We start from the raw sequence: 285,579 nt of genomic DNA, 5'->3' as shown, positions 1-285,579 counted from the left end.
TTAAAATTAACTAGTATTACATGTCTTCATTTTCTTCAATTATCTCTTCAACTTTTCTTTCCTTGACCTGTTTATAGAATAATTCTACTAGTTTTTCGCTAGTGGTTGCATCTATAATATTCTTGTCCTCTCTAACTCTTATAAATCTAGGAGCTCTTAGAGAAAGTCCTTTGTTTTGATCCACTTTGCCAATAGCAGCTTTATAAACTGGTGATATTGTAATATCCGCGCCTTATAAATTTAACAGTAAAGATTGCAAATAAATAATTAATTAATTGAAGAATATATATTTAAAACATGTTCTTACCTTTAATTTCCCAAACTTCACTTGGTTCGAACCAAGCTAAAATTTATCAAGGAAATTTTTTTTTTTTCAGTAAATAGTTTCGAATTTCCAAAATAAACGGTAATGTTTTTACATACCATCTGGTCTAAGGCTATCATCAACATCAAAATACCATTTTTTATATTGTGATATATTGCCACTTTCCAGAGAATATCTTGATTTTAATTCCTTATAGAATTCATCACTAAATCCTGACATACATTTACAAACACTTTCAAATGTCTCTGTATTAGGATTATAAATCGCTAATAAAATTGGACTCCACCATCCGGCTTTTCTGCCATTTCCGTACCATGCAGCAATTGGCTTTTAAAAGACAAGTTAGATTTCACATTGTTTCAACTAACAATGTCAAAAATGTGTTTATTTACCACAACATCCAAGCTGTCTCCAATACCATCAATATAATCCTTTTTTACTTTTAACCAGCTTTTGATTCTTTTATCTAATTTATTAAATAATTGAAAAAAGAAATTAATAGTTTGACCCTCTATATATACAACCGATTTAAATAATACTAAACATATGTAAAATATCATACAGACCAGGTTCATAGCTAGCCAATAAATTCATTCGTGTTTTGTTTTCTAAATTTTTTGGTGAATCGTCTAAAACTTTAATCATTATACCTTCACATCCAAATTCTATCGATTCTTTGAAAAATAAATGAATTTCTTCTGGATCCGATGATTCAATATGATTAACGTATGTAAATCTATTTTTGATTTCGGTAAATTTAGTCCTCAAAAGTTCACGTCTCTCTCTTAATGACCTTTTCAAAAGCGACTTTAAAAAATGAATTAGGTTAAATAAGAATATTAAATAAAACAACTTATCCCTTAAAAATACTAACCTCGCCATTTAAATACATCAAATCAAAAGCAAAAATACAAATAGGTATGGTGATTGATGATAACTTAACATTTTTCCTTGATCGATTAGTTAGCGTTTGAAAATTTTGTATTATTCCCTCGGAATCAATAGCTACAATTTCACAATCCATAATAAAGGAATTGACATTATTCAAACAAATTTGAGGAATTAACTCGACCACATCAGGGAATCTCTCAGTCATATTCTGTTAAAAAAAATTTTTTTTTAAAAGCTATTTAAACTCTGTAATAAACAGGATTAAAAAAATTACCTCTAAATTACGACTAAATATAGTAACTTTTTCGTTAGCATCCATGTGAATTTGTGCACGTTGCCCATCATACTTATACTCACAATTGAATAATCTTCCTTCAAAATTTTCAAAAACTTGTCCTAAATCTCGTATAATTTCACCTAACATCGGTCTCAAAGGCACACCTTTAAAATAAAAATAAGTCAGTTTAAAAAATTTTATATCTTAAATTTTTTTATATTTTTTATATAAAATTTCTCGTGAAGATAATTACCGACTCTTAAATGACAGAAATCCAGTAACTTTTCTATTGGATGTTCCAATAGACATTCAACAATGCCATTATAATTAGGAAATTGTGCGTAACATTCTTTCACTAATTTTTCAGCTGCTTTTAATTTAGCATTCAAGGAATCTCTTGATTCTTTATTAACTTCAACAAACAGACGATTTTTATCATCTAAAGGCTCACTTACTATCATATTTGTTGGCCTTGTAAGACAAAATGCATGTGCGAGGGCGATTAAACAAGTAGTTTTCACAGCCCCGATCCTAAGATTTTGTACTAATGTTCTTGTAAGATACCTAATTTCTTCCCCCTTACAAGAAATTAGTAATTTTTTTACTAAATCAGTCTTTTGATCTACTACGCCAGATCCTTTTAATTTTGAAATGGAATAGAGAGTGTTATACACTTTACCAATAGTCAATGGTTTAGGTTCCATTAAAGTTCGAACAGAAACTTTTGCCGTATAAGCTACATCCCCCCAATCTCCATATTTATCGTAGTACTGTTTCAATGCCTTTGAAGATGCTCCAGACACAGATGTTATAGCTTTTGATAAAACTTGTGAACCAATCCCAAGTTCTATTCCTTCATATGAGGGTGCTATGGCATTCGAAGAAAGCCAAACAGTAGGTAGAACACTTTCAGGATCATGATAAATAATAGTACGTAACGCATTTGTCAAGATTTCTATAATCTTAAGTCGGCTTGTCGTTTTCTCAATAGCAACAAAAGTATCAACTAGGAAACGATAAGGAGCTTTTGATCCATTCCAATTAATTTTAGAAGGATCAAAATCCAAAACATTCATATCAACTGACATCTCGGACGAACTTGAGGATGCTATAGTATTACTATTTTTAAGTTGCCCAGTGAACTCTGACCCACTTTTTGTTGAATTCCGCGAAGTATCTAAAATTATCGATGCATCGGTTGTAGAACTTGACTCTTTAACATTAGAAATATCTACAATTGACTTTAGAGACAAATTGTCCTCCGATACAGCATTCGTCAAACCGTTGGCGTGATGTTGTTTGATATAAATAGGATTATTAACTGTTTTTTGAGAGTCATTTGTAGCTTTATTCTGTTTACTGAAGTAAAACTCTAAATTTCGTTGCTTTTTGTCCTCCTTAACCTTTTTCTTGGCTGATTCAGTCTTTCTAGTAGTAGTTCTTTTCATTCTTGTTTAATTGTAAATGAAAGGATCAATTTTGATCACAGAAGTATCACAGATCTCCGATCAAAGATCGGCTTAATCAGATCAACTAAATCGGAAAAAAAAATTTTTTTTTTTTCACAGACATGTATTCGCTCAGAACAACTAGTGCCAGGTTGCAACCTTGCGTGCGTTCTGTGATTGCTCAGACATCAAAAAAGTGTTTGAACAGTTCATTACGTCGTTGTAAGTTGAAATATATAAATTTCAATTTTAGTTTTATAACGAGAAAAAACATAATCGAATTTTTATTTTATTCAAACTATGACGGTTCTTTAAGCTTTATTCTGCTCTGGTTACGTCTTTAATAATACTCAATTGGTTAGTAGCAGGCTCTTAATATCTAACCTCTTTGAACATAGAATAGGTAGTGTTGTAGCTGCGGATCATTGGTATAAACCAAATAATAAAAGTGATATGACAATCGAATACTTTCAATTTAAATTGATTGCCATTTCTTAGCATCATTAAACGTGCTTTAGACCAATTACCAATTGATCCGCGCTTTCAGCGATATTTGTTGTAAAAAAATTTTTTTTCATTGTAATGATCCAGCTTGAATTACGAATACAAATTCTTTCCTAGGCCGTCTATAAACTCATAAAAAATTCGTCACAAAAAAATGGTGCGTCGTGGATACGATTTAACCTACAAAGTTGTGGTAATATCAATATATATTTATTCTTATGCATAATTGTTCTATTTAAATATAATTCCTATAAAATCTATATTATGTATTTAAAATAATTTAGTTAACAGATTTTACGCAACCGAATCGTCTAAATTTCAACGTGGAAAGCCGCACGTAAATATTGGTACGATTGGACATGTAGATCACGGGAAAACCACTTTGACAGCTGCAATCACCAAATGTTTAGCAAGGAAAGGTCAAGCAAAATTCAAAGATTACGGTGAAATTGATAAAGCTCCCGAAGAGAAAGCGAGGGGTATCACCATCGCTACGGCACACGTAGAATACGAAACTGATGATAGACATTATGCACATGTCGATTGTCCTGGCCACGCCGATTATATTAAAAATATGATTACTGGAGCAGCTCAGGTAAGTTAAAACGAGCTTATTATATGATGCAAAAAATTTCTCATTTGTTTCTTATTTAAATTTATACTCCATATAAAGATGGATGGAGCTATTATTGTTGTATCGGCTACAGATGGTCAAATGCCTCAGACTCGTGAACATTTACTTCTTGCTCGACAAGTTGGTGTATCAAATCTCGTAGTTTTTATTAACAAAGTCGATGCGGTAGATGATCCAGAAATGTTAGAATTAGTCGAAATGGAAATGCGAGAGTTGCTAACACAATATGGATTTGACGGAGAAAATGCGCAAATTATTCAAGGGTCTGCTCTTGCAGCTCTTGAGGGAAGAGACCCAGAAATTGGAGAAAAAGCTATAGAAAAGTTAATGGAGGCGGTAGATAAGCACATTCCTACCCCTACTAGAGATTTGGATAGACCTTTCTTAATGTCTATCGAAGGTAAAGCAGATTGTAATTAACTAATTTAATAAATTGATTAAATTTTCTTATCTCGTTTTTAGACGTGTTTTCAATTTCTGGACGTGGTACAGTAGCAACGGGTCGAGTGGAAAGAGGAACCATCACTAAAGGAGCAGAAATAGAAATTGTTGGTATGGGACCTCCCACAAAGACTACACTTACGGGTATTGAGATGTTTCATAAAGAACTTGATAAAGGAATGGCGGGAGATAATATGGGAGCATTATTACGTGGTATTAAACGAGAACAACTTCGAAGGGGACAAGTAATTGCAGCACCCGGTACAGTGAAATCACATAAGAAATTTTTAGCACAATTGTATATTTTAACAAAAGAGGAAGGAGGAAGGCATACACCTTTTATACAAAATTATAGACCACAAATGTATTTTCGTACGTCCGATGTTACAGTAAATTTAACATATCCCAAAGGGACGGAAAATCCCGAAGAAAAAATGGTCATGCCGGGCGATAACGTTGAATTGGAATGTGATCTTGTACATGATATTGCTGTTGAGCCCGGGATGAGATTTACGGTTCGTGAAGGTGGAAAAACTGTTGGAACTGGCGTTGTCACCAAGATTATTGAATAATTATTTCAATAGTTATTTTTCCGAAAACTAAATAAATTCGGGTTAAAAATCATATTTAATCTATCGACATTATTTCTTTGAGTTGCTTAAAAAATATTCTTATACAGTACTTAAAAAAATGACACTTATTAGCAAATTTTTGCACATTTCAATATTTCAATGATGACATTGAAAAGTTTTGCAAATAATTTAAACAATTTCAGTAGCTTATGTAACAACGATTTGTGATTTCCAGTTGTCTCATCTTCTCATCTTTGACTGTTAAGAATTTCAATGATTTTCGACCTTTGGCAGCTATGATCCATAGAATTTCTAACATAATCCAAATTATTTAAATTCACAGACAATGCAAGTGAATGATGCATTCATTGACGTCAGTATTGTGTGCCGGCTCTTTCTGCACCGTCGCATGATTCAAAATTAATTATTACCAAAGATCATATTAAATATCAAAAAAGAAATCGCAATATGATGATTAGTATACTTGAAGGTAATTTTAATTTATTTTTTCATGTATCTCGAGATTCTGCTAATTCTTGCTATGGAAATTCGTAATAAATTCAAAAATTTTTATATCAAAAAATGAGTATTTGAGTGAGAGAAATAAATTATTTAAAATATAGTAAAATAATTAGAATTAGGTAAATTACACTAACTGAAACCGTAATCATGGCCTGTGTTACCTGTGTTACGTTACTGCTCCTATCATATTTATGATCTATACGCAAAGATCGATGCCTGACAAAAAGATCCTACCTTTAAAAATATTTTCGAAATGATTTTGTTAGATTATCATAATGTTGTAATAGAAGAGACGCTGAACCAGCCGATTGTGAAGTGAGTCAGTCATAAAGGTCATAATTTATTAAAAGTTTTAAACTAAAATTGCTTTATATTTTAGTCTAGAACCTACAGTTTTGGATATGACTGTAGTCGATTTTGATGGAGTAGCTTACCATCTTTCAACTCCAGAATCTAAATCTGTAATTAAATTTTCGTTAATTATGCAATGTTACAAAGAGCTTGTTCAATGGGGTGCTCAGGATATGTTACAGAGAGAATATGGCCCATACTGTGTCCCTAAAGAAGATGGATATGATGTTACTTTAGAATTTGACTTGCAAAAACTACCTGAAGATAAAAGTTAGTAATTCAATGATTCATACTTCTTTATGTTAAATATTAAATTATATATTAATTCAAACAGGTCAAAGAGAAGAACTAGTAAAGAAATTAGCTTTAATTAAACGTAATCTAATGGCTCAACCATTTGAACGTGCATTTGAGCAACAAGCTCAATTTGAAGATGAAAAACAACCCAACCCAACACCTGATCTCATGCAAATTCATTATAGAGATCAGGAAGCTATTTATATTCAAGCCCAATTGGATAGAGTCACTGTAATCTTTACTACATTATTTAAGGAAGAGACTGATAGAATATTTGGCAGGGTGTTCTTACAGGTATGAAAATCTGGTTGGATTGCAAAAATAATATACACTTTAACAAAAACTATATACTATTTAGGAATTTGTTGATGCTCGTCGTCGTCCTGCCATTCAAAATGCTCCACAAGTGTTATACTCAAGCAAAGAGCCTCCATTAGAAATCAGACATTTACCAGAATTACAAAATACAAGTGAAAATGAGGATATTGGATATGTCACGTTTGGTATTACTTTGTTTATTTATTAATTACAAAAATAAATTAAATAATCTAAATTCACTTTCTTAACTAGTTTTGTTTCCTCGCCACTTTGCCAAGGGAGATGTAAGAGAGAAGACGATCTCTCAAATTCAATTATTCCGAGATTATCTTCACTATCATATTAAATGTTCAAAGGCCTATATGCACTCTAGAATGCGTGCTCGTGTGCAAGAATTTTTGAAAGTACTTAACAGAGCCAAACCGGAAGTACCAAATGTTGAGAAAAAAACAATAACGTTAGTACTTTATATTAAATGGTAATTGCATTCCTTTGTAATCAACGTATTAATTCTTTTTTTTTCCGAATTTCTAGAGGAAAAACCGTTATCCGATCTTAAATTTTTTTTTTAAAAAAAAATATCTTACAATAAAAATAATTAATTTAAATGTAAATATGTGTTCATTAAATATCTAATATTAAGCTTGATAATAGTAAAAAATAGTAAAAATATTATTTGCTTTAATTCAGCTTTCTGACTGGTATTTAGTTAACTATAAAAATATCAAATGAATAATAAATAATTAATTAAAATCATGTGATAAGATGTCAACCAATAAAAATCAAATGACTGAAATGATCAAATGATTAGGCAAATGTTGTCATATTTAGGTTAAGTCTGATATAAAAATTAGTTTGTTTGTCTTTTCCCATCCGAAGTTTCTTTTTCGCTATTAAAATGAATTTTGTAAATCGCCATTTTGACGCGATACAAAAAGAACGTGGTTATATCATTTCCGTAAGTTTAAATTTGTTCATTTATTTTTATTCAGAGGTTATTCGTATTTATTTATTTTTGGATACCTTTTAGCATCAAATTGTTGATTTGACTATAAACTTCTCCGACGAATCATTAGAGGTATGTATATTTTACTTTTGATATTCTCTTATCCTCTTAGCTTAATGCTCATAATTTTTCTCCTCTATTAGGGATTCACCGAACTTTTACTGTATCCACTTACTGAAGATATCTGTATAATAAAATTACATTGCAGGCAATGTGGTAACTATTACATGGATAATATGTGATATTATACATTTTAACTATTTCAAATTTTCATATTATGCCAATAATTTAAAAAAGATAGTTAAAAAGAAAGAAAGAAAAAAGAGAATTAGCGAATATCTAGAAGTAAACAAATAGTGTTGTAACGTTATCATATTTAAATTAATAAAATATTTTATTTTTAACAACAATTATTACCATTGATTTATTTATTATTTGTATATTGAATAACATCTTCGTTTTATATTTAAAAAGCAATTAAACGTATAACGGTAAATGACTTTGACGCGCCTTTTGATATTCCTTTTATACATTATGAAACTGAGAAAAAGTCGAATATCGGACATGAAGGCGAACTTATGATTCCTGTACCTAAAGAAATAGTTGAGATTATGCAAACAGATGAAGTAATTGATTTTTTTTTATTGGGCATATCTATTTAATATCAATATAATTGAAACTATTCTTTGTTTATAGCAAGGATTAATAAAACCATTCAAGGTTCGAGTGGAATACAAGTTAAAACAACCTCAATCTGGTGTACATTTTGTACATCCTGATCCAAATCGTGAAGTAAATAAATCTATAGTAAGTTTACTTTTTATACTTATATAAGATCAGAATTCAATTTTTGCTTCTAGTTTACTAATATCAATTATGCGTAGCTTGATCCATATGTCTTTACTGTTAACCACCCGGTAGGCGGTGTAACAAGATATTGGCTTCCATGCCTAAATCGATTCAATGATAAATGCACATGGGAATTGATTTTTACTATTAAAGATGTTGAAGGTTATGATGAATTGAGTGTTGTTGCCAGTGGGAAATTAGTTAAAGTGGTAAATAATTATTCTAATTTGATAATTATATCGAATTTTTTTTTATTATTTAAGAGAAATAACATTTTGATAATAGGATCGCTCTCTTGATAACCCATACCAAAGGACATTTTATTATGAACAAGATGTTGCCGTTCCGGCGCAGTTTATTGGATTTGCTTGTGGACCTTTCACCAAAAGCAGAAATTTACTGTATCAAGGTGATGTTATATCACCTCAAGATAGGCCGGAGATTAAAGTTTTTATTACTGAACGGTTATCAGAATATCTTGAGCCAACAATGTTACCCAGCGAAAGTCCTAATATGAGCAAATACTGGGTATCTGATGTAAGTGATAGATTTTGCATATTCTATTTAATTGTAATTTTCATTAATATTATTATATTGTTACTTCAGATAATAAATTGGTTTATAGAAAAATTTCCTTTTTCTGTACCTAATAATAATTCGCATCATTCAAGTTCATCTTATCCAGCCATAAAAGATCTTTATTTTCCTTTTAAAGCACTAAACATAGCTTTTGTTGAAGGCTCATATCATGATATTTCGGTTACTGCCGGTCTCATTATTTGCAAGTATGTAATTATTGATATATTGTCTTTTTCCAATATCTTTATTAACATAATTTAATACATATACAGATCAAAATTGCTGCATAATTATCGTATAATTGAACAAAGATTTGAAACCATGCAGTTTATAGCGCATGCTATAGCTCAGCAATGGTTTGGTATTTTTCTTTCGCCTCACAAATGGTAAGCTACAATAAATTTTGAGAGATGTTATTTTTTTCAAATTAGTATATAACATTTCCTATTCATATTATAGGTGTGATTTATGGTTAGTCTTTGGTCTTTCGTATTATTGGGTTGAAATGTATTGCGAAACAATATTTTCTGAGGATAAAATAAGATTAGATCGTAAAAAGGTATTAGTAGAAATTCTTTGATAGTATCGTATAAATAATTAATGTTTTTGTTATTTTGTTTATGTGTATAATTATAGAGAATTGAATCAGTTGTTCAAAGAGATGTCAATCAATACGCAATATGTTCAGATAAATGGAATTTTCCTCTGACAGTAGGAAACTTTGACTTTATACGATCCAAAGCGTCCCTCGTTATTTGGATGTTAGATAAACGTTTATTATTACTTGGTTATTCCCGTAAAATGGCAGGCTTGATTTATCTTATCTTATCCGATGCAAAATCTTCGTTAGAGAAGAATAAACTTCAAGGTTTTCTCAATACACGAGATTTTTTGCTATTATGTAAATTTGTTATACGTCAGGAACTTCATAATGAAATTAATTCTTTTTCACGTCAATGGATCTATGGTTCTGGTTGTCCTATATTTAAAATTGCTTGTAAATTCTCTCGGAAAAACTTACTCGTTGAATTTGATATTGAGCAAAGGAATACAAATTCAGTTTTGTCAAACAATTCAACAAAATTCATTTTGAACCCAGCTTATTTCACGGTACGACTCGAAATTTTTTTTTTTTGTAAAATTAACTCGATTTTAACCTATTTTTATTTATCTTTTTACTATAGGGAAAATTGGAAGTATCAGTAAAGGAACCTGATGGCTATGAATATATTAATACATTAGATATCCATAAGGCGCAACAAATCGAGACAATCAATTATCACACAAAATATAAGCGTTCCAAGGTTATTATTAAACCTCGCATGGTGAGAAAAGAAGGCATTAATGACAATGAGGAAGTGGCTTATATGCGTGATATAATTGCCGAATATATGGAAGAGGACCTTCCCGAGTTTTTTGGTTTAGATCCAGAAAATAATGTTGAAAACGAATGGATGATTTACGAATGGGCCGACGATCCAGCGGCTCGTAATGCCAGGTAATTATTAGATAATACTACGTATGTTACCTTATTGTATATTCATTAATATTTATATATGTGCTTGATAACAGCGAACAATGGGAATATATTCGAATTGATCCAGAATTTAGTTGGCTTGCAAAATTTGAGTTCTCACTAGCTCCATACATGTGGGCAAATTTATTAGAAGAGTCAATTGACGTAATTGATCATTACAAGGTTTGTTCTGTTGTATCTAATTTCTTATTCAATTCATTTAAGTAATTTTTTTTTTAATAAAAAATTTTTTAAGGCTATTCAAGCTTTATCAAAGTATAATAGTAAAGCTGCCTCGACAACTCTTATGCGAACTGTCAATGATTTTAGATATTTTTACGATATACGTATAGAGGCATCAAAAGCATTGTCAAATGTAAGTTTCTGTATTTCAAGTTAATGGTAATTTTATCTAATATTTTTTTTTTAGTTTGGATTGGACGATGTAGAAGGAATTGGCACTCGCCAATTACTGAAACTCTATGAAAGCATTTACTGCGAAAAAAATGATGATGGTGAATACATTCCATTACCAAACAATTTTGATAGCTGGGAAAAATATTATTTACAAAAGGTAGAACCCCAGTTTAAAGTGTTTTGAAGTGATAATTTATGGTAAATCTATATTATCTTTTTAGGCAATGATAGTTTCCATTTCCCGTTTACGAGACTCGAATAATTTGGCTCCACTTGAGGTCAAGAAATTTTTGTACAAAAGACTGAAATGGAATGATAATTCAAAGAACTATGTATGTTAAGGTTGAATTTCACTATTTCATCTTTCGATTTAAAATTCTTAACTTACATTACTTTCTCTGACAAAGTATTCAGATGACTATTTGATTAATGTACTTATTCGAAGTTTAGCAAATTCTTTTGCAAATATTAATAATAATGATAAGAATAGTAAAAATAATAAGGACACATCTACATCTGGAGAAGTCTTTTATCTTTCACTTGAAGATCAAGAATATAAAAGTGAAACCATAAATATAATTGAGGAAATTCTGCGTAGAGATAGATCTCTAGGATCTTATAATGACATTATCCTTGAGGGCATTTTATGGGTATTTATAAGCAGTTTATTATTTTTATTGTTTACATAAATGTGATTCCTATTTCATCTTTTTTATTTATAGGCCAAATCGTTTTTAATGATGAATCAAGTAATCGATAAAAACAAGCATGATTTTGTTTATTATGCCAAGTAAGCATGAACATTTTTATAAATCGTTTAATTGATAATTTATTAATAATTTATGTGTATAAATACATAAAGAGTAGGGAATTATTATGGTGTCAGAAAAGTTTCTATAAAAGCTTTGTGGATCCTTGGCTATTGCAAAGATGATTTTGAAGTTGGAAGTTTATTATACAATCTCAGCATATCAGACCCTGACCTTGCCATTAGGAATTATATAAACACTTTATACGGTGCGGATCAGGGTCTGATTAGACTCGAATTTCCAAAGAAGGATATGTCAGGCTCTACAAGATTGAAGCTCAAATTTTCAAAGTCATCAAATCCTATGAAAAGTTTCTCTATACCTTTAGAGTATGAAGAGGAAATCAAAATTGAAGATTCGGAGGATTCATTATCCAATGATAATACGATTGAAGAAGGTCATCGTCATTCGAAAACAAAAACTCATAAACACAAAAAGTCACATTCTTCGAAGACCAAAAAAGAGAGTAAGGAGTCCAACATTGAACCCGAGGCTATTAAACAGCTAATCGCTACGATTGAGGAGAGCTTAATAGAAACGGAAGCAGCAGTCCCTTCAAAGAAACGGAAAAAGAAAAGCGAAAAGTCAATTGATACTCCTGTACATATTTCCTCAAGAAAACGAAGATCAGTTCCAGAGGTTGAGGAAATAATTGAGATCGAAAAAAAGCCGAAGAAGTCAAAAAGACCTAAGAAATAAGGTGTAAGTAATATGTTAGATCATAAAACAAAACCATCAACCTGAAATTTAGCTTAATACACCTGAGGAATCGAACACTGAACTAAGAATTGATTCCGTGTCATTTTATTAGTTGTATGTTAGTTATTTTTCTGTGTATATATGATAGTTGATAATATAATACAATAAATAATTTTTTTCCTTTATATTATTTAGAATAATTAAAGAATTTGTAGACCGTTTATAGTATGTAATTGAAAACAATGCGATAAAATAAATTATTTAATGTCACATATATTATTAACGATTAAATAATTAAGAATTTGTAGGTCGTTTTATATAAGGTTTAGTAGGATCTTCGGCTAAAACTTTCGGTGGTTTAAATTCGCCACCCAACTTTTTCTTCTTTTTAGCAGAACTATTTGAATTTTTTTTAGTCTGGAAATCTCTCCAATTATTAACCCTTTGTTCTCTAGTTTCTTCCCATAGTTTGTCTTCTTCAGCCTTTCTTTTTCTTTCTTTTTCAATTTGTTCAGCTTTTTGAGCAGCTAACCCTTGAGCCTCTAATTCACGTTTTAATGATTTACGTCTACGTAATTCTTGTTCTATTAAAATTTCTTTAGTTTTCTGTTTAATTTGTAAGGGGTCTGGCTTTATCTTTTGTTCATTAGTCAAAGTTATTTTTGCTTCTTCAATAATTGCTAATAATAATTGACGTGATTTTTCATTTGATAATTCTGTCTCCGCCTAGAAAAAAAAATCAAAATAAATATATATAAATGATATTAAATGATAATGACGCGATGATTCTTTTTTTTTTAAAAAAAAAATACCATACCTTTTTCAATAAAGAAAAGGCTTCTTGTGCTCTAGGATGTTTTGTTTTATCAGGGTGAATAAGCAAAGATTTTTTTCTATAAGAGTTTTTAATATCTTTATCTGTGCAATCAGGAGGAAGATCTAAAATGTCAAAAGGATTTAACCTAAACGCGGAGAGAATACGTTCAACTTCTTGATCTTTTTGTAATTGTGTTGCTTCTGTTGCAAGGTATTTATCAATGTCGAGATCATCGGACATTTTTATATTTCTGAAAAAGAAGTAAAGTAAAAAATATAAATTGATCAGTAAGTTTTTTTTAAAAAAAATAAAAAGATGTTAAAGATATAATTTTTAAAATTATGCACAATATGTACAATGAGGTACCGTATTTAGTGGTAGACTGGTACTATGTCCTGATTGAATGATAACTATGAAGGACAAAACAATGGCATAATTAAAAAAGTGTTTGTTTGTGTAAATTAGGAGTGAACGTTAAATTTTTGCCACGTTTTCATCTCCAATTTTTTATGAAATAAATATAAAGCTCATTCTTTCCTTCCTTTTTTTTTGATAAAAAAAAAGAAAAAATATTATTACAAAAATAAATAAAAATTGATAAAATGAAAATACGTGGTATTTTTCTCGCGGCTAGTATTTTAACTTTATCAATTATCACTTCAGCTGAAGTATATTTAAAAGAAACGTTTTCTGATGCAGATTGGGAAAAGGTACCCTTTTTTTCGTGGGCAAATTAATTTTTTTTTAAAAAAAAAAAATTTTTAAAAAAACGATTTATTTTAGCGCTGGATACAATCACAACATCGAGATGATCTTGGAAAATTTACGGTATCTTCAGGAAATTTTTATGCGGATGAAATAGAATCTCGTGGATTAAAAACATCTCAAGATGCCAAATTTTATGCAATTTCGACTAAATTAAATAAAGAATTTAATAATACTAATAATGATCTTAGTAAATATATATATATTTATATACGCATTTTTTGATTATTTTTAAATTATGATCAAAATTCGAATAATATTTATTTTCCTTATTAAAATTTAGTCGTTCAATTTTCGGTTAAACATGAGCAAAATATTGATTGTGGCGGTGGTTATGTTAAGGTATGATTTTGATTCACTATTTTATTTCGGGGATATTATAAACGAAATTGTGATTAATTGTAATTTTAATCTTTTAATTCCGATTAGCTTTTACCACCCGACTTTGATGCTCTTAGTTTCAGAGGAGACTCTCCATATAATATCATGTTTGGAGTAAGTAGCCTGCAAAAAAAAGGAAAAAAAAACTTGGAAGAATTTAATAGGATGGATAAGTCTACATTACATCATGTGATGATATCAAACTTCAAACATGTGATTTATTAACGCAAAAACAAATTTTTTTATAGCCTGATATTTGCGGATCAGTCAGAGTAGTGCACCTCATTATAAACTATAAAAATAATAATAAAAAACTTACGAAACAAATCACTGCGCCTTCTGATCAATTAACACATTTATATACCTTAATAATAAAATCTGATCAAGTGAGTATTTGATTTATATTGGTTTTTAATGCTTCATATACATATTTTTGTAACATAATAATTTTTAATTATTTAGACTTACACAGTATTGATTGATAATAAAGAAGAAGCATCTGGAAAAATGGAAGTAGATTTTAATTTACTTCCTCCAAAGGAAATTCATGGTTAGTAGTCCGCTTTTTTTGTAAGAATTTGAACCTTTTGGTTTCTGATAAGCATCAAGAAACAAATATTTTCTTTCTTATTTTTTTTTTGAACATAATTATAGATGCAGAGGCAGAAAAACCCGCTGATTGGGACGAAGAACCACTAATTCCAGACCCTGATGATGAAAAACCAGATGATTGGGTAGATGTACCAAGAACAATTCCTGATCCTAAAGCCGAAAAACCAGATGACTGGGATGGTAAGTAAAAAATTCGATTGTTTCTTTTTTTTCCTTAATTTTTTAATAAATTTATCTTTACTACAGATGAATCGGATGGAGATTGGGAACCACCACATATATCAAATCCAGAATTTAAAGGAGAATGGGAACCAAAAATGATAGAAAATCCAAAATATAACGGAACATGGTATACACCAGTTATACCAAATCCTGATTATAAAGAAGATAAAACACTTCACGTATTTAATACTTTATATGTTGGTTTTGATTTATGGCAAGTTAAAAGTGGTACAATATTTGACAATATTTTAATTACTGACGAAATTGAAGTGGCTAAAAAATTTTCAAATGAAACTTTTGTGAAATATCGTGATGCTGAATTAGAAGCCAAAAGAAAATTAGATGATTTAGAAACTGGAAAGACAAAATCAGAAAGCGAGAAAACAGATAAGGAAGATAATCTTGAGGAAGATAGTGAAAATGATGAAAATGATGACATTGTCGACTTAGATGTTGAAATTGGTCCAGGTGGTCAAGTTAAAGTAACAAAGCCTGATGATTTGCCACCAGCACAAGATAATAAATCAATTCAAGAATCTACTACAACATCGGAATCGTCGCCTTCACCTTCTTCAACGAAGGATGAAAACGATGAACTTGATAAGTCTTTCAATGAATTTGAAGAAGAAATAGGAATACATCGAAAAGATGAATTATAACCATATCGGTTTTCTTAATTTATTTTTAATGAATTTTTGATAAAAATTGTCATTGCAAATCTTTAATTGTAGCCTTATTAATAAATTTAACTTGGTTTAAAAAAAAGAATTAGTTATAAAAAAGAATTTTATTCGTGCAATTAATTACAGTAGCTATGTACTTTAGCAAAGCTCTTTCCCTTGCAGACTATTTTTCCCTTGCAGACTAATCATTATTCTCCTCTATAAGAATTAAGATTAATTGTTTCTTGATATATAATTTAAACAAAATTAAATTTTTAGATGATGTAATTTTTTTTTTTTTGAATAATTGTTATTGAAACGCGACATCAAACCTCTCTGCCACTACTTTACCGCCACCACTTGCAAATCCGGTTCCTAAAAAAAAAATTTAAAGTTGGTAAATTTTCACAAAATTTAAATACAACAAAATGTATGTTACCTTCTCCTGACATATCAACAATATCTTTGTCCCTGCATTTAATATCGCATACGAAACATTGTTTAGTTTTTCTAACAAACTTATCAACACATATTTTACAAATAACATGTCCACATGGTTTAATTACTGAAAGATTGACAGAAAGGTTAGAAAAATATTAATTATGAGTATTACTAGAATTTGAATACTTACAGCAAATTTTTAGAGAATTTGTTAAAGTTTTACGACACGAAGGACAAATTAAATTTGTTTTTTTAGAAGTAGGGTCTTTATCTTCTGTAAACTTTGTGGGTATTAAAGTTTTCATGCTACAAAAAAGTAATGAGTTTAGTAATTATAGCAGCAAATGAAAAATATTACTATAAGTATAACATACCTAATTGGATGTTCCGGATCAGAAGCAGTACACATTGTTTGTTGTCTTGTCTGTTTTACTTTATCTGGATCTGCAGATGGAGTGAGTGAAGGCTATTTGAAAATCATAAATAAATACTAGTTAGAAAAATGATGTTCCTGATGAAATTTTGGGGATGAAATTCATCCTGAGAGATAAATTTGACATCATTTTCTGATTTTTCTATAAAAACTAAATGTCATAGGCAATATAGGCACCTTTCATATACTATATACATACCAGCCAAAAATTAGGTAATTTAGGTTTCGACGCGAGAATCTATAGAAAAAATAATAGTTTAACAATATATATAAATAATTTTCTTAAAACAAAAAAAAAAAAATAAAAAATAAAATTATATTTACCCTTTCTTCTTCCAATTTTTTTAATGCTTCTTCTTGGTCCCGTTTTGCTATGGCTGTAAGTTCTTCATCATCAAGTTGAAATTTTCTTTTTTTGTCTAAAGATTAACAATTCAATTAATGATCCATTCTAGAAAATATTAATTACACTTATTTAATTAATAACATACTATTAGATGACGATGATCCAGTCCATTCTATAGCTTTAACACCTTTTACACTTTCAGGAGACTTTTCAAAATCTTTCTTGCTACTGTTTTCATTTGTTGATGAAGATCCATTGGTAGACCCATTCTTCGCTTTTATCCCCCCCTTTTCGCTACTATTTGTCGCTGTAATCGGTGTAATTTTAACTTGTTGTCTTTCAAACTCTTGTATCACGGCTTCTTTAGCTAATTCAGCCTTTCTTTTAGCTTCCTCTTCTTCATCTTTCGCTTTGGCTTCTAATAATTTTTGTTGACGTAATATTTCTTTTTTTTGTGCTAAAATATTTTCTAAAATACACTCTTTACAGTATAAATGACCCTGTGTACAACAAACCGGCTCTCGAGCTCTTTGAAGACATAAATAACAAGCATCACATTCTCTCATAGAGTCTCGTCCTAATCGTTGCTACAAAGTCAAAATTTGATTGTTAAAGGACGAAAAAAAAACTGGGAGAGATATTTAAAAATTACCTTTTTTGTCCCATAATCTAAGGCTTTACCTTCTGCATAGGTAAAAAACGAAAGTGCAGTGTTATTTTTACTGTGTCGGGGCATTTCTTTTATTTTTTTTTGAAGAATTGACCTTCAAGTATATCTTTAAAAACAAAGTTGAGTGTCTTTGGTCCAGCACTATTTGTAAAATAAATATACGGCAGGTTTCTTGTAGTACAGAGTGGCATGCATCCGCATCCGCATTATACAATTGTAGATCAATAATTCACTTTGGTCAGCTTTAGTACAATAATACAATAATATTTTTCAAATGTTTAGATTTATTACTGATAACACTTTTAAATCTTTCGCATTTCTAAAGTTACGAAATAATTTTACAGTTACCTCATTTAGATCTTTATTTATAGGGTATAATATCCCGCATAATACACAAAATAATTTCTCAAATTCAATATTAAGAACAAGACAAAATAATGGTTATTCAAAAAATAAATATTTGTTATCAAGATATAATCATGATATACCAAAGGTTCATAGACATTGTTGGAAATGTAGTTCGGAAATAGACTACCTTTCAATTCATTGCAATAGAAAAGATTGTGGTGTTATACAAAGTGTATTTCCTAATGATGTTACTTATTTTGAAATATTAGGTGCTGGAAATAAAATTAATGGACAGTAAGTTTAATTTTACTTTTATAAGAATTATTATTATCCTTTGGAGAATATTGACTTTTATTATCTCTTAAATTGATCTTAGATTACAACCAACATACAATATTGATTCTGGTCAATTAAGAAGAAACTTTTTATTACTTCAACAACGTGTACATCCTGATAGTTATAGTACAAAAGAAGATCGAGTAAGTAAATTTCTCTTCCTAAAAAATTAAACAAATAGAAATTTTCTTATTAAATTATAAATTATTTTAGCAAGAGTATAATTACGCATCACAACAATCTTCTTTAATTAATAAAGCTTATCAAGTATTACGAGATCCTCTCTCTAGAGCCAAGTATATGGTATTGTAAATTATTTTAAATCTTTATAGAAAAATTAAACTAAATATGTTTAAATGAAATTCTTTTCTTTTAAATAGCTTCAGTTGAATAATATATCAATTAGTGAATCTGAATCATTACAAGATCAAGAATTATTAATGGAAATTTTAGATGTAAGAGAACAATTAGAAGAAGCCACAAATGAAAATAATGTAAAAGCTATTAAAAATGAAAGTGAAGGTAATTAAACATCTTTAAGAATTTAAATCAATCAGCTTACAGAATTAACAGGATTAACTTCTTGTGAATATTACAGATAAAATTAATAATATTATAGCAGAATTATCACAAGCTTTTAATTCAAATGATTTTTATATGGCAAAAGAATTGACAGTAAAATTACAATATTGGTATAATATAAGAAATGCTACTATAGATTGGCAACCAGGAAAACGTGTTGAGATATTTCATTAATAATAATAATTCTTATATTATTAACATATATATATATACTGTATATAAGAAAATTTTTATTTTCATACCGGGGGATACCAGTATCCTCCCCCAAATTTAAACTCTGAGTTTTAAAATATTCAAATTCTGATTTAAAAATTTTCCTTTATGTCTAGTTGGATTTGATATTTTAGAAACATCAATCTCATGTTCAATTTGTTTGTTATTTTCATTCTATACAGACAATTGTTGTTTAATAAAGTCTTGCAAAAGCTTTTCAAAAACCTTGTTTGAGCCATTTGTAATTGCTAAATTCAAAGCTTTCTTACAAAGTTCAAGACCATATCCATAAAATTCTCTTTTTAGCAGAATTATTATAAACTTCTTCCTCACAAAATTTTTTCTAACATTTCAAATATTTTACCTGAAATTGGTATAACTTTGTCTTCTATTAATTTAATAGGGAATTCTTGTCTTTTATCAATCAACATAAGACCTTCTTTAGAATACCAATAAGAATTTATCAATCTTATATCAAAAAGCACATTTTTTGAATAAATCATTACAGAAAAAAAGTACCTGCAAATGAAACTGAAATGTATTAAATAAAGACATATAAAGTAATGTGTATTATCATTAAGTAATATTACAAATTGAACATACTTTATTGTACTCTAAATACATTTAACTACCCAAATTTCTTCTACTTTACTTTTAGCATAATCTTATAATACCATACTGAGTAAAATTTTTAGCTCTTTATAATCATTTTCTATAAATCTGATATTATAATAAGGATTTATCAAATCTGTATTATTCATATCTTGTATTAATATTTTATATAGCAAACTTCCAATATTTGTTTTTGTTGCAAAGCCAATGAATTTAAAGTAATATACTTCTTTCATATATCATCAACCTTCATAAAAATTATATTAGAAATATGAAAAAGGCCTACTGTAGGATTCATATTACGAAATTCTTGTAATCTTGCATATTTTGTTTCATTTTTTAGTTACAATTCAATTCTACTACAAAGTTTAAATAATGTATTACTTGAATTTGCTTTCAATTTTATAATCTGATTTATACTTTTCACATGTTGTGTTAAATAAATGTTTGCAGAAAATTTTGCTTAGTAAATTCATATACTTAGCATTTTTTTGTTAAATATATACTTATTTATTAAATCTTCTTAATGACAATTAAAATCAAATATTACATGAAAGTTTTGTAATATATAAAAATCAATAAATTTAATCCATTTTTCATAAAGGTTTTTTTTAATTTTTTTGACCAAATTTTAATAAATATGAAATATATAGTATCTTGTTATAGTTTGGAAATATTGAGTACTTATAGCTACTTATATAGCAAAATCAGCATTAGTAAAATGAATATATAACTAGTTGAAGGTTATTTATAGCCAACATTATTTGTTTGTTTTTTTTTTTTTAAACTTTATTATAGATGCGATCATATCCTATTATAATCACGCTTACTTAATACTTACATATATAAACTTACAAAATATAAGATAAACAAATACATATAAGAATTAAGCATTATGAAATAAGACTACTTTTCATAAAAAACAAGTCGACCTGTCACCTAAACGATCACATCATTGTTAAAAACCATGATGCGACCTCAAATTCAAAGGTGACTGTCATGATCTACCTAAAAATTTGCCCAATGACCGCCACGATGGAATGCCAAATCATTCCATTTATTCCAATTACTTTCTAACATATTACAGCCAACATTTTTAACACCCACTTCAGTGCATTTACTATGCGACTTAGCTTTTTTATCTTTAACGCTAATACCGTACCGCTTTTCTTCCTTTATTTGTAACTCGTTCCTTGGTTCCCAAATAAGCACTTTGAATTCTAATAAAACTCTCCCAGTTATTTGTTTCAGTACCTTATACAACAATTTTTCTTCAGTTATTTTATAGCACCTTAATAATTCTATTAACTGACAACTAACTTGATTCTTCATTAAAAATGTAAAATCATATAAGCGTCCAATATCCCACATACCAAGCTCATTAATTTTAACTTTTAATTCTTGTATATCTATATAATCTCTTGAATACTCCTGTATAATTTTAACTAAAAAAATTTTTAATCGTCTACACTATACATGTAGCTGAAACCTACATGAAGCTGGACAAGGTTTCAGCCTTTCAGTAATTTAATTATAATAAATTATTAAAAACTATCTAGAAATCCATCCGAAACTTCAAAGACTTTATATTATAGTTTCGGCTGGATGTAGAGATTAATTTTTATCATTTTTTAATAACTTAATTTTGATTTAAAGATGTGGCCAAAAATCATGTGAAAAAGTTTCAGCTACAAGTATAGTCTACACGTCATAAATAACGTGCATGTATGATTCTTTCTTTATTAAAAAAGCTGTATGTACATACTATCGAATATAGAATGATGAATACGTTTTATAATTAATTCTTTAAAACTACTAAAAGAAGTCTATATATTTTTCTTTCAAATAAAATTTGCCATATGTAAATATAATCAAATATGGAATGGTGTGAAACTAAAAATAAATTCAATAGACAATCTGTCTATATATTTTTCTTTCTAACCTAATAGCCTTATGTAAATATTATCAGATAAGGAATGATTTAAAATCTAAAAATAATTATTCATTTTTTCTCTATTGATAATTTGTTTCTACGTAATTAACTATCCAACAAAAGAAAATAGAAAAACAAAACAAGAATAACTAATTACTTATTAATACTTTCTTAATATCACGCACCCTTTATCTTACGAACTTTAATATCGCACTGATTCTTTACGTAACTGTAAGAGACATTATGATCACATCTTTTTTCTTAACTCCATCATGAAATATCTTTAAAGTATCAGTCTTCGACACTATTTAACCCCCTATGAAATTCATGCTTTGTAATCGGTACAAATTTATTTAGTATTTCTTGCCAGGAAGCATATTTTCCTGTTCTCTAATTTCTAGCTCTTGTAAATTTGTGGTAATATTATCTACCATAAAATTCTTACCAGCACTCGTTACTTGTTCAGCCACCTCAATATCTTCTCGTTCGAAAGTAGCTTCTTTTTTCTTTCTTAATATAAGAAAATATTCACTGTTGAAGGAATGATTAATAAAAATATCATCTTTCAACATGTTGTATCCTGATTTACTTGTAACTTGGTCAAACAAAAACTTCAATTCCTTGTTTGATATATAATATTTCTTAAGAATATCACATCTTCGTTTCAATCGATGTTTAGAAACTACTGGCTTTAACTCAAATCTATTATTAGTGTAATTCCATTTATTCTTATGATTTTTGAGGCTATTTGTAAACCTCTTTTTATACTTCTCTTGTTCTTTCATCGTTTTGAACTGTTTGTTAATAGCCAAATTCGAATATGTAACTAAATAGTTACCTGTGCCACTATCCATTGAAACCTTTTTTGTATAAGTAACGCCTATGTGTTTACTTACTATTTGTTTACTTTGACAATAAATTTTAAACGTATTTTGCATGGGAGGTGTAGGTATTACTATCACCTTTGAATGACAATTTTGGCATACTTTTCTATTGTTTGACATTACATAAGCACAGACATTACTACAAAATGAACATAGAATATAGAATCCCAAATACCATGTTCGTTTACCATAACTAAATTTAATATAAGTTGTAGTCTGTCTATTCTTTTCTTGTTTCTTTAATCTATTTTCTATCGCTATAAGTTTATTCAATAGTAATTGACGTATTCTATAAAAATACTTATTTCTAGCATTTAAATCAATAGGCAACCCGCAAAATACATTCGTCAAGTATTTTGAAATCCTGTATTTAGTATTCATCATAGGCTGATCTGAATTAATCAAATAAGGCTTATCATATTTCTTTGTTATATGTCTATTGTTGGTAATAATCGTCAATATATCTTTCTCTTTCTGTAATAAATCCACATGCAAAAGGATATAGGACTTTCCTTTTCTGGTGGAATATAACGTATCAGCCCCTGTGTACCATTTCACTTTTTCTGGATGGAAAAAAGTATAGCCGATAAAAATTTCTTTATTCAGCATCTTTAATCTGATTGGTGCACTGTATTTACGCCTTCTTTTGAAAAAATTTTGCAAGAAAACAAAACTTTTATGTCTTTAAAGGACTATTAAGCCCTTGTGAACTTGTTCGAACTAAAAAGAATGATAATGAAAAGTGTGTTGTTTCAACCAAGGAACACTTTTGTCTTAATACTGAAGTGCTATTTTTCTAGTAATTTAACAAGAAAAAAGCGTAATATTTCTTGTGTGAAAAATGGATGTGAACGGTACAGGAAATAGTTCTTTATGCAAAGCCTATAGCCAACATTATTTGTTTTAAGATCTATTCATATATAGAGACAGTTTTATCAAAAACAATAACTATTATTACAATATGGCTTTGTTAATCTGAATTAACTACAATAAAAATACTTAAAGACATTGAATATTTATTAGTATTACATGTATTATTATTTAAAATAACATCATGATATTGTAATTATAAACATTTTTGTTCAAATGACATTTAAAAGATCCTAAAAAGTCTATTGTCAATACCTTTAAAATCAATATTAAAATATCAATTAGAATTATTCTGTTGTAATTTTATAAGATATTCATATAAAATTATAGTATCATTTTTAATCTAAGCATCAGTTTTCAATTTATGTATTATATTATAAAGATCTTAATAATAAATTTCTTGATCTGAAAATTTTTTCTTAAAATTCATTTTAAAATTGTAACATCTAATTAACAATTTTAAACTAAAAAACAAATCTTTTCTTTTATATCAACAGGTATTTTATATAAAGATGAAACAAATTGATAAAGTAATTTTTGATTATTTAACATATAATTATATTTTTCAACAAATTTATTAATAAAAACCAAATTTGTCATAAAATGTCTTTCATGACAAATTACTTTTAATCTCATAGTAACAGGTCAGTCTTTTTCTTTAAAAAGAACAGTATGTTAATAATATTTAAATTTATTCAGAATACCCTATTTTATTTTACTTTTATGAATATATTGTATTACTTTAACATTATCATTATTACAATAAATATGATTGCGCCTTTATAAAGAAAAAAAAATAAAAAAATAAAAACCAAATTTGAACATTTTTTATATAAAGCATTTAACAAAAAATATATTCTATATAAGTTAATTTTTACTTTTAATTTTCTGTAAAATTAAGCTTTTTTTTAGATTCATATTTACCTTTATAATGATATTTGTAAGTTTTTTGAGCATATATATTATTTTCTTTTTTAACATAAATAATTTTTATTTCAAATCCCATTTTAATTACATATTATTTTAAACATTACTCAAAAACAAATAAAGTAAAAGTTTGCCTACTATACAATTTTTTTAAAGAATTATCTTCAATTTTATCTTCATTTTCAACATCAGTAATGTTTTAGGAGTATAAAATCTTTATTTTCTGTAAATAGTAAGGATTTACATGAATCCTTTTCACCACCATTCTTTTCATTGAGATCTGTATTTGATTTATTTCTTTTCTCCATTATTTAATTCCAATTGGTTTAATTAAATTATTATTTTTAATTAAATTATTTTATTATTGTTCACTATATATGTATATTACAATTTCATCATATTTGACTAAATGTAATTTTTTTTTAATGATAAATCATTTAAGGAGTCTATCTTATTATTAGATCACAACTTCATTATATCGTGAATATTTCTTTTCTCCATTATTTAGTATTTTAGTTTCCAATTGGTTTAATAAGAATATGTTAATTTTACTATATTTAACTAATGATAAATTATTCAAGGAGTTTATCTTATTATTAGTCAAAGCATATTTACTATAAAATATCATATGCTCATGCATAATCGCGTCTCTTTAAACTTTATCATGATGTAATACACAAGCTTATCATATATGAATAATAATAGCTCTACTGTTTTTTTTTTCATTTGCAAACAAACTTCTTTTTTTCAATTCTTTGGTAATTAATATAATGAAATAAGTCTTCTTTATTATAATTCACAAAAAATACAAATTATTTATTTCTTAAAAAAATTATAATATTATGGATTTCTTTTGAAATTCACATATAAAAGAATGGACCTATAGTAACATATTAGAATATTATAATAATATTGTCAAAGATGATGATGAAAAAGCTTAAAAGATTATATGGAAAGACTTAAAAAACTTCAAAAATAATTCTCTTGATCACTCCAAAATAAAAAAAGTGAATAATATATTAAATAATTGGCAGGTGGGTAAACTATTTTTTAATTGTAAAAATATTAAACAGTGTGCAAATTTTCTTGATTATATTTTGGTTAATCCTTTTATTTTTTTTAGGCATAAAAAAGAAACCTTAAAAGAAATAAACAGATAATACAGTTAATTTCTAATGATGAAAGTATGGCTAGTACAAGTTTTGATCAAGTTAATTTTCTTTTAGAACTAAGGTTACTTGCCGAAATCAAGTAGTTTAGTAGGCCAAGACCGAAACTTTTTTAAAACCGAAAGTTTAGGCAATTAAAAGTAAATTTGCCGAAATTATACAATGCCGAAACTTTTACCGAAAGGCCGAAATTTGGCCAAAATTATTGGCCAACATTAATACTATAATTCTGGCCGGAATAATGATCGACATGTAAATTTCCTTTTATGGAAATTTGTGTAACATTTGTGCGATACATTTCTCCGATTTTACTGGGAAACAAAATTTCCTTTTTGGAAATTTGTGTAACGTCACGTGATACAATATCATAATTTCGGCCGAATTTTAATTTTGGCCAAAATTAAGACCGAGTTTTGGCCTAATTTCGGCATTTTCAGCATTTGATTTTATTGGCCGAAACCTTTCGGAATTTCCTTTTTAGTTTCAGCAGGCAACCTTATTTAGAACATGGACAAAAATGGAAGGTTTTTTTACTTAAACAATTGTTAGTTCAAAATTCAATACATATACGAAATCAAATAAATTCTTCACCAGATTGTAATGCAAATGGTACTAATACTATTAACTATAGTAAATATACAGTCAACTACTTAACTTCCTTTATAGTTACTCCCGTTATAAACACATTTTACTATATTATCAGAAAGTTACGGAAAAAATGTTCATCAAATGTACATCGGTCACTTAATGTACATCATAAAGAAACGCTGAATATTAGACCCTGCAATGTACTACTGATGTCACAATATTTGATGTTCATCGCCAAATCAAAGATATTCATTACCTGTATATTATAATGTATTGATATACATGTTAAAATATATATTAATAAACACATTTATTAATGATATTAAAATACATTATTATACTATCATTATACTATACAAATGTATTACAGTCAACTCTCTTTATAGTCACACATTTGGGACAGTTCATATTTGGTGATTATAAAGAGATGTGACTATATAAAAAATTTCTTATATTAGTATATCATAATTCTGGCCAAAAATTAATATAATTTTGGCCAAAATTATACTTAAAATTTATTGTATACAGTCAGACCTAAGGTTGCCTCTTCAAAATCCTACGATTAGTTTCGTCAAAATTTTACTATAGATTTATTATAGTTTCAGCAGAGTTTCAGCAGTTTCAGCATTTATAATAAGTTTCAGCAGTTTCGCCATTCTCCAAAGTTTCGCCAGTTTTTTAATATAATTTTAATATAGTTTTAGCAGAATTTCGCTTTTCGGCGAAACGCCATCTTGCCTAAACCCCTGTGCTTTCTCGTGCGTTAACCGTCAGACCTCTATGTACCGATATCCTATGTACCGATAATTGCCTGTACCGATAAATTTTCTATGTCCCGTTTCACAATTAATAAAAAATTCTCGTTGTACCGATATTATATATGGTTTCACGATGTAACATGTACCGATACTTTTCTTTGCCCCTTTATAATTAATACATAGTAAGATGTACAGATACTTTAGGTTATACTAGTATTAATTCAGGTCAACACTATGAATTTGGCCAGAGTTAACATAAAGGTTCCATCCAAATCACATGACATTTTAATATATTAGCTATCCAGAGTTTACATAATGCTGGCAAGAATTGGATTTTGGTCCGCATTATGATTCGCTGATGACGGTTATGTAACAATAATTTGATATACCGATATATTTTCCCCAAAACAACAGTATCAGTACATAGAGGTCCGACTGTAGTAACTTCTTCAGTATTAATCGTAGAGAGATGATCTTACCACCATTCGATTCGTCTTAATGAGATGGTTCTAATAGTATAAAATACATCAAAATCCAATCATTAGATTAATTTCTGAAATTAAAAAAATACTATTAATAGTTTTTGTGTAATAACTCTACCAATATTGATCCTAGAGAGATGATCTTACTACCATTTTCGATTCGTTTTGATGCAACGAATTTAATGGTATAAAATACATCGAAATCCAATCACTAGATCAATTTCCAAAATTAAAAAATATTATTAAATAGTTTTTAAGTAGTAACTCCACCAATATTGATCAGTGATCACAGAAAGATAAGCTTACTACCATTCGATTCGTCTTGATGAGGCAATTCCAATGAGCTATTAATCGTCTTTTTACAATACTAGGTACTGAGATATTTAGCAAAATGTTAAATGGCGCAGTAAATGTAAATCAAGAAATATAATAATGTCGATGCTTAACATTTTGTTTAATAACTCGTCAGCCAGTGATCGGAAAAGGATAAAACTACACCATTCGATTCGTCTCAGTGAGACGATTCTAACAAGCTATGATACATCTTTGTACGATTATTAGATGTCAAGTTATTTAATATATTCTTTATATAACTGTGATTATAAACGGTTCTTTTTAATATAAGATTTTTGAGGATAGGTGTGATAGTGACTATAGATAGATTGTGACTATATAGGATAGATTTTAATAATAAAGTGTTTTGAATATTCAACTGGTGTGACTATATAGTAGAATGTGACTATAACGGGAGTGACTATAGAGGGAGTTGACTGTACTTCTCTTTCTCTTTCCTTTTTAGCTAAACAAGCGCACTCTATGGTTAAAGACATGGCTGCTCTTTTTGGTTCCAAGAAATTATTAGCGCAACATGTAGCCTATCTTTATAATACTGTTCTTCTTCCAAGATTGGAATTCTGTCAACAAACTACTCTTTTTTCAGAAAGTACTATCCAATCGATAGTTAAACCTATGTTCTCGGTTTTTAGGAAAAAAGCTGGCCTTATTGCTACTATCCCATTGGCTTTGCTTTTCTTAAAACTCCTTTTCACAATCCAAAATGCTTTTTACCGATTTCTCTCCTCTCATATGGCCTCTTGGCAAAAAATATTTACTCATCCTGATTTTAAAAAATTTGCCAATTTTGCTATTTCATACCTTCAAGGCTATTTGGGTGCAGAAAGTTATCCTACCACCATCAACCTAGAACTATGATCACAAATTGTTTCTCTCTGAACGCACACCTTGTTTAATTCTCTTTTGTTCTCTTCATGAATTAATATCACATGGTCTCTTCCCTTCCGACCTCTGAGACGTGATTTACAACCTGCTATGCCACTCTGAACTATCCTACCACAATCTATTTTTCAAACAAGTTGGAAACTTTGGAAAAATTTGAATATTTTTGTTCTCGTCCAGTTAGCTTCTCCTTGTGGACGTCATCTCATAAGTTGGTCTGATCTTTGTTACCTTGGTATTGTTGGCCGCAAAGAACGGATTCCTACTTAGTTTAATTTTATTAAAAACAATTTTCTTTCTTCTTCTTTTTCTTCTTTGTTTTTGTCTTTATATTTTATTAACTTTTCTTTTATGTTAGCTTCACTTTGTTTGTTAAATGATACTGTTAAAGATTATCATTTTTATTCTTAATGGGCTATTAACTTTAATATTGCTACTCAAACTTTATCTGTTGGCCATGTATGTGTCACTTACAAAAAACAAGACTTTGCCATTATGTCACATTGGCTTCCTATATCTACTTTGGCTGATGAACGCTCTTACAACCCTTGTCCTGGTTGTTCTTACAATGTATTTGCTTTATCCAAAAAATCCGCCATTAAACAGCACTATAATAGCGAAAAATGCTTCTTTAATGTCAAATTATCTGAGACTACCAGATATCCTTCAAAGAATGCCAAAATATTTGCGGCCTATCTTCCTATAACTTTGTCTACTTCTTGGAGTTATGCTACTTCTTTGGCTTTTGCTCACTTGAAAAAATTACCGATTGCTTCCTCTACCATATCTCCTTCACCTTTCATTATGGATGATGATGATTTTGTATCAACTTTACCTTTCTTTGTGCAGACTGTGTATACAGATGGCTCTTTTTATCATGCTAAGGATTCTTCCCCACCTTCTATGTCCTCTGCTTGGTTAGAACTTGATGATGATGGATTTATATTAGACTTTTTATCTCTGAGTATTCCTTCATATTTTCCTTCAGCTTTACATTCTGAAATTTTTGCCGTTATATTAGGATTATATGCACTTTCTCCTAGTTCTTCAATCACAGTTCACACTGATTGTAGTCAACTAATTTCATTATGGACGTGCTTTGTTGATGCTTTTTTTTCACCAAAACTGCTTCAACAACCCAACCATCTTCTCTGCCTTTCTATTTGACATCTCCTTAAAGATCGTGATTTAAAGGTCGATTTGGCTAAAGTCCTTGCTCATGATGATAATGCGTATAATAACCAAGTGGACTTCCTAGCAAAAAGCGCGCATTCATCTTTACAACCTACTTTTCTGCCATTGGCTGCTTATTGTATTCTGTGTTTTCTGACTTTTAATTCTCTGCCTATTGACATAAATATTCATCTTTTCTTTCGCTCTATTGCAGACGCACGTCAGCTCGTGCCCTTTTGTCTTTTTGCTCTATGATACGGTTTACTGCACTTCCCTTATATTCTCCCAGATCTTAATCCGTGTTTAACACAATGAACTGAAGTCATCAAATTTAGGGATGCTTATATAGCTTCATTTTTGTCTTTGAAATCTTTAGATGCTTCTTTTCAAGTTGAATTTTCTGCATTGGATTGTTGGAATTTTGAAACTCCTTCCCCATCTTGTTTTTGGCTTACTAGAGAATTACTGCCTGTTCATTTAACTTCATTCTTGAAGGAATATTTTCCTCTTTCTGTTATATACAAAACTATTTTTCCTCTTCTTAATGATTTTTAAGTCGAATTATATAGTGAAATTTGGCTATGTCAAAATGTTCTTTTTCACGCTTGGGAGGAATTGCAGGGTATCTCTGCTTCTTCAAAATCGCGTGGCCCTTCTACTATCACTTCTTCTACTATTTCTCCTCATTATTACAACTCTTCTTTGGCGACAGTTTTTCGGGATTCCTGGATTTTTTGGATATTCTCTTCTATAATTCGGAGTGAATCTTGGATCTCGCATTTGGATTTTCTGCGCCGCTTAACAGTTCAATCTTTTAGGGTAGAGGTATGCTCTGAATCTGATCAATCCAGATATCCAGTCATCCATCCGAAATTTGACTGGATTCAGATTGATCTGGATGATTCATCGGATTGACCAGATGGATCATCGGATATCCGGTCAATACTTGCTCACCAATTTGACCGGATGGTTGACCGGATATCTGAATAATCCGGTGAATCCAAATTCAGTTTTTTCTACTTAATACTTTTTATTAATATTAATTAACAATTAGAATTTTATAATAATAAACATAGTATTTATTTTTACGTTATTACAAATGATTTTTAACAAATTAGTTGACACAATATTTATAAAAAGTTTAAGATTTAGAGGTCCAAGAAGGTGTCTCCCTAAAAAAAAGAAGCAAAAGGAACGTTAATTACGTTCTTAAAAACAAAAAAACAAAAATACCTTTCTCTCAACTTACCTTTATAACCCATGCCGAAATCCAGGTCCAAGAGGCGTCCTCCTAAAGAAAGAAGCAAAAGGAACATTAGTTATGTTCCTAAAGACAAAAAAAAAAGATAAAAAACCCTTCCCCAACTTACTTTAATAGCCCAAGCCGAAATCCAGGTCCAGGAAGGGCGTCACCTAAAGAAAAGAAGCAAAAGGAACGTTAATTACGTTCCCAAAGACAAAAAAAACTCAAAAATAACCTCCCCAACTTACCTTTATGAAATCCAAATTCGGGAAGGCGTCTCCTAAAGAAAAGAAGCAAAAGGAACGTTAATGACGTTCCTAAAGACAAAAAAAAAAGATAAAACACCCTCCCAACTTACTTTAATAGCCCAAGCCGAAATCCAGGTCCAGGAAGGGCATCACCTAAAGAAAAGAAGCAAAAGGAACGTTAATTACGTTCCTAAAGACAAAAAAAACTCAAAAATAACCTCCCCAACTTACCTTTATGAAATCCAAATCCGGGAGGGCGTCTCCTAAAGAAAAGAAGCAAAATGAACGTTAATGACGTTCCTAAAGACAAAAAAAAAGATAAAACACCCTCACCAACTTACTTTAATAGCCCAAGCTGAAATCCAGGTTAGGAATGGCGTCACCTAAAGAAAAGAAGCAAAAGGAACGTTAGTTACGTTCCCAAAGACAAAAAAAACCCAAAAATAACCTCCCCAACTTACTTTAATAGCCCAAGCCGAAATCCAGGTTAGGAAGGGCGTCACCTAAAGAAAAGAAGCAAAAGGAACATTAATGACGTTCCTAAAAAAAAAATAAGCAAAACACCCTCCCTCAACTTACTTTAATAGCCCAAGCCGAAATCCAGATCCAGGAAGGGCGTCACCTAAAGAAAAGAAGCAAAAGGAACATTAATTACGTTCCCAAAGACAAAAAAAAACCCAAAAATAACCTCCCCAACTTACTTTAATAGCCCAAGCCGAAATCCAGGTTAGGAATGGCGTCACCTAAAGAAAAGAAGCAAAAGGAACGTTAATGACGTTCCTAAAGACAAAAAAAAAACAAAAATTAACTTCCCCAACTTACTTTAATAGCCCAAGCCGAAATCCAGATCCAGGAAGGGCGTCACCTAAAGAAAAGAAGCAAAAGGAACATTAATTACGTTCCCAAAGACAAAAAAAAACCCAAAAATAACCTCCCCAACTTACTTTAATAGCCCAAGCTGAAATCCAGGTTAGGAATGGCGTCACCTAAAGAAAAGAAGCAAAAGGAACGTTAATGACGTTCCTAAAGACAAAAAAAAAACAAAAATTAACTTCCCCAACTTACTTTAATAGCCCAAGCCGAAATCAAGGTCCAGGAAGGGCGTCACCTAAAGAAAAGAAGCAAAAGGAACGTTAATTACGTTCTTAAAGACAAAAAAAAACTCAAAAATAACCTCCCCAACTTACTTTAATAGCCCAAGCCGAAATCCAGGTTAGGAATGGCGTCACCTAAAGGAAAGAAGCAAAAGGAACATTAATGACGTTCCTAAAGACAAAAAAAAAAATAAAACACCCTCCCCAACTTACTTTAATAGCCCAAGCCGAAATCCAGGTCCAAGAAGGGCGTCACCTAAAGAAAAGAAGCAAAAGGAACGTTAATGACGTTCCTAAAAAAAAAATAAGCAAAACACCCTCCCTCAACTTACTTTAATAGCCCAAGCCGAAATTCAGATCCAGGAAGGGCGTCACCTAAAGAAAAAAAGCAAAAGGAACATTAATTACGTTCCCAAAGACAAAAAAAAACCCAAAAATAACTTCCCCAACTTACTTTAATAGCCCAAGCCGAAATCAAGGTCCAGGAAGGGTGTCACCTAAAGAAAAGAAGCAAAAGGAACGTTAATTACGTTCCCAAAGACAAAAAAACTCAAAAATAACCTCCCCAACTTACTTTAATAGCCCAAGCCGAAATCCAGGTTAGGAAGGGCGTCACCTAAAGGAAAGAAGCAAAAGGAACGTTAATGACGTTCCTAAAGACAAAAAAAAAGATAAAACACCCTCCCCAACTTACTTTAATAGCCCAAGCCAAAATCCAGGTCCTGGAAGGGCGTTACCTAAAGAAAAGAAGCAAAAGGAACGTTAATGACGTTCTTAAAAAAAAAATAAGCAAAACACCCTCCCTCAACTTACTTTAATAGCCCAAGCCGAAATCCAGATATAGGAAAGGCGTCACCTAAAGAAAAGAAGCAAAAGGAACGTTAATTACGTTCCCAAAGACAAAAAAAAACTCAAAAATAACCTCCCCAACTTACTTTAATAGCCCAAGCCGAAATCCAGGTTAGGAAGGATGTCACCTAAAGAAAAGAAGCAAAAGGAACGTTAATGACATTCCTAAAGACAAAAAAAAAACAAAAATTAATTTCCCCAACTTGCTTTAATAGCCCAAACCGAAATCCAGGTCTAGGAAGGGCGTCACCTAAAGAAAAAAAGCAAAAGGAACGTTAATGACATTCCCAAAGACAAAAAAAACCCCGAAAATACCCTCCCCCAACTTACCTTTATGAAATCCAAATCCAGGAGGGCGTCTCCTAAAGAAAAAAAGCAAAAGGAACGTTAATGACGTTTCCAAAGACAAATAAAAAATCAAAATTACCCTCCCCCAACTTACTTTTATAGCCCAAGCCGAAATTGAGTTCCAGGCAGGCGTCCCCTAAAGAAATGAAGTAAAGGAACGTTTAGTGACGTTCCCAAGACAAAAGAAAAAGAAATTTACACTTACTTTTCAAAATTCAAGCCGTCCAAGTCGTTCTGAAATCCAAGTCCAAGTCCATCCTAAAGAAAAAAAGGTGTTTTTTTTTTAAAAAAAACATTTATGTTAAAAAAAACATTTATGTTAAAAAAAAAAAAAAAGTTATGAATTTGACCAGATTATCTGATCAATCCGGTCAATCCGGTCATTCGTGTAACATCCGATCAATCCGATGTTATCCAACGTATCCATCCGGATTATCCGCAATCCGTTCATTCTTAATCCGGATGATCCGTTTTTTGATCAGATCGGATGATGGATTGAACAGATTTCACTGGAGCACACCTCTATTTTAGGGTCTTTTTCTGGTAATGGACTGGATTTTTAGATGTTGGATAGTTGACTCACACTGGCCTTCAGGTAAAGTTGGGTATACGATTCTGTAATAATTTGGTTTTTCTTTTCTTTAATTATATTTTAGTTTAGATTTCTTTACTTGTATGAGTCGTGAAGCTACTCTTTTATTCTTTATTTTGTTTATTTTCTTATTTTAATAGTGTTTGAATTTTGTTTTCGATTTAAAATTCAAATAAAAGATAAAGTCATAAGACTGTTTGTATAGTAAAAGGATAAAACTAGGGTTGGTCACCCTATCTCAGTGGTTAGTTACCAAGACCCTCATTAAGCCTGAGTATGGTGAGGTTACAGGTTTGATTCTCATGACCACAAAAATAAAAAGAATTTTACTGCAGACGCTACAACTAGTACAGGAATTAGTGTAGTTGGACTGCATCATAGTGAATTAGTGTGTACAGTTAGGCTGCACATTTCAACTAACGGTCACTGATGTCCTTCTAACATTCCCTACTGAGTTATTCGTTAGCGTGTAACTAATCCTGTTCTTGAGGTCACTACTATACCTGTGAGGGGAACTTCCTGTCTGGGTGGTCACTTCATGATACCGCTTGGGGTCAGTAATGGCTAGATGGTCGTCCTAGTTGGTAAAGCTGAGAGTGCAATATCTTAGTGGTAGTTTGACCTTCTGTTAGGTTTTAGACCAACTAAGGTGTTCGATGCATAGAACAGGTAGCATGATTATAGGGTTCAATTTTCCACTTCTTGGATCCTAGTTGGTGATCCCTGGTGGTTGATATCCACCATAAGGGGTGATCCTGAACAGATGCCTGCTACTTCCTATCTGAGTGGTCACTACAAAGTATACCACTTGGGGTAAACAACTGTACTATCGATACTAAGTAATCGCAGGCTGTAGTGGCCTTTAAATGAAACTTAGTACCTAAAATGGTGATATGGAAGGGTACTAGATGGTTAATATTACCTGTCGAAAGTTCTCCATGAAAGTAGGTGCTCTCTAAAGGTCGTAAAATAAATTGAGTACCAGTATCATGCAATGGGTATAGGATGAGTAAGCGGCGTATTTCTAGCTTCAGATCAGCCTTAAAAGTGGCCCGATGGGGGATGTCTTTAATAGTGGTGCTGTTACCTGAGGAATTAAGTACTTGGTATAATGGTTGCCCATGGAGATGATAGGATAGGACCCCGAAAAATACATAAAAAGGTCACATTTGAGTTTGCTTAAAAAGAATCTAAATTTTCATGAAAATCTTGCCTTTTTTAGATAGTGCTGGCCTAAATTTTATTGTCCGTTTTGATACTGACCAGCATTATCATAATTCCGACCCTGAAAAGTTGCTTATTTTAGGCCAAAATCTTGCTGATTATTTATGACCTCCATATGTATTTTTTGGGGTCCATGATAGAATACTATCATCGGATGCGCAAAAAGAGGTAGAAAGAGGCTTGGCCGTAAACACTAGTAAAAGTAAAAGGATAAAACTATTACCATTCGATTCGTCCCAGTGAGACAATTCTAACAAGTTATGGTACATCTTTGTACGATTATTAGATGCCAAGTTATTTAATATATTCTTTATATAACTGTGATTATAAATGGTTCTTTTTAATATAAGATTTTTGAGGATAGGTGTGATAGTGACTATAGATAGATTGTGACTATATAGGATAAATTTTAATAATAAAGTGTTTTGAACATTCAACTGGTGTAACTATATAGTAGAATGTGACTATAACGGGAGTGACTATAGAGGGAGTTGACTGTATAATATCTATGGCTATTTTAAATCTATATAATATGTTAAATAGATTTCCAAAATAAACCTACAAAGAAAAAAATGAAAATGTTAATAAAACTTTTCGTTAAAAATAAAAAAAAAGTAAAATTCGAAAGGATATATATACCTTCAAAATAGGAGTCCAGTCATGTGCAATTTTGAGAAATTAACATAATAGGATTCCGCCTACTTTTGTCCAAGTAGTGTATATGCAAATCTTACATCACACAGTCCCTATTCTTCGGCAAGAATTTTACCGATATATTCTGCGCATTCCAGGTGATCGATTCACATGACGAAATTCTTGTCTGATACTATTGGGATTTTATTATGATAGTCAGAAAATTTAAGTCATGATTGAATTTTTTTTTACAAAAATATTACTCATATAATTTAACTATGGGCTGTGTAGGAAGAGCTGAAAGATTAGACAAAGCATATATAAAGTATCTTTATTTTTTCCGATTTCTGATATACACCATAAATCAAAATTGTATGCAGACTAAAGATACTTTATTAATAGTTACGCATTACAGCAACAAATAACTACTGTATAAATTATTTTACATAAGAAATTACAATTAATTCAACCACATTTGTAACCACAATATTTTCGTTGTAAATGATAGAGATCGCAATATAAAAAAATATAATCTCACATCATAAAGATTTCGTCCATATCTTCTTCTGTTACAAGTGAAATGTCATCGTCTGGTAGGTGTAACCACTCTCTTAAATTTCCAGAAAACTTGTCAGTTGGAATAAAGGAACGAATTTTCTTTTGTAATTTTTCTTGTTCCACGAACTCACTTCGAATAACTGAAAAAAATTAAAATCTTCATGTAACATGTGATTGCGTCAAACGCGAATAGAATCACACAGGAAGCCAATTCGACAGCCAGATACTTTCTTTTTTCTACTAAAAAGACAGCAAACAACGTAAGTCGGTGTAATAACTGAAAATATAATAGATAAATGACGCAGTAAATCCTGTGGCGCAGTAAGTCACATGATATGGTTACACAAGAAGAAATAGTTGGGAATACAAAGTCACGTGACTAAGGTTGCTTGCCGAAACCTGTTTGGCCTAATGCCGAAAGGTGAAACCTCTTATATAGTGCCGAAACGCCGAAACGCCGAAACTGCGAAACCTGTCAAAATTGCGAAACTGCCAAAACATGCCGAAACCTCTATAATAGGTTTCTCCGTAGTTTCGGCATAGTTGATCATAAGATTTGCATATAGTTACGCCAAGTTACACCAATTAATAATATAATTTAGATGATCAAATAATCTACAGATAAAAGATTAAACTTGATATTTTACCGTGTTCTTGGTTCTTTTAAGCTTTATCTAGTGTTAGAATTTTCATTTCTAACTTCCGTATTAATATTATGATATTACACGTTTTTACAGTTTTTTTTAAGGGGCTTATATTCATTAAAGGAAAATGCGTAACATGCATTTAATAAACCCAATTCCGTCATCTCCTTTAACACCTGAACTAAAGTTTCTTTTACTTTCTTCCGTTTTCTTAATAATAATATTAATAATAAACTGTTTCAAATGACTGATCACATAGAAGATTCACCCATTAAAATGAAAAATAGAGGAGGTCGGCCACCTAATAGCATTTGGGAAGATATTAATAAAGGAGAAGCTGTTGGTTCTGGCAAATTTGCCGCCTCCTGCAAGTACTGTAAGAATACATGGTCACGCGGTGAAGTTTCAAAGCTCGAAGAGCATCTTTCAAACCATTGTCCAGATGCGCCAGCAGCAGTTGTTAGAAGGTATATGACTAAAGTAATGGAACGGCAAGATAAGTCCAAGTCATCCAAAAAAGAAAATACTCTGAAGGTCAAAGTAACATGGATGATTACCATGATTCAACAGAGCTTAACGAACAAAGATGTACACGAATTAATCGTGCATTAGTTAAATTTTTTATTGCGTGCAGAATTGCGTTTAGAGTAGTGGAACATCCCTTTTTCATCAATTTTATAAAAGAGCTTAATGCCGGGTACAATACACCAACAAGGGAAGTATTAGTAAATCAACTACTTGAACGTGAATTAGCTCAAGTGAACTTCAAAGTTAATTCTGAGCTTGAAAAGGAAACGAATTTAACGTTAGGTTTGTTAAATTAAATAGGCTATCATACGTCATTTTTATTTAATCTTACTTACTATATAATATTAATTTATAATTTAGCCTTTGATGGTTGGACGTCTGGTACACATCGTTCAATTTGGAACTTCATTGTAATGACTCCGTCGCGTAAAGAATATCTTTATCAACTTTCTGATTTGTCTGAAAATTCGCACACTGCAGAATATCTAGTTACGGTAATTGAAAAGGTTATAGAAGGTATTGGAGAAGATCGAATATGTGCTGTAGTTTCCGATAATGCGGCCAATGTTCGTAATGCACGAAAAATTATACATGAGAATCATCCAAAGATTGAGAATGTGCGATGCGTTGCACATTCTATCAATTTAATTGCATGCGACATTGTCAAGGAGAAGTTTGGGGAACGTTTATTAAAACGCGTTAATATTTTGACAACCTTTTTTAGAAGTTCTCATCAGGCTAATGCAAAACTTGCTCAAATAATTAAAGAAAAAGGAATTAGTGGAGGAGGATTAAAATTATATTGCAAGACACGCTGGACTACTGCTAGTGAATCCGTAAATTCAGTAATAAATTTGGAATCAGCACTAGAAGAAATGGCCAGCGATCACGATAAAGTGCTAACAAATGATAAAATAAAACCGATTATTCAATCGAGAAATTTTTTTTCAAATTTACGAGTTCTTGGATTTGTTCTGGATCCTCTAAGAAAAGCGGTACTTTCATTAGAATCGAGAAGAGCTACACTTGCAGATTGTTTCCTGAGCTTGGCAAGACTTGCAGCTACATTAAAAAAGTTACCCAAATCATTAAATCCTGCATTCCGAAGTCATTGTATCAAAGTAATAAATGAAAGATTTGATGAATTCGATGATGATAAGTATATTACTTGTTTTTTTATGGATTCCAGATTTAGAAACGCGCCACTTAAAAAATGCGCCCTCATGAGAATTATCAAATGTGCAGCTTCAATCGGGAAAAATTTAGGTTTCGACCGTTACGAAGCTGAAACTTTATGTGATCAAATACAGAAATATATTAATGAGCAAGAGCCATTTGACCTAGATATCGGTTTTGCTAAAGATAATCCCGTGAATTGGTGGAAATATATTAATACCGAACCAGAACCAGATGTCCTGCCAAGAATTGCAAGTTATCTATTTGCAATATGTCCTAACTCAGCAACTTGCGAACGTGGATTTTCGACTTTAGGATGGCTATTTCATAAACGTCGCTTAAATCTTAATGTGGATAAACTAGAATCCATGTGCAAATTAATTTTGTATTGGAAATCCAATTCAAAAACTGAACTTGGATTTTATGGAATTGATCAAAAAAAGAATACTCGTCTTAGTGATGATGAGATCAATATACGTATTGCAGAAGCTTTTGCAGAAGATGACGATGAGGAATATAATGAGGAGCAAGCTTCTACTCAGAGATTAACTACAAGCGGCGAAACAATACCCGAAGACAATTGCCGTGTAGTAATCGAAAGTCTATGGATTGATCAATTTGTTAATTTATCGCGTGATTCAATTACTAGTGAAATCGGCGATATTCCAAGAGATATATTGGATGATTCAGATGAAAATAATGCGGAAGATGATGAAGTTGATGATAGTGGTAATAACAAGAGACCCGGAGAAGGTGACTATGATTATGATATAGATGATGTATTAGGTATGGATGACGGTGATAATAATGACGATAATTATGATGATAATGAGGAATAATAATAATGAGAAATAATTACAATAGTTAATCCAATGAGAATTAATTCTAATATCATGTGATTTAAATAATGATACTATTTAGGAAATAAATGATGTAATTATGCAGGGCAAAATATTCGCGATCAAAGTCCAGTTAACATATAATTATGCAGGCAATGCAGGCAATTGTAATTTTATATTATATTTTAAAACATTGCAATTTAATTAAGGAATAAGGATAAGCATATTATATTTTAAAAATAGTGCAATTTAATTAAGGAATAAGGATAAGCATATTATATTTTAAAAATAGTGCAATTTAATTAAGGAATAAGGATAAGCATATTATATTAGAATCAATAAGTTTTAAGGACTTCGTTAATTAAATTTATTACATTAGATCAATAAATTTTAAGAACTGCGTTACAAAAAAAAATTTAGAACTGCGTTAATTAAATTTATTACATTAGAATCAAAACTGTGTTTATTTTGTTACAAATACTTTAATTATGTAGAATGTTATTATGTTCATCAGTTCATGTTTTAAACATTATAACGAATTTTAAAATTATTATAAATATTATGAAATTTGAATTTTTTTTTCGCAATTCAAAACCAAATTGTATTTTAATTTTCAAATTGTATTTAATTTTCAAATTTCAAGTTACGAAAAAATCATAAAAATAAAAAATGGCAGCATTAGTACCTTTTGTCCCACCGCTACCACCAGTATTCCAATGGACGATTAACGCAGCTAGGCAATTAATCGCGGAGCGGAGAAGCTTACATCGGCAATTCGAAAGAATTGCAAACTGTCATCATGTAAATGCATGGACAATAATAGCAAATAGGGTGTTCGTTGCAACGGGATTTGCAGCGACACCCAGGCAATGCCAAACAAAATGGAATGCCCTCAAACGAGTTTATGAAAACCTCAGTAGGATAATAAATAATAATGATGACGACATTCCTATTATAAGCCCAAATAGTTTCGATAGAGCGTGTTTTGCTGATATGAACGATGAATTCTGGTTACAAACCGGTAATTATTATTAATTATTATTTTAAATTAATTTTATTTAGGCAATTCATTCAATTCATTAATATTTTTATTGGATTTTAGATCTGTTTAGACGAGAGTATCGACGGCAGCATGCTGCGCATGATCGACGTCGATATGAATATAGATTGCGAAGGGAAAGAAGAAGGTCGCGATCTAGGTCTCGATCAAGAAGTAGATAGAAGTAGAGATAGAAGACGAGATAGAAGTAGAGATAGAAGACGAGATAGAAGTAGAGATAGAAGACGGGACAGAAGTAGAGATAGAAGAAGAGGCAGAAGCAGGTCCCCACATAGAAGATAAAGATATTATCAAATTTTAATTTTTATTATATTTTTAATCGTGTATTTTATTAGTTTAATATTAAATATTATAAAATAAATATTTACATACAAAAAATCATATTGTCTTTAATCTTTATTCTTATAAATTGTTTAAATGCCGAAACTCTAATTAAATCATATAGAAAGTATTGCCGAAACGCCGAAACAGTTTCGGCAAGTTACAGCAGTTTCGCGATTTTGATAGGTTTCGCAGTTTCGGCATTTCTTGATGATTTCGCGAAACTAGTTTCGGCAGTTTCGCGTACGCCATTCTGCCGAAACCCTCTAGTTTCGGCAAGCAACCTTACACGTGACAAGTCACATGGCGCAGTAAGTGATGGATAAATAATTAGCCAATAAAATTATATTTATAGTTTAGTTTAGTGTAACGAGATAGTCATATGATAATAGATCTTCAAATTTTATTAGAAATATTAGAAATATTAGAAATATTTTTCTTAAAAATGTATAAATACAAGTGGATTTCGATAGGAAATTCCGCAGTTCAATTTTTGGAAAATAAAAATTTTATTTCGTCTTTAATAATAAACAAACACATTCTTTTAGCCTTTTTCTTATGAGTAAAAAGTGCCACATTAATTATTTCATTTTAATTAATGGTTTATTGAAAATATAGAGAAACTATCGTAATTTAAAATTTTGGTAAGAAATAATGTTTCGTAATTTTTGTAACTAATTTTTATTTTAAAATCAAGCATAAATATTATACGAACTCAACACGTCGGTGGCAACATACGATATTTTATTTTAATATCCTATGGGCGGCGTGTCACATTTTGGTGCATGCTCTGAAAAAAGTAAAAGATTGTTGTCTTCATACAAGATCTAAATGTGAAATAGAAGAAAATAATATGAGAAAATGAAAGAAAAATTGTGAAATTAATAAGAAATAATAGATGATATGAAAAATCATCAAAGAAATATAAGAAAGAAAGGATGATATGTGAAATCATCAAAGAAATGATAAGATAAGGAAGACTTATCTTAAATATGAGAAAAATGTTACTATATATGAAAAAGGATATAGTAAAAGAAAATGTATGAGAAAAATTAAAATATTATTGAATGATATACGAGAAATAAGAGAAAGTAATATTATGAAAAAGGAATATTACGGAATATATGAGAAATGAAATGTACGATATATTGAAAAAGTATATATCGAAAGGATGAATGAAATATTCAAGATAATAATGAAAAGATTTAAAAATTAAGTGAAAATAAAATTTATAATGAGAATGAATTTTGTGAATAATAAGAAGTTAATAAATGATTGAAAAATTCAAAAGTATTATAAGAAAAGAAAAGTTATTAGTGACAAACCCGTAAACTACTATACTTCTATAAAGAAGGTAAAGGCAAGCCCGGTATAGGTTACTAAATGAAGGAGAAAATTAAAAGATATTGTAAATACGAGAAATATTGAAATGTTATTATTTGATATATGAGAAATAATTTTATTACAATAAAAGAATGATATAAAAAATTGTAAAAGATAATAATGAATTATATGAAATAAGTGATGTAATATAAAAATAAAAAGAAATTGCGTAAGCATGTTGCGTAAACAATATAAAATGAAATAAAATATTTAATCAGAAAGAGAGAACATGAGTTCAGTTACAGAAATGAATAAATAAAATGAGAATTATACTGCGACAAGTCATGTGTTAAGAAGCACAGTAAAAATCATGTGATTAAAACGCAATAGAAAAATAAAATGTTGTACAAATCACGAGAGTAATGTAAATCACGTGATGAAGCGCAGTAAATAAAAAGAAATAAGAGAAAGTATAAGTCACGTGATAAGGCGCAGTAAAAGAAATATATAGCTGCCCCTTGGGCAGGGGCGACTGATTAATAAAAATATAAATGAATAAGAGAATAGTAAAGAAATAGTTGTGTCATCAGGGGCGTTTGTCAACAGAAATTTTAGTACATTGATCGCTTAAAAATCCGTGGCTATCCAATTATAATAAGAAAATATTAGTGAATTATAAAATGAAATGCGAGAAATAAAATAATATGAAATAGATTTGAAATAAATATTTTGGAAGTTAATATAAGAAAAAGATTAAAAGTTATTAAAAAGTTAAATTTCGTGTATAGAACTGGGAGAACCCCAGTATAAATAAGAGCATACTGGGAGGACCCAGTATAAATAAGCCTTTGTTGGTGATCATATTAGTCTGACACTGGGCGGCCCCAGTTATAAATAATCCCTAGCTTTGATCACAGTTTATTTGCGCAAGATATAAAATTTTATAAGTAAAATCGTGATTATAGACTATATTATAGAATGTATAGAGAAATTATAGAATCAAAGCTGGAACTTTGAAAATATTAGAATTTAAATTATATGATATTTTAAAGAGTAAAGAATTTAGTGAAGTTAAAGAATATTAGAATATAAGTAATAGAATATTATATAATAAAAGATGTAATAAAAGAAATGTAATAAGAAGTCATGTATATGAGAATGTAAAGAAATAAAGATTGAAGTAATAAATGAATAATTATGTGAATAAAATATAAATAAATTGAAAATACGAAATAAAATCATTTTACAAGTGAATAAATAAATAAATTAAATTAAAATGTCTGATATATACGATGAATTAGAAGAGATTAAGAATAGACATGAAATAGAGAAACACAATGAATCAAGGGAAGAATATCAAGTAGACCCTTCATGTTTAAAATGTTATAGTACTGATGAAATAGAAATAGGGGATTGGTTTAAAAGATTTTGGAAAATTTTTCAAAAAGTAATACTAGAAGCAATGAGTTATAATAGAAACACATATACAAAATTAATGGAATATATAATATTGACAAGAAAAGATGGAGAAGAAAGTTATCCATCTAGTAAAAAGAAAAGAAATAAAGAATTTGAGAAAATGAGAAAAGAAGGAGAAAAACTGTTAGATATAGTAGTAAGGTCAATTAGGTATAGAAATAAATCAGATTATAGAAAAATAGGAATTATATCAGTAATAAAAGTAATATGTGAACATTATATACTCAGTGAAGATAACGAGTTTATATTAGATGATCGAATAGAAGAGAATTTATTAGGAAATAAGGAATTGTTAACATATAGATATATTATAGAAGATGACGAATTAGATATAAGATTTGCAAAATTTGAAGAATGGTTAGAAGAAATAGAATCAGTAACTATTAAGAATAAAGGATATGGTACTATGAGAAATTTTAAAGAAATATTACACTTAGAAGAAAATATTGTAGAAGAAGAAAATAGAAAAAAAATCAAGAAGTTTCAAAAAAGTATAACATATCAATGGTGGGATGGAAATAAATACCCAAAACCATGGATGAACGATGAGTTAACAGATAAGATAATAGAGAAAATTGTAGAAACAAAAGGTTTTGTTGAAGAACAAAGTGACGTAGGAGAACTAGAAAGTTCAGATGATTTAGGAGAATCAAGTTCAAATGAAGAAAATGAACATATAGAAAGAATATACAGAAATTATTGGTTAGAAAATGGTTATGAAATTGATATTGAAGAAGTAAGACGAATAATAAATTTTGGAGTGGAACGTGAAATAATGAAAACTAAGGATTTTATGGAGAGCTATATGAAAATTAAGGAATTAGATGATGAAGAAATAATTGGAGAACTTAGAAGATGGTATACTATGAATGTCACAGAATGTCCGTTATGTAACAAAATGATACTAAAGAAAGAAGCAGTAAAATACAATAAAGAATTTACAGGAGAAATATGTAAAAGTTGTTCTGAGAGAGAGGAGAATGATATTAGTAAAACAGAACTAAGAGTAAAAAGAATACAGAAAATATGTGAAGGAGCAGAAGTTGAAGTAACGGAAGGAGAAATATTACGAATAATAAATATGGGTTATACAGATGGAGAAATTTTAAATTGGAAGTTTATAAAGTTATTCCAAGAAAATAAGAATGAATTAGAAGGAGTCATAAAAGAAATATTAGATAAATATTTAGAAGAACAAATAGAGACAGAGGGAAACAATGAAGAAGAAGAGGATGCAAATGATTCAGAAAAAATTGGAGAAATATTAGATCCAGAAGAATATGAGATTTGGGAAGAAAATACTGAAGATTTTAATGAGAATGAATTTGAGAGCGAAAATGAAAATGTTATAAATACGGAAGGTTTTGGTTTAAGTCAAAATTCAGATTCGAATAATTCATTAAATATTGAAAATTCTGATAGTGAAAGTGAAATATCTGATTATAATTTACAAGATTTATTTCAAGAGAATATATTGTTAGATATGGCAAATCAAGATCAAATAAAAAGAATAGTAGAAAATGCTATAGGACTCGCACCTAATACATTAGATAATGTATTAGGAGCAGGACAAATTTTAATAGATAGAATTCAAACTGCAGGAATGGGAGGAATAGTAGGTATGCCAACTTTTAGTGGAAAAGAAGATGAAGATGTTAACGATTGGATTAGACAATTTGAAGTAGCATTTACAGTAAGTGGAAGAACAGAAGGAAATGTTGGAGGAGATGTATGTAATCAAAATAAAGCAAATGTAGCAATAACATGTTTAAGAGGAACCGCACTACAATGGTATAATGAGGAAAAAGAAAGAGTAGCAGCTAATTTAGTAAACTGGTGTGATCATAATGATGATAGAAATTTGAAAAATAAATTAATTAATAGATTCACTAGAGAAGATATTAAAAGAAGAAAAATGATAGAATTGACAAGGATTAAACAAAAAAAAAAATGAAAGTGTTGAAGAATATAATAGAAGGTTTAGATCAATATTGAGAATTGCAACTAGAGGTCAAGCATTACATGATATGTATCAAGTAAATTATTATATCCAAGGATTAGAACCTACATTGGGATACCAAGTTAGAAGAAGTAATCCAACGAATTTAAATGACGCAATTAATACAGCAAGAGGAGAAGAAGAAGCTAAAAATGAATTGATAATGAAAACAACGGGTGTAAATATAGAACAAATAAAACAAGAAAAGAATATAGAAGAAATTTTAAAAGAAGAAACGAATAAAAAAGAAGAAAATGAAATATATAAAAAAATGCAAAAGCCAGTCAATGAAAAAGATATTGATGAATTAAGTAAAGCGTTAGAACAATTTAGAGCAGAAAAAATAGCTATGGGAGAAATGATAAATGAAATAAAAAATCAACAAAAAAGAAATATAAATAGAAATACAAATACAAGAAATACAAGAATTATGAGATGCTATGAATGCAATGAAGAAGGTCATATAAGACCAAAATGTCCACAATTAGGACGAAGGAATAATTATAGAACGCAAAATAATTTTAATAGGAATAATAATGAAAGAAGAAATAATAGTAATAATAGAAATATAAATTTAATAGACCACGAAAGATATTATGACAATAATAGAAATTATGATAATGGTAATTATTATAATAATTATGAAACATATAAGTATGAAAAAGAAATATTTCCAACTTTAAGAAGTGGTAGAAAATATGGAAGAGATCTAGATAATGATGATGATGAAATGGAAATTGAAAATGTTCCAATACCACCAAAGAGAGAATATGATATGAAAATGGATATTGATGGTGAAAGAAAAAGAGGATTTTCTAATAAAGAAGATAGAGATAAAGCATATCGATCAAGAAGAATACATAACCAATGTGAAAGATGTGGATTAAGAGGTCATTTTATAAAAGAATGTCCAAATCCGAAAATGAAAAGAGGAAATAAAAATATTAGAGTACGAGTTAATGTACCACCAGAAAAATATGTAATGGATATGTATAATGAAAAAGCAAATATAACATATGGACAAATTTATGATGAAAATCCAAAATTTAGAAGAATAGCTAGAAATTATGATGAAGATAATAATGCATGACTACACTCGGACCAACAAATAAAAAGTGCAGATAATAAAAGTGAAACTAGAGTAATGAGAAGTGAAGTTATAATAAAAGGAAAATTAATATCAATAATAATAGATTCAGGAGCATCAGTCAGTTTAATATCAGATAAATTGAGAAAAGAATTAAATATTCCAATAATAGAAAAGAGTGATATTAGATTTATAATGGCTAACGGAATAAGAGTAGCATCAAAAGGAAAAATAGAAATAACAATAGAAATGAATGAAAATACAGAAATGAAAATAATTATGGACGTAATAGAATCAGTAGAAAAAGAATTAATATTAGAAAATGATGTGTTAAAAGAAAAGAAAGGAATAATAGACTATAATGAAAAGACATTAATATTAAGAGAAGATGGAAAAGATATTGAAATACCAATAGAATATGAAAATAATGACGAAAATATTAATAATGATAATGATAGTGATGATAGTGAAGATGAAGATAGTGAAAATGAATATGAAGGAACAAGTGAACGAGAAATATATTTAATAAATAATGAAGAAAAAGGACATATTATAGAGGAAAACTATTAGGTCTTGGCCATAATGATGGAGAGACATTAAAGATGCACGAAGATTGGACAGACGAAATAAAATATAAAGATTTAGAGAAATTACAAGAGAAAGAATTAAAAAATTTAGTTAAAGAATATGAAGATATTTGTATATATGGAGACAAGAAAATAAGTAAAACAAATATAGTAAAATGCAATATAAGGTTAAAAGATGAAACGCCAATAAATCAAAAAGCATATAGAGAAAATACAGAAAATAGAGAAATAATAAAAAAAGAAATAGATAAAATGTTAAAAGAAGAAATAATACAAGAATCATGTAGTCCATGGTCATCACCAGTAGTAATAGTAAATAAGAAAACAGGAGATAAAAGATTTTGTATAGATTTTAGAAAAATAAATCAAATGACGATAACAGACGCATATCCTTTACCAAGAATAGATGACTTATTAGAAAAATTTAGAGTAGCAAAATGGTTTACAACAATTGATTTAGCAAGTGGATATTGGCAAATAGAAATGAAAGAAGAAGATAAAGAAAAGACAGCATTTATTTGTAGTTAAGGATTATATGAATTTAATGTTATGCCGTTTGGATTAAAAAATGCACCGGCAATATTTCAAAGAACAATGAATAAAATATTTAAAGAATACTTAGATAAATTTATGAATGTATATATAGATGATATTATAATATATTCGAAAAATTGGAATGAACATTTACAACATATAAAAATAGTATTAGAAGAATTAAGAAAAGCGAATATGATGTTAAAGTTAAAGAAATGTGAATGGGCGAAAAAGAATGTAGAATATTTGGGACATATAGTAGGAACGGATGGATTAAAACCAGATGATAAGAAAATAGAAAAGATTAAAAATTTAAAACCACCAAAGAATATCAAACAAATAAGAGAAATAAATGGATTATGTTCATATTATAGAAAATTTGTGAAAGGATATTCAAAAATAGTAAAACCAATAATGGAATTAATGAGAAAAAATGTTCCTTTTGTATGGACAGAAAAACAACAAAAAGCATTAGAAGAATTAAAAGAAAAATTAATAAATTATCTGATATTACAACATCCAAATTTTGAAAAAGAATTTATATTAATAACAGATGCATCAGGAGAAGGATTAGGAGCTATATTAGAACAATTAGATGAAAATAATAGAGAAATAGTTATTAGTTATGCGAGTAGAAGTTTAGTAAATGCAGAAAAAAGATATCCGATAACAGAATTAGAATGTTTAGCAGTATTTTGGGGAATAAAATATTTTCATAAATATTTATTTGGAAGAAAATTTAAAGTAATAACAGACCATGTAGCATTAAAAGGATTTATAAGTACATCAAAAGTTCCTAAAGGAAGAAGAGGAAGATGGATGATGGAATTACAACAATATGATTTTGAAATAATACATAGACCAGGAAAAGAAAATAAAAATGCTGATGCAATGTCAAGGTTAATATGAGAAAGATAGAAGTTAAAAATTATAAATAATAATGAATAATGAGACAAATAAAAAATTAAAAATGGTTGAAAGAATAGGATTGGAAATATATATATTTATAATTCATACAAATATAAATTATCATTACATATTATTTGAAGATAAAGAAATAAAATTTATTTTACCATTTGAAAACGAAATAGAAAATTTATTAACAAATGGATGAAAAAGAATATGATAAAATTTTAAAGAATATAGAAAAAGAAAAAAAATACGTACAAGAAAATGGAGTTTTATATAAAATTAAAGATGAAAATAAATTTAGAGTAATAAGAAGATTTGAATTAGAAGGAATAATGTATATGATGCATGATCATGAATTATCAGCACATTTTGGGATTCAAGCTACATATGAAAAAGTAAAAGAAAAATATTGGTGGAAGAATATGAAACGAGATGTAGAAAAATATGTAAAAAGTTGTGATAATTGTCAAAGAAGAAATAATCCACAAGGGTTACATGAATTACATCCAATAGAAGTAAAAGAACCTTTTCATATGATTGGAATAGATGTAATAGGACCATTACCAATAACAGAAAAAGGAAATAAATATATAGTAGTAGCAATAGATTTCTTTACAAAATGGCCAGAAGCAAAAGCAATAAAAGAAGCAAATGCAAAAGAAATATCAAAATTTATTTATGAAGAAATAATTTGTCGACATGGATGTCCAAAGAAAATACTTACAGATAATGGATCAGAATTTAATAATTAATTAACTAAAAATCTTACAGAAAAATTTAATGTTCAACATAAATTCTCGACTCCTTATCACCCTAAAACAAATGGATTAGTAGAACGATTTAATAAAACATTAATAGAATCATTGGCAAAATTAGTAAAAGAAAAATTAACGATATATAGAAATAGAGAATATGAAGATAAAAATTGGGATCAAAGAATAGCACCAATATTGTTTGCATATAGAAGTAAAATACAGAAATCAAGTAAAATGACACCATTTTATTTGACTTATGGAAGAAGAGTAATATTACCAAATGATGAAGAAGTTAAAGGAATTACAGTGATTAAAAGAATAGAACATATAATAGAAGAATTACCAATAAAAAGACATGAAGCAAAGAAGAATATTGAAAAAGCACAAGAACAACAGAAGAAATATCATGACAAAATTGGAAAACGAAAACAAAACTTTCAAATAGGGGATAAAGTATTATACTTTAACACGGCGAAATACAAAACACATACAGGAAAATTAGAAGAAAAATGGAAGGGACCATATTATATACATGAAGTAATAATAAATGGATCGTACAAAATTAAAGAATTAAATGGAAGAATTTTAAGAAGACCAGTAAATGGAGAATTGTTAAAAGAATATTTTGATAGGGAAATATTTGAACCATATATAGTAATATAATATGTTTGAGACCTGAATTCGATTCTTAAATTAATTTATGGGACATAAATTTTTCAAGAGGAGGATAAATGTAATAACTGAAAATATAATAGATAAATGACGCAGTAAATCCTGTGGCGCAGTAAGTCACATGATATGGTTACATAAGAAGAAATAGTTGGAAACACAAAGTCACGTGACAAGTCACATGGCACAGTAAGTGATGGATAAATATTTAGCCGATGGATAAATAATTAGCCAATAAAATTATATTTATAGTTTAGTTTAGTGTAACGAGATAGTCATATGATAATAGATCTTCAAATTTTATTAGAAATATTAGAAATATTAGAAATATTTTTCTTAAAAATGTATAAATACAAGTGGATTTCAATAGGAAATTCCGCAATTCAATTTTTGGAAAATAAAAATTTTATTTCGTCTTTAATAATAAACAAACACATTCTTTTAGCCTTTTTCTTATGAGTAAAAAGTGCCACATTAATTATTTCATTTTAATTAATGGTTTATTGAAAATATAGAGAAACTATCGTAATTTAAAATTTCGGTAAGAAATAATGTTTCGTAATTTTTGTAACTAATTTTTATTTTAAAACCAAGCATAAATATTATACGAACTCAACACGTCGGTGGCAACATACGATATTTTATTTTAATATCCTATGGGCGGCGTGTCACATCGGTCTCCTATGACCTGGATACTATAGGTTTTAACGTTTTTTGCGTCCTCAATATTGCAATCAAGGCTATTGCCAAGGAGCCGACACAAACTGCAGATAGCCATAATTAGTAGTTTTTTAACATCACCAACCGTGTGTTTTTTTGTTAATCTATAAGGAGGCCCAGACACTTCGACATTCAAAAGCTCCCTTGCATCTGATAATCGGAGGATGAGTAAATCTGTTTTTCGTTCCCCAAAATTACTTGTAAACATGATGTTCGCTTCCTTTATAGATCTTACGTCTTTTTCTAATCACATGTATTTGACGTCAGGAAAAGCATTGCGAAATGCTCGCAGAATTGGGAACAGACATTCGACGATGTAGGATCGTTCAAGCATGTCTCGGGCTAAGACTTTCAGCATCAAATATCTAAACCTAAAGACAAAGTCCAGTAACGCACATCGTATAAAGAACATAAATCTATTCTCTTCTGATGTTTGATTATCTCTAATATTTGTTTCCAAAATTATTTTAGATTCGATTTCAGAATAATTTGCTTGAAATATGTTTTCGAGTTTTTGATTATCGAATCACTCATAGCCAGTTTGTTTCTTGACTGAAGCATATTTCTAACTCTCTCATACATTGGTTCTTCGATCGTTTCTTTGACAAGATGTATCGTTGTATTAAAAGCACAAATTATGTGTGCAGAAAATTCATCATATGTTGCTTTCGTGATAATGGGTTTATTAGGTGTTGCTATTAAAGTGCTTGTAGCTGAATGAACTGTTGGACAAGGTGTACTTTCGTGTGAAGTTGCGAAATCTTCTGAAGTATTTAATTGCTGGGGTGTACTTGGAGTAATTTCGCACAAAGTAGTATCTTCAGAGGTATTTGAGATCATGGTTGGTTGAGCCGGACGTGATGTATTTTTATCCTCTGAAGTTTCTACGATAATGTCACCTTTGTCCATATCATCACAGTTCGCTTTTTCCCGTAATCGCTTTGATCTTCTTGATTCCTGTTTCTTGATAAGTTCAATAGAATTAGAATAAGAATATTTATAATCGTGTAAAACTGTGAAAAAACATCAAATTACTTACTCTCTCTGATTTCTCTGTGTAGTCTGGATCAGACGAATGATTTTCATCTGAACTTTCAGTATAACGATAACGTATTGATTTTCTTTTTCTAGTCGACTTCTTTCATGCAAGAAAAGTGATAAGTCGGTTTCAATGTATTATTCTTTAAGTCTAACAGGACTCACCCTTTTTGTCGTCTTCACATCATGATTAATAGTGGTGAGATCTTCAGTGATGTTCCTATGGAATTCCACTACTGTGGTGGTATGTTCTTGCAAATTTTTCGACTGTACAGAAAATAAGGATTAATAAATTTCAAAAACGTAAACTATTAATAAAAAAGGTACCTTAATCTTAGCTAGTTGTACGGTTTTATCTGCTCCAGTCGAATAGCTTCCTCGTTTTTGATTTTCTTCAAGTCTGGTATAGATTTAAAATAATCACTTCGACTTCCGGATAACTTCCAAGCCTAATATAAAAAGAAACAAATTCTGTAATAAACATTCTTTATATTTTTTTTTATTTCATAAATGAGGAAAGCCTGTAATGAACTAATAGTTCAACACTCCATCCGACTAATAGTCCTGAAGTGTGTTACAGAAGTTTAAAAGCTTAAATGATATAAGAAGTTGTAGCGAACTAATAGTTCAACACTCCAGCCGACTAATAGTCCTGAGGTGTGCTACAGCAACTTAAATCATTCGTTCATTACAAAACTAATACTCACTTCAAAATCTTTGTACATTTGATTTACTTTTGGCTTTGTTCCTTCTGAATAAGATTGATTAAGCGTATTCTCCATAGACTTTTTCATATTTCACACGAAATGTTAATGGCCACTCGGCAAAGTGGTTAAGAGACCAACTTTCAGAAGAGGTGGTATCAAAATATCCATCCATTATTTGAAAGCGAGTTCCCATTAGCTTATCAAAACGTGATGATTTTTATGACATAAAAAAAATCACGTGCGAAGGACAAATTGTCACACATGATGTCAATTAGATAAGATAATCTCCTAATACTGCGCCTATGCGAACAAAAAACCAGCTTCTATGATACGATCGCGAATTTGAGTTTCTTGCTTGAAGTGTTGCAGGTAAGACAATATTCCAACTTATCTTGAGAATAGAACTTCGCTAATTCAGGATTATAAGGGAACTGATTTCCATTTTCACAGTACCATGAGCCATGTAATCCATAATTTCTGTGTTTTCCATTGCAAATAGAACATGGTGAACTCCACGGCTGAGGTGATGCAAAATTATAATTATTTCTCAAAAACTATTTCCAAATTTCAAGTATGGGAAGTGCTCTAAGACGGATTTGATAATTAATTCTGGATTGGGTCTAGCTTCGAAAGTGATGGGCCATTTTTCTTGACATTGCTCACCGGAGGAGGGAAAAGATAAATCGGATACTTTGTTTTCTGGTGAATTATGACTTCCGATTTATGTACTTCTGATAGTTGCCATGGCTCAAGTCCTATTTCTCTTTTATATTTTTTGTATAAGTTGGAATGGATCTTATCTGTCAAAATACTTGGTAACCCAGTTAATTTGGCATGCCAATTCAGATAATTGGCGGTTAGTATTTTAACAGACTCAGTCATTTTCCTTTTTATATGACTGCAAACAATTTTAAAAATCCCTTTTTTCTCATATAGACCTATTCATTTGAAAAAAAAAAAGATTAAAATTTCCAGACTATTGTGAAGCAATGAAACGATGCAACTATCTCAATTTCACGCTGTTCACATTTAATAAAGTAAGATCCTGCTTTATACCTGCCTTCTATTTCTTCATCATTATGACCTAATTTGCATAATGGGCAGATATAGTTCCCACATGATGTCTCATCAGTAATTCCATAATAATCGAAATTTTCACTACTACATTCTCTATATAGATTAAAATATTGATCCAATATCTTGTTGTGAAAATAGGACCAGTCATAAGTTGAGTTCTTCTTAGACATTGGTCGAGATGCAGGTGAAATATTTACTCCAGATTTTGAAGATGTTTGTTCCTCTGATTAAGGATGGTGCCGCAAATATGTAATTGCGGAATAATTGCGATTTACGGTATTGCGGAACATTGCGGATTTTTAAATCTAAAAATCCGCAAATCCGCAAATCCGCAATTATCCGCAATCCCGCAAATATTCCGCAAAAAAAACTTTCTTTTTTTTAATAAAATATAATTACTACTAAAAAAAAAAATATTTCTATTTATTATTAATAATAAAAGAAATTATTTTACATAAAAAAAAATTAAAAAAAATGCTGGAACCTATAGTTCTGGCGTTTTAATTAAAAAAAATTTAAAAGAAACCGCCGGAACCTATAGTTCCGGCGTTTTTACATAAAAAAAATTAAAAGAAACCGCCGGAACTTATAGTTCCAGCGTTTTAATTAAAAAAAATTTAAAGAAAACGCCGGAACCTATAGTTCTGGCGTTTTTATTAAAAAAAATTTAAAGAAAACGCTGGAACTCATAGTTCCGGCGTTTTTACATAATAAAATTAAAGAAAACGCCGGAACCTTAGTTCCGGCGTTTTTATTAAAAAAAAAATTAAAGAAAACGCCGGAACCTTAGTTCCGGCGTTTTTATTAAAAAATTAAATAAAACGCCGGAACCTAGCTCCGGCGTTTTTATTAAAAAAACTAAAAGAAAACGCCGAACCTTAGCTTCCGGCATTTTTACATAAAAATTAAAAGAAAACGCCGGAACCTATAGTTCCGGCATTTTTACATAAAAAAAATTAAAAGAAAACGCCAGAACCCATAGTTCTGGCATTTTTATATAAATAAATTAAAAGAAAACGCCGAACCTTGGCCTCGGCGTTTTTACATAAAAATCAAAGAAAACGCCGGAACCTATAGTTCCGGCGTTTTTATATAAAATAATTAAAGAAACGCCGGAACCTTAGTTCCGGCGTTTTTATTAAAAAAAATTTAAAGAAAACGCCGAACCTTGGGCTCCAGCATTTTTACATAAAAAAATCAAAAGAAAACGCCGGAACCTATAGTTCCAACGTTTTTACATAAAAAAAAATCAAAAGAAAATGCCGGAACCTATAGTTCCGGCGTTTTTACATAAAAAAAATTCAAAAGAAAACGCCGGAACTATAGGTTCCGGCGTTTTATATAGTTCCGGCGTTTTTACATAAAAAAAATCAAAAGAAAACGCCGGAACCCATAGTTCCGGCGTTTTATATAAATAAATTAAAAGAAAACGCCGGAACCTATAGTTCCGGCATTTTTATATAAAATAATTAAAAGAAAACGCCGGAACCCATAGTTCCGGCGTTTTTATTAAAAAAAATTAAAAAATATGCCAGAAGCAATAGTTCCAGCATTTTTGTATAAAAAACCTATTAGTTCTGGTGTTTTTTGTATGTAAGAAAACACCAAAACTGAATTGCAGAATTACGGGCTACTAACCGCAATTCAACTTCAAAATCCGCAATATTGCGGAATTTGAAAATCATTTGCGGACCCATCCTTACCTCTGATGTATTAGTATGTGACAACTCAGAATTTTCCTTATCACTTCCTGAACTGAGATCAGGATGTGACAATTCAGAATTTTTCTCATCACTTAACAAAGTGTCTTTCGAAAGATTAGCTATGATTCTATCTTAATGCTGTAGTCAACTGGCATATTATCTATGATATACTAAATGTCTTCATATGTCATTTTTGAAATACTGCTAACAGAGAATGAATGTATCCGATAAATTTTATCTATGCCTATTGCATCAAAAAGCTTCCAGAGTTTCTTGGCTTGCTTGATTTTTTTCCATAAAAGTGCAACAGAAGTATCTGCAGGAAGCTGAGCTTTAACTTCCATATTTAAAATTCTACTGACAGCATTAGATTTTGGATCAACTTGTTTTTCAGATGCTATTTCACTTCATCTCTGGATAAAAGCTTTTCCAAATTGACAGTAACATATAATGGCCTCTTGGATCGCACGATCAGCAAAGTTCTTGGCATCAAAAAGTTTCTTATACAAAAGAAAAAATGTTGTCTCCATTTTTGCTGCTGAGGAATCATAGCTTCGTACTGATTGCTTTAGGTAAACATCCAAAGAATTTGAGCCCAGCTCACCCATAGTGTTAGAACATTTGGTGCTTGAATCCTCAGATGCTTTCTGAATGAATTTCTCCCTTTATTCTTTCTTGCGAAGTGTCTTTTTGTTACAGATACCTGTTTACCTTTTTCAGGAAAGATAGATTCCACTTTTGCAAGTTTTTCATCCCGCTTTCTCTGTCTTATCCCATCACTGACAATTTTCTTATTCCGAACGTCAGAAAAGAGATCGTAAATCTCTTCCTTGATGGTTTGATGTTTGCGTTATCATCAGGTGATCTATTTATAGGCTGGTCTATTACAGGATCAGGTATATTGTGAGAAGCATATGGTTGTATGTGGTACAGCTGATATATCTTCTTCTTCAACAAAGCATAAGTTCTGCATATTAGTAATGTGCTGTGGTTGCTGAGGCCTCGTGAGGTTGGAGAAATTGAAATCATGTTTTAATTTTGCCAATTTAGCTTTAAGCTTAGCATTCTCAGCTGAAATATCTACACTATTTTTCTTCAATTCTTCAATTCTGATCTTATGTTCAGCATTTTTAGCATTACGCCTGGCATTCTCTTCAATAATCTGCCTCAACTTTGCGTTCTCAACCTCTACGCTGTCACAATGATTCAACCTCAGATGTTATGATTGATAATATTCTATAGAAGATATGAAATATTCAATAGTTCGTTAGTATATATATTGCATACTATATATTGGATTCCAGAAATGTTCTGGGAATGTTCCTGTCACTAGCTCATAATTATGAAAAAGTGTAACAGGATCACGTGACTGGTGCAATAAGGCACAGTATAAAATTGGCCAGAACATAAATTCGGTCAAATCTTTGAACATAATAACCTGGTAGTATTTGGAATCGAATATATTTGAATATACTCGAGTATTCATTTAAATTTATAAAGTGTATTCGAATAATATTCGAATAAGTTAAATTTCCTTTTATAGTAATGATTTACATAATTTTTTAGCCTGAATTATGATTTTAACTCAATTAAATTTAAGGATTTAATGTCCAATTAGAATTTTAACTATACTATATCTGGCTAAATGAATACTCAAATAACCACTATACTTATTCGAATACTCGAATATACTCAAGTTATTCAAATAACTGTTACATGATTCCAAACATTATAACCTGGCATCCAAACTGGCCTGAAACTGGCAAATTAATAGAAATACTCAGATTCCCTGCCAGTTTCATGACAGCTCCAGGATACTACTAAGTCGCTACCATAGTGCCAGCTTAGATCCTTCAAATCATATGCCCTAAAGATCAGCCTGAATTATGCCATAGTGTCAGCCAAATTTAGACACAGATTTACATTAAATTACTGCGCCATTTGACATCATATTTTTTTTACCACATTTTGATATCTAGAAAAGCAATCAAATAGATGCAAATTCTTAATATAGAACTAGCATTCAAACTGGCTGGCCTAACACTGGCAATCAAGAAGGATAGTACAGCACTACGTGCCTGACCAGCAATCAAAAGGCTTAAAAATGGAAAACAAACCACCACCTAGTACTTAGTAACCAATCAATTGTGAAGCCCTACCAGCATAAATTATACCAGAAAGCATTTATTAACACATAGCATAAAATAAAAATAGGCGCATTCAGATTATTTCGTCATAGTCATAATTAGATTATTTAATCACATGGACCACAAACGATAAATAGGAAACAGGAAAAAAAAATCGATTTCAAAGGTAAGAAATATAATAAGAAAAATAGGTAGGTATAAAAAATCATCACAATTAGGTTATTTAATTAGATTATTTAATCATAATTAGATTATTAACTTTAGATTATTTAGTTATATTTAGATTATTTAATCATATCTAGATTATTTTATTACTAAATAACCTAATTTAAGCCGTTTATACTAAATAATATAATTATATTATTTAGTCATAAATGACTCCACTGATTTTTATTTTTATTTATACAGACTTTTTTTGTGGTTTAATTTATTTACACTTATACTTTAATTTTTTAAAATATAGAACTTAATTTATTAAACTTGTAAATTACTTTGTTAAAGATACTTTATTTCCATTAAGATACTAAAAAGAATACTTTATTTTCATCAAAATATTAAAAAAAATACTTTATGTTGTTAAAAATACCTTTATTTTTGTTAAAAAAAAATAATAAAAAATGCTTTATTTTCGTTAAAAAACTACTTTAAAATACTTTTTTTATTAAAAAAACACTTTACAAATATTTATTTTCATTAAAAAAATACTTTAAAATACTTTTTTTTGTTAAAATTACTGTTTTATTATATATTTGTAAAAAAATAAAAAAATTCAATAAAAAGATATTTTTTTTCTTTTATTAAAAATGTGTATTATAAATGTTACATAATGATAAAAATAGTAATGTCTGTGCTACTGATGTGGCTTTCTGATGAGTTTGTAAGGGTTACCATTTAAATAGCTTTTGATTTTATTTTATCGTTTAGATAATTTTTGCTTTTAATTTTATAATTTATTATATATAACTAGCTAGCTTGCTATAAATTGAATTAGACTCATAAGGTATATTTGCTAGCAAGTAAGATGCAAATTATTTATAATAAGTTTGATTCTTGTAATTTTTTCTTTAAATAAAAAGTACAATATAATAATAAAAAAAATAAATAAAATAATAAATAATGTAATATATTGTATAAAAATAAATTAATACAGTATAATTATATACACTACCCTCCCAAAAGTATCCGGTCAAGCTCAACTTGATTTTCTTAAGATTGAATATATAAAGTATTATTTTTTTAAAAAAAAAATAATTCCCCTAGTTTTAACGATTAAAATGAATGTATTTTTATTGTGTTACGATACTTGTACCAGATTTGGCAATAAAAAAATAATAATGCCTCAATTTTTGCCAACGCTGAACTTTGCTTTTTTTTTGTTACTACGCCATTCGGCTACTTTTAAAATGGGAAAAACTAGTGAATTGAGTGAGCGTGGGCAAATTATTGGCCTTTGAAAAGGACATGAAGCTATCAGGATTAAAATTTTTGTATCGAACAATCGTGTCTATAATGGTACTTTTTGGAAATTTTAGGACACGACTGGATTAACAGCTAAAAGAAGAGTGGGAAAGAATTCCATCCGAAACTTACATTAATTTAATTGAGAGCATACTATGCTGAATTGAAGCATGCATTAAAAACAATGGATGGCCAACTAAATATTAATTATTATTAATAAAATATGATTTTTATTGGTTGACCGGATACTTTTGGGAGGGTAGTGTATTAATTACTGTATATATTACTAAAATTCAATATAATTTGTGAATTTAGAGAGATTTTGAATTGGCAATTTTAATTAGAGTGATATATAGAGGGCGATCAATGTTATACGGACATTTAAAGATATTTGGGTATCTACTTTGCTGAAACTTGGAGTTTACAATCGATATTGATTAGATATTGCAATGATATCATTACGATATCATTACGATATTTTAATAAAAAATAGATTCGACGTCGTTAAGTTAGTCGTAACTATATTTATTCGACATAGATTAGTTCGATATCTCTGCGATATCGCAGCGATCATTATGCGATGTAAATATTATCACGTAATCACATCGTAGTGATGTCGTATTAACATTGAATTAATATTACAAAAATATTTAACATTTATTTGATATCGTAACCATGTCGTATTAACATTGAATTAATATTACAAAATATTTGACATTTTATTTGATATCGTAACCACATCGTAGTGATATCATATTAACATCGAATTAATATTGCAAAAATATTTTACATCTATTTGATATCGTAACCACATCGTAGTGATGTCGTATTAACATTGAATTAATATTACAAAATATTTGACATTTTATTTGATATTGTAATCACATCGTATTGATATCATATTAACATCGAATTAATATTCAAAAATATTTTATCTATTTGATATTGTAACCACATCGTAGTGATGTCGTATTAATATTGAATTAATATTACAAAATATTTGACATTTTATTTGATATCGTAACCACATCGTAGTGATATCATATTAACATCGAATTAATATTGCAAAATATTTGACATTTTATTTGATATCGTAACCACATCGTAGCCATATCGTAGTGATATCATATTAACATCGAATTAATATTGCAAAAATATTAAAAATATTTTACATCTATTTGATATCGTAGCCACATCGTAGTGATGTTGTATTAACATTGAATTAATATTACAATTTTATTTGATATCGTAACTACATCATAATAATATCATATTAATATCAAATTAATATTACAAAAAATGTTTTACATTTATTTAATATCGTAACTACATCGTAATGATATTATATTAACACCGAATTAACATCACAAAAATATTTTTATTGTAATATATGTTTATTATTTATTATACATTAATAATAATAATTTTTTATTAGTGGATTATTATGGGTGAGTGGAGTACGTTTCTTTTCTTCCTTTTTTTTTATTCTTTTCTTCTCTTTTTTATTCTTTTCTTCTCTTTTTTATTCTTTTCTTCTCTTTTTTATTCTTTTCTTCTCTTTTTTATTCTTTTCTTCTCTTTTTTATTCTTTTCTTCTCTTTTTTATTCTTTTCTTCTCTTTTTTATTCTTTTCTTCTCTTTTTTATTCTTTTCTTCTCGTATGTGAGTTGATGGATACGTCATTTTCAATTTTAAAATATATATATATATATATAAAAAAAATAAAAAAAACAATCATGATTAATAAAATGTACTCTTTGTAAAATATATTTAAAATTTAATACATAACTAAGGATGGGTCCGCAAATGATTTTCAAATTCCGCAATATTGCGGAATTTAGTGTTGAATTGCGGTTAGTAATCCGTAATTCCGCAATTCTGATTGGCTGCCCGGAACTGTGTTTTTTTGCAATCTTATATAATATATAAAAACGCCGGAACTATTAGTTTCAGTGGTTTTATTTTTATTTTTTATATAAGATATGCCGGAACTATTAGTTCCAGCGTTTTTTTTTAATTTTTATATAAAATATGCTGGAACTATTAGTTCCGGCGTTTTTTTTGATTTTTTTTATATAAAATATGCCGGAACTATTAGTTCCGGCGTTTTTTTTGATTTTTTTTATATAAAATATGCCGGAACTATTAGTTCCGGCATTTTTTTTAAATTTTTTTTTTATAAAATGTGCCGGAACTATTAGTTCTGACATTTTTTTTTAAATTTTTTTAATAAAATGTGCCGGAACTATTAGTTCTGGCATTTTTTTTTAATTTTTTTAATTTTTTTATATAAAATATGCCGGAACTATTAGTTCCGGCATTTTTTTTAATTTTTTTTAATTTTTTTATATAAAATATGCCGGAACTATTAGTTCCGGCATTTTTTTAATTTTTTATATATAATATGCCGGAACTATTAGTTCTGGCATTTTCTTTTTATTTTTTTTATATAAAATATGCCGGAACTAATAGTTCCGGCGTTTTCTTTTTATTTTTCCTATATAAATATGCCAGAACTAATTGTTCCAGCGTTTTCTTTTTGTTTTTTCTATATAAATATGCCGGAACTAATAGTTCCAGCGTTTTCTTTTTGTTTTTATAAATTTAATAACCATATCGGCCGGTTAATTTAACGGTGTTGATAAACCGTAATATAATCCGGCCGATCCAATTTTTTTTAAAAAAAATAAATCATTTTTTTTAATATTATATTAACGAAAAAATGATTTTTTTTTAAATATTTTTATTAATAACGAACTTATTTTTTAGACTAGTAAGTTTAAAAAAATAGTTAGTTATAAAAAAAAATATTTTTTTCCGCAATTTTTAATTTTTCCGCAATTCCGCAATTTTCCGCAATTCCGCAATTAATTACGGAATTGCGGATTATTTGCGGAATTGCGGAAAAATTGCGGAATTGCGGATAATTACTGATTGCGGAATTGCGGATATGTAGACTTCAAAATCCGCAATATTCCGCAATGTCGCAAATCACAATTATTCCGCAATTGCCTATTTGCGGCACCATCTTTATACATAACCTTGGGATAATAGTTAGAGCAGGTAATTCTGGGATTTTGTAAAGAATAATAAAAATGATAATATTTTTAAGTTAGTTCTTTCTTTAAATTTTTTTGAAAGTGTTTTGTTTCTTAAAATCATAATATTGTAAAAAAATGCTGGTTGCTACGACTGACGGACAATGACAAATTGTCAGGCTACCCCCGGACAAAGTAATTGGAAGGCGGAAAATGCCATAAATATCCAGCCCTATTTTACAACATTTTCTTCCAGGCTAAAGCAAATATTACAAAAGAAATTGCAAATATAAAATATACAGCCATCAAATATATTTAACAAGCAATAGATACATGGCCGTTGAAAAATATATTCACATTTATACCACAGTCTAACAAAAAAATACTCAAACCACAACATATTGTAAAAAAAATATGAAAAATACGCGTATATCCTATTTTCATACCTTCGCTTAACAGCTCCACTATTTATTTAAAAAACGGCTTTTTTCTCTTTTGTATGTGGGTAGGTGGGTACATTTTTCCTTTCTTTTATTCTTTTCTTTCGTATGTGAGTGGCGGGTACATTTTCTTTTCTTTATTTTTGCTTTTATTCTTGCTTTTCGTATGTGGGTATCTTACTATGTTGAATATATAAACTAAAGTGTCCCAAAGTATTGTTAATATTGTAAAAAAATAATTAAAGTATACTTTAAAAAGAAAAAAGAAGAGACAAACTAAAATACCGTAAAGTATTAATATAAAAGACAAGAGAAAAGCGTATTTTTGAAAATAAACAAAAAAAATCTCATTAATAAACGCGAATTTTAGCTATTTTTAGATATCACATGCATGATATCACATGCATGTAATTAAAGTGATTTTAATTGGTTAATTTTAATTTATTATTACATCATGCATATGATTTTATTGGTTAAAATTTTATACGATACAAATTAAAATAATTATTTTATTATATTTATATAATTAATATAATTATATGGCTGTAAAATAAAAATTATTTTTTATCCAAATTCTATTTGTAGTATCATGATTTGGTAGTTGGCACCTTTCTGAATTACAATTATGAATAAAATGTACTTTTTGAACATTATCTATTACAGTAATTGGAAAAATACGTCTCCATTTATCTCTGTTGCTTGGAGACGGTAAAGTGGACATTTTAATACTGAATGTTCAACCATAGTATCTTCAAACCAATCTACAACAATAAATGCATAATATTTGTTATTGTTACCCTTATGTTGAAAGATACCTTTGATTATTGCATAAAATTCTTCATGATCTTCTTCATAAATTGTGATAAAATCATCGAGATGTAGGTGAACTTTTGAAAGGATACCATTTTCTTCTTCAATCATATATGATGCAAATTTGTACCAACTAATTGAAGAGTTTATAAGTGCCGCCTCAAACTTCATATCCACATAAGATAAAAACAATTCAGTTTTAAAATTATGTAAAGTTAAAAGAAGTTTATCACGTTCTGCTTTGGCATTCTTTTTTTTAATGAAATATTGGAAATAAAGTTTACTGGAGATATAACTAAATTAAAAGATTAGTAAATATAAATATCAAACATGTACTATTATATGCAATAAAATACTTACTTTTTGTATCATCATCATCGTCTTGAACTTGTTCAGTTGCTTCAGTTGAATATTTATCTTCTGTAACATACCAATTTAAAAATAATTGTCCAAAATTTGAATTTGTAAATCCAGTACAAGATCTATTAAATCTTGGATCAATACCACCATCTGCTAAATGTCGAATTGCAAATAAAGTATTGTAACGCTTTAATAAATCTAAATCTATGTTTTTGCAATTAGTTTTTGGTACCATCCCCTTAAAAATACGATGGACCATTTCTTTTATACCAACTTGGGTATTAATAAGTGTTCCAAAGGTTTTAGCATGCATCAAAAGATGCATATTAACGTGTATATTTGGTAAATTAACAAAATTTACAAAAACCTATAAAAAGTAAAATATTGTTAATTATTTGAAATTATTCCACATTTCAATATCAAATTTGTAACTATACCTTTGGAAGGATTGAAAACTCTTCTTCAAGACATTGTTGCAATTCCTCATAGCTATCTGATGTAAATTTCTTGTTAAAAACCGCTTTCATAGTTTTTGCAACATGTATCCAACAAGATATAATAATTTTTGGAACTGAACTAACTCGAAATGCATCAATTCTTTGTTGAATCATGGCTGTTTCATTACGTTTGATACTTGATTCTTTTAAAAAACTGGTTTAACAAAAATGGCATAATCATAGCTAATCTAAGTAAATCCGACATCATAAAACTATTGTAGTGAGTAATCGGATTTGGTAAGCGAGACCATCTTTTTGGGATTTCAAAATTTTTCCAAATTTCGATAAAATTATCTTCTCCTTCTCGTGAAAATAATTCACAAGTTAATTTTAGTAGCCGCCCAATCTTTCCTGCAGTCGCATGATAAACATCCTGCGGCGTCTGTAAATGTCTTTCCCTTTTTAATTTATCTAAAATACTAGGTAATGATCGTAAACCATATTCCGTACAAAGTTGATCTCTTCTTGACATTATAGTCTCATGAGAAATTTTTAAGATTTCTTCGTCTGTAATATGATGATAACGTAATGTTGTTACGATATCCTGATTGTGAGCACTCAATGATTCTTTAGTAGTTTTACAAGTACGACAACCCTTATTTGCATTATGTCTAAATTTATTTTTTAAAAAATTTTAATAGTTGTTATAAAATTATATTATTATATTATTAACTAAGTTGAAAAAATACCTTAGTACTCCTGTCATATCGTTACCTTGAGGTAAATCTGCCGTAACAACGCCTAAACCAGCAATTATCCATGCATCTTGTCCTTGGACAGTCATCACCTTTCCTTTCTCTAATTCCTTCATTTCTGAAATGAATGGTATTATAAATTCGTCAAATTTTCCTCCAAATGGGATAAACCAATAACAAAATGGTTCTTTATTAGCTTTCTTTGATGTGCTGGCATATTTCCAAACTGTACATAAATACCACCTAGAGAATGGTATACATTTCTAAATGTACCAAAATCATCATAATAAAGATCTAAAAACAGCTTATAGATTGGCATAGATGATGATGGTGGATTTCTAATAGAAATGTAATCAGGATGGATGTAGGTATGAAAGCTTTACATTACGAACGTGCCAACGGTCATTACATTTATAAATTATTTCACTAATCTGCAATGAACCATCAGGAATATTTTGATGTTGAAACATCATCAATATAGTTACTTTTTCTAAAATTTGAGAAGTCATTATAATTAAAAATGGTTCGTCTTGTAACCATACTTCACCGGTAATAGAACGACGTTGTCTTGGTAACCCTTTTAAATTTCCGGGTAAATCACTATATTCCAAAATTTTTTGAATTCGTAACTGATAATATCCATCATGATTTTTTAAAATTGATCTTAATCTTCCAAGTTTTTTTTGACCATTATCATCACGATAGTAAACAAAATCACCAGATCGGTACAATACTATTTATTAAAAATAAATAACTTTAATAAATATTATCAATGATAATAAATTATAATTGTATCAAAGTGTATTAATTTATAACCTTCTGATATTAATATTTCGTGTTGTCCAAAAAGTGGGGATTCCCCACATAAATTTCCATGCCAAAATTCTGATTTTTCTTCAGAATTAATGCCAGGTCCAAAATACATATGCTTCATTAGCATCGGATTATTAAGAACACGCCATATAATTTCACTAATTGAGAGTTGATACGAAAGTTTTGATCCTCGTGAGGTTGATGGAGTTTTTTTGGTGAAATTTTAATAGACTTTGTTATTATTGGTAGGAGAGGAAGACGTTTTCTCCATGATTGGAATCTTCGGATATTTTTTACCACATGGGTAGGTTCAAATTGAGAATTGTGAATGATATCGACAAGATCTTCATATGCTTTCGTAGAAACATTATGTTTCTGAAGCCAGCAAAATAATGCCGTAGTTATATAATTATCAAAGTACGGTGCAAATTGACTATTGCAGAACGGTATCTTGTCTTCATCTAACGCTTTAACGATTTGATGTATTTCTTCCTCTTCGTTATTACGTTCCTCTTCATCGTAATTACGTTCCTCTTCATCGTTATTACGTTCCTCTTCCACTTGATTATTATTATCATCATTATTACCTTCATCCTCCTCCTCTTCGTCATTGTTTTCATTATTATCTTCCTCCTCTTCCTCCTCTTCATAATTGTATTCGTTATCACTTTCTTCTTCCTCTTCAGTATCAGATGAATTGACATTATCTTGCGAAAATATCATCTCATCATTGTAGTCTTAAGGATTAATTGATCCATATGCATTATTGTCATCATTAATGTCTTGAAAACTTAAATCATCTTTATGATCATACTGAAAGTCCATGTCATCGTTATCATTATCAGGTGAACGTACAGGCGAACGAATTGCCACTCTCTCGTCAGAATCTGTTGTCTCATTAGGTTTGCTGTAAGAAAACCGATTTCGAATTCGAATTGGCTCTATTGGCTTGTTGTGACTATATCGTCTTCTCATCTTTATAACAATTTAAAATAATTCAAATTTAATTAGAATTTTATAAATTCAATTAGAACTAAATTTATTAAATACTATTAGTGTGTCGGCAAAAAAAAAAAATGCAATTAAGTAATCAATTCGGTTAAATTACTGCCGATTTGGCTACACAAAATTTAGGGTCAATTAAACCAGCTGTATATGGTTAATGACAATTGGTATATTATCGAAAATAGTCATTTATTGAATGAAAATAAAATAAAATATATAATAATATAAAACATAATAATAAAATAAAATAAAACATATAATAATATAAACATAATAATAATTAAATAAAATAAAACATATAATAAAATAAAACATATAATAATAAAATAAAATAAAACATAATATTAAAATAAAATAAACATAATAATAAAATAAAATAAAATAAAATATATTAAAATAATAAAATAAAAAATAAAAAATCAATGACGTCGGTGAGAGCGCCTGCGCTCTCGGTGGTAGTAGGGGGATCGGGAGCGAGAGCGCCTGCACTCTCTATACTCGTATGTCCTACGATCCATCCTATTTCTCCGGGCGGCCCGGACTAATGCTTAAAACAAAGCAAGTATTAATATAAATGCAATGAATTAATGAAAAAATCAGTTAAATAATAAATACTTACGCTCCACTCTCCAAAACTCGTCAGAGAGTTCCTGGTGGAATCTCTCGTCATGCAAAGTCGGGGTACGAGTGGGATATCATTCAGGATTTCTGTTTATTAATCTCTCTAAATTCTCGTACCCCGACTTTAGCGCATTCCATTTCTCTCTACATTGTTTTCTAGTTGGCCTGAATATGTGGTTGTTTCGTATATCACGAGCAATTCCATGCTATAATTGGTTTTGGTCATGTAACCTCGTTGTGGTGAATAAGGGCTGATAGGCCCGACGATGCTGAATTAAGGTCAAAGCAGCGTCATCGGGCCATTGAATGTATACTGGAAGATTTGCGTTTAAGTTTAATGCTGCCATTATTAAATATTATTAGTTTGATGGGGAAAATGTCAAGAAAAGGCTCTATATTTATAATAAATTTATTATGATTTCTTTGAGTTTATTTTTACGATCTTGTCTAAATTTTTTAGTTCTAATGCAATCATTCTTAATTAATTTATTTAACATTGAATACACACATAATTTTTTTTTGATTTCTTTGAGTTTATTTTTACGATCTTGTCTAAATTTTTTAGTTCTAATGCAATCATCCTTAATTAATTTATTTAACAATGAATACACACATAATTTTTTTTTGATTTCTTTGAGTTTATTTTTATGATCTTGTCTAGTTCTAATGCAATCATCTTTAATTAATTTATTTAACATTGAATACACACATATTTTTTTTTTAATTTATTTAACATTGAATACACTCAATTTTTTGATTTATCAATTTATTTTAAAAATATAATTATAGTAATACTGCATTAATTAATATATATAAATAAAAATAAATAAACAAATTCTATTAATAAAAAATGAGTTAAAATGTTATCTTTATACTTTATAATTATAAAATATAATATTTTAAATCACGCATGTCCTTCCTTGATTATATTTCATATTACACTGCGATGATATATTACAATTATACTGAATTTTAAGCTAACCTTAATTTACACCGTAACGAACTTAATTCGATCTTAATTTACTCCGTTTTAGGAATATTATCGAACAATTAAACAAATGATTAGTTGCACATGACTTGTATTATTTGAATAGTTGATACTTTATATACCGATATTTGATTACACCAATATGTATTAAAACTCTTTCCTATCAGTAATTTCACAATTTCAATCAATATATCGGTATTTTTCAAATATCGTTGTAAGTCTACTACTGTAGATCCCATCTATTTTTTATGTAATCAATCCAGAGGCTTACACTAAATATATATGGCTTAGTTAGATAGGATCATCACATGGTTCATTGGCTCAGTTATTTTTCCGTCAAGAAAGACTTCGGATCTTATAAATTTTTTTTTCTTGCATGTCATCGTATCACACATAAAAATGGAAATTCAAAACGTAATATTCCATTAATTTCTTCTCACTCCTTTTCTTCTACCGATCATTTTTCTTCTCACCTTTCCATTATTTTTCTTCTCATTCCACGTATAGCCTGAAAAATATAATAAATTTGAAACCGTAAAATCGATTTGAGGTAATCTTCCATGTAAAAAAAAATTTCACTGAATGAAATTCGATATTGTAATAATTTATTTATATTAATTAAATTTAATTTTCGATCTTCTAGAAATCATAATTTTTAGTTTTCCCATCTCCTGATATTTTTAACTGATCCTGCATTCTACACGATACACAATGATATTAAGATCATGTATATTTTCCAATTAAATACTACAATCATAATTACAATAGCTAAAATCTCAAAATTATATCATGATAACCTCGCCCTTTTTTTTGTTCATTCAATATTTATCATCTACTTTTTTGAGCAAGAAAGTTGCTCTACATTTTTTATTCATTCATATTTTCTCGATAAATATCACCTACTTTTAAACAAAAAGGTTGTTCCACTTTTTTTTCGCTCATATTTTTTTTTATATTATGACGACTAAACGTAAATTACCTAATAAATCGTCTGATGATAATCAAGAAATGGAAGTTGAAGGAGGTATGTAGATATAACTCTTTTGTAAATTTATAGTAAGTTTTGCTTATATAGTTATATGTAAGAAGAATAATTAATAAATACCAAAAATATGTATAATAGGATCGAAAAGAAAACAAATTACGAAAAAAAGAAGAGATATTGACATTGAGAAAGCCAATCAGTTGATGAAAAAAAGTAAAAATAGTAATAAAGAAGCTGCCGAATCTGCTGATAAAGAAGTTATAGTAGTAAATGAAAAAAGAAGTAATGATGATGATGATGATGATGATGATGATGATGATGATAATGATGATGATGATGAGAGTAAGACGGAAGATCATAAAAAACCCGAAGTATTTCAATCAAAGTCAAATTTAGAAATAGTTGCTTGGCTCGTCGACCATCTGGAAATTTTAAGATTGGCCACTTAGAAATGAACAATACGGATGTTGCTATCTCATCATCCAGTAAAATTACGGACGTAAGTATTAAATTAACATGATTTTATTATGTCTAAATCTTTTAAATAATGTATTTTTAATATTTTAGGATAAAATTCGTCTATGGGACGAAAGTGTCGAAGTGTCTTTTTTTACGTGCAAGAAGTCCGCGTGGTGAAGTTTTTGATGAGTTGATAACAAAATTTTCAAAATAAAAATACATTCGAACGAAGCTAAAAGCTACCTCGAAAAAACCCGAAAATTTTTTATCGATTTCAGAAATAAGTTTAACCAAATTATTTTAACTTCTGTAGAAGAATTTAAAGAAATAAGAAAAAACAGGTATTTATTTAATTGTTTCGTAGCTAACCAAATAGTGCTGTTTGTATTAATTATTAATTTAATTATAGAGCATCTACTGGAAGTTTATCTCAAAAGGAACTTATAGATTACGTTGATGAAGAATTTGTCCAAAAGATTTTAAGCCGACAGCTTGTAGCTGTTAATATTTCAGAATTAACAAGAAATGGAGGATTCAATACCTTGGTTGATTTCGTAAGAGAAACCTTTAAGGTTTCATGGAATGGAAAAATTTGTCCGCCGTTAAAGAATTAGATAATATGACCAAAAAATTAACGATCCCTTCTAGGAGCGGAAATAAGATCGTTGATTCTTTATCGGTAAGTTATTTTATTTATACTGTACTGATACTTCATATCCTTTAATCATAGTTATTAATAATAATATTAAATTATACATAGTTATAAATCTTAGCAAACGCTCTAATTTTTTTATAAAATTATGCATTTTATAACGATATTACATTGAATAAATTTAGTAAATTTTACAAGCAAATGATAATATGAAACATCATTATTCTAAACATTATACCGTAATGTCGAGTGATAATAATATAAAATAAAATGGATGTATAAAACTATAAAATGTTTGTCTAAGATATAACATTTTCAAGTTTAAAAAGTAATTGTTGTTTTGTTAAAAATGGAATGGTTATTATATGACGTTTCTTCTTTAGTATATACGGCCTAAATATCTCTATATATTTGACGTTCTTATACAGATCAAAAAGAATACATTTGTGTAACATTTACGTAAAGTAAGAACTTTAAAGTTTAAGCCAATTCTGACTGGTAATTTACAAAATAACAAACACATTTCTTAAAAAAAAATTCTGAATCAGAATACTTTTCCGGTTTCCATCTTCGATTCTGCAAAAAATTGAAAAGTTCAGGTGATAATTTAAGAAATATTCACCTATAAAGAGACTAAACAATTATCAGGTTGATCAAGTTCGTGTAATACCAAATTTAATAAATTGTCTGATTAAATGATCGCGTATATTAAATGATCGCGTATATTATAAGGCTATAAGGCCTATTAATTCCTAAAAAGTCAATTTAACCACTATTTTATTTAACCGCTATTTATTTGTACGTTTTTTTTTTTTGAAAAAAAAAACTTTCTTTCTGAAAGTGAGAGTCTTCCTCCTATACCGTTTGCCGTCGTGCATAGTGTGTTATAGGAAAAGGCGGACTTGAATTATATAGGTGTAAGCTTATGTTATATAGGCGTAAAGCTTATATAATTAACGCAACGAAAATCCTTTAATCAAAGGTTAAAATAGGCATGATGGGATATTCTCATATATCATGAGCTCTGTCTGTTCGAAGTGTCGTTTTATATATAATTAAGTAGGCTTAAGTCGTAAGTAACTTTTTTATAACATTGATTATTGGAGAATTAAGTGGCAAAAATAATTTTTAGTTTGTAAGACTTTTAACTCCATACCAACTTGTGTGTGTTTGGTGTGTAATTAATTCCCTAACCCTTAGACCCACTCGTGGGTTAGGTAGGTTGCTTTGCACTTCTTGCAGCCTACCGTATAATGGGTTTTAGGTCCACATTTGCCCATTTAAAATTTATTAAACAGGATGTCATTCGTCCAAACACATTGCAACGTTTGTTGATGAAGCTATAGTTGTCTAATAAAAGTTCGCTTTGCCAGGCAATTTATGGTGGATTCAATGGATCAAATTACAAACAACAATAATGCAGTCATATGAGAATTCCAGGCCAAAGAATAAGGGTGAATTGTCAAAGTTGAGAATATATTTGTATTTTTTTTTTAAAGCCGTCATTCTCATGAACTTTTTCATTGTACTGTATCCCTAAATTCAATGATTTTGGTAATGATGAAACTGCAGTTGTTTATAGGGGTTTCCCGCCAAACTTCTGAGGTGAATTTATGTCTGGTGTTTTCGAATATACTTATCCTTTTTGCAATAGAGTCGTAGCGAGTCTTCTTAAAGCGTACCTGTGACACCCCATCCAACTTGGGCAGTGTCGCTGAATCTAAAGCAAGGTACCCGGTTAATCCTCAACTTTGGGTTGATGAGTTATGATTCTGGAGTATTAAGGCATAATGTTTTGACTTACATCACCAATTTAACTCATAATTCTAATTTATTGAATTAGTTTATTATAGATTTATTGATATTTTTTTTTATCTGTTATATAATATTTAAACTAATGTATACTTTATCTGTAATTAAAATTGTTATTGTAATAAATAACCAGTAACTTAAATCTATTGAAATTAACTTTTAAATTAGATTACAAATTATTAAAATATTATAAAACGATATTTGATTGATTTGATATTTTTATAGATAATATCATTTTGATATTATTTTGATACTGAATTAATATTAAAATAATATTATATTGATATTGCATTTATTAAAAAAAATCATTATTGTTATAACAATATCAAAATGATATCGTTTCGTTATTTGTCAATATCGATTAGATAATTATAAAGTGATATCTTTACGATATCATATTGATATTGAATTAATGTTAGAACGATATCATATTAATATCGTATTTACTTTCTATTTTTCATTATTGTTATAACAATATCGAAATATCGATATGATATCGATTTGATGTTTCGTCAATATCGTTATGATGTCGATTAGATAATTATAAAGTGATATCTTTACGATATCATATTGATATTGAATTAATGTTGGAACGATATCATATTAATATCGTATTTACTTTCTATTTTTCATTATTGTTATAACAATATCGAAATATCGATATGATATCGATTTGATGTTTCGTCAATATCGTTATGATGTCGATTAGATAATTATAAAGTGATATCTTTACGATATCATATTGATATTGAATTAATGTTGGAACGATATCATATTAATATCGTATTTACTTCCCATTTTTCAAAAAATTCATTGTTGTTATAACAATATCGAAATGATATCGATCTGATATTTTTTCAAACAAATATCTTTACGATATCATTTCGATATATTGAATTAATATTGAAATGATATTATTGCAATATCATAATGATATCATTTGCAAATCGATATCGCCACGATATTTATTTAACATCATTATTATATCAATTCGGTATTGTTTAAAAATTCAAGGTTTCTGTAAAGTAGTAATTGAAATTTCATAATTTTACATTCATTTGATTCGTCTCATTGAGAGGATTCGAATGATAGTAATATTATCTCTACATAATTAATATTAAGTGTACAATTACGCTTTAAACATTTAAATATTTCTGTACGAATATTTTTTGATCCAATGATTGGATTTTCATGATCTTTAACTCATTGTATTCGTCTCATTGAGACGTTTCAAATGATAGCAAATATATATTGATTGGATTAATAATGACTAAATTATGGTATTTTTTATAATTTTTAACTTATTATTATGCTTGTTATATAAATCATAGAATTTTTGCAACAAGCATTTTCATATTCCCAAGAAATTCTGAAAAATATGAAATATACTAAGAGTTGTTTATTATGACTGTAAGTACAGAATAATGTTTAATTTATATTACATTAATATATAATGTTCAGCATAATTTGGCAAAATGAAAGTGTCCACATACTTTTGATCGCCCTCTGTATATACTGTATAAGTTAATTCAAAAAAAAAAAAGCTTTTCCTTTATATTGAAATTCAATATAAAATTATAATATGTATTTTAAATTTTCTGCCAGAATTTGAAATATAATAATTTGGCATTCAGCCATCCAGTTCATATGATTTTGGAATACTCTTTCAAACTAGTTTAAAAACTGTATGGATCCAATTATTAAAAGGCACTCTAAAGCTCTGGTCAGAATTAAACCATAATGTTGGCCGAAATTAACCGAAATTACAATGCGGTTTTACTATGCCACCCGATAATCAACAAGGCGATTTTTTTCCTATAATTTTTCTATTACTGATACTACCAATATTACTGGAGATATCTTTATGAAGTCAAGGATGAAGCAGGGATGAAACCACAATTGCAAAACAAATATGCACTCTAAATTTTGGATCCCATTTCTTAGCATTAATTTGGGGACATTACAGTCTAGTAGCCATTTTGTAATATAACATCCAGGTGCATTATAGTCTACTTAGGTAATAGACTATATTTTACCCAAACAGACTATAACGTCCAGCTACGGAGTTATATTGATTGAGACGTTATAGTATATAAGACGTTATAGTATATATATACTATAACGTCTGCTATATTGAAATTTTTTAAAATTAAAATGATTTTTGACTATTATTACTTCAGTTATAATTTAAACAATACAATATTAAATCCGTATTTACCCTTTTTGGAAAGTACTTAATTATTGCACAGATTTGGATTTGATATTAAAAGTATATTAAATAGTCTCCTGCGGAGCCAGGATCAACCAATCAAAATTTGATTTATCCAATATAACAGTTATTCGGCACTTCGTGCCGAATAACTATTAATTATTTTTTTGACTTTAAAAACTTAAATTCTAATAAAGAAGATTTACAGAGTACATGTGATTCGGATCATAAATAAAAGGTTAACTATATTAAATTGTGATTATAATTGAATTTTTAATATAAAAAGAATATTTTATCACAAAAATTTGTAATTTGTAAATATTTCCCTTACGCAATTAACCTTTTTCCCTTACGCAATTAACTTTAAAAATTTTTATGATTGACAATATTTGACCTTTTTTTTTTATCCAAAATAATTGTAAATCATGATCTACTAGGTGATCAACTAGGCAACAAAGTTTCGGTCAACAAGAATAACCGGATCACAAATTCCAAGTTTGATATAGGGGGATTATCGTTGGGAAAAAAATGTGAATCAATTGACAAAGGTTGATTCACTTGATAAGAAGGTTTGATACACTTGATAAGAAAGGTTGATTCACTTGATAGATTTGATTCACTTGATAAGAAGCTTGATTCTCCCGATAAAAGGCTGAAAGCAGATTCCTTGATAAAAAAAAGTTGATTCTCCCGATAAAAGGCTGAAAGCAGATTCCTTGATAAAAAAAAGTTGATTCTCCCAATAAAAAGGCTGAAGTAATAAAAAAAAAAGTTGATCCTCCCGAGTAAAAAGGGTGAAGCAGATTCCTTGATAAAAAAAATTGATTCTCCTGATAAAAAGGTTGAAACAGATTCCTTGATGAAAAAAAGTTGATCCTCCCGAGTAAAAAGGGTGAAACAAATTTTTAAAGTCGATTCTCTCGATAAAATTGGTCAATTTCCCGGATAAAAGGTTGAGCCACTTAATAAAGTCGGTCAATTACCTCAATTCCCTGTATAAAAGGTTGATTTTCCTGATAAAATCGGTCAACTTCCTCAATTCATTGGATAAAATGTTGATTTCCCAAGATAAAAAAATGTTCCCTTGATAAAGGTTGATTTTATCGAAGGAATCTGTCAGAAATCAACCTTTTATCGAGGAATCTGAAGAAATTGGGGGAATTGGGGGAATTGACCAATTTTATCAGTGAAGGTTGTACTCCTCTGTAAAAACGGTCGACTCCTTCGGTAAAAGATTGTAAAAACCGTTGATGACTTTCGACAAGTTAAATAATTCCAACATTTATCAAAAAATATATATATATATATATTACATATATTATATAAAAATAAAATTTTTTTTAATTAAAAAACAATTTAATCGTTACAATGTTACAATGATACATACAATGATTATAATAATAATGAACCATTAAATTAGATCTTTTTTTTAAACAGGGGGTTACAGGGGTTACTTATTAATTCTTAACAAAAAAGGTTAAAAATTTAAAAAAGATTTTGCGATCAAATGATCTCGTGGGAATTGGTTTGGTTTACTGTTTTATATGTTACCTAAAAAAACTATTAAGAGATTTTTTTTTTATTTATTTACTTATATTTACAGATTAATAAGATTAATAATAATAAAAAAAAAAGTGTAATTTTCGCGTCATAAATCACTTTTTATGATTTTTTATGATTTTTTTTTTAAAGAAAAAATTTTAAAAAAAGAAAAAAAAGATTTTTTTTTTATTTTTTTTTATTTTTATTTATTTATTTATTTATTTTTCTAATTTTTTTTGTTTTTACTGTTTTTTTACTAAAAGAAAAAAAAATTTGTACAAGAAAAAAAAAAAAAAATAATTAAAAGTATTAAAAAAAAAAAAACTAATCAAAGCCTTTAATGATATTTTATATACTAAAAATTAAATTTTTTTTTTCCTTTTTTTTAAATAAAACGCGATAATGATTGATTAAAAATGCGATATAATTGTATATAAATATAAAACACGAAGATAAATGTATAAAACACGAAGAAAATAATGTATAAAAACACGATAATGTTTAAAAACGCGATATGTTTGTAAAAAAAAAATGGGGGGAGAATAATAATAAAAAAAAAAAATCTATATTTTCCATCTGTTGTGTTGTGTATTTTCACTCACGTATAAATAAATAATAAAAAGTAATTTTGCGTAAAATTCGAAATTCGTTTTGTACGTTGTAACATGTTTTTTTTTGTTTGTGTATGTATTGTTAAAATTTCGTTATTTCGTTTTCATTTTTCTTAAAAAAAATAAAAAAATAAAAAATAATTTTTAAAAAAATTAAATAATCTAATATATATAATAATATGAGATATATATGTTGTTTGTCTTAAGATTTTATTCTATTATTTTGTAAAAAAAATTCAATCTCAAATTTTTTAAAAGAAAGACTTCAATTATTCATCAATTCAATATAAAAATTTCAGATTAATTTTTTAATTAAAAAACTATAAACAAATTCTTTTTTTTTCATTGTAAAGAAAAAACGATGATCAAAAGTTGAATGTTTTAAAAAAAAAATAAAAAAATGTATTATACAAAAGTTACAAAAAAAAAAAAAACGATTTAAAAAAAAAGATATAATAATAATAATAATAAAGAACGAATGTTTTAAAAGTCTTTTTTTTTTTGTCGTTTTTTTCTTCTATTTTTGTTTTTGAAAAAAAAATAATAAGATAAACTAAATATTTTGGTGGGTAAACAAAAAATGAATTATATATAAAGAGTATATATATATATATAAAAAAAAAAGCATCAAAACATCCTTAAATATCATAAATGATGTAAATTAACTTTTTTTTGTATGTGTGAGGGGGAGATTGTGTGATTTAATTACCTAAATGTCTAAAAAAAAAAGGAATATATGTATATATAAAAAAAAGTGCAAAAAAAAAAAATTTAATAAAATTTAAAAATAAACATAAATGAATATAATCTAAATAACAAAATCATGTTTGTAAACACATGAAAGGGAATAAAAAATATAACAATATATTTAACATTTTACTCCAACACGAGTAGCACTTCCATTCATTCCGAGCATAGAGGAATCACCGTCAATATCAACACCACCATTATTTCCATCATCATCACTTGCCATTGAAGGAATATTCATACCAGGAACATTATCTTGCTGTGAGTGATGATGATTTTGTTGTTGTGATGATGATAAAGGTATTTGCATACCCATCCCTGCGGCACCTCTAAAAATGTTGTTTGATGGAGAAACAACATTTCCAGTAGGAATCATTGAAGGATTTTCATTTGATGGAACAAAATATATTTGATGATGTGGAGTCATAACATGAGGTGGTTGTCTTTGCGAAGGATGACCGGATGGATGACCTATTGGAATTGCTGTCATACCATTAGGTATTACACTATAATTCATCGGCATAGGAGCAACTCTTTGATGACCAAAACCCATCGTGGTAGGACCAAAAGGATTTCCATGAGGATGAGGATGATGATGAAATCTTTTTCCTTGTCTCATTTCCATTTCAACTCTCATTTCTAATAAACCAGCACGTTCTTTTAAATTACGATTCCTTCTTTCTAAATACTTAATATAATCTACAGCTTTAAATAAAATAGTACTTTTCGAATTATTAACATTTTTTAAAGTGGGTATAATGTCTGTTAATTCTTTAAAACCTGCCCTAATAGTATTTCTTCGTTTTTGTTCTGAAGCTATATGATTTGCCCTTTTTTCTTCTTCAGTAAGAAGTTCCTTATAAGGTTTCCTACTTGATTTTTGAGGTGTAGGTTTTGAAGATGAAGATGATGTAGGATCTTCAGTTTTAATCTCTGTAGATGAGAAATCATCATTCTGATCATCAACATTATTTGAAGTCAAATCATTATCATCATTCTTTGGATGAATAATCATGGTTGGAGATTCCGGTGAAGGAGAATTATTATTACTACTACTTGGAGTACTTGGACTATCATCATAATTATCATTATTATGATTAATAACATTATTGTTATTGTTGTTATTGTTGTTGTTGTTGTTATTGTTGTTATTGTTACTGTTATTGTTGTTGTTATTGTTGTTATTGTTGTTAATAGAAAGGGAAGATAATTGGATTGAAGGAGAAGAAGTACCATTATTATTATTATTATTAATATTTGAATTTGATTGAGTCATGGAAAGTTTAGTATTAATGGGACTCAATCTTGGAATTGAAGATCTACGACCATTTCGATCATCATCATTATCTTGTTTACGTTTTGAAGGAACGGTAGGAGTTGAAGATCCATCGATTTTACCATTCGGCGAAGATAAATCATCATCAACATCAACATCGTCATCATCATCATTATGATTATGATTATGATTATGATTACGATTATTATTATGATTATGATTTAAATGATTATTCGAAGTATTGGTCGAAGAAGTAGGAGGGGAAGAAGATAAAGTAATATTTGAAGTACGTGGAGATAAACTTGTTGAATTTGTAGGAGGAAATGGATTCTGATTTAACGTAGTAGGAGGAGAAGAAGAAGTAGCTTGACCTGGTAAAATATTATAAACATTATCTACAATTGATGAATGATGAGGAGATGAAGGATCACTATTATCAGATGTTGGATTTGGATATATTGGCATATTCATTGGTAATGAAGGATTAAACATAAAATTATCATTTTCATCGAGGTTACCAAGAAAGTCGTTGAAAAAAAACTGTGCATCTTCCGGATTGAAAAGTTGTTGATGACTGAAGTCTTCAGATGATGGCGTCAAATTCGCTGAAATTCCTGATGGCCAATTATATTCATCAAATTCTAAAAGAGAGAGAGAGAAAAAAAAAATTTTTATTATTATTGTTGTTAAACTATGTGAACTTTTTGAAAAAAAAAAAAATTTTTTTTTTTTTCATGCATATATCTAATGAAAAAAAAAATGAAAAAAAATAAACACACATTACCATCGTAAGGAGGAGGTTCAGACATAGGTACGGAAAGTTGACCTAAACCGGGTGAATGAGAATGTATTCCGTATTGATCAGTCGTAGTTTGATAACCGTTCTCTGACATTGGGAAATGTTGCGTTTGAGAATTTAACTCTGGTTGTATAAAACTCGAAGAAAGTAAGTGAGGTGGTTCTCTATTATTATTTTGTTGAAGTGTATTATCGTTTGAGTAATATTGAGACATGGAACCCATGCTTTTTTTTCTATTTAAATAATGTTTCTTTTTTTTTTATGTATGATAAAAATAAAAAAAGGTGACTAACCCTTTTTTTGTTAAAGGGCGAGAATTAAAACCTGAATAGTAACAAAAATGGGTATAGTCTAATAATATCTTTTTTTTTTCCTTTTGATAAAAAAATATATATAAAAAAAAAAAACGAGAAAAAAACAAAAAAAAAATCTATTATTATAAGTAAAAGTGAGATAAAAAAAAAATAGGGGAGAAATTTGAATTTAAATTTTTTTTCACAAAAAATAAGCTATTCAAAAAAGAAATAAATATCATTTAATAATTTTTTCGACGAGAAAACGATAAACATTAAGCAGGCATAAGGGGAACTGAGAGTTTTGGAGTAGTTCTGTGATACTATGGGGCTAGCTAGTAAAAAATAAGTACGGTATCAAAAAAGTACATAAAAGTATCACAAAAAAAAAAAAAAAAAACTTGTTGTGGGGGTGATGATGATATTTATTTTATGATAAGCTATATTATTTTATATTATAGTAATTATAGAATTATGATTTCAAAAAAATATTTCAACAATAAATTCAAATATACATAAATTATATGTAATAAGTATATATTGTTATTATTATTATTATATCATTATATCAATAATTGAATAATTATATATATATATATTTTTTTATTTATTATTTATTTGTATAGTACATCCTAATTCTATGAACAGCTGATTACGAGATTTTTATCTGATTAACTTTTTTTTTTCATTATAATTTACATTCTGCATTTTCAAATGCATGTATATCTATACTTCTTTTGAAAATAATATATAAAAAAAATAGTAATTAATTGAAAAAAGATTTCAACTCGGAGTTTGTTATTTTTTGGAGGTTCGGGGAGAAAAAACTGAACTATACTTTTTTTATATAAAACGTTATAATTAGGGAATATCAGATTACTCAACTATTAAAATAAATGTATCTTTCATATGATTTTTTTAATTTGAGTAAAATGAGACTGTATTACTGCATTCCCCGCATTTCTTTCTTTAAAAGAATTTTTTTTTTTTACTAAAATTCACTAGCGCCTCATTAACAAAGCTTTTTTTTTAAAAAAAAATGCAAGGGATTTTATTAGAGGAGAACAACAGTTTAAAGTTAGTCAAAAAGTTGAATTCTTAATTTAGTTTAGATTCTTTCATTTGAATAAAAAAGTATTAAATAAAATAATATATATTATATTATTAAAAATATATTAAATATTTAAAAAATTTTCGCATTTTTTCTTTTTCTTTGACAAAAACAAAAAATAAAAAAAAAAGTTATTAAAAATTATTAATCAATTATTAATTACTTTTATTACATTTATATTTAATTCAACGAATGATAATTTTACAAAAAAAAAAAAATCCGATTTTCAAATAAAAAGAAATTATTTTTACAAATCAAAAAAAGAATTTGTGTAATTTTCCGTAATTTTGTGTAATTTTTTTTTTTAAAAGGTTTTTTTTATTTTCAGTTTTTTTTTTCTCACAAATTAATTATTATCATTTATATAGTCTATTTAATAATAAAATCTTTTTATAAATCAAAAATAAACATTAATCAAATTAATCAATTATTTAATTTATTTCCCCCCTTTTTTTTTAATTTACTTTTGCCATTTTTTTTTTGGACCTTATCATTTTTTTCTTTAGATCCGTTAGATCGAATACATAATTAATTTCGGGGGGAGGGTCGAAGGGGGGGGTCGAGGGGAAAAAAAAAAAGCGAGAAATGATTTACAATAAGACTAGATTTCTTCTCTAACAGGAAAATTATATTAAGAATTCATATTAAGTCTTTATTTGTAAAAAAAAAAAATTCCCATTGAAAAAATTAAAATTCATTCAAAAAAAAAAAATTACTTTTTGACTTTCTTTTTCCCGAGCGAAAACTTTTACACGAAAAATTTAAATTAGAAAGAAATCTAATAATATTTGACAATCTTTTTTTCTTTTTTGATCTACAAGAAAAAAATCTTTATATAGTAACAATAATAGAAATTAATAAATTCAAATCGGGTCATGCATGTTTTGTCATTGTGACATGAACAAGCATTATTTTTACATCAAAGAACATGAAAAAATTTTTTTGTAAGAAAAAAAAAAAAAAAAAAATTTCATTTTTCATTTTTTTTAAAAATTTTTTTTATTCAATTAGTTATCCGATTATATATAACAAAGAAATCATTAAATAAAAATTTGCATTAATAAGAAAAAACTGCAACACATCAACGGAATAAAAAACATATAAACATGTATGCAATGTATATTCGTATTATCATTATTATTAAACCGAAAAATTCGGTAAATGCACGGGCTTCACATGGATTGAAACTTATATGTAATATTGTGTTACTATACGATGAAATATTGGAATTATGGGATTGGGGAGAAAATGTAAAAATATGAAGATATTATTTCAAAATAATCTCATGAAATTAATAAATTTGTAATTTCATTTTTGTAATTAAAAATTAAAATTTTTTTTTTTTTTTTTTTTTTGTTTCTTTATTTGAATTTTTAAAAAATTCATTCCTCTTTTTTTTAAGATTAAAATTACGAAATCTATTTGAAATCTGTTGGAACCTCTTGCAGGATCTACAAAACATAAACAAAAAACTTTTGAACAGTTTATTATTATTATGTAGTTTATTTTAATTTATGCTTTTTTTGTCTCCTTTCATAAAATACCTTTTGAATGACTATATATTCGGTCACCTTATTTAAATTATCACCTCTGTGATTATAAAATCTTTATTGACATATGATTATACTTAATTAATCACATGATCTTAATGATCTTATTACATTTTTACTACGCTTCTGTTACCGTGATGTGATTATTACGAAGGTCAACCTATCTTCACATGTTATTCATGTGATTGCTCCATTTTTAGGTGAATTTTATATTACGTTGTGATCTATTACGTAATTTTATCTTTTATAATCTTAATTAAAAGAAAAAAAAAAAAAGGACAATAATAATAATTATAATGGAGTTTTTAAACGTTTGATTCTCGTACAATATCATAAATATTTATGAAAATTTTTTTTTATTGGGATCTAAAGAAAGAGCGTAATTACCAATTTTGTATATAATTATACGTTAAAAGTAAATATTAAAAAAAAACTTATTACTATGAAACAACAAACGGACGTACCCGAAATCTGGTTTTTTTTTAATGATCACTTATTGAACGTATTAGAACGTTATTAGAAGGTATTAGAACATATTAGAAACTTATTAAACATTTCGAGTTATAAAATGAAAGTTCTATGACGTAAATAAAAGTTTTTTACTTGGGAAAAATCGTCATTTTTATTTTCCCCCCAAAAAATAAACCTTAAATCACCTCAAATCAACTTAAATCACCTTAATAGTCTTAATCGATCTTAGTAATTATTTGTTCCCTTTAAAAATTCAAAACGCGGTAACCCCAATTTAATGTACTATTTTTATTATGCATAAATGTGACGAGTTTGATCTGGTTTATCAAAAAGGCTTTGCCAATTTTTTATAACACGTTGATTTATAGTTAAAAATAAATAAATAAATAAATAAATAAAAAAAAAATAAATTTTTTTTTTTCTTGAAAAATTTCTCACAAAAATAGGGGATTTTAAATCCAAAAATTCTCCAGATTTCTTTAAAAAGAAAGATTAAAAAGTTCATTTAATTCCGTGATTAATTTATAAACACGTACGTAATAATAATGAAAGTAATAATAATGAAAGTAAGGGAGGAGGGAATAAAACTCTTAAAAATTATTTTTGAATAAAACAACAAATAAATAAAAAAAACGAGTTTTCTTTTGAACCCCATCAATTTTGTTTATTGATTCCTATATTCTATATTTCTATATTCTATATTCTATATTCTATAAATCAAAATAAATTCACATGAAATAAAAAATCAAGTAAATCCGAGATTCAATTCAAGTATTTCAATATTTTTTTTCGATCTAAAATATTGTGATTATTTTTAGTCATTAAAAATTAATAATTTTTTTTTTATTTCTATAAAAGACTTTTTATACAATAAATAAATTTTCCTTTCTTTTAATAATAATAAAAAATGGATATAAATATAAATATTTCTTTCAGTTATTACAATTGGTTTCTTTTATAATAATTCGGTTATTGCAATTGGTTTCTTTATAATGATTCGGTTATTACAATTGGTTTGGTCTTAAAAAATATTATCAAAATGTCAAATGTTTATAGTGAAACGTATGATATTATATTATCATACGTTTCACTATATTTTATCATAGTCACGTGATACATATTCGGTGATTTCCCACAAAGAAATCCTTAAGTCCCTATCTTTTAACTTCTTCGATTCTTTTTCCATTTTTACTCCTTTCTCCTTTTAAAAATTTAAATGAATTGATTGAACTAATTGTACTGTTTCATAAATAATCTTTTGTATTTTTTTATATTTTCCGATTTTAGGATTTTGTCCATTTATATTTTTTTGTTACTCAATTGTCAAATCCTTTTTTTTTATGCCGATCTATCAAAGCGCATTCTAATTAATGCATTCTATTTATAAATTATCATTCAATAAATTCATTCATTCAAATCATTTAATCATTCATTTGTTTTTCATTCAACAATTTCTTATTTAACGTACGGTAATCAATCACAATTTACCGATCAAACACATTTAATCACTTATTTTGTTTCGAGTTTTGACCTACAAAATAAAATAAAAAAGTCTGGGGGGATTAACAGATTAACAATAAAAGATTTGTCTTTTAATCATCACATGCTTACACATGATTTTTTATCATTTTATCCAATCATTTTACGTACCAAAAAAAATGTCATTTTCCAATCTTTATGCTTAAATTAAAAATTATTTACCAATTAATTAAAATTATCCTTTTTATTCTTGTTATTTTACCTGACTGTTAAATTATGTGAGATCTTCCGCTTTTTGTTGGGCTACACACGCACACGCTTTAATTGTTAAAATACTTGTACACCTATAATATCTATAATTATCTATATATATATATAATATCTAACATATATATATATATATATATATTTTTTCAAAATCTTATTAACTTTTCTTAGGCTGATACTGTTAGGGCTGAGTATCACAAATTATTATTTATTGTTTTTTGAACAAAAAAATCTATAATTACATCAATTAACAATCGTCAAGACGTATTCATGACATAATTATGATCTACCAAATAATTATTTACCACGTTATCACGTGATCTAACAATTATAACGAATTAAACAATTAAAATAACAATTAAACAGCCATTTTTTTTTTTCAATTTCTCATCATCTCTTCCCTTGAAATAAATAATTGATGTGTATATATATGCATTAGTATACTAACTTTATTAGTATCATATCATCATTAAGACAATTAATAGACCATCATAAGAGATTCGCGTGAAAAAAAAATTATGGATTTTTTTTTCCATGTTTTCCTAGATTTTTTTTTTGCGTGATTCTCGTCATCAAAAGTATGAAAAGCGCGTCTAATAAAACAATTAATTAAATTATTTAAATTTTACCTTATTGGTTCATTTAAATTTATTTAAATTTTATTAAGGGTTTTTTTGGAGAAAAGAAACAAATAAATCAAATTTCTGTGTAACTTGTTCTTCAGCCCTATTAGTTAACATTTACGTTTCCATAATCTATATATGGAAAATAATGGTATTACTAATCTCAATTTTTTGATAGAGATGAGAGAAAAAGAAATTTGAATTCATTAACACTGGTAGTTGTACCGGTAAAACGGTAAAAAAAGTACGATCGGATCTTATATGTCCATGTAAACTCCCACGTGGAAAAACAGAAATTAAAAAAAAAAAATTAAAAAAAAAATCATTTGTTTATGCGGGGCCAGTAAGTTGATCAAGACCAATTTTGACTAATTGGTTCAACATTTTCTACCAATTAAATTTTTCCGTATAAATGTCCACATGGTTAACCACGGTTTGGCCAAAATTAACAAATTCGGTGCTGGGTAGAATTATTGTTATACATGAATTAAATAATCCAAAATTGGTAATATAAACACAGATCATTACCGCGAAAATCTGAACTTTAAAATAATAATAATAAAATTATTATTTTTTAATATAACTTTTTTGTAAAAATTATATATATATATTTTTTTTTTCTTTTCCTTTTAAAAAAAAAAAAAGAAAAAAAAGAAATAATTATATATATATACATAAATATAAAGGGTTTACTTCTTAATAATAATAAAATATGGCTACAACTTCTGTTAATACTTATGGTAAAACTTTTTAAGATCTGTTAAAAAAAAAAAATTTATATATATTATTTATTTAAAACGTTCAACTAATTCAAATCTTATTTAATCTAAAAAATTTATGTAGATGATATCAAACGTAAAAGAGAACGGGAAAACTCGATAGATACTTCAGAGAAAAAACCTGTTGAGGTATCACCTTCTTTTAAACTTCTTTTTTTATTCTTTCTTTTTGTGTAGATCATTGTATTTATGCTAGTTAAATTAATTTTTTTTATTTATTAGCATCATTCTGACTCTTCAGAAGAGGGTAATAAAATCATTCGATCAAAAAAGAAGTATGAATTATACATGAATTAATTAATTATTACTTTGCATGTTTTATAATTATATTAATGAGGAATTTGTTTGTTTGTTTTTTTTTTATAGACGACATGAAGAACAAGATTTGAAAGAAGAGATTCCTAAAACATCTAGTGGTGAAACTACAGAATCTATGAGGAATCTACAAAAAAAGGTTGAAACAATGAAAGTTGATGTTTACGTTAATGAAGAAGTTGGTGATTCCCCTTCAATGAAAGTTGATGATGAAAAAGAAGGTCATACTTCTGAGGATGAAGATATGAATTATGATGATGAATTCCAACTTGGTGAAGATAATGAAGTTAATGCGTTGGAAAATGATGAAAATTCTTCCGTTCTTTCTAAAAAACGTACTGCTAATGCGTTAGATGATATTAATAAAGAAAAAGAATCTTTTACTATTAGTATTCCACGTAAATTATCTAAAACAAATGATGAGAATAAATTATCAATTGAGTCATTATTAGTGAAAGAGAATGATATAATTGAAGTAGAGGGTAAAAAAGATCAGGAAGAAATTTTAAATGATTCTGATAAAATTGAACATCCGGATCAGGACACTGAAGTAACTGTAAAGGAATCAACCAATAATGATACTGATCATAAAATAGACACTACTATTGAACATGATTCACCAAAAGTTATTAAAGGTTTGAAAGATTCGTCTGAAAATGTTGATAAAACTGAAAATGTTGATCATACAAAAGAATCAATTCAAATTGAAGAGGAAAAGTCCAAAAAAACCGAAGAAATTAATTCAAATATAACCACACCAAGTAAAAGTTCTACTACTAAAATTTTTGGATCTTCGTTTACTCCTACCACTAAAGTATTTGGTAGTGGGGTTTCATTTTATACACCATCTTCTAAGGTAGACTCTTGAAAAATCAATATATATATATATATATATTAATATAAAGACGTTAATATGTGAATCATCAGATACATTATTTGCTAATATATTTACTTTGCAAATTATAAGCCTTTAGGGTTTTCAAGTTTTACGACTTCAACTCCTCTTCAAAAGAGTATGTTTGATTCTATTTCCAAATCTCCTCCTCAACATGGAATATTTGGTTCTAATTCCAAATATAGTACACCATTAGGATCATTCGGATCATCAGCAACGTCACCAAGTCTTGGTTTCCAATCAGCTGTTCAAGCTTCATCTTCTACAAGAACTTCAATTTTTGATAAACATGATGATGATGATAAGGATGAGGATGATTCCGAAAATGATGAGAGTGAAGAAGAAGAAGTAACTTTTGGTACAGGTGCAAAACCACTTTTACAAGAGAAAGAAGGTGAACTTTTAGATCAGGTTTTTAATATATTAAGTTCCGGCCAATTTATATACAATTTTTTTTTTATTTAGTGGTCACCGGTGAAGAAGATGAAATAACTAGATATTCTATTAAAGCTAAATTATATTGGATGGATAAATCTCAACAATGGAAAGAACGAGGTGTTGGAACTTTAAGACTTAATTTTCCAAGAGATGAAAAAAAATCACCACGAATAGGTTCGATTTTTTTCAAAACAATTTAATTTATTTTTTAAGATTTTTTTTTTTTACTAACATTCATATATTATTGTTTAGTAATGCGTGCTGATGGTGTATTAAAAGTTATTTTGAATGTTGCGTTATTTAATGGAATAAGTGTAGAACGAGCACAAGAAAAATTCGTGAGACTTGTTGCATTTGAAGGACCTGATAATATTCCCGTTCATCTCGCAATCAAGGTTTGCTTAATAATTGTTTTACCAATAAATATGGTCGATATTATATTTAATTTATTTTATTTCTTTATAGGTTGGAAATCCTATTGCTGCAGATGAATTATATGATGCAATAATGGATGCAATACCTCAACCTCAACGCCGGCCACAGTTTAGGGTTAATACTGTGGCTTCTCGTGCTTGAGGTATGTTTGTATATTTTTTAATTTTTGCACACGAGTTTTTTTATGAATGATGAGAGTGACGACTAAGTTGATGACAATACCAACATTACCAACATTACCAACAATATCAAACATATATATACAACAATACCAAACAAATTAGCAACAATACCAAACAAATGAGAAACAATACGTTATATTTATTCATCAAGCTTAATCACCCTTTCAGTTATAATCACTTTTAGGCAATCTTTTATCATCTAATACTTCATCGATGAAGCAAATTTACCACATTCTTTGCTTCTCGATCAATAAGTTCCATGAATTATCCAACTTCAAGAGAATATAATGATGATGATGATGTCGAATCGGAAATAATTTGATTATTCAAATGACACTGGATCCGAAATATCCCGGGGATAACATTCATATCTGTTTTTTTTTTTAAATTAATTACCAAACTTGAGTAAATCAAAATATAGAGCATAGACATTTTCTTTGAGAATGTGATTATCTTTTTTTTTTAATTAAATATTTTCATCTAGCAAAATGTATTACATTATCAGAGGAATTTTTCTTTTATTATTTTTTTTTTATTTTGAAACGTATTTTTTTTGGTATTAAGCATATAAATTTAGATATTTTTTTTTATACAAAGGTTGGTTAAAAATGGAATTTATTTCACGTGCTGGGTTTCAAAAGAAATTTTTTTTTTTTTTTTGTAAATTTTTTTTTTCTTTTTTGTATTTTACTTGATATCTATTTCTCTATTTTTAATTCAACATATTATTATTATTATTATTTTCAAAATCTAGTTAAAAAACAAATATTTAGTAGATTATCAAAAAAAAAATAAAAAAAGATTTTATTAATTAGCATATATAAAAAAAAAAATTTGGGTTCGTTACACGATGCATTATTATCTAAAGATCTACTGTACGTTGTTGATTTATGCATTATGACAAAGCGCCAAAATTGTTTGATCAAAAATGATGAAAGACGGTTTTTTAAATAATTTGAATGATTTTGGGCTTAAAGGGGCTAAAATTAATAGATCTAAAAAATCAACAATGAATGAATAAAATGTCTTACGTACCACAATCAGCGGATAAACCGTTTCATTTACGAGGAATATGCATAAATGTAGTTCAATAATTATTACAAGCAGAACGTTGACACAGATGATTGTTCAACGGATAAGTTATACGCGGAACGTTGACACAGTTGACACAGATGATTGTTCAACAGATAAAACGTTTTGTTTTCCTGTTATGAATCATTTTATTATTTAAATATTTTAAATCAACCCTAAATCCTAAATCAACCCTAAATCAACCTTAAATCAACCTCAAATCAACCCTTTTTTTTTTTATGGCCACGGCTGTCACTTATCAAGAAAGTATTTTTATATATCAATATATAGTAATTATATTATATTTGAGAGTATAATGATCAAGGAAATTACTATTTATGATAAATTTATGATAATCTTCCTTAAAAATCAAGAACGTTTTAAAAAAAAATCATGAACGTTTCAGTGTTTCAGTGTTTCAGTGTTTCAATGTTTTACAATTTTTACAATGGTTATATGTTTATTCGTTATTTATTGAGTTATTTGACTATCAATTAAGAGAACAATCGGTATTGTTCATCAAATAAGATATTTTGTTTTAAGGGAATGACTTTTTTCCTGATAATGATATCAAAAATTTCTATAGTAAATCTATAGAAAGGACGAAAATGGAAGTTAAATATTATAGGATGAATAATGTTTCGGGAGTTAAATAACAATTCGATCTATCGGATCAAAAAAAGCTATAGCTTAATAAAAAAAATAAATTTATTATGAACTATTATGAACTAGTTAAAGAAAATGATCAACTAAAACTTAACCAAATAAGGCCAAAGTCAAGGAAACAAAAACTTTTGTAAATCTATCGTTTAAGTACAGTATTTGATACTGGTAAATCTAAATATAAAAATTTTTTGGGGGGGTTTTTTATGTTTTTTTTTTTCACGTTCATAAATAATTGGTTAGATCTCTTCATTATTTACTCTAAAAAATCTTTAAGAGGTGTCAAAAACCTTAGAATGGTAATAATCTACTTTACCTAAATCTCCGAATAATCAGAGTATCAAAAAAAATCTTTTTTTTTTCATCCCTATGAATATCTAAATTGGTATCGGAACATTTCGCCGAAAACCATTTCGCCGAAAAATAATCATAGGGCTAATAATCCTGTATTATGAATATCTCTTTCTTATCATGTAAAACCCATCTTTCATAAATTTATACGTTTTTGTAAATATTATGGTTTACCATTATCTCCATTATCAGTAATCCGATGATTTATTTGTATTGTAAAAAGTGTAACCTTACTTATTAGATTCAAGAAATCAAAATCAAACTTCAAATAAGCACGTGAACAAAATTCTTTAATTGATATATTACATGATCATTATTTGCCGCAGAAGTATTTAAATCATTTGAAATATTTTGATCCAAATTTCACATAATTACAATTATAATTTTTGATCCATAATTACACACAAATTTCACATTTTCACATAATCATTCAAAATCTTTTGATTCATAACTCAACAAAATTTCTTACAAAAATCTTCTATATCATTATCATTATTAAATATGTATTATTATAATACTTCTTAAATATCAACTTTTTTATAATAACATTTTCTTTTAAAAAGATTGATTATAAGGGTAAAGTTGTTAAAACATGTAAATTATCATTATTTTTATTTTATATATTATTGTTTGTTATTTTATAATTATTTAAAGTAACTTGTGAAATTATTTATTGTTATTTATAGAAAAAAAAAAATCAAATCAAATCAAAGAAAATTTAAAATTAAAGTACTATATTTAAAGTAATTATTTGAACATTTATAACTTTATTTCGTAATTACATAATAAACAACCAAATTTTATTTTAAAAAATATTTCCCCTACTTATAAAAGATCATTATATAGAATATTGCAAAAAATAAATTATATCATTAAAGATAGATGAAATTCCTTTTATATGTACAGTATAAAAGAAACTTATTTTGTAATTTTATTGAATATCATAATAAAGGAATTGCCCAATGGAAAAAACTGTGTTGCCAATAATTTGGTTTATTGAATTGAAACCTGCATATAAGGTATGCTTTTGCATCTTTTGGATGTATTGAATTGAAACCTTAGTGCTTTTTGGCTATGTTTAATTGAAACTTTTTTTCTTAAATCATGTAGTGAATTAGTGCTGTTAACTAACAACTCATTTCTCTATTCTTTTAAGTTCAGTATACTTCTTGATTTCAATAATGCAAACCTAGTACTGATTGTGTTCTAATTTTTGAAAACCTATTCTTATAAACACTGGTTAAATAATAGTATATTAGAGAAAAATTATAAACCTGATTTTTCACTGATTCTTTACTAATTTGGCTATTTTATTGTATTGATGATCATTTCCAATCTCCTGCAAATTTTTATTTAGATTCTGAACAATATCAGTAAACTATACTTTGTCAATATTAGTGAAAAATTGAGTACTAATTGGATAAGTATCATACAAATATCAAATACCAATAATTCACTTATGCTTTAATAATTTTATAATATTATTTAACGATTTTAATACCAAAAATTGTTATTATTTATATTTATTATATGGGGTCTTTGCAATAGAAAGGTACAAAACTCAAAAAAAATTAAAATTGAATTAATATTAAATTTGCATTTATTTCAGTAAAAAAAAACATAATTAGCATATAAAGTAAAATTAAAATTTTTTTTGAGTTTCATACTTTTTTATTGCAAAAACCTCATATTTATTATACATATTTATTATACAAATATACATATATATTTTTACATAATATTATAGCTATAATAATACATATATTATTATTTTTCTCTTCAACACCAATCTTGGCACCAATCATTGGTCTTGACAGATTACGTAATTACAAGCATGTGACTTATTGATCAAAATCTATATATACTTATTAGTTTAAGAAATCCATTTTTTAAAAATTAAAACCTACATAAAAATAAAAAAAAATATTAGTTAATGTTTCTAAAAAAATAATCAATAAAAAAAAAGTCTTGAACAAAATTTACCTAGTGTCACAATCTCAAATCAAAATTCAGAAGGAACTTATAATAAGAAAAAAAAAGAAACATTAATAAAATATTTTTAAAGTTCATTATTAAATAAAATTTTCATCTACCTTAACAATCACCAGACAAATCCAGTTACACCAATTTACTAATTGTTATAATTTTGTGTAACATTAATCTTTAAAACTTCGTTCAAAGATAACTTATTTAAACATAATATAACGTCATAATTTTATTACAGAAAATCAATTTCCGACTTCCATTTTAGGTATTAAATTCCCTTCTTTTGAACATTGATTAATTAAAATAGAAATTCAAAATATTTGAACTTTTTTTCATTAGTTCAGTCTTTTTCTCAAGATCCTTTTTAATTTCAAGTCGTTAAATGTTAACAATAGCTGAAATATACGTAAAAAGATATGCTGGTTACGTTTACTTTAACTTATAAAGTTAGTTTACACACTAAATTTTTTTTAAATAAGTAAAAACATTTTTTCATAATAAAAATGCACTTTTTCAATATTATAAATCGATTTTATTGCCCTTAAATTATTTGAAAAAAAAGATATTACTTATTTACTTTTCTTTTTATGTCTAATATTATTATTCCAATACCTTTTAACGCGCTGAATATTTCATTCTTGTAACAGTTTACTTAAAACTTCATTAATTTTGGCTTCTGTGGGTATTGTTTCCTTTTGTAACAAGCAACTTAAGATTTGTTTTTCTTCTTCAGTTGTTATAGTTCTTTGGCATTTTATTTGAGACTCATTTTCAACATTTTCTTGATCGTCTAATTTAATATTTGTTCTTTTTAAATTACCTTTAACTGAGAAGTTCATTAGATTAAATGGGCAACATATCAGATGATTGATTTTCGTTATTTTTTGGTATGGCACTACTTCTTGGTTTTTTGTTTTTTGGCAATTCAGAAATTTTAGTTTTCACTACTGACAATATTCTCCTCCCTTTAGTATTAATTGCTTCAGTTTTTATTACTTCTTGCCGATAAATTTCCTTGATCCTCTTCAATCCATCTGTATATGCTTGGTTTATTCTTATTAGTCCTTCTTGATTCAATTGGAGTGGAGAGTTTTTCTTGAAAAGGTCATGATTAATAGGAATATCTATTTCAAATGCTTCTAATAAATCATGCACTAATTTCCATAATGGTTCAATATGATTATTTGTGTTGCGATTTTTTCATTGATATGTGTAAGTATCTAGGAATTCATTTAATAATGTGTCTATTCGATTTCTTTCCTCTTGAATTGCTTTAATTTGTAACTCTAAATTTTCTTGATTACATGAATTTCCAGTAATATTTTGCTTAATAAAGTAACGCCATGAGTTTCTAATGCTTTATCAAAAGCAGGATAATGTTCTTCTCTTGCTAAATTTATAGAAGCACAAAGATGAAGTTTTTTTTCTAAAAGTGGATATTTTTTTAAATTTGCAAGAAAATGTGTAACAGAAGTAGCATAATTACTTTTTTCTGCAGCAGGAAAAAGTGGAAAAAAAGCTGCTAATCCAAATTTTTGTAATTCATAATTCCACAACGTATTCCGGTAAGATGAGTTTTCCATATCATACACCACTCATAATATAAGTACCATATTCTTATGCATATTCTTTTATTTGTAGAGCAAGATAGTATTTCTTCAATTTTAATCTTATTTTTTTGTAAATATATATTAATGGCTGCTCCAACTGCAACCCAGATTAATTCTAAAACCTTTCTTGTAGATCGGTAGTCAATAATAGCTGCAAATTTATCCAAAAATTTTACACCCAAAGCTGTAGCCAAATCATATATTCCATAACTTGAAAATAATGTAATCAAGGCATTCATCATATTCTTCGAGGTGTGCCACTGACCAAGGATAGGCCATATATTTTCTGATTTATTGTGACATTTAATTAATTGTCTGAATATTGCCTCATCTGCACAAATATCTAGAAAATCATTCTCATCCAAGGAAAAATCTTTTCTATACATTTCTGTAGCACGTAAAATTTCATTATCATCATTTGGAGACCCACTTGGTTCCAGTATGACTACATTCAAAGGTAAAAGTTTACGGCCGAGTTCTATTTATCTTAATATTTCTGAATTTATTGCTGTAAGATCAATTTTATTATATTCTAGTTCTTGTCTTTTATTATACCGAAATGCTAACGAACTTATAAAAATTTCATTTATTTTAAAAATAATATCATGCATTTCTTTTGATATTCCAAAGATTTGTGTATTGATATTTAGTTCACGTGTTAGTTCTGGATTTTCACTAATAACTTCTGGTAGCAAAAACTGAAATACCATTCTTAATGTGACATGTGATATACCACATGTTACATCATAGATATTTCTGAATTGAAAGCTTCTCTCTTTAAAATCAATATTATCAATCACGGCCAAATTAAAGACATTTTTTTTAGTCAATAGACATTTAAAAGGGTCTGCACTTTCTATCCGTATTTTTTCCAATCTTCGTTCATGTCTATTTGTATGTCCAATAATAGAACATTTGGTCAAGAGGTCATGCAATGAAGATAATAATTTTGGTCATCGACATAATGAAGCTAATACATTTAGTAGCCACAAATTTAAGTATGGAAACGTAAAATTGATTAGAGATGAAATTAATAAAGAAAAAAGATGGTTGATTTTTTGCGAATCTAGTTCCTTCAATGATTTATTTTTTAAGAATCATTTTCGATTGGATTTTTCAGTTTTTTTTTCCAATATTGTTGTAAGTATAAACTCAAAAAAATTTGTCAAGGACACAGGAAATACACTGATATAATTATTAAGACTTTCTGGAGTTTGTAAGTTATTTATATTTTTTTTAAGATGTTTATATGATTGCCATAATTTTTGTCCCATTTTCCGGCCAATTTCTCTCATCCAATTCCTCTTCTTAAAATTTGATAGGAATTTGATTTAATTTCATTACTGTTCTTAATATAAAATAATTTGGAGCACTGTGATTAGAATAGAGAGGTTTATCAGGTGTGTTAAATATGTCTAGTTGCAATACCATTGTAGATTTATTTTTTGAATTAAAAAATGGAATAATTTGTGACATAATTGCCATAAGAATATTTTTTTGATATTCAAATTTTTTATTATTTGCGACATTTAGAAGCCAATTGGCTAATATTTTCAAGTTTTTTTTTACATCCTTCTCATGATCTCCCCTTTTTTTATATGATAATGTTTCTCGACTTCTTCCCAGTCTAATATGAAAATGTCCTCCCTCACGTTCATAACAATTACAACATACATATCAAAGATTTTTAATTTTATCAAAAGTACGTTCATATAAAGAATTAAATAGTTCTAACACACTACAATTAAATTGGCCATTATAAATCACTCGAATATTCCTTTCAATTATTTTCCATGAATATTTCTCACACCCTGTGCTTCGTGTAAAAAAATAATAAAGTTTTCTACAAAATAAATACCTTCTTCGATAAAGTACACTTTGACTTGTGTCTCTTAATTGTTTAAAGTCTAGCTCATGAAGATTTTTTTGATCATTGTTAAAATGATAACTACAAATGCCTAGCTGTTCTAATATACCTTCAATAATGCTTTTTCCATCTATTTGATATATACCACAAAGTTGCTACAATGTTCGAAAACTCTTTGAGTTTTCATATCTTTTAATATGCCCATCTAAAGATGTAGTATGTAATTGATAATTACTACCTTGTGTTGTAATAGTAAGGGTTGCAACCTATTACTACTTTTAAAGTTAAAGTGTTGTAATATTACAACACTTATGATTGTTCAAAAATTTCCTTTTTAAAAAATAAAAATTACAAAAATAAGTTTTTATAGAACAAATATCATCATAAAAGAAACAATTAATATATAATAATACATATTTACACAGGTCGAAAGTGAAAAATCAGGCACCAATCGGTCACCAATCAGACACCAATCGGTCACCAATCAGACACCAATCGGTCACCAATCAGACACCAATCGGTCACCAATCAGTCACCAATCAGGTACCTGATTGGTGACTGATTCCATGTTGATTGCATTTTTCAAAGTATCGTCAATCAGGCAGTTTGCTAACTTTTGATCCAGTGATCAGAAAAGGATGAAATATAGCTTATTGGAATCATCTCAACATGACGAATCTAATGGTGGTAAAATCACATTTCTAGGATTAATACTTGATGAGAAATTAAGTAAAATATAAAAATAAAAATGTATCATTTATATTTTATTTAATTTTTTATTAACTATTATTCCTAGAGATGCGATTTTACTACCATTAGATTCGTCATGTTGAGACGATTCCAATGAGCTATATTTTATCCTTTTCTAATCACTGGATCAAAAGTTAGCAAACTGCCTGATTGGTGACGGTATTTGGCGAAAATGCCGATTGGTGACTAATTGATACCTGATTTTTCACTTTTCAACTTGTGTTATATAATTGGAAATAATTACAACACTATATAATAATTACAATACTAGTAGTAATTATAATACTATATAATAATTATAATATTGTGTTATAATTACAACAAAAGTGTTGTATATATGTTGTAATAGTTGCAACCTTATAACCTTCTAAAAATAATTACATATTACATCTTTATGTTAAACAGAATTTAACTGATGGACAGATCACAGTTACAGACATCCAAGAAAGGATTTCTTCAGGTGATAATCATATTGCTGATAAAATTATGCGATATGGTGAAGGATTACGAGGAACTCGGCAGTTCTGGAATGGAAGACGTTGCGAGTTGTTCGATATGATTAAGCAAATAGGACCAGAAGGATTAGATTTCTTTACATTCAGTGCTGCCGATTTGCACTGGCCTAAGCTCCACAAACTTATGTCATCTAACGGAAATTCTGAAACTTTGGCAAAAAACCATCAACAAAACATCATTGATAATCCTCATATCACGGATTGGTTTTTCTATAAGCGATTTGAGATTTTTTTTAATGATGTTTTAAAAGAGAAGTGGGAATTGGAAGATTGGTGGTATAGGTTTGAGTGGCAGCATCGTGGCAGTGTTCATATGCATGGAATAGAAAAAAGAAGAGGTGTACCGTCAATAGAATGGAAGCATATGAAAGAAGATGAAAATGTAATGAATGAAGTTGTACAATACCTCGATAATCTAGTCACCACAATAAATTCAGGACTTGATATGCCTGTTCCTGAACGGCATCCATGTCAAAAGCAAAAGAGCGAAATACGTGATGACCAGCAGGACTATATCGACTTGATAAATAAATTACAAAATCATACACGATGCAGGCCAGGGTATTGTCTTCGTATTGACAAAGAAGGAAAGCAATTCTGTAGGTTTAAATACCCTAAAGAAATTGTTGAAAAAACGTTTGTAAGAGATGATGGCCATGGACAACCAGAGCTTGTAACTGCAAGAAACGATCCATATATCAATCCGCATAGCTAACTTCAATTACAAGGTTGGAGAGCTAATGTGGATTTAAAGCCGATTTTAAGTATACATGCTGCGCTGCAATACATTTCTAAATATGCAAGCAAAGCAGAACCACGATCGGCTGCATTTTCAGATATACTAAATCAAATCCTTAACGAAAGTCAACCAGAGGATCGATTACTTACCTCGGTCTAAAAGATGTTACTGCATAGCGTTGCGGAATGGGATATCTCTGCCCAAAAGACCTGCCATATTCTTCTAGGCACTCCTCTTTACCATTCAAGTCGCCAGTTCGTCGTTTTAAATCTTAGTAATGAGATACCAAGGTGGATTTGCGGCACCAGGGAAAGTGAGAAATCTCCTGATTCAGGACGAACAGAAAAATCACCCTTGGTAGCATATTGAGATCAGCCTACCGAACTTGAAGAGTTCTCGCTATTTCAGCTTTATTTAACTCATAGACTTGTCAAAATCGATGGAAGGAGTGTCAAAAAGAAAATATTGTCCGTATATTTTCGCGTCCATCACCACTTCGTGAAGGTCCTCAATGGGAGGACTTCTGTCGTATAAAAGTTCTTCTTCATGTTCACCATCGAGACCTTCAACAATTAACTGAAAACGAAACTATTGCATGGTAACTTTGTATAACAACCATCTTGAAGAGATCAATACTGACCCAATTGATCTACTTGGACAACCTATAGGTAATGCAGAAAATAAAATCGTTGTTGAAGAGGAAGAACAATTAATCGAAGATAATGAAGAGGATGAATTTCGGTTCGACTGAATGTTTCTTGTAGAAATGGGCCTTAACCCAAGTTTCGATTGTTCTTTTGATCTTGGATCTCGGAACATGGACCAGAACCATAATTGGATTAACGATCCAAGGCAAATTTATAATGATACCGACTTCAGGGATATTGATACATTTATAAGTAGTGATTTCAGGATTAGTACTGAAGAAGAAAACTTAACCGTGGATTATCAGACACTAAACGATAATCAAAAGAAAGTTTTCAATCGAATAAAGTCCCATTACTATGATGTGCTCGTAGAACATCAAGTCGAACCTTTAAGGATAATTGTAATGGGAACTGCAAGGACCAGAAAGACCTACCTAATTGAAGCAATCCGAGGTAGGCTTCAAGAAATGGCGGGAACAGGATCTAAATTGCCTATAGTCGTGCTTACGCCAACAGGAGTTGCAGCATTTAACATCAACGGGGAATAATACATTCGAAGTTATCAATACCAATAATTAATGACGCAAAACGTCTTGATATATAGGGCGAACGATTAAAGCAACTACAGAATAGATTAAAAGAACTGAGATATATAATAATCGATGAGAAAAGCATGGTTGGTCACCGAATGTTTGCTTTAATTGACATGCGGCTTCGGCAAGCTTTTCCAGAGCATAATAATGAACTATTTGGCAGAAGATCGGTTATTATGCTGGGAGATTTGGCCAGCTCTCACCTGTACGTGATCTCCCGATGTATGCTAGTACTAAGCGAGATGAATTATCCGATAGTGGTTTTGCGGCATATAAACAATTTAAAGAGGCATATAAGCTTAATGTTGTTCAGCGCCAGTCAGGGAATTCAAAATAACAATAGGACTTCAGAAACATTCTTTTGAGAATGCGCAATGGAGAATCTACTATAGATGATTGGAGAACTCTCGTCACACGATTTGAAGATAATTTGAGCGTGGCAGAACGTAATAGATTCTCTGGCGCTATGTTCATCCTAACAAAATGGGCTGATGTTAACGCAGTAAACATAGACTAACTTAGATCTTTGAATGTTCCTGTTGCTAAAATTCAAGCCATACATACCGGAGGCAACGAGGCAAAGAAAGCTGACTTTGACACAGCACATGGTCTTGAAGCACAGTTATTGCTGGTAAGAAGATCGCGTGTCATGTTAACGGCAAACCTGTGGACAGAAACTGGACTGGTTAATGGGTCAATAGGAACCGTCAAAGACATATTGTTCAAAGAAGACCAAGGACCACCTTCTTTACCTATAGCAGTACTAGTCTCTTTTGATAGTTATAAAGGTCCCACCATTACCAGCTTAGAGGGTGAAAGGGTTGTACCAATTGCACCAATTCGACGTACATGGGATGGTAAATCTGGAGTTTGTTCACGACTACAAATTCCTGTTTGTCTTGCTTGGGCAATTACTGTGCATAAAAGTCAGAGTCTCACGTTACAAAAGGCCATAATAGATCTCGGTGATAAAGAATTTATCGCTGGTCTTTCATTTGTAGTGATATCTCGAGTACGCACCCTTAAAGATATTCTCTTCAAGCCGTTCAACTTTGAGAGGCTTCAACGTATTAAAGAATGCAAAAGGTTGCAAGAAAGACTAGACGAAGAAAAACGTCTAAATTCCATAATACCGGGAAATTGAAATAAAGTTTACAAAAATTACGTATACAATCACTTAAGCATAAAAAAAATAATAATGTTTTGTGTAAAAATGTTTCAATAATTATATTGCATTTAGCGTGTATACAAATTGCATTCTAAAGTATATACTTTTGTACAAAAATTTCTATTACAAAAAAAATTTTGTTCTATTTTCGAAGAAAAAAATTTCACACACACACAACGCTTAATCAGTATATGTATATCTTGTCATACGTGATGCATATGATTAATCAATGTATCACAATTTTATTTATCTTGTTTATCTTGTTTATCTCAAATTTTAAGAATGTGATGCGTGCGGACAACCGGAAATCGCCACGTGACACTAATTGTCACCGACCCTCGTAAAATTATATAGTCCTTCGCTACGCTCTGGACAATGATCAAGCTGAAATTTTATGTTGGCTTGATTATTTATAACCAAGTCAACAAATTAAACTATTTGACTTGGTTTGTCATATAACTAGGGAGTAGGGATGGCAATGACTGTGACCGATATGATGACCAACTATGACCAACCGTTACCATTCCTACTTATAACATAAGAATTGTTGTTTATTTACAAACAATCCAATATCAAATTATTATATTTAAAAGATTGTTATAGAATTTTGGTCTTTAACTGTTAACATAAACAAGGTGGACATCATTACAAAAAATACCATTGAATTTATTTTTTTTACAAACTTCTGTATAATAATGTAAAATTTGATTTTATTTACTTTATCATTATTTATTAGCCAACCTATACCAATTTACAATTTAAAATATGCTTGACTTCACATGATTTAAAATAAAATATCTCCACTCTAACTGCGTTGAAGATCCCTGCCCCAAAATGGAGTGCTGAAATGATGCCTACTATTAGTGGGGTGGCAGAAGTGGTCTTTGGTATACTGGTATGAAAGGTCTGATGTCTTGACCTGTGACACACTGTAGGTCCAAAGTGGCCTACAGGGTTATTCCAAGCACTGATAGGAAAGTTGTATCTTGGTACCTGGGTGGCCCATAATGGGAACATAAGAGTGGTCTGCAGTCGGTGGGGCCACCACCACAAATCACAGCCGTATGGCAACGGTGGTTAACTAATTTACGATGGAACTTGAAAACCCAGGTGGTCTAAGTGGTCCCGGTTCGGTCGTGTTCAATGAGCACTTAGATACACTGCAGTTAGCCCCTAATACCATAAAATCCCCACTGATGTGGTCGGGTTAATCAAGTCGTGCAATGCATTGAATTTGATAAAAGAAACGATTATAATTTGGATATTTTTCACGTTAAATCATTAGCTTGAATCCATTAAAATATCAGCATCAATATGATAAAAGTCAAAATTTAATTGAATCAAAAAAAAAGAAAGTATTAGAATTCGTAAACTTTTTATTTGAACATTTTGTTGATTTAGATGAATCTGGGCATATCCATGGGTTTGGAACTAACGATATTCAAAATAATTTAATAAATGTTCATACAATTTTTTGATCGTAATAATAATTTTGAAATCTTTATTAAAACATCAAATTGAATATCTTCCTCTTCAACCTCTTCGTTAATTTTCCTTTTTTTCGCAATCTTGGGCATTTCTTCTTCCAATAATTTTTTAGCGTCAATAATCGTAAAAATTCCATCTTTATTAAGCAATTCCTAAAACATTAATTCAAATGTTAATAGACAAATTAAGATGAATTTAAATTAAACAATAAAAATCCGAACCTTAGCACATTCTATTTATATATCAGGATAATCGGGGTTAAACACGATGTCACACACTGCAGCAGTATATGCAAAAATACTATTAAACGCTTCATTATCATCAGGTATAGAAGACTATGCTCGCTTAGCTATATTCTCGATCATTATCGTCATCATTATAAAAATTTTCGTAACACTCATTGACTTGTTTTGAGCTTTTCTAATCGGATATCTTTTGGTGATTTTCGTTTATTACACAGTACTTGTACTCCTAATTCTTTGAAACAGCATTTTTCACTACTGTGACGTTAAATCCTCTCAAATCTTTCACTTTTTGCATTAACTATTAAATAAAATAAAGAATCATTTTACGCATATCGATAATTAACTGAAATTATAATTAATGATAATTACCGAAGAATGGTGTCTTCCAGAGAAACAATTATTCCATTCTCGATAATTGACTTCTTGAAGATAATTGGGATGACGTTCCCCAAGCCATTCTTCTAATCCTTTTTCATATTCTTCATATTTCGGCCACATGTTGTCCGGAAATAATTTCGTACATACTGAATTACATCCCTCCTGTATTAGTGTATAACGATAAATAAATTACAGTCATGAAAACATCGTATGATATAATGACGTTGAAATATCACTTATATTAAAAACTTTATCGCTTAAATCGGTATTTTTTTTCTTCTCCTTCTGCGCCTTTGTCTGATTTTGGAGCCATGTAAGTTTTTCGTGTGTCATCTTCTGTAGTTCATACAACGCACGAATCTGTTTTCCCTGTTAATCAACATCGCCTCGCAATTTTTTCAAATCTCTCGCGATTATCAACCGGCGCAGTTGGCGTGCCTCTTCTGAATCTTTCTACAGCAGCTGATGATGGCAAAATTGACGTGTTCGGTCTAGTTCGTTCTTCATTATCAGCAGATGGTGGCGGAATTGGTTCATCATCGGTTGATAGGTAATAGTCTTATCATCACCTGGTAATTGTATAAATTTAGTGTGGTGATTATTATCTTCGATCTTTGACTGGTTTTACTCGACCAAACGACCAATCCACTTACTGTTTTTGGGTTGTGATTGTTTTTACTATAGACCGTAATATATTTGGAAACCGTTTTATCCATACTTCAAATTCTATCTAAAAGAATAAAATCAATCAATATGACAAGGCACTTATTTTAACGCACTTAATAAATAATAGCTTACCTAATTATTACCTTCTGGTGGTAAAATTTTCGAAGAACCTGTTGATACTTCGTCGCCATCGGATTCTTGATTATCTTTTCGATTTACTTCTTGTATTATGCTTTGTAATTTTTTTGAAGTGTTTGATTCCTCAAACTCGCTATTTTTATTACTTCTATGTAGTACGCTTTGGCATTTTAAACGATGTATAATATATGTAAATTTTTACACGTAAAGATTTTCAGAAAAGCCGTGTAAAAAATCAGTGATAAGAAATTCTGTAAAGTATCAACAAATGAGGAATCTTAACATCTGACATCATGACGTCATGAGATTAAAAATTAGCACGTCTGAAATGTGAACTACCCCAGCCGCACCGGTAAAATTTGCATTTGCACACAGGGCCGCATTACGGCGTTATGCACTGACACGTGAAAATAAACAGTGACGAATAAGGGGTGATTAATAAGGGTTTACCTACTCGAAAAAACTGTCCCTCAGATAAATATAAACAGCGAAACTCGGACGGGGTGTGACAATGTGATGAATAAAAAAGCGATCACGTGACTGTGCAAAAATTGCCGGTGCGCCTGGGCTTGTTCTGAAATGTGTGCCAGGTTGACGGCGCAGTGTGGCGCAGTAATTTCAAAAAAGATTTAAGTTAAAGATTTTCTTTTTAATGCAAAGCTTTCAAATTTACACATTAGATGTATTTTCATCTGTTTTACAAAATTCTCTTATAAATGGAAGGAGGTTTCGGAAGTAGATTTTGACTTTAGTATATAACAACCGATTTTATCGTCTTTTGCCGATCATTTCCAAAATTGGATTTGTCGAAAGAACAGTTTTTGTTAAATAACTCGAAAATGGCCTTCTAAACCACCCGTATATGCTCTAAGTAAATTTGCAGAGTGAACAAAAATACACCTAATGCAGGAATTTAAAGGTATTAACATGCATAGATGTGGTAATACACTTTTTTCTTTTCTTTCAACTGAATGTCTTCGTCAGAATTAAGTTTAAACGAAAAAAGAGCCCTAACGTCTGTCGCAAATTTGATATAAGACGACAAAGACAAGCAAAAATTTATTTTTATAACTCGAAGTGAGTTATTATATCTGATAATATTGAAATTTTGTTAAAATAAAATATAATAAAAAATATTAAACAACAACTAAAACGGTTTCCAGAATGGTGTATTAGGATCTAAGATATTTACTCCTCTATTTGCCCAAATAAAATTCTGTACCGCAAACCATATATTAATTAAAGCACAAAAAGTCAAAGTTACATCTATGCAACAGCACACACAAGATACTGCATCTCCGCCAAAAGTACGAATAGTGATTACTGTCCCTGTAAAAACCTTTTCTGCTGTGCTTTTCAACTTTCCTACGTAAGCATAAGTTACACAAGCAATAAACAATCCCCAAAAGATATAAAGTGTTATAAAAATTATTTTTGCGTACTTTGCAGCTTTTCGGAATGGTTTAAAAAAGAGGATCAAGATTACACTTGTATATGTAAGTAATGTTAATATATTAATACCGAGTTCTTGAATTATTGGTGCACCATAGGTAACTGCTCTTGTCAATATTGTCTCATTATCAAGACCCTTTTTAATACTTATAACCAATGTAGGGATAGCAAGGCATCCAATAATCCCTTTTATTACTCGGATAAGGTTAATAATATTTTCAAAATTCTTGATCACCTTAAAAAAAATTTTCAATACTTCTAAGGGATTATCCACATTATTCAATTCACACTCTTTTATAATTTCGCCAATAATAATACGATCCTTCTCAGCGATCGTTAAGACAGTATCATCCCATTTTGCCAGATTAATTATTAAAATTGAGATTATAGAGCAGTCAGCTACCATCTCATGATGTGTAAATCCGGGTCCTTGAATTACATAATTGCAGATATTCCCAGTTTTAGTAGTGGTAGATCCATTCGGATTCGTGACCGTCTCATTAATACAACAGGCACCTTTTATTGTACCAATTATTGGTGACATGAACGCCCAAATGGAAACGATAATAGAAAATATTGATTTTTTGATAAAAACGTCCATCCTTGTATATGTAAGAGTAAATTTTTGGGAAGTCTCTACAATTTATTTTACTTCGTGAAAACAATTCCTTTGAACGAACTCCCGTGTATTTATAATCTACATGACAACAAAAAAGCCCACTCGAAATGGGTAATCTTTATTATCATATTGTAGAATAAAAATTATATCAAGTTTGTAAAAAAAAATGTTCAAATTATATTACGAAAGATACTCGGATAGAGTCATGCATAAGCCAATTTTTGGCTTTTGAACCCGGCCCGGACCGCAATTAAGTAAGAAAACCTAAAACGGACCGGGATTACATAGTTTTTTTTATATGAATTATGTATACTATGCGGGATTATCGCCATTTTCAATTTTGCGTGGTCAGATAATTAAAACGAAAACATAGAAAACAGCTAATCTATTAAAAATATCAAACACTTTATACTGTTAAGAACATAAAGAATCTTATTACATAATTATTTTTTTTAAAAAATAAGACCTCTTTTTAAAGAACAGAAGATTAATACAAAAAGAAACACTAAGCTCTTCACTCAAGAACTAAAGGTCTTAAATAAAAATTAGTTAGAAACGAAAAGGTAGGAAAACTAAAAAATATTACTTGTTGTTATAGTGAGAGTCAGTTTAGCAAAAAAAAGATTAACAAGGTCGCACAACGGCAATCAATATAATAATATTTTAAAAAAAAAGTTTTAGCCGGAAGTGCTAGGGCAAAAAAACCAGCCTTGATCCGGATAAAATCCGTCATCCGGATAAAAAAAAAAAATATCAGACAAGTTTTCTTATGGCTGTGGTATTGCACAATCTAAACATAGTTTTATGCTACGAGAATCTAAATTTTTTTTTTGCTCTGCCTTATAACATAGTCCTTAAATTCGTCTTTAACATGATCTAAAAACATTTTACATTTTTTGCATAATTTATGATCATGATGCCAATTATACTCGCAATCTTTTACTAAACAGGCTTGGTGGGCATGTTGCTTTGCCATTTTATAGTTGTTGAAGGTAACTTGCATTGATCGCATATGTTTTTCCTCATATTTAATTTCTTTGATTGAGGAAAATATTTTGTTATTTATGAATTATTCCATAATGCGATACAATGCGTCATTATTTGTAAATAATACATAATACATGAGCTCTCATTTTACTTAATATAAGTACTCAGTTATTCATTTTAAATCAATTCACAAATAAAACAAATATATTATAATAAATTTACAACAGTATCTTTTTAAAAAAACTTTTATTTTTACTCCTATATCTGTTCTATTTGTCTTATTTATTCTAAATCTATCTGAAAAAATCTGTCTCATCATTCTTAATCTTCAATCAATTCTGCAAATTCAAGAAACATAACTCATCCAAGAAATATTTGTCCTGCCATCAATCAGCTCTGTAAGCCTAAAAAGTATAAGACAAATTCTATTCATTTGGTAAAATTAATCCATCTACTTTTTTTTGCCTTCTTCTCTACTGTATCTTTTTTCCCTTTATTACCCAAGTACTTAGCAATATACTATTAAATAGAAATCTGAACATGTTAGGTAATTTGACAGGTTAACTTGAATTTATCAGTTCAGGTTTAGCAATTGTGATTAAACATCAGTTTGGGTTGTAATATCAATATAATCTAAATGGCCTGTTAATCTGAAACTATTGATTCTATATAATGAATTGTAATATTGAAATTCATTTTTTTATATTAATTCTACATATAAAAAGTGAATTGCAGTATTGGGATTCATTTTTTTATATTAATTTTATATATAAAAAGTGAATTGCAGTATTAGAATTCATTTTTTAATATTGATTTTATATAAAAAAAATTAGTTATAATATTGCAATTTGATTTAATTCATGATTCATATAACAATCGGAGAAAATTACTATGCTAAATTGGGAAAATTTTTGCAAATCATTTAGTAAAATTGCATTTTTGATGCATTATAAAAAGATCATCTAACCCATCGTAACACACCCAATTTATTAGCCAATTATAGTCATTATGATGTAACGTTATCTAATTTCTATTTTATCATTGTTTTGAAAATATTTTTAATGACTTTAGTTTGAGAGAAAGACAGATTCTAAGCTAATTTGAACTTGCGATTTCAATAATAGCAAAATTTAAATTTAATAATTTTTGTAATATTTTTATATGGATCATTTTAACGCTCACTGGAGGTTAAATTCACCAGAAGTGAATTTCACCATATCACGTGATATTTATTATTATATTAAAATTTTGCTAAGATCAGTAAATTACGTAACTTCAAATTTTTATGTTTGAACAAAAACGTGTAAAATAAGTTTTTCTATTGACCATTTAAGCATGAACTTTTAAAGTTTTATTAAAAAAAGTTTTCTTTTTAAATTACAAGAATATTAATATAACTTTAATTAAACTATTACACTCATTCACTAACCATTTAATCTAAGTTTTTTATTAATTTAAAACCTACTTTACTGGGCAAGCCAATTTTTTTAAAATATCATAAAAATGTTCTTAAAGCACATTTTAACCTCTCATAATGCTTTAAATTTATTGTTAAGAGTGTGATATTTTTAAAATATTGGAAAATTTTTTTACAATTAAACTTTTAAAATCATTTTAAATGCAAGTAAAATTAGTAGTTATTTATGGAATATTTTTAAATGCTTCTAACATGCTGTTAATAATTATGTACTTATAATATCATTATAAATTTTACAGAAACTTAACATTTTTAATCAATATAAAATCAATATTGTTAAGTTTTCAAGTGATATCATTTCGATATTATTTCGATATTATTTTAATATAGATTTAATATCGATATGATATCGAAATAAATTATTATCATTTCGATATCATTTCAATATTAAATCAATATTGAAATGATATCGAAATGATAATAGAAATGATATTGAAACAACATCTTTAAGTTTAATTTAAAGATATCATTTCGATATCATTTTAATATTGATTTAATATTGAAATGATATCAAAATGATAATACTTTATTTCGATATCATATCGATATTAAATCTATATTAAAATGATATCGAAATGATATCGAAATGATATCACTTGAAAACTTAAAGTTTCTGTAAAGTAGTAATCCATGATGACTTCTTTTCAAGAGTTTCTATTATGCTATATAACGATGAAGCAGTGAACCAGGCATTTTGTTTTGTGTCATTTGACCAATGGTCAAATGCTTGAATGTTGAAATTATGTGTTTTAGAATTTTTAGTATAAACAAGTATACTATGAAGACTCCAATCACGTTTGCCAAAAAATTCAGATTTTGTTTTTCTTGAACTTTTTGACAGAATTCTCATTTTATAGTCTACAATTAATAATGCACCATCCGAATTTAGTTGAAGTAAATTGGAATTTAACTGAGCATTTAGATATGTCTTTTGGGCATGGTGAAACATAAAGAATATTAGCTGCTTTCGATATTCTTTAAGAGTTTGATAATGCGTTATATTTAGATTGTTTTTCAATTTCTCAAAAAATACAAATAGTTTTTCACAGACTTTTGGATGATCTCGATTATAATCACCAAATGCATGTCGAAGACAATGACTCACACAAGAAACGTGAATAGCATTGCCCATATCATCAATTTGTAATTTTTTGTCAAAATCCTTGTGAAAGTATCATTTTAAATTTTGTGATTCATTTACTAATTCCTTCTGATTTTATTATTTATTATATACATTAGTAAGATGCTAAATTAAATTTTTATGCAATAGAAATAAAATAATAAACTTACTTGAATACCTGGATTTATAACATACTTTTCGATAATTTTTTCAATTTCAGCAAATACTAAATAACCATATTTATTACATGTCATACATAATCCTTCAAGATCTTCTTTATATTGGAAGCACCCTCCTTCTAAACGTGTCATAAATAATGTACATTGCATACCATCAGTATATTATTTATGAAAATTTTTCCATAATACCCGTTTATAATTTTAAAGATATAATACAAGTAATCCACTTTTATTATCAGTCTTATACGAACTTATATTTACATTTTTTTTATCCGCAAAAAATAATTCAAATTGATTTAGCATTTTTTCTTTTAGCTTGATACGATGAATGACTGGTTTTAATAATGGAGGTGCGCCATAACCATTAACTTGTGCATATTTTCTGGATTCAGAAATAGTATGTCTTCCAACCTTTCAATACACAAAGTAATAACTAATTATTATTTATGCAAATAATGCAATATTAAGTTAGGAATTTTTATTGTATAAAATTTTTGTATCTACATTCAAATTTGTTTCCAATTTTGAATAAGAAAATTCGTCTGCAATAATTGATAAAACCCTATTACTATTTTGCTTATTATCATCCAATGCACATCTAAAAAAATTCCAAAAAGTCTTAGTTTTATTTGGCATGTGAATGGGATGCTGATAAGAAAACCTATTTTGCTAAGTTATTGAAGTATTGCACGATCTTGTTCAGGTTGGGATGATCTAGACCAAAATTGATACTAACAAAAATTGTTCATCAATATAATTTTATCAATATTATTTTGTATAGAATTTAGATTGTAAAATACATTACCTCTGATTCTTTATTTGACCAAAAAATTATGTTATAGCTACTAACATCCCGAAGTATAGATTGAGGACCCCGCCTACTACTAAGATATATTACTGGTAGAAATTTCACTTTCATATAAAACCTTACCTTAGGATTTGCTTAAATTCTATTGGTTAATTGACCAAAAAGGAAAAAAATCATAACAATGTAATATAAAATTTCCTTTTATAGTAGCATCTTCAAAGAATTTTATATGTAAATCTTACCTTAGGCCACAGGATGACCTATCTTAATAGTAGGTGGGTCCTATAGATTGCCATGCTCTTAATTCTTGATCACTAAATTTATGATTATTTGGATATAAAATTTGTAATTGTGAATATAATTCAATAATTGGACTTTCTTGTTCAAGCCAACCAAGAAATAATTGATGCCAATTGAGATTTGCAATTGTTCTTCATTTTAAATAGTAATTATAAATTTGTTTTATAATAGAATAATTATTCCAATTTTTTGGAAAACATGTGGTAATTTTACTTTATGCTGATGAATGAGAGTTTGGACAAAAGAATCTTCAAAGCCAAATAGTAGATTTTAAGCACATTTTAAGAATATTTTAAACATGCAAAAAATACATTTATATTGTACTTAAATTTTAGTTTAAGTATATTTTAAAGAAAATTATGATTTATCGCATATGCGATTTATCGCTATACCCCATTTGTCATGTGATTTGATTAGTTTAATTATGTAATAGATATGGATTTGCATAATCATTTTATTGTAATGATGTAAAATAAACTATAATCACGTGAATTATACTTTTAATAAACTTTTGATTATCAAGTAGATCAGTATTTTCCACGGCTCTCTCTCTCTCTCTCTCTCTCTCTCTCTCGAAATGTTTTCATTTTAGCTATTACTTTCATTAATATTTAAACGTAAAACACTATTTTTTCGTTAATATTGCCTTTTTTTTCATTAATATCGAATGTAAACTACTTTATTTACTACTTTATGGAAAATATGGAAGAAGAGTCTAGCGAAAACACTCAAACCTCAGAATTTACACATGGTACGTATAGGCTTAGGGTTAGGATTAGGGTTAGGGTTAAGGTATGTTGGATTAGGGTTTGGATTAGGGTTTGGATTAGGGTTTGGATTAGGATTAGGGTTAGATTAGGATAGTGGGTTAGTGTTAGTAATGTGGACTTTATAATTTACTAATTAATTATTTTTTTTTTTTAGATAATTGCAATAATATAGGTAACGAAATGATCTTGTCTAATGAGAATCACCATACATTATTGTATTCGGAAAGGAAGTATGAATCATGGGAAGCTTGTGAAAATTTTATTATCATGTGGGCCAAGCAGCAGGGCTTTCGGATTATTAAGGATCGTGTAGTACGTTTAAAAAGTATCATCCGTCGTCGCACATATATATGTTCTCACAGTCGTACCTATGAATCAAATTCTACTAGAGACACTGTTACAAAAAAAATTGGTTGTCCGTTTGTTGTCATTCTTCTTGATGATATGATGACAACAAAGATGTTAAAAAAGCTATGCAAAAACCGTTTTTAGTTGCTAACAAATTTATACAGGAAAATATCACTTATAATTATGATGGATTTTTCGATTCTAATATGACTTTATGTTTATTTAATCAATACAATAATGAGTTTTGTGAAGATAGACTAACAATTATGGAACAGAAACTCATCTATGGAAAATTACATGGAATGTATAAAAAAGCGTTAAACAAAGCTTTAGGATCTAATTCTAAATCAGAATAGCTTATCAATCTGTTACAAGAATTCACAGAAGATGGGGAATCAGATTTTGAAGAGTTGAATGAAATTAATGAAACTAATCCAGAGGATGAAATAATTGATAAAGAAAATGTTGATCCTTTAATGCCAATATTGCGAAATCCGAAGAAAAGAAGTGATAAAGGACGACCATTGGGTACTAAAAGGTTCAAGTCATCCACTGAGGCTCCTAAACCTAAGTCAAGAAACCAACGAAATTGCAGAAAATGTGGGAAGGTTAACCACTATCAAAAAAAAATTGCAAGGTACTATATTATTAGCGTATGTAAATGTTATGGTTTCTTACGCAAATTACATTAAATTTTATTTCTATAACTACTAGGAACAAGAAATTTAACGTCGGGAATAATTAATTAGAATGCATGAATAGAAATAATGTATCAATAGAAAAAATGTATTAATCGAAAGAATGTATCAATAGAAAGATAATAGTAATATGTTAATAATTGTTAATAATTAATTTGTATAGTTATTGCTTTGCTTTAATAAAAATAACGATAAACTAATCACATGATAATAGTCTAAACACGTGACTAAGGTTGCTTGTCTAAACCTCTTCAAAATCCTACGATTAGTTTCGTTAAAATTTTACTATAGATTTATTATAGTTTCGGCAGAGTTTCGGCAGTTTTGGCATTTATAATAAGTTTCGGCAGTTTCACCTTTCTCCAAAGTTTCGCCAGTTTTTTAATATAACTTTAATATAGTTTTGGCAGAATTTCGCTTTTCGGCGAAATGCCATTTTGCCTAAACCCCTAGGTTTCGGCAAGCAACCTTACACGTGACATTTGAGGACTAGCGATATATCGCCATAGCGATAAAAAAAATCCTATTTTTAAATATAATTTAAGTACTTGGACAAAAAACAAGTACATTTAAAAGTATATTTTAAGAGTATTTTAGGCACATTTTAGGTATATTACAAGTATGTCGTGAATTAAAATTGATACTTATTTTAAGTATATTTTAATAAAATTTTAAGTATATTTTAAGTATAAAAACTTTTCATAAGGATTAGCTAGATCTCTTGCATAGGTCTATACAGGTCTATACTATAAATCTAAATATATAAATATTAACATTTAATCCTTTTATACCTTTTAATATTACTAATATTACAAAAGTAGTTAAATAAATTTCATCAGTTGAATTGATATTAGAAAGTTTCCAATTTTTTTCCATAATTTTTCAATTAAACCATTTAGCTAAAACTTTACTTACTTATAAGATAAGTTACCTTTAAGTTTAAGATAAAAACCATATATAAAATTCTTTGCAGATTCTATTATAAAAAGAAATTTTATGTTACATTATTATGATTTTTTTTTTTTTAATTAATTAATCAATAGAATTTAAGCAAATCCTAAAATAAGATTTCATATAAAAGTGAAATTTCTATTAATAACATATTTTAATAGTAAGCAGAATTCTAATTAGTAGTTTTTATGTATTACTTAGGCATCTAATTTAAAATATAAAATATATGTATAATTATTTTTATTTATTTATTTTTTTTTTTGGTAATCATTTTTTCAAAGAAAATTCTGTCATAACTTCTTTTTTTTACTTTTATAGATTTTTTATCTTAAATATTATAAAATAAAATTAAAAATTTAGAGTGGTTTAAATATTTAGTATAACTGTAAAAATGCAATATTATGCCAATTTACCTAATAAATCAAATTTATTGATATGTATTTTAACAATAATTTTATCATATAAATAAGATTTAAATAATTAATTTATTGTCATTATTCAATTATATAATTTTCTTGGATATTAAATATAGCTAAATTGCATATTTATATTACTTATAGATAGCAAAAATAAAAATCTTTATTATTAAAATCCAACTATAGCTAATATTAAATCAAAATAACATTTAAATTTAAATAATTTAGATGAACAAAATAAGAAAACTGATTTTGGTGATAATAGAAATGATGAATTAAATCATATAGAAGCTGAAGAAAGTAATGAAGATACTAATAATAAAAATGTTGATATAGAAGAATAATTTTAAAATCAAATTAACCAATGTTTAGAAATAAATGATAATAATGATTTTGATTTAAATGATATAAATGTTGAGAATATTTCAACAGCTTATGAATGGAAAATAATCAAAGAAGCAGTAGAACTTTTAAGTCCTTTGAAAATGCAACATGTTTTTTAAGTGGTGTAAAAGACTCAACTATTAGGTTTACATATCCATGTATAATTAAATAACTTAAGAGAAAGACTTGAAAATGATTTTGCTTTATTGGAGACTGTAAATAATTGTCAAAATGTAATTTTGGAAGATTTAATATTAAGATGGAAATTTCCTCAAGAATTATATTTAAAAGGATCATTTTTTGATATTTGTTTTTAAAGTTTAGATTTTATTAATTCTCAAGAAAAGTGTAATAGTATTATTAATCCATTAAAAACAAAATTTGAAATCTTTAAACATACCAGTTCATCTGCTGTTATATTTGATAAGAATATTGATGAATTAACAACAGCAATGGGAATTTTTGGAAAAAAAGAATGCTAAAATTACAGCTCCAATTAAAGATAAATTTCAATATTATCTTAATGTATCAGAATTACCTACTCTTGAAGAATATGACCCCTTTGTATGATGACTAACAAACAAGAACCAATATCCAATGCTTCATAAGTTAGTAATGAAATACCTTTCTATACCTGCTACATCAGTTCTATCAGAATGGCTTTTTTCTGATGCTAAAAATTAATCACTCCTCAAAGAACTCGTTTAGATTCATTTGTTATTAATCAGTTTATGTTCTTAAAAAGAAATAGAGAATATGTGGATCCTTAATGTCCATTGTTTTCCTATTAATACTGGAAAAACTTCTTCAATTTTTGGAACTATTTCATCAGATTCTTTAAATAAGATATCTTTAATATATCCAGCATCATTCATTTTTTTTGTATATATCTAATAAAAGACAAATTAAATTAAAGTCCATAATTTATTAAAATAAATTTTAAATTATAAATTAAATAGTAACTTACTTGTCTTATGTTATCATACTGTAGGTGATTATAATTCACGACCAATATCAGGCAAAAGAATAACTTGTACCAAAGATTCCCTAGCTGATTCTTTTCTCCTCTTATTTCTACCAACATGCATATTATAGTAGGCTGCTCCTTAAAACAGGATCAAAATTTCTAAGTGATCCTTGATTATTTCTTCTTGATGATCTAACAGAAGAATTTGATAAATTTCTACGAGTAAATGTTTGACTTAACTTGTTAGCAATAGATTATTCCTCTAATGCTTGGCCTGTTAATACTTGATTTAACAATGAATTTTGTGCAGCAGCAGGTGCAGATACAGTAGATGTAGATGTAGGTATAGCATATGTAGGTATAGCAGATGCACTTCCTCTCTCATGAAATCCATTATTGTGGAAGCAAACATCACAAATGAAATTATCTTGTGAATATGCTCTATAACACTGATACCCACATCTTTCACCACCTTCTAAAAAACAACATTTCCAAGTTTTGAATTTTCATAGTTGCACATAATGAAAAAATCTATTAATAATAAAACCAAGTTAAATTTTATTTATAAAATGTATAATTTCACATTAATTTAATAAAATATATCAAAAATTTTTACCTTTATTTAAGAAAAATGATAAAGAATTATAAAGTTTTAAACTTGTATGTGAAAATCTTTTTTCTTTTTAAAAAAAAATCATGTTTAAAATTGAAATTACTTACTCTTTTATTTAATGAAATATATTAAGGAATTTACCTTTAAAGAAAATATAAATTCGCGAAATTTTTTTTCTTGATAAAAAATTCATGTTAAAATTATGATTTAACTATATTTGGGAAGTTAGAAACGAAAAGAAAATCATATTAGATTTAAGTTGACATTGTTGACATTGTGTCAGCAATGTTGTCAGAACTGGGCTGACGATTTCTGCTGATCTTTGTCAGATCATTTGTCTGACAAAAGATCTGCCCGGCACTGATCTTTTTGTCCAACTCGGCTTGCCATAATTGATGACATTAATAAGTATAGAGGATCGGGAAAATGTATAATGGTGTAGTTAACCGAAAAATAATTGGCCGCAACGTGGCAATCAGGAATTCGGCTCCGTTTTTCGGCTAACTACACCATTATGGAAAAAGCGATAGCGATGAAGAAAAGAATGTTTTCATTGGATCTAATTAATCTAATTATGAACTTCCGAAAAATATGTGTTGTATAAAAATCATATTAGATAATTTTAAAATTAACATTTCAGATTAATACCAACTAAATTACGTTTTTTTGGAAAGTTTTATTAGATTAATAGAATTAACGAGCCAAGTCCCCATTAATTTTAGCTATAAAACAATCTTACTTTAATAAATATATCAAATGATTTATATTATGAATAAATTCTTTCATATGTAATATAACTATATTTAACCTGTACACCGCATTATCTTTCCTCATAATGTCTACATTGTTTGACTAACTTTATTAACCGATAATTGTTCTTTGTATTAGTAATATTACTGTATCCATAATAAACTGACTTGCAAAAGTATGATACTTTTTAATAAATTTTTAATCTCAATGCTACGATTTTACAAAAAATTAATGAAGAATAAAACATTGAATAGTTTACAAATCCTAGTATTAAGTCGGTAATAAATATTCTTTGACAATTCTACTTCTTTCATAAGAATCTTCGAATAAAAGGAGTTCTGCATTCAAATTCTTTTGTGATGCCATCTTACAACATGAGTACTTTTTTAAATTGATGATCATTTCTCAATGTTCACAATGTTCAAGATAACCCTTTAATGTGTTAATATTGTTTGTCATGATATCAAACGGGCATAATAATTTTTTGTGTAATAATTAAATGCTAATGGCCGCATTTTTATTGAATTATTCTTTTTTTTGTTTCTCAATTTACGATTTATATTTTTCCTTTTTGGTTATTAGGATTACAATCAATTACCAAATTTATTTATAGTTTTTTGATCACGTAATTTAATCTTGCCTTTTTAAACAGTTACAATTAACATCTCATCTAGGTTTACGGTATAATCGATAAAAAATTCTTGGGATAATGTACGAATGCATGTTGATAACGTTATCACAACGTACATGTGATAAAATAGTGTATAGAATTTTTTTTTTATAAATGAGTCTCTTTACCGCATCTTTGATCAATAAATAAGTTATATTTAATTTATTTATAATGGAAGACAACGAACCTCAAGTTGAAGCTAAGACGAGAGATGATTGGACACAAGTACGGGTTTCACCAAAAAGGGAATACATTGCAACTTATAAAAGACAAATTATTGAAATTTGGAAATTAGGAAATAAGTCGTCAAATTATGATGATCAGTCACATATAGTTAATATTGATGATGAACATAAAGACAATTCACCAAATAAGTTGGATACAGTCAACATTAAGGAATTACCATTAAATAATAATTACGAATTTTTTCAGTTGAATGATATATCCAATGAAAAATTACTGATTTTTACGTTTCGTAACGTTGAAGGAGTATCAAAACTATCTAATGGTCTGCTTAACTCTAATTTAGGTTAGTAAATTAATTTTTAATTTTAATAGAACACCTTTCTTCGTTTATGCTAACGATCTTTTTTCACGTTTTTTAACATAAAAAAGCTGGACCCGCTACAGTTTATGATCATCGTATAGGTTAGTAGTAAAATCTTATTTCAATAGAACACTTTGTCTTCTTTTATGCTAATAATAATTTTCTCACCTTTTTTTTTATAATAGTTATATATGACGTGGATGGAAAGCGAATTCTTATGAATAAAATATATAAAAAGAATAGTTACGTCTTTGGGAACTTTTTAGAAGCCGAAGCCGTAGCCGTGGATTATGTGGCAATATATTGTGATGAGGTTTTTAAAGGGAAAATTCATTTATATGCTATCAATAATAACAACATAAAATTAAAACATTCTTATGTGATTCCAAATACTGGTGACTTTGGATTGGAAATGTTACTTCCAACAGGAAACCTTTTTCTTACAAATGGATGTATTATTCAACAATGGAATATAATAAATGGAAATTTAGAAAAATCATATCAATTTAATGGTGCAAGTACAATATCATCATTTAAAGTCAATGAAAGTAAAGATTTATTATTAATTATAAAGTATCAAAGTAAATCTTTATCAGTGTTTTCGAAAGAAACTGATATTATCTTTTCTCACCACTTTGAATTTGAAATAATGAATATTGAATTTTGTGAAATTAAAGGATTTGATTTTTTAATCGTTCAAGAATATATTAAGGATAATAATAAAAGTAATTATCATTTAATAAATCCTTTCTCAAGAAACAAATCTCAAAGTATAAAAAAAATTGAAACCCAATTTAATTATAATGATGGAATACAGTTCATAATGGATGAAAAACTAATTAAGGTTTTCGATGATAAAGTGCAAGTTGAAGATCTGTTAACAGAAAATGAAAAAAATGATCTGTTAAATCAAGTATACAAGGACACGCCCATTTGTTTCATGTTAAATAAAAATAGAATAAATAGAATGAAAAAATGGATTAAAGAAATTAAAGAAAATATAAAAGAGAATGAATCCTTTGAGCTTTATAATAAGATCGAGTTATATGAGTATATTTATTTCTTCGATGATATGGAAACGATTAGAAAATGGAAAATTGAAAACGAGAATGAATCCTTTAAGCTTTATGAGGGTAATTCGGTTGAAATGATTGAAAAAAACATGAGAGAGAAAAAATCGGTTGAAATGATTGAAATGATTAAAAAAAACAAGAGTGAGAATAAATCGGTTGAAATGATTGAAATGATTAAAAAAAACAAGAGTGAGAAATCGATATCATGGGTAGTTAAAATTGTAAATAAGGAACTTCAAATTACTGCAAAAAGTTCTCACTTTCTCATTTTTATTGAGGATATATTTCTACACAAATTTCTGTTTTATGCGTTCATACTACCAAATGATGATTTAATTATATTTGAAAAAGATGATAAAGATAAAATTATTAGAATATATCGGTTTACCATCAATACTAAAACTGATAAAATAGATTTCTTATGTGTCTATACTGATGTCGAATACTCAAAAAGTTATTTTAAAAGTATTTTAGAGTATTTAAATAAAAATAATTCTAAAGAACCTGATTTGATCGAATGTTACAAAAAAACAATTTCATTCTATCTTGATGATATCTCTTCATTTACCTTACATGCTTCAGAAATTTTACAGGCTGCAATTGAAGCTCAAGGAACTGAAATTATTAATAGAATAATTGAAAAATGCATAAAATATTATAATGAAGGTTCAGATCAAGAACATATCAACATATTTGTTATAATTACAAAATCCCTTTCAGAACTTCAAGATTCTTATCCTTATCACTTAAATAAGTTTCTTATTTATACTAATTTAATTAGTACTCCTTACGACGACCCTACCTTTAAACGTGGTATAATCAACACACCTCATCTTTTTGGTTATACTTTTGAACGCGATCTTCATAGATCAAACTTTTTTTTAGATGTTTTTCTTTTCTTAGGAAAATTTTTATCAAATCTGTTTTTTTGGAATTTTATAATAGATTATATATATTTTATTGGCTATGACAAAAATTCTTTGAAATTAAAATATTCTTTATATGTACCTTTACCGCAATTTGCATCTTATCCTTCAAAAGAGCAAATTGAGTTGGCGAAACGTAATGTGAATACCATTACCAAAATCGTTAATGATGAATTAAGTCGATTGCTTAACTTGATTGGTAACAATGGTTCATCTTTGAATGGTGTTGTGTCTTTTCGTGATTCAAAAGAAAAATTAGTTAACTCTATACCAGAAATACCACCCGAAAATGAAAATGATTTTGTAAATATGCAAATACCTGATATATATTCGGATTGGAATGGAGAAGCTTTGATTAATTTTAAATGGTTCAAATTTGGGAGAAATTATTATCATGGAATATGGCTTTTATATACTATCTTCCTTTTAACATTTACCTTGGCATCAACTAAACCAACTGGTTTCATCTCTTCAGCCAATCAAAAGATTCTTTTTATCATTTCTGTTGTATTGGGATTTTTTCAATTACTTATATTAGAAATTCAAATATTTTTACGACATCCAAAGAAATATACATTAAATCCATGGAATTTTTTCGGTAAAGTATCGATTTTTATTTACAAAATATAAATTTTTTTTTTTTATAATATACAATAATTAAATAATTATTTTTTATTATTTAGACTTATGTGCATATATTTTTCCAATTGTAACTTCCATTTTATGGTTAAAAAATGGCTCTACACGTGTTTGGATTTCAGCCGTTTCAAACTTATTTTTAGATGTAAAATTTCTATTATTTTTCAGAGCAATTGAATATTTTGGTGTTTATTTTGCAATAATCCTTAATGTTGCAAAAAGTGTTTTTTCCTTCTTGTTAATTTTGTGGTTTGTTATTCTTGCGTATACGCATGCATTTTTTACCCTTTTACAACCGGTGAACAAATTTAATCCTTCAACTCCTAATTTTGATGATAATGATAAAAATTCACCTTGGAGCTTAACAAACACTTACAATTCTCTTTCATCTGATGGAAAAACAGTTTCTACAAATCCAACACTTATTCAAATACCAACAGATAATACCAATTTATATGAATATTTTGATACTTCTTTTCTGGCAGTATATAAATTAATGACGGGTTTGTAATTTCAAATAATTTTTTCTAACCTTTTAAATCTGATAAATTTAAATATAAAATAAGCGATAAATCTACCACAATAAATATAGGAGATACTGGTTCTCTGGCTCAATGGGTATTTCGTGATAATCCAACACTTGTTGTTTTATGGATTTCCTTTTCATTCTTTACCGTAATATACCTTTTAAATTTGTTTATCGGTTTATTAAATAACGAAATTCAAAAGAGTAATGATAAGTCTTGGTTTTTAGTTCAAAAAGCGGAGGTAATATGTTTATATTTACTGTATATATAAAATACTATGTAACATAGTTTGTTAAAACATCTTTTAATTTTTCTTTCTTACTTTCTAAAATAGTTAATTGCTGATATTGAGCAATGTTGTTTGTTACCTTTTCAAAGACAGTGGAAAAGTTGGTTTCCTGATCACATGTAAGTTCTATTATTTATTTGGTTTATTTTACATTTATCTTTTATCTTAAAACAATATCTTATAATATAATATTTTACAAGATTTTATTGCGTTGATGTTGATAAATTACATGCGAAGATTAACGATATTGAAATTAAATACAAAGATAATCCACATAGACCAATTTTATCTCGAAAACTTTTAGAATTTGTTGGTAAAAAAGTTGATGATATGAATGAAAATTCAAAACACATCCTAGAGAATGTTAAGTCTAAACTTTTAGAAAATAAGAATCATGAAATAAGCAAATTTAAGTTTAGTTTTGAAACCAAAGATTCAAAATTAGTAACGTACGAGGAAAAGATGCAGGACTCAAATGATGATAAATAAAAATCTATAAATTTTGTGGAAAATTACAGTGAACTTTATCATAAATTTTCGATATTTATATAGCATTATTGGTTTTCTTTATTATTCTTTTTTTACATTAAACTAGATTAGGTTAATGTGCAGTGACTCCATCGCTGCCTGACTATCCAGTTTCTCATCTGTGATTCTTTCATTTACTGTGCTAAAAAAAATTCAACATGCCAATAAAATTTTATTACTACAAAGACTGCAAAAAATATATTTTTTTTAATGTATTCATTGTACCAGTACTATTTATTGATTGTATGGTTATATCGAGGGTTATATTAACATAAGCTTCCTTTAACCATTTTTTCTATATAAGTTCAAAATTTATCATCTACTTGAAACCCATTATTAGATCCAATAGAAGATAATGATGATAAATCGTCACTGAAAATCTCAATCTGCTTGTCGTAATAATAATAATAAGCTTGAGGATCGTAAAAATCTGACAAAGCAAAACATTGGATCATTGTATGCTATGTTTCAAATTTTTAATTTAAATGGATCATAAAAGTAATCAAATAAAAATAAGAGTTAAAATAAGTCTTTGCTCGCTCACAACACATGCATACTAGTTTGGAAAATTCAGAATTCCAATCTTCTTTGTATTTGTTGTGTCTCGGATCGATTCTTACTACCATGCATACATACATTCTATCAGAGTTTAGGAGTTATGCACTTATACTTGATAGCATTAAACTTAACTCCGGCCAGTGCATATGTTAATATCATATACATGATGTATAAGTTAAGGATATAGCCATATAGGTGTCCCAGCCAAATGATCGACATAGTTTCTAAGCTAAGTGGGCGTGCACTACATCCTAGCTTATAAACTGCCCATGGGTCAGATTAGCCCATGAGATCTAATTGGTCCAAATAACTTACCAACATTTAATTACAAATGGCAATTTTATAACTTTTGACTGGATATTTACTCATAAACTCATAGTAAGGATTGAATTACGTACATTTTGTATCACCTTATAACTATAAAAAAGGCAAAAATTTTTTTAAGGTTACACATTATTTTGGCTAGAATTAAGATAATTTCGCCCATCAAAATTTGGCCGGAATTATAAAAATGGATATAAATGTCGGTTTGCAAACTTGGCCAGAATTAAAATAATTTCGTCCAACAAAATTTGGGCTAGAATTATAAAAACGGACATTTATGTCCATTTTTGTAAATTTGGTTAGTATTATAAATGTAAATATTATAAATTGCATTAATTTATCATAATCCAGTAAATAAAAAAAATAATTATAACTTGTTAGCTTTGTTTCATCAAGATATATTAAATTGTTAAATAGTGGTTTCTATCATCAATAGATGGGAAGTTATTAGCATTTGGAAATATTTAAGAATACAAAAAAATACTTTTCAAAAAAATGTTAATATTTTATTATTTGTTAATCCTAAAGATATAAAACTCTTACTATTTAATACATCTTAAAACAATCCAACTTAATGGCAAGTTAATGCAATTTAACTTTTAGCAATTTGGTATATTTAACCAAAAAAAAAAATTTTTTATTGTATTTAGATATCCAATAAAAATCAGACATTATATAAAAAAATATTTATATTATTTTTGTAATTTATTTGATATATGAAAGTATATAATTATAAATATTATATGAAAATTTTGTAAAAAAAATATATATAAATTTATAATTAATATAATTAGGCCATACAAACTTACTTTTATGATTTTCATAATATAAAAATTTCATCAATAATCCAGCAACCCGGCTTTTAATTTTTTTTTTCAAAAATTTTATATGTAAAATTTTTTCAATTTTTAAAAAATTTTTGACTTAACAAAACTAACCCGGCTGGGATATGAAAACCATTTTTACCACTTTGTATCGCCTTACTATATTTTATTATTTTAATGTATCACATATTTATTAGAAGTTTACTTTAATATAATATATACAGTATAATTATATTATATATATCAATTATTATAATTTACTATTAAATATAAATTATTTTAAAAATAATGTCAGAAAATTAGATCTTTTAATTATTATTTAAAAATTATTTTATTAAATAAAACATTAATTTTTTTGTTTATTTTTTTATTTACTTTTTTATTGGATTTAAAAATTATCAGAAATTTAAATTCTTCAATTATTAATACTTACATATTTATGGAAGTTAAATAAATATACTTATTTATTAAGAAAAAGTAATTTATCAACCCCCCAATGCATCGACCCCCTTTGTGAAACGTTTAATTTATACATATTAATAATGGTAAAATGCGGGATATTTTTACTTTTTAATTACAGTGACGCAGCCACGCAGGTTCGATTTCTGCACTGGGCTTTTTTTTGTTTATTTTTTTGTATGACGCGTAAAATAGCTCTATGAAAGTAGTACCTAATTCAGATAGGCATACACGATTTTAGTAATAATCGGCCGCGTTTTCGCTGCGGTAGGGGCCGTTTTTTACGTTTTTCATTCTCACGCCCTCTCTCTCATCGTTCTTTGCAATTATTAATTATTCACGATGCATTTATTCCTCCTTTTTCACCTTTCCTTGCAACATATACTTCCTTTCCTTGCGGTATTTCATCCTTTTCTATTTTACTGTTGCGACATTTTCCTTTGCAATATTTCTTCTGTTCTTTTTTTCCGGCTTCAATGGAAACGAATTACAACATCGAAAATAACTCAGCGAGCCTTCATACGGGAAAGACACTTGCGAGCTGGACGATATGTGACTAATTCATTAGCAATTGGGGTAAGACTAATGGCTTTGGTGTGATAAAAGACAAAATTGTTAAGGAGGGAGTTGAAATAAGGAGAAGGACGTATATATGCGAACATGAAAAAAAATATACGTGCAAATCTGCGAAAGAAACTAGCACCAAAAGGATGTTATGCCCGTGGCATGTTAATGCTTCTTGTCCTAAAGTGAATAATCCAGATTCCGCGATTTTTATTAATAAAATTGTGGATGAACATAATCATGACCTGAGCGTCGAAGCAGTTAAGTTTAGGGAAGATAAGAAGTTTAATGATGAAATAGTAAGGGATATCCAATTTATGACCGATCACTGTAAAATGGGAGCGACCGCGCAGAGAAGATATTTGGAATGAAAATATCCTTCTCATCCCATTTACAGTCAAGACTTATATGCAACGATCAAAAAGTTTTGACTCACGGTGAAGTCACTTTCAAATGACGCTGCGCAAATGTCAGATTGGTTAGATGAGCAAAAAGAACAAGATTCTAGATGGATCATAGCGCGAAAATGGGATGACGATAACACGTTAACGCATTTGTTATGGATGACGCCGGAGCAGGTAGAGAGTTGGATTCAATTCAGCGATTGCATTATCAATGACATTACGCATAAAACGAATCGATACGGGATGGCGTTATCTTTTTTCGTGGAATTCGATCGAAATATGCAAAACATTATTTTTGCACAAAATTTAACCATTGATGAAAGCAAGCAATCTCACGCTTGGCTTTTTAGACAGATTGTTGAAGCTACTGGTATTCATCTAACTGTAATTATGACAGATTCTGATCCAGCCATTGACGCTGCAGTTAAGGAGGTATTTACGAAAACGTATCCAGTTCATTGCGCATTTCATATAACGCAAAATCTTCATAAAAACCTCAGAAAGCCTCTTGGAGATAATTATGAAAAATTTCTTCAAGATTTTTACCGATGTAGAAATAGCCTTGTTCAAACAATATTTCACAATTGTTTTACAAAATTGATTGAGGACTATCCTCAAAGCAAGACTTACCTAGAGGGATTATACACATCAAAGAAAGGTACTGGGCGCATTCATACACAAGTTTTAGATTCACTGGAGGAATGATTGCTACTTCTCGCGTTGAATCTGTAAATGCATGCATTAAAAGAATGCTATTCAACTCTGACGTCTCTCTATGCGAACTTATGTCAGAAATACATAAGTTACTTGATGAACAGGATAAAAAAAACATATATCAATACTGGAAGCTCGCAATACCTTCCGTTAAGAATCAGAAGCATGCAAATTTCCTTTTCACTGAGGTGGATAAATATTGTCAGAGGTTTCTCACGCCAGCAATCCTAAAGTTGCAACGCAATGAAATCAATCAGTCCTTCTATTATGCTGCAAATCCGATCAATGAACAATATATTGTTGTAATTAATGAAGTATCCTATGATGATGAATGTGCTGAAAGTCCTCAGGCTACTATAGAACAATTAATAAAAGTTAGTGGTCGTGATAATGTAAAGGAAATATGGGCGGTTAGAGTAGGAAATTTGTTAATAGCGAAGCATTATGTCATTCTCCTAAAGAACGATGCACATATGTGTTCTTGCCTCATGGTTATTCAAAAAGGGGTAGTTTGCAGACATTATTTTCAAGTAATGTTAAATACTTGTGAAGCTAGGTTTTATATTCGACTTATCCCATCTAGATGGTATCAAAAAGATAAAGACGTGTCGCATGAAGCATTTATTGTTGCTGATAAGTTTCAAAACGGAATGTCCACAAATGCGATACAAGAAAATAATGTTGGATATCTATGTACTATTGATAAAGAAAAGGAAGACCTTCTTGAACATCGGATGAATCTTCTTGATGAAAAGATCATGTATGGTACACTTCATGGGACATATAAAAAAGCTTTGCGAAAAGCTTTACAGACGAAGACAGATTCATTGCGCTTGATCGAAATTCTAGAGGATTTTGCCAATGAGGATAGCGAATTTGAATCTGAAGACGAAAGATTAGGTGAGGAAGAATTTGACGAGAGTGACAAGAAGAATATAAACCCATTCCAGCTAGGAAATCCAAAAATAAGGCGTGGTAAAGGAAGACCGGCGGGTACAAGAAGGTATAAAACATCGAATGAGAAGGATCAGAGCGAAAAAACAAAGCAACAAAGGCGTTGCAAGAAATGTGGCAATTTGGAACACTATCAAAAGAATTGTAATGCTTAGTTCTTTAGTGAATAAAGATTCTTTAATGCTTTTTTTACTGTTAATCATTCTTGAATGCGCTTTGACGTATGCGCATATATTTAATTATGTGTTATATGTAATGTGACTTAGTTGCTGAACGAAACTCGGATGTTTAAAAAAAAAAATAAACAAATAAAAGACCCAGTGCAGAAATCGAACCTGCATCTCTATGATAAAAAGTATATTATCAAGTATTCTACCGATTGAACTAACTGAGCAATTTTTTATTATTATTAATAAATAAAGGTTTATTTATATATATGTATGTTTCGTGATTTGATCACATAGGGGGTCGATGCATTGGGAGGTTGATAAATTACAAAATCCTATTTATTAATCTATTTAATGTATTTAGCAATTAACATTGATTTTATTTTGATTTTATTTATTTTTTTTATTATCCAAATTATTTTAAAAATTAATAGAAAATTAAATGATTTGGTTTTTTTAATTATTAATATATTATAACGTGATTTTAACGCTCACCAGTGGTGAAATTCACCCAAGGTAAAGTTCACCTATATTACATAATTTATTTAATTTATTAAAATTTAAATTGTTTTGTTTTGAAAAAAAATAATAATTTTATTAATAAAAATATTTATATAAAATATATAGTTTAAATATAATAATATATTATACAATAATTTATAAGTTAGTATTATTATAAAAAATGAATAAATCCTACAATATTAAGTAGATTTTATATTGCTAAACAACTTTCAATTAATAAAGTAAGTAAATTTCATTTGACTAAAGTGGTAAAATTACGCTCTAAAGTTAGTAAATGGAAAAAAGAAAAATTTGAAAGTTAGTACCGTTATGACTTATGAAAAATGTAGAATTCTCCATATATATTATACCTACACCCATGAGAATTAATATACAAGTAGTTTCGACCTTGCTGAACAATTTTCAATTAAGTTAGAAAGTCGATTTCATTTGACTAAAGTGGTGAAATTACGCGCTGAAGTTAATAAACAGAAAAAAAAAATTTGAAAGTTAGTACCGTTATGAAAAATGTAGATTTCTCCATATGTATTATATCTACACCCATGAAAATTAATATACAAGTAGTATAGTTTCGACCTTGCTGAACAATTTTCAATTAATTTAAAAAGTCGATTTCATTTGACTAAAGTGATGAAATTACGCTCTAAAGTTAGTAAACAGAAAAAAAAAAATTCGAAAGTTAGTACCATTATGAAAAATGTTGGTTTCTCCATATATATTATACCTACACCCATGAAAATTAATATACACGTAGTTTCGACCTTGCTGAACAATTTTCAATTAATTTAGAAAGTCGATTTCATTTGACTAAAGTAGTAAAATTACGCTCTGAAGTTAATAAATGAAAAAACAATTTTGAAAGTTAGTACCATTATGAAAAATATGGGTTTTTTTATATGTATTATACCTACACTTATAAAAAATAATATACAAGTAGTTTTGGCTCTGTTGAACAACTTTTAATTAATAAAAGAAATTGATTTCATTTGACTAAAGTAGTGAAATTACACTCTAAAGTTATTAAATAAAAAATATAAAACTTTAGGAGTTAAACAGTTAGTAGTGTTATAAAAACACAAATTTCTCTATAAATTTCATTTCTAATTTATAAAATTGAGTTGTATGGGTTTAATAGTATGTTTGGAAAAAAAGTTACAGTTTAAAAAAATTCATAAAAAAATTTTTATTTACGTGTATGAAATTGTAAAACGTAATACAAACAAAATTAATATTATACATGCTGCCCAAATTATTTTGGGATGCCATAATTATAATTTGAGATGCCATAATTCATTCGGTTTATATATAATTTACTATGTAAAGTGCCAAAATAATTTGGGATGCCATAATTGAATTTGGGATTTTACTTATAATTATGGCAGTCCAAAATAATTTGGGTGGCATATATAATTAATATAAAACTTATAAAACTAAAATTATCATATTACTGGTGAATTTCACCAAAGGTAAATTCACCACTAGTGAATATAAAATTAATCCTATATTATATATTTATAAAAGTTAAATAAACATACTTATTTAATTTATTTAATGTAATTTAACAATTAACATTAAATTTATTTTAATTTTATTTATTTTTTTTTATTTGATCTAAATGATTATTTAAAAATTAAAGGATTTGACTCTTAATTATTAATATATTACATATTTATGAAAATTAAATAAACATATCTATTTAGTGGAATTTAATATTTAAAATTATTTTATTAATCTAAAACTTAATTTTTGTTTTGTTTTTATTTATTTACAGTATTTATTTATTTATTTATTTTTATTTATTTTATTAAATACAAATTATTTTAAATATTATTAGAAATTGGATTAACAAAATCATTTATTAAAAAATTTGGATTTGCAAATATTATAGTAAATATTTATCAATACATTTCACAAATCCAAATTTTAAATAAATGATTTTGTTGATTTAATTTCTAACAATATTTAAAATAATTTGTGTCTAATAAAAAAAAATTAATAAATAAATACTGTAAATAGAGTTCCAAACAGGTTGACCAAATTCAGGTAACCTGATAGGTTGACCTGAATTTTTCAGGTCAGGTTTAGCAATTGCAATTCAACATTAATTCAGATTGTAACATCAATATAACCTGAATGCACTGGTAAAAAAATGATTTATCCTACACATATCTTACACATATTGGGTACTTAAAATGTAGAAAATCATATACAAATAATACACATATCATACACATATCGGGTACTAATATATATATCATACATATATCAGGTACCTGATAAGTATACTATATATATAAGTACCCGATATGTGTATGATATGTGTATTATTTGTGTATGATTTTCTACATTTTGAGTACCCAATATATGTAAAATATGTGTAGGATATGTGTAGGATAGACCATTTTTTTACCAGTGATGACCTGTTGATCTAAAACTATGATTTTATATAATAAGTGAGTTATGGTATTATAATTAACTTTTTATATTGTTTTTATATAATAAAACATCGGGAAATTTTTTAGAAAGCAGATTTGCACAGATTTTCAGAAATTATTTCTGCGCAGATCTTATACCCTGGTGCAAAACATCAGAAGAAAAATCCAATAAAAAACTGCGCAGATTTATAAATAACAAAGTTCTGCGCAGATTTTTGTTATTAAATTCTGCGCATATTTTACAAAATAAAAATCTGTGAAAATTATCAGAATAATAAATTGTACAAATTTTGATTGTTATTTATTTTAGTATTATCTAACATCAATTTATTAATTAAACGCATTACAAATTTATCACTTTGCTACACTATTTTATTAATGTACTAATAGTTAAAGTTCTACTGTAATTTACATGTTGTTAATGGTTTGGACATTATTCCAGTTGGTTCGATTCCAACAAACAACAAATAAAATAGAAAATTGGAGATGTTTGTTAGAAATAAGAAAATCATTTCGAAGTTATTACTTTTGAAATGTTTAACATGAAATCTCAGGATCTAAAAAATAAAGAAAAATGAACGTTAGTAGAACGTTCGTTAAAAAAGAATAAAAAAAAAATTATAAAGAATTTTGAAGATATACCTTAATTCTTTCGTCTAGGAGTCAGAAAAAAAACCCCTACAGAAAAAAACAACTGAAACGTTAGTAAACGTTTTGCAAATTAAAAAACATGAAAGAATTTTGAAGGAATTTTACCTTCAAAATTCCATCCAGAAGCCGTAAACCTGCAAAAAGTAAAAAGAAAAGACAAACGAAACGTTAGTAAACGTTTTGTTAAATATTAAAAAAAAATTAATTTTGAAGGTAAATAAGGTAAATACCTTCGAAATCCTGAAAAAATCTCCAAGTCTGGTTCGTCTAAAGAAGCCTAAGCATCCCTATATAAAAAAAAAAGAACATTAGAAACGTTCTTTTATAAAAATAAAAAAAAGCAACAAAAATGAATTAATTGGTCATCAAATTAAGTTTCGTAACGAAACATTGCAAAACTTATCTTTTAGCTTTTTGGAACCTTTGGAATACCGAACCTGCAAAAAAAATATTAAAGAACGTTAGTATAATATTCTTAATAAAAAAAACCAAAAAAATTCAAATTCAAGTTTCGCGACATTGCAACATTTGCGAAACTTACCATGTTAAAGTTTCGGGAATATTGAGTACTGGAACCTACAAAAAAATAGATAAAGAACGTTAGAAACATTCTTTGAAAAAAAAATAAATTTTAAAGTTTCATAACGAGAGTTGCGAAACTTACCATGTACCCGTTTTGGGAACCTTGAAGTACCAAAACCTACAAAAAAAAAGAAAAATGAAACGTTAGCTAACGTTTCATTTAAATAAAAACAAAAAAAACAGAATTTCAAAGGTTACCTTCAAAATTCTGTTCAGGAGCGTTCAGAGAGCCATGTTCTTACAAAATACAAAAATGAACGTTAGAAAACGTTTTGTTAAGTAAAATTATTAAAAAAATTTTTTTTTTGAAGGTTTCACCTTCGATATGGGAGACCGAACTCGTTTTCGGCTTCCTTTACCTAAAAAAATAAAATACGAACGTTAGTTAACGTTCATTTAAATAAAAAAGAAAAAAAAATTTTAAAGGTTTTACCTTTGATATGGGAGCCCAGAATTCGTTTTCGGATTCCCTTGCCTAAAAAAAAAAGTAATACAAACATTAGTTAACGTTCGTCAATAAATTAAATAAAAAAAATTTTTTTTTACAAAAGTTTTACTTTCGTATAGGAAAACCTTCGTATGGGAATCTGAGTTTTCAGCTTTCTTTATCTAAAAAAAAGGAAATACGAACGTTAGTTACGTTCATCAATAAATAAAAAAAGAAAAAAAAATTTTGAAGGTTTTACCTTTGATATGGGAGTCCAGAACTAGTTTTCGGATTTTCTTGCGGGCTTTGCCTAAAAAAAAAAGATGAAACGTTTGTTAACGTTTCGCTAAATAAAAATATTAAAAAAAATTAATTTTTTTGAAGGATCTTACCTTCGATATGGGAGTCTGGAACTAAGGATGGTCATCGGTCCTACCGGTCATACTCGGTTCTGGACCGGTCGGTCCTAGAACTTGTAGGACCAGACCGCGGTCTTGCATTTTTTTGTGGCGCAGTAGGACCGGTCCTGAGGACCGACCAGTCCTCATACCGGTCTTCATATAATAAATGATTTTTATATTGAATAAACCTATTAATCTGACAAAGGTCTTCATAAAATAATATAAAGACCAGCCATTTCCAAACCAATAAATAATGACAATCACTCTTCCCACTTGTAGAGTTGCTTGTCAAAACGCTGAAACTCCAAAACTCCAAAAAAAGCGTTTAAGCGGAATATCTCGTCATCCAGTAATCATAAAAGGATGAAACCATCACCATTCGAATCGTCTCAATGAGACGCGTCGAATGGTGACTAAATCATGTTTCTAGGATCGATAGATAGTCAGTAATTATTGAATTTATTATCAAATAGTTTTGCCGACGTAATTTTTTTTTATCGATTCTAAAATCATGATTTTGATACCATTCGACGCGCCGCAGCGAGACGATTCGAATGGTGGTAAAATTATCCTTTTATAATCACTGAATAGCGAGATATTGCGTTTTGAAGTATTTTTTCTCAAAGCTTTAAATTTTGCATGACGTTGTGATGATATCCAGGTGAATTGTAAAAAAAAAAATTTATATTAAAAATCATCCCAATTAGTGTTCATTTATAAAACAAGGCTATTCCTAATAAAGTTAGGGAAGAAAATCTTTTTTTATTTGCAAAAAAAAGAAAAAAGACTGCGGTCCTTAAAAAGACCGACGGTCTTATTATATGTGATACAGGACCGAAAGACCGCGGTCCTACACTAAGACGGACTGGTCCGTCTTTTTATGGTGTAGGACCGTAGGACCGCGGTCTTCTAGGACCGATGACCATCTTTATCTGGAACTCAGTTTCAAATTCCCTTGCCTAAAAAAAAAGATGGAATGTTAGTTAATGTTTTGCTAAATAAAAATATTAAAAAAGTTAATTTTTTTCAAAGATTTTACCTTCAATATGAAAGTCCAGAACTTGTTTCAGATTCCCTTGCCTAGAAAAAAAGAGACGAAATGTTAGAAACGTTTCATCAATAAATTAATTAAAAAAAAATTAATTTTTTGAAGGTTTGTTTTACCTTTGATATGGAAGTTCAGAACTTGTTTCAGCTTTCTTTACCTGAAAAAAAAAACGAAACGTTATAAATGTTTTGTTAATAAATTAATTAAAAGAAATAATTTGAAAGTTTTACCTTCAAATAGAACTTTCAAATGGGTTCAGAACATAACTTTAGCGTTCTGGACCTAAAAAAAAATAACGAACATTTTGTAACATTTGCTAAAATATAAATAAAAAAAAAAATTTGAAGATTTATCTTCGAAATAAGAGTCCGGAGCCATTCTTCAGTGTCCAGAACTTATAAAATATAAAAATGAACGTTAATTAACGTTCGTTGAAATAATAATATAAAAAAATATTTCGAAGATTTTTCCCTTCGAAATAAGAGTCTAGAGCTATTTTTTGGTGTCAGAACCTATAAAATACAAAAACGAACATAATTAACGTTCGTTAAAGTTAAAATATAAAAAAAAAACTATTTCGAAGATTTTTACCTTCGAAATAAGAGTTCAGAGCCATTCTTCGGCATCCAGGACCTAAAAAATAATAGAACGAACGTTTGCAACGTTCGTTAAAATAAAATTAAAAAAATATTTCGAAGGTAAACTTTACTTTTGAAATAAACATCTGGAGCTGTACTTTGGTGTCCAGGACCTAAAAAATAATAGAAACGAACGTTTGTAACGTTCGTTGAAATAAAATTAAAAAAAATATTTTGAAGGTAAACTTTACCTTTGAAATAAATGTCCGGAGCCATTCTTTGGCGTCCAGGACCTATAAAACGTAAAAATGAATGTTAATTAACGTTCGTTGAAATAAAATTAAAAAAAATATTTTGAAGGTAAACTTTACCTTCGAAATAAATGTCTGGAGCCGTTCTTTGGCACTCAGGACCTAAAAACATGAAAAATGAATGTTAGTGACGTTTGTTAAAATTAAATATAAAAAAAATTTTTAAGGTTTTTTACCTTCGAAAATGAAGTCCAGAGCCGTACTTCGGCGTTCAGGACCTAAAAAATAAAAATATTTACCGAAGTTTCAACTCCAACTTTCAAAATAAAGTCCAAAGCTGTACTTTGGCATTCAGAACTTAATAAACAAACGTTAACAATGTTCGTTAATAAAATTAATAAGAATAACATTTTTTTCGAAGGTAACTTTCGAAATGGGAGTCCTGAACTTGAAACAAAAAGAAAAATACAAATTTTGAAGGTTACCTTCAAAAATGGAGAGTCCAGAACATACCTTTGGTGTTCTAGACTAATAAAACGAACGTTTGCTAATATTTGTTAAATAATATTAATAAAAAAAATTTGAAGGAATAAATACCTTCGAAATGGAGTACTTCTGCTTACGAAGTAAAATGTTTTTTATGAAAGTAGGAGATAATGAAATCTGATGTCTTTTTAGTCCAATATGCATGTTGCAGATTATATGCTGAATATTAGACGAATTTGCCCGAACCTCATAAATAAATTTTTTTTTAAAAAAAAAAATTTCTCTGACAAGCTTCAAAGCTTAATAATAAAAATTTTTTTTCTTTGAAATCTTTAACAGATTATTTCTTTAAAAAGTATTATGGAAAAAATTATTTATTTAAAGTCATAAAATTTTTTCTTTGAAGGGTAGTAGAAAAAGTTATTTTGTAAAGTTTTTTCTTTAGTAAAAAGTGTAGAAAAATTATTTTTTCTTTAAAGTCTTGTAAATTTTAAAAAGTGTTGTAGAAAAAATTATTTCTTTAAAGTCTTGTAAAATTTTTTCTTTAAAGTGTTATATTTTTCTTTGAAGTTTTAAATTTAAAATATGTGAAAAATTATTTCTTGAAGTCTTGTAAAATTTTTTCTTTAAAGAGTGTTATAAAAAAATTATTTAGGTAATAAATCAAGTTTTTATCAAAGTTTAAAAGTTTAAGTGTTAAAAGTGTTAAAAGTTAATTGTGTGATAAAATTGCAAATCAAATTGATATTCTGACATAAAAAAAAGCAGAAAGCTGCAAAATCGCAGATTTTCTGCAGAAATGCATACATAAAAAATCGGAAACATGCAAAATTGCAGATTATTGCATAACTTTGTAAAAAATAAAAAGTGAAAATCTGCAAAATCGCAGACTTCCACATAAATTCACAAAAAAAATGCGGAGATCTGCTAATTTTACAGATCTTTGCAGTTCTGCATCTTAAAAAATTTCCCAATGAAGTGAATTGCAATATAAGAATTCACTTTTTTATATTGATTTTATATATAAAAAGTGAATTGCGGTATCAGAATTCACTTTTTTATGTCAATTTTATATAAAAAGTAAATTGCGGTATCAAAATTCACTTTTTTATATAATTTTAATATAAAAAGTTGCACCATTTTTTTTGATATTTTTAATATAAATTCTGAAAATTTTCAGGTTTTAGTTCAAGTCAGGTTAAATAGATAACCTGATATGATTTAACCTGACCTGACCTGAAAAAAAATTTCAGGTTAGGTTTATCAATTTACCTGACCTGACTTGACCCATTCAGAATTCTAACTGTAAATAAAAATAAAATAAAAATTAAGTTTTATATTAATAAAAAAATGAAATTAACATTGTTTCTTAAAAATGAACCTTTTTTTCACTTACCAAAAAGTTCAAAAAATCTATCAGGATTATTCCTAAAAAAAAATTAATTTCTTTTTTTAATTAAAAAATAAAATTACATAACTAACGCAAGTCTATTTATAGTACATATGTGCCGATTTTTGGAATTAGTCTAAATTAAGATTTTTATAAAAATTTAATATTTTAGTAAGATTAACATTACACAAATCTAAATTAAATATGTGTTACATATTTACGTAACTCAGATTTAATAAAAAATAAAAAAAATTTTTTTAATCAATATTCAAAAATAACGGTAATAACCACTTCTTTTTCCCCATCACTCCCATCACTTTTCCATCATTTTTCTATTCACTTTTATTAAATATGACAAAAAAGTTTATAAGCAAATATAGCAGTTATTTTTAAGTGGTAAGTAAAAGAAAAAACTTAATATTTTATATACATAGATAAGACATATTTTTTCATAATTTTTAGCTTTAATTTATTGTTTTTTCTTTGTAAAAAATACATGCAAATAAAAAATAATTATGATGTAAAATAGTTGTAAAATGAATAATAAGATATTCTTTTTTTTTCAAAATAACTAATTATATATTTGTTTTTTATCTTTTAAAATTATTTTATTAGATTTATTCTACTAAAATCCTTAAATTGCAAATAAAATCTTTTAAATAAAGTAAAAGAATTTGGGATTCTCTTATGAAAGCATTTTTTGGTAAGAAATAAAATTTTCAGATCGGACTTTATGCAGGTGACAAAATCGTGCATTATTATTCCTGGAGATATGCTAACGTCATCATTTTACATTCATTTGAAAGCTGAGAATTTGCTCTATCGTAAGAATCAAAGATCAGGAAAATTGGATCACTGGATGAGGCGTAATTAACGATCAAAGTCAAATCAAATTTAAAAATTAAAAATAAATATATTAGACGTAATTATTCACAATCCAGTGATTCAATTCATTCGATTTTAGGCTTATTAGATAGACCTCAATTTTCTCTTTCAAATGAATATAATTTCATTCGTGTAGCTTGCATCTACAGGTATTTAATAAATTTTTTTATATCAGATTTTATCAAACTTATAAAATTTTATATTAATAATATAATTGATGATTCCTAAACATCTACATATAATAAACGAATTATTTTAAATTTATTTTAAAGATAAAAGTTGGCATCACCTTAGGGAGCAAAGATCATTCAAATTGAATCACTATATGTGAAGTAATTAATGATCAAATTTAGATAAAATTCAATAATATACTGAACGTGATTACTGAACAACTAGTGATTCAATTCACTTGATTTTAGATTCATTAGATAGATCTCGATTTTCTCTTTCAAATGAATGTAAATTTATTTGTATAGCTTATTTCTACGAAGAATTATCAATGATTTTGTCATGAGAGTTATATTTGATCTTTTAAATTTTAATGATATCTTATATTAAAAAAAAATTAAAAATTATATAATTAATTAGTTTTTTTTGCATTATCTGGTATAAATTTATTATTCTTATATAAATGATAATTTATATTTGCTTTAATAAAATTATTTTTGTGTAAAAAAATTAGATTCCAAGGATTGGCCCATATGATATACTGTAAATTTAATATTATAGCATTATAGTATTATGACATTTACTTGATTACAAAATTATTTACGGTATATATTGTAATGTTGAAATATTATAATTAGAAAATTTTGACAACATTTATAATTAAGAATGCTCTTGATATATATTTTATACTACCTTTCAATCAAAAAAGTTAACAAAATTTTCTTAATTTTATATAGTAATTTTAACTATAATAATACATAACTTTGGCTAAAATTAATATTATAATAACCAGAATTAAGCTATTTTTAACTAACTATTATAAACCAATTAATTTCTTTATTTAATATACAGTAATATCTGGCCAAAATTAAAGTGACAGCTAGAATTAGGCTAATTTTGGCTGATCAATTTTCCATATGGGATAATTTGACTATTCTTCAATTTTATCATACAGATCAACAATGTAATTATTGCATGTATAGCATCAGCGTTAAATGATTTACCTGTTTAATCTTGTTTATTTCTATTTTTACAAATATCTTATACTATATGATATATATTTAGTAATCATTATACAGTAGTTTTTCACAACCTAATGGAAAACCTGTTATCTATTTGATGTAAGCTTTATTTTAAAATTTTTATAACTTATCAAAAATTATTTATTTATAAAAAAAATAAACATTTACACAATAAAACAATATCCCATTTCTATTCTCTTTTTTATTTTACTTCAAAACAAATATCTTATTACATTAACTCATTTATAGTTTTTATTAAAAAAAACTAGGTTTTCTTAACATATTATTGAAAAAAAATACTTTTCAATCGAAACATTTTCAGAAAACATATTTGTATATCACAGGTCAAAAAGTGAAAAATCAGGCACCAATCGGTGACTGATTGGCATTTTCGCCAAATACTGTCACCAATCAGGCAGTTTGCTAACTTTTGATCCAGTGATCAGAAAAGAATAAAATATAGCTCATTGGAATCGTCTCAACAAGACGAATCTAATGGTAGTAAAATCGCATTTCTAGGATTAATACTTGATGAGAAATTAAGTAAAATATAAAAATAAAAATGTATCATTTATATTTTATTTAATTTTTTATTAACTATTAATCCTAAAGATGCGATTTTACTATCATTAGATTCGTCTTGTTGAGACGATTCCAATGAGCTATATTTCATTCTTTTCTGATCACTGGATCAAAAGTTAGCAAACTGCCTGATTGGTATCGATTACGCCGATTTTTCACTTTTTGACCTGTGTATCTATTTAAAGATGAAGAAAAGTTTAAATACAGTTCTGCTAAATATAAATATTAATGTTATTTTAAAGTTAACAGGAAAAAATAGATTTAAACAAATAATTCACTATGATCAGTGAAGTTTCTAATAAAATTCTTTAATTAATAATACTAAAAGTTATATCTTACTTGAAGATTAGGAAAATATGTATCAAATTAAATTTATATAAAACCAGATAGTATTATCAGAGAATAATAAAAAGAGCATATTAGGAAAAATGACATGTAATTTTGTTATGAACTTTAGAAAATTTTAAGAATTTATTTTTTTTTAAAAAAAAATATACATTTATTCATAATTTTTTTATTATAGTAACATAAACTAAATACCTACACTAAATTTACAATTTATAATATTTCAAGAAGATTTATCATTTTTAAAATAGTCTATTAAGAAGAAATTCTGTTACATTTTACCTCAACCACTTTAAAATATGAATTAGAGTAAGTAAATTCCATTTTTAGTCTTTATTTTCTTTATCCTCTGCATTAATATGTTGCATCAGAATTTCTTGCAGTGTATTATTTATTAAATAATATAACTAACAATTTTCAAACTCTATTATATCATATATTATCCCTGTAAAAAATCTGATTTGTGTTTTATCTTTCCATGTTTTTTCTGTGAATATATCATTTTCATGGAATTTATAGCTTTAAATCATGGAAATTTTCATCTTGCTAACACAGATATCTGTGAATATATCATTTTTACGGAATTTTTACGGAAGACACGGAGAAATAATGGAAATATTCAGATAAAAATTTTTTATAGGGTATAAGTTTTTCTTTGGTTTTGCTATAGTTATTCTACAAAAAAATAGTTTAACCTAAAATTTATAGATAAAGATAATTTAGTTAATATATATATATATGAATAGAAATTATCAACGTATCTATAGAAAATATGTAATTACTATAAGAAATACATATTACTAACAAAAAAATATTTGTATTTAACCTAAAGATGATATTAGCTGTAATTGTAATATTAAGATACAGTGTTGTATGTAATAGATTGCAATTTATCTACATTAAAAAGTAAAAGTTATAATACTGTAATTAGGTGTTAATCTATCACAATCGTAATACCGTAATTCTAAAATTAAGTATGTAATTTTGGCCAGAATTATACACTTAATTTTAGCAGAAATTAACTAATATCCTAAAAAGGAAAGTAATATTACATAAAATTCCAGTATGTTATTATCAAAAAAAGGAAAGATCTGTATTTCTGTTTTAGCTGAAATTATGATTTTCAGCTAAAATTATATATTTAAATTTGGATTTCAGATTTTAGATTTTAAGAAACATGTAACTTGTAATTTCAATTTTAAGGGATAAATAATATAAAAAAAAATAATAAAAAATTTTTTTTTGTAAAAAAGTTTATATGTAAATTATGCATAAAATTATTTAATTATTAAAGATATTATGCTAATTTAATATAAATTTTTTGAAAAAAATTTAAAATTTTCTACCTTCTATTCCTGACCATCCACCATAGGGATTTTAGTTTATTATATAATTTTTTTCTTTACACAAACACATACAAAATGCAAAAAAAAATATGATGCGTTTTATGTACTCCTAAAAATTAAAATTACATGACATATAAACTATATATTGTAATTTTATTACTTTTATTTTAAATTTTTATGCTATTAAAAATTACAACATTACAGTTTAATTATACCATTACAATCTAATTATAGTATTACGACCTAATTACAGTATTACAGCCTAATTACAGTATTACGAAAAGTGTCATAACTGTAATACTGTATGCTATAATATTATGGCATCAACTAATCAATTACGGCTAACATTTTTAATCTAATCATTACCATTCATGTGACTATTACGTTCACATTATTTATATTTATCTTAGTAACAGAATTTTTTTATAATCTGATTTCTATTTGTTACTTATATAATATATCACCTGTATTATCATAAATATATAGTTGAAAGTGATGTAGTAAGATGATAACTATTCCAACAGTATCCAGAAAAATTCTTCGATCATGTGATAATTTGCCAATCATTTCCTAAAATATCACTAAAAATATTTTTTTTAAATATCATAATTTTACATGCTCTATAAGTTTTTTTTTTTTAACTGCAATGCATTTAATAGTAGTTTATTAAATACAAATTAAAGCTAATTACAAATGTATAAAACTCTAAATAACGATCTAATATAATTAACTACCAAACCACTCGTCATGCTTTAAAGCACTTCACGTGTATACCATTACTAGATAATAACTTTTGCTCAAAGAGTAAGAAATATTTATAACATCCTATTTTAGCGTAAATACTCCTCTTTCTTTACAAGGTAATCACAGGACCTATTACATCATGATTAGCCAAAAAAGAAAATTATATTTAGCATATTCTTGTAAAATAAATGAAATAAACCATCAGATCGTCCCTTTTTAGTAAATCCAACTAGAACTGGTGTTGGGTAATTTAATCTAATCAGATTGTAGAATTCCATGAGCACAGCATAATACATCAAAACCAACCAGTTGTAGAAAGAAGAGTCTGTATGCTTACTGGTAGTCTCTAGTAAAAGACAAAGAAGGTTTCATTTACATAAAGGAGTTTGTAAGTTGTAATCAAGTACTATGATATTTACTATCAGATGTTTAGATGTACAACTAAAATAACTAAATACTAGCAGTTGCCAAAACCTAATAACAAAATCTAAATACCAATTATAAGCTCTATCAGGTAATCAGGACCCTGTTTACTATTAATATAAGTCATCCTGTAGTCTAAGGTAAGGTTTATATATAAAACTCTTTAAAGATCCTATTATAAAAGGAAATTTTATGTTACATTGTTATGATTTTTTTCCTTTTTAGACAATTAATCAATAGAATTTAAGCAAATTCTAAGGTAAGGTTTTATATGAAAGTGAAATTTCTATCGGTAATATATCTTAGTAATAGGTAGAATTCTACTCTATCCATATAATTTATAATTAAAAATTTAAAAACTAATTTAAAAACTAATTTAAAGAAAATAGCAAAAACAAAAAAAAGTAAAAAGAAAAAATCTATAATTCTATCTATAAAAAGGTTTGGTAATATTCTGCAGTCTGAGGGTGAAGTCAATTTATCTCTGTCCTTGAAGGCCCTTAGTGAATATGGGTTGAAATGTATGAGGCCAAATTGTAATATCGTCTGTTGTTTAAAAAAAACAGTAATATGCATTTCCACAGGAAAAACATAATGTACAGCTTGTTAAATATCCATTAGTTCTAATAAAATTTCCAAATCTGATGTCGCTTAATAAATGTTATCTAATATAGAAGGATTCTTCCGTATTTATAATCATTTGTAGTTGAATAAAGAGGTTTCAAAACGTATTCAAAAAGGCATCCAATAGGAGTAAAAAACACGTCTAAATTGTTTATTTGATAATTTTCTTGTGAGTTTGATATGTTCCTTTTTCAGAAAGGGGTTTGAAAAGGAGAAAAAAATTGTGTTTTTTGTAGGTGCAAAGAGAGCTAGTCAATAAAGTTCCAGAGTGTCACTTAAGATCTTGTAAAGATATCATCTGTAAGATTTCTGTAGGTGCAGGCAGCTTTTTCATATTTCTCTTGAGCTTTATTATCCAAGATTTTAAAGTAGGTAGGGCTACTGTCGTAAAAGTATTCAGTTTCATATATTGTATGAACTTTTTGTCCAAGAAGAGTTCGTTAGGAGTTCATCTTTCTATATTGCTTCCATTCGTATAAGTTCACTTAATAATATTGAGGTATCCACATATTTAAGATGGTGTTTTTATCTTGTTTTGCTGGATGATACGCTAAAATGAATAAAGTCCAAAAAGTACAAGATAAAAACACGTAAAAAAATAAGGGAAAAGGAAAATAAACTATACTAAAAACTCATAAGAGTTATTTTTATCAAGTTAAACTTGAAGTATAAGTGTATTTAAACGAAGTTAAAATAAGCAAAAGTAAAAAAAATAAAAAAATTATTATGTTTTTTGTTTATAGAAAAATGGTCATGAACAGTAGCGAAAAGAGTTTTCATATTTTATAAGTTTACTTAGAATAACCTTTAGTTTTTTATAGTAAATTTTAAAGTTGTATAAAATAGTGTTGCTGCTCAAAACTCATTTAACGATAAAATTCAAAAATTCAAAACTCAAAAATCTTATTTTTAATAAAAAAATTGGTAAATCTGAAACTTTTCTAAATTATAATTAGTTTCAGAAAAGCATAAAAACAGTTTTAACAATTAAATTTATTATAAAAAATAGTTTCAGATTAAATTTTAACTAAATTAAAATTTTGAAAAAATAATTTTGATAAACATCCTTAATATAAAATATATATTAAGTTTTATTTGAAAAATAAAAAAATATTTTTTATTGCCAAAATTAATCAGCTATTTTAGAAAATAATCAGCAAAAATTGTTACATAATTGAAAAATTTTTCTAAATGCTATTAATGTAGTTGTAAAATGATCTTAAAATATAACAGATTTTATCCAATCAAATTTGAGATTTAGAATAAGCATCTGGACTATAAGGATTGACTAATCAGATGAATAGGATTATAGATTATATTATTTATGACTTTAATATACTTAATTAGTACTGTAAATGTGACTTTTATTATAATTATTTAGGGTTCTTTTTTCATACTATTGCTTTGTTCTGGTTATTTTTTTAATTTGATAAATTAATAGGACCTTACTTACTTATAAGATAGGTTACCAAAAATCTAAGATAAAATTTATAATTGAGAATTTTTGAAAATTTTACTATATATAAATAAATTACACTTAAAAAAAGAAATATTACACTAAGTTGTTATGATTTTTTTTTTTAGATCAATTAACTAATAGAATCGCTAGTAAAATTACTAGTAAATTTAAAATTTTTCCCAAAGACTTCTATTAGGAGTAAGCAAGGTTTTAAATCAATTCCTTTTAAAGTTTTAATGCATAAAGTTTAATTCATTTTTATAAAATTAAAATCTAATTATAGTATCAGATTTTATTTATATATATTATATTATAACTACTTTGAAGTATTGGGTAAAGCCATAAATGCTCAGGTAAATTATACTAATTGTTTTTTTGGCAGTTTAATTTATGAAAATTATACTATAAAAGTATTATGGCAAAAAAAAATGTATTGCCAAAATTAACCTTAAACTGAAATTTCCAATAATTTGATAATTACCAATTATTTGCCAATCATTTGCTAACCTGATTTTGAAGCAAACTTTAGGTGAAACCACTGCAAAACCACAGATTTATGGATAAAACTTAAAATTTTCAAAATATATTATTTAGATATTCAAGAATCAATGGCTAAAATAAACTAGCAAAATTTAGATAAATCAAAAGTTATTATTAAGAGAATATTTATGAATATTATTAAAATATATATTAAAAAAAGATTTTTTTTTTGTTTTATTTATTTAAACAACAAATTTGATCATTAAAAATTATATTGTTTATTTTTTATAAATAGTCTTTAAAATTTTATAAAGAAATACTCATAAAAATATCATCTTACTAAAAGATAATAAAATACCTTTAGTTGAAGAAGAAACAATTGATAGTTTAGATGAAAATAATGATGAGAATATGCAAAGTATTTTAGAAAGATTAGAATAAAATATAGATAATCAATTTGAAATTTTATATCTAATGCATTTTTATTAAAAATTAAAGTTACTACTAATAAAATTTATTCAATAATGATGCAATTCTAATAAAATTTAACTTGCAGTAAATCCAAACTAATATTAAGCTGTCTGTAAAATTTGAGTACATATTATTATGTAGAATTATTCAATCAATTTAATTATAGTGAAGTGATAAAATTGAATAAATGGTCGACAAATGATCGTCAAAATTGTGATAAAATAGGGATGTCCGCTATGCTGACTCCGCCAGAATTAACAAGTCACGTGAGGTTAAAAGGATATTTTATAAAATCATTTTGGGTAATAACAAAAAAAAACACACCATGAATTTTTTAAAAGCAGAAATCGAAAATAAGCGTAAATTCCTTGAAAATATACATTCAGAAGAACAAGAACAAAAGAAAAAGAAATATGTTCGCCGATCAGATGTAGAGAAGAAAAGAGAACAGCAATATTTAGCCGAACAAGCGGAAATAGAAAAAAAACGTGAGGTGCTTAAAGTAATGTTTTGTAATTGATTTTTGTTCTTATCAATTAATTAGGAATGCTTTACTAAATTTAGGAAAGAAAAAGACAAAAGAATAAAACGGTATTTAGTCTGATGGTTAAATTTATTTATTAAATCTATAATACTCGATTTTAATTTTTTTTTTGAATACTTTCTTGTGTAATCAATAGCTCTTGTTACTTGCAGAACAAGAAAAGGCAGAAAAATCTGCTTCGGATAGTGAAGGTCAGAAGGAAGAGGTATGTCAAGTCATTGTGATTGTTAATAGTATTAATAGTATATATAATAATTATTTTCGATTAGTATGATGGAAGCGATACTTTTAATATTTCACCGGAGGAAGTAGTTCGTCGTTTAAGAGCGAAAGGTCAGCCAATTAGACTTTTCGGTGAATCTGATAAAGATCGTAAAACACGGTTACGTGCTCTTGAACTCATCGAAGAGCGAACAGAGGTAAGTACTCTATTTAATTTCATTATCAGCGAAGCATTTTTTTTTTGTTCTAACTATCAATAATACCTGATATTAAGGGTCAACGTAACGATTTTATGAGGACTTTAGAAGAAATGGATACCAATTTAGATTTAGAGGCGTTGAAAAAGCAACAAGACGAAGAAGAAAGTCGAACTTCCAAGAAAAAGAAGACAACTGAAGATTCTGTTTTGGTATACCTAATTATCATTATTTTTAATTTATCGTTATTAGTGATTACATAGTAACTTATATTTTTAATATTAGGATAATACTCCAATTAGCATTGAACTCCTAGAAAAGGATCCAGACAAACTCTTTGTCCTTATTTATACGTTTTTAAGGGTTTGTTTTTTATATATAATTTGATCAATTAAGTGAATAAGATTAATGATATTTCTTTAACCAGCGTTTAATTCGGGAATGGGAACAAGAAATGAATAATCGTCCGGATCATGTTAAGAGAAGCGTACAAGGTAAACTTTCTGCCGCTACACAAAAACAAACAAACGAGTACATGCAACCTTTCTTCAGAACTCTTAAGAAAAAGGTAGATAAAGAAAGATTATATGTTCCTTGGAGTGATTTAAATTAAGAAATTTAAATTTATTTGTATAGTCAATAGAACCAGATGTACTAGCACGTGTAACAGAAATTACACATTATATGCAGAAACGCGAATATATGAACGCGAACGATGCTTATTTAAGATTATCTATTGGAAATGCGCCTTGGCCTATTGGTATGTCTTAGAATTTTTACAATTTACATTTTATTTCTCAAGATTAATTAAATTATTTTAATTCCCAAAAATAAGGTGTTACTATGGTTGGGTACGTATTTATAAACCAAGATACTGTTCAACAAATAATTCAGATATCTTAATGATGTTTTTTACTTTGTATAGTATCCACGAACGTTCTGCTCGCGAAAAAATTTTCTCTGCCCAGGTCGCTCATGTACTTAACGATGAGACAACGCGTAAATGGATTCAATCAATTAAGAGATTAATGACATTTTGTCAGTCAAAATACCCGCCAGAAGACAATTCACAACTAATGGGTTGAAATCCATACTTCTTTTTAGACATTATAACACAATCCGTTATTACGTAGTTTAGTTGACAGAAATGTAATACTAATAATATAAAACAGATCTATATAGAAATAAAAAATTTAATTACTTTTTTTTTAAAAAAAAAACCCAGTAAAATAATAATAATAAAATGTTAAATAATTCAGAGGATCGGGTCTATTTCTGATTTGCTCCTTTTTCTAGAACTTTTGCTACTCCTAATAAAGTATCATCATCCCCATATTGTGTTATTAATTGTAACCCGATCGGAAATCCGTCAATCGAGGATATACCAAAAGGTATACTAATGGCGGGAATTCCTGATTTTGTAAGTAAAATATCATCTAAATATTAGTTATTGGTTACTTTTTAATAAAAGGAGACATTCTAAGCTTACCAGCTAAACTTGCAGGTACAACAAAAACATCATTTACGTAAGTATTTATAAAATTGTTTACGTTAGTCGTCAAGCAATCCTCAATTTTTGGTGCAGTAGAAATAGTAACTGGAGTTATTAAAACATCGACTTTATTTTCATTGCATCCCGAGTCTTTTTTAGTAAAACGCAACGGATTTGGTCTTTTAAAAACTCGATCAAAATCTGATTTTACCATCCTACGAATTTTTTGTGCTTGAAGAAAGTAATTTCCGTAAGATCTAAAATCATAACGGAAGAATACCATAAACAATTTTACTTATTTAAGGATAAAAGAAAGCTTTATTTACCCTGCAGTTAAAGCATAAGTTCCCAAAATTATACGTTTTTTAACTTCTTTGCCAAACCTTCCTCTTGTATTAGCATATAGCATGCCATCATTTTTATTCGATTCTTCACTTCGATGACCTAGAAAAATTGATGAAAAGGATTACTGCAATCTTTTGGAAAGAATAGGTTATAATCTATATAAATATACCATATCTAACTCCATCAAACCGTGCTAAGTTGGAAGAAGCTTCTGATGGTGCTAATATGTAATAAGCTGATAACGCGTATCTTGTACTTGGACATGAAACTGAGACAATTGTTGCACCATGTGATTTTAGATAAGAAATCCCTTTTTTCCATAAATTAACAATAGATTCACCAAGTTCTGAAACAAAATATTCCTATAGTCATGACATACTATTAAGACATAGATTTAGGATAATAATATAAAATAAATACACAAGTACAATTACTTTGGGAACACCAACGCGCAATCCTCTTAAATCGTCAGCGTTTGAATTTAATTTAAAAAATGATGGTATGGATGAATTTATGGATCGAACTTCTGGAGTTATTGATGTTGAATCATTCACGTCGAATTTTGATATCACGTCTAAAAACGGATGATAATATGTATATAATGATTGAATGTAATCATCTAAAATACAAAAAAAAACTAACCATAAATCATTTGAGCATCACTAACTGTTCTTGTCAGGATGCCAACTGTGTCCAGCGAGTTGGCATATGCAATAAGTCCCCATCGAGAACATTGACCATAAGAAGGTTTAAATCCCACTATGCCACAATATGAAGCAGGAAGGCGAACAGATCCTCCGGTGTCCGATCCTAAAGCACTATAAAAAAAAATTTTTTTTTTTTCAGTACTGAGAAAATAACTTACAAGGACAATAACATCAACTCACGCGAAACACATTCCAGATGCAACTGCCGCTGCACTACCACCTGAACTTCCACCGGCAACACGTTGATCCCCATCATTCTTTTCAAAATGATTTTCATCAAAAAGAATTGATTGAGGATTATACACCGGACCATGTACACTATATACGTTTGCTGCACTTTGAAGATTTGATTGATATTAAAAATAAACGATTGGTATTATACAATTCCTTCTTATATTTACCCCATTCCAAATTCATCCATATTGGTTTTTCCAATCATAATAGCACCCGCTTCTTCAAGAAAATTGATGACAGTAGCATTAAACGGCGATTTAAAATCTAAAAAAAAATAAATGATGTTATCACGTGACTACTGTGCATTAAACTAAAGAAAAAAATTTTTACTTTTTAACATAAAAGATCCACATGTAGTTGATAAGGAAGATGTACAAAATAAATCTTTATATGCAACAGGTATCCCATCTAAAGAACCATTAAATGATCCTACAATATTAAAGGTAAATATAAATAACAGTATCATTGATATCATAAATACAAATATGTTTTTATAAGCTCAACCTTTAGCATCAATTTCTAGAGCCTTATCAAGTAATTTTTTCTCATTTTGCACCTCTATAAACGCGTTTATTTCAGCATCATATTTTGAAATCCGAGAAAAACATTCTTTAACCAAAGATACTGTTGAAATTTTCTTCTGTCTTAGCAAATTTGCAGCCTATATATACGTTATCAATTAGGCAAAACACGTGATTGAAATTATACAAATTTCTTGATAATCAAATAAAACCTCGATAATTGTCATTGACCATAAATGCTTTCTTTGATCTTTAGAACTATTTGAAAGCATACGTTTTGATACATTTACATAATTCCTTGAATAATTAAAGAACTTCGCTCTATAAAACATTATCCCTGCTTTTAGGGAAGTAGGGTAAAAAATTTTTTTTTTATTTTTTAAGGAATGGAATACTTTTTAAAGTTATCATTGATGAGATGAACCAATCATTACGCGTCTTGAATGGGACAGGTAACTCATTTTTCTAATGAGCTTTGGTGATAACTTTTGATACTTCATTGTTAAAATTCTGCATTGCATTTATGTGATTTGTGATATTTAAAAATTTAACGGCAAAAAATCACATTTCCCAGAGTTCCTTGGAGCGAAGCTTTAATATATAACGTAAGACTTAAGTTAATATGATAATATTCAATAATGTGTTAATTTAATTTTACAATATACTAAATTGTGCATTGGATGTTCGTCGCGAACTTTAATCGCGTGAAAATGTGATATTTGACTATGATATGTGTGACGACAACAAGACCAATCGAATAGATAAAGAATTTATATAAATAAGAAATCATTGATTGAAATTGGTTTTAAATATTTTCTCCTTTTTTTTATTCATTCCTTACTTTCATTTCGTGTTGAGTCCCGAATACTGACAAATTTATTGTCTAATTTCTCTGAACAACTTTAAATACTCTAAGTTTTGCCAAAGTAAAAATAAAATTTATTCTAAACATAAAGTTTACCACAAATTCCGACTTCGTTCCGTGTTGAATCTTGGCTGTTACAAATATCCTTACGTTATTCTAAGCGATTTTTATTTCTACAAGAAAAGCATCCCAATCTCTCTGAACCTCTTTACTCTTTATAATTCAGAATTCAGTCGAGTGAACATTTTACCTAATTCGTGTGGAAAGTGGAAACTTGACTGCCAGTAAAATATAAAGTATTTGGACTTCAGGTATTCGCGCTCGCCTAAGCAATTATTGCTATAATTCAAAAGTATACACCTTGAAACTTACTGATCTAGTTTGATTCTCGTTAATATTATCAAAGCATACATTTCGGTCAAGCAAAACTTTATATTCTCAATACGTGTACTTGCCGAGTGTTTTATTAAAAGCTATACCTTGAAATCTCCGGGACTCTCGCACTTATTAAAACGTGTCGAGAGAATTTACCTATATACAACATACTTGGTTTTCATTCCTCTCCTCTGAGCTGGACTTGTACTCAGTAAGTGTCCTTTATACGTTCCTAACAACTTGTTCTCATTAAGAGTTAAACTAACAACTTTATACACTCAAAGTCAGGTTCTCTCAGAACCCTTCGATTATTTGAAGTTCTTATCATTTCAAGCATCTGAAAAAATGGGTCGTCATCCAAAGAACCAACCATCAAAGACGAGTGTGCAAAACGGTTCCCCTACTATTTCTACGTATGAAAAATACAAGGAAATCAAACGTAAATACAGGGAATTGAAGAAGGCGAGTAAAATTTTTCACGAAAAATATAAGAAATAAAAGAAGCATAGACGAATAATAGTTCATAACATTGAAATCTATTTTTTTCGCGTTCTTTAATATTTTTTATAGATGAACAATGAGCTAAATGAAGAATACGGACGCGCCATAAAAGAAGCTAGAAAATGCAAGGATGAAAGAGAGTAAATATAACATATTAATATTGTTATACGTTTATTTTATTTTATTTTTATTTTAATATTAAAAATTTTTATTTACGATTAATTTACAGTTCTTTGCTGGAAAAATTGGCCACAAATTATGTTAATGAAGAATCTACATCATTCATGGATCATCAAAGACGACTAAAAAATCCCCTTATTGCCTATAACGAAAGACCAACAACACAAATTGCAAGGAATATTGTAAACGATATTCCAGCTGTTTCATCATCATCAGCGGCAAAACGTGGTCCTGGTCGCCCTCCTGCAAGCTCGAGGAACGTAAAGGCATATCATGTTGATAAGGACACGAACGGTAACTATGTCTTACCGGTCGAGGTAGGACTTCACACGATCCTTAGTTTAGGAACCGTTGTATACGATCGTGCTGCGTATCACAACGATCGATATATATATCCAGTCGGGTATTCTACACATAGGTAAATAATTAAATTTTTTTTTTTTTTATTTCATGAATACGATCTAACTGTTAATCTTATCACGTGTTTAGACCATACCTGAGTATGATAGACCCGACTCGGGATACAATATATACCTCGACTATTGAAGATGGCGGGGACAACCCAAGAGTAAGTAACGTAATTCATTTTGATCCGTTTGAATATCCTTTATTATAAGATCTAAGTTTACTTTGTTGTTTACAGTTTGTAGTTCAGGCTGCTGATCAGCCTGGAAACCCAATAACCGCAAGCAGCGCGACTGGTGCATGGACCCCTGTTATTAGGCAAGCTAATAGCATTCGAAATAGAAAACATTCAAACGCGGCTTCCGGACCGGACTATTTTGGGTTATCGCAACCCACAGTCCGAAAAATGATACAAGAGCTACCGAATGCACATAAATGCAAAAATTATAGGATGCAAGAATTTGAAGTGCATCCAATTGGTACTCGTGGTCGAGGAAAGACAAACAGAAAGGCTAAATATTAATATATAGGGATTGGGATACGTTAAAGTAAAAGGAATGATTTTAAAAAAAATTTTTTGCTTAAATTCTTAAATTTTTTAATATCAAAATTTTTTATCGGTACCTGCGGTATATACACATACATATATGTAAGTCATCTGAATTCGGCAGGGTAAAATTGTTTGAAAGGACAATAATTGAAAAAACTTTTTAGTAGATAATTTCATTATCGTGAGCATTTTTATTAATAATTAATTTCGTAATAATAATTTTCGTGTGATATTGTTCTTGTTCGCAAGAAACATGAAACAATTGAAACATATATTCACTTAAAAACTCTGTAAATAATATATTTTTTTAACACGCGTTTAATCACGTGCTCGATATTAAAAAATTAAAAAGTGGTTGCGTTTGGAATGCACAAGAATAAAAAAAAAATACTTATTATAAGGTCATATGAATTCTATTTTATTATGAGTAAATATTTTATTATTATAGTTTACTAATAATATATTATTATGCAAAGCAGAAGAGACAAAGATTCACTGAAACAACTGAAACAAAGAAAGTCATAGCAATAAAAAAAAGTATTTTTTTGATTACAAATAAGAACGGTAAAAAATATATATATATTTACCAAAAAAAAATTAAAACAAAAAAGGCAGTAAAAGTCTTTTTTTGAATAATGATGATAAATAATTTATACATATAATTGAAACGAAAATGGTTCATTTTGTGCGTATATATATATACTTATATATATTTATATACCCGTATTTACTATATTTCATGTGAAATGATAAATAATAAAGACATAAAGTAAATCTATTTCTAAAAAAGGTGCAAATGAATGGTTGTGCCATTTCATGTGATGTACGTCATGGTGATTTATTTAATATAGTATAACGCCAACTAAGAGAGTAATGTTGATTTAACTTCTCAAATTGTCTTTGGAAAATAAAATCAATGAAATCAATTGAACAAAAAAAAGGTATCAAATGAATATATATGTACGGGGAAAAATGGTTACGTAATAATTTTTTTTTTTTTAAAAAAAATTGTATATTAATTATTAATTAACAACCCAATATTTCGCGTAGAAAGAAAAAAATCACGTGAATAAAATAAATTTTTTTTTTCGTTTTATTCAATCTGACTAAATAATGATTTTTTCTTAGATAAATTAACGGATTTATCTCGATTTTCTTTTTTTTTTGTTCAAAGCACATTACACCAAATTTTTTTTAAAAAAAAATGAAAACACGTCTGACGTAATCTAGAGTCCTGTTTTTTTAAAGACGCGATTTTTTTTTTAGCGCAATCTTTCCAATCCACGCCCTTATTGAACCGAAAAAAGAGAAGAATTCTTTTTATAGAATAATAAATATAAAACAATAAAATAATAAAAAAGTCTATTATATTTATTTTTGGTTGAAAAAAATTTTCGAATTACATCTTTTCAAAAAAACAACACGTCATTCTCTCTCAAAGAAAATTTTAAAAAATAAAAATCAAATAAATAAATGAAAACCACCATAAAAGATAAAAACCTAAATATCAAATTTTTTAAAATTTTTTTTTTTAAAAAAAATAAATAAAATAATAAATTGGGGAAAACTTTTCCCAAACCGGGACCTTGGCAATTAATTAATATAATTCTAAGAAAAGTTACGAAAGTATACATACAAGAAAGGATAAAAAAAAAAGAAAATTAAACAAATTAAAATCAAGTTCATAAAAAAATTATAAAACCCAGATAATTAAATATAACTCTAATTAAAGATACAAAGGAAAGGGGAAATACAAGAGAAGATGTAATATTTTTTTTGCCAAGCCGGTCGGCATTTTATATAATAATATATAATATGAATTGTTTTTTGTTTATGATTGTAATTACATATAAAAGAAAAATGGAAAAAATGTCCGAAATTCCAACAAAAATCAACCAAATAATCTTTAAAGATTTTTCTTCCCTAAATAGAATTTAAATAATTGACTTTAAATAATTGATTAATCTAAAAATTATTTTTTTTTTTTTTTTTTTGATCAAAAGAAATAAACATAATGAACGCGTTTCTTTCATAAACATTAAGTATATTTAGTTACGAGTTGTTTTCTTTTTACGTCCTCCTTTCTTTCCAGAAGCCAATTTTGCGAGATTTTTAATAAGCGCATCATTCTTGTTAACCTCTTCTTCATACAGCTCTAGCTCTTTCTTCATGGCTTTTGCTTTTCGAAATTCAGGAGTATGTTTTATCAAGTAATAAAATTCTACAACTTGTGCAGTTGATTTATTTACTTGTTTACCTATCACTGAAAAATCTTTTCCATGTTCTAAATACGAAGCAAGAAACATTTTACGTTGAATAGGAAACCATGTTAAAAGAATTTCGCTCTTTTTTGGTGGGATTGGATAATTTGGAAAATTTGGATTATTTGGAGGAATAAATTTATATCCTCCGCATCCAATAACTCCATCACTACCTATAGTAGGTATAGGTATACGTCTCGTCTTTGTATAAGGAGCTTCGAGAGAAGGAATAGGTGCACCACGTTCACGATAATATTCTTCTCTTTCATCATCCTCTGTAATAACAGATTTATGTTTTCTTAAACGCGTTGCAGGTCCAGAAAAACGTCGCTTGCCTAATATTTGTTCTTTAGAACGACTGCTTGGTTTTGGTTTTCGTGAAGACCGTCTTGGACTTTGAGGGCAAGGACTGGATGGAGGACTTGATACTGCACTGCTTGCTACTGATGAAAACGCGGGCGATAGATGTATTTTTTTCCTTTCCTCTACGGCTAAAGATGCAAGTGTTGTGATAGCGTCAATATCTTCGTCTGCAGAACTATATGATATTGGACTAGAAGAAAATTCACTAGGTGATGGTGCTCTTCTTGGTGAGAAGTGAGCACTAAGTACGACGCGTGGTAATGTACGCGACGAATTTGAACCAGTGTCATTTTCTAGGGTCTCATTACGAACCTCTAGATATTCTGACTCTTTTCGCGTCTCTGTTGCTTGTGAAATATTGCTATTATTAATTTTGTTTGAATAAATCGGTATTTTAAGTGGGAATACTGTAGTGTTAGTTGGTGTTTTTGGGATGGTCGGAATTGAGCACATATGTGTGAATTGTGAAAGTTGGGCCGAAGCCATTGCAGACTTTAAAAAATTATTAAAAGTAAAATTAATTAATTTTTTTTAATATAAATAAAATAGACCAAAAATTTTTTTAAAAAAGCACATGAAAGTTTTTGTGAACATAAAACCTTAATTCGCGTGTTAAAGTTGTGTGCTTTTTTTTTTTATTCTTGGCTCAAAGTGGCGTCTTTTTGTGTCAAATACCGTCTGGATCAATAATGAAACGGTATTTATACTTTATTTTATCCTGTTATCTTTTTGGTGAAACTTGCCACACCTCCTTCAACGCAATATATTAAATAAAATATAAGCCCTTTTTCGTTTAAGTGTTTATATATATATTTATTAACAAGTCGTTATTTTAGTAGTACAAGGTGGAATTTTTGATGATGAGGGGAAAGAGAGCAAGTCTAATAAAAGGGATCGTAAAAAGTCAAGTCTCACGAACCAAGCAAAAGTTAGACAATTATTGAACACTTTAAAAAGTTAAAGTCTTAGTCCGCGTTCGTTTTAAAAAAGAAACAGGAATAAATATATTGGACAGTAGTTGTAAAATAAAAAAAACACGCGATAGGTGACAAAGCGACGCGAAAATATTTAATTACGAGAGTTATGTTGTAACAAGCGTTGGTGGAGGGCGGTTGTTTAAAGGTGCTAGAAAAATGTCGATGTTTGAAGTTGTGGGGAGGTGAGTCAGAATAAAAAAAATAGGGTGTTTAGGGTGTTCAATACTAAATTGTAATCTGGTACGATGACCATAAATATCAATAAAGGTTCAACGAATTCATCGATTAGGCAAACTCAGCCGAATAAAGTCCGGTGTTACACGGGCCGATATTACTGAAATCACGGAAATTATTTTTATCGGTATTAAAATATTACTGTATTTTAAAAAAAAATCACCTCGTTAACATTAGTTTAAATTCTTTGAACACGAAATTTTTATAACTATTTTAGTGAAATATTTAACTTTCAAGAAAGTTTACAATTCAAACATCTATAGTTATGTTATTTCCTTATTCGAAAATAACGGTCACATTTTCGCCTTATTGAAAATCATCTATGCAAAGCTGCAGTGTTTATCGAATCGGATCTTTATAAATTTCTTTGATTTATTAATAAAATATTAGAAAGGAAATTCTAAGATTCTTTTTGTAACAATTTCGTCACCATTTTTTGAATGATCAAGGTCGGCTGAATGCCGGTTTAAACTTATAAATTGCGCCACAGCCGCATGAACTTTAATTATTTTTGTCCCATCTTTCCGGGGTTCACCGGCATTCAGTTAATTTGATTGGTGAATCAAATACCAAAAAAGATTTTTATTTTTCCGTATAAATAATCAGATTAATTTATCTCTGTTAGATTTATCTAATGGATTCGAACGAACAAAGTGATTTTCCTCTAAAAACAAGACAAACAGCTCGTTTACTTAACGGTATACATACGGAAGTATTAATTACGGGATTTCGTGACAAAATATTTGTAATTGTCACTCAATACGGGAAAATTGGCAGTTTGGTACGCTAAGTTCTCAAAGATAATGCTACAATAAAAAAAATATATAATAGCTATTTCTAACCTTTTTCTTTTTTGATAGATTTATGTGACAGTTGACTCACAATTGCCTTCTCCACTTTCAGTAACGACTTCCGCTTCCACCAATGTAAAATTCCTTCTCGGATCCATTACTCCGCTATATCAATTATACGCATCACACATAGCTACTGTTATAGCGACAGAGAATTCTGGTGACGGAAGAGCTGTAGTGGTAGGGTTAGCATTAATGAAAAATAGTGATAATAATGATAACGGAGATCAAGATGAAGAAATTGGAGACAAAGAATTATTTAATGAAATTGAATCAATGGTGAAAGAATGTAGAGTTTGGTGATAATTATTTTTTCTATCTTGGGAATGCATACATGTACGAGACTAGTTTACAATATTTATTTAAATAAAGAAAAAAAAATTATTATTAAATTATTTCAAGATCTTCAGTTTCTTCCAATGTCGTTTTTGAGCCCCAAAATTCGATATCTCCATCTAGCTTTTCTAATTCCCCATCAATTGGAAACCATTGCCAACATAAGTTATCAAATGTACCAGTTGGCATGTTTATCGAAAGATTGTCATCATATTTTGGTGACAAATAAATCGATGGAAAAGGAACACTTTGGATAATAGTCAAAGCGTGAAAGAATAGTTAAGGATGATAGCTAATAGAGAGAAAAAAATGTGAAGTGGAAAATAAATATAAGGAAGAAAGGATATAGAGCTTATGTATGGAGCTTTCCTATTTAGCAAAGTCGTTGACATCCTTTAAAAAAAAAAAAGTTTATTATTAGATTAGACATGATTATAAGTCAACGTCAACATGCGTTTCAAAATTTGCCTTACGTCTCATCGTAAAAGTCCAATCTGTTTCCTACAAGAATAATCTTTTCCAACTTATTTCTTTCCCAGTTTGACGCAATCACGTTATTATATAATCCAAGTGGACAATGTGGCATGTAAAAAAGAGTTTGATTCGTGATTGGTCTTTTTGCTTTCTTGTATAATTAAAGAAATTAAAAAAGAAAAATTAATTTGAAGAATGATTTATTTTATCAAATTTAAATAACATACTTCATTAGCATTTATCGTATTTATCTCATAATGTAAAAGAATTTCTAAGTCAATGGGAGTCGAGACCGGATCGTATGCATAAGCTTTTCCTGTTATCTGTAAAAAAAAACCTTAATTTTCTAGGATAATTGCAAAGACACGTGAATTATGGTTTATTTAGTATTTACTTCAAATAAATCTCTCAAAATTAAAACGAGCGCAAATTGATATTGTGATATTATTGATTTTTCAATGCTTCCAATTCCGTAACAAACAATATCCACGATTTTTGGCCGATGTGGAGAGAAAAGTTTATTATTGATAGTTTCTACAATGTAATTAATTCAATGTAAACATTCTCTTCTATATTATATAATTTAAAACTAAATTGAATTTTAAAATTATCAAACCTTGCACTTCTTGGAAGAAATCACTTTGTAAAAGAGTTTGCCTAGAAGAATGCGCCACACTTATTAATTTAATAATAGGTCAGGCCCACATTTATAAAGTCACTAAATAAATGCAAAACCTTTTTTCCTCTATATAAGAAATAAAATCCACTGCGGTTTTCTCTTTTAAAATCCATTTATTTTTTCCGCGACGATTTTTTTTAGATCTTTGTGATTTAAGATTTCGATATTTAAAAACATTATGTTTATCATTTAGAATGTCATCCATTCTTACCAAAATTCGGAAATCATCAAAATTAATATAATGATTCAATGTTTTAAGGAAATATGAAATGATTATCACTTGATTTTCTAATTATTAATAAAAAAGTAAGTCAATTATTTAATTAAATCATAAATTGTCAAAAACGAGACTATTGAATGTCTTTACTTGAAATATAAATTTTTGGTCTTTTCTAAGTTAATGAAATTATGAAATTAAGAAATAAAATATGTTTACGGATTAGATTTTTTTTTTTTCTATTATTAGAAAGGTTTTATTCGTTATTTATAGTAAATATTGACTGTCGATCTTTTGACAGATAAACATTTATGTATCACAGTGTGAATTCTCGCAGCAAATGACCTCTCTGGTGTTACCTTCTTTGTTCCGGAGATCAAAAATAATACACAAGTATAATTTGATTGGTTCGTCCAATGTGTCCTACGCTAAAGAAGGATTTTTGCGTCAGCAGATCGGCAAGTTTGATACTCAAACTTAACATTATTGTGCAACTCTCACCCATTTTTTTGTCTCTTTCTTTTCTAGTTGTCAACTTACTCATTAACTTCATACGTTCTTTCCGTTTCTGTTCACCTTTAATAACTATCTTTTTAACATCGCAGTGTTCTAGAGACAGTTCAATCAAATTTAAACTTCTAAATCGTTGCAACATTATTAAGTGGTTTTGTACTTTAACATCTCAACCTATTCCCATTCGGTTCAAAAAAAAATATTTAGTTATTTATTTGGTTATGACAAATTTTTGATAGAAGTATGCCAGAATTGACAACTTCTGTCCAAATCGTAAATTCGACTTCTGGTAAGTGCTTGCTTTTATGTTTGTTTGTTTTCACCCTTTTTTACTATTTAACCGAAAAGTGAAATACTCATCTACTTTGCTTTAACAGCACTTAAGGAAGTAAACAAAAAAACTATGGATACACCTGTAGGAATTCTACGTAACGGTAACGTTAATAGCGCACAACAGGTATTTTTATTTTCTTAAAGTTTAGATCTACCTAGTTTTTTTCTTTTTATTTTTTTTTACCTTATTTGAATAATAATAGATCCTTGATTTATTTTTAAAGTCCTATTAATTCTATAATTAAATCGGTCAATCTTTTAATAAATTATAGAGTAAGACAGTTACTACTGTTACTACAACAATTACCCCATTCTCTGATACTTCTGATTCGGAACAGGAAGGTATTAACCAAGCCGAATATGGTCAAGAATATGAAACTGAACCTGAAGGTGGTGTGAACCCTGAAGAGGCCAGAGAAACACTACAACATGAACATTTAATAAAATCCGGATATCTTAGTAAAAAACAAGAAAGACGAAAAGTACAATAATGATTTTTAATATTACTATATAATACATTAAAATATTTCCTAATAAATTAAACCAGCAATATTTTATTTTTTTCAGAATTGGAAACGTAGATGGTTTGTGCTAAGATCAACCAAATTAGCATATTATAAGAGTGATAAGGTAATAAAATTCATTTATTCTTTGATTTTAATTCTAACCTAAGTTTATTCTCATTTAAAATTTTATTATTTAGGAATATGAACTTCTTAAAATCTTGGATATGAATGATATTCATGCTGTAGCTGAAGTTAAACTTAAGAATAAACAAAATGTATTTGGTATCGTTACGCATAAACGTACATATTACGTTCAGGCTGCGAGTAAAAAAGAACTTGATGAATGGGTGGAAGCGATAAATAATGTCAAGAAAGTTGTGCAAGAAAGAGAGTTCTTAGATGATGATGATACGGGAAGTCAGGCAGATAGTGAAGATATGTCAGGAATAAAAGGAAAATCTTCTACAGTAAAACGAATCGCCAATAAATCACCTTTGTCCGAATCGATTCCAGCCATGGATAGTTCTCTCTCAACGTCTCCAGAAAAAGGGACAGCTGCTATTGATATCCCAAAATCATCATCTGAATATAACGTAGAAGGAGATAATTCTTTAGCGTCATCATCATACACGTCAATTCCAAATAATGCTTCCCCTCCTTCAAGTCCAATTACAGGACAATTTGCATCAGAAAGAAAAGACAGTAGTCCTACGGCTAGCTCTGAAGAGGAAGAGGAAGATGATGATGATGAGATTGATGAAGGGATGGATGATGGCACAATTCACAAAGGACTTGTATACAAATTGGATAGATATAAGGTATGAAAAAGAAAAAGGCAACTTATTTTAAATCGTTTATGCATTCTAGATAATTCTATTAAATGTATTATAGAAAATTTGGAAGAAAAGGTGGTTTGTGCTGAAGAATGATCAACTTTTATATTACAAGAATTATAAGAACAAGGTAAGAAAATATATATATACATATATATTTTTTCATATAATGTATGTTATTATACTAATTTGTATTTATATTAACTTATTAGAATCCTAAACCTCATTTGAAAATCAATCTTGCGGATATTCTTGATGTTATTGAAACAGATCCAATTTCTAAATCCAAACAAAATTGTTTCAAAGTTATCACACCAAAGCGTACATATATCTGTTGTGTTGATGGCGAAGAATCTCAGGTTGCATGGTTAGCAGCCCTTAAAGTAGCTCTGGAAAAAACAAAAAAAAATTGAATTGCGCGAAGTATAAAACTTCATGAGTGTTAGAAACGAGTATCCTTGTGGGAACTCATTTTTTCCTTGGTTAAGTATTGTAAATTGTGGATTTACTTTTGAAAGGAAATATATATTGTTCCTTTTATTAATTATGTGGATAATTTTTTTTCTTTTCTTTTAAATTTATTCGGATAATATAAAATTTATAATATTTGTTGGGACACATAATATTTTGTCTTTGTAATGATTTATATTAAATTTCCTTAATAATTTCCCCGTAATCGTTTTACCTTTTATAATTTATTCGGTTTTTACTTTTTTTACCTCTAATTCTGCAAATAGACTTAAAAAAACTAATGACTCCATTCCTTTATGTATTAATATGTAACCTTTCTTCCCTATATTTCCTATATCATAAATTCCTTTTTAATCTTAATTTCTTAACTCTTAAAACTCTCTTATACTTCTTTCTTTTAATTTTGATTTGTAATTTTATATTAATCTTTTCTTAGACAAAAAGAATTTTTTTAAAAAAAAGCGAAATTAAATATTTGGAGAGTTTCCTATACCACATTCACAACTTTACAAATCTGTTTTCTAAACCTTTTTTAGACTTATTTTACAAATAATTCTACGGGGGACATTATTTTTTTATTACCTATATATATCATACGTATGTTAAAAATATCAAAAATTTTTACAAAGAAAAATAAATATTTATTTGCTTTTTTTTGTTAATAATTTTGATACACTGTTATCATATTATTTAGCTTAATAATGGTAAACCAATTTTTTATCTCAATCTTAATTCTTTTATGCAAGTTTTTTCTTCGGCTCTTTTGTGCTATATCAATATATCATTAATTACATAATAATTTTTTAGACATAAATTATTACGGAGCAGAGCAGATGATGATATTGAATTAAGGATTATAATTTCAGTTTAAACTCAGTAATTGTTATATTAGAAATAAAATATAATATAATAAATTACGCATTAAAAACATAATTTGAGTAGGAAATGAACGTAAAAATTTTCATAATATACAGTCGAATTCGTTATCACGTGATATGGCCAATAGGATTTTTGTATAAAAATTATGAAACTTGAACTTCTATTGAAGAAAAAAACTTAGGATTCGTTTTTCAATTTTTTCTATCATGGCAGTAAGTTTATTTTAATAAAACTAAAACAAACGCAAATTTTGATGATTAACGAACATAGGTATAATAGTTTCAACCCGTAAACCCAAAGCCATTTTTACAAGAATTAACAGGTAAACCTGTTATGGTTCGTTTGAAATGGGGCATGGAATATAAAGGGTTCCTCGTTTCCGTAGACTCTTATATGAATTTACAGGTAATGTATTTATATATTGCATTCTAATATAACTTTTCTTACTTACAAATTACTTTCTAATTTTTTAGCTAGCAAATACCGAAGAATTTGTTGATGGTCAGTCAACTGGCGCTCTTGGTGAAGTATTGATCAGGTTAGTTCAATAATATATATTCATTTCATTTTATTCACATTACCCTAATGGTAATTTTTTTTTTAGATGTAATAACGTTTTATACATCCGAGGAATTGAAGAAGATGTTGAAATGGGTGGAACATAATACTTACATTTTTTCTTAATAAAATTTTTTATCTTGAGGAATAACATCAATACGAAATCACAATGATAGAATTTTTTCTATTTAAGAATTAAATATTTTAAGAAAAAATTTCTCACATTTAACTATCTGATAACTGGCAAAAGTTATATCTAGTAATTATTATTTGAGATAATGATCAATTGATCTATATCCTAGCAGAAATAAAGCATATAAATTAATAGTCTCCTAATTTTACTGCAAAATATTAAGTAAAAACTTATAAGGATTTTGCAGTATTATGGATTAAATATTTCAGATATTATCTTTTAGTAGGATCAATCTAAAGAACACTACTATATTCATCAATTAAAGATAAAAATATTAAAATTTTATTAAATCATCTAATCTAAATTAAAATGATTCATATTAGTATTATAATTAAGGAAAAATAAATATAACAACTATAAAATAGTATTAAATTTATTAAATTTATTACATAAATTTTTTCAATTTAATGTATACTAATAGTATATACAGTTGATTCTCTTTATAATTACTTTCCATATAGTTATTTCTTTTCTTTAATTATACCATTATTTAGTTCCAATTGGTTTTATAAGAAAATACCTTATAATATTATATAAAAATACAATTACACCAATTTCCAGTTCTTAAAAGTATAATCCAAATTTTTTTTTGAAAATTTCCTATTACTTTGTATAATTAGAACTCTAGATAGATCATAATGGACTTTTGGCCAAAATTATGTTATAAAGTGATTGTATAGATAAAATACTTTATCAGTCATTTACTAATTGATGATTTGTATTAATACAAACAGTTACTAAGTTGTATAAAAAAATACCTATTATGTAAGCCTGATAAAACAGTTACTTGACATATGTAACCTTATAACTGTGATACTATCATGCTTTACATATATTTGCAATAAGAATATGATTAGTGAAATTTGCTGAGCTGTAATTCTACCAATCATATTGCTTATTGCAAATACAACAGTTACTCAGTACTTTGTGCTAAGTAATTATTAAATACTGATCAACTATATATATAATATATTATACTACCATTAACTGAAAAAAGTTCTTGCTTTATGCAATAAATATATTAACAAATGGTATTGTTTTATTTACTTGGTTTTTATTAATCAAATTAGCATCAGGATTTAATTAATTTCTCTTTTAAAAAGTAAATCAGTATTGTTTATTATATGGACCGATTTGTCTCAAATCACTAATTAAATTTTAGTAATAATTATGATTTCTGATTGTCATACTGTTAAAATAGAAATGTGGCGCAGTAATTTTATGTAGATCAATTTTGTAGATCATTTCGTAGATCCCTTGATTTTCTTGATTTTCTTGATTTTTTCGATTTATTCGATAAATCTGATAAATTTGATTTATTTATTTTATTTATTTTATTTGTTATATTCGATTTATTTGATATATTTATTTTATCTTATTTATTTTATTTATTTATTATATTTGTTTTATTTATTTTATCAAATATTCTTAATTTTTATTTTATTATAAATAGTGATTAAGTTGAAAGAGTGGTTTATAAGTTTTACAGTTAATTTTCACAGATAGTTAAGAATCATATTGTAGTTTTTGAGTTATACGAAAAGAGTATTATTCCCAGTAGTATAATTTAAAATAGTTAATTTCACAACCAAGAGATTATCTATATTTTTCATCGTATCTAAAATCTTACATTATTTTAATAAAAACCTATTTTTTTTAACTGAACATCCAACATTAATTCACGTGATTAATTGTAATTAACTTAAAACTCTCCTATTAAGTTAAACTCCAGTTAATCTGTTAAAGCGTTAAAGTTTTTCAGTCAGCTTTAATCGTTGACAGAATAACAATATATAATACAAGTAATACTAAACCATGTGAAATGTGTGTATGGGTCACAGAACGTTAAAAACAATATTAATTTTTTCTTATTATATTAGAAGAGTTTCTATCGGCTCTAGAAATGCTATTCAGATAGGGAAAAAATTCGAAATATTTTGGGAGATCGATTTCTTATATGTGGAAATTAATTTGTCGCACAAGCAATCATACAGAGTTACAGATGATTTGCAGAGTATCACCTATTACATCATATATACTTTAACGAGGATCAAAAATGTGCTAATTTATGTCACACACACCTACATGCATTGTGGCTGGATATATTCAGGGTTTTAGTCAAGGCTGATCTGGAAAATTCAGCGCACAAACTCACAATTATCATCTAAATCTGAGAAATTCACAGTAAAATACTTTCCTAGATGAGCATAATATGTTCTTAACGTTGGTAAATCACATATGTTTCGTATTTCAGATTTATTCCTATATTTTTTGCAATCTGAAATTCTGATGAAGTATTCAAAGTTATATTTTTTATTAATACGATAATGTTCAGGATTCTGTAGCCATTTTAACATAATAAGCTAATGTGCACCTCTAACAACTATATAACCTTGCTGATATAATATTTTATAAACAAGTATGTGTGTTACATTAGCTAATCGTATCCATAATTGGTATCTCTTCTCAATTATCCAGTCATTTTTTGCTGGACAACAATAACCATCTTCATCATATATTTGTCCTGAAGGATTAGAATAACCCCATTCGTTATTTATACCCAAAAATTTTTTCTCATCAGGAGTACCATCATTCCTCACCGCCTCCCAAATTCATTTTGCCAAAGATTCAGGTCTTTTCTTGTAATTCCTGTAAGCTCGCTGGATAACTGTTGCATAGAAATTCTCAAACTGATAGTTATATCATTTCGCAATCAAGAATTCCCAAGATCGCTTCATAGATCTTCCTGAAATACTTTATTAAAATAGTTATACAATATTGGAGGATCTAATCCAGAATAGACGGATCATGCATAGTGATTTTTATCCCGCATAAATTATGCAGGTGATACATTTCACAATTATACTAGGTGATCATGTATGCAGATTATATAGCGCAAAAAAATAAAGTATAAGTTATACATTGCGCTTCTGGCTAAATGATATTAATCTTCAGTTAAAAGCAATAGTCTATAATTAAGATATTTCTCGAAATTAGTCAGTTAAACAAATGTGATTTTTGTCCCATCTTTCAATCTTAATGCGGGCTGATTATGATTATTTATAGATGGTAGTAAGTTATTTTGTTTTGCATACCGAGACGAGATAAATATTTCACTTATATTACTTTTGATTGATGTGAAATTGGCGAAACCATTTCTTGCCTGGCAGGTGGAATATAAGCTGGCTCAAAATTTGGAGCACTTGGCATAGTATCTTTTGCTTTAGATTGTGCATAATTTTCATAGCTAGCTGTAAAATTCGCATCATGATCATATAATACTGATGCCAGCTTATCCTTTTCCAAGTGTAGAGTAGATTGGGATAAAAGCTCCAGTTGGAAATGTTTAATATTTGCCTCTTCCTGTAATATGTATTGCTTATATTGCCAGATCTGAAATTCCCTCCTATCAATAGATTTGAGAATTTCTTTTCTTCTTGAATGTTCATTCAAAATACTATTTCCAGAAATGCATCTCTTCAAGTGGTTATCTTGATAGATACGAACATTTAAAGAAGTATAAGGTATGAAGACTAAGGAGTCACATACACTGCAATATATATAATTTGTTGGATAACCGTGGACTTTACCATTTTCATATAACTTTCAATACATTTCAATATATCCATTCTTAGAAAGGATTCTATTCCCCGAAGAATAGTTCTCTTCAAGTATTTTCCTAAATGGATCACGGATACAAGAGCACCACATTTCTGGTGTTTCGTGATCATGTCTTTTTGTTAAAGGGCCTAATCTTTCAAGTATTCTTCTATAATCTTCAGAGCCTCCATGAGTATTCCATGCATCAATTAGCTTAGAATAGGCTTTACTATCTAAATCCATATTAGCGTTTTGGTAGAATAACAGAATATAACGATTTTATTGATTTTAGCCGATTTTAGCTGATTTAGCAATATTATACTCTAATAAATAACAGATTCAAATTTACTGGTTAAGAGAATTATGGCAGTTTTAATGCTATATAGCGATTTTATCGATTTGTAGCCGATTTAGTGAGACTACATATTGCTAAACTCAAATTCATTTTTATTCGATTGTAGGGATTTATATAGAGTCATATCTAGCTAATTTTATATTTACACGCGTATCTTGCACATCTTGTTAAAATCAGTTTGTGGCGTGATGTACTGTATATCGTATCGCATGTGATCTCCACTAGTTCCCTGAGTTCAATGAAGCGCCGCGCTATCCCAGTTCTCGATAGTTCTAGGAGTGTTCCAGGCGCTGGTAAGTTTCTATAAATCACGAGATGATCGGCCAAGTAAACAATTTTTATTAATACACAAAAAATAAGTACAAAAGTTCGGGACGGTAGCCCTTGATACATGACGTCTATGCTAGTATATATGATTATTGTACGGACTATAATAAAAATAATCCGATATGGGCAATTAATTATTTCGATATGAGGCGTAGTAGTCACGTGGGCGTAAACATTGTTCACGCGATCGGCAAAGATTATTCTGAGAAGTTAGCTATAATACTGTTGATTTGAGTGTCAGTTAGTCTTGAAAGGGCATCCGCGCTATATGTTTTAATATGCTTAATTTTCCCCACTCCAATATTCACAAATAACTTGTAAATGACCCTAGCTTTCTGGGTTTTCTTACGCAAATTCGCCATTGTAATATCTGGAAGATGCGCCTTAACCTCATTGTATACTTGAGTCATGACCTGCTGTCCATTCAACCTACTATCACTTTCCCTAATCGCCTTAACTCTATCTTCACAGCCTTAGTGACTTGCTTCGATTGACTCCCTTGTCCAGCACGAGAGTCATCTTCTACCAATCCTAGCGAATCCATGAGCTCCTCATCACCCTGTCCAGTGTCAGTTTGTTTCATCTGAAGATGATATTTTCCAGAGGCGAGTACTGCTTCTTCTCTAAACAATTCAATAGTGAAGGGACACAAAGGACATAATGGGTTTGTCGTTTCTCCTTGTGCAATATATTCTCCAAGACATATCCTGTGAAAGATGTGCCTACAGGACAATACCGTAAATGCCTGTAATCGAAACGTGAGAATGCCTTTGTTGCAAAGACTACATGGATTAAGTTTCGGGAGGTCTTTCTCGTAGGGTATAGTTGAAATGTCTTGATTTCGAAGGTAATTTAATGAGAGTGCTTCAAGTTGGAAAACCTCCGTAGCATCTGTTCGAATTTCAGAAGTGCTGGTCGAAGGTTCACTGGCTATAGTGGTGCTCGAAGGTTCACTAGCCATAGTGTAGAGAGAAAATAAACGCTCCTATGTGTCTTCCACACCCGTCTCCTACTTATACAGTTTTCCCTCGATCTGATTTTTCTTTGATCTGCAGGTGAAATAATAGCCCGAAATTAGTGTGAATAGATGCACCTATTACGCTAAGGGTTGCAGAGATAGTTGCAAAACAAGGAAAATCCCAGATCTTCGTTGACAATCCAACTTATCGATCACGAATTAAGATTTCGTCCCTAAATGCCCTGCATTAGTGTGAGTACGATCAAACTATCAGCATAATTAATCCTTATCAATTCGTCCATTACTAGTCTGCTATCTATATGCGAAGAGTTAATCAAAGCAAGATTTTATTTGCAATACATTAGATAAATTACAAATTAGCGACTTTGCTTATGTTACAGTTGAAAGGCGCTTCATACATGATAGACTAGTCTGTTCATTGCGTCTATTCTATCCACCACCCAATAACCCACTATATTCATTGTTTTTCATCCTAACCTCCGTTTCATCGGTCGTGACGCTAACGAGAACCTTGAAAGGGAAACTATATATATTAGTTACAAGCGCCAATGTCCGAAAGTAAACACCTATCCTTAATTGTCTAATGTTTTGTCTGACGCTTCGCTAATTAACTTTTGTTTCGCTGGCACTTTCACTGAGATATGCAGTGAGTATGCCCGTTATGTTTGCTTATTTACATAGTTGCAATATTCGTACTTGCGGGTTGCGACATTTCGTTTACCTTGGGAAATAGGAAAAAAAGTTTTTTCATTGATATATATGCGATTCGCACGTCGCACAGCCCCTATTCTTCGGCAAGAATTTTGCAGGTGATCGATCTCACATGACGAAATTCTCGTCTATATACTATTGGGATTTTATTATGATAGGCAGAAAATTTAAGTCATGATTGAAATTTTTTTACAAAAATATTACTCATAATTTAACTATGGGCTGTGTGGGAAGAGCTGAAGATTAGACAAAGCATATATAAAGTATCTTTATTTTTCCGATTTCCGATATACACCATAAATCAAAATTGTATGCAGACTAAAGATACTTTATTAATAGTTACGCATTACAGCAACAAATAACTACTGTATAAATTATTTTACATAAGAAATTACAAATAATTCAACCACATTTGTAAATGATAGAGATCGCAATATAAAAAAAATAGAATCTCACATCATAAAGATTTCGTCCATATCTTCTTCTGTTACAAGTGAAATGTCATCGTTCGGTAGGTGTAACCACTCTTAAATTTCCAGAAAACTTGTCAGTTGGAATAAAACCACGAATTTTCTTTTGTAATTTTTCTTGTTCCACGAACTCACTTCGAATAACTGAAAAAAAATTAAAAATGTTCATGTAACATGTGATAGCGTCAAACGCGAATGGAAACACACAGGAAGCCAATTCTACAGCCAGATATTTTCTTTTTCCTACTAAAGAGCAAACAACGTGAGTCGGTCATCTATGACCTGGATACTATAGGTTTTACCGTTTTTTGCGTCCTCAATATTGCAATCAAGGCTATTGCCAAGGAGCCGACACAAACTGCAGATAGCCATAATTAGTAGTTTTTTGACATCGCCAACCGTGTGTTTTTTCATTGATCTGTAAGGAGGCCAGACACTTCGACATTCAAAAGCTCCCTTGCATCTGATAATCGGAGGATGAGTAAATCCGTTTTTCGTTGCCCAAAACTACTTGTAAACATGATATTCGCTTCCTTTATAGATCTTATGTCTTTTTCTAACCACATGTATTTGACGTCAGGAAAAGCATTGTGAAATGCTCGCAGAATTGGGGACAGACATTCGACAATGTAGGATCGTTCAAGCATGTCTCGATCTAAGACTTTCGGCATCAAATATCTAAACCTAAAGACAAAGTCCAGTAATGCACATCGTATAAAGAACATAAATCTATTCTCTTCCGATGTTTGATTATCTCCAATATTTGTTTCCGAAATTATTTTAGATTCGATTTCAGAATAATTTGCTTGAAATATGTCTTCGAGCTTTTTGATTATCGAATCACTCATAGCCAGTTTGTTTCTTGACTGGAGCATATTACAAACTCTCTCATATATTGGTTCTTCGATCGTTTCTTTGACAAGATGTATCGTTGTATTAAAAGCACAAATTATGTGTGCAGAAAATTCATCATATGTTGATTTCGTGATAATGGGTTTATTAGGTGTCGCTATTAAAGTGCTTGTAGCTGAATGAACTGTTGGACAAGGTGTACTTTCGCGTGAAGTTGCGAAACCTTCTGAAGTATTTAATTGCTGGGGTGTACTTAAAGTAATTTCGCACAAAGTAGTATCTTCAGAGGTATTTGAAATCATGGTTGGTTGAGTCAGACGTGATGTATTTTCATCCTCTGAAGTTTCTACGATAATGTCACCTTTGTCCATATCATCACAGTTCGCTTTTCCCCGTAATCACTTTGATCTTCTTGATTCCTGTTTCTTGATAAGTTCAATAAAATTAGAATAAGAATATTTATAATCGTGTAAAACTGTGAAAAAACATCAAATTACTTATTCTCTCTGGTTTCTCTGTGTAGTCTGAATCAGACGAATGTTCTTCTTCATCTGAACTTTCAGTATAACGATAACGTATTGATTTTCTTTTTCCAGTCGACTTCTTTCATGCAAAAAAAATCATAAATCAGTTTCAGTCGATTAGCATCATAAAGAAATACAACTTATAGCTAAAGATAAAAATTGTACATCCGTACCTTTGGCTTTCTACTATCCATTATTGATCCCGATCACTGAGCTATTCGTAACTTGGTGAAAGTGAACTGAGGTTCCATCAACTGGTTTAACTTTCTTTTCCTTCTTCCAATCTCGAGCATGAGCATAATCAGGACCCTGGAAAATAAATTTCGAACTTAGTAATATTCTTGATTATCTTTAAAATACATTATCCGATTTTGCATCCCACAAGGTCGACCCAAAGTCTCAAACGTAAGAAATTCCCAAAGATATTGTCTTACGCCTAGTGACGCAAGTGTTAGATCGACCCAAAGTCTCAACGTAAGAAATTCCCAAAGATATTGTCTTGCGTCCCAATACTGCTTCGTAGCTTGTCCTAAAGACTTAATTGACGCATGACCCAAAGTACACGTGCCAACGCCACCAAAAAACTTATCGGTGTTTTCAACAAGAAAATAAAGAAGATAAACTTGCCCGTTTGTACTGTTCAAGTAAGTTCTTTGCCCGTTCACGTCTTGGGCCTTTTTGAGTATCATTAATGGCCTCAAGGGACGTAAGGTACGACTCTATCTTTTGTTTGAATAATGATATATTACATTCTTCTAAAAAAGTCAAAATATTCCAATTCTCAGGCTCGCGATTAAAAAACTCGTGTATCTTGTTAACCGACATTGCTGATAAAAAAGACTTGGTAAAAAGAACTTTTTTTTTATAGTCCACTTAAATATAATCTACAATACAATATAACGATGATTACTATATCATAATCGAATCATTTCTGCACATGTGCCACATCGCCATATACAGAATCTTTAGTAAAACCATATTACTAAATAATGAAAAGTCATGACCACTTTATGTCCACTTTGTGCAGTAATATGTGGCACAGTAAATGATGAAAAACTTCCCCAGTATCACCGTAGAAAAATGTCACATTTGGCCCGCATTACGGCGTTATGCACTAACACGTGAAAATAAATAGTGACGAATAAGGGGCGATGAATAAGGGTTTGCCTACTCAAAAAAAACTGAGTCCCTCAGATACTTATAGAAAATGGAAACTCGGTGGGGTGTGACGGTTGTGATGAATAAAAATGATCACGTGAACGTGACATTTTTCTACGGTGATACTGGGGAAAATTTATACATGCCACCCAAATTATTTTGGACTGCCGTAATTATAAGTAAAATCCCAAATTCAATTATGGCATCCCAAATTATTTTGGCACTTTACATAGTAAATTATATATAAACCGAATGAATTATGACATCCCAAATTATAATTATAGCATCCCAAAATAATTTGGGCAGCATGTATAGGGGAAATTATGAAGAAACCTCACAACTACCCCAGCAACACTGGCAATTTTTGCACAGATGTCACATATCACATAATATCAATCACGTGATTTTGATATTTACTTTACCTTTTATGGTTGATCTGTATTTTGAACAATGGTTTATTTTAATATTTTTTGTACTACAACTTTAGTCTCCATTTTTCGCGTCTTCTTACGTCTCTATTAAATATACAAGTTTTAAATAAAAAACTTTTTTATTATAAAACTCGTTAAATTTTCAATTTAACACTTGTATTTCATTAGTTCATACATATTTACCTTGACTTTAGAAATGTTTTTCTTTAATAAATTACAATCTACAATCACTGAACGTGAACAGATAGACAAAAAAATTCGCATGTAAGTTTCTTTGTTTTTATACTATAGTGCTTATAATTTTTTTTCTTGCTTTTTTTTAATTACAAATGGTCTTTGATTTATTGGAATTAAATGTTATATTGACTTATTATCTAACACAGTTTGTCTTTTAACAGGATTAACTGTTACAGCATTACAAAATAGATACTAATATGTAAGAGCAGTTAGATTTATGGGAACAGGATAATTATCATATATTTTTATTTAATATACTAGTAGTAAATAGTTTTATTAGATTTTGGTTAGATTTATATAATTTTAATATATAATATTTAATAAAATTTTATGAAGTTTATTAAAGAAAATCAAATTTATTCAATTATTTTTATTATTCAAGATACATTGTTGAATTTGTATTATCTTTCCAAGTTCGTGGATTGGTAATTCGTCTATTAAATTGTGTAATATCATTAACAAGCTTTCAAACTCCATCAAAATTCGCTTTTATCCATTTGTAGTTGTTTAAGGCATGTTGCTCACATACAATTGATATTGCCTGATCAAGATAGGACTCAATTTCTTGAAATTTTTGTTCCTTGTTTTCTAATTTTATTTACAATTAAATTTAATTAATATTAGATATATTTTAAAAGAAAAAATTTAAAAATACTTCTGTTATTTCTATACCTTTCATCCTTTCTACTTCTTCTACTCCTTCTACATCTTCTGTATCTTCTGCACCTTTTGTTATATTTGTACCTTCCATTTCACCTTCTGATCTTTTTTCACCTGCTACTTTGTTCAATAAAGTTCCATTAAAATAGTTTTGCTCTTCAGATACCATACCAAGAAGAGGATAAATGCCTTGTCTTTGTACACTATTAAAAAATTCTATAGTAATTATATTATTAACTGATTTAACTAAATGCTTACAAAAAAAAAACCTATTATTAAGAAATGCAAGACAACTACAAATCCATTGATCTGTATTAGTATAATATAATTTGCCTGAAAATTCTTGCTTTGCTAAATTTTTCCAACATTTCTTAAATTCTTTTCTCCAAGAAACTTTTTCCCTTCCTGATTTATATTTGTTATACATGGCTTCACTATGAGATAATAAACATGTTATTATAATAAAAGTGACCAAATCTAAACGCGGTCTAAAAAATCTGGGCAAATAATTCCTCTTGATTACTTTCCAGTGAGATTCTACTAACATTGTAGTTTTGAAAATACAAATTTTTTCTGGATCTGTTGCTCGTACCCATAATACCCATAAATTAAATTTATACCAATTACACCACATGTAAGCCCAGACATATTTTAAGTCATTTTCATAATAAAAGTTATACATTTCTTCTGTTGATAATTTCCAAATGTCTTCCCTTGATAAAAATTCTCCACTCCCAATAGGAATGAGTGGATGTAAGTGAAAATACTTAGTAAACAATTCTAAAATTTTTACCTGTAAGGTCTTAAGACAAAAAATAAATGGTAAATTAGGTGGTATAATAGGAATCCATAGAATATCAATGAAAGAAAATTGTGAATTGGCTTCAATAGGATTATAAGCATTATATTTTGACTTTGAATTATCTGCTAATTTTTTTTTTGATTGATTTTTTTGCATGCCAAAGACAAAGTTGAATTTTACAATTATTCCACACAATTTTGGCAGCATTGATTTGAGACCAGTCTTTATCTGTTAAAAAATAATAATAAATTGCAAACCAAGTTTTTTTAAATTAGTTAAGAATGCAGTTAATATTTCAGTTCTAACTCCTTCATCCTTTTTGGCATTATCAAGAAACTGATATGTAGCTGCAAACCCAGCACCATCTACTATCTGACCAATAACTGCATATAGTTCAAAATTCAATGCATTGGTTTTGTTTAATTTCAAATTAATTAAAATTAATATAAAATAAATTAGTAAAATAATAATCAATAAAATAATGCTTACAAGTTGCATCAATAAGAATTTCTTGATTATGAATAAGTTCATTGAAAAATGGCGTAATAAATGCCAAATATTTGACATTTCCAATAATATTTTGCATTATTATCTCTTTATTGCTTTCTTCTAATAATAATAAACTTGATTTTAACTAATCTAAATCTTTTTGATATTGTTTTTTAATTAGTATAGTCCACCAATAGTGATATTGCTTCTGTGTTAAATTTGGATTATTAATTTCTAATTGACTAAAAATTTCAGCAGGAGTTTGATGAAGCCTGTTACCTATAAAGTTTCTGATTTCTTGATTTACACTGATTCTTTCTGGTCTATCATGGATTAAATCATGATAAAGTTGAATATTATTGCGATTTTAAGTATTCCATTACAATCATATCTTGTAATAGGCAATTTATCATGCTGCTTTGATAAATCTTCAATTTTTCTAGCCCTTTTAGTTAAATCAGAATTTTGTGAACACTTGTACCAAAAACTAGAAATAGGCTCTTTTTTCTTTGATTGATAATCACAATTGAATCTAATATGAAAATATATAGAATAAATTTTTGCTAGCATTCCATTAATCAAAGAGTATTTTTTAAAGAGTGTAATACTCACTGGTAAAAAAATGATTTATCCTACACATATCTTACACATATTGGGTACTTAAAATGTAGAAAATCATATACAAATAATACACATATCATACACATATCGGGTACTAATATATATATCATACATATATCAGGTACCTGATAGGTATACTATATATATAAGTACCCAATATGTGTATGATATGTGTATTATTTGTAGGTAATGATTTTCTACATTTTGAGTACCCGATATATGTAAGATATGTGTAGGATATGTGTAGGATAGACCATTTTTTTACCAGTGACTTACATATAATAATATCCATTACTCTCACATACAAGATTTCTTATATTATCTGCAATTTTTTTTGCTGAACCACTAAAATCTTCAAGTGTAATAGTTTGGAAAAATGCTATTTCATGATCAAAATTTTTCACATACCCTTGCTGACCTACTGAATAAATCAACTCTTTTAACGCAATAGACATCTCTTTAGGACTATGTGTTTTTACATGGTTAACTGGGTCAAAGTTTTCTTTATTTTGCTGATAAAAAGATCTTTTTTCAGCTTGACATTGGCTACATTGTTTAAAAATCTTGCCATTTTTTTCTTGAAAGGAAGATAAATCTTTATTTATATTACAACGCGTACATACTTGTTCAACCATTTTAAATGTATAAACTAACGAAATACAAGTGTTAAATTGAAAATTTAACAAGTTTTATAATAAAAAAGTTTTTATTTAAAACTTGTATATTTAATAAAGACGTAAGGAGACGCAAAAAATGGAGACTAAAGTTGTAGTACAAAAAATATTAAAATAAAACCATCGTTCAAATACAGATCAACTATAAAAGATAAAATAAATATCAAAATCACGTGATTGATATTATGTGATATGTGACATCTGTGCAAAAATTGCCAGGACCCCGGATATCTAATATAAAGGTCATAATGGACTTTTGGCCAAAAACACCCCTTTTTGCTGAAACTCAAAAAATCGTTTTTTGTAAATATCTCAGCATCCAGTAATTCAATTTTAATGAACATTTTTTTATTTTGTAGCCCTCATTTAGCTCTACAATTTAAAAAAAAGTTCATCAAAATTGGACCACTGGATGCCAAGATATTTACAAAAAACGATTTTTTGAGCTCCTGAAAAATGGGCCAATCTGCCGAAAGTGTGACTTATGACCTGTTTTGGAGATATCCGGGGTCCTAAATTGCCGGTGTTGTTGGGGTAGTTGTGAAGACTCTTCTCACTTATCACCTGACGTTTTTTATATAGGCTAGTGGCTAGATTGGTTCAGATAAAAATGTTAGATTGGCTAGTCCTGATATTACATGGACTGCATCATTACACGTTGTCACCGATACCTGCCACATATCGGCAGACTAATCTCATACTTAGTTTAATATTATGCTTGGTTTAGATTTTATAATCTCTTAACTTCTCGCTCTCTTTTATTTATATAACTTACATTCTCATAATTTCTTTTATAAACTGCGAGAATTCTTTAACTTCTTATTACAATTCATATAATAATTAAACTGGGATAATTTCCCTTACTTTACTTCTCTGGACTTATAATATAATATTAATTAATTCTCAAGCGTACAATGAGCATATTCATATTTGAATAACTTTTAATAATTAATATTTTAATATTATTTTTATTGAGCCAAAAATTGACTGCGGAATTCCTAATGAATCATTTCTACTATCTACTATTCTTTTTCTATTAAAATTTTAAGAAAATAATAAGAAATAAAAGATGTATTATCATATGACTTTCTCGTGACTAAACTAAACTATAAATATTATTTATCGGTTAATTATTTACCCATCGGCTAAATAAGGACCCTGGACATCACATATATAACTCATAACTGATCTGCATAAATTTAAGTACTTTTTGCTCCTGCTAAATAGACCTAATTTGCTAAAAATCAAATTATCACATTTCAAATCTATACTAATTTGCTAAAACTCAAAATATGAGTTAATAATCTTTTTTTTTTATTATCAATAAAAAAATAAATGATTAATATAAATTAAACTGCCAATTTTTATAATTAAAATATGTAGATTATAGATAAAATAATAATTAATAAAAATAATAAATTAAATAAATAATTATTAAAAAATAAAATGTTGTGAAACTAAACGGACGGGGTTTAGCCCGCATTATGCTTAATTTTGGCCGGAATTATACTTAATTTTGGCCAAAATATGATCCGGACCCCGAAACCAATATTTTTAAAAATATTATTTATAAAGTTAAAAAAAAAAGGATAAGTTAAATTTAAAAAAAAGTACCAATTTGCTCAAATATAAAATATGACTTTGTAAAATCAATACAATTTGCTAAAACTCATAATTATGACTATTAATTAATTTTCAATCAATTTGCTCTATCTAAAATTATGAGTTTAATTTAAATGTTGATTAATTTTCTTTTCAAATTTCTGTCATCATTATGATCACACCAGTTTACTAAATTAGCTGCTATGGTGCGGCGCATCTATACTCATCAACAGTCCAAAAATTTATTTTAGGCCGATCTTTACCAAATTAAGTAATAATTTAGCCTTATTTGGTAACATCCCCATTGATCATTGCGTGATTTATTAAATTAGATTTACCTGATTGGCTCAAATCGTAATCACGTGGAAAATTGATTCCGAAATTTCACTATTTTACATAGACTTATATAAAAAAATACTCCAACTTAAAAAGCTAATAACTTTTAATCTATAAAAGTTAGAGGAAATTAAATCCGATAGAATGAAAGAGAATCCTTTAATCTATAATTGTATCAGTTTACTTTTTCAGTTTAACATAAAATTTTAATGAGTTATTGAAGTTTAAAAATACCCAATTTTCATTTGATGAGTATAGATGCACCGCACCATACTCTTTCTTTTTCTTCATTATACCATTGTAATGCGATTTCTCTTAAACAGGTTATTGCTATATTCGCTTTATTTTGTCTACATACACCTCCTCCAATATTTCCTTCTGGTTTTCCACTTACTGTAAATGCTACTTCAAACTGTCTAATCCAATCGTTAACATCTTCATCTTCTTTTCCACTAAAAGTTAGCATACCTACTATTCCTCCATTTCCTGCAGTTGCAATTCTATCTGCTATAGTTTGTCCTACTTCTAATGCATTATCTAATGCATTAGCTGTTAATCCTAAAGCATTTTCAAGTATTCTTCTTATTTGTGCTTCATTTGCCATATTTAATAATATATTCTCTTGAAATAAATCTTGTAAATTGTAATAAGATAATTCACTTTCTATATTTGAGTTTATATTTTCTGGATTTATAAATAAATCACTTGAATCTGATTCCTGACTCAAGTTAGAACCTCCTGTATTTATAACATTTTCGATTTCTTCTTCATTTATATTCTCAATATTTTCATTCCCTTCCTAATATATATTCTTCTAGACTTAATATTTCTCCAATCTTTTCTGATTCATCTGTATTATCTTCTTCTAATTCTTCATTATCACTCTTTTCACCACTTTCTTCACTATCCATTATTCCTGCCTGTTCTTTCAACAACTTATCTAACTTTTCTTCAGTTCTTTTTCTGACTCATTCTCATTTTCTCGAAAGATTTCAATAAATTCTTTATCTAAAATTTCTCCATCTGTATACCCCATACTAATTAATCTTAATAATTCTCCTTCAATCATTATTATTCCTATATCTTCAAATATTTTCTTCAATCTTTTTACTTGATCATCCATTTCATCGATATCTTCTTCCTTACAATCTTCACATATAGTTTCTCCTAATCTAAACATATTATTCATCCATCTTATTTCGCATTCTTCACACCAAGTTGTATTCTCGTTCAACTACTTATGAATTTCTTTTCTTACTTCTTTATTTTCCAAATCTATTATCTTCATATATTCTTTTATAAACTCTTTTGTTATCATTATTCGATTATTTACTCCAAAATCTTTTATTCTTCGAATTTCTGATACATTTATCTCATATCCCAATTTTTCTAACTCATCTTTTAATTTTGCTAACTCATCCTGTTCATCTTACATTCTTCACATTCACTATCCATTTTATCCATTTCGAATCTCCTATTACCGCATCTTTTACATATTACTATTTCTTTTTCTAACCATTCTTTTATCTTTAATTCTTTTTCTTCTTCATCCATTTCCTCTATCTCTTGGACTTTATCTATAAATATTTTTGTTACCAATATATCCATTTCTATCATCAACTTTATTCCTATCTTCCAAATGTATCTCAATTGATCTTCATCAATAGAACTTGTCCTTTTTTTTAATTCGCTAAATTTCCATGATTTATCTCCTATTATTATCTCTAATTTTTCCTCAGAACTGTTTTCCAATTCATAACTTGCTCATATAATAATTCTTTGAACTTTTCTATTGCTTCTACTTTTGCTTTTACAGCTAAGGTTACTTTTCTAAACCTCTTTAAAATCCTATGATTAGTTTTGTCAAAATTTTACTATAGATTTATTATAGTTTCGGCAGAGTTTCAGCAGTTTTAGCATTTATAATAAGTTTCGGTAATTTCGCTTTTCTCCAAAGTTTCACCAGGACCCCGGATATCTCCAAAACAGGTCATAAGTCACACTTTCAGCAGATTGGCCCATTTTTCAGGGGCTCAAAAAATCGTTTTTTGTAAATATTTCGGCATCCAGTGGTCCAATTTTGATGAACTTTTTTTTAAATTGTAGAGCTAAATGAGGGCTACAAAATAAAAAAAGTTCATTAAAATTGAATTACTGAATGCTGAGATATTTACAAAAAACGATTTTTTGAGTTTTAGCAAAAAGAGGTGTTTTTGGCCAAAAGTCCATTATGACCTTTATATTAGATATCCGGGGTCCTTTTTCACCAGTTTTTTAATATAACTTTAATATAGTTTTGGCAGAATTTCGCTTTTCGGCGAAACACCATCTTGCCTAAACCTCTAGGTTTCAGCAAACAACCTTATTTACAGCTCTAATTTCTCCTAATGCAACCCCATACCATTGCCAAAATTTTTCAAATCTTCTTTTGACATACCAATCTTCTAAAATGTATTTATGTTCTAGTAATTCAGGATTTCCGATTAATCTGTCAAATACTTCATTCTCTAGATTTCTTTCAATACAATTCCTTACAATTACTAATATAATTGCTCTTAATCCTTTTTCTTTTATTTTCAGTTGTATTCTATATCTTATCGATTCTGTTATTCTATCCATTATGTCTCTACATCTTCCTTTATATATTGTATCTTCCCTTTCTGAATTATCCATGCTTAATAAACTTAATACTCCTTTGATTGTTACATCATTATATATTATTATCGCATCTTCAAATTTGAATAGTGCATCCCAAAATTTCTTGAACACAATTGGTTCATTTACTATTAGATAACATAATTTACAACTTAAACATTCATCTAATTCCTCTGTTCTTAGCTCATGTTTCTTTTTATGTGTCCTGTACTCACTCTCTCATTGATGATACCATTCCATTTTATATTATTTTATTTTCTCGCAAAATTGATTTTATTTTGTATTCTCAGTTTATTTATATTTTATTCGTATAGTAATTATTCATTTATTATTTCAATCTTTATTTCTTCATATTTTCATGTACATAACTTCTTATTACATTTCTTTTATTACATCTTTTTATTATATAATATTCTATTACTTATAACTTAATATTCTTTAACTTCACTAATTCTCAATTAGTTTAACATCTTTCTGGATAACTATTTGTCCCCTAGTTCTTTTATTTATTATCTGAATATTTCTCAATCAACCTATATTTCAATCTTAACTTTTTAATTTCATTCTTTTTCAAATCTGCAATACATAATCCTCATCAGGAACTACCTTTTCTCCACCATAGTTATGGATTAACTGATCTTGTATTTCCTCATCCTTTTCATCCTCCTCATCCTCAATAATATCAATTGTTTTATCACTTTCATAACCGTAGTGATAAACATCATCTTCTGTTACTTCACCATCATTATCATCAATATTATCTTTATTGTGATCTATATCAACGACTAGTACCTGAAATTTATGACCGTTTGGCAATTCTAATAATATGCTAGATTCATCGATAATTGCTTTTTTATAACCACATTCTTTTAAAAATCTTTGTGTCTTTAGTATTGACGACAATAATTCTATTATATATACAATAAAGTATTTAATTATTTACTATATATAATAAATAAATTAATAAATGCAATAAAAATACTTTTATACCTGCTTTATTATTATTGCCTTTTTCTGCTACGAATGTAGAAATATCAGATGTCGCTGCTGTATTTGTTCCTGCAAGTGAAGAATCAGACATTTTTGATGGAATGAAAAAAGCAGTATATAAGAAAATAATAAGCGATAGCGATAATATAAAATAATTTTTTGGAATTAATATGATGAAATAAAAAAGGCAGTATATAAGAAAATAATAAGTGATAGTGATAATATAAAATAATTTTTTGAAATTAGTATGAAAGAAAGGAAAAATGCTGGATGATGAGATAAGGGAAGATAGGCTATTTATATTCAATTTGAGATGACGCGAATCAACATTTAGAAAATAAAAACAGAAAATAAAAACAAAGGAAATTAGAAAATAAAAACAAAGAAAATTTAGAAAATAAAACAAAGGAGATAGATATTAGCATTATTGTTTAAAATTTTGTTCTTCCGTTATTATTAAAAATTAATATATTACAACGTATTGTTTATTCCGTTATTATTAAAAATTATATTACAACGTAAAATTAAGAATTCTATTGAGTTTCTTTATTATTGTTCAAAATCTACCGTTTTATTCACATTTCTATTTATATATATCCATATTCAGACTCAGATTCAGATTCTGAGGAGGTCAGTAATTTTTTTTACGGATCAAGGTTGTTTAAATATTAAAAAAAAACTAATGTAATAAAATAACTGATCTCCCACTATAGCAAAAAATTTGCTGATCCATATATTTATTGCTGACTAATTATTTTTTGAAAATTTCAAAGTTTACACGGGGTGTTTGAACCCGTATTGTAAATCACGTGATACCGATAAAAAATTTTACACAGGGGTTTGAACCCGTATTGTTAATCAATAAAGAAATTTCAAATTTTATACAAGGGTTTAAACCCGTATTGTCAAATTATGTATTATTTATTTTCTGCTACACGATTGTTACATTTTTATTATGGTTGTATCGATCGCTTTATTCTTTTGTTTATACATCATTTTTCTTCTCCCTTCATTATAAAATGTCTAATAACACCCATGATAATGCTCTATATGATAACACCTATGATAATATTCCATATGATAACACCCATGGTTATATCTCATATGATAATACCTGCGAAAATACCCGTGAAAATTTTCTTTATGATGAAATTCTACTTTATTATGACATCCACAAAAATCTACCTTATGACACTTACGAAAACTTACTTTATTATGACATCTGCAAAAATCTACCTTATGACACCTACAAAAATCTACCTTATGACACCTACAAAAATCTATTTTACTATGATACCTGTGAAAAACTACTTTATGACACCTTTTCAACTCAAACCCACGAAAATTTTCCTCATGATGTTATCCATGAAAATCTACCTTATGATGATACCCGCGAAAACCTATCTGATGAGGACACCCGCGAAAACCTATCTGATGATAACACCCGCGAAAACCTATCTGATGATGACACCCGCGAAAACCTATCTGATGATGACACCCGCGAAAACCTATCTAATGATGATGATACTCGCGAAAACCTATCTGATGATGACACCTTCGAAAACCTATTTGATAATGACACCCGTGAAAACCTATCTAATGATGATGACACCCACGAAAACCTATCTGATTATGACACCCGCAAAAATCTACCTTGCGATAACACCACGAAAACTTACCCAATTATGACATCCACGAAAATTATGCCACTCGCGAAAATTTTCCTTATGATGATGCCATCTGTAATACTCTATCTTATGATAACCAAAATGTTGATATTTCAGCTTCTTTGCATCAAGTAATACATTTTTTCTTCCTTATATATTAAAATTTCATCCTCTAAGCATTTTAATCATTGGTGTTTCTAATATTTTTAAATAGGGTTATGAAACAAGTGATAATGATGATGATGAGTCCACAGATTCTTTGGAATTGATATCTGGACTAACCTTTGACAGCTGGGACAAATTTAAGAGTTGGATTGAAAGGTTCACTTTAAAAGAGGGTTTTAACTACAAAATCAGAACAAGTGAGAAAGTTGAAGGTGTAGTGCGAAGGGCTGCTTATGAATGTGCCAAATTAGGTTCACATACTTCTCAAGTAACTTCTGATCTAACTAAAAGACGTAATGCTAATTCTTCAAGAACCTCATGCCCCTAGAAACTAAATGTTACCTGAAAACAAGTGGTGTTGTAAAGATCAACTCTTTTAATAATGAACATAATCACCCACTTACTTCAATGATTCGTGAAATAGCACCACGATTTCGTAAATTAACACCTAAGATGCTAGTAGATATTAAAAAGTATGTGATTCAAGGTCGAATAGACTCATCATCTATCTATCCTTTACTTAAACATGATTATCCAGATCAACTTATATATAAAAAGGATTTGTACAATGCGGTCTATCAATTTCGTCAAAAAAACAATCCAGGAGATATAGATGCCTCCCAGATGCTTGAACTATTAATGAAATGGAAAGATGCTGAACCTCTTTGGATTGTAAAACTTCGGTTAGATTCTGTTTCAAGAAAATTAAACTCCCTCTTATGGATGTCTCCTATCCAAAGAGAATTATATAGCAAATACAATGATGTTACAATTATTGATACTACTTACAACACTAACCGATTTCAGATGATGCTTTGCATCATATCTGTAGTTGATAATAACTACAAGTCACGAATTATTGCATCTGCTATAATTGATGATGAAACATTAGATACTTATCGATGGTTATTTGATACTATACTTACTGAAACGGGTATTTCACCTGGAGTTATTTTTACTGATTCAGATCCTTCTATGATTCGAGCAATTAAAGAAATTTATCCCAATACCCACCATATGTTGTGTATTTTTCATATTGATTTGAACCTTCGGAAAAAGCTCAAAGGTAAATTAGGTAATAAGTTTGAGGAATTTCGTCATAAGTTCTATACATGCAGGAATTCTCTTTGTGAAGACCTATTTGAATTTCGGTGGAATCAATTAATCAATCAATACCCAGCATCAGCAAAGTATTTATCTGATACACTTTATGTTAATAAAAAATCGTGGGCGATACCTTGGATACATAAAAGATTTACTACTGGAGCACAAAGTACACAGAGAATTGAGTCAATCAACAAGCATATACATGATAAAGTTGATTGAGCCACTTCACTATGCGATCTACTACATAATATCAAAGATCATGTTAAAAATGAAGAATATCTTGAAAATTTTGAACTTAAACGAAATGCCATACCTACAATTGGTATGCCAATGCTAAATACAAGATTCTTTGGTCCTATAGACAATATCATAAAGGTCTTTTTAACACCTGTAATGCTTGGAAAACAAAGATCACAAATGAATCAATCTGTATGTTATGATATTAATCAAATTACAGAATGGAAAAACTTGATGGATGTAAGTTGGAGTTTGGGTTTTGTTAGTATTGAATTATACAATCTTAAACTAACAATTTCTCATAGGCAGAGAATGATAATGAGGGAATAAGTAATGGAATCAGGGAACAGGAACAGGATATATGGCAAATTCTTTTCCAATCGTTAATTAAAAACATACCACCAGAAGCAATCCTAGAAGTATGGTTTGTCTGAGCAACTGGAACTCAAGGAATTGGCCATTATGTGGTTCTGCTTGATGATGGAACGCATTTATGTACCTGCCTTCTCTTAATTAATAAAGGATTAGTGTGCCGGCACTTTTTTCACGTTGGTACCTATTCTCAACATGCAACATTTCATATTAGCATTATTCCAAACTGATGGTACCTAGATCAATCAAATGATCTTTCACAATATCCTCCCATTCCGGTATGTGGTACACAAATAGATAATAGAATAGAGATGGAAAAAAGTATTACCTTTCAACACTTTTTTTCATTTCGCGTTGATTCACATGGTTCCCATTCAGCTATAAACTCAACTAAAGCTATTTATGTTGAGTTGTCTAGATTATCAAAGAAGGCTACTGATTGTGCAATTAAGTCCAATATGCAACATGAGTTGGTGAATCTACTCAAAGCTTTTATCTATGACGTGCATAATAAAAATGTTCAAGAAACTCAAGAAACTTAAGAAACAGAAACCTTCACTGATATTAATAATCCCACTATTACAAAGCATAAAGGACGACCTCCAAAAAGGCTTAAATCAAGTGTAGAAACTTCAGGAAAACGCGTATTGAAGGATAGCACAAATGTTAATATAACAGAAAATGAAACAAAAGGGCGAAAATGTGGGAAGTGTAAACAACATGGTCATTATGCAAAGACATGTCATAATAGCTGTTAATATTAATTTTTGATGCTTATAGTATGTATGCGCATTTATTTTTGATTTTTATAGCATAGATGCGCATCAATTTTTACACAAATTTTATAATAAAAAAATTTTTTACGCATTTAATCACATGAAAAAGATAATCACGTGATGCGTGTTCAGACACCTCGTGTACAAATAGAAATCGCCTTATTTTTTTTAATTTATTACAATTTTAGACTATAAATAGTATTAAGTATCAAATAGTATTAAGTATCCATTATAAATAAATACTTTATTATATTTAATAAATCATATAAATAAATCATATAATTTAATAAATTATATAAATAAATAATTGTAAAAAATATAGCTTTAAACAGTCTAGCACGATAAAGTTGCCGCATATAAACCTAATCTAGTTATTAAATACTAAGTTTTTTCTGTAAGTTCTTTCTGTTTTTGTCATTTTTGTACAAAATTCTATTTATAGTAGTAGTGTGAAGTTCTCCTATAATTATTAGTTACAATATAATTCTATTTGCCATTATTATTATGTATTATGAAACTCTCTTTCTGTCATATTGTTATGATTTTGATTACAGAATTCTGTCTGACACAGACTGTCAATCATCTTCTTGAACATCATTCATTCTGAATGTCACAATTACAGCTTAAATTTAAAGTTCAAAGTCCGAATAATCAAATATTAAGGAAATTCTTGCAAATTTTCTTAAATTAAATAGTAGATCGGACTTTAAACATTAAAAAATAAGCAGTATTAAGAAAAATTCTTGCGAATTTTTCTTAAATTAAGCAGTAGATCAGACTTTGAACATTGAAAATTAAGCGGTATTAAGGAAAATTCTCGCAAATTAAGCAGTAGATCTGACTTTGAACATTAAAAAATAAGCAGTATTAAGCAGTGAACCTTAAAAAATAAGCAGTATTAAGGAAAATTCTTGTGAATTTTTCTTAAATTAAGCAGTAGATCGGTTGAACCTTAAAAAATAAGCGGTATTAAGGAAAATTCTCGTGAATTTTTCTTAAATTAAGCAGTAGATCGAACTTTGAACATTAAAATTAAGCAGTATTTTGCGCTTTAAAAATTAAATACTATTACAGCTATTTTCTAAATTATTGACCCCCCCCTGTTATTTTTAAAAAAATTTTCAGACGCAGTCAGACACAGTAATTCGGGCTGACTTATAGTGCCGGCCGGAATTATGAGTCATGTGGTTACACGAATTCCAAAAAAGGAAATTTTTGAATTTGCAAAAATCACAAAAAAATATTTTTGTGGAACGGGTATCGCCTAAAAAGGAAATTTAACACGATATTATTTCCTTTTTTGGCGATACCCGTTCCACAAAAATATTTTTTTGTGATTTTTGCAAATTCAAAAATTTCCTTTTTTGGAATTCGTGTAACCACATGACTCATAATTCCGGCCGGCACTATAAGTCAGCCCGAATTACTGTGTCTGACTGCGTCTGAAAATTTTTTTAAAAATAACAGGGGGGGGTCAATAATTTAGAAAATAGCTGTAAAATAATAATTGTTTAACCATCTACACAGGCAATCTCGATAAATCGGATCAGTTGGTTCCAGTAAAAATATCCGATATATCAAAACATCCGATATATCGAAAAAATCTCGCCAAACCGGATTTATATAAAAATATATGAAAAATCCGAAATACCAAGAAATCACGTGATTTTTCGTTCAAAATTTTCAAAATTTTATTCAAAAATGAATATAATTTTATTATTATAAAAGAACTATCTGTCATACATTAAAATCAAAATATTCATTTAGTTTACTTTGCCTTTTTTCATTTATATTATCAAAAAAGATCCTTTTTTCAATTTAATTAAATTTTTCATTTCTAAATTACCAATTTCTAAATCTTTTTGTTGAATATATTTAATTACATTTTCAATGCTATTTAACGCAACTATTGTAGAGATTTCATCTTGCTCCTCTTCCTCTTCAATTTCCCTTTCATTTGTTCCCTTTACAACGTCAACAATTTCTTGTAATGATAATTCCTCTTCAGCAGATGTTCTATTATCAATATTAATATAGTCATTCACAGCTAAAGGATCTACAAATCCTAACTCATCAATTAATGATTGTAATTCATGTCCGATATTATCTTCTTCATAATCGGAATTGTCTGAACATTCAGAATCTTCCATATTATTATTGGGAAGGATTCCAGCTTTAGCCCAACTGTTAAGAATTGTTTTTTTAGATACTTTTTTCCAGGCATCAGCAATTAAATTGATTGAATCAAAAATATCAATTGGGGGTGGAATGGGGTCTCCTCTTCATAAAAATCATAAGCTTGAATACGATTTTGACATAGCAATTTGCGATATTGTGCTTTTAAACTATAAATAATGCCTTGATCTAATGGTTGAAGAAATGATGTTGTATTTGGTGGTAAAAAATGAACCTTAACATTTGAAAGACTATTGATGTTCTCAGATTCATGACATCTAGCATTATCTATTAGTAAAATAATATGCCGATTTTCTCTAAGCATTTTGGAATTTAATCTTTCAAGATAATGTTTGAAAATACTTCTTTGCATCCAAGCTTTAGAGTTCCAATAATACCAAACAGGGAGAGATCTTTTTTCAATTCCCTTTAATGCATGTGGTGTTTCATATTTATGAATAAAAACTAAAGGCAATCTTTCATCACCAGAAGCATTACAAGTTGCCAAAATACTAACACGTTCTTTAGGACGTTTTTTACCAAGTACAGGATCATGTGCTATTGTTTTGGATAGTTCTAAACGCCAAAAAAGAGCAGTTTCATCACAGTTTCAGATATCTTTTAGTTCATATGCTTGAAGAATTTCTCGTAATTCAGCTCTCATTTGTGGAAGTTCATCAATAGGAGCACTGCCAGCTTCTCCTTTTTTTTTATATGTATGCAAATTATTTCTCTGTTTAAAGTTGCTTAACCATCCTGCAGATGCTGAAAAGTTGGTGATATCAAGTAAGTTAGCACACTCTACTGCTTTTTGTTGGATAATAGGCCCATTTATAGTTAAATTTCTTGAAATTTGTTGATCAACCCAAATGCTTATTACTTCTTCTAGTTGTGGATAAACACTAGATTTTTCACGAAAATTATTTGCATTTGGTAAAGTGGTATCAATGGAAAGCCAATGTTCTGATCTTTTTAAAATATCAGAAACTGTGCTAATGGAAATTCCATATTGTGCTGCTAATTGAACACCACTAAGTTTTTAATCTCTTTGTTTTTCGCAGAGTTCTTTCTTTTGAGCTAATGTTAAAGATTTCTTCTTTTTATTATTCGTATCTTTGTTTTCTCTCATGCTAAAGTATATTTTGAAAAAAAAACAGTGAGAAAAATTGTTTGCCTAATTAATAAATGATTGACATAATTATTTCAGACTCCGAAAAAATTAATACGTCATATCAAGATTTTTTAACCATAGTTGATCTAGAATAAAATCCAATTTATGAAATATCGAGATTTTACTAATAAAGTCTGATATATCAAGACTGTTTTAATATAGATGATTTGGTTCCAGAAGAAAAATCTGAAATAGTGCCAAATCCGGTTTATCGAGGATCCGATTTATCGAGATTGCCTGTGTATTAACTTATTTATTCTATTTAGGTTAAATTGTTTTTTGGTGAAACTACAATGGAAGGTGGTAAAAAAAACAAGTCCGTTGTTTATGATATATTAGTATTTGAAAATCAGCAAATTTTTTATTTGATTAATAATATTCCTAATGAAATATCATGTAAAAATATTAATATATACTAATAATAATCAAAGTAAAATTTAATAATTTTTATACTAAAAATTTAAATCTTTATAGATTATTTTATTTACTATTTACATAAGTTTGTATAGTTTAATAATTAATTTTATAAGGGATATGATAAAATATATTTATAACACGTTTTTGTAAAAGCTGTTGAAAGTTTATCTTTTTTGTAAAGCAAAATTACGAAACATCCATATATTTTAATATATTTACTTATTTACAAATTTGCCAGAATTTGTAATAAAATTAATTGATAAAGTTCTGGTCAAAAAAAGCATGTTGTTTTCCTTCCATTCTTTTTGCTTCCAGACAAATATCATTTTATATCGGCCATCACAATCCTTAAGTAAAATATAGCTTCAAGTTAAAGTGCTTGTATTTTCATAAAATACAATTTGTTTATATTTAAATATATTTTTTAGTCTTTCGCCACCTATAGCACCTTTCAAAATACACTAATATTTTTGTTAACTTGGTATATATTTAAAACTGTCCTCATTTTCAAATAAAGACAAAAACACACTCTTTGAAAATGCGTCAATTGTTATATATTTTTTTCCAATTGAGTGCCTGTGAATTATTACTGTATCTCGATAAAATGATAAAGTTTTATCAGAAGGTTAGTATGGTATAAAATAAGTTTATTAGTTTTGTATTTATTTTGTTTATAACTCTGGAGTTTCTTTTTCATATCATAAACTTTAGAACAGAGTAGGCAAGGAAAAGTACATCAACAGTCATTTTAAATAAAAGAAAAAGCTGAAAAATTGGCATCATGTATTTAACTGATTAGAAATCGGATTATATTTTTATTGGTTGTGATCAGACTCATCAGAGTTAATCAAAGGTGATATAATTAAGAGTTTATGATAAAATTGAAGATGAGCCAAATTAGCCCTATATATATAACAATATATGGGGACAAGCACAGCAAAACAAGGGGATAGCCTCAAAAAAAAATTTCTTAAGTTTATATGATAATTATGCTCCAATTTATCCAAAAATTACAGTTGTAATGAAATCTCAAAAAAAAATTTTTAGATCCTATCCCCTTGTTTTGCTGTGTGTGTCCCCATATATTACTTCTTCCTTTTATAAATATTTCCTTTGTGTTTTTATTGTTTTTTTTTACTATAACATTGCTTTCATCACTTTTGAAAATTAAAATAAAAATCAAAGAATTTTGTAAAAATTTTAAATCAGCTTTTTTAAGTTGAGAAGTTCCTAATAATAAATGATTAATTAAGCCACAATAATTACATATTCCTTTATTTCAAAATGGAATTAAAATGATTAAATAATCCAAATTCTCAAAATTCTAGAATTTTAAATAGTATCTCATCTGCTAAATCAATTAGATTGAGATAGCCAAAAATATATAATTATATGAAAAGAATTATCAATCAAAAAGTTTAAAGTTTAATTATCCAATTAGAAATGTAACTAAATTTTAAAGAAGCTTTAGCAAAAAATAACCTTTTTTATAATCTGTATAAGTAAAAGTAATATAAATAGGTATAAAAATGGATAGGATAATTTATTTAGAAAATTCAGTATAATAAGGATTTTATAGTTAGTAATAGTGATAAAAACAAAATAATTAATATAGAATTGAGAGTAAAGAAATAATTTTTAATGCTGGAATTCACATTAAATAGCCTAGGATTTATGTAGGATCCCAAAAAATGCTTATATATGTAAAGTACCAAGGTGCTTAGCCAATATAGAAAAATTTTATGATGTAAGAATTTATAATACTTAATTTTGAGAAAATTTTATACTATGTAAGATAATAATTAAATTGCATATTTTGGTATTATTTTAAAATACTAAGAGTAATTCTTTTAAAATTTTTATTATATATTGAATTTATAATTAATTTTTATTTTATTTTCACTAACGCCGATTGTTAATTTCGTACTACATTTTACAATTTTATATAAATACATAAATAGAGTTCTATACAGATTAAGTCAGATTAAGTTACCTGGTTAACCTGAACTGAAATTTTTTTTCAAATCAGATCAGGTTGAGTAAACTGTTTTGGCCTGACCTGACCCATTTGACCTGAAAGTATTTGGGTTACTTCAGGTAACTCAAATTACCTAAAATTTTATTATTAAATATTTTAAGTAAAAAACATTTTATAACTGATAATATTTTTTTTTATTAATTATATAAAAAATGTCAGGTTTGACATTTTTAATTAAAAAAAAAGATTTTTTTTAATTTTAATTTTTATTGAAAAACATCAGGTCTGAGTGAGTGATCTGGCATTTTACTTTTTGTTTTTATATATAAAAATACTGAAACTGATAGTTTCAGCATTTTTTTGAAAATTATTATTTATTGTGTATATGATTTATCGCTAGTATCCATTTATTATATAATATGTTATGTGATATGAAGTAATGATTATCCACACTTTCTTTTTATCCTTCTCATGAAATTTTTTTTATACTTCCTACAAAACATTTTATTCTTCTCACGAAACTTTTTTTCCCTCCTTTAGCATTTTAACTGACACAAGTATTTATAAAGTTATTTCATTCATTTTTACTCTTTTTATTTAACTATTCCTTATAAAAATACTAATATATTTTTATTCATAATTTTGTATACTTCCTTCCTCTTTGATAGCATTATACATTTTATTCATTTCCTTAGGGACATGCCAGAAATCAGCTAATTTCTTTCAATTAGTAACCTTAATCCCCACTCCTACTTGATTGAAATCTGATTAGCTAAAAAAATTATTACTATTAAATATTAAATATTATACATAATAATTAGTATTATATAATTATCTTAGCTTCTAATGATTCAATTTGAATAAACTTTTTTTTGTTTTGTAAACTAGATTTGTAGAACTAAATGAGTACTATAAAATAAAAAAAAAGTTTATTAAAATTAGACCACTAGAAGTCAAGATAATTGCATTATAATAATTATTATAATGTAAATACAAATATCTTAGCTTCTAGTGATTCAATTTGAATAAACTTTTTTTTTGTTTTGTAAAGCTAGATTTATAGAGCTAAATGAGAGCTATAAATTAAAAAAAGTTTATTAAAATTGGATCACTAGAAGTCAAGATAATTGCATTATAATAATTATATAAAAATAATTAAATTACTTATATTTATATTTAATTTGAAGCTTGACTCTTTCCACCCTCTTTCAAATCAGCTGATTTCTGGCATACCCCTTAGCATTTTCTGATTCTCTATATTTAAAAAATCATTAATAAAGTCTAATTTTGATTTTATCAATCCTGCAATAATACTACAGATAAAGTTAGCAATTATCAAAAAATAACAGATATTTATTAATTTGTAACTTTATTATTAAAGATTGACTAACATGAAACTATAGTTTTTTCTAAGTATCTAAAGATACAGGGAAAGTTCTTGCTACTGAAGATTAACTGACATGAAAAACTTTAGCACAGTTATACTCTCCACTATATAAAAATTTGACCATTATTTCTTTTCATTTTTTAGTATTTTTATTACAGTTTATCACAAGCTTAATAACCAATAAAATATTTAAAAGCAATTACTCATTATTATACTATATTGATAATTAATCTATGATCTATTCAAATGATCTCAGAATCTTCAAAAGTTCTCAAAATTTTCTATTCTTAAACATATCTGTAATGCAAATACATACTTGCATTTTTTGGCATCTGATAAGTTTAATGTACATGATTATTTCAAAAAAACATATACTCAGAATTAAAGATTAAAAAATTACCTAAACTATTGTTTAAAAACTGAAAATGAATTTTTAACCTGGATTAATATTATTAATATTTAGAAGGATTTACTCAAAATTATGATAAAAAACAATCATAAAAAAGTTTAAAATGGTACAATATAATTTAGGACTTTACTTACTTATAAGATAAGTTATTTCCAGACCTAAGGTAAAAATTATATATAAAATTCTTTGCAGATAAGAAAAAAAATTTTATGTTTCATTATTATAATTTTTTTCCTTTTTAGCTAATTAACCAATAGAATTTAAGAAAAAAGTAAAGTAAAAATTATTAGTAAAAGGTCAAATTTCTACAGTAATTTATTATAAATAAGCGGAATCCTTATGATTTCCAACTTGCCAAAAGGGTTCAACACCTTGAGAAAAATATATATTTATCTCAAAGAATATCAGAGCTGATAGAAGAATTAATTGTTTTATTTGATGAGGCGCATGAAGGTAAATCTATTGATGAATCTATTTTAGAAGAAGAAATATCATTACCTATTCAGAAAAGATAAGTTTTCTTGTTACAGTTAAAATTTATAATTAATTTTTAGCATGCTAATGCAATGATGCTAATAGACTTCAAAGCAAGAATTTTATAATATTTCTGATAAATTCAGAATAAAATTTCAAAAACATATTGAATTATAATGTAAGCTTTATTATTACTAAAAGGATGTATCAGAAGAATCAAAAAGTAAGCTATTTATTATAAAAGTATATTAATATAAATTTTATCTAATTATTTATTAATTAATTAATCTTATTTAATTATAATAAAATAGTATCAATGCAGGATATAACAAATAGAAAACAACCAAAAAGAGAAAAAAGAAAGGATACTACAAGTAAAAATAATTTGAAATCAAAAAAAATTAAAATTAATATAGACAATAGTAATAATGAACAAGAAACTATAATATCAAGTTTTATATAAAATTCGGTATATCAAGATTTTTTTAAATAATATAAAACTGGTTTTTAAAAAAGTTTAGAGTTTATTATATCGTATGTTTGTTACAAATCCATCTACCAACTCTATGATTGTAAATGGTGAAAGAAATCATACAACAGTACCATTTGATAATTAAGAACAGATAATGTATATATTTCATATATTTCAATCAGAGAAAAGGTCAATAAAAAAAATACAATATGGTACCGCGATGTTCATAGCTAAAATGATCATTCAATTCGCCTTTATAGATGTTACAGTTGATCAATGACATATTACAAATTTATTTGAATCTCAGATTCTTAACCGTGCACCATGGTAATATATCACTTAAAAAGATTTCTACGTGAATTGCATATGGTAAAGAAGAATTTTTATTTTTCTTTTAAATTAATAAAAAATATACATATAAAATTACATTTTTTATTATTATTTATAAAAATAGGTGGTAAAAATTATTGCGTATCTATAAAATTAACTATTTAACATCTTTGAAAAATGTACAGATGAAAATTAGATTGATAATTTACTTATTAACATGACAAAATAAAATAAAAACAAAACCTATTATCAATTAAAACAAGAAAGATTCTTTATTTTAACTGAATTAGTGCAAAATTCATCATCTAGGACGGAGGTTCTATTTTAGGGCATAATATTGGTGATGAAAGTCGGCTGTCACTTCGTTCTGATGATGATGGTTGTTGTTGATCTCCAGAAAAAGGCCTTGGAGAATTAGTAAAGTTATGTGCATGCCCATGACCCACTACATTTTGCACTCCTTGCGCTGTACTGGGCATTACTATGGAAGGCCTGGATTGTAAAATAGGATGATTATAACTTAATTCACCCATGGCTGGTGTACTACTTATTGATGATGTTGGGCGTCCGATAATATTGGAATTCATACCAGGAACTCTATGCAACGCTTGTTGATAATGAACGTGTGGTCTGACCTGAGACTGAGGTGTCCGAGTAAATAAATGACCGGAACGGCTAGTCCCATTAAAAGGTCTATGAAGTTGCCCAACCATCATTTCATTTGTATTATAATCAGAAGACTGGTGAGTTGAGAAAGAACTTTGTTGTGAAACGTTGTTATTATGTTGCGATGAACTTGTGGTATGGTGACCTGTGTTGATCAATTGTTGGCCAACTAATGTATTGTTATTACTTGGTAATCCCAATACGTATTGTGAAGAATGTGAAGAATGTGAAGAATATATACGAGGTACGGAATAATTGTTATTAATAAATGTTTGTGTTGAATTAGATGTAATGTTGTGAGAAGGAACCTGAATAGAATTCGCTATTCTATGCTGAATTTGATGTTGATGTGTAAATTGTTGTTGAACTTGCTGATGCTGTGCCTGTTGGTGCACTTGCTGGTTAGATTGTTGCTGATGCATGTATATATAACTTGATGGTCGAAAATGAGATGTCTGTTGATTTTGAGGATTCGACAATATATGTGCATAATGCTGCTGTTGTTGTCGCTGTTGCTGTTCAATTTGACGCTTCTGCGCCATTTCTCGGGCTAGATTCGCTTGATTCATTTGACTCATATATTGCGCATAATGTTGCTGTGATAAAGTTTGTTGGTTATTTGACCTAGCGGAAAGATGCAGCTCTGAATTTTGTGTCATAAATTGATGTCTGGGTACTGAGGAAATAACATCTTGCATGTTTGCATCACTTGAAATAGTACCAGTTGTACTATGTTTACGATCATTAACTTTTTCTGAACTAGCAACTTCATTCCTGTTGCTTCTCGTTTCTGATTGTTCTTCGCTGAACCAGGAGTTATCATTAACGTCTGTCGTAATTGTGTTCGAAGGATTCAACAAATTTAAAATGCTGCTGCTTTTTTGCACAGTTTCTGATGAAGGAGAAGTATTTGAAGACTTATTCAGCGAACTGGGCAACTCTGTTATTTGTGATTGCCTTTCGGTAGCTATGTTGATAGTATTATTTTCTACAATAGTTAAGAAACCACCATGAAGAGATAAGACCGTTTCGTCATTTTGTGAATTGATCAGTATATTATGTTGATTTTGTGCATTATGTTTGAGAGATTCATTGCCTCGTGAAGCTTGTACATTAGACTTCGCTTGTGATTGTTTTTCTTTTGAACTCTGTATATCGTCACTTGTATTAAATGGTCTAGTTTCGACATCATCAGTGTTACTCCCTATATTTTGTTTTTCAAAATGCTTTTCATAATAATTCTTTACTTGAACCTCAGTTTTCGATTTTATTACGTCGGATATTTTTCTGAAATCTTTGCCGAATTCATTTAACGATTGTTCGAATAGACTAACTTCTCTTTTGTTCCAATAAGATGATATTTTCTTTTGTGATGTAATACGATCTTCACTTGTAATTGAGCTTTTATTTGGAGAAACTTCATGATCCTTTTCAACAAGGGTTTCGACTTGTCTTGGTCGACCTTTACTTTTTGATACTGAAACTAATTCCTGTTGTGTAGAAGAATGTGTATTATTATCATTAGAATTTCCTTCAAGTGACATCAGGGTAAGAACACGAGCTGCTTCATCAACACTATCGTCATCATTAACAGAATTTTGCTTCCGAGATATTTGTGCATCAAATATGACTGGTACACTACTATCATCATCGTCATTGTCCACACTAGGTGGGTCATGTAATAGGTTGCGCTTTTTCTTTACAGTTTCACTTTCTTCATGTTGATCATGATCCTTCATGACTTTTTGCTTTCTTCTCGGCTTCGAGACTCTGGTCTTTTTAGTAGCAGGTAATAATGCAATTTCTTCAGAAGACTCTTGTATAACATGACTTGATTCAGAATTATTAACGAATTGTTCTTGAAGTTTTGATTCGTTTGATAATATATTTTTATTACTGTTATGATGTTTCATCAACACATCCGGTGTTTCTGAAGGAATTTCTTCATTTAAGTTTGAATGATTATGAAGCTCTTGTTGCTCTATCAAAGGGGGATCCGTTTCATAGCGTATTCTTTCAATAGGTTTGTTAGAAGTCTCATTAGCTTCTTCAGAAATTTTGTCAATTTTTGTCGATCCTTCGTCGATATTTTCTGAAACTTTACTATTATTTATTATGCCAGAATCACTATAACTTATCGAGACAATGTTTTGAGAGTTATTAGGTGACGCATGGTTATTTTTCCTTGCTTTACTATTTAGAGCGATCATACGCTGCCCGCGACCATTTTTTGGGATTAAATCCTTCAAATTTAAATCCTTTTTATTCCGATAATAATAAATGACACAATCATTGGCAGATTTAATTTTAAGATGATCTGCAATTTTACCAAATTTTTTTGGAAAAGATTTGAAAAATTCATAGAAATATTCTCGTTCTTGAATTGTCCAATCAATATTTATGTCAACATTAAAATCATAAAAACATTCAGGATCCGATACGCATCTATTATTGTTAATGAATTTTGCTTGTTGTCTATCTTTCGGATCTAAAATCATGGAAGGAACATTTGCCCAAGTTTGGCATTTGCGTTGTTCATCCTGGAGTATTTTCATAACTTCTTCCATTTCAGCTTCAGATCTAACAACATCACCACGACGTCTTCCTCTATTTGTTCGAACTGGCCATCTGGCTGCAAAACCAGACGTAGAAGAATTTCCATCATTATCGTCTTGTTTCATTTTTCCTTTCGTCTTTTGTAAAGATTCAAACTTTTGCTTCCATGCATAATGAACTGTTTTCCATTCTTGTTGCAGTGCCAGTTCTTTTTGTTTAATATTCCATTTTTGATCCTGAAAGTCTTCCATCAACATTTGACGAAGTCGATTGTAATCCAAAATGTTCTGTTGAAAAAAAGGATATTCTGACAAATTTTTGTATATTTCATTAGTTTGTCCCCAAGATCCAAAACGAATAAATGAATCAAGTGGAATATCTTCTGTTTTTCCCCTGTTTTCCGAATAAATGATTTCCCACATGTTACTAGATTTGTCATTCTCTTCATGGTCATCGGTTACTTTGTCACTTTCTGGAAAAATATATTCGGTAAATACAGTTTCACTATTTTGAACATTATTTACATTATTTACATGGTTTACAGTTAATTCATTATTAATTGTTTGTTCATTAATGAGGGCTGACTCCATTTGTTCTACTTCAATTAATATGGCTTCTTGATGAAAATCAAAATTTACACGTTTATTCGATTTAGATTTTCGGTTTGCACGTGCGAGACTTTTTTCTTCAATGCGCCTTCTTTTTTGATCAAGAAGGCTTTTATAATGATCAATTTCATTCTCCACTTTCTCTATTTCTGCTCCTATAGTATTATAATCAATTTTATCATCTAATTGAAATGAACCATCGATAATATATTGGGATGAGGAAGTCGGTATATTTGTAACTTCTGAAACAGGTAAACTACAATTTTCGTGATTTGTTAGCTCACCAATTTTACTATTAAGATCATCTTGATGGTTGTTCAAGTCTTCGTCCATTTCATGAGACAGTACATTTAGCGATTCTTCATCATAAATGTGATTATTACTTATATTAATTTTGTTAGAAGTATAAATAGACTCGTTGTCTTTTTTCGATATCTCGACACGATCTTCTACCGAATCATCAACTGCGTCCGATTCTTCCATAGATTCGAGATCATCACTACAAATAGAAAGTTTATTTTGAGATTGTGATGGTTGTTCATCGTTTTCACCTGAACTTAAATCCATATCAGCAGTTTGATCGGTAGCCGTCTCAGAATCTGCTGCATCATCTTTTAATTTTTTATGATCTCGCTCTTTTTCTTCATTTATAGCAACTATACTTCTCCAGCCTGTCCAACCTCCTTTCTCGTTACTTCCATAACCCTCATTTTTTTCATCTGCACTATTATGGACATTCTCTGACTCTTTGAGAGATCTTTCTTCTAAGTTAGTTTCGTCACGGATTGATGTTCCGGTAGTATGTAGATTTTTATAAACATCTAATGATTCGGTTAAATTAGGTAACATTGATTCTTCAACCTGTTCTTTATAATGATTTATTTCATCCTCGTTCTCACTATTATTTTCAACCCGTTTTTGTATTGATATTTTTAGAGGACGTTTAGATGAAATAACACGTTCCAAATCTGAACGTTTCGGTGAAGAACCTCCTGAATTCCCAGTGGAGGATCTAGTTTGTGGAGATACTGATCGAGTGGATGTTTTGGTAGATCTGCTGCGATGGTGAGAAGGTGGTGGTGGCGAATTTGTTATTGATGATCTTGTAGATGGTGATGATGACCTTCTATCTCTTTGTCTCCAATGATTATGTCTAGTAGCCATGAAATATCTACCATTTCTTTCAGATTCTCCCGATTCACCTCTTGATAAAGATGTTTCATATCTTGAATCATGTGGATCATCTCTATAGCCAGGTCCTGATGATACACCAGTCCTACGATAATCCCAATCCCTTGGATACCTCTTTCTGTGATAATCTCGATCACGATAATCATAAGGGTCATGTTGACTATCTCGTTCAAAATGTGATATATTACTAGTACGATACGTTCGATCTCTATCTCGTCTCTCTCTATCACGTTCTCTTTCTCTTTCTCTTTCCCTATCACGTTCTCTTTCTCGTGAATAAGGACTTCTTCCACTGACCCATTCCCTTTCATCCGGATATCTATAAAATTCTCGAAAGCCATATTGATTACCAGGACCAGGTGAAAAATATTCTCTATGGGTAGCTGTAGGAATTGTTGGCGAACTACCTGGTTGACGAAATCGAACTTCTCTCGTAGGAATAAAACGATCGTCATATTTCGTTCGTGCCTGCAAATAAATAATTATTAATATACAAGATTATTGGGTTTCCTTTGTAAATTAAGTACACTACTTTCAAATTTTTTTTAAAAAAAAGAAATCAATTAAAACTTATCGTATTATTTAAATTACTTTGGTCACCCGGATTTTTATAGTAAAATTATTTAATTTCTATTCAATCGTAGCATGAAGCTTTGAATTACTATCAAACAAACCTAATAAATATTCGAAATTTCATTTTTTAAAATATAAAATCCGGATAACCAAAGAAATTTGTAAGACGCAATGTAAATGAATATTTAAATTTGATAATTATAAAACAATTAATTAATTTATTTATAAATTCAAAAAAAAAAATTTTAATTTTAAAACACTAATTTTATAAACGTAAAAATAGAGAATAAAGTAAAATAAAAAGATATAGTTACCTCGCTTATTAATGAAAAGCCAATTTCCGGGGCTGGAATTATATCAGGTACACTATTTCGCAACGGTATATTTCTACGTTCACTAAACGATGAATTAGCACCACCTTGAGGTATCCTATCCATATCATCATAATCAATTGGAGATCTTTGTCTAGGTCTTGAACTCCTATTAAGAGCTTGTGTTTGAGGTCGATCGTCTCTACATTATTGTAGAAATGAACAAATTTTTTAGGTCACCAAAAGTTTATAATTAATAGAATAAATTAACGAATCGTTTATTACAACAGTAAATTGTCAAATAACGAGTATACCTTTCCCTAGACGGTAATCTGAATCTTTCATTACGTTGATCTCGATCCTCACGATCTCGTCTAAGAAAATAATAAACGTACATTAGTAAAAATGATTAATCTAGACAAAAAGAATAACCAAATTACCTTGATATCCTGATGTCCTGTCCGGAAGAAGTGGTTGTTTCCATGACGTGTCAATAAAGAAAAATTTTACAATTTTTAAGAAAATAAATAAAATAAGAATATAATTTTTTTGATTACATTTACCTTATAGGGATAAGAAAGTTATACTAAAACGATATTCATGCATAATCATGTATGATGATGTATTAGAGTGGTCGTAAATCCAACTGATCTAGCAGACGACCAACTTTTAAGTTCGGAAGGTCTTTCGGATAACAATGACACTTGGACGTGATGTTTATGTAACATACCTCGGCATTTCCCGAATTATCTAGATTAGATAATCGAAAAAACACATCTTTTTTGTTGACTTTTAAAAAAAAATACTCAATAGAAAATTAAATAGAAAAAAAATATCGATGAATTCTAAGACAACACTTGAAGATTCGGTTAAAGAAACTACAGAAAAGGCTGTTGAAAACGTAGTCGAAAACGTGGTAGAGGATAGTGTGAATGAAACGGAAGAGCCTCACTTTACACTTACGATTAATGTTCCACAGCTACCTGGAAAAACTCAAGTTCTTGTAAGTGTGCCTTTTTATAGGTGTGTTTTCATTCTTTTTACTAATTCGGACATATATAGGCAAACGCAAGCGAACTTGTACAAGAAGTTAGACAATGGCTCACTGACTCACCGGAAACATGCATATATACTTGTTTCTCACTTTGTTACAAAGATAAACGCCTCGATGATTATAAGGAACTTCAAGAAGAAGGAATTACTCAAGATTGTGAATTAGATCTTATAGAAGGTATAATTATTATGAATAATTTCTATCAAGCGTTCGTTATATGATATTAACAGTTATCTTCTATTATGATCAGAACCTTATACGGAACGTGAAGCTCGTATTCACATCATGCATGTTAGAGAACTACTCGTTGGCCCATTTAAACAAAATACGTCGTCTGTTGGGATAGATCCTGGATTATCATTTTTTTCGGCTGTTTCTAATATTAATGGTGTGTAGTAGAAGTATTTCTTTTTTTTAGCTCATACAAGTTATTGCTTTCTTATCTTAAATCGCTTTGCAGAAAAGGCTACGAATGAACAACACCAAAATAATGGAAAAGTCAAAGAAAACTCTGAAGCCAAAAAAACACCCTTCGCGGATTACGATTTTTCAGCACCTTCATTAGCAAAGTTTGTCCCTAATAATTTTGGTAGATGCTCAATTAAGTGTTTAGACTCACTATATCTATCCGGTTGGAATCCTGTACCATTTGAACGTCGTCGTAGAGGTGCGAATTATGCCATCTTTGAAATTTATAAGAATGGATGCTTTCATATTAACATAATTTATATAAATATTCAGGTGATCTTTTGTATTTGACTACAACGACTATAGAGGGTGAAATTTTGCATATTACTTCAGCAATTAATGGATTTTTTGCCAACAAATCGACTATGAAAAACTTTGATCCAAATCCTCGCTCGGACCTTAAAGTTTATCATGCTCATTCACTTGTTTCCCTTCTTCAAGCAATATCTCCATCTTTTCGTGCCAATTTTAAATCTTTGCAAGATTTTATTGCTTTACATCATCCTTTCGAGACAATCCCAGTTAATACTTGTTTTCCTGCTTACCCTTGGGTCGTTAAACAATCTAAACATATTTATGATATGGGACGTGCAACCGAAATATATTTAAGTCTAGGTACTGATGCAGTTGATTCTCTCCGTGACTGGAACGATGAATTTCAATCTCAGCGAGAATATCCGCGAGTTGAACTAAAAGACCGTGTTCTACGCGAAAGACTTATTAATAAAATACAAGCTGATTTTACCGAAAGCGCTGTGAAAGGAGCAATTGCTGTTATAAATGGCAATGTAATTCCTTTTAATCCTCGTGACCCTGAGGAGGAACATATGTATGTTTATAATAACATTTTTTTCAGTAAAGCATTTGATACAAGAGGCACATTTGCAAAACTTGGCGGAAACGATGCAGCGCATGTAGCAACTGGTAAAGATTTAGAAGGTATACGGACTGTGAATGCAATAGATGTAGAGGGATTATATACCCTTGGATGTGTTGTAGTAGACTATAAGGGGATTAGAATAGTTGCACAAACTATTGTTCCAGGTTTGAAAACATTTCTTAATAGCTTGTTATTTTGTATTTTTCTCAAATTCTTCACTATATTCTTTCAAGGAATTTTTCGACGTCAAGACGATTCATCAATTGTATATGGGTACTTTGATAACGGACGTGACGAGCCTAGATTATGTTCTGATCCCGAATTTCATGAAATAGTTGGAAAAGCTGCAAAACCTTTACATCTTGCCGAGCACAGGTATAAAGAAATTTTTCTTTAATGTTATGTCTGAAATACGTTATCAGGTATTCTCAATGAAATAATATTGCTTGAAAATTTATACATACATATATATATATCTCTTAAGAGATCAAATCAGGATTTTGGCTTACTGTGACATGTTGGTTAATAAATTTATAAATTATTTCTTAATCTTGTAGTGTTTCTGATTCTAAAGAGAATACTGTCAAACTTTATACCTCTCTTGAAACTAAGGTAAAAATAGTAACGATTTGGTAAGTTTGGATGTAAGGAAATATTTAACTATTTATTTATTATAGGGTTTGATGGGGGATGATGGTCGTAGATACTTGTTTGATTTATACCGTCTCAATCCCATCGATATTGAATTTTTGGAAAATGAATGTGAAGATAAAGAAGGAAGTAACCTTCCTCGTTATCCTCATAAGTTGACTTTGTTTAGACCGGAATTAATTGAATCCTATTGGGATCATAAATCGAGATTATGGCTTCAAGAAATAGCAACAGCTAAGCAAAAAGTAACTAAATTATTGTTCTAATAAATTACGTGTATGTGATGATTGATTTCTATTTTTGATAGACACAGGAAGATTCTACTCCGGAAGATAATTCCTCAGATAATGAAGAATTTAATTTTACACTAAATCCAGATGCATTTACTAATTATAAGTCGCCCGAAGGTGAAGAATATGAAAAAACTAAGAAGATAGACGAAGAGAACGTTCGTAATGCGTCTAAATATTTAAGGGATACGGTGATCCGAATGCTAGTAAGTGTAAAGAAATAAAGAAATAGTCTTTATAATTTTAATTTAATATCACTCGATTTACTTTTTTGAAAATCGTAGATAATAGAATTTACTACATTGGCTGTAACTCCTGTTGACGGTTCTTCGCTCACGACGACAATGCATCGACGTGGTATAAACATGCGTTATTTGGGTATGATCGCAAATGTTATGGACGAATCACAAGATAAAAAGTTGAATCATGTAAAAGTAAGTTAAATCTTTTTTGGCATTTATTTAGGTGAATAATAAATTTAACTTATTTATGAATTGTTCGTTTGTTTTAGCATCTTGTTATACATGAAATGATTATAAGAGCATCTAAACGCATTTTACGCAGTCTTCTTCGTGAATTACCAATAACATATGTCCCATATTGTATTTCACATTTTTTGAATTGTTTACTCGGCGCTGATTATAATCCCGATCCTCAACCGATGGTATCTGATACCACCATTGGTATTGATAACCCCACTTATGCTTACCTAAATCTTACACCCTCCTTGCTTTTACAACAAATTCGTGATACGGTACTTATTCGATTTCGTTATAGCCTATCTGAAAATTTTATTAATGTAAATGTTCGTAAATTGCCACTTTTGAGAGAAATTTGTTTACGAGTAGGTATACAAATTGCTGCTCAAGGATATCATTTTGTAAATGTGAAAAAGAAATCCAGGAAGAGACTTACAACTTTTTTACCAGATGATATTTTGAATTTAATACCCATAGTAAAGCAAGCTAATCCCAGAGTATGTTTAAAAACAGAGCCTTTTTTTATTATTATAAAAATTATTATTTATTATGAAATATTCTTTAATTGAAAATCAAAATTCCAGAGTGTTTTCGCTGAAGAAACTTTCGAAGCTGGAAAATTAAGCATTGCAAGAGGTACATAACGATAATTTACTTAAGTAAGTTAACTCTATTAAATTTAATAATCTTTTCTTTCATTCAAGGCCATCGAGAACTTGGTGTTGATTTAATGGTGCAATCCTTAGCGTTACATGAACAAAGCTATGGATTTCTTCATCCAGCAACAGCAAAATGTTATGCGGCATTAGCATTATATTTCTATCATCACGATGATATAGAAATGGCAATTGATTTTCAAAAGAAAGCAGTTGTCGTCTTTGAAAGGACTTGTGGCGTTGATAGCGTAGACGCAGTTCATAGTTATGTAAGTTGCAAATTTTTAAAATTTATAGTTTAAGTGTTAATTATTAGAAATAAACAATATTTTCTTTTTTTGTTCGACTTTAAGCTTCATCTTGGTCTTTTCGAAAATGCTGTTGGTAATACAGAGTTAGGTCTTCGCTATATGAGACATGCAATGTATTATTGGGAAATCATTTATGGTCTATTACATCCAGATGGTGCAACAGCTGATGTGATTATTAAACTTTATTATCATAAACTGTGAAATTTAGTCTATTCATTCATTAAATTTTACTTACATTTTAGCAAAATGTCGGAATCATGTTGCAAAATATGAGAGATTTTGAAGGTAGTGTTAAATTTTTCGAACGTGCTAAAGACACAAACGAAATAATTTTTGGAAAAAATAACGTAATTACGGGAGAATCGTAAGTTGAGTCGTGTATTTTATTTTATGCTTTTAAATAAATTTATATATAATTTAATTTTAAATAGATACCACTTGTTAGCGAAAGCTTTGGCATTTGCTGAAGATTTTAAAGCTGCATTAATTGCCGAAAAGTCTGCATACAATATTTTCCACGCAATGGTAAGCAATGTAATTTTTGTAAAGACGGATCACTCGCATAAAAATTAATAATTTTGAAACTGACATTTTTTTAATTTAGTACGGTGCTGATCATCAAAAGACGAAGGAAACTGAACTTTTATTAAAAGATCTTACTTCAAATGCCGTTCATAATGTATATATACTAAATATGAAATTAATCTTCATTTCGATATCTAATGTATTTTGAAATTTTATAGGCTAAGATGGCTTTGCTTAAGAAACAAGATAAACAACCACAACCACAACCACAACCACAACAACAACCACAACAACAGCAACGCAAACCTACACCAAGAACAACCACAGTTCAGCTAAGAACCACACCGCATCATCTTAATGTTTCAACTCAAGTTAAAAAAAAGAAATTGTCAAAAAAGTAATACATTGTTAATCAGAAGACAATTTGGAATTCATTTTAACTTAATTAAACAATTTTAGCTTAAAGTATTAATAATAAAAAATCCAACTTTAAATAATAATATTAAAATATGCTTTGTTTTTAAGTGGATTTGATTTTTAAATATAATTCTTTGCGTAGCGAGGATCCTTGATTAAGGACATGTAGGGGTACGTTGATCAAATTTTAATTTTTACGGGGTCTGCAATCTCAGACTTGAATAAATTATAATTAGTAGAAGTATTTGCACCATTCTAGACATTAGAGGAATCCGAAGGAAAAGAGTTATATTCCTTTATTTCGTTTACTAAGTAAGTATTAATATACAACATCGATGAAGGATCATTAAATGAAAGATAAGAATATATTTAATTACTATAATATTATAAAAACTGCTATTCTAATTCATTCCTATAGTTTTAGTAAGAAAATTCGTTAAGTTCCGTAAAACTACTTCAAATGACTTTAATTCATTTTTTTCACTTACACCCATATCTAATAATTTTTTTACTACACGTGTTACCTTTAATAACCTTTCAAATACTTCAGTAAATAAATCTTCTACATCTTCCTTGTTTCTATCTTCAGAAAAGAAGCACGTAGTTAATTGAGAAGTTGCCAATACGAAACTCATCTCAATTATAATAATAGACGATTTCCAAGTAATTTGCCAGAATTTCAAATCACTAATACTATTAATAATATTAGTGTCAAGTATGTATTCCCACAATTGAATTAAAGTCATGCCGTGATCTATTAATTCAAATAGTGTCGCAATTGTTGCTGGATCTTTATCTGATACTTTCATCAACGGTTCAAAATAAACAAGTTGATCTGACCATGACGGTATAGACATATGAAAAACATTATGCGATTCAGTCAGAATAATATAGGTAGCCAGTATATTTCTGTTAATTGATAAGAGTTTTTGTTGTACCCTTTGTAAAAATATATTCATTTCAGATCCTCCACTGTCTGATGATGTTAAATCGATATCCGGTAAAACATTTTCAAATGCTAACTTAATTCCTCCAGATAATAGGGTTGCTGATTGTTTTGTTTCCTCTGATATTAAAGGTATCATCACTCTTGAAGAATATTTTGGATGTGTGAAAAGATAAGTAAGTTTTGCCAAAAGTATTAGCAAAGGATCTTCATAATAAACTAAACATTCACTTGCAATATCCAGTTCTTGAGTATTTAAATGTATTGATAAATGATAAAATAATATTGTAATGTATTGTATCTCCTCCAGTTTGAACATATTGGTAGGTAATTCACATTCCATTGCTCGTTGAATTTGTTTTTTGTAAAGATTGATAAATCCAACAACGGATCTCAAGATAACACTCAAGTCTTTTCTCTCAACTGTTCGTAACATAGCAGTAATGACCGCTAACATTAAGCACCAAATTTTATGCCAATTCTCTACTAAATTTGGTTCAACTTTCCCTTCTTGTAATTCTGACGATAGTCTATTATTACAAAATGCCGCCATGACTCCATCTCTAAACAATTGCATCGCTCCAATCGGAAAATTCGCCAATGTCAGTAGAAAATATATTACCCCATCAGAAAATTTAGGTCTATTTTTCCATGGTACTGACATTGAATAAACAAACATTTCTAAAAGTAAGTTAATAATTTTTTTTTCAGTAAGTATACCTAAACATATTGAAGGATATGGATTACATAATGGTTGTACAAGATAATCTAGTGCTGTTAATACTATTAAAATGTCTTCTTCCCGATTTTCATCAATCCCATCTTTTTTAGTCATTGAAACTAAAAATTCGCATAATTCTGAAAGGAGCGATTGACAACTTTTTTGAAATTGTGCCAATACTTTATCATTACTTTTTAATATAATATTAGAATCATGAAGCGCCCGTAAACATAATATAAATGATTGTAAAATTGGCCGATAAGTTTTGAATGTAAAATGATTTTCACCCAAATTTTGTATCGGATTAATAACACTAGTTAGACCATTATACAATGATGTAACTAATTCAGCATAAAGAATTATTCTATCCCGAGTTTGATCTTTTGAAATTATAAGTTGTTCCATTGAATGTAATAATAAATCTGCAAGATCGTCACGAATAGTAATTTCAACATTATGGCCACGACGAATTTCTTCCACAAGTCGTTCTGCGGTCATCCCTAGTATTAACTGAGATATATCGTTTTTCTGTTCGGTGATCCAAAATCCATCAGATAGTATATAAGATGCGATTTCTATAAAATATTTCCAAGATTTAAAAAGAACCACCTGAGCGTTTATTTTTGACACGTTATGAGATTCTTCAAAGGATGATTGGTCGATATTCGTAAACTTGTCAAGACAAAATTCTAACATATCTTCTTCGAGAATCTCTTGGAGAATTTCTCTTATTCCCTCTGCAGGTAACGATTTGAAAAATTCGCTACGACTTTTGTTTCCTTTATTCCTCATCTGGTTTGCAATAAGACAAAGTTCACGACCCAACAACCGGAATAAGAAACCTTTAATATTTTGTCCACAACAAATTTTTTCAACGTTAGCGGTTGATCTACTAGCAACAGTTCCTTGAGATAATCCGAATGATTCGTTTTCATTATCGTACAATTTCATACGTAATATTTCTGATATACTATCCCATAATTCATTATTTTCACGTATTTTTTTTAAAATTATGAATTCACCTTTACTAACATTTTCCCATAATGTGCTTAGGAATCGTACAGCAGCAAGAAGCACTCTTGATTCATTAGCATAAACTTTTTTCCAATCTCTCAAAAGATCAATGATAACATCAATAATATTAACTGAAAGTTTAATTTTCTTTCTTTTACCTGTTTCTTTTCCTTTACCTTTACGGTCTAACTGCCTAGAAATTAAATCAATCCCACCAAAAATTGACAATCCAACATGAATCTTGGTTGAAACTGTAAAGAAATCCAAAATAGCTACTCGTAAATCCTTAACATTGATTTCAGACGCAAATCGATCTATGAACTTATTATATAAAATTATTGTTTCAGTTTCATTACCAAAGAGCCCACTTAAAGATGATTGAAATAGTATAGATGTATTAGAACATGAAAAGAGCAGTGTCATCAATTCGCAAGATAAAATAGAAACTCCCAATCTATGCGGATATGATACGTATGAAGAAATAATAATTATCAACTCTTTATTAAAGTTGACATTTGTCCTGTCTAATATTGTTAACTCTAGCCAAGAAATTTCCGAAGTTTTTAACTTATGAATTCTAAATAATCTTAAAAGAAATGCTAAAGCCAATTCCAGCAATATGTCGGATTTTTCCAACCGAGAGTCGATTGTCCTTTCATTATTAATAGAGAAATCTTTATTTTTTTTAATAATGTAGAATAAGGGTGAAATATGATATAAACCTTCATTCATCATAAAATGATTCCATAGGTATTCCTGAAGAGGGTTTCGTAAAGGATCTTTTGTTATATCAATTATAGGATCATAATAATTAGGAAGTTCGGATCCCAGAGGGCAGCCTATCAAAATTTTATTGAAAATATTCAAACATTTAATTCCAATTTGAATATGCTCAAGTTCATCTTTGTACCTCCAACGATCATAGGATACAAAAATAACATTCAGGATATAAGAGGTAAAAGAAAGAAGAATGTCCTTTAAGTCATCTTGATCCTGTTTCAAATCGAAATCATCCACATGACTAAAGAATTCAATAGCGAGATCTAAAACAGCTATCGTTATTGGATAACGACCTACAACACATTCTTGCTGTAACAATAGATGATGTAATTTACATACAAATTGTGAATTATCGTCCATCCAATCATTCGAAGTTAAATTTGGTAAAAATCCCGATTTTAAAAGATATGACACGATCCTACTATTAAAATACGGTAATAATACTTTCACACATCGTAATCCTGCAGTAACGAAATCGAGGGCATCAGGAACGTTATTCATAATATATTCGATAATTGCAAAGATTGTAAATGCAAGATCATTATGAGGTTTATTATCTTGAAAGCATGTCTCCAAATGGTTCAATATTTTTTCAATCAAATCCGGAGAGTTAGATAAAAGTGCGTATAAAAGTTGCAATATTTCCTTGATTCGAAACGTAGTTGGATCATCGGTTAAAGTAGGATCATAATCAAAAGGGTTCCTTCCCTGTATTAAAGGGAATGATTCCAACATCTCCAAAAAAAGTTGCCATCCAGAATATTTAATTTTCCATTGAACTAATTTATTTCCATTGATCTGTTCAATCACGTGACCGGCTGTATTTTCTGGAATGGTAAATGCAACTTGATAAACATTTTCAAAAAGCTTGATTGACTGTTTAGCATAAACTATATTTTCATTACTTATATCAAATTTAAGTTGTTCATCTCTAACCAAATAACAACACTGACGAAAATTTTCCAATAAGACAAATATTTCCTCTGCCGAATCCCTGTCACCAGATAATGCAGTATATAATCCCATTAATGGGTGAAAATTTTGAGGAAATCTAGAAATCGCCCAATCAAATAAAGAAATTCGTTTTTCATAAAAGGAATCCTCCTTAAAGAATTCACTGCATGGACCACCTTCAACAAATATTTGTGCAAAACAATCCACTAGGAGTTGATGTTTTGGAATCTCTTGTATTTTAAATGCTTCAAATATTGAAATAAAATAAGTTTTAAAAATTTTCTTGTATCCCTTTACGTTTAATTCCTCTGGTCTGAAACATGGACCTATAAAAATACTATAAATAGAATCTAAAACATTCAAATCGTAAGCTTTTGCAGCATTTGCTGAAATCATACTATTAAAGTAACTTTCTAGATCTTCGTATTCATTTGGCCAATTTGTTTCATCGTAAAAATGCTGTATATGAGTTAAATATGAAGCCCATAACCAGAGAAATATTCCATTAGAAGGATCATTATCCATATTTAATGCTATCTCAGTGACTCTTCTAACATCATTTGATGAAGCTGCTCGTTTATTTTTTGCATGAACAGATGGAAAAATTTCTGTGAAATTGAATTCAACTAGAGTCATTATAACTATAAGAATTTGAGTAAAATGATTGACTTGAGTTAACATGTCATGTCCATTCGAGTCGATATGCAGCGTAAGGAATTGATTATATCCAAATTTTGTTTGCATACAATGAGTCAAAAATCTTGTCAAATATTTTTTTGTTGATTGTTCAGAAATTTGTCCTTTATATATCAAGCATAATAATTCTAATAATTCTATTTGTTCTTTAATATATTGACTTGAAAAACTAAAATCTTTCATACTTTCTGGTATAAATGCTTGTACACCAATATCAGCCAGATCTTGAAATTGATCAAATATTCGATCTATAAATTCATCTAAATCAAGATTACTTATAAAATCTTCTGCTGAATCATAATAATACCAATTTGTATCTTCATAATAGTAAAATAATATACTCAAAATCTTAATTAAATTAAGACGTTCTTCATAATAAAATTCTATTAATTTTGATAAATATCCTTCATCATTAAACTTGTTATAATCATCATATTCTGATTCGAAACTCTTCATCAAAAAGTGTGTTGCTCGCACGTCCAACTGAAGGGCTTCACTAGCTAAACCTTGTAAAGTACCATCATTTTTAACATTCGTATTATCAAAACAATCCAAGCACACTTTTAGTGATGAACTGTGATATTTTATTATTTCTTTCATAGCATTAGGTGGACAACGTATGTCTGCTTTTTCTAAAGCAAACCGTAAAGCTCGAAAGGATCTGTTGTTAAGTTAAAAGTAAAAAAAAAATAAAGTAATTAAACTTCAATAAAAAAAAAACTTATTTATCGTGCTAGACTAAGAACTAATAAAAATGTAACAATATAAAAAAGAAAAAAAAGAAACTCAACCGTTTATAACGGTCAAACATCGCCGGATTAACAGATAGATCTGACAAACTTTTCGCAGTTCCAGTACTTTCGCCATTTTTACGTGAAATATTATTTAAAGATAACAGAGACATGATTTTTTTCGAACAAATCCACTATGTAAAATCTATATATATATATAACATATTGGTGTAATACCTATCAGAATGTAGATCCTAACACTGGATGATTTACAATGATAATTCTAATTACATAATATTCCTTTTTTTTTTATCCTTGTTCACATTTAACGATAAACAACGCGAAAAAAAGGACACAAATGATTTATTTATTTAATAAAATATTATATTTTCACGTAGTTAACGCGACGAGTATAAAGAATACAAGAAGAGAAAAAAAAATAAAAAAGAGAAAAAGGAAACTTAAACAATTAAAACATATTCTAAAAGGAAAGTACTAATAAAGAGCTAAGAACTAATAAAGAACTAGGAGAATTATCAAGAAGTTTATTGCTTATTATCGGTTGGGTTTTGAATATTTGAAGCAGCAGCTTTTGAATCAACAGAAGGAACGGAATCATAAGCAGGTGGAGGAACAACGGTGTAAGCAGGAACAGGAGTATAATATACAATATAACTTGATCCTTCAATATCACCATATTGTTTTTCAACCTTAAGTCTTTGATAATAAGCCCAAACTGCCATACAAAAATGAAGCTATGAATTATTCATAAAAAAAATAGTTGTCAGATAAGTGAATGAATTTATAATCACCATAAAAAAACCAAAAGTATTTATTTTTGTTTATTAAAATTACTCAATTACTCACATCAATTATACAGCTTATTGCAAGCATAACGACCATAGTTGAAACGGTTTTAATATACCAATTCACACAAGTTCCCATATCCATATCAATATCAGGTTCTTCAATTAATTGTTCACAAACATCTTTATTAAAATAAAATGCTACAACTGAAAATACGATTGAAATTGTGAACCCTAACATAAGTTGCCACCAATAGAATGTGGCAAAAATTCTAACATATTTAGCATTATTCTAAATTCAAAGTTTTTATTTAGTACATTAAATAAATATGTAATAAACATAGTTAAGAATGCTTACCTTTAATACACCTGCGATACCTGCAATACAGGCGAAAGTAGCAGCTAAATAGTATGTAGATAAAACACTGTAAAAGAATCCAAAGTTACCCGCCAAGATCGATAAATGATACGCATTGGATAAATAAGATAACTGTGAAATAAAATGAAATAAACAAATATAAAACAGTATGTTAATCAAGATAAACTACTTAATAAATATAACTTTCAACGAATACTTACAGTCCCAAGAGAGGCTAATATAAGAGTAGCAGTCCTAAATTTTATAAAAAAAATATTTTTAAGTACATGTAAATAACGTTATTTTAACTTATTATAAAAACTTTAGAAATTGCTTTACCTAAGACCAATACAGAAACAACACTTAGACAACATAGTATTCAAACTTTGAAATAAATCTTATGATATAGAAAGTAAAAATCTAAAAACGAAAATGTCAGAGAATGTACAAATTTAATAAACATCCGGCGCAGCGCCGCAGCACAGCAGGGTCAAAGTTTTTCCGAGCGCCACAACATAATTCTGGCTTCAATCTTGAGCTTTAATTGTAATGGAAGCATTTTTTTCATCAATCGACCTTCCAAATTACGATCCTGATAATTGGGAAATAACATTCTCGATGTTATCTCGTCCGTGTAAATCATTTAATGATATCAAGAAATTGATTATATTTTTTTCTTCAATAGATTATACATCGGAATCATCTCTTTTAACTTTATTCAGCGAAAATAATGAGAATTTACCTAAATTAGATCAAAAACATTATGAAGAAATAGTATTTCCTGAATTGGTTAATATAGCATTAGAATTACCTAAACATTTTCCTTGTGGTAAAATAATTTCAAATGATACTCATGAAAAAACGGAAGGATTTGAAAAAATATTTTTAACACGAAGAAAAATTATTTGTTTGTTATCACACATGTTCTTATGTACTATGTCAGATAAGAAAACCCATCTGGGATCATTTAAAGAATGGAATTCAAGTGAATTACCTTCCGCCAAACTTTATTTAAAAGTATTAATGATTTATTTTAATAGGATAATAACAAATAATTACGAAGTTGATATGAATGATGAGATGGTAATTTGTCATAAATCATTAAGTGACGAAATGATTCCGATATGGGCAAATTCCAATATTTCTTTAATAAATTCGATTAAAACAAATACTTCCGATATTCCTGGTAAATTTGATGAGATTGAAATTGATCCATCAAATAAATTAATTGGATTTGGAAAGTCTGGTACAGCAGAAGAAATATTATTTGGTTGTTCACCAGAATTATGTGTTCTTACATTATTTTGTAATTCAATGTCAAATAAAGAAACTATATTAATTAAAAATGTTAAAAAGGTAATACAACATTCAGGATATGGTCCATTTAAGGTTAAATATAAACATGAAATTGAAAATTGGTGGAAATTATCAAATCAAAAAGTAAGATGCATTATTGCTATGGATGCATCTGAATTTGACCATATTGATTCATTAAAAAATTCTTTAATATTACAATTACAAGATAATTCATTAATTAGAGAATTAAATAAAGCCTATTGTGGATTTTCTTGGAATCAAAATTTCAAAAATATTAAAGATATTGGTATTGGATTTTGGGGATGTGGTACTTTTGGTGGTGATAAAGATATTAAATTTGTTATTCAATGGATTGCAGCTTCTCAGATTAATACTAATAATAATATGAAATTAATTATATATACTTTTAATAATATTGATTATAAGCAAAGAATTATAAGATTTATTGAAAAATATAAAAATTCTTTAGTAAAAGATTTATGGAAATTACTTAAAAATTATGAAAATTATATTATAAATTTTAATGATAATGAAGAGCAAATTTTATCTTTATGTACCTGGGTTTTTAAAATTTGATCAGTTTTTAGAAAATTCTTTTTTTCAAATAAATAATTTTATTTATTTTTTAATAATAAATTATTTTCAAAATAAATTTGTAAAGTTACTAAGATTTTAAATTTATTTGAATATTATTTTTATTTTAATTTAACATTGTTTCAATTAAATCTAATAATTTAATACAATATAATTATTAGATAAAAATTATTTATAATATATAGAATTATATAATTTATAATAAAATTTGAACTTATAATAATTTTATACATATTGTTCAAATTATTTTAGGCTGTTATAATTATAAGTAAAATCCCAAATTCAATTATAATATCCAAATTATTTTGGCACTTTACATAGTAAATTATATAGAATTACAGCATCCCAAATTATAATTATGCCATCCTAAAATAATTTAAATAACATATATAGTTATGATTTAAATTTAAATATATAAAGTTATATTAAAATTTTAAATTTAGATCTAAATTATATACTGTATATATTCTTTAAAATCTTAGCAATTTAGACAAGAAATTTATTAAAAATTATAATTTTTTTTCATTTAATGATTTGAAAAAAATTTATCACTAAAAAAAAATTGTTGTAAAATATACTAGCTGTTTCCTTATTTTTACCTTTTGCTTTTTTTTATTTTTGTTTTTGTATATGGGGCTCTTTTTTGTTTTTTTTTCCTGTGTCTATTTTCTTTTAGTGTGAAGATACATTTAAACTAAATTTATTAATGATCTCTCATTGCACAAAAGGGTTAATGGCCTATTTTTATATTTTATGATGTTATACATCTATTTTGTATGAAATCTGCCATCAAAAAATTTTTTGGGGTGCAGAATTGCAAAAATCTATGAAATTCACAGATCTCTGCTTTTTTTTGTCATTTTTTTATGCATTTCTGCAAAGTTCTGCAAACTTTGCAACTTTGCAGATAATTAAATATTTTTATTTATCAAACACCGGTCATGTCATAGATCGGCATAGGGACTTTTTTACTATGAAATTTGTGTAACAGTAAATTTTTACTCCATTTCACATAATAATATATACTGAAATTTTGCACATAAATTCAAAATGTTTTAAAGTCTTTGTGAGTCAATTTTTATTGAAATTGAATACATATTGAAAAATTTTTATTAATGATAACTTTTACATTTTATTTAATATATAAAAGATTTTTAAATTTGAAAAATATTTATTTATTATTTGATTACAGTATGTAATATATGTCAAATATTCTTTTTATGCTATTAAAATTAAATTTATGCATGTAATTTTTGCAATGTTAATACAGACAAACTACAGAAAAAAACAAAAATCATGGATTTAATAAAACATTTATTATCAAACTAACCTTTTACTCACTAAGCATTTCGATTTCTTGTAAAAATTTACATGTATTTGAGTACTTTAAATAATATTTAGTTTTCATACAAACTTGCATCTGGGGTTGAAGTCAAAAAAGTAGGAAAAGTTAGCCTAATATAAACTTCTCAAATAAGCATTATTTTGTTAAATAAAAGGTTGAAACGAGTAGGTAAGAACCTGAAGAATAAAAGTTTACTAAGGTCTGAAAAGGCTTTACTTAAGAGAAAACTTATTAAAGCCGCACGAATATTTTTTCTGTTTTGGCACTCAAATGTTCGATTTAAAGTTATTCCACTCCATAGTAACTCTAATTTATTGACAATAGGTGCAATATAATGATTAATCTTGTGCAAGCTTACTTCGTTCAGTCCTGATAGTAGACCGAGAACCAGCAAATTTTCATGCTTAAACCGAATGTCACAGGGTAAATTACAAATAGCTGTGTAAATTACTCCAATACTATAAAATGTACTATCGTAAGGCTGGAACTAATTAAGGTTTATCATTAGTCCTAGATGTAAATTGGCTACTTCTGGTCAGAAAAATTTGGCCGAATTTTCATTATCAGTTTCTCTGAATGTTTTCCAAATTTGACCGTTATATATATCAGTCAGTATGTTATCAAATCATCGACAATTTGACCAATGTTGAAGTAACCGTTCAAAGTGAGGTCAACAATATAGAACTTCCAATTGTTGATGAATCGGTACAAACGGATATATTAATTCTGACTTTTTAACCTCTCTCTCAGCTAAGACCGTTTGACATGATTTCATCTTTCGAGACACCAAATTTGGAAATTCGACGTGACTGCATCTTATAATACCGATACTGTCATTTTTTTGAATTTCGTCCATGTCTGTCTTGTTATATAATTTATGACATTTCGGACATGGCACGAAACTATGGAAACGATCTTTCAAGCCAAGTTGAATTCTTGCCAGATATAGAGAGTCAGGAAAGCTATTGTAAATATCTCTGCCGATTTCTTTTAACATTATTTTCATGAATTTTAGTTGAGATTCGGTCGCTGTTTCAGGGAGATTGAACTTTTTTCGAAAGGTCATTATCCACAATAAAATCCATGAAAATTTATCATCGATTGTCATTTTTTCTTCCTCTTGATATGATTTAAAATCTGGCGGTGAATAATTTTCAAAAGTATCGGCAAAAGTTCCTCATCTGACTCATTGCCATCAGAAGAAGAAGAAGTATCAGTATGTTGTTTATAATCAGAATTGCTCAAATCTTCTGTTTCTGAATGTTCGAGCATAATTTGTGGGCGATTTGCGTAGCTTCTTGTATGGCTTCGAGGTAAAAAAATATATTCATTTTCATTGTATTCTGGAGTTGTTGAATTATCCTTTTCATTTAATGGAATTGTTGTTGAATCTTCTTCAAAAGGAGTTATTACCGAAATTTCTTCATTTCATGGAGATATCAAAATATCTTTATTTATTGGATTTTCTTCTAACGAAGTTATTGTCGAATCCTCTTCTTGATTAATTAGTAACAATGAAGTCAAACTACTATTAAGATTCGAGTCAGTTGTGTTTTCCGCCGCTTCATGAAGTATTTTGGTTCATAATATAACCAGTTTTCCATTACATTTATCACAATAACAAGGGACTTTAGTTTTTTTTTTGCTAAACCTTTTAGAAGATAGTTGGTTTGCTATCTTTTCTGAACCCATAATTTGATTAATCGATCTTCTTCTAATCATGTTTTATAAAATTCAACAAAGAATTGGTTATAATTAATATGTACTTTAAAATTTAACGAAATTTTGACAAATGAAGTCAATTTTTCTCTTGAAATTAAAATTTTATGAAATTTTTTTTTTAATTTGAAATTTTCGGTTAAATTTAATCCATTAGTAACTATTGATTTAATAAAAGTTTAATTTTGAGATTTTGATTAATTAAATTTTCAATCATGAGAATTTTTTTTTAATTTGAAAATTTCGGTTAAATTTGATCCAGTAGTAATTGATTTAATAAAAGTTTAATTTCGAGATTTTGATTAATTAAATTTTCAATCATGAGAATTTTTTTAATTTGAAAATTTCAGTTAAATTTGATCCGTTAGTAATTGATTTGATAAAGTAATAAAAGTCTAATTTCAATTAACTTTTAAATCAAATTTTGGTTTTATTTTTATCAAATACACTTTTTCCCAGGAAGCTTATTTTGAATTTTGAATTTTATAAAGCTCTATCAATCAAATTTTTTTCGCAAAAATAATTTTATTTTTTGATAAATAATTCTCATAATTTTTATAAAATCTGCTTATAAAGCTCCATCAATCAAATTTTTTTCGCAAAAATAATTTTATTTTTTCAATAAACAATTCTTGTAATTTTTATAAAACCTCAATACATTTTATATTGATCGTCAAACGTAACTTTTATATAAATTGAACAATATTTTTCGTCATTTTGAAAGAAAGTTCTACTTTATTTACTAATTTTACTATTCTTCTGTTTATTAAAATCTACTATAAAGAATGAAACGATCTGGAAAAAAAAGTGTCAAAAAAAATTGTTAAAAGTCTCACAAATAAATTTCAGCACAAGAATCTGCAAGTTCTGATTCTTCTAAACAAATGTCAATATCGAAACAACAAGAATCCACAGCTTTTGGCTCTATCAAAACCCAAAAGCAAATGTCAAAACAACGGGAATCCAAAGCTTCTGGCTCTACCAGAACCCAAAAGCAAGTGTCGAAATAACAAGAATCCGCAGCTTTTGGCTCTACCAAAATCCAAAAGCAAACGTCGAAATAACAGGAATCTGCAGCTTCCGGCTTTACCAGAACCCAAAAGCAAGCGACAAAACAGCAAGAATCCGCAGCTTTCGGCTCTACCAGAACTCAAAAGTAAACATCAAAACATCAAGAATCTGCAGCTTCTGGCTCTACCAGAACCCAAAAGCAAGCGACAAAACAGCAAGAATCCACAGTTTTTGGCTCTACCAGAACCCAAAAGCAAGCGAAAAAATAGCAAGAATCTGCAGCTTCCGGCTCTACCAAATTCCAAAAGCAAACGTTGATACCAGAAACTTTGGAAAATAAGGGGCCATTTCATTTAGTGATACCATCCAGCTTGTACCAACAAAGCAGGATGTTATTACCAATTTGTAATGTAACCGTACAAAGAGAACCAACTCCATTTACACGTACCGTACCTCATAGGAGTAATATCCATCATAGGAAATTAACGCCAGTACGCACCGAACCCTATTATAGGAGTAATGTCCACCATAGAGAATTAATGCTAATTATTCGTACTGAAATCTATAGGAGTAATTGGACTAGAGATGTAAATGGTGAGCTACAATTGATTTTTGTATTCATTTTAGAGTTCTGGTTGACTTTAACGTTTTTTTAGAAATGGTTGATCTCCAAGAAGAAAATGCCTATTTACGGGAAAGAATTGACGAATTAAATCGGCAACTCGATAATGCAAATGGCGAGTTGCGTTGTATAACAATATACTTAGCCAGAAAAATGACAGCTTGCGTCACCGACGTTCATTTGACCTTCAAGATATCGAATTTGAAGAAGATCAATGACTATCAAAGCGTAGGAAAGGAAAAAATACAGTGCGCGATTCTGGAGATGAAATGGAAATAGATGAAGAAAAAGCTAGGGTTCGTCCAAAAATCCTTTTTTAATGTATGCTTTTAACGCTCACTAAACCAATATTTTATTCAATTTAGGCTGAAATAAAGACGGTTCTAAAAACTTTTCTGATTGAACTAGAATTAATATATGATGAAAAGTTTAGCAATGAGTCGAATGATTTTTTATTTTTTATTTGTTTTATTTTTTTCATAATAGGATTGATTTTTTTTCTAATAATAATTAATAGATTTATTACGAAATATCTTGGACTAACACGCTTTCTCTCTTCAATCTGCATAACTGATATGAACGTGAAATTATGATGATGAGATATATAATATCGTCTCTCATCATCCACAAAATGCTTCAAATTGGACCTATGTGGAGCAGAATACGCTGGCTGATACTGACTTTTATGAGCCAGAAACGCCGATTCAAATGATGGAGAATCTAATAATGGCGGAAGATGTGAAAGTGTTAGCAAAGATGGACAAAATAGAGGTAATAGAAAATTCAGAACTAACAGGAATAGAAGAATCAGAACCAATGGAAGAATTGGAACTAATGGGAATGAAAGAATCAGAACTAATTGGAGTGGAAGAATTGCTGAAAACGGAAGATGAAATAGACAAATGGTATAAATTTGTACTTTAATTTTATTTTCGTAGGAAATTTTTATTATTTGAGTATTATTTTAGTATTATTTAGTATTATTTTCATTATTTTTGTATTATTTTAGTATTATTTTCGTAGGAAATTTTTATATTATTTTTGTTATTTTTGTATTATTTTAGTAGTATTTTCGTAAAAAATTTTTATATTATTTTTGTTATTTCCGTATTATTTTAATAGTATTTTCGTAGGAAATTTTTATTATTTTAGTATTATTTTAGTATTATTTTTGTATTATTTTTGTATTATTGTTGTAGGAAATTTTTATTATTTTCGTATTATTTTAGTATTATTTTTGTAGGAAATTTTTGTAGGAAATTTTTGCGAATTAATTGATTTAATTAAAATAATTGGTAAATCAATCAAAATAAAATTGCTGTTTTAAAACTTAAATTTGCTAAATTTCGTCAAAATTATTATGGTCGATTTTATTTATTTTTGCAAATCAGCAATTTAAATCAATATCAATTTTTAGACAAATAGTCAATTGTTTATGATGAATTTCATTTGCATGGCAGATTCGAATTTTATTGATATGTACAGCCAATTTTTTTCAACTAATTCCGAAACTTTGCCAATTTCTAATTGCGAGTGGCAGGCATTACGGTGCAAATCGTCTATAAAATTGTTGCCAATTTTTTTGGTATTGATCAGCTAAGGTCAGACCGAATTTCGTCCAATATTCGGCAATTTAAAATTTTGCCAAAATGGACTATTCTGACCAGTGCTTCTAACACTTTTGAAACTAATGCTTGTGATTTCACCAGCATTTTCATTTTTGAAGTTTGTGTTTCTACTACTATAAACACTTTTGCACTAAATACTTTTTCTGCCAATTTCAATGTGGGTGATCTTGCTGTCTACTGATACTTTTTCTGGTACTACTACCGGTGGAGCTTGTATAGATGAATTCAATTTGATACTTTCATTATCAGTGCTTTTATTAGCTATCGGTAACACTTGTGGAGGTGAATTCAATTCATTATTTTTATTAGCTACTGGTGGCACGTTCAGTTTATCACTTTTATTAGCTACAGCAGGTAACACTTGTGAAGGGGAATTCGATTCGACACTTTCATTAGCTACCGGTAGCGATTGCGAAAGTGAATTCAATTTGTCACTTTCATTAATTACTTATGGCACTTGTAGAGGTGAATTCAATTCAGTACTTTTATGATAGCTTAATTCTCCTATTATAGAGTCTGAATTTGCAATATTAGCAGTCTGAGAATTATTATTACCTATAAAATTAAGATGTAAATTATTATAAAGTTTTGTAATCAAGAATAATTCTATAATTGACAAATATGACTTACAGAAATTATTAATTTTTGTCATCCAGTAATTCCAGTTATCAATATAATAAAAATAATCTTTCATCGTATTCCAGCTGTGATAAGCTGGCAATGTCATACTGGCCCATGTTATATTTGAAATAGTAATATTATTTTTTATGTAATTCTGGTTACCAAATTTTTCAATACATCGCAAATTTAAATTTGCCCAAATATTTTCTGCTGTATCAAAAGTTGTGAGATTGTTCATTGCCAAATCACAGTTTATAACGCGAGCAAGTTCCAAGTTATTAGACTCGCAATATAATGATGAGCGAGGAATTGATGTTGAAGATTCAAAGGGAAATGTTTGGGTGTTGAATAATTTAACAATTGTTTTAAGGATTCATCAACATTAGAATCAGTATCAGCTGTACCAGTTATGTCACTTGAACACGTATTTTCTGCCATTACTGGAGTAGAGTACTTTTGCAATTTATTCTATTATTAGAAATTAACAAAGAAAGGTAAAATATAAATTTTATAAATTAAAAATTAATATCATTTTTATACTTTACCTCTAATCTAACATTATGATTCAAAACTAATTCGTATTTACTTTTATATGATTCATATAGAGACTTGTAATGCTAAAGTTCAGCCAGATTATCCTGAAAAAATAAAAATAAAAATAAAAATAAAATTACAGTTGTCCAGGAACAAAAAAAAAGACGAAAAAAAGGTGGATTGTCCAGAGACAAAAAAAAAGCGGCAAAAATAAAAAAAAAGTGGACAAAGTTATTCAGACAAAAAAAAGCGGATAAAGACGAAAAAAAAAAGTGGACAAAGTTGTCCAGACGAAAAAAAAGTGTCTAAAACTGAAAAATGGACAGAAACAAAATAAAGGGGAAGAGGACAAAATTATCATATACCTTATTGATAAATGTAAAATTTAACAATGATTCCTTCAGATCAAAATATATATGACCTTCATTTTTTTTATATGACATTCTTACTCTATTTTGCTCGAAAGTACACGAATCAATTTTTTCATTCGTCTTTGTCCAAACAAGAAAAAGTACTGTTGAAATTAAGCTTTCATCATCGTCAGGTAAATAAACTTTTTTCTGCGAATTTTTGAATTGAGAACTGAATAGGGTGTTTTTAACATTTCTAATATATTTATTCAATATTTTAAAAGCTGATACTTTATTTTTTATTTTTAAAATGAAGAGGGAAGAAAGCAATTTGGATACTAAAAACTGTAAAAACTGATATTTATTTGATTGATCAAATAATAACATTTGATAACGTGATTATTTTGATACATAATTGTATATTGTAATACATTTGATAGAATGAGTTTGATATAATGATATATATAATTGTTAAAATAATGTATTGATTATGGCTGAATAATCTGATATATTATTATTATTTTAATTAGATTTTGGAAATAATATTTCCGTATTCTGGTAAGAAAATTTTTTTTTGCTTTGGTGAGAATATTTTACAAAAAAAAATGATCATGTAAAGATGATCTACAGTCAATCATAATTTTTAACAATTTCGGCTTTTTTGGTATTGATATACTTTGACATCAAAACTTTTTATTTTTGACATGAAGCTTTAGTTATGGCAGCGTGTATATTTCAGATTATTTGCAGATTTGCGAATTATTTGCAGATTATTTGCAGATTTGTGGATTATTTGCAATTGCAGATTTGCGAATAATTATTCTTCAAAATCTGCAATATTCTGCAATATCGCAAATCGTAATTAATCCGCAATTAGGGTATTGTATTGCGAACACATCTTTAATTTATTGCCATATTAACGAAATTTACATTGATTTAGGAACAAACAAAAGAACAACATATTAATAATCCTACTGAATATTATCAAAATAAAATTTATTCTAATCTTCCCATGCAAAGGTTGCAAAGTCCTCTTACATTATCATCTTTTACTCCTCAATCATTTACACTCCCACGTCAAAAGTTTAGGATCACCTTTAAGATCTGCATAATTAATACCTAAACAGTAATAATTACGTACATGTGTAACTTAAAGGAAAACTATTTATGACGTACGTTGATTAGTAATGTTTATTACACAAAATTTTAGCCTCTTTTTTTTTGTTTAAAAAAAAAAATAAACATAATGGTTAAAACAAAAGAACTAACAGATTTCGAATGTGGAAAGGTTATCAATTATTATGAAGCTGGTGACACTGAAAGAGCTATTTCAGAAAAAACAGGCTATGAAAAAACCACTATCCACAATATAATAACAAAATATCATAAAACAGGTGCTATTACTGTTGCTCCTCGAAGTAGTTGTCCAAAGAAGCTGACTGTAAGGGATAAACGTCATTTTAAGGCTATTATTAACAAAAACTGGCGTAAACCTGAAGAAAATTTAAGGGAAATTTTTACTGCATCCACTGGAAATGATGTCGGCAGAAGTACTATGCAACGAACATTATATGGCATGGGTTATAATAGCTGTACAGCACTGAGAAAACTCAGTGTTAGTGAACGTAATCGAAAAATATGATTAAATTGGGCTCATGAAAGACGTTTATGGACTATAGATGATTGGAAGAAAGTAGTGTGAAGTGATGAATCTCAATTCAACATGTTTCAAAATGATGGAAAAATTCGGGTTTGTCATCTTACAAAAGAAAAATATGATATTAATTGCCTCATTCCAATAGTGAAACATGGTGGAGGTGGAGTTATGATGTGGAGGTGTTTTTCATAGTTTGGATTGGATCCCTTGGTGAAGATTGATGGTCGAATTAATAGTCAAAGGTACATAGAAGAGATACTTAGGTATCACGTGATACCATTTTTAGAAAGTTTTGAAGAAGAAAATTGGGACTATCTGTTTCAACAAGACAATACACCAATTCACACTAGTGCAAAGACGTGAAATTTTATAGAAGAAAGTGAAATAAATTTGCTACCATGGCCAGGGTAAAGTCCTGACCTTAACCCTATTGAACATTTGTGGGATGAGCTCGAGAGGCGCATACGAGCAAAGCAAAATAATCCTAAAAATTTAGCAGAATTGGAGGCACTTCTTCAAGAATGTTGGTTAGAAATTCCGAGTGAAGTTTACCAAAAGCTTGTGGAAAGCATGATTCGTAAAATTAATGTAGTCTTAAAAGCTCATGGGTATCCCACAAGATACTGAGGAATGTTTTTATTATATTTTTATATAGTAAGTTTTGTAAATTAATTTTTTTTATTTACATTTTCATTAAAAATTAAGCATTTTTTATTAAAAAACTTTAGCATTATTTTAATTTATAGTTTTGTGAAGTTATGGGTCAGAAATTATTTTTTTTTTATTATATATAACAAAAGGTTTAATAAAAAAATTTTTTTTATAATTTATTCAATACGAATTTTTTTTCTTTTTCGATACATTACGTGATGTAAACATTAGTCACGTGACTGTGCGATAGTGTTTGATACTAAATTACTGATAATTTATTTTCATTATTTTTAAGTAAGGCGATATAAAGTTAAAAATTCGGTTCTCATATCAAAATTTGCCTCAATTTGATGCGGGCGCGCGGATTTTAATTTTATAGAACAAAAAATTTTAAACCAATAAAATTCGAGATTTATTGTAAATTGTATTATGTATTTATTATGTATTGATTTACATATCAAGTTAATTCAAGTTTTTAGTTCGATTTTCATGAACAATTTAATAAATACAATACGAATTAAGCGTGGGAATTATTTTTTAAATATATAAGTCATAAAGATCTTTGGCGAAAAAAAAAATACTCAAACGAATTTATAAAGCAAATATGCATCTTGCATGTATTATGATATTAGAAATTAAACAATCGTTCTGGTTTCCTTTTTTGACTGCGCCCCTTATAGAAAATTGCATAAATGGAAAATTTTAAAAAACACGTTAAGATATACTTTCTTCAACCTTGTATGAATTCATTTTTTTCTTGAATATGCCATTTGCAAATATTCGCATCTCTAAAGGGTCACGAGTACTCCATGGCTAGTATATCCATCCTCTTCCCTATGAAATGTCATTAAAAGATTTTTTTATGAAGCTTGTTAATAAAGAAATATCTCCTGAATGCAATATTGCTATGACAAGTTCTAAAGAAATAGAACGTATCGAGTTAAGTGAGGCACTAGCTGCTTCTGCAACTCAAGCCGGTCTTAACTGTAATATCATAGAACTTACGAAGGGTGTAGGAATATATATACATTACTGACTCAAAACTGATTTACAACAGCCACTCCAGCATCACAAAATGGCTTTGCGATCTTGATGCAAAATGCACGCAAATCTAAATTGTATTTGCCAACATTCCCACAATCAGGAAATCGTAAGCAAACACTGCGTAATGATCTTGTTGATTGGATTCACAATAATGGTGGAGAATGGTTTACTCAATCATATGCTAATACACAAGGAAAGGAATTTATTGTTAGCTTAACTGAAGCAATTTGGTATATTGATATGCATAGTCACAAGAAACTTGAAGAACGTAGTTTTCATATACCTAATATTTTCCTTGAGTTTTTTGACCGTACAAATTCTGAATCGCATAAGCATTCCCGAAAACTCTTTGATGCAAATGAATTAAACTTACATTGCCAATCTCTTGCTCCATGCGCTACATCATCATGGATGCTAATGGCGAATTTTGACTGGCTCCGTGGTGCATTTGACAATTTCATTGTTGCCATTTTGAATTATACTGGATCAGGGACGATGATTTTATGATGTGATAAAACACAAATTATTTATGTGCTAAAACAAAATTATGCGATTTAATTTTTTTCAAAAAAACTTCACATTATGTGATATTATTTGACGAAATGTGCATATTATTCGAAAAAATGCTTCATCCGTTCATAAAAATGTGAATTTATTTTTGTAATCACGTGGAAATTACAACCATGACATCACAAAATAATTCTGATAACGGCGGAAACTTCAGAAAAAACTGGTATTTTACTGCGGAATATGCGTTTTTAATATAGGAGGTATAAATTATGCGATATTATGCTGTGATAAAACTAAATTATGCATTATCGCATATATTATTCGTTTTATGTGAAATTATGCAATCACATAAAATCATCGTCCCTGTACTGGATATCTTCAATGTCATCGTAATGTTACTGCTGTGAATCATGCATCAGAATCCCATACGATTCATCAATCGAGCAATAACGATCAAAATCCACAAGTGTAACATTTGGGTTACACCTATCGATAAGACCAAATATTACCGTCTTGAACAGTTGCTTAGCAATTTACCACCATGGAAACCAGTTGATATTGAAGAATACTTGCCAAATGATTCTGTGTATGCATGAAAAAAAAATATTAAATTTTGTTTCTGGTTTAAAATTCTAATGCAAAATCCATATTGTAGGCAAAGAATGCGTTACATTCAAGATTTACCTCACGCATTTTCTTTCAAAATTGGAGAATATCGATTTAGTTCTGGAAATAATGCTTTTAATGCAATTTCAATCTGGAAAGTTGATGAACATGTTAATGAAGACTTGATAATTCAAGAAAACACACGGATTGTAATGGAATTGCAGGCTAATGCACCTCATTATTACACAAGAGCAATGCGGATAAACTATCTACGTACATGTGATCTTCTCCTCCCAAAGGCCAAACCATCAGCACTCTGAACAATTTACCGAATGCTAACAGGTGACATTTCTGCGGCTGAGAATGCAATTGAAGCAAAAGTTGATGAACGTGTTAGACTCGCTTTGGAACTTGGAGACCAGAGATTACCATAGATTTACGTGAACATAACGATGGGCAGCCTGGCAAATATAATGATTTTTGGAAAATTACAGCTCAGTTTCTTGCAGGAAAAGCAGCAGACACTGTAACTGCTGTAGATGAACGCAGGCATGACACAGTCATACATCTTGCAACTGCAATCTCAGTGAATGACCTTTTGCACCAAATTAAACATGAGTGTTCATCTAAAATATTGATTCCTAGTGCACAATGGTTACGATTACAATTTTGGCCAAAGAATCCAACATGGCTTAGTAGCCTATAATTTACCGGTCATTTACCTCTAAAATTTATGGTTCAGACACGACAACTACAAGCTAATCATCAAGATGCCCATTATGCATTAGCATTATTTCGATATGAGAAGGAATTTGCAGTGAAATTCCGTGAGATCACAAATATGATTTTTCTAGATGATAAGCATCATTGCAAAGTTGGTGAACCTGGATTTCCTGTTGCTGCAATAGAGAGGGGAAAGAAAGTAGTTGTTAGTAAAGACACCACATTCACAGTAGCCGATTATGATTTTACAAAAACGGGAATTATACCAAGTGTAGTGATGATATGTGACATTCCAGAATCGATCAATGGTGATTTCTATGTGGGAAAAGTACGCATTAGATTAAAGGATCCAATTTTTCAACCTTCCTCACCTCTCCGACATGCAACAGAATTGTTTAATATACTACTTGATGAAAATCTTTATAACAAGCCTGTGTTATGTCTCTATACGGATGGTGGTCCAGACCATCATTGTACATATACCCGAGTCCAACTCTTGTATATTTGTCTTTTTCTTGCATTAGATCTTGATTATCTTGTTGCAGTCCGAACTCCACCACAACATTCATGGAAAAATCCTGTTGAGCGCATCATGTCAATCCTGAATCTAGGACTTCAAAGTGTTGGTTTGATGTGAGCTAAAATGAATGATCAGTCTGAAAATCTAATGAGTAAGTGTGGTACAATGAATGAAATCCGCAAAATTGCAGAGGAGAATCCTAACCTGAAGGAAGATCTAATTACAAGCCTTCAAGCTCCAATTCATTTGATTCGTGATGTGTTTAGTCGTCAAGCTCTTAAAGGTGAGCCTTTCAAAAATTTCCAGCAGCATCAGAAACGGAAATAGAAAGATTTTGGGAAACAATTCAGATTGTAGATGATAGTGTTACTCATGAAGATCGTACTGCAGAACATATAAAATGAAAGGTAAATAAAATTGATTAATTTTTGCGTAAAAAAACTTTCATTAATGTAACTTTGTTATAGGAATATATGCAAGAATTCTTAGAGCACTGTTATAAGTCAAGGCATTACTTTTTTTCAATCAAGAAATGTGGTGAATCAACTTGTACTATTTGCAGTCCTATTCGTTGTTCAACAGAAGATTTTGAACAATTGCATCATTTTTCAGATCCAGTACCTGGTGAAGACTCGCATTACATATCATTTGAAAAGCTATATGGTACACCAACAACAGAAGATCATAGACCTTCGTTTAGGGATGCTAAAGCAAAAAAAAAAGAAAATATGATAACTACAAAAGTGAAACATAGTATGCCCTTTTGCCCTTCTGCTATACGTGCAAAAAATGTTGGTGTTGTTGTAAATTGTGCTGAGTGTGAGAAACCACGTCTATTATTCAGCGCCAGAAAATTGTCCAAAAAGGATAGGACAAGGCTACAAAGTTTCTTAGACACAATCTTCTATACCTGCAGCATGTTATTTCATAATACATGCGATTTGGCAATAACCACACCCGTACCATCAAAGCAACACGATGAAATAGAAAATTTGGATGAGGGGGATGATTGTAATGAAGACGAATCTGAAAACTCAGATGATGAGAATGAATCTGATAACAATATAAAGGATTCTATTCGTGAACTTTTTTCAAGAGTTTTTGTTAATGATTCTTGGTCTTGTACGTCACAGATTAAAAAACCATATTATTCAGCTGGAATCTATCCGGATGTTTGCATTGAGTGTGGAAGCTTAGATATTAACGAAACAGCAGAAGACAAATTCCTACATTGCAGTAGTTGCAGTGATAATACTGCCATTTCAAAGAAACGTCTAAAGTGAAAACAGGGTGGTAAAGATAAGGGAAAGCGTACAAAGATTTGATTTAGACAATTTTTTATTTTTTTTTGATTTCACGTTTAGCAGCGCAGCATGTATATTAAACATTTTGATAAAACATTTAATATTTTAAGCTTAAATTTAAAAACAGTTTTAAAAAAGTTTTAATTTTCAATTTTATTAGTATATTCACGTGAGTTAAATTTGATTGGTTATCATAAAAAAAATTAAAAGTTCGGAGTGTCACTTTATTGACGCGGGCGGGATATGAGAACTGAATTTTTAACTTTGTCTCGCCTAATAATAAATAATTGTTCTTTATCCATTAAAGTAATTATAAATGATTTTTTATAGCTTAAAAATATGTTGGTTTATTAAAAAAACCAATTTTTTAAAAATTTACTGGGTGGTCCTAAACTTTTGACGCGGGAGTGTACACCTTATTCTTACGCACACTCTACACACTCTTTTACTAGTATTCATCCTTCACCCTTTAATTATGAATATTTGCCAAGTATGTAAGTAACTCCTTATTCATTGCCTATAAATTCACACTTTCGTGAAGAATAGAATTTGTTAAATTTACATTTGCCTAATGGATAAAAACAGCAGTTTGTTACTCCTTCAAATAACTATACCTTGAGTCAATGTTATCACAGGACAATGTTCAGAACATATTATACAAAAAAGAAATGATAACTCCTCAAAATTTTACTATGATAACCTTGTTCGATACTTAGCAAAAATATTTAACATCCAATTATGCATAAATATACATAATTTTTGTAGAGTTTTTTAAGTTACAGAAGAGTACAGACAGAGCGTGGACATGTTTAGGATAACCAAAAAAGCTGCAGTCATCAAAAATGTACAACACTGCCTTGAGTAGTAATTCATTTACAAATGTTAATATTAATCCAAGTTCAAATGGGAAAACAAACAGCTTTGAATATTATTTGTTATAATTACCAATAATAAAGTAAAGAATCTAATATTTTGCACCACAATTTAGAATTCAAAAGTTAAAAACTGCAAATATTGAAAAAATAAACATATTTTATTATTTTATAAAATAAAACTACATTTTTTTTTCGTACAGTATTAATACTTAAAAGAAAATCTGGGTGTTTTTTCATTTTTATAAACAAAAAAAAAATTGTTTATTAGATATCAGTATATCATATTACAAAATATTAAAATATTATAAATATTACACTCAAATATCACGCGTCTGGGTCAAGATTAATACAAAAAAGGGGGTGCATCAACTTGCATATAGTTGCATATTTCAATAGGTTAAAATTCATGCATGAATCATGGCATTTGAATCAAGATTTATATTTGCCCCTCTATAGTCACTTCCATTATAGTCACATTCTACTATATAGTCACTAAGTCACACCAGTTGAATGTTCAAAACACTTTATTATTAAAATCTATCCTATATAGTCATAATCTATCTATAGTCACTATCACACCTATCCTCGAAAACCTTATATTAAAAAGAACCATTTATAATCACAGTTATATAAAGAATATATTAAATAACTTGGCATCTAATAATCATACAAAGATGTACCATAGCTTGTTAGAATCGTCTCACTGAGACGAATCGAATGGTAGTAGTTTTATCCCTTTACGATCACTGGCTGATGAGTTATTTAACAAAATGTTAAGCATCAGCATTATTATATTCTTGATTTACGTTTACTGTGCCATTTAACATTTTGCTAAATTTTTCAGTACCTAGTAATTGTAAAAAGACGATTAATAGCTCGTTGGAATTGTCTCATCAAGACGAATTGAATGGTGGTAAGCTCATTTCTCTGCGATTGATATTAACGGAGTTACTACTTAAAAACCATTTAATATTTTTTAATTTCAGAAATTGATCTAGTGATTGGATTTCGATGTATTTTATATCATTAGATTCGTCGCATCAAGACGAATCGAATGGTAGTAAGATCGTCTTTCTAGGATCAATATTGACAAAGTTATTACACAAAACCATTAATATTTTTTTAATTTTGGAAATTAATCTAGTGATTGGGTTTTGATGTATTTTATACCATTAGAACCGTCTCATTGAGATGAATCAAATGGCAGTATGATTATTTATCTACGATTAATATTGGCGGAGTTATGATACAATAAAGTTTTAAGTATAATTTTGGCCAAAATTATGTTAATTTTTAGCCAGAATTATGATATACTAATATAAGAAATTTTTATATAGTCACATCTCTTTATAATCACCAAATATGGACTATCCCAAATGTGTGACTATAAAGAGAGTTGACTGTACCATAAAACATCATTATCTAACATGTAAAAATCATCGGAATATTTATAAAAACATATGGTATAATACTTAAGCAGTAGATTTTGCATTTCAAATTTTATTTAAGTAGTAGGATTTACATTATCTGTTATATTTTATTTTTACACGATAGATTTGCATTGATTAAATATTACGTAACAAAAAATACTGTGATTTTATTAGCTGTTTTATAATGTATAATATTTTATGTAAAATTTCGAAAAAGAGGGGGGTTATGTTAAACATAGAATTGAGTTGGAGTGGCCTAATTAATAAAAAATTTAATAATTATAGTAAATCTGATAATGATGCACAATTTGGTGTAATAATGATATTATAATATTTCTGAATATATACTAATAAGATTTATATAAAAAAAAATGAAATTTAATTTATTAAAAAATTTTTTATTGCCATTTTTTTTGATGTACAAATCTTTTTGCACCAGACCATACATTGTTTATAAAATTTTTTAAAAGAACATTGAATTTGTAAAATAAACAAATTTAAATAGCTTTTCTTAGTGGATTGCCTGTATGATAATTTCTAGCATCTTAAATTATAAAGTAACACAAAAAACATAAAAGATTTCAAGTTGTATTATTGAATATATTCATTAGGTTTGATATAAATGTATTATATATATTTGTTAAAAATCTGGTCCAGTTATTATTAGCTCCTTATAAAGATTGCTATATATGCATTTAAAATTATTTTAAAAATGTAAGTGTAAAAAGTTGATTATATATTATAATATATATATATATATATTTTTTTAATGATTTATATATACTTTATTGATATTAAGTTCATATACCATATAAACAAATTATCATAAGCTATATTCACCCAATAGGATGCGATCATCAAAATATAAATAATAGCAAAACAAATAAAGAAAATAACAACATTAATAAAATACAAATAAAATATAAATAAAAATAATAATAAAATAGAAAAAGAAAAAATAAACATGCAATTTAAAATAAAATTTAAAATAAAAGTAAAAATTAATAGTAAAAAGTAACAAATAAACTAAAATAAAGTAAATATAGAATTAAAAATAAAAATAAATATATAAAAAATTAAAGTTAAATGATCCAAATTATGTTGTTGTTAAATCTATAACAACATTGTTAACAATATTTTTTGTCTTTTTATAAGCCCAACAGGACTCAGAAATATACATATAGGGGTCAGGTGATGATCAAAAATTTTACTATTAGCTGTACGCAAGGGTTTTTTATAAGAGTGGTACGCATTCTTAGCACTTGACATTTAAAAATTGGCAAAAATACGCAAATCAAATTTCTAACTTTAATGTCACATGATTTATTATAACGATTCATTATTTAATAAAATCACTTATTTTAACATTTTTTCAATAATATCTTCTCGTTCAAAATAATTAAAATAGTATCGCTTTTCATTGCCAACTAATCTTAGAAAATTTCCCTCAACTACTACCCCATCCTGTTTAATATGATATACAATATTTGAAGGAATTTGATGTGTAAGGATATAACAACCTTCCTTAATCTTATCAGTAAATAATTCCAAATATAAAGGCATAAATACATGTAGCGAAATATATGAAATATCGTTAAGGTCTTTAATGGCTTCACGAGTATAACAATGGTGATTGTATGCCTCAAAATACAAAGCTTCAACTCGTCCAACGCACATCTGTAAATCATATCGAACAAATACATAATCTCCTATCTCTAATGGAAAATTTGTACATATATTAGCAGTTTCAATATTTGGAACTATTTTTTTTTTAAAAAAAAAATTAATAAAGATTAAAATAAATTTTTTTTTAGAAACATGACTATTATAAAACTTACTTTCAATCAAACCTTCTTGAGCGTTTCTTTTATTTGATTTTTTTTCTTTTTTAGATTTAGCCAATTCTTGAGCATGTAACTGTGCTAATATTATAGCAATATTTTTTCGATTATCTTTCCATCGCTTCTCCCTTTGGGTTACAAATCTTTGTTCTGGATTTTCATTTTTGGTGAAATAAGCAACAATATGACTGGCTTTATTTGGCTGAATTGAACTTACTTCTTCTGTTATTCTTGAACTTGCTCCAACAATTTTGAATTTTTGCTCAAGAGGTTTTGAACTATATGCCTCATGAAGTTTTCGTTGATTATATAAAAACTCAAAATCCAATTTATCAAATAATAAGTACCGATGTGACAAATCAACTGTAATAGTAAATATTAATGTTTAAATTGTTACTTTAAATGATTGTCATGTTTGTTTCTGTATAAAGATGTTACACAGCAAAGTATCCAGTTATATTCATCCTCAAAATTTTTTTTTAAAAAAAAATTAAAATCAAAAAATTTACCGCTATCCCCGTTATTTAATATATACAAGTTATCAGGAGGTTGACTACACAGGTCGAACAGATGTCATTGTCGCAAAATTTGCCTGGAATTTTTCTGGCAAATTGAGAATTATCCCGGTAAATTGAGGTAAATTGTGTTACAATTTTGGGATAATGGAGGACTTACAATTTGGCAAATTTTGTCAAAATGGCGGAATTCCTACAGAATTTCTAATTCAAATGTTGAGAAATTTTTCAGTAAATTATCATTAAATTGTGGGAAATTTTAGGCAAATTTTTAGTAATGTTATGCAAACGAAGTGTAAATTGTGGTGAATTTAGTTAAATTTTTAGTAATTTTATGCAAACGTAATGTAAATTGTGGTGAATTTTAGGCAAATTTTTAGTAATTTTATGCAAACGAAGTGCAAATTGTGGTAAATTTAGTTAAATTTTTAGTAATGTTATGTAAACAAAGTGCAAATTGTGGTGAATTTAGTTAAATTTTTAGTAATTATATGTAAACGTAATGTAAATTGTGGTGAATTTAGTTAAATTTTTAGTAATGCTATGCAAACGAAGTGCAAATTGTGGGTAATTTAGTTAAATTTTTAGTAATTATATGTAAACGTAATGTAAATTGTGGTGAATTTAGTTAAATTTTTAGTAATGCTATGCAAACGAAGTGCAAATTGTGGTAAATTTAGTTAAATTTTTAGTAATGTTATGCAAACGTAATGCAAATAGTGGTAAATTGTAATGTATTTTTAGTAATATTATGTAAATTGTTGAAAATTTAGGTGAATTTTTCAGCAATGTTGTGCAAACGTAATACAAATTGTGGAAAATTGTGGTGAATTTTGCATTTTTTTGGTAAATATTAGCTAGATTTTTGAATAATTTAGTGAAATTTAGGATAATTTCAGACAATTGAGTGAAAATGTTTTACCGATTTTGGACAATTGAGTGTAAACGATATAAATGCAACATTTTCGAAGATAATTTAGTGAAATTTTGCAATAATTTCAGATAATTGAGTGAAATTTTCGGACAATTGAGCGAAATTTAGTAATAATTTTAAACAATTTAGTGTAAACGCCATGACAATTTAAAACACTGATTTATAATCTATTATAATTTTATTTATTAATAAATGCACAATTATTATTATTTAACGATAATCTATATTTATCAGATATCCGATAATCTATGGATAATCTGCACCAGTGCCAAAATAGAAAACCTAAAAAAGAAAAAAAACGAAACATTAATATACGTTTCGTAAAAAAAAATAAATTAAAGAAACATTTCGAAGTTATATACCTTCGAAATGTTGAATTCCATACGTCCAATAAGCCGCTGAACCTAAAAAAGAAAAAAAACGAAACATTAATTTATGTTTCATGAAAAAAATTAAATTAAAGAAACATTTCGAAGTTATATACCTTCGAAATGTTGAATTCCATACGTCCAATAAGCCGCTGAACCTAAAAAAGAAAAAAAATGAAACATTAATTTATGTTTCATGAAAAAAATTAAATTAAAGAAACATTTTGAAGTTATATACCTTCGAAATGTTGAATTCCATACGTCCAATAAGCCGCTGAACCTAAAAAAGAAAAAAAACGAAACATTAATTTATGTTTCATGAAAAAAATTAAATTAAAAAAACATTTCGAAGTTATATACCTTCGAAATGTTGAATTCCATACGTCCAATAAGCCGCTGAACCTAAAAAAGAAAAAAAACGAAACATTAATTTATGTTTCGTGAAAAAAATTAAATTAAAGAAACATTTCGAAGTTACATACCTTCGAAATGTTGAATTCCATACGTCCAATGAGCTGCTGAACCTAAAAAAGAAAAAAAACGAAACATTAATAACCGTTTCGTTGAAAAAAATAAAAATAAAAAATATTTCGAAGTATACCTTCGAAATATTGAATTCTGGTCTGTCCAATGGCCGCCGAACCTAAAAAAAAAAAAATGAAGCGTTAATAAACACTTCGTTGAAAAATAAAATAAAAAAATTTCGAAGTATACCTTCGAAATATTCCCTTTCGTTTTCCCTTTCCCTTTCGTTCTCACCCTTCCCTTTCGTCTTCTCTTTCGTTTTCTCTTTTCCTTTACATTTTTCACCTTCCCCTTTCATTTTTCACATTCCCCTTTCGTTTTTCACCTTTCCCTTTCGTTCTCATCTTTCTCTTTCCTTTCATTCTCACCTTTCCCTTTCATTCCTTTAACCTATAAAAAAACAAAAAATAAACGAAACTTAAATAATGTTTCGTTATATAATAAAAGAACACCCCACCAAATGCCCGGAGTTTCCTTTGTCTCCTCCAATTACTTGGATGGGTTCTTCAATTCATTCACCTTTGCCAAGCACTTTCTTTTTGAACTTCTTAACCATTTTAGTTCCAATTTGGCAGAAGTGGATGTTAAGGTGATCTATAAAAAAAATTGAAACGTTAGTTAACGTTTCATTAAGAAATAAAGAAAAAAATATAAACAAAAACAAAATTCCCTTTATTACCTTCCACCCAAAGTCCAGTTCGTGAATTCGTTCCGGCGTTCCTACAAAAAGTAAAGGAAAGAAACGTTTAATATCGTTTCTTTAAAAAAAAACAATAAATTAAGTTTCGCAATGATTCGTTGCGAAACTCACCGGGTCGTTTCATCCAAACGTCCAGAACCTACAAAAAGAAGGAAAGAAACGTTAGTTAACGTTCTTTTAATAAAAAAAAAATAAAAAATTAAGTATCGCAATGTAACATTGCGAAACTTACCGGTTCGTTTCCATCATTCTAACGTCCGGAACCTACAAAAAGTAAAAAAGAAACGTTAATATAAACATTTCTTATAATAAAAAAAATAAAAATTAAGTTTCGCAATGTAACATTGCGAAACTTACCATCATCCTAACGTCCGGAACCTACAAAAAGTAAAATAAAGAAACGTTAGTTAATGTTTCTTAAAAAGAAATAAATAAAAATAAAGTTTCGCAACACAATGTTGCGAAACTCACCGGTTCGTTTCGAACTCATCATCCAAACGTCCGGCGTTCCTACAAAAAGAAAAAGGAAACTTAGAAACGTTTCCTTACAAAAAAAAGAAAAAAATTTTTTTCTTAAAAGTTTCGAAGCGTACAACAACACGCTTCGAAACTCACCGATTCGCCTTCCAAAGTCGAATATCGAAAAATCTCTACAAAAAAAAAATAGGAAACGTTAGAAACGTTTCCTTACAAAAAATTAAAAAAAAATAATTTTTTTTAAAAAAGTTTCGAAGCGAAACGCTTCAAAACTTACCCTTTCGGTTCCTTGCTTCCCGAAGTCGAATACCAAAAGACCTACACAAAAAAAGAAAGAAAGGAAACGTTAGAAAAGTTTCCTAAAGAAATTAAAAATTTTCAAAAAGTTTCGAAGCATATGCTTCGAAACTTACCATTTCGAATCCCAAAGAAGCATGCCGAAGGACCTACACAAAAAAAAATAAGAAACGTTAGATACGTTTCCTAAAGAAATTAAAAAAAAAACACTGTTTCGAAGCGAACTCGCTTCGAAACTTACCCTTAATTTTCTAAATTTCTGAAATCGAATATCGAGATCTAAAAAAAAAGAGAGTATAGAAAGCGTTAGAAACGTTTCCTAAAAGAAATTAAAAAAAATATATTAAAAGTTTCGAAGCGAACGCTTCAAAATTTACCATTTCGTTGGAATTTTCCGGGAAGGGAAAGGGAAAGGGGAGAGAAAGAGAGGGGAAAAGGGCGAAGGGAAGGGAAATGAAACGAAAAGGGAGGAAGAGAACGAAAGGGAAAGGGAAAATGGAGGGGAGAAAAGGGAAATGAAACGAAAAGGGAGGAGGAGAAGGGAAAGGGGGAAATGGAACGAAAGGGAGGGGGAGAACGAAAGGGAAGGAAAGGGAACGAAAGGGAAAGGGGAAAGAGAAGAAGAAAGAGGACGTGAGAAAAAAAAATTAAGCTTTTGCTAAAAAAAGCTTAATTTTTTTTTTCGTTATACCGCAGCTGAAGCTGCGGTAATTATTAAGTAATATCACGTGACGCACGTGATATATAATTTTATATAAATAGGAGCTTTCCCCCGCCCCAGAATTTTTTTTTTTATTTTAATAATTTTAAATAGATGTATATATATGCTTATATATACATATATATATATCTATTAACTAATACTTTACGAAAAGCCCCTCCTCTGTAAACAGGTAGAGGTCATAAAGTACCTATAGGGGGAGAGCCATTGCTGCTCCCTCCGCCTGTTTATAGTGACAAAAAGAGGGAGTCTTCAGTAGTAAGGTTTAGTATTAAATTACATCACAACACATCGTGTTATATTAACAATGTGTTTAATGTTAAATAATGCGTTTAAAATATAGAGTAAATTTATTCATCGCACGTGCGATGCATCGCCACTTTCCTTTTTTGTAAATTATTTATGTTGATCAACCTGCTTATACATCGCCACCCCCCTTAAAATGGCAATGATAAACATAAAAATTTGCATCGCACGTGCGATAAATAAATTATTTCTAAAATATAAATATTATAAATTTAATAATGTACGTAATTAAATAAATAAAAATTATCATCAATTTTTAATGTAATTAAGTGTAATGCTATGTTATCCAATGTAATTGTAGTATTTTTTTGTGTTTTTTAGTGTAATTCCGCGTTTTTTAGTGCAATTCCGCATTTTCTAGCATAATGTTACATTTTCCAGTATAACGCGAAATTTTTTAAAAAAAAAATGATAATTGTGGTACTTTTTAGTGTAATGCTACATTGTCTAGTGCAATTGTGGTATTTTTTAGTGCAATTCTGAATTTTCTAGCATAATGTTACATTTTCCAGCATAACACGAAATTTTCTAAAAAATATGATAATTGTGGTACTTTTTAGTATAATGCTACATTGTCTAGTGTAATTGTGGTATTTTTTAGTGCAATGCTGCATAATCTAGTATAGTGCTACATTTTTTAGTATAATTTAATGTAATGTGGAATTTTCCAAAAAATGAGATAATTGCGATGCTTTTTAGTGTAATTTGGTGAAATGCTACATTTTCCAGTGTAATGCTATATTACTGAGCATTTTCAAAAAAAAATGTAAAATCTTAACATTCTGACGAAAATGAAACATTTTGACCAAAAAAACGTAAAATTTGCTGAAAATATGCAACATTTGACAGAAAATATAGAATTTTCATAAAAAAATACACCATTTGCAAGAAAATCGGAATATTTGACAAAATTTGAATTTAATTGACAATGTTATAACAATTTTATGAAATGTTGTTACAATGATATCACATTGAAGATAAAATGTGGCATTTTCATAAAAATGCACCATTTGCAAGAAAATTGGAACATTTGACAAAAAAAAAGCAAAATTTGATTTTAATTGACAATGTTATAACAATTTTATTAAATGTTATTACATTTGAGGTAAAATGTGAAATTTTCATAAAAATGCACCATTTGCAAGAAAATTGGAACATTTAACAAAAAAAAAGCAAAATTTGATTTTAATGACAATGTTATAACAATGTTACGAAATGTTACAAAAATGTTACATTTGAGATATAATGTAGCATTTTCCCAAAATTTTATAAGATTTGCTAAATCGGACAATGTTGTAACAATGCTATTCCAAAAAATTGCTCAGCGTAATGCAGCATTTTTCACAATTTCCCACCATTTTCCAGGAAAATGGGGAATTTGCATTTTTTGAATTTTGGACAATGGTGCCCCTTCGACCTGTGCTAATTTCATTTAACTGAGAATGACCTTTAATAAAATTATTATTAGAATCTTGTTCCTCATTACCAGTTTCAATAATAATTCGTCTCATTTCTGAAGAAGCTTCACCAATAGCAGATGATAAATCGTACTCTTCATTATCAATATTTTCATTGTTGGATTCATTAGATTGCTTTTCAATACTAGAGCTTGAAACATCAACTTCATGTGATTCAACAAAGATTTGCGGAACAAATATTTCAATAGAAATATCAGATGGTTGTATTATGCCAACATATTCTGCAAGGTCCCGTGCAAGACAGCGTGAATGTTGAATAATTTTCAGTATTTGCTCATCATCAGGCCATAAGCGGAGTTTATCTATGGATAGTTTGTCCAATTCATCAGAGGTATAGTCAAAAAGATACCCTAGATAATAAATAATATTTTAATTATTATTATTAACAAATTATATTTTTGTTAGTAATTTCATACCTTCACGTACTGATCTTTCCTTATTAAAACTTAACTTTTTATTTCGTAAGGCCTTTGTATATTGTGAAATCTTAGGCAACATCTGAATAAGTTCAGAAAAATCAAAATCTGAATTAATCTGTCTTGCCACACCAAAGAAGTGTTCACATGATTCAGATTTATGTAACCAATGAAGAAAAGGCATTTGAGGATAGTAATCTCGGTGAGCTTTTACAAGTAATACCATTGATTCACAAAGAGAAGTAAAAATAGCAAAACTTTGGTCAGATAGAAAATTTTGCCTGATAGATACATAGTTGGAATATTTTTGATGAAGAGTTTCAATATGAAAACGCCATAAGTGAAGAAAAAAATAACTTGTTAATGCCATTCGTATTCTTTCAACTGGTGAAATATTACGATTTAAATAGCTATCAATAAGTTCTCCTATTTAAAAAAAATGTCAATATATTAATTTACATGATTAATTATTAATATAAATTATTAATTCCAATTTTTTGAAAATATTTGTATTATTTACCCATAACAAATATATATACTGCAAAGCCTTCCATCCCTTCTTTTACTCGAAATTCATGTGTAAGACATTGCTTAAAGTTTGCAGAACAAAAAGATCGATAGGCGGCGGCATCATCTTGTTTATCTAACTTAATTACATCGTTTTTGTACATAATTGAATCATGCTGATTAATTAGGGTAAGAAAATGATCGTATCGAACAGATGATGTTCCAAAAGTTAAAAGCCGAGCTCCAGAAATTATTGCATTTCTGGCTGTCTTTTTTGCATGCTTTGGATCTTGGACTCGAACTATTGGACCAACGTTATCAAAAACGGGACAGGAAAAATGAATGTTTAAGGATGGTTCACGTATAAAAAGTCTTTTAGAAGTCTGAATATCAATTATTGATTGTTGTGCTTGAAATTCAGTAATAGCACCATCAGAACCAATAGATAAAATATGAATTCCAAGTTGAGGTGCGATTTCTTGAATAAGTTTTTTGTGTAATTGGCTAATAGTTTTTGAATTATCATTTCCTTTATTTGGTATTAATGCAATTACAACAGGTGGAAATTTTGGTAATGGAATCTATTAATTAAAAATGTGAAATTTAATATCCAAATATAATTATAACAAGCAATAATTTAAATTAATAATGAAATATTACCTGTAGTATGTAAACACGAACATCTTTAGCAATAGCTTTTTCACTTTTAATTTTATTAATAATATTTGGTATATCTGAATACACGTTGATTGTTGTCTCTTCTTTTGAAAGTACTGAACCAACAATACATCCAAGAGTTGGTGAATATCGAAGACGAGATTTTAGCTTTGTATTATCAGTCATAGCTACTACTGGACCATTATATTGAACTGAATCAATTAATCTTTTAAATCTAGCAACATTCTCATAACAACAATCTGGATTAGTCAAACAGGACCCCGAATATCTAATATAAAGGTCATAATGGACTTTTGGCCAAAAACACCCCTTTTTGCTGAAACTCAAAAAATCGTTTTTTGTAAATATCTCAGCATCCAGTAATTCAATTTTAATGAACTTTTTTTATTTTGTAGCCCTCATTTAGCTCTACAATTTAAAAAAATGTTCATCAAAATTGGACCACTGGATGCCGAGATATTTACAAAAAACGATTTTTTGTTTTTATTTCGAAAAATGGGCCAATCTGCCGAAAGTGTGACTTATGACCTGTTTTGGAGATATCCGGGGTCCTAGTCAAACAATCCTCATCGTTTCTTCTTAACTGCCTATAAAATTAAAGTAAAATAAAATAAAAAACCAAATTTAAATAAATATATATTTATAAATTTAATTAATTATACCGAATTGATTGAATTGTTCTGCCTTCTAAATTTTGACGAAATAAATCTAGAGCCCTTGAACTAAACCCTCCTAATATGACTAAAAAGTTTGTAAATTCGTCACTATATTTCATATTTCTTTTACTTTGATTTTTCATTTTTCTTTCAATAGCATTACCCATCACTTCGCAAAGACCAGTGAATACTGGTACGTCTTTAAAAGCACCTTTTAGTGCTTTATCAGCCAGAGTGATCCACGGATTTTCTGCTTGAATTTCAGATTCATTGTTAAGATTGTTCCAAATGTCACAGAGATCAAAATTTTGTAGAATTTTTTTTAAGGGGTTATATTCCCAGTAATGTTTTGGGGTAAATTTGACATTAACAGGCAATGGTAAAGGACGAGCAATTTTATTGCTCAAATTTTTGTTATATCGAATTGAAGAACATTCGATACATACATTCACTTCTTCAGCAATTCCAGTACAAGTTTTTGCACGAACAGAATTACCTTTAAAAGATTATTAAAAAAATCAATAACTAAAAAAAAAACTAAAATACTTGATAAAATACTTGATAAATACATACTTAATCGATCAATCTTCCATATGGATTCTGCAAAAAGTTGTCGATTTAATTTCCTTTTTTGTTTATGATCCATTTTTTTTCTGCTGAATTTCTGTGAAAACAAATGAGGAAAAAGTTCGCGTGCAACAACTTCAACACGACGACTACCTCCAAATTGTGCAGGAGTTCGCTTAATGTATTTTAATATTTCTTCAGATTGAAGGCCAATACAAATTAACTTCCTTTTTTTAGCATTCCTTGTATCACTTGTTTCTTCAATATTAATATTATCTAAAAATTCTTGATTTTGATCGTTATCATCTATTTCATCAATTCGGATTAAATCATCATCATCCATATCATCATATACATCAGAATCATATTCTTCTTCTTCTTCGGTTTTTTCTATTGGTTTAAACCAGTTATAAAGTGTTTTTTGTCCTTTATCTGCTTTACATCCAGAACGTTGAACATGACGGTTAAGATAATCTTCTTCCCATTTTCGATTTAATTTTATTTTTTTTCCACAAATACACACTACTTTTTTAGGATGTATAACACAAGCAACATATTCATGTTTTGAAAGTCTTTCGAAGCTATATTTCCAACTTGGCATATTTAAGATAAGCAGATAACAAAAAGACAAAGAAAAAAAATTTTTTTTTTCAAACAATAATGCAAGATATATCTCTGATATATCATAGATTGCTGATCAACAGGTTAATTTTTATTCACAACGTGTTCAATTTTATATATATAATATATAATTTTCCAAATTTAGGCTAAAAATACGCAAATGGAATATTTTACATATAATAAATTTGGCCAAAAATATGCAATCTGATGATCAGACTATGGCCAAAAAAGTCTCAAATAATACGCAAATTCAAACTTTACCTCGTATATTGTTACTATGATGGTGACGCATTCCTGTACCCTACCCCTATATATATATTTCTGGGTCCTGTTCTCGCCGTTCCACAACCTCGCAGAAAAAATCTAAGGAGCGTTTTAAGACGCTCAAAGCGAAGCGTATGATGACCGTAAAATTTTTGAAAAGTGGGTATCGTACACAAGGTTCATGGTTGTATTTCTCTAATGGAGTCGCTTGTAGACGGAGTTTTATACTCTCAGAGCTGTCCGGTTCTTAGATGGGTCACCTGAAGATGAGGTCTTGTACCTCCAGGCAGTCTCGGTTCTTAAATGGAACAATCCTGAAGAATGCTTCCATGGACTATCGACTTATTCACTTAGCTTTTGCTAACCACCTATTATTTTTATATATATGTTATGTATTTTTTTTTATTGCTCAGTGAAAGTCGATTGTTATAACAGAGGTCTGGGAATATGCCTTGCATTAGATGCTTCGCAAACCAAGATACAAGAGCTCCAAAATGCTCATCGAAGGATTACTAATGCACTACAAAAGCTCCAAAATGCTCACCAAAGGACTATTAATGCACTCTGGGACGCAGAAGATAGGGTTGAGGAGCTGGAGAATCATGAAGTAGAATCAATTTCTACTCTTCACCGGCAAATACGCAAATTACGATGTAAGTATCTTCCTTATTACTTAAAAATATCTTTGTCCTATTATTTCATATTATTTTATTAACATATCTTTTATTAATTTAAGCAGAAAATCAAGCTCTAAAAAATCTGAGAAACTTATTACGCTCCAACTTACCTAATAATAATAATAATAAAAAAAAAAATCAAAATAATTTTTTTTTTAAATAATTATGTTCTCTTTTTCTTTTATGGTATAAGTATATTTCTATTTGTTAAGTTAAGAAGCACTTAACTAATTTTCCACCTAAGGTCCTAAGTTTATTATCTTTAAGTATATCGTGAAGGTTTAATTCACTTATTTTTCAATGCTTCTTTTTTTTCTTCTCTATCCGAATTTCATTGTTATGAAGTCGGTACATTAGTATATATATATATATATTAAAATTATTAAGTCTGCAGTATTACCGTGACAGTATTATACTTTAAATCGACAAAGATATGCTGTAACCGGCATGGTTATATTTAAAGGAGCAAATTCTGATTTATACATCAGACCTGCGATATGAAAAGCGGATAATACTATATAATAATACAACATCCGAATTTAATATTAGTTTTATTTAACATAGATCGGTCATTAAAAATTAGTATTTCTGACTGAATTATTGGATTTCATCGAAAGCTATACTGAAATTGGCATGGCTATATTTAAAGGAGCAAATTCCGATTTGTACATCAAACCTCCGATATGAAAAGCAAACAATACTATATAATAATACAACATCTGAATTTAATATTAACAAAGATCGGCTATTAAAAATTGGTATTTCCGACTGATGTATCGGATTTCATCGAAAGCTATACTGAAATTGGCATGGCTATATTTAAAGGAGCAAATTCCGATTTGTACATCAGACCTCCGATATGAAAAGCGAGCAATACTATATAATAATACAATATCTGAATTTAATATTAACAAAGATCGGCCATTAAAAATTGGTATTTCTGACTGATGTATCGGATTTTATTAAAAATTGGCATAAATGGGCACATCTATACATAAATACGCGAAAATTGGCATGTTTATGCTAATATCGGCAAAGCTATTTTAAAAGGGTCAAAATCCAATTTTTTTTCATTCGACCTGTGTCTGAGGCTTTATGTTTTTTGTAATCAGCTCTTAGGCGGCAATTCACTTTTGTTTTAAGTGCGTTAAACCAATCCTCTAAGAAAATGTCGTACGTGGCTATATTACACTTATTATTATCCTCAGTTAAAGTAACATAATCTAGATTATATTTGGTAATTTTTCTGGTCCATTATCTAGATTTGATATCCTCATTAGTTATCATCTGTCGGTTGCATGGTAATAGTTATGTAATAAACTAAGTAATTTGTTTATATGTCGTTCTGAACTCAACTTTTTCTTGTTATAACGCTTAAAGAAATTGTGTAGTCTGAGAACTTTCCTGGGTAGTTCTTTATCCACTGCATTTACTATTATACCGTTAAGTTAGTCCCAATATCTATCTCACACGTCAAATGACCAAAAACAGGCAAAAAAAATGGCTAGAATTGCATAAACTATTCGCAAATTTATATAAACTATTTACAAATAGTATAGGTTAATTCGCAAATAGCCAAAAACAGCCAAGAATAGCTAACAATAGCTAAGAATAGCCAAGAATAGCCACTGCTTTTCACGCCATTTTTTTTGCCGATTTTTAGCATTTCGACCTGTGTCTATGTCTTCCTGAGAGTATTTTGTAAAATTGGCTTTTTCTTCAATGATATCTTGGTCAAGTGAGTCTATCTGATCTTTTATATTGAATTGGAAGTTTTCCCAGGTCACTTTTTCGATGTTATCGCAGTCATATATGACTCTGGTGTGGGCATTACCAGTGGGTAATTTATCATATACTGTGTTTTTCCTATTATTTCGTATGAGGTCAGAGGTGTCTATGGTTACCGTAATAATGTCATGGTCACTATGTGTGATATACGTCGAGAGAGTAATTGAGAAATTTAATACATTATTACTGTGAGTTTCAAAAAGACCCTGGATATCTCCAAAACAGGTCATAAGTCACACTTTTGGGCAAACATGGCATAGTAGTCTTTATCTTTATTAATTATTTATCAAACTTTACAAAATTACATATAAGAAAAAGAAAATAAAATAAAAACTAACTAAAAACAAAGCTATATAGTCTCCTAGAAAGAAATTAAAATTAAAAGAAAGTTCAAAAGAAAATTCGCTAATACTAACACTTCCTAGATCTCCCCCTTGATATATTCCAACCAAAGTAGAAGCAACTATGCTAACAAAATAACGAATGACGCGCCCACTATTAAAATTGACACTCCATCCTGCAAAAGCGGTTATTAAGTAGCACCGTTAGACGACCCATAAAACCCGAAATGTGATTAAACCAAGATAATCCATATTGCATTGAATTTTTTAACCAATCGGTTCCGGAGTCACGTGAATCAATATGGGTCGGAGGTGGTAAAAACGAGTAAGGTAAATAAGAAGATTTGGGCAAACCTTTAGGCCTTGAAGATTGTTTAAGTTTTGAAGAAATGTTCATCGTATGTTCCCATAATCCTTTATCATACGAACGTGGATTCCAAATTCGTTTACAGAATTTGTTGATAAAATTGTTATGTATGGCGGCGACCACATTCATAGCAGTGAGGTGAGGAATACCTAAGTTTTCAAAAACTTCCAGAAAGGCGGTAGGCAAACAGCCACGGACAAGACTATAGGAAGACCAGTTGTTAGACGAAAAAGTCCAGCAAGGGAGGGAAGTAACTCTATTAATTGAAGAAGAGTAATTATCACCCGCTTCTTTAATTTTTTGGGTAAGATGGTGAAGATATGACGTTAAAATTTGATGTAATTTAACGCGGTGCTTTTTACATAAAAATAAGTGCATAAAATCTTCTAAGTGGTCTTCACAAGAACGACAGGTTAGAATCTCTACGTATAAATCAGGTCGTGTCCTTTTCAGTGATTCCAAAGTAGGTAAGTCTTCCAGAAAAAGTTGAAATTTCAACGTATGATGTCTAGAGACATTTTCCTTAGTGAAGGAATTATCAAATTTGGGTTGGAACATTAACGTATGCCAAGTAAGAGTCCAATCAACCACGTATCGGGATGGATCTGTTAAAAGAGAAATGAAACAGAAATGAGAAAGGGCTAAAAGATCTTTCATATACAACATCTGATGATATTGTTTAAACAGATGTCTTGGGTTGGATTCACAGACTACGTCATCATAAGTCATAATATAATCATGAACCGTGGCAAGATCGAGGCGGGAGATAAGAATAGCATTGTCAGATGTATGGGCAGTATTGGCAAGAGAGTCAGCGAAGTCATTCCAATAAAAATTAGAATGAGCTTTAACCTTGAAAGGTAAAACTGAAAGTTGTTTATCCACAATCAGTTGTTGGATGATGGCCCAAAGTTCAAAATTGGTAGTCTTATAATAAAGATGAGAATCTGAATAATCAGATAAGAAACAATGTTTCAAACCCTCGATGGAAGACTGTGAATCTGTATAAATGTGAACTACAGAATTGGCAGGAGAAGCTGATAAAGCTGCATAAATAGCAGCAGCTTCGGCTCGAGAAGAGGAAGGCCAATCACAAATAATACCCCGCTTATTATAAGTGGCAATAGAGTTGAGAAAGCCAGAATCCTTGACAATTTGAACCCAGCCCCATCCCATAGAAACATCATACGTTTCTAAATTGATAAGAGAACCATCAGTGTAAAAGGTATATTGAGAGTCTAGAGAAAGCACGACCGATGAGGAAGCAGCAATATCGCCAGCCGTAAGTAAATGTGGAGTAGGCAAAGCCTCATCAATAATATCAAAGGAGGTATGGGGAATATCAACAGCAAGCATCGAGCAACCTAACGGATTACAAGATGCGGTAACAAAGTCCATAATTTCCGCTCACGACACCGTAGCAGTCAAGCTGGATGTGTGATTCAAAATGGATGATTTCTTTATAGGTAAGATCCATGACTGACGAAGAGAGGCCGAATAAGAGCAGGAAACAGAACCAGAAGCAACTGATTTCTTTGAATAGGAAGATTTGTTTATATTTAAGTTGCAGCCAGGACAAGGTCGTAGAGTAATTAAATCGCTCAGACGAGATAAACAATCTGAAGTCCAATATACAATAGTACAAGTGGAGCGTTTGGGTTGGATCTGAATCTGTTTGCCGAATAAGGGAAGGCCATTATCATTCAGCGTAACAATCCAATTCTTCTTATAACCAGAAGGAGGAATGCAAGGAGCAAGTTCTTTTGCAATCAGGCTCACAGGTTGTTGTTCAGTCAGGAATCGATCTCTTAATAAACCAGGTTTATCTGGAATCGTGACATTAGTAGAGAGATTTTTGTACCACATGGAAAGGTGGGCATTACCACGCTTTTGAACAGAATTAGCATATATGATAGACCAAGAGAGCAAATGTGTTCCTTGAGGTGTCAAAAGTTGCGAAAGGTAGAAAAGGCCACGTTTTCGAAGTCTTGTTAAATTGGCTTTAAATACATCTAAAGAAAGACATTGATAAATAGGAGTATGGCCATTGGGGTAGGTTAAATTAAGCACAGATGATAGATTAGCGCGTGACAAGCGAAAGGGAGTTGAGAGCAATGAAGCTAGAGTATTAGCGATATAATTTTGTTTAAAAATTATAAGAGAAGACCAACAAGTCCAATCCAAAACCATCAAGAGAGAAATAGGAATTAAACAATAAAATTGAATAAATCGCAACCTATAATTAAATAATGATTTCATAAAAACAGAAGAAGAATTTGCTAACAAAAATAAATTAGTAAAATGACTTTGTTGTTGAAATGAAAATAAATTGATTAAACCCAAAGCATGTGTTAAATATAATACCACATTAGGAACAGAGCGTGATAATTTGGCTTTATGTTTAACTAAGGCATGAACTGAAGAGGTAATAGTGGAGCATTCAGCCTCAGATAAATGTGTAACTTGCATTCAATAGTCCAATTTCAGAATCAAAACAGTATTATAAAGATACACCACTTGTTGAACAGTTAGTTTCGCAGGGCGAAGAATTGCAGAGAAAGAATTACATTCTCGTTTAAGTTGTTGTCGGATAAAGTTCCTAGAGCCGTTAATATTAAACCAAACTCCTAAAAACCGGAAAGATGAGGACATAGGGATAGGAGTAACAATAATGTTGGGCGTGGAGTTGAGCGATGAAATCGACAAATTAAAGGCTATAGGAGACAAATCTCGAGAAGCAGCGACTGCATTAGTGGCTAAAACATATTTGTTATGATTGGCTAAGGTATTGTTTAAACAATAAAATTCTTCAGTAATAGACAACATATGTTCCATTCCTTCTTTAGAAGAAGAGAGTAAAGTAGAATCATCCATGAACACCAAATTATTAATTTCTAAAACATCTGGAGAACAAGAATTTGATGAAACAGTATAGGGAGCCAATGGAGAGACCAAACGATAAGGGTATTTCTTCTCATTTCTGAGAGTTGTAAGTAAAGGGTCTAAATAAATAACCCATAAAAGCGGAGAGATAACTTCACCTTGGTCTATTCCAATTCTAACTCTATATGGTGGAGTAGGGCCATGTGCAGTAATGACACGATTAGAACGTGACATAAATAAAGAGAGTAAGAATTGAATTGCATTTTGAGGCAAACGTAAACGTTGAAGAGCAAAACGCAACATAGATAAATCCACAGAATCAAATGCTTTTGAAATGTCTTGAGAAAGAATCCATAAGGGTTGTTTAGTAACTACCGAATCATGGATGATGGATTCCAGAGTAATAATAGGATCACGGCAGGACCCTCCAGGTAAACCTGCAAAATTACCGCCTTGGAGAACATGGTGAGAGGCAAGCAAAGGAGCAAGACGATTGTAAAAAAGTTTAACCAAAGCCTTACGAATCACCTCCAGTAAAGTGATAGGACGTGTATTTTTAAGTTGGCATTTCCATTCATGCGGTTTAGGAATAGGAAAAACAGTAGCTTGTCTCCATAAATTAGGGATATTTGCTTCTGATAAACAAGCACAAATTAAGTTGAAAAGCAAGGTAGAAGCAGAAGGGCCTAGGTGTTTTAACATCTCGTACGAGATCATAGAAGGACCTGGGGCTTTATCGTTAGGCATGGATGAAATTGTTGAGTACCATTCATCAAGGGTAGAAGGATCTATTAGTGAATCAAAAATAGCTGGAGAAACATCAGCAAGTGGTGTATAAGCATTAGACCATCGTTCAGGCAAATCCTGTATGGAAGAAGGAGGAGTAGAAGTAATTGGAACAAAATTTTGAAAATGATCAATAACTTTTTGATCAATAGCATCTGGAGAAGTTAATAAAGTAGGGTGTGTTGGATGATCAATAAAAACACGGTCAAGAACTATTCGTCGTCTGGTTCGTGACAAAGCAGACTCAATGAAAGTGGAAATATCATTGGTGAAGTTATCATTCCGAGCATCAATTTTTGCCTGAATAGAGGAAGCTTGGAATTCTTTTTCTTTAAGCAAAAGTAGGCTTCGCAAAAGCAGAGTCATATTCTCTATCATTTGAAGTAAATTAACAAAATCATCAATTCTTGCATCTCGAAGAAGGGGAGGAAGGATAATAGGCGTAACAAATGTTTGTTTATAAAGGGATAAAAGATTGTTAAGACGTATATAATATGAAGACCATTTGGTTTCATGATGAATAGAATATGATGTAGGGGTCTTATGAAGGGAACGGATAGTTTTAGCCACGTTAGACAAAAATCTATAAGACTGGCATAAACTTTCCAAGTCTTTAGGCTTTTTTGGAACATAGGTGTTGCCCACAGTAACTGAGGGTAAGGCGGAATTAGCAGCCTTGATAATCCTAGAATGAAGATATTCACACTTCTGATTGAGAGACCAAGCATCAAAAATAAGTGGATCAATTGGACATAATTTATCCAAATCATCAGCAAAGACAGTCCACCGTTCAGTAGAAATAGAATCATATTTAAAGACACGTCGAGTATTGTGACTAAGTTGACGAGCTCGTGCAGATTTAATAGCATCTGATAATAATGAAACATCAAAATATGTAATAATAGGGTTATGGTCAGAAATGTGTAAATCATGAGCATCAAAAATGGAAGCTGTTAACATATATTGACGAAGAAGTGGACAAGACCAAACAAAGTCAATACAGGTAATAGTGTCCAAATGGTGACAAGTACCTAAAGTACCAGATAAATTAAGAGGGGTGCAATCCTCATAATTATGAGAAAGCAAATAATGAAATAATTTGTGAATACGTTTAGCAGCAACCTGAGGTTGGTGCAAAAATATAGGGTAATATTTCTCCAGATTCATATTAAAATCACCGCAAATAGCATAGTGAAAATTTTGTGAAGAAGTTTGAGAAATAAGAGAAATTAATTGATCAATGACTTCGTAACGAAGAACAAGATCATTTGTAGGGGGGATATAGATGACAAATATACGCAATTTAACATTGCCTTTAAAAAATAAGTCTACAGAAAGAATTTGAGAAGAATGGGATTGATAAAATTGAACATGCGTAGCTAAAGAGCTATGTATAAACAAAGAAACACCACCAGAGGAACGGCCGTGTTTGGTAGAATCCAAATCAGAATGAAAAGAAGTATAATCACAAACTCGCTTAGATAAAAATTTCATTTGTTTGGGTGATAAATGAGTATCAACAATGCCACCAAAGGAGATGTGATTACGAGAAAAAAAGGAAGAAATTTGGTCCATTTTAAAGGAACTTTGACCAGGAGTTTTAAGACTATTAACATTAAAGGAAGAAATGTTAAAAGAATTGGGGATGGGGGAAGTAGAGGAAGAGGGAGAAAATAATGTATCAGATATAGGATCATTAAAAATATCACTAAAATCAACGGGGTTGGGGGGATTTCGCACAAAAGTATCATAATCTATATTATTGTCCATCATTATTACACTATGATAAGAACTACGGGGTGAAAGGGGGAGAATAACAAATTAATCAGACGAAGTCTTATTGACTAAGTCCGAGGAAGAGCCACCAGAAATGGAGCTAATAAATCTTTCAATAGAACTGGATAAGTGATCGAATTTGTTATCTAAAGATCGTTGAAAGGAATAAATTTCAGCACGTTGTAAACGGCCGAATATCAAGCATGAAAATATGATAAAATTTAATCGCCAAATGTAATTACCAAATATTAAGAACGAACAAATTAATTGTGAATTGGCGTGGATGGATAAATAATTAGCCAAAAAGGATAAACATTTAGGAGGAGTAATGATCTACATGATGTAATATTTATTGAAAGATTAACAAGGAACCAATAGGATAAATAGAGTCGATCATTTGCGGCTTAGCGATCTTTAACAATAAGAACGATAAGAAAGAATAATTATAAGCCACAAAAGATAGATTATAAGCAAAACATATAAAGTGGATTGAAAGAACATATAAAATAATGTCGGAAAGATTAAAGAATATAAAAGACAATATAAAAAGATAATACAAAGATATTATAAAAGATAATATATATATTAAAAGATAGCATATTAAAAGATAGCATATTAAAAGATAGTATATTAAAAGATAGCGTATTTAAAATATAGATAGTATATTAGAAAGATAGTTCAAAGATAATATGTAAAGAACATAAAAGATAGTATATAGATAGAATAGAAAGTAGTATAAAAATTGTATATATAGAGAACGGAATTCAAAGTAATTCCATAGTTCTCATCCACAGAACTCAATAAAAATATAAGTTTTATTTTTTTAATTATTTGTTAGTAAAGTTTAATGTTAATTAAAGGTAATAGGTTCGCCCTAAACTTTAATTAATGTTTGCTTAATTAATTTTAATTGAAAAACGGAAATTTTAAGAAGAATTAAATATACATTGTGAAAAGTAATGATTCGTAGCGAGAGCTATCGAAGTTTGTAATTAAAGGTAAAAGTAGATATAATTTGGGAAAAATTTAGAGAAGTAAAATTTATTTTATATCGTTTAATGTTTTATATTACTAACGCTATTTATGTTGTGAACCAAGAATGTTATTGTACATTGTTCGTTAATTGTATTGTTTGTTAATTATATTGTTGATTAATCGCTTGTTCGTTTAATTGTTCGTTTGTTCGTTTGTTCGTTCGTTCGACCATGAGAATGCCCGTTCGATGTGGCAACTCTGTAAATTGATGACAGAGGGAATTGGGGGATCTCATATGGTGCATGCTCCGAGAAAGGAAATGATCATCATCACATGATTATTATTATAATGAATATGAAAATTAATTTCGTTAGTAAGTCACTGATAGGTATTATTAATCAATATTTTATTTTTAGAATTTATTTTTAGATTTCAGGTTTTAACGAGTTCAAAAGGAACCAATAAATCAATAAGGATTTAACGAGTTAAAAACTTGGAAAGGTGAAAGATTGGAGTTTGAAGTTGTGCAAGTAATCATTTAATCGATAGAAAGCACAAGAATATTTCTTTCGGGAATAAAGTACCTGAGAAATTTCATAAGGAGATGGGGAAGTGAAAGATAAATTTTGGAATAAAGATTAATAATGGGAGAACACCAATGTATTGTCCGGGTTCATCTGTGTGGTATGGGTTACCTCTGAGTTTGGATTTTGGATAAATGCTCTAGATTGGAAAATTTTTATTCTTCGATATTAAAGATTATAACGTATGGGTTACGTCAAATCTGGATACCCAGCTCAATAACGTGCGAATTGCTTTGGGGACGGGGAATGAAGATTGTAAAGACACCTACTATCAAGAAACGTTGAATGGATAAAATGGGACAAACCTGTAAACTATCATGCTTTGACCGAAGGGAAAAAGATAGAGATAAGCCCAGTATAGGTCCACCAATTTAAGAAAGTTGGTTTAGATGAGTTTTGAGGATAGCTGATGACTTTTGAAACTGGATTTTGGAAGGTTAGATTCACCTGTTGAGAAACAAGTCGGCCAACGAAGAAGGAAAAGACGGATACGTTGTATTGTTACAGGTCCTAGGCTACATTTCAGATGAGGGTTCCTGGTGTAGTGTCCTAGTTCACGCTCTCATTACAATGTTCCGTTAAAAGAAGATAAAATAGAAGGATATTTACACATTAACGAGCCGTATAATGAACATTACGTGCAGTATTTAATAATAGAGTAAAATCTGAAAAGAAGGACAGTTATTTAAAGAAGAACATTTATTTAAAAGAAGAACATTTATTTAAAAGAAGAACATCTATTTGAAAAAGAATATTTATTTGAAAAAGAACATTTATTTGAAAAGAAGGACATTTATCTGAAAAGAACGACATTTTGCAAGTTATAGATTAATTTATATAATATAGAATTTAGTAAGAAGGAATTATGTGGACGATAAGAAAGATTGGAAATTCGCAAACTTTAAAAGTTATGAAAATTTTGGAGTTTGTGATATGTGACAAGTGAAATTATGAATCACGGTGACAAAAAGATGTGACATGTGAAATTATGGATATCAGTGATAAAAGATAAATTTTATGGCGCAGTAAAAACCTCCGCAGCCTGAGAAGATCGTGGACTTAGAAAAATTTTTGAAATTTTAAGGCGCAGCAAAAATTAATAGTAAAATATGACGTAGTAAATATATAGAACCGAAAGATGGAATCTAAAGATTGAAAGAAGTAATCTATTTAAAGATAAAAGAATGTTTAGAAGATTAAAAATAGAAGTGATAAGAGTGAAATATATATATATAGAGAGAGAAGTCTGATTGAGATTCTGGATGGATATTCGTAGCAATTTAACTAAAGCATACAATGGAATGGTACCATCAATGGGAAAGCGAATATAGAACACATAAAGAGGAACACGAATTAGGAACAGAAGAATTGGACGAATGTTTAAATTGTGAATTATGTTATCCAATAGTAAATGAACCAATAGTATTCAAGAAATTTTGGGACGCATTATTTAAATTTGAAGACGCAATAATAATATATAATGATGTAACGATTAAGGGAGTATTAGATTTATTAAGTATGAATAATTCAGAAAGAGAAGATACAATACATAAAGGGAAATGTAGAGACATAATGGATAGAATAACAGAATCAATAAGATATAGGATACAGCCGAAAATAAAAGAAAAGGGATTACGAACAATTATATTAGTAATTGTAAGAGATTGTATTGAAAGAAATCTGGGGAATGAAGTATTTGATAGATTAATTGGAAATCCTGAATTAATAGAACACAAATATATTTTGGAAGATTGGGATGTTGAAAGAAGGTTTGAGAAATTTTGGCAATGGTATAGAATCACATCAAAAGAAGTTGGACCATTACGAGTAAAGATGGGAGCAATAAAGACATTTAGGGAATTACTATATGAGGAAGAAGGAATAGCTATGAATGAGGAGAAAGTAAAGGAACTAATGTCCAGTATAGAATATGAGAACATAAATATAGAAAACGTTCACGAATATCACAAGAGTATGGTGCAAAAGATAATAAGGATATTTATAGATACTAGGGGTTTTACAAAAGAACCAGAAGATTCAGAAAGTGAAAATAGTCCAGCAAGTTACGAATTGGAAAATAGTTCTGAGGAAGAATTAGAGATAATAATAGGAGACAAGTCATGGAAATTTAGTGAATTAGAAAGAAGGACAAGTTCTATGGATAAAGATCAACTGAGGTACATTTGGAAGATAGGAATAAAGTTGATGATAGAAATGGATATATTGGTAACGAAAATGTTTATAGATAAAATCCAAGAGATAGAGGAAATGGATGAAAGGGAAAAAGAATCGAAGATAAGAGAATGGTTAGAAAAAGAAACAGTAATATGTGAAAGATGTGGTAATAGAAGGTTCGAGATGGACAAAGCGGATAGTGAATGCGGGGAATGTATTAAAGAAACGCGGAAAAATGAACAAGATGAGTTAGCAGAATTAAAAGATGATTTAGAAAAACTGGGATATGAAATAGATGTGTCAGAAATTCAAAGAATGAAGAGTTTCGGAGTAAATAATCGAATAATAATAACTAAAGAATTTGTGGAAGAATATATGGGAATGATAGATTTGGAAGATAAAGAATTAAGAAAAGAGATTTATAAGTGGTTAAATGAGAATACAACTTGGTGCGAAAGATGCGAAATAAGATGGATGAATGATATGTTTAGATTAGGGGGAACGGTATGCAAAGATTGTGAAGAAGAAGATATCGATGAAATTGATGATCGGGTAAAAAGATTACAGAAGATTTTTGAAGATATTGGAACAATAATAACTGAAGAAGAATTGTTGAGATTAACTAGTATGGGATATACAGATGGAGAAATTTTAGATAAAGAATTCATTGAAATCTTTCAAGAAAATAAAAATGAGTCGGAAAAAGAATTGAAGAAAAAGTTAGATAAGTTGTTGAAAGAACAAGCGGGAATAATAGATAGTGAAGAAAGTGGTAAAAAGAGTGATAATGAAGAATCAGAAGAAGATAATACAGATGATTCAGAAAAAACTGGAGAAATATTAAGTCCAGATGAAATATGGGATGAAAATATTGAAAATTTTAATGAAGAAGAGTTTGAAGATGAAACTGAAAATGTTATAAATAGAGGAGATATTGACTTAAGTCAAAACTCAGATACGAATAGTTCATTAAATATTAAAAATTCTGACAACGAAAGTGAATTATCTGATTACAATTTGCAAGATTTATTTCAAGAGAATACATTGAATATGGCAACTGAGAATCAAGTAAAAAGATTGTTAGAGAATGCTATAGGTTATCCAGCTAATACTTTGAACGCAGCAGTAGGAGCAGGAGGAAGTTTGATGGAAAGGATCGAAAATGCAGGGAATGAAGCAGGAGGAACAATTAGTATACCACTCTTTTATGGAAAAGAAGATGAAGACGTTAGTGATTGGGTTAGACAATTTGAGGTAGCATTTACAGCAGTCGGAAAAGCAGCAGGAGCTAATGGCATAAGACAAGCGGCATACGCAGCAGCACATTTAAGAGGGGCAGCAGCACAATGGTATAATGAAATGAAAGAAGCGAATGCAGGTCACTTAGTAAATTGGGTGGATGCAGATAATGATAATGATTTAAAGCATAGAATAAAAAGGAGATTTACTAGAGAGGATGTTAGAAGGAAGAAGATGCTGGAATTGAGAAAGATTCGACAAGAAATAAATGAAAGTATTGAGGAATACACAAGAAGATTTAGACAAATATTAAGGATAGCAACTAGAGGACATGCCTTAGCGGATGAATTGCAAGTAGATGCTTATATTGAAGGATTAGAACCAACAATAGGGTATCAAGTTAGAAGACAGAATCCAGGGAACTTAAATGGGGCGATAGAAATAGCAGTAAGAGAAGAAAGTGCAAAAGACGAATTTATGAGAAAAGCAATGGGTGTACCAGTTAGTACGAAAATAGACATTGGAAGAGATGACAATAGACAAAATATGTTCGCAAAGCCATTGAACGAAAATTATGAGGACGAATTAGCTGAAATGTTTAAAGAAAAGGCGAAAATTAGTAAATTAGAAAGACAAGTAGCGATTATGGAGAGAAGATTAAATAACGGTAATGGGAATAGGTATCGACCAAATATGGGAAGGAGATTAAATAATGGTAATAGGAATAGTTATCAACCAAATCAGAATAGGATACCAACGTGTTTCGGATGTAATAGAGTGGGGCATTATAAGAATAATTGTCCCGAAGGAAGGAATGCGAGAGTAAATATGATAGACGAATATGATGATCAAGAAGAATATTATTATGATGAATATGGATACAAGGAACCACAATATAACGAAATATATTACACACAAGGCTATTACGATGATTATGAAGATGGAGAATTAAATTATCATAATGAATTATACGCAAAAGATGACGCAGTAAAAGGAAGAAGACAATCAAGAAGGACGAGTCCAATAGCGGGATATAAAAATAATAATGAAGAGGGAAATTTACAAGAAGAATTAAGAGAAGCAGGAAATAGAATGGACGATAGAGAAATACCAAGTGGTACAACGGCACCAAATTATATACATGAACAAACTGAACAAAATGGGGATAGAATGATAAGACCAAAGGGAATGAAATGGAGCAATAAAAGACAAGCTTATTACGACCCAACAGAAGGACTAAAAAAATGGAGAGAAGCAGGAGGACCAACAAAACCCAGAGAGTATGGACCGAGATTAACTGATGGAATACCACCTTACGACATTGTAGGAGATGTGAAAAATTGTAGAGCGAATATAACATTTGGACAATTAGTAAATGGGAATACTAAGTATCATAAGCAATTGAGGGAAGGAACATATAGACCAAGAAGTATGAACGAGAAAAATTGACTACACTCGGTGGGAACTATGAAAAATGAAGAGAAGAGAACTACAGCAATGAGAACAGAATTAGAAGTCGAGGATCAATTAGTGAATGTAATAATAGATACCGGAGCAGCAGTAAGTGTGATAACAGATAAATTAAGAAGAAGATTGAATATACCTATATTTGGAAAAAGTAAATTTAGATGTACAATAGCAAATGTACAAAAGATAGCAGCATTAGGAAAGGCAAATATAATTTTAAGATACAAAGATGAATTAGAGATATTAAAAGAAGTTGAAGTAATCGATTCAGAAGAGGAGGATCTAATTTTGGGAAATGATATATGGAAGCTGTATAATGCAAAAATAAATTTTGAAGATCATACCTTAAGAATAGAAGAACAGGGAGAGATAATAACGATTCCAGTAGGATATGAAAGAGAAGCAGCATACGAAAGTGAGGAGAGCGAGGACGATGAAGAATACGAAAGTAACGATGAAGGGGAAGTATTCAGAATGCACCAGAATTTTAAATAGAAAGTCTTGGCTCTGAAGAGAGAGAGACGGAAAAGATGCTCGAACCAAGTGGAAAATTTATGCAAAAACTAAGTATAGGGAAAGTAGAAGAACCAATTTGGGAAGATATGGTAAAATTACTGTTAGAATACCAAGATATTTTGGAATACGACAAAGAAATAGAAGGAAGAACAAAAGCGGCGCAACATGAGATAAAAATAAAAGATGGAGTAGAACCAATAAAGCAAAGAAGATACAAAGAAACAGATGAGAAGACAAAATTTATAAGCGAAGAAGTAGATAAATTACTAAGACAAGGAAGGATAAGGAAATCAAAAAGTCCGTGGAGTTCACCTGTTACATTAGCAGGAAAGAAAACGGGAAAATATAGATTCTGCATTGATTACAGAAAGTTAAACAAGATAACTATAATGGATAGTTTTCCTTTACCAAGAATGGATGAATTGTTAGACAAATACAGAAAAGCAAAATGGTTTTCAAGTATAGATTTAGCAGCAGGATTTAATCAAGTAGAAATGAAAGAAGAAGACAAAGAGAAAACAGCATTTGTATGTTCGAAAGGATTATTTGAGTATAATGTAATGCCGTTTGGTTTAACGAACGCACCAGCAACATTTCAAAGATTAATGGATGAAATATTAGAAGAATACATAAATGATTTTGTAGTAGTATATATCGATGATATTATGATATATTCAGAAAATTTAAAAGACCATATGGAACATGTGGAAAAAGTATTAAAGAAGTTACAGGAGAATAACTTAATAATAAAATTAAAGAAATGTAGATTTTTGGAAAGAAATATAGAATTTTTAGGACATATAGTAGGAAATGATGGATTAAGGCCGGACGATAAAAAGATAGAAAAGATAAAAGGAATGAAGGCACCAACAACGGTGAAAGAAGTAAGATCATTTTTAGGACTTTGTTCATATTACAGAAAATTTGTGAAGAATTTTTCAAGGATAGCAAGACCAATAAGCGATTTGAGAAAGAAGGGGATACCTTTTATTTGGGGAAAAGAACAACAAGAAGCATTTGAAAAATTGAAAGAAAAGTTAATACAATATCCAATATTGCGACATCCAGATTGGAAGAAAGAATTTCTATTAATAACAGATGCATCAGGAAAAGGATTAGGTGCAGTATTAAGTCAAAAGGATGAAAAAGGAAAAGAAGTAGTAATAGCATATGCAAGTAGAAGTTTATTACCAGCAGAAGAAAATTATCCGATAACAGAATTGGAATGTTTAGGAATAGTTTGGGGAATTCAACATTTTCATAAATATTTAATCGATAGAAAATTTAAAGTAATAACAGATCATAGCGCATTAAAAGGATTAATGAATGCAAAGATACCAAAAGGAAAAAGAGCAAGATGGGTAATAGAATTACAGCAATATAATTTTGAAGTAATACATAGATCAGGAAAAGAAAATACGAACGCCGACGCATTAAGTAGATTACTAAAGATAGTAGAGGATCAACCAGAAATAGTAATAATCGATGGAGTAGATGGATTAGGAAAAACAAGTATAATACAAAATTTAATTAAAGAATGGGAAAAACAAGGATTAAAAGTAAGATTCAATACTTATAAAAGAAGAAAAAAAGATAAAGATGAATTTTATGAATCAAAGATGGAGACGGAATGGAAATTCAGAAAAGAAGTAGTGGAACAAATAAACAGAAGAATGTTAGAATATGATGAAGATACAGATATAATAATTTTAGACAAATCACCATATTGTGAATATTATTACCAAAAGACGAAAAGTTTTGACAGAGGATTAATTACTCCACATGGAAATCATGAGATGGAAAAAGAAATATTCAGATTGAAAGAAACAATAGATAAATCAATAGTGATATTTTTAGAAAAAGATGGCAATGTATGTTGGGAAAATTACATTGGAAGAGAAACAAAGAAAACGGAAAAATCATCATATCCAACATTAAAGAAGGATGAATATTTGGACATGGTTAAAATGTTTGAAGAAAATCAAAGTGTGTACGAAGATACCAAAAGATACAGTCGAGTAAAAGTTAAAAATGACAATAGTAGTTGGAGAAAAGTATTTAAAGAGGTGGAGAAATGGAGAAGAGCACAGAACTAAAAATACGGAACACATAACGAGAATAACAAATTTAGAAGCGAAACCAATTAAAGAAGTATTATGGAAGAAAATAATTACAAGAGAATAATTGACAATATCGAAAGGGAGAATAAATATGAATTGAAAGAGGGAATTCTATATAGAGTAAAAGGACAAAACAAATTTAGAGTAATCAGGGATTATGAATATGAAGGATTGATGTACATGATGCATGATAATGAATTATCAGGACATTTTGGAATGGAAGCGACATTAGATAGAATAAAAGAAAATTATTGGTGGAAAAATATGAAAGAAGATGTAGAAGAATATGTAAGAACGTGTTGGAATTGTCAGATGAGAGGAAAACCAAGAGGAAAGAACGAATTAACGTCAATAAAGATAAATGAACCATTTGAGATGATTGGGATAGATATAGTTGGACCATTAAAAGAGACAGAAAAGGGAAATAAGTACATTGTAGTAGCAATGGATTATTTTACAAAATGGCCCGAGGCCGCACTACTGAAAGGAGCTACAGCAAAAGAAGTAGTAGAATTTATTTGGAGAGACATAATTTGTAGACATGGATGTCCAAAGAAAATAATTAGCGACAGAGGGACTCACTTTAACAATAAAATGATGGAAGAATTAGTAGAAAGATGTGGAATAAATTATAGATTAAGTACACCATATAGGCCACAAACAAATGGTTTGGTCGAAAGATTCAATAAAACTTTATGCGAAGGATTAGCCAAATTAGGAGAAGAAAATTGGGATAAACATATACCATCCGTATTATTTGCATATAGAACGAAGAAGCAGTCGTCAACAAAAATTAAACCTTTTTATGCAACATATGGAAGGAGAGCAAATTTACCATTAGATAAGGACGAAAATAAAATAACATTAGCCGACAGAGTAAAAATATTAATTGAGGAGCTACCGGTAATAAGAAGGAAAATAAAAGAAAACGTGGAAGAAGCTCAAGGGAAACAAAAACAACAACACGACAAAAGGGGAATTAGAAAACCCAAATTTGAAATAGGAGAAAAAGTATTATTATATGAAGCATGGAGAGAGAAACAATGGTCTGGAAAATTGCAGAGCAAATGGAAAGGACCATATTTAATCCACGAAGAATTTGGAAACGGAGCATATAAACTCAAAGAATTAGACGGAAGAATACTAAAAACACCACAAAATGGAGAATGGTTAAAGAAATTTTATGATCGAAGGGGATTTACACCAAAAATAGTAATTAAAGGAAAAGAGGTATTTGATAAGACCCGAGTTCGATTCGATTAAAACTATTATGGATAAGACACGAGTTCGATTCTATTAAAGTTATTTGTGAGGTCACAAATAGCGAAGAGGGGGATAATGTAAACGGCCGAATATCAAGCATGAAAATATGATAAAATTTAATCGCCAAATGTAATTACCAAATATTAAAAACGAACAAATTAATTGTGAATTGGCGTGGATGGATAAATAATTAGCCGAAAAGGATAAACATTTAGGAGGAGTAATGATCTACATGATGTAATATTTATTGAAAGATTAACAAGGAACCAATAGGATAAATAGAGTCGATCATTTGCGGCTTAGCGATCTTTAACAATAAGAACGATAAGAAAGAATAATTATAAGCCACAAAAGATAGATTATAAGCAAAACATATAAAGTGGATTGAAAGAACATATAAAATAATGTCGGAAAGATTAAAGAATATAAAAGACAATATAAAAAGATAATACAAAGATATTATAAAAGATAATATATATATTAAAAGATAGCATATTAAAAGATAGCATATTAAAAGATAGTATATTAAAAGATAGCGTATTTAAAATATAGATAGTATATTAGAAAGATAGTTCAAAGATAATATGTAAAGAACATAAAAGATAGTATATAGATAGAATAGAAAGTAGTATAAAAATTGTATATATAGAGAACGGAATTCAAAGTAATTCCATAGTTCTCATCCACAGAACTCAATAAAAATATAAGTTTTATTTTTTTAATTATTTGTTAGTAAAGTTTAATGTTAATTAAAGGTAATAGGTTCGCCCTAAACTTTAATTAATGTTTGCTTAATTAATTTTAATTGAAAAACGGAAATTTTAAGAAGAATTAAATATACATTGTGAAAAGTAATGATTCGTAGCGAGAGCTATCGAAGTTTGTAATTAAAGGTAAAAGTGGATATAATTTGGGAAAAATTTAGAGAAGTAAAATTTATTTTATATCGTTTAATGTTTTATATTACTAACGCTATTTATGTTGTGAACCAAGAATGTTATTGTACATTGTTCGTTAATTGTATTGTTTGTTAATTATGTTGTTGATTAATCGCTTGTTAGTTTAATTGTTCGTTTGTTCATTTGTTCGTTCGTTCGACCATGAGAATGCCCGTTCGATGTGGCAACTCTGTAAATTGATGACAGAGGGAATTGGGGGATCTCAACGTTCTTTATTAATAGTAACTTCATCAGCAGTTTCGGGGATGGGGGAGGAGGAAATGGTGGAATGGGAAACAGGAATCGTTGGGAGAAAAAGAACTGGGCCAGAAGGAGGCCTGTTCGAAGTGGGCGGGTTGGATTGTGTTATATAAGGGGGGTGCATTGGTGGTTATCAACAAGCATATATGAAGAATCATTGGGATCAGGTGGGAGAACATCGTCTTGCATATGTCCAAAAACATGAAGTTCCAGCCGAGACATTCTCTGATCAGCTAATTCAAAAGCATGAATTCTAGCACGTACACTAGCCATATCTTCTTGAAGGCTTTTGAGCACCGAAAGGATCTCTTGAATTTGGGAACAATTAGGATCCACCAAGGGAGGTTTATAACCAGATGAGTTGGAAATAGAGGTACTATTGCGTTGGGAAGTGGAAAAGTAAACTGAACGGTCTTTGCCTTTACGTTCATTAGATCAAGGCCGTTGAGTAGATTGAGTAGAATTAGTGGATTTAGAAGAATTGGACGAAGAGATAGTATTGGTAGTATTATAGTTCCGTCTAGCATTATTAGCTGAATGATTATATTGTCAGGAATTAGAACGATCTTTGGATTGAGAACGGGAGCGTTGTCTACTGCGATTAGCAGAAGAGTTATTATTATTAGTTTGGCCAATATTGAAGCGTTCTTTTAAGTATGCAACAGGATTACGAGTGCGTGAGCGACCTCGAGAGTTGTTCAATGGACATGCAGTAGGAGCGCAGCCGAGTTTGCCGTATCTATGACAAAGTTTATTTGTATTCTCTGGGAGTTCCCATTGGAGCCTATGGCCTTGCAGGGTGATTGATTGTTCCATGGCGGTGTCCATCATTTGTTGTGACTTAAAAGTGATGTAAGCCCATCGTTTAGGTTTGTAGGAATTAAGAGATAAGAGGATATTAACGGCCATAGCGCCAATTGCTCGTATCAAAGGCGCCAAATGCACATCTTTTGTGTTAGGGGGGAGCTGAGATAAAACAGCGACGAATTCACGTCGTGATTTCTTTTGTTCGAGGGTGAGAGAGCATGGCGTAACGCGTAAACAAGTGGAATAACAGTAGATCGCCCATTGTTTATCCAAAAAATGTTGGATGGAGGAAGCATCATCATAAACGATACGAGCTTGTTGGACTTTGGCATTGGTACGTGTATGAAGGCGACAGGATTGTATGTTACCATATTTTTTGAAAAGAGCAATAACATCATCTTTTTTGATAAAAAAAGGAATATCAGTAACTTGAATAGCCTGAAGGTCTTCATCAGTTCGGAGTTGCTGAGGGTCATGTAGAAAAAATTTGAGATCGGCAAGATCATCATGTCGGAGGGAAAGGCAGGCATCTCGTTCAGTGGTTGAATTAAAATGAATGACTAATCTTTTGAGGTCACCAGAACCGGACATGCGAGCACGGCCAGTATAAGAGTGATAAGTTTTCAAAAGGAGATTATTGACAGCATCAATCATAGCCCGATTATTAGGATATTTTTTGACAAAATCAGGGGAGGTGTTAGGTGCCACAGTAGCCTGAAAATCACGCCTAAAAATGGAAATAGTGGGCGTGTCAAGGGGAAGAGAGAAGTATCATTGGTATCCATAATGTCCTTATTAGGAGACGCGTCTAAGGGGGAAGTTTCTTTGTCTTTTGGAGCATGCATGGACGCGTCGGTACCAGATGTGACAGAACCAGGCGCAGAAGGCGCAGTAGTATCTTTGGGAGGAGGAGACGAAAAATTGTCAGCATTATTTTGTTGAGGAGGAGTAGTGTTGCTACCTCCAGCGTCAGCCGCTGAGTCAGCGACGTAGTCTTCTTCCATAGGATTTTCTGGGAGCGTACAGGTACGTTTGGAAGGGTTGTTTTTATTGTTTGTTTATTCATTATCAGAGTTTGAAACGTCAGAGCCAGAGTCTTTATTTTTGTTTCGTTTGTCTTGACGCTTGGCAGGTCCCCCGTTAGGGTTATTGCCAGCTTTTTTGCTACCTTTGGGAGGCATTTTAATAGTAAAATAGAGATGTGTTAATATGAAGAATAAAAATTTCTTCCGCGAAATTTTTGACCAAGGATCTACAAGAAAGAGTTGGCAGATCGGGATCTAAGTCACACTTTTGGCAGATTGGCCCATTTTTCAGGGGTTCAAAAAATCGTTTTTTGTAAATATTTTAGCATCCAGTGTGCCAATTTTGATGAACTATTTTTTAAATTGTAGAGCTAAATGAGGGCTACAAAATAAAAAAATGTTCATTAAAATTGAATCACTGGATGCTAAGATATTTACAAAAAACGATTTTTTAAGTTTCAGTAAAAAAGGGTGTTTTTGGCCAAAAGTCCATTATGACCTTTATATTAGATATCCGGGGTCCTGTTTCAAATACCCAGATTTGATCTAATCTCATGCTAACTCCTTTTTTGTGATAAGTGTTCTTTAATATTTTTTTATTAAGCTTCCTATATGAGTCTATAAGTCCCAGTGTTTCAAGATCATTAAAAAATTTGGGTTTGGAGATATGTTGTGGAGGAGTGCGATCGATTTGGCCATTTGAGATTAAATTAAAGTCTCCCATTAATATATGTATTATATTGTTTGACTTTTTTCGCGTAGTTTCATCACCCATTTCTTTTTGAGTTTCTCCAAAGCATCATAAAGAATTGTCTTATCTTGTATTGCCGCGTAAATAGTCCAGATACTAAACATTATATTTCTAAATAAAAAGTATACTGAGAGTAAATATGGTGAATGAGTTTTGTGTCCTTGATAATGTTTATTCTATTTCCGTGAATATATTAACACCATTCCCAATTCCTTATATTTGTCATACTGTCTACTTGACCAATATATATGGAATTGGTCTTTAAAACTGTCAGATATTTTGAAAAAACCATTTTTTCGGTCTAGGTTAGTTTCGTTTAAGGCCATAATAATGTTCACCTGATTTTTGTGCATTCAGTTCAGTATTCCATAAAGCTTTGTGTTGCTCCCTGCTAATCCGTTGATGTTGTGAGTTCCAATGTAAAGCGTGAGGTATAATGCGTCTAGATCCATTTGTTATTTTTCCTCGTACTGTATTCGTTGACTGTGTAAGAAGTTTTCTATATTAACTAGATTAGTGTTATTATTATTGTTATTGTTTTGTACGTTCAACATAAATGTAGAATTGTATAGGTTTCTATATAAATATGTCCATTATAGTATTATTTGGTCCAGCCAAATTTCTTTGAATTTTATTTTAAATTTAATTGGTATTACAAAATGATTTGATTAACTTTAATTAGCTCTATATATTATAAGGTCTAGCTTGGATAAAGCTTTAAATATGGAATTTAACTTTAAAGAATTTAAAGGTAAATAAAAAGTTACTTTTCGCTTATTTTAAACCAAGATCTTAATTAGAAGTAAAATCAAAATAAGAATTCTAATATATCACAAAAGAAAAAATCTGGTATATAGTTTAAAAAGAAGAAATCTTATAGAACTAATTCGTGCAAGAAAGACTTTGATGGTGGCAAATTGGCAATAAACTTACTATTCTAACTGAAATTCATTCGCTACTACATTTTCTAGTAAACTGATATGATAATATTGGAGTCTTGAAGGAGAGATGGGTAGTGGGATGGTATTGCTCATGTTAGTTTATTATTTTTTTACTCTTATATAATTTTTTTTTACTCTGATTGTTATTTGTTACTCTTTATTTTCTTTTTTTAGCTTCAAATTTTGTGTTGCAGTTACAATAAGTTTTTTGAAGTACTTACAAAACATAGACTAGAAGGAAGGATTACTTCTAAAAAAGAATTCTTTAAAGAAGAACTTACTTTTCTAGTTCAGAGTTCCAACTGATAGTACACATATAATTGTTTGACCAAATAAATTTGATATTTAATAAATTAGATTAGTTTTTATTGTTCTCATCTATATATATAATGAATTGTAATTTTTCGCTATTCTAATAAAATATCCAAATATGCTACAGCCAAAAAAAGAAAAATAATAATAATTAACAATTTCAGGTTAAACTCCAATAAAAAGTATACTTATTTATTAACATAGTAAAAAAAAGTAGATGATAAACTTTACTAGGACCCCGGATATCTCCAAAACAGGTCATAAGTCACACTTTCGGCAGATTGGCCCATTTTTCAGGGGCTCAAAAAATCGTTTTTTGTAAATATCTCGGCATCCAGTGGTCCAATTTTGATGAACTTTTTTTTAAATTGTAGAGCTAAATGAGGGCTACAAAATAAAAAAATGTTCATTAAAATTGAATTACTGGATGCTGAGATATTTACAAAAAACGATTTTTTGAGTTTCAGCAAAAAGGGGTGTTTTTGGCCAAAAGTCCATTATGACCTTTATATTAGATATCCGGGGTCCTACTTTACTTAAATAAAACAAAATCTAACACATATAATATTTTTTTAAATTATATTATAATTATTTTGTAAAAGAGATTTTTATAATTGCTACTCACAGTTATTTTCTTTTCTTAATTATAAAAGAAGCCAAAAAAAGGAAAGAAAGGATATAGTTTTAAAAAAAAATTTTTCTGTTTATTTTTCAAATGATATGAAAATAATATGTAATACACAATAACAATACATATTATAATTAATAAGTGAGAAAACTTAACCTAGATCAGGGAGTTTAGGTTTCTTATCTTAAACCTGGGGGTCCAGATCTCTTATTTTAGACCTTGTGGCACAGCTGATCATTATACATTATTTTCATAATAGTGTATATTAGAATAATAAAAAAATCTTTTTTATTAAAAATTTCAAATCTAATAAATACAAAGTGTTCTTTCTCTAATAATTACGCTTTAACACTTGCAATAGGTAAGTTTGTTCTGGTTTCTTTGAGTTTTAGATTAAATTATTATGTATTGTTTGAAACTTCTTTCAACTAAAATTTGTGATTTTACTAACATATACGTGCTTTTTGTATAATTTTTAGCATTCTAATTAAATTAATTAGCTATGTTGAAAAATAAAATTGTTTGAATACTCATATTTACAAAATTTCAATGGAAATTTATGAAGTATTTTCACGTATTTTTTTTAATACAAGGTTATTTTGTAAGGAGAGAATAAATAATAATATAATAGATAATTCTTTACCCAGTTGTTAAATATTTGATAAACATTTCTAATATTTGGTTTAGTTTAATTTTTTGTTCCAAGAAAAATGCTTATACTTCGTATTTTATTGTGAAATATTGCTTTAATAAAAAAAATTAAAAATCTTGAAAATTTTCTAAAAATGTTACACATGTATTAATGTATATATCTGATATTATAAATGAAAATTTCTAAGATAAAATGTTACATGCCTGGATAAGGATGCTCTTATATTTATCTCAGCAACTTAGTTTTTTTTTTTGAGTGGTCTGATGCTTATTCGTCACCCCTGTGAGTGTATCTAGGGGACAGAGAATTTTTTTTTAGTAACAACATCCTACTTGTCACGCACTATCTGCCACATGTGTGCCACAATTAATTTCAGTCAAGTTGCGTAATACCGGCCATTTCTACAACCCTAGCCATGGCGAAAAAAAAGTTACTGACACGTACTGCATTTTATTCATCACAACTGCCACACCACCGCGTTTCCACTTTTTATATTTATCTGAGGGACTTAGTTTTTTTCAAGTAGGTAAAAACTTATTCGTCACCCCTTATTCGTCACCGGTTATTTCACGTGTTAGTGCATAACGCCGTAATGTGGGATTTACCCCAGCATCGCCCAAGATTTCTAAGTAAAATTCCACCCCACGTGACCGGTGATGTTTAAGGGGGAGTGAAAAATATTTTTTTCACCACTAAAAATTTTCTAAGTCCCCAGAATACTCATGAAAAAATGAAAACGGTGAGGTGTGACGCGGGGTGACATTTTATGCAGGTCACGTGGGGGTGAAAAATCTTGGGGCGACGCTGGGGAAGATGTAATGTGGGCCAAAAGTCACGTGTCAGTCACTTTTTTTTCGCCATGGCTAGGGTACTAGGCCATTTCGTGACATTTTTTCAGTCGCCCGTCATTGATTGTGCCACCCAAGTTTATAATTTTGGAAATAGATTTAAATCATTTAATCCAACAAAATTCCTTAGCCTATGAAAACTCTTGTTCCTAACGACAAGGACAAGAATTTATTTATATGCATGTGTCAATGTTGAAAGAGACAAACTCCTAAGAAAAAAAAGGAAAGGTATTTTTTTTTTTGGTTCTAACAAATTTATAAGATGATTGTGAGCAATTCTTTTTTTTTTTAATATATATACCGTATTTAAAATATAAATTTACAAAAAAAAAGTCTGATTCTATGATTTTATCTATAATTTCTGAAAAAAAAAGAAAATTTTAAAAATTAAAAATCGTAATCGTCATCTTCAGGTCTATTTCTTTTCCAATCATTATTTGTAGTAGTAGTAACTTGCGGTTCGGGAGATTCATGCATATCATAATCTGAGTCTGCATTTGGCAATGTTGAAGTCGTTGCTGCAACAGATTCTTCTCTAGTGTTACTATTATATGGAAGAACTTCCATCATGTCATCATCGTTATCTTCCGGTAAAATTTGTGATATTTCTATATTTGATGGTGATTCTTCTTTTTGTAAATGACCAGGTGGTGGCTTAAATTTAAAAAAAAATAAATTTAGTATAAGTAAAGTAAAAGAAAATTACGCGAATGATAATAAGACAATAAAACAGTTAAAGTGATTATAAAATAAATAAAAAAAGGTAAAATAAATGAAACGAAAATTTAATAAGAGTTCACCTCAGGTATAAGTTGAAAGTTAACGGCTGTTAAACAATGACGATCTGGTGGTAATCTCAGTCCGTATTTTTCTGGTACAGGTGGTAATGGTTCTCTATTACGTTCTTTAGCAAGTTGCGCCAAAAACTATATGTCCAAAAGAAATACATTAATTATTCGAAATCATTATAAAAATTTTATAAAACTATAAGAAATATATATATATATCCAAACCTCACCTCCTGTCGTGGTGGTGAAGTGAATGAATGAGTAATACGACCTTGAATCGCAAGTTTGACATCATCGATATCAATATCATTTTTTGCTGCATGTTCAGCATACGCCGAAGCATCTTGAATAACATCAACTGTGTATCCTATAATATGAACAAAGTAAGATAATATAATAAACATTACGAAATAACAAGAAAAAACGAATATATAAAATTGTACGTTTGTTACCACGATACTTACGATGAGCAAATTCTAAAAGTTGTTGGACCACTTTTGGTTCATATTCTTCAACTCCTGCAGCTTGCAGTATAAGCTGCATAACTCTAGAATCTCTCGGTACTTGATCCTTTGATTGTGCTTGTGGCACATTTGGAGGTTGTGCCATATTATTTACAAAATTTTCAACTTTTTTAACAAGAGACTCTTCAGAGTTTCATTGTTTGCTGACAATCAGAGTGGCGCAGCATTAGAAAATTGTAATTGGCTAGATTGATCAGTGTAATGCAAAACATCTTAGCGTTAGTAAGTCATGTGATATAAACACGAACGCTGGCGATTTTTGTTATAAAGCATAAAAAGTGCAACTCTGAGTCATAAAAGTCCACTTTGTTTATTAATTCCTTAGTTCAATGCTTGTTCTGTTTTTTATTTTACGCGTTTTTTAATCAATACTTATATCACTTTGGTAGTTTTCTCCATCTAAAAAAACACTAACACCTCAACCATGCAAGGACAACCTCCCGTCCATAATCTACAACAGCAACATTTCCATTATCAACAAAAACATCAACAACAAAAACAACAACATCAACAACAACAAAAACATCAACAACAGCTCCAACAACAAAAACAGTTCCAACAGAAACAGTTCCAACAAAAACAGTTTCAGCAAAAACAGTTCCAACAAAAACAAATTCAGCAAAAACAGTTGGTTCAACAGCAACAGCCACAACAGCCCCAGCTTCAGCTCCAACTCCAGCTCCAGCAACCGCAGCCTCCCCAACAACCGCAACTCCAACAACAGCAACAACAGCAGCAGCCAGAGCCAAAGAGACTCACTCAAGAGGAACGTCGTAAAATTGAAGAAAGATTAAAATACGCAACATATGAAGAACGTAGAGAATATTATATAAGAGAATACGCTGATTTCATATATTATTCTCCAAGATATTACGATGATATTTCTGAATATAGACACGTTACTCTACCAAAAGAAATTGCTCAATTCTTACCTCCCAATAAATTATTATCAGAGGATGAATGGAGAAGTTATGGCGTAATTCAATCTCAAGGTTGGGAACATTATTTAATTCACTCTCCTGAACCTCACATCTTACTCTTTAAACGTGAAAAGGATTATCAATTAAAATATCCCGTTCCAAATCAAAATCAAAATCCAAATGAAAATCCAAATGAAAATCCGCAATAAATCACGACTCTTGAATAGTTAGATAAATATAGGGTTCGTATTTTATAATGTGAGATGGGAAATGAGATTAAAAAATTTTCGTTTTTTTATAATTTTAGTTGATTTTCTTTATAAATAAAGAATGTGAAATATTTTAAATTTTGCGTTAGTCAAATAATCAAATCAAAATAATCTTAATTAACAATACGTAAACCTTATTGATACATTTTCAAAATTTTCAAAGGAATTATTTGCAAGATATAGTTCTTAGATGTTAGACAATCCGGTAAACAGTGCGTGATTCAAAAAATTTAACAAGGGTTAATCAAAAAGAGAATTGTATTTATCTACAATTTATATGGATTTTTACGTGCAATATGAGTTCAATTTCATGCTATAAATGACATACAATGCATTAAGCTCGTGGACAGTATACGTATAACAAATAAAAAGAATATCATAATTTAGTTATATCACCTTGTGCCAATTTACTATTAAATATTAATTATGCGCATTTTAACTATTTTAACTGGAATAAAGTACAAAAATGAGAATCAAATAATCTACGTTGTTTATTACCAATTTAGTCCAATATTCCGTAGTGCGACAATTAGATCGTTAAGTCAAACTATTATAATATTTAAGAGCCAATCTTTTTAATCGTATTTAATTTGGCATATATTTCTTATTCAATAATTTTTTTGAACATTTGACAGCAATTTCTAGTTCATATTTTCAGAAATTTTACACAACAAAGAAAGAACTTGGAAAAACTCACTACCTCCATCAACTAATCGTTTATCTACTATGCCTATACTTTCTCCTATATTACACTTATGATTTTCACTAAATCGTAAATCTTGAAGAACCTGAAAGAAAACCTGATAAAATTTTACATTAATAAAATAATTACATTGTCGAAAAAAGTATGCATGTTATGAATTTGACTTTACCTGTTCTATTATTTGCTTTCCAAAATATCCAGATGCAATGACATTACTTACGGTTTCTTGAATTTTATCATAAGATTTGCTCGCAGCACTTTCAATTAAGTCATTAATTATGTCGTCCGGTACAATCTGTTTATTTGAGAATTAAAAAATCCTAGCCTTGAGTCTCTAATAAGTCATAGTATAAAACAAGATTTTTATAGCACTTTTATAGCATTATAATATAAATTTAACGTCAATTTATTACCCCGACAGTTTCTTTAATTGTATCGACTGTGACTCGATCATTCTTGTGAAGTTTAGATGCATTATTGAGCCAAGTAATCGCCTTTCTTAGATCTCCTTGAGAGTCTTTAATCAATTCATCTAGCGCCTAAATAAGTTGAATAAATTTATTGCATATTTTTATAATTTATTACACGTAATCTTCTAAGTTTTACATATAAAATTACACGTAAAAAATTACAACCTCTGAATAATAGTTGATTCCTTCTTGTTCACATATATAACTAAGGCGATTTCTCATATTTTCAGTGCCTATGCTCTTGAATCGAAATAATGTACAACGAGATTTCAACGCAGGAATAATACTAAAACAATATGTTTCGTTATGTTAAACGAGTTGATAAGATAAAAAAGTCGCAATGTTTTCTATAAACCTACCACGATACTTGATTGCAAATAAGACAAAACCGAGTGAGTTCAGAGTATTTTTCTATTATGCGTCTCAATGCCTCTTGAGCGTCTTTCGTTAAAGAATCGGCTTCGTCCAGAATTATAATCTTAAAACCTGGACATTTATTCCTGTATATCAAAATAAAATATGTTAAGACATAGCAAAATCTTCGAAATGTGAAATTTTAAATTAAAAGATCGTATGCAAATCACCTATCACTATCGCCAACAATACATGACCGTGCATAGTTTTTTACTCTCTCCCTGATCACACTAATTCCACGCTCATGCGAAGCATTTAATTCCAAGACACGAGATTTCATCAGTTCTGAACTATCAATTAAATATTTGTTTACCTTAAAATACAATGTTTTAGCTATTTAACATAAATTCTATACCCGAATAATTCACGTGCAAGTGCCAAGATTGTAGAAGTTTTCCCAGTACCCGGAGGGCCATAAAATAACATATGAGGTAACTTTTAAAAGGGAATACATAAGTTTTTTTTTATTGAAACGTCTGAAATTAATATTAACAACTTACACTATCTTTAAAATGATTCAAGGTAATTAAAGTTTCTTCTTGAGCACTTATATTGTTTAAGGACTTTGGACGGCTAAAATAAAAAATTTTCTTATAAGATATATTGAGAAAGTTACGGTATACTTATAAAAACTCATTTACAACGTTTAAAAAAAAAATAAATAAAATAAAACTTCATTACTATTTTTCTATCCATGGTAAGCACGAAGTAGAATCTTTTGTCGATCTAGAGCGAGTGTCTTGATTCCGAAAAAACGAACCCATTGCAAGTTGCTTTATTTTACGCGTTTACGAATTTTTATATACCTTCACGGTTTGTTCGATCGACAAAAATTCTCTGAAATCTGTGACAGGTTATGCCGATCACGGTGACAGATAACGGGTGACAAATAAATTTTTGGCACGAAAAAAATTCTAAGTCCCTCAGATACTGAACTCGTGGTTGCACGTGATCAGTGACGCGTAAACATCACTCCTTCCTATCTCCTTCCTAGTATAGTATTGATCGACAATAACTGTCACAGATGCAAAAGTATCGGACTTGACCTTTGATCACATATATTTTACAATACTCCATATATAGGATTGATAACGTGCATGCAGGAGGGTCAAGTTAGCACCACGTCATGGGTCAAGTCTAATACTTTAGCGTCACAGATGCAAAAGTATCGGACTTGACCCTCCTCGTGGTACTTTCTTAACCTGATCAAATATGCAGATTTATGTATAACAATAAATGTATTTTTCTTGACCTGATCAAATATGCAAGTTAATGCGTAATGAATTAATGATAAATAGATTTTTCTTGACTTGGTAATGTGATAAATGATACTGTGATTATTGTGATAATTTTTGTGAAAAAGTGATGTTGAATCACGTGATGTAATTAATATAACGCGTGAAATTATGGCTTAGCTTTAATTTCGATCTTTTTTTCTTGGTCTTTTTTTTTCTGTTTTTTTTTACAATTTTTGCAAATATAAACGAAAGTTTGATACAATACAATGATGATGGAACAGTCAATATACCATTTAGTCAGATTGCTGAATGGTATATTTCTAAACATCCTTTATTAAAAAGTACCAGACTGAAGTGCCAGAGTAGGAAGAAGACTCTGGATTTAATTAAACAAAATATTATAACTGTTAGTCGTATTGAAGGTGCTATAGACTTTATTGAATGGAAGACTAATAAGGGAGAAACTATGTTCACTAATAGAATTGATGATACTATATGTTTAACACCTATAGGAGAAGAATATATTAGGGAAATAGAATCTGGTAATAAGAAAGATAAATTATGTTAGTTCTGGGTGATGTACTGTGCTGGAGAAGGAAATAAATGCCAAAGGGAATGTGGTAGTATTGGTAATTGTAAAGAGAATTGTCCAAATCATAATTTTTCAAATAATCTTAAAAATTATCATGATATGCATCTTTGCAAAATTCGCGTTATATCAGAGTCAAAATTATCCTGGTTAAAATCTGATAAACCCTTACGTATTAAAATAACTGGAACACATTCAGTTTGCCACCAAACACAGGTCAAAAAGTGAAAAATCAAGCATCAATTAGTCACCAATCGGTCACCAATCAGGCAGTTTGCTAACTTTTGATCCAGTGATCAGAAAAAAATAAAATATAGCTCATTGGAATCGTCTCACAATAACGAATCTAATGGTAGTAAAATTGCATTTCTAGGATTAATACTTGATGAGAAATTAAGTAAAATATAAAAATAAAAATGTATCATTTATATTTTATTTAATATTTTATTAACTATTAATCCTAAAAATGTGATTTTACTACCATTAGATTCATCTTGTTGAGATGAGCTATATTTCATTTTTTTCTGATCACTGGATCAAAAGTTAGCAAACTGCCTGATTGGTGACGGTGTAAACGGTCGAATATCAAGCACGAAAAGATGATAAAATTCAACCACCAAATGTAATTATTAAATATTAAGAACGAACAAATTAATTATGGATTGGCGTAGATGGATAAATAATTAGCCGAAAAGGATAAACATTTAGGAAGAGTAATAGGAATCCCATAATTTTTACGAACTCAAATTTTTAGTGATATATAAACTAAGTGATATCTATAATGTTGATAAACATTTAGGAAGAGTAATGATCTACATGATGTAATATTTATTGAATGATTGACAAGGAACCAATAGGATAAATAGAGTCGATCAATTGCGGCTTAGCAATCTTTAACAATAAGAACGATAAGAAAGAATAATTATAAGCCACAAAAGATAGATTATAAGCAAAACACATAAAGCGAATTAAAAGAACATATAAAATAATGTCAGAAAGATTAAAGAACACAAAATAATGTAAAAGATAATATAAAAAGATAGTATAAAGATGGAACGTAAAAGATAATATATTAAAAAGAACATATATAAAAAGATAGCATATTAAAAGATAGCGTATTTAAAATATAGATAGTATATTAGAAAGATAGTTCAAAGATAATATGTAAAAAGAACATAAAAGATAGTATATAGATAGAATAGAAAGTAGCATAAAAATTGTATATATAGAGAGCGGAATTCAAGGTAATTCCTTAGTTCCCATCCACAGAACTCAATAAAAATATAAGTTAAATTTAATTATTTGTTAATGAAGTATAATATTAATTAAAGGTAATAGGTTCGCCCTAAACTTTAATTAATGTTCGCTTAATTAATTTTAATTGAATAAAATGGAAATTTAAGATGAATTAAATATACATTTTTGAAAAGTAATAATTCGTAGTGAGAGCTATTGAAGTTTGTAATTAAAGGTAAAAGTGGATATAATTTGGGGAAAATTTAGAGAAGTAAAATTTATTTTATATCGTTTAATGTTTTATATTACTAACGCTATTTATGTCGTGAACCAAGAATGTTGTTGTACGTTGTTCGTTGATTATGTTGTTTGTTAATTATGACGTTGATTATTTGCTTGTTCGTTTAATTGTTCGTTCGTTCGATTATTTGTTCGTTCGACCATGGGAATGCCCGTTCGATGTGGCAACTCTGTAAATTGATGACAGAGGGAATTGGGGGATCTCAACGGTATTTGGCGAAAATGCCAATCAGTCACCAATCGGTCACCAATCAGCTACCTGATTGGTGACTGATTGGTGACTGATTGATGCCTGATTTTTCACTTTTCGACCTGTGAAATGTACTAAATTCTTATACTCCAAGTATTTCTAAAATCAATCTTACAAGAGAGATACAGGATAAAATTATTTTAAGTAGAAGATCTGATTGCAAAACAACTAAAGAAATTAAAATGAAATTACTTGCACCTTATAATTGTGAAAATGAAGAAATATTAAAAGAAACTTTAAATGAACAACGCGAAGTTTGTAATAATATTAAACTAGGGAGTTTTATTAAAAGAGATGATAGACGATTAAAAGAAAATTCTGGTTCATGGACTATTCTTCACTACTTAGTAACAGAAATTCTCAAAGTAAAAGGCTATGTGTTTTATTACCAGCAGCTGAATCCATTAGCACCAGAAGATCATCCAGATCACTATTATCAATTAACTTTATCAAATGATTTATGGTTAAAAAATGGTAAAAAATTTGGGAATTTCTGTATTGGTCTAGATGGCAAATATGATCTTAATAATGATCATGCTCTGGTTTTGACAATGGTAATTGAAAATAATGCAGGATATGCTACACCATTAGCTTTTGGTTAGTATGAAATACAATTTTATTTAAAGTTGTTATAATTAATATTAATTAATTAATTTATTTATTTATATACAGGTCTAATAAAGAAAACAACTGGATCATTTGATTAGCTATTCAAACAATTAAACAAAACATTCCTTGTGATCATAAAGGATGTAATCATGAATGGTATTACCAAGATTTACCATCTGAAAATGGATTTGAAAGAATAAGTAAATATGCAAATACACAATTATGGAATCCATTCGTAATGATTAATAAACATCGACCGTCAAAAATTGCTATACAAAATTTACTACGTGGTTCAATACTCTGTTGGTTTCATATAATGAAAACAATAGGAAAAAATTTTACACACTGGAATATATCTTGGTCAATCCGGTAAATTTTAATTTTTCAAGTAAATCAACAAATAATATATTTAATAATTAATTAAATTTTTTTTAACAAATTTAGTTATCCATAAAGATATTAGCCGTAATTGATTGGCCGATGCCGTAATATTACAGCATACAGCATTACAGTTATGACACTTTTTGTAATACTATAATTAGACCGTAATGCTGTAATTGGGTCGTAATGCTGTAATTAGGTCGCAATGCTATAATAGGACCCCGAAATATACATAAAAGGGTCAGGTCAAAGTTTGCGTATAATGAGTCAAAAAAATCATGTAGATCATTCCTTCTATGGATAATCTCAGCCAAAATAATATTTCCTAATTTAGATAATAGCTGAAATTATCGTAATTCTGGCCCTGAAAGAATGCGTATTTTGGACCACTTCTGAACCTGACCTCTACATATATATTTCGGGGTCCTGCTATAATTAGGCTGTAATGTCGTAATTTTTAATGACATAAAAATTTAAAATAAAAGTAATAAATTATAAAAGTAAATTACAATAGTTTATATGTCGTGTAATTTTAATTTTTAGGGGGTACATAAGACGCGTCACGTTTTTTTTTGTATTTTGTATACGCGTTCGTGTAAAGAAAAAAATTATATAATGAACTAAAATCCCTAGGGGTGGGTGGTCAGAGGTGGAAGGTGGGAAATATTAAGTTTTTTTCAAAAAATTTATATTAAATTAGCATAATATCTTTAATAATTAGATGATTTTATGCATAATTTACATATAAACTTTTTTACAAAAAAAAAATTATTATTATTATTATTATTGATATTATTTACCCCTTAAAATTGAAATTACACGGTCACATATTTCCTAAAATCCGAAATCCGAAATCCGAAATATAATTCCGGCCGAAATTAACGTAATTTCACTTAAACATGTAATTTCAGCCGAAAATCATAATTCAGCCAAAACGGGAATGCAGATCTTTCCTTTTTTGGCGATAGCCGTTCCACAAAAATTGATTTTAGTGGGAACGACACTGGAATTTTGTGTAACAACACTTTCCTTTTTAGGATATTTGTTAATTTCTGCTAAAATTAAGTGCATAATTCTGGCCGAAATTACATACGTAATTTCGGAATTACGGCATTACGGATTAGTTACGGCATTAAGACCTAATTACAGTATTACGACCTAATTATGGCATTACAACCTAATTACAGCATTACAACTTTTGCTTTTTAATGTAGATAGGTTGCAACCTATTACATACGACACTGTGTCTTAATATTACAGTTACGGCTAACATCTTTACGAACGCGTATACAAAATACAAAAAAAAACGCGACGCGTCTTATGTACCCCCTAAAAATTAAAATTACACGACATATAAACTATTGTAATTTACTTTTATAATTCATTACTTTTATTTTAAATTTTTATGCCATTAAAAATTACGACATTACAGCCTAATTATAGCATTGCGACCTAATTACAGCATTACGACCCAATTACAGTATTACAGCCTAATTACAGTATTACGAAAAGTGTCATAACTGTAATGCTGTATGCTGTAATATTACGGCATCGGCCAATCAATTACGGCTAACATCTTTATGCGTACACACGAGAAGTTAAAAATCAACTAGTAGTTTATTTTAAAAATAAGGAGCGCATTATTTCTGCAGAAAAAAAAAATAAATTAATTTACAAAGTAGATATTGATGTAGCTTATAATGAAATTTTAAGGCTATTCGAACTACAAGGTATTATAATTATTAATTTAATCAATAATTTAATTATTTCAATTAATATTAATATTTTTTTAGGTTCCAGAATCTTTTGGCCAAATACTAATAAGCAATCAGATTTAAATAAAGATCCTTTCCATTCAGAATTAAATGATAATAAACGTAAATTTAGTACTACTGGAGCTCCACCAAAGTCATCAGCAAAACCAAGGAAGCCATCACGAATTTTATGTAGCTTAGAAAATAATGAATCCTTTTCAATTCAACAAAGAACAACAAAACGTACTCAAAAACAAATTCATGCACATAAGGTAATCATTTATTTTCCTAAAATTATACAGAAAAAAGTACATTTATTTAATGATGTCTTATAATTACAGGAAAATAAATCTAATTTGGAATCACTCACATACGAAAATAATAATAATATAACTTCATATAATCCATATTTTGATTTAAATACTACCACCAGTCTTCCTTTATCTACCCCAATTACATTTCCTTTACATACGAATATTTCTTTCCAACCCATATATTCAACTTATACAGTTCCTAATAATTCCTATAATAATTCTCAAGAACAGTTAATTTACAGTTACCCCTTATTTCTGAACAACTTAAAACAATTTACTTACATTAATAATTCTGCGAGATTACCAAATACTTATAACATGTATTTTCATTAGTAGCTCTAACATTTACTAAATAAACAATACTTTTTAGTTCTTACCTTTCTATTAGAAAATAGAAATTTTAACCTAATAATTGAACACTTTTTTTTGCTACAGTATTCATTTTCAAACTAAAATTAGCAAATACATATTAATAAAAGAATATTACAAGTTTATTCATATTTTATAATAAGAATATTTAAAGAAATACTTTACTACCGTATACAATTTATGTAACATAATGCCCATTGCGGAGAAATAAAAATTTTCGCATAAGCACACTTTCGCGTAATCAACATCACATTTTCACAAAAATTATCACAATAATCACAGTATCATTTATCACATTACTGAGTCAAGAAAAATCTATTTATCATTACGCATTAACTTGCATATTTGATCAGGTCAAGAAAAATACATTTATTATTATGCATAAATCTGCATATTTGATCAGGTCAAGAAAGTACCACGAGGAGGGTCAAGTCCGATACTTTTGCATCACAGATGCAAATTGATCCTCCTCATATTACTTTTTTGACTTGAATAAAATATGATTATGTATGACAAAAATGTTCTTTTCTTAACCTGCAAAAAAACATTAACGCGTTGTTATTTTTCTTATTTTCATAATTTTTCAAGAGATATATACAAAGATTAAATTTTTTTATCACTAATGATTAATGATAAAATAATTTATTGTTTTTTTTATTTTAATATTTAGTTTTATGCTAGTATTTATTACCTAATTAATGTATTTCTCTTAAATGTAATCTTTTTATCAGCTATCTTTTGTAAATAAAATAAAATTATTTTAATTTTATCAATATTGTAGAAATAAAAAAGTATTGATCATACTCACAACTCGCAAAAGACAGATTGCATGCTATTTTTGTTAAATATAAATAAAAAATAAAATATTTCTTTTTTGTTTATTACAATCACGTTTTAGGTCAAGAAAGGAACATTTTTGTCATAGATAATCATGCATATTTTGACTGAGTCAAGAAAGTAATATGAGAAGAGTCAAGAAGATAATTTTTGCATTACAGATTTCAGAAATGCATTGCACAGAAAAGAGGTCATAAGTGATCGCCTCAATTTTCATTGAATTTTACCAAAATTAGAAGCTCGTTACCTTTTCAACAATTTAAAGAATTAATTAGTGAATAGCAATTATCATTAATATATTTCTCATTAATAAAACATAACACGTGCAGCTAGAGAATGGAATCGATTCTAGCAAAATCGAATTAATCAAAAATCGAATTAAAAAATCGAATCTTTTATTGTGGTGCAGTAATTCGATTTTTTTTTTAGCATTTATAATATTTTATTAAAATAGTTTTTAATTAATTAATTTATTTTTTATTATTTTATATAAATTAATTATTTTCATTTAATTATTACACAGTAAATTACTTTAATTTATATGTAAAATAAATAAATAGGGCGTTGCTAAATCTCACTGCAGGTGTTTTTCACCACTTAATTTCGGCCGAAATTATAATTTGGCCGGAGTTAATCATGTAACATAATAAAAAAAGTTTGACTTTTAATTAATGGTTAAAAGTGGTCTAAATGACTTACTTTTGGGTTATTTAGACCACTTTTAACCATTACGAAATAAGTGATTTAATGATTTATGCAGTAAAGTTACACAAGAATATTTGCTTATAAACGGAACCCATTAAAGTTTTTATTAGATCACATGATTAACTCCGGGCAAATTATAATTCCAGCCGAAATTAAGCCAGCAGTGAGATTTAGCAATACCCATATAAAATAAGCAAAATTACTGTAAAAAAAAAAAATAGATTTTTTGCCTATTAAAATTGTTGCGTCACAAATTTAATTATGAATAATGATCAATTTTTTTTTATGACGCATAGAATCGATTAGAATCGATTTAATCGAAATCGAAAATCGAATCTTAGAATCGAATCTTGAGATTCGATTAATCGTGATTAATCGATTCTTAAATCGATTTTATTTTGAGGATTGATTCCAATCCCTACGTGCAGCTTACATACCTTTGCAGAAAGGTTAGTTGAATTTGGCTGAATTTTCATGAGTTGCTACATGCTGAAAAAAGAAGAGTAGCAGTTAGCAGTTTGAAATTCTTTTATCATACAAACACAGTCATAAAGCCTGGTAATAGGAAACGCTTTTAGACTACCATCTTGTATATCTATACATATAACCTAAATGGCAAAAAATAGAAATTAGTTCAAAATTAATTTAAAGATTTAAATCTGATTTAAAACTAATTTAAAATAAAATAATGTCATTTCTACAATAATTACACTTTTGATAAGGTAGTTTTCAACCACATCTATAATGCGTTACTAAGTTTACTATAATTAGTATATAAGCTTTATTGGTATAATTTTCACTGAAGGTATTATTAAAGGACTATCTTGTAAAAGAGAATACACTGAGAATATACTGAATAAATTGTAGTAGACAATAATCTGTATTTACATTTTATAATTTTTTTCATGTATTATTTTTTTGTAATATGCGCAGTAATATTATTATTCAGAGTATAGCGAAGAGAAATTTTTCTGTAAATAATCATTAAATTGTGGGAAATTTTAAGTAAATTTTTAGTAATGTTATGTAAACATAATGTAAATTGTGTAAATTTTAGGCAAATTTTTAGTAATTTTATATAAACGTAATGCAAATTGTGGTAAATTTAGTCAAATTTTTAGTAATATTATGTAAATGTAATGCAAATTGTGATAAATTTAGTCAAATTTTTAGTAATGTTATGTAAACGTAATGCAAATTATAGTAAATTTAGGTAAATTTTTAGTAATGTTATGTAAACGTAATGCAAATTGTGGTGGATTTAGATAAATTTTTAGTAATGTTAAATTGTAATGTATTTTTAGTAATGTTATTAAGGTTGCTTGTCTAAACTTCTTCAAAATCCTACGATTAGTTTCGTCAAAATTTTACTATAGATTTATTATAGTTTCGGAGTTTCAGCAGTTTCAGCATTTATAATAAGTTTTGGCAGTTTCGTCTTTCTCCAAAGTTTCGCCAGTTTTTTAATATAACTTTAATATAGTTTTGGCAGAATTTCGCTTTTCGGCAAAACGCCATTTTGCCTAAACCCCTAGGTTTCAGCAAGCAACCTTAAATGTTATATAAATTGTTAAAAATTTAGGTGAATTTTTCAGTAATGTTATGCAAATATAATGCAAATTGTGGAAAATTGTGGTGAATTTTGCATTTTTTTGGTAAATGTTAGCAATAATTTAGTGAAATTTGGGATAATTTTGGACAATTGAGTGAAAATGTTTTACCGATTTTGGACAATTGAATGTAAACGGTATAAATGCAACATTTTCAGAGACAATTTAGTGAAATTTTGCAATAATTTTGGACAATTGAGTAAAATTTTGCAATAATTTCGAATAATTAAGTAAAATTTAGTAATAATTTTAAATAATTTAATGTAAACGCCATGGCAATTTAAAACACTGGTTTAATAATTTCACATAATTTATTATAATATTATTTATTAATAAATGCACAATTATTATTATTTAACAATAATCTATATTTATCAGATATCTGATGATCTATGGATAATTCACACTTTTAATTCAATCATGTATCAAATGTCCAGTGCTAAAGTAGAAGCTGATGAAAACTTAAAAAAAAGAAAAAACACGAAGCATTAATAAACATTTCATTGAAAAAAATCAAAATATAAAGAAACATTTTGAAGTATATACCTTCAAAATGTTAAATTTCATACATTCAACCTAAAAAAAAAAATGAAATATTAATATACGCAAAGTATATATACCTTTAAAATATTAAATTCCATATGTCCAAAAATTACTGACCTTAAAAAAGAAAAAAAATGAAATGTTAATATATGTTTCGCTGAAAAAAATCAAAATAAAAACAAACATTTCGAAGTATACCTTTGAAATATTCCTTTTATTTTTCCTGTTCCCTTTCATTTTCCCATTCATTTTCACCTTTCCCATTCATTTTTACCTTTCCCGTTTATTTTTACCTTTCTTTTTTGTTTTACCTTTTTCCCTTTTGTTTTACCTTTTTTCTTTTTCATTTTTTCCTTTTATTTTTGTTTTCTTTTCCCCTTTTTGTTTACTTTTTCCTTTTATTTTACCTTTTTTCCCTTTCATTTTATTCTTTCCTTTACGTTTTACCCTTTCCTTTTTGTTATCTTCCTTTCCCTTAAAGAAAAATAGAAAAAGAAACAAAAGTTTAATAAATTAAATATAAACAAAAAAAATGAAAAATTCCCCTAATTCCCTTATTACAATAAAAATAATAACTATTTTTATTAAATAATATATATATTCTAGTTACATTTACTTTAAACGCAAACCAGTTTTATAATATAAATCCAAATTAATAAACTGAATTGTTAAAAACTAGTAAAAAACTAAATTTTAATTAAATGATGCATCTTATTCTAAACTTCACATAATACTATAAATTAATATCATGTAATATGGTATTAATGCATTTTATAATTTTATAATTTTTTTATTCAATTTATTTTAGAGTTTCCGTTTGAAAATCAAATTGTATTTTGAATGTTTGAAAATATTTGAGATAGAATTTCGAATATAATTCAAATATCATATAATATTTGAATTAATCATATGATATTTGAATCTTACATGATATTTGAATTAATATATGATATTTGAATCTCACAAGATATTTGAATTAATATATGATATTCAAATCTCATACAATATTCAAATACGAACTTTATTTTTTTTAGTAAAATTATGTCTTTATTTCTTTATTTTATTTAATATTTATATTATTTCCTTTATGTTACAAATTAAATTAAGTAATTACATGATTAAGGTTGTTTGCCTAAACCTTTCCAAAATTCTACGATTAGTTTCTTCAAGATTTTACTATAGTTTTATTATAGTTTCGGCAAGGTTTCAGCAATTTCGGCATTTATAATAAGTTTTGTCAGGTTTTGCTTTTCTCTAGAGTTTTGCCAATTTTTTAATAAGACTTTTATATAGTTTCAGCAAAGTTTCGCTATTTCAGCATTTCGCCAACTTGCCAAAACCCCCTAGTTTCTCCAGCAACCTTATACATGATATCAAGTAAATTGGAATTTCTTTTTAAAAAGATTAATTTTTTACTTTTTCTAGTTTTAAACTCTTTCAATAGGACTCCGGATATCTCCAAAACAGGTCATAAGTCACACTTTCGGCAGATTGGCCCATTTTTCAGGGCTCAAAAAATCGTTTTTTGTAAATATCTCGGCATCCAGTGGTCCAATTTTGATGAACATTTTTTTAAATTGTAGAGCTAAATGAGGGCTACAAAATAAAAAAATGTTCATTAAAATTGAATTACTGGATGCTGAGATATTTACAAAAAACGATTTTTTGAGTTTCAGCAAAAAGGGGTGTTTTTGGCCAAAAGTCCATTATGACCTTTATATTAGATATCCGGGGTCCTCTTTCAATATTGTTATTATATTCTGTTTCTTGA

General features: G+C 28.8%; 60 protein-coding genes across 64 annotated transcripts; 26 read left to right on the top strand and 34 right to left on the bottom strand.

The window, feature by feature from the left end:
• Positions 1-16: 16 nt before the first annotated feature.
• On the bottom strand, positions 17-2,941 carry OCT59_015033 (uncharacterized protein; the record flags this gene model as incomplete). Its single annotated transcript, XM_025322503.2, has 8 exons — positions 17-231; positions 308-343; positions 424-652; positions 718-791; positions 892-1,132; positions 1,200-1,424; positions 1,491-1,657; positions 1,747-2,941. The coding sequence occupies 8 exons, from the start codon at positions 2,939-2,941 to the stop codon at positions 17-19; spliced, it is 2,382 nt and encodes a 793-aa protein (XP_025166107.2).
• A 117-nt stretch (positions 2,942-3,058) lies between these two features.
• OCT59_015032 (translation elongation factor Tu) lies at positions 3,059-5,138 on the top strand. The gene is made up of 6 exons (XM_066139721.1): positions 3,059-3,163; positions 3,258-3,298; positions 3,563-3,638; positions 3,730-4,040; positions 4,119-4,479; positions 4,542-5,138. The coding sequence occupies exons 1-6, from the start codon at positions 3,064-3,066 to the stop codon at positions 5,090-5,092; spliced, it is 1,440 nt and encodes a 479-aa protein (XP_066002570.1). The 5' UTR covers positions 3,059-3,063; the 3' UTR covers positions 5,093-5,138.
• A 698-nt stretch (positions 5,139-5,836) lies between these two features.
• OCT59_015031 (uncharacterized protein) lies at positions 5,837-7,353 on the top strand. Of its 2 annotated transcripts, XM_025322502.2 has the most exons (6): positions 5,847-5,929; positions 5,994-6,235; positions 6,300-6,556; positions 6,621-6,765; positions 6,833-7,037; positions 7,115-7,353. In XM_025322502.2, the coding sequence occupies exons 1-6, from the start codon at positions 5,868-5,870 to the stop codon at positions 7,137-7,139; spliced, it is 936 nt and encodes a 311-aa protein (XP_025166105.1). In that variant the 5' UTR covers positions 5,847-5,867; the 3' UTR covers positions 7,140-7,353. The 2 variants fall into 2 exon arrangements, with proteins under 2 accessions (XP_066002569.1, XP_025166105.1); XM_066139720.1 differs by having other exon boundaries at positions 5,837-5,929; positions 6,621-7,037.
• A 125-nt stretch (positions 7,354-7,478) lies between these two features.
• On the top strand, positions 7,479-12,641 carry OCT59_015030 (uncharacterized protein; the record flags this gene model as incomplete). Its single annotated transcript, XM_066139719.1, has 19 exons — positions 7,479-7,538; positions 7,611-7,658; positions 7,730-7,802; positions 8,061-8,212; positions 8,283-8,393; positions 8,471-8,644; positions 8,721-8,972; positions 9,042-9,220; positions 9,287-9,400; positions 9,474-9,573; positions 9,651-10,124; positions 10,199-10,512; positions 10,587-10,713; positions 10,787-10,906; positions 10,961-11,104; positions 11,169-11,279; positions 11,355-11,597; positions 11,670-11,737; positions 11,810-12,641. The coding sequence occupies 19 exons, from the start codon at positions 7,479-7,481 to the stop codon at positions 12,453-12,455; spliced, it is 3,510 nt and encodes a 1,169-aa protein (XP_066002568.1). The 3' UTR covers positions 12,456-12,641.
• On the bottom strand, positions 12,506-13,592 carry OCT59_015029 (uncharacterized protein). Its single transcript, XM_025312015.2, has 2 exons — positions 13,273-13,592; positions 12,506-13,181 (listed from the first exon to the last, which is right to left on the bottom strand). Exons 1-2 carry the CDS (start codon positions 13,510-13,512, stop codon positions 12,750-12,752), a joined length of 672 nt encoding a protein of 223 aa, XP_025166103.1. The 5' UTR covers positions 13,513-13,592; the 3' UTR covers positions 12,506-12,749.
• Positions 13,593-13,742: 150 nt separating this feature from the next.
• OCT59_015028 (uncharacterized protein) lies at positions 13,743-16,199 on the top strand. Its single transcript, XM_025322501.2, has 8 exons — positions 13,743-13,982; positions 14,056-14,227; positions 14,321-14,379; positions 14,467-14,532; positions 14,667-14,804; positions 14,881-14,968; positions 15,073-15,210; positions 15,277-16,199. Exons 1-8 carry the CDS (start codon positions 13,875-13,877, stop codon positions 15,909-15,911), a joined length of 1,404 nt encoding a protein of 467 aa, XP_025166102.1. The 5' UTR covers positions 13,743-13,874; the 3' UTR covers positions 15,912-16,199.
• A 25-nt stretch (positions 16,200-16,224) lies between these two features.
• On the bottom strand, positions 16,225-17,977 carry OCT59_015027 (uncharacterized protein; the record flags this gene model as incomplete). The annotated part of the gene is made up of 8 exons (XM_025322500.2): positions 17,787-17,977; positions 17,280-17,721; positions 17,113-17,207; positions 16,988-17,026; positions 16,730-16,821; positions 16,546-16,661; positions 16,354-16,479; positions 16,225-16,289 (listed from the first exon to the last, which is right to left on the bottom strand). Exons 1-8 carry the CDS (start codon positions 17,868-17,870, stop codon positions 16,225-16,227), a joined length of 1,059 nt encoding a protein of 352 aa, XP_025166101.1. The 5' UTR covers positions 17,871-17,977.
• Positions 17,978-18,044: 67 nt separating this feature from the next.
• On the top strand, positions 18,045-19,502 carry OCT59_015026 (uncharacterized protein). Its single transcript, XM_025322499.2, has 5 exons — positions 18,045-18,446; positions 18,529-18,631; positions 18,702-18,791; positions 18,869-19,010; positions 19,087-19,502. Exons 1-5 carry the CDS (start codon positions 18,079-18,081, stop codon positions 19,242-19,244), a joined length of 861 nt encoding a protein of 286 aa, XP_025166100.1. The 5' UTR covers positions 18,045-18,078; the 3' UTR covers positions 19,245-19,502.
• Positions 19,503-20,903: 1,401 nt separating this feature from the next.
• Positions 20,904-21,266, bottom strand: OCT59_015025 (uncharacterized protein; the record flags this gene model as incomplete). The annotated part of the gene is made up of 1 exon (XM_066139718.1): positions 20,904-21,266. The coding sequence occupies one exon, from the start codon at positions 21,264-21,266 to the stop codon at positions 20,904-20,906; it is 363 nt and encodes a 120-aa protein (XP_066002567.1).
• Positions 21,267-22,181: 915 nt separating this feature from the next.
• On the bottom strand, positions 22,182-23,321 carry OCT59_015024 (uncharacterized protein; the record flags this gene model as incomplete). Its single annotated transcript, XM_066139717.1, has 1 exon — positions 22,182-23,321. One exon carries the CDS (start codon positions 23,319-23,321, stop codon positions 22,182-22,184), a length of 1,140 nt encoding a protein of 379 aa, XP_066002566.1.
• A 28,478-nt stretch (positions 23,322-51,799) lies between these two features.
• On the bottom strand, positions 51,800-53,169 carry OCT59_015023 (uncharacterized protein; the record flags this gene model as incomplete). The annotated part of the gene is made up of 5 exons (XM_066139715.1): positions 51,800-52,300; positions 52,377-52,475; positions 52,541-52,642; positions 52,703-52,775; positions 53,099-53,169. 5 exons carry the CDS (start codon positions 53,167-53,169, stop codon positions 51,800-51,802), a joined length of 846 nt encoding a protein of 281 aa, XP_066002565.1.
• Positions 53,170-53,405: 236 nt separating this feature from the next.
• Positions 53,406-54,329, bottom strand: OCT59_015022 (uncharacterized protein; the record flags this gene model as incomplete). Its single annotated transcript, XM_066139714.1, has 3 exons — positions 53,406-53,636; positions 53,746-53,968; positions 54,139-54,329. 3 exons carry the CDS (start codon positions 54,327-54,329, stop codon positions 53,406-53,408), a joined length of 645 nt encoding a protein of 214 aa, XP_066002564.1.
• Positions 54,330-56,032: 1,703 nt separating this feature from the next.
• Positions 56,033-56,470, bottom strand: OCT59_015021 (uncharacterized protein; the record flags this gene model as incomplete). Its single annotated transcript, XM_066139713.1, has 2 exons — positions 56,033-56,259; positions 56,332-56,470. 2 exons carry the CDS (start codon positions 56,468-56,470, stop codon positions 56,033-56,035), a joined length of 366 nt encoding a protein of 121 aa, XP_066002563.1.
• Positions 56,471-63,915: 7,445 nt separating this feature from the next.
• Positions 63,916-67,795, bottom strand: OCT59_015020 (uncharacterized protein; the record flags this gene model as incomplete). Its single annotated transcript, XM_066139712.1, has 3 exons — positions 63,916-63,920; positions 65,717-65,936; positions 67,745-67,795. 3 exons carry the CDS (start codon positions 67,793-67,795, stop codon positions 63,916-63,918), a joined length of 276 nt encoding a protein of 91 aa, XP_066002562.1.
• A 10,077-nt stretch (positions 67,796-77,872) lies between these two features.
• OCT59_015019 (uncharacterized protein) lies at positions 77,873-80,049 on the bottom strand (the record flags this gene model as incomplete). Its single annotated transcript, XM_066139711.1, has 2 exons — positions 77,873-79,668; positions 79,812-80,049. The coding sequence occupies 2 exons, from the start codon at positions 80,047-80,049 to the stop codon at positions 77,873-77,875; spliced, it is 2,034 nt and encodes a 677-aa protein (XP_066002561.1).
• Positions 80,050-86,332: 6,283 nt separating this feature from the next.
• OCT59_015018 (uncharacterized protein) lies at positions 86,333-88,623 on the top strand (the record flags this gene model as incomplete). The annotated part of the gene is made up of 8 exons (XM_025320009.2): positions 86,333-86,360; positions 86,464-86,528; positions 86,622-86,674; positions 86,766-87,570; positions 87,682-88,003; positions 88,075-88,221; positions 88,300-88,442; positions 88,513-88,623. The coding sequence occupies 8 exons, from the start codon at positions 86,333-86,335 to the stop codon at positions 88,621-88,623; spliced, it is 1,674 nt and encodes a 557-aa protein (XP_025172431.1).
• A 4,744-nt stretch (positions 88,624-93,367) lies between these two features.
• Positions 93,368-94,731, bottom strand: OCT59_015017 (uncharacterized protein; the record flags this gene model as incomplete). Its single annotated transcript, XM_025327223.2, has 4 exons — positions 93,368-93,561; positions 93,635-93,830; positions 94,040-94,257; positions 94,326-94,731. 4 exons carry the CDS (start codon positions 94,729-94,731, stop codon positions 93,368-93,370), a joined length of 1,014 nt encoding a protein of 337 aa, XP_025172430.2.
• A 7,344-nt stretch (positions 94,732-102,075) lies between these two features.
• Positions 102,076-102,434, bottom strand: OCT59_015016 (uncharacterized protein; the record flags this gene model as incomplete). Its single annotated transcript, XM_066139710.1, has 3 exons — positions 102,076-102,264; positions 102,334-102,344; positions 102,422-102,434. The coding sequence occupies 3 exons, from the start codon at positions 102,432-102,434 to the stop codon at positions 102,076-102,078; spliced, it is 213 nt and encodes a 70-aa protein (XP_066002560.1).
• A 149-nt stretch (positions 102,435-102,583) lies between these two features.
• Positions 102,584-102,855, bottom strand: OCT59_015015 (uncharacterized protein; the record flags this gene model as incomplete). The annotated part of the gene is made up of 2 exons (XM_066139709.1): positions 102,584-102,655; positions 102,727-102,855. 2 exons carry the CDS (start codon positions 102,853-102,855, stop codon positions 102,584-102,586), a joined length of 201 nt encoding a protein of 66 aa, XP_066002559.1.
• Positions 102,856-103,300: 445 nt separating this feature from the next.
• OCT59_015014 (uncharacterized protein) lies at positions 103,301-103,834 on the bottom strand (the record flags this gene model as incomplete). The annotated part of the gene is made up of 4 exons (XM_066139708.1): positions 103,301-103,304; positions 103,389-103,461; positions 103,545-103,699; positions 103,830-103,834. 4 exons carry the CDS (start codon positions 103,832-103,834, stop codon positions 103,301-103,303), a joined length of 237 nt encoding a protein of 78 aa, XP_066002558.1.
• A 735-nt stretch (positions 103,835-104,569) lies between these two features.
• Positions 104,570-105,648, bottom strand: OCT59_015013 (uncharacterized protein). Its single transcript, XM_025311374.2, has one exon. The coding sequence runs from the start codon at positions 105,590-105,592 to the stop codon at positions 104,687-104,689; it is 906 nt and encodes a 301-aa protein (XP_025172428.1). The 5' UTR covers positions 105,593-105,648; the 3' UTR covers positions 104,570-104,686.
• A 3,030-nt stretch (positions 105,649-108,678) lies between these two features.
• Positions 108,679-109,523, bottom strand: OCT59_015012 (uncharacterized protein; the record flags this gene model as incomplete). Its single annotated transcript, XM_066139705.1, has 2 exons — positions 108,679-109,236; positions 109,365-109,523. 2 exons carry the CDS (start codon positions 109,521-109,523, stop codon positions 108,679-108,681), a joined length of 717 nt encoding a protein of 238 aa, XP_066002557.1.
• A 5,746-nt stretch (positions 109,524-115,269) lies between these two features.
• Positions 115,270-115,821, bottom strand: OCT59_015011 (uncharacterized protein; the record flags this gene model as incomplete). Its single annotated transcript, XM_066139704.1, has 3 exons — positions 115,270-115,490; positions 115,632-115,694; positions 115,770-115,821. 3 exons carry the CDS (start codon positions 115,819-115,821, stop codon positions 115,270-115,272), a joined length of 336 nt encoding a protein of 111 aa, XP_066002556.1.
• Positions 115,822-117,219: 1,398 nt separating this feature from the next.
• Positions 117,220-121,538, top strand: OCT59_015010 (uncharacterized protein; the record flags this gene model as incomplete). The annotated part of the gene is made up of 7 exons (XM_066139703.1): positions 117,220-117,577; positions 117,664-117,696; positions 117,781-120,192; positions 120,638-120,736; positions 120,826-121,001; positions 121,095-121,168; positions 121,250-121,538. 7 exons carry the CDS (start codon positions 117,220-117,222, stop codon positions 121,536-121,538), a joined length of 3,441 nt encoding a protein of 1,146 aa, XP_066002555.1.
• Positions 121,539-133,103: 11,565 nt separating this feature from the next.
• Positions 133,104-134,130, bottom strand: OCT59_015009 (uncharacterized protein; the record flags this gene model as incomplete). Its single annotated transcript, XM_066139702.1, has 9 exons — positions 133,104-133,123; positions 133,203-133,244; positions 133,321-133,362; positions 133,441-133,482; positions 133,561-133,602; positions 133,677-133,718; positions 133,784-133,887; positions 133,954-133,987; positions 134,064-134,130. The coding sequence occupies 9 exons, from the start codon at positions 134,128-134,130 to the stop codon at positions 133,104-133,106; spliced, it is 435 nt and encodes a 144-aa protein (XP_066002554.1).
• Positions 134,131-144,167: 10,037 nt separating this feature from the next.
• On the top strand, positions 144,168-146,049 carry OCT59_015008 (uncharacterized protein). Its single transcript, XM_066139701.1, has 10 exons — positions 144,168-144,358; positions 144,430-144,456; positions 144,546-144,614; positions 144,679-144,828; positions 144,906-145,040; positions 145,114-145,191; positions 145,256-145,396; positions 145,465-145,588; positions 145,664-145,679; positions 145,754-146,049. The coding sequence occupies exons 1-10, from the start codon at positions 144,191-144,193 to the stop codon at positions 145,911-145,913; spliced, it is 1,068 nt and encodes a 355-aa protein (XP_066002553.1). The 5' UTR covers positions 144,168-144,190; the 3' UTR covers positions 145,914-146,049.
• A 48-nt stretch (positions 146,050-146,097) lies between these two features.
• On the bottom strand, positions 146,098-148,459 carry OCT59_015007 (uncharacterized protein; the record flags this gene model as incomplete). Its single annotated transcript, XM_025320007.2, has 11 exons — positions 146,098-146,240; positions 146,318-146,577; positions 146,647-146,764; positions 146,835-147,027; positions 147,100-147,239; positions 147,308-147,483; positions 147,553-147,708; positions 147,774-147,870; positions 147,937-148,035; positions 148,111-148,267; positions 148,340-148,459. The coding sequence occupies 11 exons, from the start codon at positions 148,457-148,459 to the stop codon at positions 146,098-146,100; spliced, it is 1,659 nt and encodes a 552-aa protein (XP_025172422.1).
• A 476-nt stretch (positions 148,460-148,935) lies between these two features.
• Positions 148,936-151,377, top strand: OCT59_015006 (uncharacterized protein). The gene is made up of 7 exons (XM_025320006.2): positions 148,936-149,303; positions 149,399-149,578; positions 149,652-149,829; positions 149,938-150,008; positions 150,098-150,466; positions 150,538-150,616; positions 150,692-151,377. Exons 3-7 carry the CDS (start codon positions 149,713-149,715, stop codon positions 150,974-150,976), a joined length of 921 nt encoding a protein of 306 aa, XP_025172421.2. The 5' UTR covers positions 148,936-149,303; positions 149,399-149,578; positions 149,652-149,712; the 3' UTR covers positions 150,977-151,377.
• Positions 151,378-152,357: 980 nt separating this feature from the next.
• Positions 152,358-154,793, bottom strand: OCT59_015005 (uncharacterized protein). Its single transcript, XM_025320004.2, has one exon. It carries the CDS (start codon positions 154,111-154,113, stop codon positions 153,052-153,054), a length of 1,062 nt encoding a protein of 353 aa, XP_025172419.1. The 5' UTR covers positions 154,114-154,793; the 3' UTR covers positions 152,358-153,051.
• A 639-nt stretch (positions 154,794-155,432) lies between these two features.
• Positions 155,433-156,091, top strand: OCT59_015004 (uncharacterized protein). Its single transcript, XM_025327219.2, has 2 exons — positions 155,433-155,619; positions 155,699-156,091. The coding sequence occupies exons 1-2, from the start codon at positions 155,473-155,475 to the stop codon at positions 155,990-155,992; spliced, it is 441 nt and encodes a 146-aa protein (XP_025172418.1). The 5' UTR covers positions 155,433-155,472; the 3' UTR covers positions 155,993-156,091.
• Positions 156,077-158,100, bottom strand: OCT59_015003 (uncharacterized protein; the record flags this gene model as incomplete). The annotated part of the gene is made up of 9 exons (XM_025320003.2): positions 157,823-158,100; positions 157,546-157,570; positions 157,235-157,466; positions 157,116-157,156; positions 156,894-157,033; positions 156,727-156,822; positions 156,499-156,650; positions 156,373-156,418; positions 156,077-156,292 (listed from the first exon to the last, which is right to left on the bottom strand). Exons 1-9 carry the CDS (start codon positions 158,048-158,050, stop codon positions 156,077-156,079), a joined length of 1,176 nt encoding a protein of 391 aa, XP_025172417.2. The 5' UTR covers positions 158,051-158,100.
• Positions 157,907-160,708, top strand: OCT59_015002 (uncharacterized protein). The gene is made up of 7 exons (XM_025320002.2): positions 157,907-158,197; positions 158,286-158,365; positions 158,514-158,723; positions 158,809-158,871; positions 158,945-159,565; positions 159,639-159,710; positions 159,793-160,708. The coding sequence occupies exons 1-7, from the start codon at positions 158,152-158,154 to the stop codon at positions 159,991-159,993; spliced, it is 1,293 nt and encodes a 430-aa protein (XP_025172416.1). The 5' UTR covers positions 157,907-158,151; the 3' UTR covers positions 159,994-160,708.
• A 387-nt stretch (positions 160,709-161,095) lies between these two features.
• Positions 161,096-162,059, top strand: OCT59_015001 (uncharacterized protein). 2 transcript variants are annotated; one of them, XM_025320000.2, is made up of 4 exons: positions 161,098-161,142; positions 161,210-161,335; positions 161,404-161,468; positions 161,535-162,059. In XM_025320000.2, the coding sequence occupies exons 1-4, from the start codon at positions 161,137-161,139 to the stop codon at positions 161,593-161,595; spliced, it is 258 nt and encodes an 85-aa protein (XP_025172414.1). In that variant the 5' UTR covers positions 161,098-161,136; the 3' UTR covers positions 161,596-162,059. The 2 variants fall into 2 exon arrangements, with proteins under 2 accessions (XP_066002552.1, XP_025172414.1); XM_066139700.1 differs by having other exon boundaries at positions 161,096-161,335.
• A 2,739-nt stretch (positions 162,060-164,798) lies between these two features.
• On the bottom strand, positions 164,799-165,524 carry OCT59_015000 (uncharacterized protein; the record flags this gene model as incomplete). The annotated part of the gene is made up of 2 exons (XM_025327218.2): positions 164,799-165,231; positions 165,295-165,524. The coding sequence occupies 2 exons, from the start codon at positions 165,522-165,524 to the stop codon at positions 164,799-164,801; spliced, it is 663 nt and encodes a 220-aa protein (XP_025172413.2).
• An 863-nt stretch (positions 165,525-166,387) lies between these two features.
• OCT59_014999 (uncharacterized protein) lies at positions 166,388-166,924 on the bottom strand (the record flags this gene model as incomplete). Its single annotated transcript, XM_025329333.2, has 1 exon — positions 166,388-166,924. One exon carries the CDS (start codon positions 166,922-166,924, stop codon positions 166,388-166,390), a length of 537 nt encoding a protein of 178 aa, XP_025172412.1.
• Positions 166,925-168,533: 1,609 nt separating this feature from the next.
• On the bottom strand, positions 168,534-170,188 carry OCT59_014998 (uncharacterized protein; the record flags this gene model as incomplete). The annotated part of the gene is made up of 4 exons (XM_025329332.2): positions 168,534-169,360; positions 169,473-169,578; positions 169,725-169,808; positions 169,934-170,188. 4 exons carry the CDS (start codon positions 170,186-170,188, stop codon positions 168,534-168,536), a joined length of 1,272 nt encoding a protein of 423 aa, XP_025172411.2.
• Positions 170,189-171,791: 1,603 nt separating this feature from the next.
• On the bottom strand, positions 171,792-172,154 carry OCT59_014997 (uncharacterized protein; the record flags this gene model as incomplete). The annotated part of the gene is made up of 2 exons (XM_066139699.1): positions 171,792-171,913; positions 171,998-172,154. 2 exons carry the CDS (start codon positions 172,152-172,154, stop codon positions 171,792-171,794), a joined length of 279 nt encoding a protein of 92 aa, XP_066002551.1.
• A 2,015-nt stretch (positions 172,155-174,169) lies between these two features.
• On the bottom strand, positions 174,170-174,532 carry OCT59_014996 (uncharacterized protein; the record flags this gene model as incomplete). The annotated part of the gene is made up of 1 exon (XM_066139698.1): positions 174,170-174,532. One exon carries the CDS (start codon positions 174,530-174,532, stop codon positions 174,170-174,172), a length of 363 nt encoding a protein of 120 aa, XP_066002550.1.
• Positions 174,533-179,734: 5,202 nt separating this feature from the next.
• OCT59_014995 (uncharacterized protein) lies at positions 179,735-180,245 on the bottom strand (the record flags this gene model as incomplete). The annotated part of the gene is made up of 2 exons (XM_025311373.2): positions 179,735-180,072; positions 180,155-180,245. 2 exons carry the CDS (start codon positions 180,243-180,245, stop codon positions 179,735-179,737), a joined length of 429 nt encoding a protein of 142 aa, XP_025172409.2.
• Positions 180,246-181,173: 928 nt separating this feature from the next.
• OCT59_014994 (uncharacterized protein) lies at positions 181,174-181,956 on the top strand (the record flags this gene model as incomplete). The annotated part of the gene is made up of 1 exon (XM_066139697.1): positions 181,174-181,956. One exon carries the CDS (start codon positions 181,174-181,176, stop codon positions 181,954-181,956), a length of 783 nt encoding a protein of 260 aa, XP_066002549.1.
• An 11,418-nt stretch (positions 181,957-193,374) lies between these two features.
• OCT59_014993 (uncharacterized protein) lies at positions 193,375-199,680 on the bottom strand (the record flags this gene model as incomplete). The annotated part of the gene is made up of 5 exons (XM_066139695.1): positions 193,375-198,780; positions 198,975-198,986; positions 199,200-199,398; positions 199,511-199,570; positions 199,637-199,680. The coding sequence occupies 5 exons, from the start codon at positions 199,678-199,680 to the stop codon at positions 193,597-193,599; spliced, it is 5,499 nt and encodes a 1,832-aa protein (XP_066002548.1). The 3' UTR covers positions 193,375-193,596.
• A 342-nt stretch (positions 199,681-200,022) lies between these two features.
• On the top strand, positions 200,023-205,014 carry OCT59_014992 (uncharacterized protein). The gene is made up of 18 exons (XM_066139694.1): positions 200,023-200,199; positions 200,259-200,427; positions 200,501-200,638; positions 200,711-200,917; positions 200,992-201,762; positions 201,832-201,973; positions 202,156-202,210; positions 202,276-202,494; positions 202,557-202,745; positions 202,824-202,973; positions 203,051-203,515; positions 203,603-203,654; positions 203,723-203,943; positions 204,028-204,153; positions 204,228-204,349; positions 204,417-204,510; positions 204,590-204,664; positions 204,729-205,014. The coding sequence occupies exons 1-18, from the start codon at positions 200,035-200,037 to the stop codon at positions 204,909-204,911; spliced, it is 3,543 nt and encodes a 1,180-aa protein (XP_066002547.1). The 5' UTR covers positions 200,023-200,034; the 3' UTR covers positions 204,912-205,014.
• Positions 205,015-205,197: 183 nt separating this feature from the next.
• OCT59_014991 (uncharacterized protein) lies at positions 205,198-210,942 on the bottom strand (the record flags this gene model as incomplete). Its single annotated transcript, XM_025319993.2, has 2 exons — positions 205,198-210,699; positions 210,830-210,942. The coding sequence occupies 2 exons, from the start codon at positions 210,940-210,942 to the stop codon at positions 205,329-205,331; spliced, it is 5,484 nt and encodes a 1,827-aa protein (XP_025172402.2). The 3' UTR covers positions 205,198-205,328.
• Positions 210,943-211,080: 138 nt separating this feature from the next.
• On the bottom strand, positions 211,081-212,355 carry OCT59_014990 (uncharacterized protein). Its single transcript, XM_025319992.2, has 5 exons — positions 212,273-212,355; positions 212,155-212,188; positions 211,934-212,065; positions 211,637-211,867; positions 211,081-211,524 (listed from the first exon to the last, which is right to left on the bottom strand). The coding sequence occupies exons 1-5, from the start codon at positions 212,305-212,307 to the stop codon at positions 211,315-211,317; spliced, it is 642 nt and encodes a 213-aa protein (XP_025172401.1). The 5' UTR covers positions 212,308-212,355; the 3' UTR covers positions 211,081-211,314.
• Positions 212,356-212,482: 127 nt separating this feature from the next.
• On the top strand, positions 212,483-213,878 carry OCT59_014989 (uncharacterized protein; the record flags this gene model as incomplete). Its single annotated transcript, XM_025332403.2, has 1 exon — positions 212,483-213,878. One exon carries the CDS (start codon positions 212,483-212,485, stop codon positions 213,824-213,826), a length of 1,344 nt encoding a protein of 447 aa, XP_025172400.1. The 3' UTR covers positions 213,827-213,878.
• A 3,914-nt stretch (positions 213,879-217,792) lies between these two features.
• OCT59_014988 (uncharacterized protein) lies at positions 217,793-218,237 on the top strand (the record flags this gene model as incomplete). Its single annotated transcript, XM_066139693.1, has 2 exons — positions 217,793-217,908; positions 217,976-218,237. 2 exons carry the CDS (start codon positions 217,793-217,795, stop codon positions 218,235-218,237), a joined length of 378 nt encoding a protein of 125 aa, XP_066002546.1.
• A 71-nt stretch (positions 218,238-218,308) lies between these two features.
• On the top strand, positions 218,309-218,820 carry OCT59_014987 (uncharacterized protein; the record flags this gene model as incomplete). Its single annotated transcript, XM_066139692.1, has 2 exons — positions 218,309-218,513; positions 218,576-218,820. The coding sequence occupies 2 exons, from the start codon at positions 218,309-218,311 to the stop codon at positions 218,818-218,820; spliced, it is 450 nt and encodes a 149-aa protein (XP_066002545.1).
• Positions 218,821-219,252: 432 nt separating this feature from the next.
• OCT59_014986 (uncharacterized protein) lies at positions 219,253-219,465 on the top strand (the record flags this gene model as incomplete). The annotated part of the gene is made up of 1 exon (XM_066139691.1): positions 219,253-219,465. One exon carries the CDS (start codon positions 219,253-219,255, stop codon positions 219,463-219,465), a length of 213 nt encoding a protein of 70 aa, XP_066002544.1.
• An 834-nt stretch (positions 219,466-220,299) lies between these two features.
• OCT59_014985 (uncharacterized protein) lies at positions 220,300-221,228 on the bottom strand (the record flags this gene model as incomplete). The annotated part of the gene is made up of 4 exons (XM_025327216.2): positions 220,300-220,565; positions 220,653-220,724; positions 220,800-221,000; positions 221,075-221,228. 4 exons carry the CDS (start codon positions 221,226-221,228, stop codon positions 220,300-220,302), a joined length of 693 nt encoding a protein of 230 aa, XP_025172398.2.
• A 1,692-nt stretch (positions 221,229-222,920) lies between these two features.
• OCT59_014984 (uncharacterized protein) lies at positions 222,921-223,316 on the top strand (the record flags this gene model as incomplete). Its single annotated transcript, XM_025327215.1, has 1 exon — positions 222,921-223,316. The coding sequence occupies one exon, from the start codon at positions 222,921-222,923 to the stop codon at positions 223,314-223,316; it is 396 nt and encodes a 131-aa protein (XP_025172397.1).
• A 1,507-nt stretch (positions 223,317-224,823) lies between these two features.
• On the top strand, positions 224,824-225,533 carry OCT59_014983 (uncharacterized protein; the record flags this gene model as incomplete). The annotated part of the gene is made up of 2 exons (XM_066139690.1): positions 224,824-224,968; positions 225,040-225,533. The coding sequence occupies 2 exons, from the start codon at positions 224,824-224,826 to the stop codon at positions 225,531-225,533; spliced, it is 639 nt and encodes a 212-aa protein (XP_066002543.1).
• Positions 225,534-225,946: 413 nt separating this feature from the next.
• On the top strand, positions 225,947-226,462 carry OCT59_014982 (uncharacterized protein; the record flags this gene model as incomplete). Its single annotated transcript, XM_066139689.1, has 2 exons — positions 225,947-226,122; positions 226,192-226,462. The coding sequence occupies 2 exons, from the start codon at positions 225,947-225,949 to the stop codon at positions 226,460-226,462; spliced, it is 447 nt and encodes a 148-aa protein (XP_066002542.1).
• A 1,396-nt stretch (positions 226,463-227,858) lies between these two features.
• Positions 227,859-228,668, top strand: OCT59_014981 (uncharacterized protein; the record flags this gene model as incomplete). Its single annotated transcript, XM_066139688.1, has 1 exon — positions 227,859-228,668. The coding sequence occupies one exon, from the start codon at positions 227,859-227,861 to the stop codon at positions 228,666-228,668; it is 810 nt and encodes a 269-aa protein (XP_066002541.1).
• Positions 228,669-234,462: 5,794 nt separating this feature from the next.
• Positions 234,463-235,475, bottom strand: OCT59_014980 (uncharacterized protein; the record flags this gene model as incomplete). The annotated part of the gene is made up of 8 exons (XM_066139687.1): positions 234,463-234,566; positions 234,647-234,688; positions 234,769-234,810; positions 234,891-234,932; positions 235,013-235,054; positions 235,135-235,176; positions 235,254-235,295; positions 235,367-235,475. 8 exons carry the CDS (start codon positions 235,473-235,475, stop codon positions 234,463-234,465), a joined length of 465 nt encoding a protein of 154 aa, XP_066002540.1.
• Positions 235,476-243,250: 7,775 nt separating this feature from the next.
• On the top strand, positions 243,251-243,705 carry OCT59_014979 (uncharacterized protein; the record flags this gene model as incomplete). Its single annotated transcript, XM_066139686.1, has 2 exons — positions 243,251-243,518; positions 243,602-243,705. The coding sequence occupies 2 exons, from the start codon at positions 243,251-243,253 to the stop codon at positions 243,703-243,705; spliced, it is 372 nt and encodes a 123-aa protein (XP_066002539.1).
• Positions 243,706-269,113: 25,408 nt separating this feature from the next.
• OCT59_014978 (uncharacterized protein) lies at positions 269,114-270,432 on the bottom strand. 2 transcript variants are annotated; one of them, XM_025319991.2, is made up of 4 exons: positions 270,238-270,432; positions 270,004-270,140; positions 269,786-269,911; positions 269,114-269,639 (listed from the first exon to the last, which is right to left on the bottom strand). In XM_025319991.2, exons 1-4 carry the CDS (start codon positions 270,380-270,382, stop codon positions 269,373-269,375), a joined length of 675 nt encoding a protein of 224 aa, XP_025172393.1. In that variant the 5' UTR covers positions 270,383-270,432; the 3' UTR covers positions 269,114-269,372. The 2 variants fall into 2 exon arrangements, with proteins under 2 accessions (XP_025172393.1, XP_066002538.1); XM_066139685.1 differs by having other exon boundaries at positions 270,045-270,140.
• Positions 270,433-270,530: 98 nt separating this feature from the next.
• On the top strand, positions 270,531-271,585 carry OCT59_014977 (uncharacterized protein). Its single transcript, XM_025319990.2, has one exon. It carries the CDS (start codon positions 270,722-270,724, stop codon positions 271,424-271,426), a length of 705 nt encoding a protein of 234 aa, XP_025172392.1. The 5' UTR covers positions 270,531-270,721; the 3' UTR covers positions 271,427-271,585.
• Positions 271,586-271,931: 346 nt separating this feature from the next.
• Positions 271,932-274,005, bottom strand: OCT59_014976 (uncharacterized protein). 2 transcript variants are annotated; one of them, XM_066139684.1, is made up of 10 exons: positions 273,755-273,960; positions 273,574-273,646; positions 273,429-273,508; positions 273,244-273,363; positions 273,019-273,159; positions 272,825-272,945; positions 272,603-272,728; positions 272,359-272,484; positions 272,187-272,286; positions 271,932-272,033 (listed from the first exon to the last, which is right to left on the bottom strand). In XM_066139684.1, the coding sequence occupies exons 1-10, from the start codon at positions 273,835-273,837 to the stop codon at positions 272,029-272,031; spliced, it is 975 nt and encodes a 324-aa protein (XP_066002537.1). In that variant the 5' UTR covers positions 273,838-273,960; the 3' UTR covers positions 271,932-272,028. The 2 variants fall into 2 exon arrangements, with proteins under 2 accessions (XP_066002537.1, XP_025172391.1); XM_025319989.2 differs by having other exon boundaries at positions 271,932-272,286; positions 273,755-274,005.
• A 2,863-nt stretch (positions 274,006-276,868) lies between these two features.
• On the top strand, positions 276,869-277,749 carry OCT59_014975 (uncharacterized protein; the record flags this gene model as incomplete). The annotated part of the gene is made up of 3 exons (XM_066139683.1): positions 276,869-277,283; positions 277,394-277,664; positions 277,740-277,749. The coding sequence occupies 3 exons, from the start codon at positions 276,869-276,871 to the stop codon at positions 277,747-277,749; spliced, it is 696 nt and encodes a 231-aa protein (XP_066002536.1).
• Positions 277,750-279,201: 1,452 nt separating this feature from the next.
• On the top strand, positions 279,202-280,077 carry OCT59_014974 (uncharacterized protein; the record flags this gene model as incomplete). Its single annotated transcript, XM_066139682.1, has 4 exons — positions 279,202-279,206; positions 279,390-279,406; positions 279,470-279,702; positions 279,772-280,077. 4 exons carry the CDS (start codon positions 279,202-279,204, stop codon positions 280,075-280,077), a joined length of 561 nt encoding a protein of 186 aa, XP_066002535.1.
• Between the last annotated feature and the right edge of the window lie 5,502 nt (positions 280,078-285,579).

This window comes from Rhizophagus irregularis, chromosome 23, assembly GCF_026210795.1.
Source record: "Rhizophagus irregularis chromosome 23, complete sequence".
Taxonomy (NCBI): domain Eukaryota; kingdom Fungi; phylum Glomeromycota; class Glomeromycetes; order Glomerales; family Glomeraceae; genus Rhizophagus; species Rhizophagus irregularis.
Note: the sequence above shows the minus strand (reverse complement) of the source record. Positions and strands in the feature narration are given on the sequence as shown.

What these genes read in the sequence shown, in the direction of transcription:
- OCT59_015026 (XM_025322499.2), top strand. Translation starts at nt 18,079, where the DNA reads ATGTTTAGATTTATTACTGATAACACTTTTAAATCTTTCGCATTTCTA. An exon ending in GGAAATAAAATTAATGGACA is followed by an intron (nt 18,447 to 18,528) that starts GTAAGTTTAATT and finishes AATTGATCTTAG; the next exon opens with ATTACAACCAACATACAATA. An exon ending in TATTAAAAATGAAAGTGAAG is followed by an intron (nt 19,011 to 19,086) that starts GTAATTAAACAT and finishes TGAATATTACAG; the next exon opens with ATAAAATTAATAATATTATA.
- OCT59_015031 (XM_025322502.2), top strand. Translation starts at nt 5,868, where the DNA reads ATGATTTTGTTAGATTATCATAATGTTGTAATAGAAGAGACGCTGAAC. An exon ending in CTGAACCAGCCGATTGTGAA is followed by an intron (nt 5,930 to 5,993) that starts GTGAGTCAGTCA and finishes TTTATATTTTAG; the next exon opens with TCTAGAACCTACAGTTTTGG. An exon ending in TATTGGATATGTCACGTTTG is followed by an intron (nt 6,766 to 6,832) that starts GTATTACTTTGT and finishes TTTCTTAACTAG; the next exon opens with TTTTGTTTCCTCGCCACTTT.
- OCT59_015013 (XM_025311374.2), bottom strand. Translation starts at nt 105,592, where the DNA reads ATGGACGTTTTTATCAAAAAATCAATATTTTCTATTATCGTTTCCATT.
- OCT59_014977 (XM_025319990.2), top strand. Translation starts at nt 270,722, where the DNA reads ATGCAAGGACAACCTCCCGTCCATAATCTACAACAGCAACATTTCCAT.
- OCT59_014976 (XM_025319989.2), bottom strand. Translation starts at nt 273,837, where the DNA reads ATGGGTTCGTTTTTTCGGAATCAAGACACTCGCTCTAGATCGACAAAA. An exon ending in GAATCAACTATTATTCAGAG is followed by an intron (nt 272,729 to 272,824) that starts GTTGTAATTTTT and finishes CAACTTATTTAG; the next exon opens with GCGCTAGATGAATTGATTAA. An exon ending in GAAAGCAAATAATAGAACAG is followed by an intron (nt 272,287 to 272,358) that starts GTAAAGTCAAAT and finishes AAATTTTATCAG; the next exon opens with GTTTTCTTTCAGGTTCTTCA.
- OCT59_015004 (XM_025327219.2), top strand. Translation starts at nt 155,473, where the DNA reads ATGGATTCGAACGAACAAAGTGATTTTCCTCTAAAAACAAGACAAACA. An exon ending in ACGGGAAAATTGGCAGTTTG is followed by an intron (nt 155,620 to 155,698) that starts GTACGCTAAGTT and finishes CTTTTTTGATAG; the next exon opens with ATTTATGTGACAGTTGACTC.
- OCT59_015002 (XM_025320002.2), top strand. Translation starts at nt 158,152, where the DNA reads ATGCCAGAATTGACAACTTCTGTCCAAATCGTAAATTCGACTTCTG. An exon ending in AATCGTAAATTCGACTTCTG is followed by an intron (nt 158,198 to 158,285) that starts GTAAGTGCTTGC and finishes TTGCTTTAACAG; the next exon opens with CACTTAAGGAAGTAAACAAA. An exon ending in CATATTATAAGAGTGATAAG is followed by an intron (nt 158,872 to 158,944) that starts GTAATAAAATTC and finishes TTTATTATTTAG; the next exon opens with GAATATGAACTTCTTAAAAT.
- OCT59_015032 (XM_066139721.1), top strand. Translation starts at nt 3,064, where the DNA reads ATGTATTCGCTCAGAACAACTAGTGCCAGGTTGCAACCTTGCGTGCGT. An exon ending in TCTTTAATAATACTCAATTG is followed by an intron (nt 3,299 to 3,562) that starts GTTAGTAGCAGG and finishes ATTCTTTCCTAG; the next exon opens with GCCGTCTATAAACTCATAAA. An exon ending in ATTTAACCTACAAAGTTGTG is followed by an intron (nt 3,639 to 3,729) that starts GTAATATCAATA and finishes AAAATAATTTAG; the next exon opens with TTAACAGATTTTACGCAACC.
- OCT59_015005 (XM_025320004.2), bottom strand. Translation starts at nt 154,113, where the DNA reads ATGGCTTCGGCCCAACTTTCACAATTCACACATATGTGCTCAATTCCG.
- OCT59_015001 (XM_025320000.2), top strand. An exon ending in ACTCTTATATGAATTTACAG is followed by an intron (nt 161,336 to 161,403) that starts GTAATGTATTTA and finishes CTAATTTTTTAG; the next exon opens with CTAGCAAATACCGAAGAATT. An exon ending in CTTGGTGAAGTATTGATCAG is followed by an intron (nt 161,469 to 161,534) that starts GTTAGTTCAATA and finishes TTTTTTTTTTAG; the next exon opens with ATGTAATAACGTTTTATACA.
- OCT59_015008 (XM_066139701.1), top strand. Translation starts at nt 144,191, where the DNA reads ATGAATTTTTTAAAAGCAGAAATCGAAAATAAGCGTAAATTCCTTGAA. An exon ending in AAAGACAAAAGAATAAAACG is followed by an intron (nt 144,457 to 144,545) that starts GTATTTAGTCTG and finishes TGTAATCAATAG; the next exon opens with CTCTTGTTACTTGCAGAACA. An exon ending in TCATCGAAGAGCGAACAGAG is followed by an intron (nt 144,829 to 144,905) that starts GTAAGTACTCTA and finishes CCTGATATTAAG; the next exon opens with GGTCAACGTAACGATTTTAT.
- OCT59_015006 (XM_025320006.2), top strand. Translation starts at nt 149,713, where the DNA reads ATGGGTCGTCATCCAAAGAACCAACCATCAAAGACGAGTGTGCAAAAC. An exon ending in AAATGCAAGGATGAAAGAGA is followed by an intron (nt 150,009 to 150,097) that starts GTAAATATAACA and finishes ATTAATTTACAG; the next exon opens with TTCTTTGCTGGAAAAATTGG. An exon ending in GTCGGGTATTCTACACATAG is followed by an intron (nt 150,467 to 150,537) that starts GTAAATAATTAA and finishes TCACGTGTTTAG; the next exon opens with ACCATACCTGAGTATGATAG.
- OCT59_015028 (XM_025322501.2), top strand. Translation starts at nt 13,875, where the DNA reads ATGAAAATACGTGGTATTTTTCTCGCGGCTAGTATTTTAACTTTATCA. An exon ending in CTGATGCAGATTGGGAAAAG is followed by an intron (nt 13,983 to 14,055) that starts GTACCCTTTTTT and finishes GATTTATTTTAG; the next exon opens with CGCTGGATACAATCACAACA. An exon ending in TAATACTAATAATGATCTTA is followed by an intron (nt 14,228 to 14,320) that starts GTAAATATATAT and finishes ATTAAAATTTAG; the next exon opens with TCGTTCAATTTTCGGTTAAA.
- OCT59_014990 (XM_025319992.2), bottom strand. Translation starts at nt 212,307, where the DNA reads ATGTTGTCTAAGTGTTGTTTCTGTATTGGTCTTAG. An exon ending in TATTAGCCTCTCTTGGGACT is followed by an intron (nt 212,066 to 212,154) that starts GTAAGTATTCGT and finishes TTTATTTCACAG; the next exon opens with TTATCTTATTTATCCAATGC. An exon ending in CAATAAGCTGTATAATTGAT is followed by an intron (nt 211,525 to 211,636) that starts GTGAGTAATTGA and finishes AATAATTCATAG; the next exon opens with CTTCATTTTTGTATGGCAGT.
- OCT59_014978 (XM_025319991.2), bottom strand. Translation starts at nt 270,382, where the DNA reads ATGGCACAACCTCCAAATGTGCCACAAGCACAATCAAAGGATCAAGTA. An exon ending in ACTTTTAGAATTTGCTCATC is followed by an intron (nt 270,141 to 270,237) that starts GTAAGTATCGTG and finishes TTCATATTATAG; the next exon opens with GATACACAGTTGATGTTATT. An exon ending in CTTCACCACCACGACAGGAG is followed by an intron (nt 269,912 to 270,003) that starts GTGAGGTTTGGA and finishes TTGGACATATAG; the next exon opens with TTTTTGGCGCAACTTGCTAA.
- OCT59_014992 (XM_066139694.1), top strand. Translation starts at nt 200,035, where the DNA reads ATGAATTCTAAGACAACACTTGAAGATTCGGTTAAAGAAACTACAGAA. An exon ending in TGAATTAGATCTTATAGAAG is followed by an intron (nt 200,428 to 200,500) that starts GTATAATTATTA and finishes TATTATGATCAG; the next exon opens with AACCTTATACGGAACGTGAA. An exon ending in AAAAGTTGAATCATGTAAAA is followed by an intron (nt 202,974 to 203,050) that starts GTAAGTTAAATC and finishes CGTTTGTTTTAG; the next exon opens with CATCTTGTTATACATGAAAT.
- OCT59_015029 (XM_025312015.2), bottom strand. Translation starts at nt 13,512, where the DNA reads ATGTCCGATGATCTCGACATTGATAAATACCTTGCAACAGAAGCAACA. An exon ending in CCTTTTCTTTATTGAAAAAG is followed by an intron (nt 13,182 to 13,272) that starts GTATGGTATTTT and finishes TTTTTTTTCTAG; the next exon opens with GCGGAGACAGAATTATCAAA.